The following is a 288,358-nucleotide window of genomic DNA, read 5'->3' as shown; positions in this document are numbered from 1 at the left end:
AACTCCCCGAAATTTTCCTCGTCCTCGCTTCTACCACGGTTTTTTCTGTCATGGACGGCCCAAAGAATGTCATGCAGCTGCGTCTCTGGCCCGCCCAGGACGAAAAGCCCATTTTCTGTCATGATTTTTTGTCATAGAAGTAGGAGCCCACCACATCTATGATGATATCGGGTTTTGTCACAATTATCGTCATAGAAGTGTCATATGTATAACAGAAAAAAATTCATTCAACCCAAAATGTCATGGATGTGTCTTTTTTTTGTAGTGTAACTAAAATCTACAACTAATTTTTTTTGGTTTTTCTTAAGGTTTTTCAAACACACAAGAAGAAAACTAGAAAATGAAAATAAACTAGCATGGATGATACAATGAAAGAGTATGAGCACCGACAACTGGCATGAGTGTGTGAACATGAATGTAATGTCGGTGAGAGATACGTACTCCCCCAAGCTTAGGCTTTTGGCCTAAGTTGGTCTATCCCCATGGATCAAAGTGGCCCTCTCCGGTGTAAGGAGGAGTGTCCTCTGGGTGCCACTGGTTGGCGATCTCCTCCGGATCCCACTGGTAAACTAACTGTCGATAAGGGTCCAGGGGTGGTTCCGGCTCAAGCTCTGGAGCTGGTGTCACTCTCCAGTATGCATGAACGTCCTCCGGCAAAACAAGGTACTTGCCTGAAAATATGTTAAACAAAGAGGGAGCAGGCAAGGTAATAGTCTCAAAGTTATTCTTACCAAAAACCAGTCTATAGTTAAGCATCTTTTTCTTATTCTTAACAATAAAATCATGCGCTATCATGCTCTTATAATCTAGAAAAATATTAGGCAGCAACTTTTCCACTTTCTCATAATGCCTAATAGGTATGTTAAAGTGTGCAGCAAGGCACGAGACAAAGATGCCTCCTAAGACGGGGCCCTTAGTATGGTTCAGATTTAACCGTTTAGCAACAATAGCACCTAAACTGAAAGTAGTATTCTGAATGAAGGCATGGCGCAAAATAACAATATCCGGGGCACTAAGGTTTCCACAGTTCCCATGACCAATTAAGCATCTACTAGCAAATATTGCAAAGTAACGTAGAATGGGAAAATGTATGCTAGTAATTCTTGCATCGGAAACTTTCCTTGTTTCCCCTACAGCAATCATACCAATAAATCCCTCCACATCATTACGATGTGGTTCCTCAATGCTGCCCTCAAAGGGTATCAAACAAACCCGGCAAAAATCATAAAGTGACATCTCCTTCTGCACATCATATAAATAAAATTCCACCGAGGGTGGTGATCTCCTAGCATGGAAATGAAAATTTTGCTCAAAGATATTGGTGAGTAAGAGATACTGTTCACGCTGGTCATGGAGGAAGGCAGTGAGGCCTGCATTCTCAGCCAAATGATAAAAATCTTCATGAATCCCGGCCTCTTTCAAGAACTCATAACAAGGCCATTCACATGCCCGAACCTCCGCAGTACGAGGGAGATTATACTTGGGCTTCTTGTTCTCTTCATCTTGCTTATCCTTCGAGCTTCGGCTCGATGAGCCCCTCAAAAATCTCTTCATCTTTTTTTGAAAATTTCTGAAATTTTTATTAACTTAAAAGGTGAACCAAACTCAACAAAATTGATAGCAACTACTCCTACAAGTGCCTATATCATGCATTAAAACTACTTTTGACCACATAAATTTGACATGCAAGCTCAAGAACAGGGTCACCTAAGCAGCAAATTTGCAATATATAAAGCACTAGAACAAAAACTAATTGTACCATTGGAGGAGTCACATACCAAAGAACAATCCCCCAAAGCAGTTTTGTGAATGGAGCTTTGAGCAAGGAGATCGAAAATGGCAGCAAGATGAGCAAGAACTCGGGTTTGAGCTGGCTAGTGATTTTTTTGGGAGGAAGAAGGAGTGTGTGGTGGCTGGAATAAGTGGAGGGAACCCACGTGGGGTCCACGAGACAGGGGGCACGCCCATGGGGGTGGGCGCGCCCTCCACCCTCGTGGGCACGTGGCTGCTCCCCCTGTTGTGTTTTCAGTGCCAGATATTCTCAAATATTCTAGGAAAATCATATTTAAATTTCAGGGCATTTGGAGAACTTTTATTTTTGGGGTATTATTTTATTGCATGGATAATTCAGAAAACAAACAGAAAATACTATTTTTGCTTTATTTAATATAAATAACAGAAAGTAAAAAGAGGGTATAGAGAGTTTTGTTTTCTAAATTCATCCATCTCATGCTCATCAAAAGGAATCCAATAACTAGGTTGATCAGGTCTTGTTAACAAACTCATTTCGAATAACATGAAACCGGAGAATTTTCAAATAACACTAGGTTACCTCAACGGGGATATGCACATCCCCAACAATAAGAATATCGTATTTCTTCTTGACAGTAGGAAGAGGAAATTCAAAACCCCCAATGGTAATTATTGAAATTTTTCCAATAGAATTGATACTGTGGACTTGAGATTGTTTCCTCAGAAAGTGTATCGTATGCTCATTACCATTAACATGAAAAGTGACATTGCCTTTGTTGTAATCAATAACATCCCCTGCAGTATTCAAAAAGGGTCTTCCAAGAATAATAGACATACTATTGTCCTCGGGAATATCAAGAATAACAAAGTCCGTTAAAATAGTAACATTTGCAACCACAACGGGCACATCCTCACAAATACCGATAGGTACAGCAGTTGATTTATCAGATTTGCAAAGATATTTCAATAGGTGTCAACTTATTCAAATCAAGTCCACGATATAAAGACAGAGGCATAACACTAACACCAGCTCCAAGATCACATAAAGCAATTTTAGCATAGTTTCTTTTAATGGAGCATGGTATAGTTGGTACTCCTGGATCTCCAAGTTTCTTTGGTATTCCACCCTTAAAAGTGTAATTAGCAAGCATGGTGGAAATTTTAGCTTCCGGTATCTTTCTTTTATTAGTAACAATATCTTTCATGTACTTAGCATAAGGATTCATTTTAAGCATATCAGTCAGACGCATACATAAAAAGATAGGTCTAATCATTTCAGCAAAGCGCTCAAAATCCTCATCATCCTTTTTCTTGGATGGTTTAGGAGGAAAAGGCATGGGTTTCTAAACCCATGGTTCTCTTTCTTTACCGTGCTTCCTAGCAACAAAGTCTCTCTTAACATAATGTTCATTCTTTGATTGTGGGTTATCAAGATCAACAGCAGGTTCAATCTCTACATCATTATCATTACTAGGTTGAGCATCAACATGAACATCATCATTAACATTATCAATAGGTTCATGTTCATTACCAGATTGTGTTTCAGCATCAAAAATAGAAATATCATTGGGATTCTCAGGTGTGTCAATAACAGGTTCACTAGAAGCATGCAAAGTCCTATCATTTTTCTTTCTCTTCCTTTTAGATGGACTAGGTACATTTACGTTAGTTCTCTCAGAATCTTGCTCAATTCTCTTAGGATGGCCTCAGGATACAAAGGTTCCTGAGTCATTTTACCACCTCTAGTCATAACTCTAACAACATTATCATTCTTCTTATTATTTAATTCATTGAGCAAATCATTCTGAGCTTTAAGTACTTGTTCTACTTGAGTGGTAACCATAGAAGCATGTTTACTAATAAGTTTAAGTTCACCTTTAACATTAGCCATATAATCACCCAAGTGTTCAAGCATATCAGCATTGTGTTTCAATTGTCTACCAACATAGGCATTGAAGTTTTCTTGTTTAACCATAAAGTCATCAAACTCATCCAAGCATTGGCTTGCAAACTTAGTAAATGGGATTTCACATTTATCGAATCTATAGAGAGAATTTACCTTTACTACCTGTGTCGGGTTATCAAGACCATGTATTTCTTCAACAGGCAGCAAATTAAGACCATGTATTTCTTCAATAGGTGGTAAATTCTTAACATCTTCAGCTTTAATACCTTTTTCTTTCATAGATTTCTTTGCCTCTTGCATATCTTCAAGACTGAGAAATAGAATACCCCTTTTCTTCGAAGTTGGATTAGGAGTTGGTTTAGGAAGTGTCCAATTATTTTCATTAGTCAACATATTATTCAATAACAATTCAGCTTGATCAATAGTTCTTTCCCTGAAAACACAACCAGCACAACTATCCAGGTGGTCTCTGGAAGCATCGGTTAGTCCATTATAAAAGATATCAAGTATTTCATTTTTCTTGAGAGGATGATCAGGAAAATCATTAAGTAATCGGAGAAGCCTCCCCCAAGCTTGTGGGAGACTCTCTTCTTCAATTTGCACAAAATTATATATTTCCCTTAAAGCATCTTGTTTCTTATGAGCGGGGAAATATTTAGCAGAGAATTAATAAATCATATCCTGGGTACTACGCACACAACTAGGATCAAGAGAATTAAACCATGTTTTAGCATCACCCTTTAATGAAAACGGAAACAACTTAAGGATAAAGTAATAGCGAGTTTTCTCATCATGAGTGGACAGGGTGGCTATATCATTTAATTTAGTAAGATGTGCCACAACAGTTTTAGATTCACAGTCATAGAAAGGATCAGATTCAACCAAAGTAATTATCTCAGGATCGACAGAGAAATCATAATCCTTATCAGTAATAAAGATAGGTGAAGTAGCAAAAGCAGGGTCATATTTCATTCTAGCATTCAAAGACTTTCCTTTAAGCTTAGCTAATAATTTCTTAAGATCAGATCTATCATTGCAAGCAAGAAAGTCTCCAGTAGTTTCTTCATCCATAACATAACCCTCAGGAACAACAGGCAATTTATATCTAGGGGGAGAATATTCATCATCACTTTCATCAATAGTATCATTTTCAACAATTTCATTCTCTCTAGCCCTAGCAAGTTGTTCATCAATAAATTCACCTAGTGGCACAGTAGTATCAAGCATAGAAGTAGTTTCATCATAAGTATCATGCAAAGCAAAAGTGGCATCATCAATAGCATGCGACCTATCAGAATCAATAGCATGTGTAGGTGTCGCAAGTTTACTCAAAACAGAAGGTGAATCAAGTGCGAAGCTATATGGCAGTTCCTTACCTCCCCTCGTAGTAGAGGGAGAAATCTTGGTTCTTTGATCTTTCAAGTTCTTCATAGTGATAAGCAGATATAAATCCCAAGTGACTCAAAGAATAGAGCTATGCTCCCCGGCAACGGCGCTAGAAAATAGTCTTGATAACCCACAAGTATAGGGGATCGCAACAGTTTTCGAGGGTAGAGTATTCAACCCAAATTTATTGATTTGACACAAGGGCAGCCAAAGAATATTCTCCAGTATTAGCAGCTGTGTTGTCAATTCAACCACACCTGGAAACTTAATATCTGCAACAAAGTGTTTAGTAGCAAGGTAATATGATAATAGTGGTAACGGTAGCAAAGTAATATTTTTGGGTTTTATAGTGATTGTAACAGTAGCAACGGAAAAGTAAATAAGCGAAGAACAATATATGAAAAGCTCATAGGCATTGTATCGGTGATGGAGAATTATGTCGGATGCGATCGATCATGCAACAGTTATAACATAGGGTGACATAGAACTAGCTCCAATTCATCAATGTAATGTAGGCATGTATTCCGAATATAGTCATACATGCTTATGGAAAACAACTTGCATGACATATTTTGTCCTACCCTCCCGTGGCAGTGGGGTCTTATTGGAAACTAAGGGATATTAAGGCCTCCTTTTAATAGAGTACCAGACCAAAGCATTAACACATAGTGAATACATGAACTCCTCAAACTACGGTCATCACCGATAATGGTCCTGATTATTGTGACTTCGGGGTTAACGGATCATAACACATAATAGGTGACTATAGAATTGCAAGATAGGATCAAGAACTCACATATATTCATGAAATCATAATAGGTTCAGATCTGAAATCATGGCACTCGGGCCCTAGTGACAAGAATTAAGCATAGCAAAGTCATAGCAACATCAATCTCAGAACATAGTGGATACTAGGGATCAAACCCTAACAAAAACAAATCGATTACATGATAAATCTCATCCAACCCATCACCGTCCAGCAATCCTACGATGGAATTACTCACGCACGGCGGTGAGCAACATGAAATTGGTGATGGAGGAAGGTTGATGATGACGATGGCGACGGATTCCCCTCTCTGGAGCCCTGAACGGACTCCAGATCAGCCCTCCCGAGAGAGTTTAGGGCTTCCCGGCGGCTCCGTATCGTAAGACGTGATGAATCCTTCTCTTTGATTTTTTTTCTCCCCGAACATGAATATATAGAGTTGGAGTTGAGGTCGGTGGAGCACCAGGGGGCCCACGAGGTAGGGGGCGCGCCTAGGGGGTAGGCGCGCCCCCCACCCTCGTGGACAAGGTGTGGGCCCCTTGGCCTTGATTCTTTCGCTAGTATTTTTTATTAATTCCAAAAATAATCTCCATTGATTTTCAGGTCATTCCGAGAACTTTTATTTCTGCACAAAAATAACACCATGGCAATTCTGCTGAAAACAGCGTCAGTCCGGGTTAGTTCCATTCAAATCATGCAAGTTAGAGTCCAAAACAAGGGCAAAAGTGTTTGGAAAAGTAGATACGACGGAGACGTATCAGATGTCTAGTTTGTATTGCTTCTGATTATGTTGAATTGCATCTGCGTAGCTTACAACTTATACCTGCAATGATCACTTACCCATAAGACACATTTAACTTGGGACTGTGATGTAGGTTGCATCTTGCATTATCTTCTAGCTTGTACTGCTTCTAATTTCTTGAAATGGCACTTACGACGAGACACTTTTTACCTGATAGAGTGATATTGGTTGCATGTTCATATGGTGCCTAGCTTTCATTTCTTCTAATTTTGTTGAAATGCCTTCCGCTTACTGTTTTTTCATACATATTCCATCCTCCTATCGTACGTGTGAATATGAAACGCTGTCTTTTTTTGTATATATTCCATCCTCCTATCCTGTGCTTGCCTTACGTCAAAGTAGTGTTCGTCTGTATCATGCATCAACCAGTTATGCAGAGCTAATTTTATTCATCTTCTTGTGGTTTTGACTTCATAAGGCAATATCAGAAAATAGGAAGGAAAAGAGTAAGTTAGGGGATGTTGGTGGTCCTCCGCACCGACGCAACTCTCTAGAGTGGCCACTGCTACTGCTAATGAAGTTGAAGTCCCAAGTCTACATGTTGAGTTCATCTCCCGTACTCCACCATCGCACGTGCTTGCTCTAAGTTGATAGTGTGATAATTGGTTTCATGTTGCATATGTTGTCTAGCCTGTATTTCTTCTATTTTGATTAAATTTCACCTGATGACTTTATACGTTATACATGTGCATATGACATGGCGTTCTGTGTGCTAGAATACACTGCATCTATCTATCATACCATGTTCTTACATCAAAGTACTACTGTTGTGTATCCCGCATCAGTCACTCATGATTGGACGCTTTTAACATCGAAGTTTGATAGTGGTTGCATCTTGCATTGATTTCTATGTTGTACTGCTTCTAATTTTTCGAATTGCCACTTATGACAAGACACTTTTAACTTGGCAGAGTAATATTGGTTGCATCTTTCATATGGTGTCTAGCTTGCATTACTTCTATTTTCTTGAAAATCCTTCTGCTTAGTTTACACATCGTAGCTGTGAATATGCCATGCCATCCTGTTTTTCTTACATATTCCATCCTCATACGTTTGTCTTACATTAAAGTATTGCTTGTCTATATCATGCATCAATGAGTTCTAAAGAGCAATTTTATTATTTTGTGTTGTGGGTACGGCTTGACATGGCAAAGTCAAAAAAGAGCAAGGAAAATAATATAGTAGGGAGTGGTGTTACTCGTCGGGAGAAACGGAAAAGGATCTGCCGTCCAGATTCTACTGGTACTTATAGTGCAGTAGAAGGTCCAAGTCCACCGGCTAAATCTACAAACACAGTATCACCTGCTCCACCAGCTGCAGCATCCGCTTCAACTATACCAGCATCTCAACGAGTTACTCGTTCGTTTTCTCCGGAACTGGCCAGTTCCCAAGCTGTCTTCACACCTAACACTACTTCTGAAGCACTGCTGACACAACCTGACTTGGCAAGATCAGATGAACCTCATGAGCATCAACACCAAGACGGTACCTGACCGAGTCAAGTTGCAGTTGCATGCTCCTTTATATGTACTCTCACAGTTTGATGTACACTAACACTTTCCATATTCGTTGTTGAACTAGCACCACGGCGCAAGCGGAAACAGACATCGGGCATAATTCTTGACAGATTAACAAAATCTAAAGGAGGAAGAATGGAGATCCATTTTGAGGCAGGTTTAAAAAGGCCACGTGATGCTACAGAGTCAGCCAAGTTAGTATCAGAGGAAGCTGTTGCCGTTAGGTGTCATGCACGTATCCTCCCAACGTGGATCCAGTACAGGAATGAGAAAGAAAATACCCAGTTTAACAACTTCCTTGACCATTTATCCATAAGTGATGTTATTCATTACAATTAGTAATATTTTCTTGCTCTGTCCCATACTTTCTAGCTTCCTCCTAATAAGACTCACATTCTTTTTTCAACAGATGAGGTTCAAGTTGGATCCGAAAGATGATGCAACTAAACAAGCATGCACTCATGTTTTTTAGTCTGCTCTGCGACAGTATCGATACCACCTTAGAAAATCTCACTTTGAAGGCAGGGCTAACAATGAAATCGCCCAAACATCTCTAGTGGAATATATTACAGATGAAGACTAGACAGGCCTTGTTAAACACTGATGTGATCCAAAGTATCAGGTAGGCTATATGTATTTGATCAGACCACATATTGAACTTGTATTTATGTATGTGCCTTAGAAGTGTATCTTCTTGTAGGCTAACTGTTTGAAGAACAAGACCAATCGTTCTAAAGTGAAATTCCAACAGACAACAGGATCTCGTAGCTATATTGCACACTGCAAGGCTCTTGTAAATAGCTTCTACTTCCTTCCTTTTTCTGTGCCATATTATCGTATCTATATTGACTTGTTCCAAATACAGAGGAAATCTTGTGCGGACCAAAAAAACCTGAACCGAATGCAGTGCAAATCTTCAAGGATTGACACACCAGCAAGATGAAGGGCATGAGCACACCAGTTTAAGCCGCTGTTGTAAGTCCTTACTCCTCCTGCCTTTGAACTGATTGGTACTATGATGTGTTCATTTAACTACTTGGTTTGCAGCAAATATCAGTTACTTTGTTCACTTTTATACACAGTTGTATTAACGTATCATTTCACCTTACATGGTTTAAAAGAGATGAAGGATATTATTTTGGTCTTGATCTGTAATCTAGTTGTTATGTTCACGTGCGCACACAATGATAAAATAGCATGTTTGTTCTATATCTGTTTGCCCATGATATGAATGATGTCATACTATGTTCATCCTACTTTAAACCATGTCTCTTTATCCTTAGATGTCAACGAATGTGAGGAAATAGACAATACAATAGGCATGCTACATGGACATATGTTCCGAAAGTGATTTTATTATGTAGTTGGCACTACAATACATGCTAATGTATCACAGTAGTTCACCAAGATAAGTTATGTATAAACATGTAACCTACTTTGTTTGTTTTTGTCTCATTAGTAACTTATTTGGTACACTAATCTACAAGTTCAAACTTTCAGGAAGCTATGGAACAAATGATTGAACATCCACAACCACCTGAAGGTGACGAGGCTACCACAGGCACAATGTCACCTCTTGCTGCAGTGCGTTAGTATCTCTCCACAAACAGTGCAAAAAGCACCTTCCTGTGTAATTCTGGGTTGGTTGTCAAGGTAACCTCGTCCAAATCACCTACTGAACAAAATCTTCCTGCTAGACAGAGTGATATATCTGTGCTCCAGACACAAGTCCAATCCCTAATGGACGTAGTTTTCGAAACAAGAATAGTGGTTGACAAATGTCGTCAAGATATGAATGGTTTTGAAACCAGACTATCAGATATTCGCTTCGTTGTTCAAGAGCAATGGCGGAAAAAAGGTGAAGATCGTGCTGCTCCATCAGATTCTACAGCCTGAAACATTAGCACTCGGGTCACATGATCTATGCGTCTATATATCTGATGGTGCTTTTATCTGCAAGGACTGTAAACTTTATGCCAACAGGCCTTTTTTTGTATGGTTGGAATTTATTTTGTTGTGATACAGCATTTATGATGCTGCCAAAGGCTGCAGTAATTACGATGCTATTTTTGTATAGTGTAGGTTTATCTTAGTAATGTATTCGGCCGAAAGCTTCGTAGGAGCCCAACATGCCAACATTCGTCGGGCCCATTCCAATTGAGCCAAAAATGATTATGAGCCAAAATTTGCATGTAGCCCACTAAAAATATCTGGGCCTAAATCAGCATAAGTTTTCATATTTTTCTGGTAGGCCTGTGCCCATAGTGGGCCTTTAACAAGCCTAAACATAATTTGGGCCCTCTGTAACAATAGGCCATTTACAGGTGTAAATATCTCGAGCCCATAAAAAACATGGGCCTTTAATAGACCAAAAGTGAGATTGGGCCCTGATTGTGCCAAATAACCCACTGGTCTTAGCAGGCCGAAATGGTGGCCCATTTACGATGCAAATCTTTCACAAGCCGAAATTCGGACGGGCCGTAAATGCACCGACCTAATACACGGGCCTTTAACAGGCTGGAAGTTCGGTCGGGCTAGATTATTGTCATTTTTATATGGGTCGTTAATGGGCCCGATGTGACGTTGGGACACATATGGCCCATGGATTTCGTCCGACGTTAACAGGCCGAAAATCACAACAGGCCGAAAGTGGCCCAAATTTATAGTGGGCCTCTAACAGGCCGAATGTCAGACATGGTCGAATATGACCCAAATCCTTCACAGTTGTTTATGGGCCGAAAGTTTCAATGGTGTGTAAATGGGCCCAAATGAAGCAGGACCTTTAACAGGCTGGAAATACACCAGGCCGTAATTCGGCCCATATACTTAGCGGACTGTTAACGGGCCAGAAGTGACCATGGGCCGCGATGATGACAAGTTTAGGACAGTCCGTTGGCGGGCCGATTTGACACTAGCCGTATGGGCCTTAACTGAGAATGTTGGGCCTTTAGCTAGGCCGGCCCATTATGGTCTGCAAAATCTTGTGGGCCTTTAGCTGGGCTGGCCCATTGTGGTTCGCTAAATCTTGTGGGCCTTTAGCTGGGCCGGCCCATTATGGTCTGCAAAAGCTTGTGGGCCTTTAGTTGGGCCGGCCCATTTAAACTTTATGAGCCACTTTTGGGCCCGTCCACGTGTCAACATATCATAGGCCCATCTCGACCATTGGATGAGTGACACATGTGCCAACGCGGAGCTGACGCATGGTTCCGTCAGCCAATGAGAATTTTACACGTGGAAAATCGGCATTGGTCGTGGCTGTTAGTGGGTTATTGGATCCAAAACCGGGCCCGATAGCTTAACAGTGTCCCGTTGCGGTGGATGCCATGTGTCGATCACCCTTGACGAAAGCACTTCTATGACGCACGATTTATCGTCATGGAAGTGGACCCTTCCATGATGATAATTTTGGTAATGTCATGGAACACTTCTACGACAGCACAGGTATGACTATCTTCATTCTGTCATAAATTTGTCATGGATGTACATGCATGACAGAAAATGTGACCTACTGTGACAAACACGTATCATCACGGAAGTGTATTTTTTTTTGTAGTGTACCCAGATTTTCTTTGTGGAAGACCCCTTGCATAAGAACGGCCATTTAGTGATGCATGGGAAAAGAAGGGTATTGGGTGTCGACGATGTTACCGATCAGGATGAGTACGATGAATTTGATGAGTTGCCAGCCAAGGGGTCGCGCACCAGTGCAACAGAGAAGCGTAAAATCATCAAAAAACCCAAGTTCATTCGGGGTCAACTTAATGATCCCAGTTCCCCCATGTACATGGGAATTAAGTTGTAAGACTGGTCTTTATGCCTACCCTGCAACTTAATTCGTTCAATTTAGAACTATCGTGTGTACTGAATTTTTGAGTTATGCCCGGTTTTCTGTTGATGTAAGAACCATTAATATGTTGACCTTGATATGATGTCAGCTCAGGCAATGAATATGAACTATTTTTTGTTGTTATTATTATTATATCATAGAGGTAGCACACTCAATCGATCTCACTATAGTATGTGTGAACAAAAATATGCAATCTGGTTTGCAAATAGCATACGGTTCGTTGATGAAAGTCGTGTGCCGGCCAAACCCCGCCACCCCGCCCACGATCTGAGTCGTGCTTTCTGATTGGCCAGAACCCAAACCCCACGGATCGTACGTCTGCATCATTGGATGCTCCCAGATCGAACGGCGATCCTCATCCCTTTCGACAGCACATGCAGTTCCGTTTGTAATTTTATTTTTTATGCACAAAATGCACGTTAATCTCAAAAAATGTCTTAAATATAGCTAACAATACCTGAAATGCGCCTGAAAATCAAACCCGTGGTATAATGGTAATTGCGTACCGTGGAATTTTTTATGAGGCCAAACAATGAAGTCACCGACCACAGGAGTTTGAATTGACACGTCTCCTTTTGGAAAACCATGATCCTTCATGTGAGATGCTCTGGTTTGGAAGGAGCGGTCATCAAAACTTGTCCCAAACTTCACCAATTTTTTTCCACGGGGTCGTGAGAGCACGCCACAGGCACACATCAATTTTGATGATGTCCGAACTCCATCTAAATTTTCTATAATTAAAATACCAAGTAGGCATACGCCAGTGGCCGCACCTCGCAGCCAAAATGTTTGATACTTCTCCCCGCTTCTCGAACAAACGGATGAAAACTCACAAAGCGACGCAGAAATGATTTGTACACCTTTGCTAGGCTGATAGTAAAGGGGTATCATAGCTAGTATCATGCATGCCAACTAGGCAATTTTGATGAGTTGTCATAGAATTAATTAAATGAAGAAATAGAGGGTTAAGTCATATCATGAAACTATATCATAATAAATGTTATGCTACTATGTGTCATGCATGACAATATAAATAAAGTACTACATATGATACTAGCTACTCTATGATACTATGCATTAGAGCAAGTAAGTACACAATAGAGTGACATAAGACTAGCGACAATGGGTAGTAACATAGAATGTTACTGGTCTATGTTACTACCTCTATAGTGGGGAGTAACATATGTGTAGTAACATGCAACACGTCATTTATTAGGCTATAGACTCATCTTGCCTTGAGATGTGTGATGTTACTCAGACTAGCCACAAATGGGTAGTAACATAGACTAGTAACATGCCCATGTGTTACTAGTCTATGTTACTACCTCTATAGTGGGGAGTAACATATATGTGTGGTAACATGCAATACTTCATTTATTAGGCTATAGACACATCTTGCCTTGATATGTACACGTGATGTTACTCATACTACTAGTAACTAGCTATGTTACTACTTTCCTCTCTTTCTTCATTTATTGCTTGCCACATTATCTACTTAATTTATCTAGATATGTGTGATGTTACTACCTATGTTACTCCCATTGTGGGTAGTCTCATACTATAGTAAGACTATACCCACAGTGGGAGTAACATAGGTAGTAACATCACACATATCCACTTTCCTCCATTTCTTCATATATTGCTTGCCACATCATCTATTTTATATAGATATGTGTGATATTACTACCTATGTTACTCCCACTGTGGGTAGTATGGCTATAAGGAATAGAATAATATATATGTGCTTATTAGTTGGAGGAAAGAGAAGAGAAGCGGGCTCTTGGTTAGTAGAGCCAGCTGCAACATGAGACCCAAGACACTTTGTGAGGATGTAAGGTGGGCCAACTATTGATAAACTAGTACGTATATAAAACTTATTATTATACATGCCTGCTAAGAGGTTGGTTGTATATGACATGGTAACTTCTTATAGCCGACCCTTGGCTGTATTATTAACCATGCATGCTCTTAGTGAGGTAGCTAGTATATCATAGACAACTAGCTAGTATTAGACTAGCCACGGTGGGAGTAACTTCAGCAGTAACACCGACTCCAACTCAACAAACTTGCTTATGTGGCAATAAGTTAATGAGGAGAGAGATAGTTTCAGTAACTTAGCTAGTTACTGTAGCATCACATATCCCAATGCAATATGAGTCTGTAACCTAAGAAATGAAGCTTTGCATGACACTACACTTATGTTACTACCCACTATGAAGGTAGTAACATATATAGTCTAGGGATATGTGTATGTTATTAGTGTACTACTATCCATTGTGGCTAGTCTCATACTCCCTCCTTTCCGGTTTAGGATGGTTGTAATGGTATTATCATAAGCGGTATCATGCATGCCAACTAGACTTTCTGGATGATGTGGCACACAAGAGAGGATGTGGTATCATATCATGATATCGTGTCATATTAAATGTTGTACTACTACTTTGTGTGATGCATGACAATTAGTCAGGCAACCTAAGATGTTAACTTATGATACTATGCATTACGGACAAAGTATCCTAGCTACACTATCATATATATGCATGCGTGATACTACTAGTATATATATAATACTCCCCATTACAACCAGCCTTATCGGGCTCAATTCATAAATACAGTCATCTATGATATATACTCCCTTCGTAAACTAATATAAGAGCGTTTAGGTCACTATTTAGTAATCTAAACACTCTTATATTAGTTTACAGAGGGAGCTACTACTACTCTATGATACTATATATGCACTATGAAGGTACGTACGTAGTATCATACACTAGTATCATATGCATGATACTATATATATAGTATATGATACTCCCCACTATATAAGGCTGGCCATAGTGGCCGACGATGTCATGCACTCAGAAATAGCAAGTATGCTGATGTGGCAAAGAATTAAATATATATATAAATAGGGTTAGAGTAACATATAGTAGGTAGATACCGTATCATGTTAAATGTGATGCTAATTTGTGTCATGCATGGCAATAGATATGATCTATATATGATACTATACTCTATGTATTATACTATGCGCTATAATTAATTAAAGGTAGTATCATACACTAGTATCATATGTACTGTATATTCATGATACTAGTATATGACACTCTCCACCATACTCATGATTTCTTACCATGGAAAAAAATTGGAGGCGAAACAATGAACTCATGTTTTCATTTGTACAAAAATATGATGTTAGGTAATGTAAATGTTTTCAAAGAGCACACGGTTCACTCACGAAAGCCGTGTGTCCACTAAACTATGGCCGATGCACCCCCACCCCCCCCCCCCTCCCCCCCGCGCGATCTGAGCCATGTGTTCTGATTGGCCAGAACCCAAACCCCATGGATCGTACGTCTACACCGTTGAAAGTGCGTTATATCGACTAGAGGGGGGGTGAATAGGCGATTTTTATGAAAGTCTTCAAAACATGGGAGTTTTGAAGACAAACGATAGAAATGAACTTATAACCATGCAGCGGAAGGTAGACTACCCTAGACAAGCCATAGTCAAGTATTCAATGAAGTGAAAGCACAAAGACTAACAGCAGCTAGGCAGTACGGATCAGGATGGAAGATAATATGAAACCAATCTGAACAAACAGTCACACAGTGAAGACAAATGGACAATGCAAATAGGCAATGACTTCACAAGGACCAACTGTAAATAAAGAGATGGGAAGGATAGAACTAGTGAGCTTGGTGAAGACAAAGGTTTGGTAGACCAGTTCCAACTGCGGTGACAGTTGTACGTCTGGTTAGAGCGGCTAGGTATTTAAACCTGAGGACACACAGTCCCAGACACCCAGTCTTGAACACGTAGCTCAGGACACTCAGTCCTCACCATATTCCCCTTGAGCTAAGGTCACACAGACCTTGCTCAATCACTCTGGTAAGTCTTCAAGGTATACTTCCAAACCTTCATAGACTTCGTTCACCGGCGATCCACGATGACTCTTGGATGCTCAGAACGCGATGCCTAACCGGCTGGAGGATTCACAGTCCTCAAGTGTAATAAGTCCTTAGATCACACAGACAGGAAGACTCCAGTGATGCCTAACACTCTTTGGCTCTGGGTGTTTAGGGCTTTATCCTCGCAAGGAATTCTCTCTCAAAGGCTTCGAGGTGGGTTGCTCTCAAACGACAAAAGCCGTACTCTAACTCTGAGCAGCCAACCGTTTATGGTTGTAGGGGGTGCGCTATTTATAGCCACTGGGCAACCCGACCTGGTTTGTCCGAAATGACCCTTGGTCACTAAGGAACTAACACGTGTTCCAACGGTCAGATTTCAAACACACATGGCAACTTTACTTGGACTACAAGCAAAGCTGACTTATCCAACTCTGGACAAGATTTGCTCTCATAGTCTTCACTCGAAGACATAGGATTTTGGTTAAGCATCACTTCAGTCATTCTGACTGGTTCTCTTGGACCCCACTTAACAGTACGGTGGTTCCTATGACTCAACAAAGAAAAACACAGAACGACGAAACTGCTAAGTCTTCGCGCTCGATAGTCTTCACGCGATGTCTTCTCTTATCATAGTCTTCAATGTGAATGTCTTCACATACCACCTCTGACTTCAATGTCTTCATACATTTTTAGGTGTCATCTCTGGTAGGAAAACCGTATCAATGAGGGACTTCTACCTGTGTTATCCTGCAATTCTCACAAACACATTAGTCCCTCAACTAGGTTTGTCATCAATACTCCAAAACCAACTAGGGGTGGCACTAGATGCACTTACAATCTCCCCCTTTTTGGTGATTGATGACAAACTAATTGAAGTTTTCAATGGGGAATATAAGATGTGAGATTGTAAAGGATAGGGGATTGTCTTCATAAGTTGCAAGGTCTCCCACTGAAGATGTGCATATAAGTAATTTGCTTTTGGAATGCAAATGCACGTGGCAGGTTGTACTTGTGGAGATCCTCTTCAACTTATGATGACAATTCATTATGCAAGACCCTGTTCAAGAATTCATCCGATTAACCAGTTAACTTGCGGATTAATCCCTACTCATAGGGTCACCGAGTAGCCGATAAACCAAAAAATCGTCCGATTAATTGATTAAATGGCCGATTAACTTGCCGATTAGCCGATTAATCCCCTACTCGCTAGCCAACCGAGCAGCTACCAGTTAACGATTTCCTCAACAATGATGCAAGATATGACGTGACGAAGATGATGATATGCATAATGAAAAATGGACGTCTGCAAAATGATCTAAGTGCGGAATTTATCGTCGCACATGCGGAATTTATCATCGCATCATAGAATAGCAAATAAGTAGCAGACGACCATCGAGTTTGAGTGTTACAACTCAAAGAACCAAATGTATCAAGATGCGAGAGTTGTAAACACTAGGCAAAATATAAAACTACCGCCCATATGAACCCGCTTGAAGACTATCAAACTCATATGCTTCTCCCCCTTTTGTTAGTAAGGACCAAAAAGGTTTGAAGACATAGAGCACCTACTCGTCCCCGTGAGGAGTTGGTGAAGCAGCAGGGTCTTCGGTGTTGGTTGGCGGTGCAGACGAACTCGGTGCAGTGTTGATTCGCGCTGAAGGTGGTGAAGTAGCATCGTCTTCATCATTGATGACACATGCATTCACTGTTGCAGCAGAGGAGGAGAACTTCGAGTCTTCAAGAGACGGAGTACGCCGCAGCACAGTCCTTCTTGGAGGTGTTGAGTCAAACTTGAAGCGTTTAGAGAAGCCATCCTCTTGAAGATCATCTCCAGAACACATAAGCGTCAGCCCTTTCCATGTACGCCGACAAGTTTCATGGGCAACAAAGGCATTCTTGGTGGCAAGGTTGCGAATCTTGTTTACGTCCACCAAGAGGCTTTGCATTTGGCGCTTCAGCCAGTCATGATGCTTATCCTATTTCTGATGAAGGGCAACCAGAAGTTCTCGGTCGTTGAGAACACGAGATCGCTTCTTGGGCCGTTGGGCAATGTTGCTTTCAGTTGCTTCAGTGAGGGCACGATGAGGTGCACGGGTAGTACCAGCCAAAAGATAAACACGAGCGACTGCTAGATCTCCGTCAATGTGTTGTGAGAAACTTTGCTTATCAGCATTCTGAAGACTAAGGGGCTCCTTGGTAGGCTCTGGATAGATGGCTTCAACTGACATATCGACGTCAGGCATAAAGATCAGATGATTGCGAGCAGAGGGCTGATAGGTGACAGCTGAGTGTAGTTTGATCAGCCGCATAATCCATGGAGCGTAAAACTTCAAGCCAAAGAGATCAGATCCTGATGCAGCAAGTTGGCGGATGAAGAAGTCTTGTGCATTGAAGCATTTGCCATGAAGAATATGGAAGACCAAAGTCTTCATTGCACCTTCCAGCTTTGCATGTGGAGAATGTCATTTGATGGGCCAGAGAGTTCGCCTTATAACGTGATAGATAGTGTGTCGCAGATACTCAAGGTCTTCAACAAAGAACTCCTTAGGATATGCAGGATCTGGAGGCAAAGGCTTCATCATGCTAAGCATCTGACTCATGTTTGGTTCAGGCTTGTGAAAAATGCTCTCCATAGCTGCACTGTGAATCTGACAACCAGGTTCATAAAGATCTCCTGGAGTGGGCAGACCAGTGAGCTCAATGATATCAAAGGCTTTGGCTTCGTGATGAACATTGCCTGTCATCCACTCAAGGACCCAAGTCTTCGGATCTCTGTTCTAGCCACGAATATGAAGAGTGGCATAGAATTGGAGCAGCAATTCTTCATTCCAGTGCTCCTTGTCAGTGACGAACGGCAACAATCCAGACTCTTTGAAGCAATCCAGAGCTTCTTCCAAACAAGGCAGACCAATTATGGCTTCAGTGTCAAGACGCATATGTGGGAAAATGCGACCTTGATTGTACAGAATGCATGAGTAATAACTACGCTGCTGATAGCTCCAGAACCGATCAGAAGATATTCTTGCCTTGGTGTAGGGGTTCTTAGCGCTATCAAAGAAGGTGTTGTGTGCCTTCAAGCCATTGATATTAAAAGATCCGGGCGCAGATGCAGTACCTGGAAACCTGGGCAACCTTGGCATTGGCTTCTGAACCTGAGGCCTGTGCTCAACGTGATAGTCAAACTGAGGACCAGCAGCAGGCGGAGGAGTCAGAAAAGGCCATTTGACAGTGATAAGTTGGCCATAGTTGAATGCTTGCTCGATAGTGTGTGGCCTTGGTGGCAGAACAGGAGCATTGGCATCAATAGAGGCGTCAGGCTGCACATCTGTTGCAGGTGCATCATTGGCTTCATTGGCCTCTGGCACAATGTTAGGTGCAGGCTCCATAGTGTCTTCAGCCATGACCACGTCATTGGCTTTAGTGGTGTTAGTGGTGGTAGCCTCAGGATTCTCAACCTCCACTTCAGAAGCTGGAGGGTCGGTCACGTTCTCCTCGAGAACAACATCTTGGTGAGACGGGGGTGTAGCAACTCTTGGGGCTTCTTCTTCATCGGCTGATGCAGCCAGAACATCTTTAGCCATTTTGGCTTCGGATTCAGACACGTGCATTGTGGGAGTGACTTGGGGCCTTGGTCCTTTGCGAAGCCTGCGTAATACGGGCGACGCTTGTGGAGATGGAGTGTGCTGGGCCTCACAGTCATCATCATCTTGCACTGTTGGGGTAGCTTGCGGTTGGGGAGAGCTTGGAGTGTCTTGTCTCTGTGGGTGATCAGCCCATGATGCATCCTAAGCAGTTGGCGTCAGAGGACGACCAATGCTGATGAGTTCGCTGTGCGTGAGCACAGGCGATGATACCAGTTGGTGCTCGATCTGAGGAAGGACTTCATCATCTTCAACATTGTCATGGTGACCAATGTCTTCAGCAGCAGTGGGGTCAACTGCTGGAATGTCTTCAGCTTCAGGAGCCTCTGTGGAAGCAGGCTCATGAACTACTATCCGTCGTTCTTGATGCGAGGAATCAGGGCGAGCAACAGAGATGGGTTCTACAACAAGGGGCTCTGTGGGAGCAGCCCGATCTTTCTTGGTTCTGCGCTTCTTCTTGGAGGGAGCGACATCAGAAGCATCAGGATTTTCCCTCTTTCTGGCTTCAGCCTCGGCAGTCCTCGTCTTCTTCAGTTCTGAAGCGGTTGACCGGACCTTTTGCTTCGAGCCAGTCATGCTGCTTGGAAAGACTATGCATGGCTCTTCCCGCCTTGAAGGTGCAGATTGGTCTGTTGATGGCTTCTTCTTCTTTGCAGCCATTCTTGGGTCGATGCCAGGACGACCAAGAGCCTTGCGCTTCTCAGCCTCATTGTAGGCTTGCACACACTTGTCAGCCAGGCTCTTCATGCGCTCACGAGAACCTTTAGCTTCTTCACGCTTCTCGAGAAAGGCTTCCTTGAGCTCGTGCAGCATAATCTTGAAGTTTTTCACATCTTGCACGCTGAGCTTGGCCATGTGCTTCTTGAACTGAGCTTTCTCATAGTCGATCTTTTTCTTCAGTTCAACGATGCGCTGAGCTAGAGCTAGCTCAGAAGCAATGGCGCCAGTGAAGGCGACACTGAGGCCAATTGGAAGTTGCAGATCTTCAAAGCTGAGGTTGGGCGTGTCAAACCACTCATCAATGAAGTTATGGATGATTGCCACATCAAAGAGAGGCAAATCATTGAAGATCTCTGCTTCTTCCTTGCTCTTGATCAGTTGCTCAAGAGTGTCATCTGCAAGATCTTCATCGCTGGACAGATCAATGGCGTCATTGCGCAGAATAGCAGCAGGAATCAGTGCCTGATCAGTACTCTTTCTCATCTCAGTCTTCTTGGAGATACATGATAGATCTTCAGACTGCACACTGTCTTTAGGAGGTGCAGTAGCCAGTGGCTTCGCACATGAAGCTTTTGGAGGAGTAGCTGACTTTGAAGCTTTAGCCTTCTTCTGCTTCTGTGGCTTTGTAGTAGGAGCTGGGGCTTCATCAGTGTCGGCATCATCATCAGAATGATCCACTTTGGCACCTTGAATAGAAATGTGAGTGATAAGGCCATCAAGGTTGTAGAAAGGTCCGATGATATTGGGTTCAGCATCGCGTGTGTTTGCATGCTGGAAGTTGCGCTTGAAGAGATTATCGTCACGACACCAGAGCAGTGATGATGGGTCGGCATTTTCAGGTTGTGGTCCACGGACCATACAAGGATAGAAACCCTGAGCAATAGCTTCAGCTCTGGTCTTGGGTGGAAGGCTTCGGAAGAGAATGTCACCCCAAGGACTCTTGATGGAATTCTTCTCAGCATACTCCTGGGTCACAAACTTGTATTTAAACCATTGTTCGGCCCAATATCTTCGAATCCATTGGATTCGTGTCTTGCGTTGATTGTAATCCTCTTCTGGATCTGTCTTGTATAGCTCTGAGAGGTCATTAGGCATATCTCTTGATGTTCCCCCTCGACGCTGTCTGCCACCCTTCCTTGCTGATTTCTCTGTAGCCATGAACTTTAAACTGAAAGGCTTCAAAGGCTTCCGCTTTCTGGTCAAACAGGAACTGGCTTCGGGAGAGTTAATGTGATGCTGTAAGAATTCTGCAAACGAATGCAGACTATGAGAACCAAGGGATTCTCCCACGGACATGTACCTGTGACAGCATTAAGGTGCGAGGGAAGGGGAACAGGTCATATGCATTCTCAGAAGATTTTGAAGATAAATCAGTTTAGAAGACATTGACCTCATAGTGCGAAGACATTCACTCATAGATAGAGGGTTGGTTCCAGATTTGTACGAATCCGTGAATAAGTACAAGTGAGGAATCTAACTACTTTGCGAAGCATAAGTGAACATACTAGGCATATTATGAGATGCAGTATGAAATAGATCCAACTTGTGTGAACAGAAACTGCTTGTGGTAGAAAGTGATGAATCTATAGGATCAAAGGGGCCGTAAAAAGGAAGTTTTATTTACCACACGAAGAACTGCTAGACGGAGTGGGAGAGGAGGCCGAGCAGTTCGATCGTCCGTGCCCTAACTTGGCGACGGAGGACACCTACGGCAACGGCGGAGAAGACGATGTCCGCGGCCGGCGTGAAGACGGCGTCGGTGAGGTCGCGGCAGCTAAGCGCTTCGTCACCGGCGTCGTCGAGGGCTAGCAGTGGCGCTAGGGTTTGTGCGAGGGTGGAAGAAAGGATAATGACTGTGGTGAGGCATGTATTTATAGGGACAGGGACGGCACAGTGTTATTACACAGGTGCCCCTGGCGATTCACATCTGAAGGGCACGTGGCTGTCATGCAACATATCGGAGGTTGTTCCAGGTTCCCACGCATGCCTGGATTGTCGGGTGGTCGTTCCCACTTCTCCGGGTTTCAGGTGAAAGGATTTAGCATTGAAAACAGACTTAATGTTTGTCTCTGTATCTTCTGCTGACAAGGACGCAGAGAAGATATTCGACAGTCTCAATAGAATGCATATGATTTGGAGAGATAGAGTTTGAGATAGAAAGCATAGAGAGGTTAGGGTCCGATCACATTCACTTAGTTCAAAAGATTCAACAAGAAGACATAGCTATAAGTGAATGCTGTAGAGGACAGAACACTAGTATATATATATATGAGAAAGACAATCAAATCAACATAGTGAAGATAATCATGAAGACAAGTTGAGATTGAAGCCAAACCAAATGTGAAGACATACCAAACGTAACGCCATGAGTGAAACACTTCAAACAGAAAAATTTTGTGGTGGCGTTACCCACCGTATAGGAAGTATTAAACCCAGAAACGGCGCACAATTATCGTGGCGCTCCGAAGTCAAATTCCACATTAATGTATTCACACTTAGAATGTAAGTCTTCATTGATTGAAGATATACTTTACTTCGTGTGTTGCATATCTAAGTCATCAATATGCATAAGTGTTAGGATGTGTGCCTGATCACGTGACATTTGAGGATTCCAAGATATTTAGCTCACACCGTAACTTGCAAAACCTCTTCTCATCCAAGGGCTTGGTGAAGATATCTGCCAATTGCTCTTCAGTGTTGACGTGTATGATATCAATATCTTCCTTCACAACATGATCTCTGAGAAAGTGATGACGAATTTCAATGTGCTTTGTCTTCGAGTGCTGAACTGGGTTGTTGGCAATCTTGATGGCGCTTTCATTGTCGCAGTAGAGTGGCACTTGCTTCAGATGAATGCCATAGTCTTTGAGTGTTTGCTTCATCCATAGAAGCTGAGCGCAGCAAGATCCAGCAGCAATGTATTCAGATTCAGCAGTGGAGAGAGATACACGGTTCTACTTCTTTGAAGACCAACATACAAGTGATCGTCCCAGAAAATGACATGTGTCTGATGTAGACTTGCGATCCACCTTGTCACCAGCATAATCAGCATCTGAGAATCCAACCAGATCAAACTCTGAGCCCTTTGGATACCATAATCCTAATGTTGGGGTGTAAGCCAAATATCAAAGAATTCGCTTCATAGCTAAGTGATGCGATTCCTTTGGTGCCGCTTGGAATCAAGCACACATGCAAACACTAAGCATAATATCTGGCCTAGATGCACATAGATAAAGTAAAGAACCAATGATGGAGCGGTATACCTTTTGATCGAACTCTTTACGATTGTCATCGGGACCCAGATGATGTTTGGCTGGCATTGGCGTCGTGAAGCCTTTGCAGTCTTGCATCCCAAATTTCTTCAGGAAATCTTTGTGGTACTTCTCTTGAGATATGAAGATGCCGTTGCGTTGCTGACGTATTTGAAGACCAAGGAAGAACTTCAGCTCACCCATCATGGACATCTGATATTGCTCTTGCATCATATATCCAAACTCTTTACTATATTTCTGATTGGTGCAGCCGAAGATAATGTCATCCACATATATTTGGCACACAAATAGTTCACCATCATATGTCTTCGTGAACAGAGTGGGGTCGAGGGAACTAGGTTTGAAGCCTTTGCTCTTTAGGAAGTCTTTGAGTGTGTCATACCAAGCCCGAGGGGCTTGTTTGAGGCCATACAGTGCCTTGTTGAGCTTGTACACTATGTCAGGATGTTTTGGATCTTCAAAGCCAGGCGGTTGTGCAACATACACTTCTTCTTCAATCTTGCCATTGAGAAAAGCGCTCTTCACATCCATTTGATACAGAAGAATGTTATGATGATTTGCATGGGCCAGCAGTATGCGTATGGCTTCAAGTCTAGCCACAGGAGCAAATGTTTCATCGAAGTCAATCCCTTCAACTTGAGTGTACCCTTGAGCAACGAGACGAGCTTTGTTTCTGACAACTTGACCATGCTCATCTTGCTTGTTGCGATATATCCATTTGGTGCCTATTATATTGTGCTTGCAAGGATCAGGACGCTTAACCAGTTCCCATACATTATTCAGCTCAAACTGTTGAAGCTCTTCTTGCATAGCTTGAATCCATTCAGGTTCCATGAAGGCTTCTTCAACTTTCTTGGGTTCAGATATTGAGACGAATGCGAAGTGCCCACAGAAATTTTCTAGTTGTGTTGCCCTCGAACGAGTGAGTGGACCTGGTGCATTGATGCTATCAATTATTCTCTCAATCTGTACTTCATTTGCATTTGCAACACGAGGATGTACAGGACGAAGATTTTGCTCTTGCTGATCATTGTCATCGTTAGAAGGATTGTCTTCAGGCTGAGCATTGTCTTCAGTTTGATCAGGTGCGGAGATGATAAGTTCCTCTTCAGGCTGAGATTCAGATGGTATGATTTCTCCAGTTCCCATAACTTTGATTGATTCACTGGATGGAACTTCATCTAGCACGTTTGGCAGGCGCTCTCTTTGTGAGCCGTTAGTCTCATCGAACCGCACATCCACTGTTTCAACCACTTTATAGTGAAAAAGGTTGAAGACTCTGTAGGAGTGCGAATCCTTTCCATATCCAAGCATAAAACCTTCATGCACTTTTGGTGCAAATTTTGAAGTGTGATGTGGATCCTTGATCCAGCACCTGGCACCAAATACTCTGAAGTAACTGACATTTGGCTTCTTGCCAGTAAGGAGCTCATAGGATGTCTTGTTGAGAAGCTTGTGAAGATAAACACGGTTGATGATATGGCATGCAGTATCAATGGCTTTAGGCCAGAACTTTCTTGGAGTCTTGTATTCATCAAGCATCGTCCGGGCCATCTCAATAAGTGTTTTGTTCTTGCGTTCCACGACGCCATTCTGCTGCGGTGTGTACGGATCTGAGAATTCATGTGTAATGCCCAAAGTATCAAGATAAGTGTCTAGACCAGTGTTCTTGAATTCAGTGCCATTGTCACTTCTGATGTGCTTTATCTTGACGCCATAGTTGTTCATGGCTCGATTGGCGAAGCGTCTGAAGACATCCTGCACTTCAGTCTTGTAGAGGATTATATGCACCCAGGTATATCTTGAATAATCATCAACAATGACAAAGCCATAGAGACAAGCAGTAGTAGTAAGAGTTGAGTAATGAGTGGGACCGAAAAGGTCCATGTGGAGCAGTTCGAAGAGTTGAGTCGTTTTCATGATTGTCTTCGAGGGATGCTTGGCCCTCGTCATCTTTCCTGCTTCACAGGCACCGCATAAGTGATCTTTCTTGAACTTGACGCCCTCGATGCCTATGACATGCTTCTTCCTTGCAAGGGTGTGCAGGTTCCTCATGCCAGCATGCCCTAGCCTCCGATGCCAGAGCCAGCATTCAGAAGCTTTTGCTAGAAGACATACGGCAAGTTGTGGTCCTGCTGAGAAATCTACCACGTACAAATCATCTTTCCGATACCCTTCAAACACTAGAGACTTGTCAGATTCCATTAGAACAAGGCAACGATAATTTCCAAACATCACAATCATGTTTAAATCGCAAAGTATTGAGATAGACATTAAGTTGAAACCAAGGGATTTAACAAGCATGACTTTATCCATGTGTTGATCCTTTGAGATTGCAACTCTACCTAGACCCAATACCTTGCTTTTACCAGTGTCAGCAAATGTGATGTGACTTTTGTCAGATGGACGTAAGGTTGAGTCCATGAGAAGGCTTCGCTTGCCTGTCACGTGATTAGTACACCCACTATCAATAATCCATTCTGAAGCAGTTGGTGTCGTACCCTACAGTGCAGTTAGGGGGATAGGCTTCACGAAGAGAATTGTGAAGCATAAACATTTGACGAGCAAGTGGATTATGAAAGCTTAGATCGAGGTTAGGACTGATAGGGCAAGTGGCAAGCGACTCAGTAACAAAATACATAATAAGACCATTTGGGCATTTGATCTTGCGCCCTACAAGATGTTTAAGGTCCCCAGCAATGGCTTCAGACAATTTTGGTTTTCGGCTGGAGACCTTTCCCTGCAAAAGAGAGTTAAGCTTTCTTAGCCACCCACATCTTCAAGGGTGGCTTCGAAGCAATGAGTCTAAGTGCAGCATCTGAGAACTTTGGCTTTGGAGCCCTAGCAAAAAGTCTTGCAGGTGGACAATAGTACTCATAAGGATAAGCAGAATAGTTTTTGGTCTTATGAACATGGCGGTTTGATGAAACGCGCTCATATTCATAGGCCTGAGTAAGGTTTCCCTGCAAAACATTTGCGTTAGTGCGACTCAGGTGAGTCCTTTGTCTGTATGAAGCCTTTGGACCATATGAAGCCTGTGGTCTGGGGTTTTTCTTCTTCACTTGTGGTGTCATGACGACATTCACAGGAAGATTCTCCAAACACCTTTTCGGCACCCAGACTTTCTTCATAGGCGGCCCATTCCTGCAGTTACTACCAATATACCTGGCAAACACTTCACCATTCTGATTCTTAAATAGTTTATAGTTTGCATCAAAGGATTCATCAATAACAATGGAATTAGCACAAGTGAAGCCAGATAGGGTGGATGGATCCGCTGAAGGTTCCTTTGTAGCAACCCATGTGGTTTTGGGGTACTGCTCAGGTTTCCAGTAAGAGCCATCAGCATTCATTTTCCTTTCAAACCCAACACCCTCTTTCCTAGGGTTTCGGTTCAGGATCTGCCTTTTGAGGACATCACATAGTGTCTGATGCCCTTTGAGACTTTTGTACATCCCTGTTTCAAGCAATGTCTTCAACCTAGCATTCTCATCAGTAATAGCAGTGGTATCCTCAGCAGAGGGGTTAGTTACCACATCAACAGTTGAAGATATTGCAATAGTAGCAGCAGTAGAACACCTAGCAACAGAAGTAGCGTTGTCACGCTCGATGCATTTAAGACATGGTGGTTCAAATCCTTCCTGAGCTGAACTGATCTATTTGGCGCGAAGGGACTCGTTTTCCTTTTGAATATCTTCATGAGCTACTCTCAATTTCTCAAGATCTTGCTTCCTTTGAAGATAATCATAGGAAAGCTTTTCATGAGTTGTTGAGAGCGTTTCATGACGACTTTCAAGTTCCTCATACTTAACGTGAAGATTTTTTATGTCTTCAATTAAGGACTGAGATCGAGTCATTTCAGCGTCTAACAGATCATCGCTTTTGTCTAACAGTTTTTGAATATGTTCCATAGCTTTCTGTTGTTCAGTTGCAATTTTAGCAAGTGTTTTGTAGCTGGGTTTGGAACCACAATCAGAGTCATCTTCACTAGATGTTTGATAGTGAGTAGTGCGTGTGTTTACCTTGGCACCACGTGCCATGAAGTAGTAGGTAGGAGCGGAGTAGTCCTTGTCATTTGCATCGGTGTCGGTGATGAAGTCATTGTCTTCAGTGTTGAAGATGGACTTGGCAATGTATGCTGTAGCCAGACTCGCAACGCCAGAATCAGACACCTCCTCAGACTCCACCTCCGCCTCCTCAGAAGCGGACTCCTCCTCTGAATCCATTTCCTTGCCAACAAACGCATGTGCCTTGCCAGATGAGCTCTTCTTGTGTGATGAAGACTTTGAGGAAGACTTGGAAGAAGACTTTGAGTATTTCTTCTTCTTCTTGTCATCAGAGTCATACTCCTTGCTCTTCTTCTTGTTGTTGTTCTCATTGTCCCACTGCGGACACTCAGAGATGTAGTGGCCAGGTTTCTTGCACTTGTGGCATGTTCTCTTCTTGTAGTCATGAGCAGAAGCTTCATCATTCCTTGAGCTTGATCGTGAATACTTTCTGAAGCCTTTCTTCTTGGTGAATTTTTGGAACTTCTTCACAAGCATAGCAAGCTCCTTTCCAATGTCTTCAGGATCATCAGAACTGCTGTCAGATTCTTCTTCAGATGAGGAGACAGCTTTTGCCTTCAAGGCACGAGTTCGCCCATAGTTGGGACCGTAGATGTCTCTTTTCTCAGAAAGGTGAAACTCGTGTGTGTTGAGCCTCTCAAGTATGTCAGACGGATCGAGTGTCTTGAAGTCAGGACGTTCTTGAATCATCAGGGCTAGGGTGTCAAACGAGCTGTCAAGTGATCTCAGGAGTGTCTTGACGACTTCATGCTTGGTGATCTCAGTGGCGCCGAGAGCTTGAAGCTCATTTGTGATGTCAGTGAGTCGATCAAACGTGAGCTGGACATTCTCATTGTCATTTCTCCTAAAGCGGTTGAAGAGGTTGCGAAGGACACTGATTCTTTGATCTCTCTGGGTTGAGACGCCTTCATTGACCTTGGAGAGCCAGTCCCAGACTAGCTTAGATGTTTCCAAAGCACTCATGCGGCCATACTGTCCTTTGGTCAGATGACCACAGATGATGTTCTTGGCAGTGGAGTCCAGCTGAACGAACTTCTTGACATCAGCAGCGGTGACACCTTCACCAGCCTTGGGAACGCCATTCTTGACGACATACCATAGGTCGACATCAATGGCTTCAAGATGCATGCGCATCTTATTCTTCCAGTAGGGATATTCAGTTCCATCGAAGATGGGGCATGCAGCTGAGACTTTAATTATCCCTGCAGTCGACATAGCTAAAACTCCAGGTGGTTAAACCGAATCACACAGAACAAGGGATTACCTTGCTTTGATACCAATTGAAAGTGCCTTATATCGACTAGAGGGGGGGTGAATAGGCGATTTTTATGAAAGTCTTCAAAACATGGGAGTTTTGAAGACAAACGATAGAAATGAACCTATAACCATGCAGCGGAAGGTAGACTACCCTAGACAAGCCATAGTCAAGTATTCAATGAAGTGAAAGCACAAAGACTAACAGCAGCTAGGCAGTACGGATCAGGATGGAAGATAATATGAAACCAATCTAAACAAACAGTCACACAGTGAAGACAAATGGACAATGCAAATAGGCAATGACTTCACAAGGACCAACTGTAAATAAAGAGATGGGAAGGATCGAACCAGTGAGCTTGGTGAAGACAAAGGTTTGGTAGACCAGTTCCAACTGCGGTGACAGTTGTACGTCTGGTTAGGGCGGCTAGGTATTTAAACCTGAGGACACACAGTCCCGGACACCCAGTCCTGAACACGCAGCTCAGGACACTCAGTCCTCACCGTATTCCCCTTGAGCTAAGGTCACGCAGACCTCGCCCAATCACTCTGGTAAGTCTTCAAGGTAGACTTCCAAACCTTCACAGACTTCGTTCACCGGCGATCCACAATGACTCTTGGATGCTCAGAATGTGATGCCTAACCGGCTGGAGGATTCACAGTCCTCAAGTGTAATAAGTCTTCAGATCACACAGACAAGAAGACTTCAGTGATGCCTAACACTCTTTGGCTATGGGTGTTTAGGGCTTTATCCTCGCAAGGAATTCTCTCTCAAAGGCTTCGAGGTGGGTTGCTCTCAAACGACAAAAGCCGTACTCTAACTCTGAGCAGCAAACCGTTTATGGTTGTAGGGGGTGGGCTATTTATAGCCACTGGGCAACTCGACCTGGTTTGTCCGAAATGACCCTTGGTCACTAAGGAACTGACACGTGTTCCAACAGTCAGATTTCAAACACACACGGCAACTTTACTTGGACTACAAGCAAAGCTGACTTATCCAACTCTGGACAAGATTTGCTCTCATAGTCTTCACTCGAAGACATAGGATTTGGTTAAGCATCACTTCAGTAATTCTGACTGGTTCTCTTGGACCCCACTTAATAGTACGGTGGTTCCTATGACTCAACAAATAAAAACACAGAACGACGAAACTGCTAAGTCTTCGCACCCCATAGTCTTCACGCGATGTCTTCTCTTATCATAGTCTTCAATGTGAATGTCTTCACATACCACCTCTGACTTCAATGTCTTCATACATTTTTAGGGGTCATCTCTTGTAGGAAAACCGAATCAATGAGGGAGTTCTACCTGTGTTATCCTGCAATTCTCACAAACACATTAGTCCCTCAACTAGGTTTGTCGTCAATACTCCAAAACCAACTAGGGGTGGCACTAGATGCACTTACAACCGTTGGATTCTCCTTGATCGGACGGTGATCCTCGTCCCTTTAAACAACACATGTACATGTTTTCAAATAGCCCCTCCCAAAAAAATGTTTTCAAATAGCACACGGTTCACACACGAAAGTCGTGTGCCTACCAAACCGTGGTCGATGCCCCCCCTCGCTGCGCGCGCGATCTGAGTCGTGCGTTGTGATTGGCCAGAACCCAAACCCCACAGATCATATGTCTGCACCATTGGATGCTCCCAGATTGAATAGCAATCCTCATCCCTTTCGACAGGAAATGCAGTCCGTCTAGGAATTGATTTATATGCCAACATGCATGGTAAATGCCAAAAAAATTCTTACATATAGCACACGAGACCTGAACTGCGCCAGCAAATCAAACCGGTGGTAAAATTGTGATTGGTTTACGTGCGAAAAATTTAGAGGCGAAACGATGAACTCACATCTTCATTTCAAAATTAGTACGTCTTCATTTCAAACAAAATTATTCTTTTTGTGCACACGAGCGCTTAGAGGCAACCGTTTGCATAGGCCTTTCCGCGCGTGCGGTGACCGGGGATATTTTCACCCTTTTCACCTAGGCCGCCAACACCCCCCACCGTCCGCCCGCGTTTCACTCGACTAGTCCACCCAATCTCCTTCACCAGCTCGCCCCTCCCCTAGATCCACAGCAGAACCCTCTCCGGCGCCACTGTGCTCATCCCGGCCGTGTGTCCGCTCTTCGGCGTCAAGCCTACCTCCACTGCCGTTCCCAACACGCGGCGGCCCATGCCTCACCGTCTTTGTTTGCTCGACAGCCACCCTCAAGCATATCGATGCAGTAACCCTCGCCTCTCCTGTGGTCCGGCCGGGTTGGCATTAAGAAGCCTGTTAGTTACTGCTCTCCATCGCGGTGAGGCATATTTCCTCGCAATCCCTCTTCCAATTTCGTTTTGTATGTTCCCAAATTGGCTATAAATAACGGAGAGTGTATATATGTTCATTATCTACCTTCCTTACTACATATAAGCTTCATTTGTTCCAATAAGTTACTGCCTATTTACAGATCGCGGGCGCCCGAGTCACACAAACTTAACAAATTAGCCATACATTTTCTAAATTATTGCATGGCATGTTTAGAAAGCTTGATACCAAGTTTTTAGTTTTATGCTTATCCTCCTTTCCTGAGTTTCGCATGTGTTCTATGCAGATGCCGAGTAGCAGTGACAGCACTCATTCAGGCCTTGTATCTTCATTTGATTCAGACAACCCTAGGTCTTCAGTAGATTGTGAGGGATCAAGTAGTTCATGACCCACAAGTGTAGGGGATCTATCGTAGCCTTTTTGATAAGTAAGAGTGTCGAACCCAACAAGGAGCAGAAAGAAATGATAAGCGGTTTACAGCAAGGTATTCTCTGCAAGCACTGAAATTATCGGTAACAGATAGTTTTGTGATAAGGTAATTTGTAACGAGTAGAAAGTAATAAAAGTAAATAAGGTGCAGCAAGATGGCCCAATCCTTTTTGTAGCAGAGGACAAGCCTGTACAAACTCTTATATGAAGGTGTATAACAACACATAATCACCTACATTAAACTCACGCTTTTGTATCCTTTTGTCATGCCATCTTTTAACTTTTTCTTTAAACAGTTTGGCATTCTCATAGGCTTGGGTTCTCCATTCATCCAATGAGCTAATGTCAAATAACCTCTTCTCACCGGCAAGTTTAAAATCATAATTGAGCTCTTTAATAGCCCAATATGCCTTATGTTCTAGTTCGAGAGGTAAGTGACATGCTTTTCCATAAACCATTTTATACGGAGACATACCCATAGGATTTTTATATGCAGTTCTATAGGCCCATAATGCATCATCAAGTTTCTTGGACCAATTCTTCCTGGATCTATTAACAGTCTTTTGCAAAATTAATTTGAGCTCTCTATTACTCAATTCTACTTGACCACTAGACTATGGGTGATAAGGAGATGCAATTCTATGATTAACATCATACTTAGCAAGCATTTTACGAAAAGCACCATGAATAAAATGTGAACCACCATCAGTCATTAAATATCTAGGGACTCCAAATCTCGGAAAAACAACTTCTTTAAGCATCTTAATAGAGGTGTTATGATCAACACTACTAGTTGGAATAGCTTCTACCCACTTAGTAACGTAATCAACAGCAACTAAAATATGTGTATACCCATTAGAGGAAGGAAAAGGTCCCATATAACAAAGCCCCAAACATCAAATGGTTCAATAACAAGTGAATAGTTCATAGGCATTTCTTGACGTCTACTAATATTACCAATTCTTTGACATTCATCACAAGACAAGACAAACTTACGGGCATCCTTGAAGAGAGTACGCCAAATTGCAATACCTTGTGTGCAGTTCTATCTCCAGCATGGTGTCCTCCATAGGGTTCGGAGTGACACTTGCGTAGGATCTATTCCTGTTCATGCTCAGGTACACAACGTCTAATAATACCATCTACTCCTTCTTTATAAAGATGTGGGTCATCCCAAAAGTAATGTCTCAAATCATGAAGAACTTTTTCTTTTGCTGGTATGTGAAACTAGGTGGTATAAATTTAGCAACAATATAATCAGCATACCATGGAGCAGTTCGAGAAGCATTTATGACATTTAATTGTTCATCAGGAAAGCTATCATCAATAGGTAGTGGGTCATCAAGAAAATTTTCTAACCTAGAAAAGTTGTCTGCAACGGGGTTCTCAGCTCCCTTTCTATCAATAATATGCAAATCAAATTCTTGTAGCAGGAAAACCCATCTAATAAGTCTAGGTTTAGCATCTTTATTTTCCATAAGGTATTTAATAGCAGCATGATCAGTGTGAATAGTTACTTTAGAATCAACAATATAAGGTCTGAACTTTTCACAAGCAAATACAACTGCTAAGAATTCCTTTTCAGTAGTAGAATAATTTCTTTGGGCATTGTCTAGAGTTTTACTAGCATGCTGTATAACATTCAATTTCTTATCAACTCTTTGTCCTAGAACAACACCTATAGCATAATCACTAGCATCACACATAATTTCAAAGGGTAAATTCCAATCAGGTGGCTGAATAATAGGTGCAGAAATTAATGCTTTCTTAAGTATTTCAAATGCTTCTACACAATCATCATCAAAGACAAAAGGAATATCTTTTTGTAATAGGTTGGTCAGAGGCCGAGAAATTTTTGAGAAGTCCTTAATGAACCTCCTACAAAAACCGCCATGACCCAGAAAATTTCTTATACCTTTAATGTCCTTGGGACATGGCATCTTTTCAATAGCATCAACTTTAGCTTTATCAACTTCAATACCTCTTTCATAAATTTTATACCCCAAGACAATACCTTCATTAACCATAAAGTGGCATTTCTCCCAATTCAGAACAAGATTAGTTTCTTCACATCTCTGCAAAACTCGATCAAGGTTGCTCAAGCAATCATCAAAAGAGGATCCATAAATAGAGAAATCGTCCATGAAAACCTCACATATCTTTTCACAAAAGTTAGAAAATATAGCCATCATGCATCTTTGGAAGGTAGCAGGTGCATTACATAAACCAAAAGGCATACGTCTATAAGCAAAAGTACCGAAAGGGCAAGTAAAAGTGGTCGTTGTTTGATCATCAGCTGACACAGGTATTTGAGAGAAGCCAGAGTAACCATCTAGAAAGCAAAAATGAGTATGTTTGGATAATCTTTCTAGCATTTGATCAATAAAAGGCAAAGGGTAATGATCTTTTTAGTAGCTTTATTTAATTTACAGAAATCAATTACCATCCTATAACCTGTAATAATTATTTGCGGAATCAATTCATCTTTATCATTAGGAACATCAGAATACCTCCCTTCTTAGGGACACACTGGACAGGACTTACCCACTGACTATCAGCAACGGGATAAATTATACCTGCCTCAAGGAGCTTTAATATTTCCTTTCTTACCACTTCTTTCATCTTAGGATTCACCCATCGTTGGTGATCAATAACTGGTTTGGCGTCTTTCTCCAAATTTATTTTGTGTTGACATAGAGTGGGACTAATGCCCTTAAGATCATCAAGAGTATATCCAATAGAAGCACGGTGCTTCTTCGGAGTTTTCAATAATTTCTCCTCCTCCTTCTCTGAAAGGTTAGCACTAATAATAACAGGATATATCTTATTTTTATCAAGATAAGCATATAAGAGTATCAGGTAATGGTTTAAGCTCAAACACGGGATCACCCTTGGGTGGAGGAGGATCCCCTAGGATTTCAACAGCAAGTTGTGTTTCAGAATAGGTCCCTGTTTAAAGAATACTTCATCTATTTCCCTTCTTTCATTCATGAACACATCATTTTCATGGTCTAGCAAATATTGTTCTAAAGGATCGGTAGGAGGCACGGTAATAGAAGCAAGACCAATAATTTCATATTTACTAGGCAATTCCTCATCACGGGGTTGTCTACTAAATTTAGCAAAATTAAACTCATGAGACATATCCCCTAAACCAACAGAAACAATATCCTTATTGCAGTCTATCTTAGCATTACAGTATTCAAGAAGGGTCTACCAAATATAATGGGACAAAAGCTATCTTGTGGGGAACCAAGAACAAGAAAATCAGCAGGATATTTAGCCTTCCCACACAAGACTTCAACGTCTCTAACAATCCCAATTGGTGAAATAGTATCTCTATTAGCAATCTTAATGGTAACATCGGTATCTTCTATCTCAGTTGATGCAATATCATGCATAATTTCTTTGTATAAGGAAATAGGTATTTCACTAGCACTAGCACCCATATCACACAAGCCATGATAACAATGATCTCCTATTTTAACAGAAATAACAAGCATGCCTACCACAGGTCTATGTTTATCTTTAGCACCAGGTTTAGCAATTCTAGCAGTCTCATCACAAAAGTAAATAACATGCCCATCAATATTATCAGCCAAGAGATCTTTAACAATAGCAGTATTAGGTTCAACTTTAACTTGCTCAGGGGGTTTGTGTGTCCTAATATTACTCTTGTTGACTACAGTTGAAGCTTTAGCATGATCCTTAATTCTAACAGGGAAAGGTGGTTTCTCAACATAAGTAGTGGGAACAACAGGATCATCATAAGTGATATTTTTTTTCTTCAACTTTAATAGGTGCAACTACTTTTGTTTCAATGGGGGGATTATATTTAAACCACTTCTCCTTAGGGAGATCAACATGAGTAGCAAAAGATTCACATAAAGAAGCTATTATCTCAGAGTCGAGTCCATATTTAGTGCTAAACTTACGTAAAACATCAGTATCCATAAAAGATTTAACACAATCATACTTAGGTGTCATACCTGACTCCTTACCTTTGTTGAGATCCCAATCTTCAGAGTTGCGTTTAATTCTCTCCAATAAATTCCATTTGAATTCAATAGTCTTCATCATAATGGAACCAGTACAAGAAGTATCGAGCATGGAGCAATTATTGTCAGAAAGCCGAGCATAAATTTTTTGAATAATCATTTCTCTTGAGAGCTCATGATTGGGGCATGAATATAACATTGACTTAAGCCTCCCCCAAGCTTGAGCGATGCTTTCTCCTTCGTGAGGCCAAAAATTATATATATAATTATGATCACGATGAACAAGATGCATAGGATAAAACTTCTGATGGAATTCCAATTTCAACCGTTTGTAGTCCCATTATCCCATATCATCACATAGCCTATACCATGTCAATGCATCTCCCTTCAAAGATAGAGGGAAGACCTTCTTCTTGATAACATCATCGGGCATACCTGCAAGCTTAAATAATCCACAAACTTCATCCACATAGATTAAGTGTAAGTTGGGATGCAATGTTCCATCTCCTGCAAAAGGATTAGCCAGCAGTTTCTCTATCATACCCGAAGGAATTTTGAAGTAAACATTTTCTGTAGGTTGTGGAGAAACTATTTGCTCTACCGGTCAGGGTGAAGATACCCCGAACAAGCCCCTCAAAGGATTATTCTCCATAGTAAAAAGTGACAGTAAATTTCAGCACACTATATAAATTTTTCCTTACCAAATTCGACCTACCAAAGGCGCTTCACTCCCCGGAAACGGCGCCAGAAGAGTGTCTTGATGACCCACAAGTGTAGGGGATCTATCATAGCCTTTTCGATAAGTAAGAGTGTCGAACCCAACGAGGAGCAGAAGGAAATGATAAGCGGTTTTCAGCAAGGTATTCTCTGCAAGCACTGAAATTATCGGTAACAGATAGTTTTGTGATAAGGTAATTTGTAACGAGTAGCAAGTAATAAAAGTAAATAAGGTGCAGCAAGATGGCCCAATCCTTTTTGTAGCAAAGGACAAGCCTGGACAAACTCTTATATGAAGGAAAGCGCTCCTGAGGACACATGGGAATTATCGTCAAGCTAGTTTTCATCACGATCATATGATTCACGTTCGGTACTTTGATAATTCGATATGTGGGTGGACCAGTGCTTGGGTACTGTCCTTACTTGGATAAGCATCCCACTTATGATTAAACCCCATTGCAAGCTTCCGCAACTACAACAGAAGTATTAAGGTAAACCTAACCATAGCGTGAAACATATGGATCCCAATCAGCCCCTTACGAAGCAACACATAAACTAGGGTTTAAGCTTCTGTCACTCTAGCAACCCATCATCTACTTATTACTTCCCAATGCCTCCCTCTAGGCCCAAACAATGGTGAAGTGTCATGTAGTCGACGTTCACATGACACCACTAGACGAATAACAACATACATCTCATCAAAATATCAAACGAATACCAAATTCACATGACTACTAATAGCAAGACTTCTCCCATGTCCTCGGGAACAAACGTAACTACTCACAAAGCATATTCATGTTCATAATCAGAGGGGTATTAATATGCATAATGGATCTGAACATATAATCTTCCACCAAATAAACCAACTAGCATCAACTACAAGGAGTAATCAACACTACTAGCAACCCACGGGTACCAATCTGAGGTTTGGATACAAAGATTGGATACAAGAGATGAACTAGGGTTTGAGATGAGATGGTGCTGGTGAAGATGTTGATGGAGATTGACCACCTCCTGATGAGAGGATCGTTGGTGATGACGATGGTGATGATTTCCCCCTCCCGGAGGGAAGTTTCCCTGGCAGAACAGCTCCGCCGGAACCCTAGATTGGTTCCGCCAAGGTTCCGCCTCGTGGTGGTGGAATCTCGTCCCAAAAGCTTGCTTATTATTTTTTCTCGTACGAAAGACCTCATATAGCAGAAGATGGGCATCGGAGGGCCACCAGGGGGCCCATGAGGCAGGGGGCGCACCTAGGGGGTAGGGCACGCCCCGCACCTTCGTGGCTAGTGGGTGGCCCCCCTCTGGTACTTCTTGCGCTCAATATTTTTATATATTCTGAAAAGTGCTCCCGTGGAGTTTCAGGACTTTTGGAGATGTGAAGAATAGGTCTCTAATATTTGCTCCTTTTCCAGCCCAGAATTCCAGCTACCGGCATTCCCCCTCTTCATGTAAACCTTGTAAAATAAGAGAGAATAGGCATAAGTATTGTGACATAATGTGTAATAACAGCCCATAATGGAATAAATATTGCTACCTCTTGAGCACTGCGTTGGTTTTCCCCGAAGAGGAAGGGATGATGCAGCAAAGTAGCGTAAGTATTTCCCTCAGTTTTTGAGAACCAAGGTATCAATCTAGTAGGAGTCTACGCGCGAGTCCCTCGCACCTGCACAAAACAAATAAATCCTCGCAACCAACGCGATAAGGGGTTGTCAATCCCTACACGGCCACTTACGAGAGTGAGATATGATAGATATGATAAGATAATATTTTTGGTATTTTTGTGATAAAGATGCAAAGTAAAATAAAAGCAAAGGAAATAACTAAGTATTGGGAAATTAATATGATGAAGATAGACCCGAGGGCCATAGGTTTCACTAGTGGCTTCTCTCGAGAGCATAAGTATTCTACGGTGGGTGAACAAATTACTGTTGAGCAATTGACAGAATTGAGCATAGTTATGGGAATATCTAGGTATGATCATGTATATAGGCATCACGTCCGAGACAAGTAGACCGACTCCTGCCTGCATCTACTACTATTACTCCACTCATCGACCGCTATCCAGCATGCATCTCGAGTATTAAGTTAATGAAAACAGAGTAACGCCTTAAGCAAGATGACATGATGTAGAGGGATAAACTCATGCAATATGATGAAAACCCCATCTTGTTATCCTCGATGGCAACAATACAATACGTGCCTTGCTGCCCCTACTGTCACTGGGAAAGGACACCACATGATTGAACCCAAAGCTAAGCACTTCTCCCATTGCAAGAAAGATCAATCTAGTAGGCCAAACCAAACTGATAATTCGAAGAGACTTGCAAAGATAACCAATCATACATAAAAGAATTCAGAGAAGATTCAAATATTGTTCATAGATAGACTTGATCATAAACCCACAATTCATCGGTCTCAACAGACACACCGCAAAAAGAAGATTACATCGAATAGATCTCCACAAGAGAGGGGGAGAACATTGTATTGAGATCCAAAAAGAGAGAAGAAGCCATCTAGCTACTAACTATGGATTTGTAGGTCTGAGGTGAACTACTCACACTTCATCGGAGGGGCTATGGAGTTGATGTAGAAGCCCTCCGTGATAGATGCCCCCTCCGGTGGAGCTCCGGAGCAGGCCCCAAGATGGGATCTCGTGGATACAGAAAGTTGCAGTGGTGGAATTAGGGTTTTGGCTCCGTATCTGATCGTTTGGGGGTACGTAGGTATATATAGGAGGAAGGAGTACGTCGGTGGAGCAACAGGGGGCCCATGAGGGTGGAGGGCGCGCCTGGGGGGTAGGCGCGCCCCCCTACCTCGTGGCCTCCTCTTTTGTTTCTTGACATAGGGTCCAAGTCCCCTGGATCACATTCGGTGAGAAAATCACGTTCCTGAAGGTTTCATTCCGTTTGGACTCCGTTTGATATTCCTTTTCTTCGAAACCCTGAAATAGGCAAAAAACAGCAATTCTGGGTTGGGCCTCCGGTTAATAGGTTAGTCCAAAAAATAATATAAAAGTGGATAATAAAGCCCAATAATGTCCAAAACAGTAGATAATATAGCATGGAGCAATCAAAAATTATAGATACATTGGAGACGTATCAAATATCGATATAAAAGCATGATGCAAAATGGACGTATCAGTAGTCTTGAACGGGATAGAGCTGCAGCAATTACCCTTCCAGTTAGGACATGGAGGAACGCTCCAAGGAAGCCCACACACTAGCCTAAAGGTGTATATGAAGTAACGGAGATTGATTTAAAGTCCTGGGCTCCAACTAAATCAAATAAAGCACGCATGAGGTTCAGGAGTGTGTGTGGATTTGTTGGCAGGGCAAGGCTCAACATTAATCTGCCGGGGTTTCGGAAGACTGACATAGAAACACGGCGAAGGATAGTCCGGGAGATCATGGATCACTTCAATGCTCTAGAGAAGTGGAAAATGCGGGTGGAACACGCTGCACTGAAGAAGGCTACGGATGCTTGGAGAAACTGGAAGCACGTGCTATACAAGAAGTACTTGAGTGAAGGCAAGGACCCAATCCCCGCATACCCCCAAATTACAAAGGCAGACTGAGTAGAATTCAAAAGGGTCAGGGCAACTCCAGAGTTTGTTGCGAAGAGTTTCAAGCAATCGGAACTTCAGAAGAAGAACATACACCCCACCGTATGGGTGTGGCAGGATACTACGGCATGAAACTGATATGGGAACAGGAGGACAAAGAAGAAGTAGCGGCGGGTGGGAATCCGGCCTTTAGTCAAATCAAGGGCGAACGCGCCAGAGACTACTTGCGAGCACGTGCAAAGAGGCGTGATGACGGAACTTTTACTTTGAAAACGCACGTGACGCAAAACTGTATGAAGTGATGGTAGAAGCTTCCAAGATCCCTGGAAGGTTCTACAGGAACTCAGGGCCATGTGACATTCTGTCCATTGCTCTGGACACAAAAGAGCCCCCTAGCTGTGCAAGGGGTATAGGTGTTAATGTCCCGCACAAGAGGGCTTTCACACTCAGCAAAGAAGAAAGGCTCGGCATGAAAAAGGGGAGGAGTGAAATGAAGCAGAATGCATTGTTTGAAAAGTTGAAGAAGGATATTTATCCAGCTGTTCGAAAGGATGTTGAGGAGTCAATGATGATGCAGAAGACTCTAACACTAACAGATAGCCAGCAGATGGGTGGGGAGGCGGGCATGGATGATGTTGCTTATTGCGCAACAACACTGCACAAGAGTAGTTGTGCATCAGTTGACCCCAGCGACACTGAGTCTGCAGCTGCTCGTGATGATGCTATATCTAATCTATCTGGAATGAAAGACAGACTGAAGGGCGTGCTTACACATTATGAAGGTATATTAAAATGTGCAACATCCTGGGTTTGCCCACCCTTCTTGGAAGATGGCCTCTTCTCGGACAATGTGCCATTGAAGCCGGGCTATGTGAAGTGCTACGTGACTGAAGTAAAGCCTGGATTCAATGAATCCTAGGAGAATTCAATGAGCAAAGGACCATGGGAGAAACACTGTTACATCACATCCAGTGGCCATGAAAGGAAATAGAGTTCATCGATGAGATTCCTGAAGCTCCACCAAGAGCAACCACTGTCGCCCCTCAACCGGTGACGCCCTCCTTGCCATAGCAGCACTCGCGGGCTGATGCATCAACCTGTGATCAGCCAGCCCGACTTTGTGGCGTACAGGCCATGTCAACCTCCGCCCCAAAGCAGCCAGTGGCAAGGCCTACAACTACTGATGGCACACCACCGGTTCAGATGCCGGCCGCTGAAGCAGCGGGGAGAGACCCAGCTGCAGCACATGCTCAGCAGACCAACCTGGTGGAACAGACTGCTAAGCAGTCTGATGCTTTGGAACCGCCTGCTAAGCAGTCTATAGGTCCAGAATCGACTGCTCATCAGTCAGTTGGTCCGCAGGCGCGTGACCAGCATACCAATGCGTCAGCACTTCCTGCTCAGCAAACCAACATGCTGGCACGGCCTCCTTAGCACACTGGCAAGTTGGCACCACCTGCGCAGAAACCCAACATAGCTTCAATGCATGGTCAGCAGTCCGATGCCTCTGCTCCTTGTAACGCACCGAGACCGATGCGCCAGGTGTCTTCCAGTCATTCGCTGTCGTTGCCTTGTCATTCGCTTGCGTGATGCATCTTGCCATGTCATCATATGCATTGCATCTGCATGTTTTCGAAACTTGCATCTGTCCCGGTCTCCCCGTTCCTTCCGTTGTCCATTCTTAGCCCAAAAACACTTGCATGCGCCCGCGGCACCTCTGAAATATTATTTTATAAGTGGCCAGAAAATGTTCTTGGAATGGTATGAAAGTTGGCATGCGGTGTTGTTATGTTGTTAGTAGGTCGCCTGCCAAGTTTCATCGCATTCAGAGTCCGTTTGATGCCCCAACGGTTAACTATAGCGGCATTATAACCGGTCTATCGTCGGACGTTTCCGGTCTCCGGAAACGGTTGCCGGGTTGCATTCCTCCTCTCTCTTCTCAGTCCAACCACACACTTGACCTCGTTTGCCTAACCCCTCTTTGCACAGTGCATCGACCCCTCGCGCGTGTCTAAAACTTACCCGAACCCGACCCAGGTTTGTCGTTACCGATGGTTCCGGATCATCCCCAAACATCTATAAAATATCTCTGTTTTCTTAATTGGACTCCCTATCTATTTATTTCTCGACCATCGGATTTCAATTGGATGATCCAAACTTCCCTCTTTTCCAATATATATAGTGCATCCCTGGTCCATTTCTAGACCAAACCCTAAATTCTAGGCAGTTTGTCCCTCGCGCCGCCGCCAGCAGCTTCTTCCTCGGGATCCCACCCGAGCCAACCCACGCACAGACACCCTTCCTATCTCGTTTTCCCCTATCCACTAAACCAGATCCAGCCCCTCCTGTCAATCCTGACGGCCGTATCATGCATCTAACGGCCAGGAGAGCCCCATGGGCTCCCGCAACCGCCAGCAGTCAGCTGCGTGCCCGCTCGAGAGGAGCCCGAGGCCTCCACGCTGGAGCCACGAGCGCCACCGTTGCTGGAGATGAGTGCCCCGCTGCCCCATGATTCTTCTCCCTCTCCTCTCATTCGTTTCTCTTGGCTCTCTAGCTCCCTGCCTCTCAAGTCTCTCTGTTCTCTCCCCGTGCAGGAGCCGTGGAAGCCATGGCCTGAATTCGGCCTCGAGGTCCCGACGCCGCCATCTGCTGCATCCGCTGCCGCGCAAAGTCCCGCTTCCTCGCCTGCGCCTCAAGTCCGTCCCCGCGTCGTCCCGGGCCTCCCTTGCTTTGCCTTGGTCTGCCACGGCCCCTCGCCCGTGTGCCAAGTTCTTGTTGCGGCCGCCTCAAACTACCATGTCGACGCCTTCCATGGAGTTCCCTACAGCCTCCCGTCAGTGCCGTCTCGAGCAGAACCCCGCCGGTGTGGCCCCGCCACCGCGTGCCTCCGTTTGTCTCTCCCTTTTGTCTTCTCCGACCACCCATGTCGTCCCTCTCAACTCTCTCCTTTTCCTCTGTAGTCCGCCGCCATGGACGTCTGATACGTCTCCGTCGTATCTACTTTTCCAAACACTTTTGCCCTTGTTTTCGACTCTAACTTGCATGATTTGAATGGAACTAACCCGGACTGGCGTTGTTTTCAGCAGAATTGCCATGGTATTATTTATGTGCAGAAACAAAAGTTCTCAGAATGACCTGAAACTTCATGGAGATTATTTTGGAAATAATAAAAAATACTGGCAAAATATCAAGACCAGGGGGCACACCCTAGCCACGAGGGTGGGGGTGCGCCTGCCCCCTAGGCGCGCCCCCTACCTCGTGGGCCCCCTGGAGCTCCTCCGACCTCAACTCCAACTCTAATATTTGTGTTCGGAGAGAAAAAATGAGGGAGAAAGATTCATCGCGTTTTACGACACGGAGCCGCCGCCAAGCCCTAAACTCTTTCGGGAGGGCTGATCTGGAGTCCGTTCGGGGCTCCGGAGAGGGGAATCCGTCGCCATTGTCATCATCAACCATCCTCCATCACCAATTTCATGATGCTCACCGCCGTGCGTAAGTAATTCCATCGTAGGCTTGCTGGGCGGTGATGGGTTGGATGAGATTTATCATGTAATCGAGTTAGTTTTGTTAGGGTTTGATCCCTAGTATCCACTATGTTCTGAGATTGATGTTGTTATGACTTTGCCATACTTAATGCTTGTCACTAGGGCCCGAGTGCCATGATTTCAGATCTGAACCTATTATGTTTTCATGAATATATGTGAGTTCTTGATCCTATCTTGCAAGTCTATAGTCACCTACTATGTGTTATGATCCGGTAACCCCGAAGTGACAATAATAGGGGCCATTTCCGGTGATGACCATAGTTTGAGGAGTTCATGTATTCACTATGTGTTAATGCTTTGGTCTGGTACTCTATTAAAAGGAGGCCTTAATATCTCTTAGTTTCCGCTAGGACCCCGCTGCCACGGGAGGGTAGGACAAAAGGTGTCATGCAAGTTCTTTTCCATAAGCATGTATGACTATATTCGGAATACATGCCTACATTACATTGATGAATTGGAGCTAGTTCTGTGTCACCCTAGGTTATGACTGTTACATGATGAACCACATCCAGCATAATTCTCTATCACCGATCCATTGCCTACGAGCTTTCCATATATTGTTATTCGCTTATTTACTTTTCCGTTGTTATTGCTATCATCACTACAAAATACCAAAAACATTACTGTTTCTATCATTACCTTTTGCTACCATTACCACTACTATCATACTACTTTGCTACTAAATACCTTGCTGCAGATATTAAGTTTCCAGGTGTGGTTGAATTGACAACTCAGCTGGTAATACTTGAGAATATTCTTTGGCTCCCCTTGTGTCGAATCAATAAATTTGGGTTGAATACTCTACCCTCGAAAACTGTTGCGATCCCCTATACTTGTGGGTTATCAAGACTATTTTCTGGCGCCGTTGCCGGGGAGCATAGCTCTATTCTTTGAGTCACTTGGGATTTATATCGGCTTATCATTATGCAGAACTTGAGAGATCCAAAAACCAAGATTTATCCCTCAACTACGAGTGGAGGTAAGGAACTGCCATCTAGCTCTGCACTTGATTCACCTTCTGTTTTGAGTAAGCTTGCGACTCCTAAACCTGCTTCTGCTATTGATTCTGATATGTCGCATATTATTGATGATGCCACTTCTTCTATGCATGATACTTATGATGAAACTACTGTGCCACTAGGTGAATTTCTTGATGAACAACTTGCTAGGGCTAGAGAGAATGAAATTATTGAAACTGATAATACTGATGAAAGTGATTATGAAGGCTCTCCTAATAAATATGAATTACCTGTTGTGCCTGAGGGCTATGTTATGGATGAAGAAACTAAAAGAGACTTTCTTGCTTGCAATGATAGAAGTGATCTTAAGAAATTATTAGCTAAGCTTAAACAAAAAACTCTGAATGCTAGAATGAAATATGATCCTGCTTATGCTACTTCACCTATCTTTGTTACTGATAAGGATTATGAATTCTCTATTGATCCTGATATAATTGCTTTGGTTGAATCTGATCCTTTTTATGGCTATGAATCTGAAACTGGTGTGGCACATCTTACTAAATTAAATGATATAGCCACCCTGTTCACTAATGATGAGAGAACTCGCTACCTTTATATCCTTAAAATATTTCCGTTCTCATTAAAGGGTGATGCTAAGATATGGTTTAATTCTCTTGATCTTGGTTGTGTGCGTAGTCCCCAGGATATGATTTATTACTTCTCTGCTAAATATTTCCCTGCTCATAAGAAACAAGCTGCCTTAAGGGATATATATAATTTTGTGCAAATTGAAGAAGAGAGTCTCCCACAAGCTTGTGGGAGGCTTCTCCAATTACTTAATGCTTTGCCTGATCACCCTCTTAAGAAAAATGAAATACTTGATATCTTTTATAATGGACTAACCGATGCTTCCAGAGATTACCTGGATAGTTGTGATGGTTCTGTTTTCAGGGAAAGAACACCGGATGAAGCTGAAATTCTATTGAATAATATGTTGACAAATGAAAATAATTGGACACTTCCTGAGCCTATTCCCAAACCAACTCCGAAGAAAAGGGGTATTCTATTTCTCAGTCCCGAAGATATGCAAGAGGCAAAGAAATCCATGAAAGAAAAGGGTATTAAAGCTGAAGATGTTAAGAATTTACCTCCTATTGAAGAAATACATGGTCTTAATTTACCGCCTGTTGAAGAAATATATGGTTTTAATCCATCACCTATTGAAGAAACACATGGTCTTGATAACCCGACACAGGCAGTAAAGGTAAATTCTCTCTATAAATATGATAAAGCTGAAATCCCATTTACTAAGGTTGCTAGCCCTTGCCTGGATGAGTTTGATGGCTTTATGGTCAAACAAGAAAACTTCAATGCTTATTTTGGTAGAGAATTAAAACGCAGTGCTGATATGCTTGAACACTTGGGTGATTATATGGCTAATGTCAAAGGTGAACTTAAACTTATTAGTAAACATGCTTCTATGGTTACCACTCAAGTAGAACAAGTACTTAAAGCTCAAAATGATTTGCTCAATGAATTGAATAATAAGAATAATGACTATGCTGTTAGAGTGGCTACTAGAACTGGTAAAATGACTCAGGAACCTTTGTATCCCGAAGGACACCCTAAGAGAATTGAGCAAGATTCTCAGAGAAATAATATAGATGCACCTAGTCCTTCTAAAAGGAAGAAAAAGAAAAATGATAGGACTATGCATGCTCCTAGTGAACCTATTGTTGAAACACCTGAGAATCCAAATGATATTTCTATTTCTGATGCTGAAACACAATCTGGTAATTAACATGAAACTAGTGATAATGTAAATGATAATGTTCATGTTGATGCTCAACCTAGTAATGATAATGATATAGAAATTGATCCTGCTGCTGATCTTGATAACCCACAATCAAAGATTCAATGTTATGATAAGAAAGACTTTGTTGCTAGGAAACACGGTAAAGAAAGAGAACCATGGGTTCAAAAACCCATGCCTTTTCCTCCCAAACCATCCAAGAAAAAGGATGATGAGGATTTTGAGCGCTTTGCTGAAATGATTAGACCTATCTTTTTGCGTATGCGATTAACTGATATGCTCAAAATGAATCCTTATGCTAAGTACATGAAGGAAATTGTTACTAATAAAAGAAAGATACCAGAAGCTGAAATTTCCACCAAGCTTGCTTATTATACTTTTAAAGGTGGTATACCAAAGAAACTTGGGGATCCAGGAGTACCCACTATACCATGCTCCATTAAAAGAAACTATGTTAAAACTGCTTTATGTGATCTTGGAGCCGGTGTTAGTGTTATGCCTCTCTCTTTATATCGTAGACTTGATTTAAATAAGTTGACACCTACTGAAATATCTTTGCAAATGGTTGATAAATCAACTGCTATACATGTCGGTATTTGTGAGGATGTGCATGTTGTGGCTGCAAACCTTACTATTTTAACGGACTTTGTTATTCTTGATATTCCCGAGGACGATAGTATGTCTATTATTCTTGGAAGACCATTTTTGAATACTGCAGGGGATGTTATTGATTGCACCAAAGGCAATGTCACTTTTCATGTTAATGGTAATGAGCATACGGTACACTTTTCGAGGAAACAACCTTAAGTCCACAGTATCAATTCTATTGGAAAAATTCCATCGATTATTTTTGGAGGTTTTGAATTTCCTCTTCCTACTGTCAAGAAGAAATATGATATTCTTATTGTTGGGGATGTGCATTTCCCTGTTGAGGTAACCTAGTGTTATTCGAAAATTCTCCAGTTCCATGTTATTCAGAATGAGTTTGTTAACAAGACTTGATCAACCTTGTTAATGGATTCCTTTTGATGATCATGAGATGGATGAATTTAGAAAACACAACTCTCTGTACCCTCTTTTTACTTTCTGTTATTTATATTAAATAAAATAAAAATAGTATTTTCTGTCTGTTATCTGAATTATCCGTGCAATATAAAAATACCCCGAAAATAAAAGTTCTCCAAATGCCCTAAAATTTAAATATGATTTTTTCTGGAATATTTGAGAATATTTGGCACTAAGAACACAGCAGGGGGGCATCCACCTGGACACGAGGGTGGAGGGCGCGCCCTACCCCCTAGGCGTGCCCCCCTGCCTCGTGGGCCCACGGTGGCCCTCCTCCACTTCTTCCTGCACCCACACACTCCTTCTTCCTCCCACAAATACCATTATCCAGCTCAAGCATGAGTTCTAACTCATTTTGCTGTGATTTTTGATCTCCTTGCTCAAAGCACCTCTCACAAAACTGCTTTGGGGGATTGTTCTTTGGTATGTGACTCCGCCAATGGTCCAATTAGTTTTTGTTCTAGTGCTTTATTCATTACATATTTTTGCTGCTTAGGTGGCCCTGTTCTTGAGCTTGCATGTCAAATTTATGTGGTTCCAAGTAGTTTTGATGCATGATATAGGCTCTAGGCACTTGTAGGAGTAGTTGCTATCAATTTTGCTGAGTTTGGTTCACTTTTATTTGAAGTTACTAAAAATTTCAGAATTTTTCAGAAAATAATGAAGAGATTTTTGAGGGGCTAATCGAGCCGAAGCTCAAAGGAAAAGCAAAATGAAGAAGCAAAGAGGCCCAAATATAATCTGCCTCGCATCGCGGAGGTTCGGCCGTGTGAATGGCCTTGTGATGATTCCTTGAGAGCAGCCAGGATTTATGATGATTTCTATGAATTGGCTGAGATTGCAGGCCTCACCGCCTTCCTCCACGACCAGCGCGAACAGTATCTCTTACTCACCAATATCTTTGTGCAAAACTTTCATTTCCATGCTAGGAGCTCACCACCTACGGTGGAGTTTTATTTATATGATGAGCATAAGGAGATGTTACTTCGTAATTTTTGTCGGTTTTGTTTGATCCCTTTCGAGGGCATCATAGAGGAACCACATCGCGGCGATGTGGATGGGTTTATTGATACCATCACTGTAGGGGAAACGAGGAAGGTTTCCGATGGACGAACTACTAGCATACACTTTCCTGTGCTATGTTACTTTGCTATATTTGCTAGTAGATGCTTAATTGGGCGCGGAAACTGTGGAAACCTGAGTGCCCCTGATATTGTTATTTTGTGCCACGCCTTATTTCGTGATGATACATTCAGCATGGGTGCTATTATTGCAAAGCGGTTAAATCTTAACCGTACTAAGGGCCCCATCTTTGCAGGCATCTTCGCCTCGCGCCTAGCTGCACATTTTAACATACCTATTAGGCATTATGAGAAGGAAGAAAAATTGTTGCCTCCTGTTTATTTAGATTATAAGATTATGGCAGCACACGATTTTATTGTTAAGAATAGGGGAAATGATCTCAAATACAAATTGTTCTTTGATAAAAATCATCCTGAGACTATTACCCTGCCTGCTCCTTCCTTGTTTGATTTATCTGCTGGCAAGTACCTTGTTCCGTTGGAGGCTATTCACACCTACCGAAACCCTACATCAGCCACAGAGCCAGAGTCGGAACCACAAATTGATCCTCCACGACGGTCTAATTACCAGTGGGATCCGGAGATGATTGCCAACCAGTGGCAATCAGAGTCTTCTTCTTCGCAGTACGACCCCAACTATTACTATGGATATCCGCCAGGCCAACCGTGGCCATAGACCAACTTAGGCCAAAAGCCTAAGCTTGGGGGAGTACGTATCTCTCACCGACATTACATTCATGTTCACACACTCATTGCTAGATGTCGGTGCTCATACTTTTTCATTGTAATATCCATGCTAGTATATTTTCTCTTTTTATGCTTTCTTCTTGTGTGTTTAATAAACCTTAAGAAAAACCAAAAAAATAGTTGTAGCTTTTAATTAGTTTACTTTCCATGCTTATAGTAGTAATTAAAAAGAAAACCCAAAAAGATTTCTGTTCTTCTTTTGCTTGTTGGGAGCTTTCCCGTGTAAATAGTTTTATTTATTTTCTTTTCTTTGGGGGTCGATAGGAGAACCTTAATTAAACTATTAAAGTGGCTCTTATATGCATTATTGTTGATCTGACAAAAGATCCCATATTGCCTTGTCTTCTCCTATTTATTGAATGCTTGCAGATTCCAGCTTAGTCCAATGCACGTGCACTGTTATTATTCACATCATTCGGTCGTGCAAGTGAAAGGCAATTATGACGATATATGATGGACTGATTGAGATGGGAGAAGCTGGTATGAACTCGACCTCTCTTGTTTTTGTAAATATGATTAGTTCATCGTTTCTGATTCAGCCTATTATGAATATACATGTTCGCAATGACAATTAGAGATCATAGTTTCTTATGCCATGCTTAATTAGCTAGGAGCTTATAATGGTTTACCTTGCGTGCCAACACTCTATTAAAATGGTTGTGATGTGGTATGATAGGGTGGTATCCTCTTTTGAATGATTCGAGTGGCTTGACTTGGCACATGTTCACGCATGTAGTTGAAACAAAATCAACATAGCCTCTACGATATTTATGTTCATGGTGGATTATATCCTACTCATGCTTGCATTCGGTGTTGATTAATTTTAATGCATGTTCATGACTGTTGTCGCTCTCTAGCTGGTCGCTTCCCAGTCTTTTTCTAGCCTTCACCTGTACTAAGCGGGAATACTTCTTGTGCATCCAATCCCATAAACCCCAAAGTTATTCCATATGAGTCCACTATACCTTCTATATGCGGTATCTACCTACCGTTCCAAGTAAATTTGTATGTGCCAGACTCTAAACCTTCAAATAAATATCTTGTTTTGTATGCTCGAATAGCTCATGTATCAACTAGGGTTGTCCGTATCTTCCATGTTAGGCGGGTTATTCTCAAGAGGAGTGGACTCCGCTCCTCACTCACGAGAAAGTGGCTGGTCACCGGGATGCCCAGTCCCATGCTATATGCAAATCAAATCAAAGTAATTGCAAACAAAACTCCCCCTGGGACTCTTGTTAGTTGGAGGCACTCGTTGTTTCGAGCAAGCCATGGATTGATGCTTGTTGGTGGAGGGGGAGTATAAACTTTATCATTCTGTTTGGGAACCGCCTATAATGTGTATAGCATGGAAGATATCACCATCTCTTGGTTGTTATGTTGACAATGAAAGTATATCGCTCAAAATATTATTCACCTCTATTTCAAAACCGAGCTCTGGCACCTCTACAAATCCCTGCTTCCATCTGCGAAGGGCATATCTATTTACTTTTATGTTGAGTCGTCATCCTCTTATTAAAAAGCACCATTTGGAGAGCACCGCTGTCATTTGCATTCATTACTGTTAGTTTACATTGAGTATGACTTGACTGGATCTCTTTTACCATGAATTACAATGTCTAGTCAGTCCTTGATCTTTAAAGGTGCTCTGCATTTATGTTTTGCGGTCTCAGAAAGGGCTAGCGAGATACCATCTTGTTGTATCATACTATGATTGTTTTGAGAAAGTGTTGTCATCCGAGATTTATTATTATTGCTCGCTAGTAGATTATGCCATTGATATGAGTAAACATGAGACCTAAGAGTTATTGTGAATATGGTTAGTTCATAATCTTTGCTGAAAACTTGAATGCTGGCTTTACATATTTACAACAACAAGAGCAAATAGAGTTTGTAAAAGTTTTTCTTTATCACTTTCAGTTTATCAATGAATTGCTTGAGGACAAGCAAAGGTTCAAGCTTGGGGGACTTGATATGTCTCCGTCGTATCTACTTTTCCAAACACTTTTGCCCTTGTTTTGGACTCTAACTTGCATGATTTGAATGGAACTAACCCGGACTGACGCTGTTTTTAGCACAATTGCCATGGTGTTATTTATGTGCAGAAACAAAAGTTCTCGGGATGACTTGAAACTTCACGGAGATTATTTTTGGAAATAATAAAAAATATTGGCAAAAGATCAAGACCAGGGGGCCCACACCCTAGACACGAGCGTGGGGGTGCGCCTGCCCCCTGGGCGCGCCCCCTACCTCGTGGGCCCCCTGGAGCTCCTCCGACCACAACTCCAACTCTATATATTCGTGTTCGGAGAGACAAAAATCAGGGAGAAAGATTCATCGCGTTTTATCTGGAGGGCTGATCTGGAGTCCGTTCGGGGCTTCGGAGAGGGGAATCCGTCGCCATCGTCATCATCAACCATCCTCCATCACCAATTTCATGATGCTCACCATCATGCGTGAGTAATTCCATCGTAGGCTTGCTGGACGGTGATGGGTTGGATGAGATTTATCATGTAATCGAGTTAGTTTTGTTAGGGTTTGATCCCTAGTATCCACTATGTTCTGAGATTGATATTGCTATGACTTTGCTATGTTTAATGCTTGTCACTAGGGCCCGAGTGCCATGATTTCAGATCTGAACCTATTATGTTTTCATGAATATATGTGAGTTCTTGATCCTATCTTGCAAGTCTATAGTCACCTACTATGTGTTATGATCCGGCATCCCCGAAGTGACAATAATCGGGACCACTTCCGGTGATGACCGTAGTTTGAGGAGTTCATGTATTCACTATGTGTTAATGCTTTGGTCCGGTACTCTATTAAAAGGAGGCCTTAATATCCCTTAGTTTCCTCTAGGACCCTGCTGCCACGGGAGGGTAGGACAAAAGTTGTCATGCAAGTTCTTTTCCATAAGCACGTATGACTATATTCGGAATACATGCCTACATTACATTGATGAATTGGAGCTAGTTCTGTGTCACGCTAGGTTATGACTGTTACATGATGAACCACATCCGGCATAATTCTCTATCACCGATCCATTGCCTACGAGCTTTCCATGTATTGTTCTTCGCTTATTTACTTTTCCGTTGTTATTGCTATCATCACTACAAAATACCAAAAACATTACTTTTGCTATTGTTACCTTTTGCTACTATTACCACTACTATCATATTACTTTGATACTAAATACCTTGTTGCAGATATTAAGTTTCCAGGTGTGGTTGAATTGACAACTCAGCTGCTAATACTTGAGAATATTCTTTGGCTCCCCTTGTGTCGATTCAATAAATTTGGGTTGAATACTCTACTCTCGAAAACTTTTGCGATCCCCTATACTTGTGGGTTATCAACGTCCCGACACAGGAGCTCGCTGTCCACCGCACCCTGATTCCTCGTCCTTGACCGGATCTGTGCTCCATCCCGCCGTTCCCAGTGTACCCCACGATCGCCTCGCCAGCCTTCCCTGTAGCCCGCCGTTGTTGTCCCATGCGCCGTGCCCTGTTCGTCTGTAGCGAGCGCGCCCCTGCGCGTTGACCAGCCGATGCTGCTTCCCGATCGAGTGTCTGGGCTGGCCTCGCCTTGTGCCTCATCGCGGCCCAGCAAGGCGCCGAGGCCCAGCCTCTCCACCAGCCCGTCTCTTCCACCAACCGGGCCAAGGCCCAATGTGAGCAACCTTGCCCAGATCCAGTTTTGGCCCATTCTTGTTTTTTTCGTTCCTGCGAATTTAGCTATTTCCAGGTGTTTGTCAGTTTTGCAGAAAAAACCTTCTAGTTCATGCATTTAATAACTCTCATACCGTGCATCGGGTTAAAATAAATTATATATGAAAAATGCTTAGATTTTCGTCTAGTTTCGTAATATGCCACTTTCATCCATGTTAAAGATGTTTAAAATTATGTTTGCTTATAAAATTTGCATAATTGTCATGTTAAAATGATTTAATTCATATCTAAATAACCGCAGCTCCAAATTTAATAAACTTTATATATAAATGGGGTAGAAAAATGCCTAGTTTAACATGATGTACTTACTTCACATGTTTAACAACTCTAAAATATGGTTTAGGGCAGAATAGTACCAAATCCATAAATTGCATATGAGGATTTTTCGGAATTGTTGTTTGTTATTTCCGGACTCATTTAAACTTGCCTAGATAGGTAGTTCTCATATGCTTCACCCCTTGCCATGTTTAATAACATTTAATACTGTTGGGTACATAAACGAGAGTGAACTAAATGTTTGAATGTGGTGTTTCATCAATATGCAACTCGTTGCATATTGAGCTCCACTTAATTTGTAGTATTGTTTGTGCATATTGCCATGCCATGCCTCATTAAACGGGGCATGCATCATACTTGGTTGTGCATCATGCCGTGTTTATGTGATGGTTGTTTACTATGTTGCTTGCTTCTTTCCGGGTTGCTTCTCTTGTTAGCTTTGGTTCCGTTCCGGAGTTGTGAGTATTCGTTTGACTTCATCCGTTTGTCTTCTTCATGGACTCGTTCTTCTTCCTTGCGGGATTTCAGGCAAGATGACCATACCCTCGATATCACTTCTATCTTTGCTTGCTAGTTGTTCGCTCTACCGCTATGTCGCGCTACCTACCACTTGTTATATCATGCCTCCCATATTGCCATGTCAAGCCTCTAACCCTCCTTCCTAGCAAACCGTTGTTTGGCTAAGTTACCGCTTTTGCTCAGCCCCTCTTATAGCATTGTTAGTTGTAGGTGAAGTTGAAGATGGTTCCATGTTGGAACATGGATATGTTGGGATATCACAATATCTCTTATTTAATTAATGCATCTATATACTTGGTAAAGGGTGGAAGGCTCGGCCTTATGCCTGGTGTTTTGTTCCACTCTTGCCGCCCTAGTTCCCGTCATACCAGTGTTATGTTCCTTGATTTTGCATTCCTTACGCGGTTGGGTGTTACACTCCTATAGCCCAACAGTCCGTCACAGCAGCACCGCCAGCTCAGCGGTCTGGCATAGATAAATCGTCTGCTAAGAAGTCCGTCCAAGCTTCACCGTCTGCTCGGCAGTCTACCTTGCAGGCAACCAGACGTTCTGCCAGAAATGCTTCAAGTACCAAGAAGGAAGTGGCCAAAAAGGCTACAACCACCACCACGAGGAAGCGCAACGGGAGAGTGAAGAGGAAAGAGAACGATTGCCTCTTACTTAAAGCATTCATCACACAAAACCAAATTAACAGCGGCTTGTTCGAATCGGGGAGTAATATTATTTCTGACGCCATGGATGATGAAGAAGTAGAATTGTTGCTTGCTAAAAGGAAAGAAGACATACTTGAAGCACGCAATTACTTCCATGGCCAGCCATTTCTTGTTGGCGAATACTTTGATGAGTGCAGCTCCAGTTGCCGTGAGTTACATGAATATTGCATGGATCAAATGTCAGTAGGTTATCATGTTTTAATAGTCCATTACAATAGAGATCATTTCCGACATGATGCTGGTTCCATCAATGTGAGTTTCGAGGACTTACATCTCTTCTTCAACTTCAACGTGATTGATGCCACTCTTGTTAGATGCCTGATTTTTAAGTACTTAACAAACTATGATCAACTTCTCCATACAATGTTGTAATGATAAATAGCTAACCGCATTTTATTCCTCTCGGGGGATTAAATGCGCGGAGAAGAATAAGGGAGAGTGTGTATTCAATAGATCCTACATTAGCAAATGGCACAACATTAGATGGTAAGGACCGACGGGATTGGGCCGTTAACACAGTCCTCCGTATCTTTGAAAACACGTCCCATGCACAATCATTTCTCTGGCCATATCATGAACGGTAAGTCAAGTAAACAACCACGCATACACTGATTGTCTTTCAGATTTCAACATCATTCGTAAGTTCATGTCTTTCTTAATATGTAGCAGTCACTGGAGATTGGTATTCATTGTTCCAAACAAGAACACAGATTACTACATCGATTCTCTTAGAGAGTCAACATATGCTCAGGATCTGATGCATGTTCAGCAATTCTTGGATAGGTATTGAATTCTATGATGTTGAAATTAATTTGCATTCATATATGGTTCAATAATTGATGTTGTCAAAATTCATCATCATTTGCAGTGTGCTCGCAATTTGGAAAACTAAACCAGGGAACCTGTTCAAGATGGAACAACCCGTTCAGCACGAGATCGTTTCTCCGGTAACACACCGAAATCCGTTATTTTCAGAAAATTTATCCAACAGTCTGCAAATACCTTTCCTTACGCTAGTCAAATGTTCAAGCTTCTAAATAAACCTCTTTCTATTTTGTCCAGAGAAAAAATAATACATCTAACACGGGTTAGGTTGTTCCTAACAGGACAAATACATGACTAATTTTGTACAAAAAATTTCAGTGTCCTCAGCAAGAAGCAGGGACCAACCTTTGTGGATACTATGTTTGTAGACACATGATCTCCGTCTGCAAATCTGCTGATAGTTGTAAAGATCCTCGCGAATTAGTACCAATAAGTCTGTCTTAATTAATATCTTCTACTCCACTCATATGGCACATTCTGATCTTAAAAATACTGCAGCTCATCTTAAAACCGAGGACCCCTGAACCGCTCTCGGCTGGTGAATTGCTGATGGTTCGGAGATTTATCAGCGACTTCTTCCTGGATCACTACATCAATCCCACTGGTGATAATGAAGATTTCAGCATGCCTTCTCCTGAAACATTGAGTAAGATTTAGCCGCTAAACATATAACGCATGGATCCATTGTTTTCCATCTGATGAGGTCTTCGTATTTCGTACACTATGATTAATTATGTAATGCATATATGTGTGGAAAATCATTGGAATTTAGATACCATATGTTCAATTGCAATTGTTGCGAAATCTGATGAATGTTCTTCCTGTGGACACTATTTGTTCAATTGAATATTGTGGCGAATTTTCTTTTTGCGTGCCGATTCAAAATGGGATATTTTTGTTTATTTGTTCAATTGAATATTGTGGCGAATTTGCTTTTTGCGTGCCGATTCAAAATGGGATATTTTTTTAACCTGGCAATTGCTCCGCACACGGTTCAACTAAATGAGTGTGTGCGATCCACATCGGACAGCATACGTCAATCATAGCGGAACCGTCAGTGATACACAGCAGATCACAAACGATTTGCAGTGCTACTACATGTGCATAGGTTCTCCGGAACCGTTTGTGATATCGTGTTATCGCACACGAGAACTAGGAGTAAACCGTGCCCAATGCAAAATACAATCCTGGTCGTATTTTTTTCAGGAAACATGTGGGATCCCAAATGAAAAGCACACGTCACTCTTGCGGCAACCTCAGTGATACCAAACAAATCACAAACGGTCTGCAGCACTTGTATGTGTGCGAAGGGGCTCCTGGACCATTTGTGATAGAACATTATCACATATGGTAATTGTTGGAAAACGTGTGCGATGGAGTCTAGCATGGCAGACGGGTTACGCAGAAAACTCGTGTGCGATAGGGCACAAATCGCACATAGTTCATACGTTGGCCCGGGTGCCTTACATACAGTTTCCCAAACGGTTTGTTACGACAGACCGTATGGTTTCACTACGTCATTACAAACGCTTAATCACTCATACCACACGTGCGAAAGAATTTAGTGTGTGCTGCATTGCACACGATTACATTTTGGAAGGCCTCTGGATCACTGTTCCATATCCCCAACGGTTTCTGAGTCGTGTGGGAAGGACCCCCTATCGCACACACTCACTTGGCAACGGTTCTGAAGGCCGTCACGGAAAGAGGTTAAAAACCATTTGTTTAGCACAGACGCGCACCAGTGGGTGTAGCTAATATGCGAGTGTGTTTCATGAATGGATCAATGATTAAGCATAATGGGCTAGGGATAACTTGCTTTAGCGTTGATATTTTGAAATACATGGTTGCTTGTTGATATGGTTGAGTATTTAAATCTTCATGTCAAAACTAGACTATTGCTTTGAATCATATAAAAGTACAAATGTCCATGCTATAAAGAAAAGAATATGTGATGAACATGTTAGGCAGCATTCCACATCAAAAATTCTGTTTTTATCATTTACCTACTCAACGACGAGCAGGAATTAAGCTTGGGGATGCTGATATGTCTCCAACATATCTACAATTTTTTATTATTCAATGCTATTATATTATCATTCTTGGATGTTTTACAATCATTTTATAGCAACTTTATATCATTTTTTGGGAGTAACCTATTGACATAGTGCCAAGTGCCAGTTGCTATTTTTTGCTTGTTTTTTTACTTCACAGAAAATCAATACCAAATGGAGTCCAAACGCAGTGAAACTTTTTGTGGATTTTTATGGACCAGAAGACACCAGATGGGCCGGAGAAGCACCTGGGGGTGCCCCGAGGGGGGCACAACCCAACAGGGCGCGCCTGGGCCCCCAGGCGCTCCCAGGTGGGTTTTGCCCACCTCCATGGCCTCCCGCACTGCTTATTTGCTCTATAAATACCCAAATATTCCAGAAACCCTAGGGTAGTCGACGAAAATCAATTCTAGTCGCCGCAGAGGGGTTCATCATCCTCATTGGTGCCTCTTCGATGATGCATGAGTAGTTCATTGTAGACCTACGGGTCCGTTGTTAGTAGCTAGATGGCTTCTTCTCTCTCTTTTGATTCTCAATACAATGGTCTCTTGGAGATCTATTTGATGCAACTCTTGTGTTTGTTGGTATCCGATGAACTTTGAGTTTATGCTTAGATCTATGTTTTTATCCATGAAAGTTATTTGAGTCTTTTGATCTCTTATATGCATGATTACTTATAGCCTCGTATTTCTTCTTCGAATCTTTAGTTTAGTTAGGCCAATAGATCGATTTCTCTTGCCATGGGAAGAGGTGATTTGTGATGGGTTCGATCTTACGGTGCTTGATCCCAGTGACAGAAGGGGAACCGACACGTATGTATCGTTGCTATTAAGGATAACAAGATGGGGTCTATTTCTACATAAATAGATCTTGTCTACATCATGTCATCGTTCTTATTGCATTACTCCGTTTCTCCATGAACTTAGTACACTAGATGCATGCTGGATAGCGGTCGATGTGTGGAGTAATAGTAGTAGATGCAGGCAGGAGTCGGTCTACTAATCTTGGAAATGATGCCTATATAATGATCATTGCTTGGATATCATCATGATTATTCGAAGTTCTAAAAATTGCCCAACAGTAATTTGTTTACCCACCGTATGCTATTTTTCTCGAGAGAAGCCACTAGTGAAACCTAAGGCCCCCGGGTCTCTTCTTTATTATATTTGCCTTTGCGATCTATTTTTATTTGTTTTTATTTTCAGATCTATTAATCCAAAAATACAAAAATACCTTGTTGCAATTTTTATTTATTTATTTTATCTCGCGTTCCCGCGAGATCTATTTATCCAATCTACTACAATTTACCTATCTTTTTACCCGTGAGGGATTGACAATCCGTCTCTTACATCGGGTTGCAAGTATTTGCTCTTTGTGTGCAGGAGCTGTTTACGTGGTGTTGCGTGGTTCTCCTACTGGTTCGATAACCATGGTCTCAGCACTGAGGGAAATACCTACCGTAGTTGTGCTGCATCATCCCTTCCTCTTTGGGGAAATACCGATGTAGTTCAAGCCGCATCTTCATCTTGCTTAAGGCGTTACTCCATTCTTCCATGAATAATACACTACATGCATGCTGGATAGCGGTCGATGTGTGGAGTAATAGTAGTAGATGCAGAACCATTTTGGTCTACTAGTCTCAGACGTGATGCCTATATACATGATCATTTCCTTGTATATCGTCATAATTATTTGCTTTTCTCTCAATTTCCCAACAGTAATTTGTCTACCCACCGTATGCTATTTTCATGAGAGATGCCTCTAGTGAAAACTATGGCCCCAGGGTCTATTTTCTATCATATATTAAAACCAAAAATACCTTGCTGCAATTTTATTTTGTTTTGTTTTTTATCTATCTATCAAAAACTATATCATTTAATCTTGCTCATAATCATGGAGGGACTGACAACCCCTCTACACGTTGGGTTGCAAGTATTTATTGTTTGTGTGCAGGTGTTCTTTACATAGTGTTGCTTGGTTCTCCTACTGGATTGATAACCTTGGTTTCATAAGTGAGGGAAATACTTAGCTCTACTGTACTGCATCATCCTCTCCTCTTCGAGGAAATCCCAATGCAACTCACAAGTAGTAGCAGGATGATGATACGTCTCCAACGTATATATTATTTTTTATTCTTGCGTGCTATCATATTATCAATTTTATGTATTTTATATGCAATTTTATATCATTTTTGGGATTTAACCTATTAACCCAGTGCCCAGTGCTAGTGGTTGTTTTCCGTTTGATTTTGGTTTTACAGAAAATCCCTATCAAATGGAGTCCAAACGCTACGAATTTTTTTTGACAATTTTTTCTGGACCAGGAGAGATCCTAGAAGCTTCGGGGGAGGACCAGAAGCCAAACAAGGAGACGACAAGACAATAGGGCATGCCCCGATGTCTTGTGGGCCCCTTGTGGCCCCCTCTGACCTAATTCCAGCGCTATAAATTCCCAAATAATCAAAAAAAACAGAGCGAGACTCGAAACAATTCTTCCACTGCCGCAAGTCTATGTTCTTCCATGATCCTATCTGGAGACTTTTCCCGTAATCTACCAAAGGGGGAAGCGATCATGGAGGGCTTCTATCACTACTGCATGATGCTACTGACGCGACACTACGATCAGAGACCCCTCGAGAAACTGTGTGTGATGCAATAATTGCAAATGGTGGTGTATGAAAACCGTCAAAAAAGGTGCAAAACGTTTGCGATGGAGGATGCATCAAACACGGTTCAGATTTTAGTTGCGTGCGCGATGAAGGGCATACATCCCAGTTCAATTAACTATTTGCGATGAGGAGGAACAAAAAAACGGGCAGCCAGATGAAGGCGTGTGCGATACACAGCATACGGTTCACTCGGATGAACTATTTGTGATTAGGCGACACAAAAGAAACGGGCAGCCAGATGAAGGTGTGTGCGATATACAGCATACGGTTCACTCGAATGAAATGTTTGTGATTAGGAAACACAAAAGAAATGGTCAGCCAGATCAAGGTGTGTGCGATATACGGCATGCGGTTCACTCGGATGAACTGTTTGCGTTGACACAAGAGAACAGAAACGGTTCAACTTAACAAGACGTGTGTGTTGTGCGATGGGATTGCATGCGGTTCACTCGGCCCTTGTCGTCAGTGTGTGACCTCTATGGCAACCGTTCGCTCCCCAGGTGCCTCTTCGTGTACCGTGGCAACCGTCCACCGACTCTTCGCCTTCCCTCTCGATTTGGAACTGTTGTCGCACGCTAGCTTTTCCTCCCTCCTCCATTTGCCTTCACCCTTTCTTCTGCCATTGTTTGATCGTCTTCTCCATGGAGGGAACAAGCTGGAAACGACCCCGTTATTCTTGCCCCGATCTGAATGATGACGCGGTGGAGGAACTCATTGATTGGTGTGACGTCATCACCTCGGCTAGCATGGCAGGTTCGTTCAAGACCATTCTTGACTCAACTAATAACATCATTACAAGGAACCCAAGGGTCCAGGAGCGGTTTGATCTCCCCTATCTTCTTCGTCGTGACCCTGTTGACTGGCGCGGGGACGAGGGAAGCCTCTCCTTGTGTAAGTTGATGCCGCTTGATAATGATACGTATGATGTTAAGATGCCATCGCTTGAGGGCAAGGCTTGGGCAGGCGAAAATGGAGACTGGGTTGTTTATATTGGGTACAACTGTGAATGGGAACTTGTGAATGTGTACACTCGTCACCGGGTTCCACTTCGAAAAATCTCAGGCCACTGCCCAGAGGTTGAGTACACTGGTATTCTACGTGAGTTCAAATACGATCATGTTGACTGTCGTCTACGGAAGATAGCAATTTGTCGAGTTCCTAACCTCTCTTGGGGTTATAGGAATGCTTGTGTTGTCGCTATCTTCGACAAGCTTGTTGCCGTCCTTCCTGGTTCGACTCGATGGATATTGCTCAAAAATCGGTTTCTATACACGGATGAGTACTGTGATGCAATTCAATACGAGGGTCTTGTGTTTGTTGCCACCACTCGTGGCACCATTTTTGCATGGAATCCTTATGATTTCGGTACATTTGTCTTCCACTGTAATTATAATTGTTTCATCCACATGCATGTGGGTTAGCTAGTTTCCCTTTACTAATTAACCTTCTTGTGTTTCCAAGGTCCTGTGAACATTCCAGCACCTATACTTGAAAATTTTATTCACGAGCATGAGGACGAGTAGGACCCATATACTCAGTGGCGCCTGGCAACTTATTCCGATGGATCACCTCTTCTTGTCTGTATACATGGCACTGCTGATGTTACTAAGGAAGCAGGTGTTGTCTCGTATGGTCGCACTCTCCGGACCTATTCCAACATCTGTTGCAGGGTATTCGGGGTGGATACTAGTGTACTAGCGCCAACACCTTCTCCCTGGTTCAGTATTGAAAGTCTTGGAGGAAACTCGCTCTTCCTTGGACAAAACTATCCAATGATGGTGGAAGGCGATCCAGCTGTTGTTGACACAACATTACTACCATTTATGAGAAGCAACTATATCTATACCTCGGACATTACTATGCTTCCCTACCGTCCCAATATGGGTCCTGACATAGGCCGCTTCAGCCTCGATGATCAGTCCCGCGTTAGTCTCGAGATTGACAGTAGATGGCCCTTCCCAGAGAATCACTTCTAGTTCAAAGCAAGTGTTTCCAACGGCAACGAGTGGTTGAGCTGAAGTTCATTTCATCGCTTTGTTATTTGTTGTGTCAGAAAAACTTTACTAGAATGTTTTGTTGGAAATGATCTATAATCCAACATGTATCCTCGTTGTCGTTGTGGTTTGATGACTTGTTGTATGTAAGCAATGGTACATTTGCATATGCGTCCATGAACTCACGCCTGCTAGTGGTGTCCATATGAACAGTGCTAGTGATTTTAGTTGCAAACATTAGATAGTGCTAGTGATTTGTAGCTACATATTTTGACAAATCACAGTGTTACAAGGTTGACAAATGGCAATGTTACTAGATAAACAAATGTCAATCTTTCCAGTTTGAGAAATGGCAACATACCCAAAATGACAGATATGCAAATCTTACCCAATTTTTTGTACGTGGTTGCACACGGGTCATGCAAAACAACCGTTTGCGTTGAAGGGATGCAGAAATCCTGCTCGACACATTTTCCCTTGGCTTCCTGGGGAAGCTGTCGGTTGCATACAGGTGTTCTAACTAAAACGTTTGCGATGAGTGTTTTATATTTAAAAACCATTGATGTTTTTTTTCAAAATAAAATCATTTGATAAATCTATACATTAAGAGAGAAAAACGCAAGTTCGTTCAAACCATATCTTTCATTCAGTTACACTGCGAATTTATAATCATATGATCGAGAATTCGAGATACAGTACTAAACCCCAAAAAACTATTTCCGGCGGCGGCGGAGGCGGCGTGCCGCGCCGTCATTGTCGTTGTCATCCTCCAGGACGCCGTTGTTGAAGTCTTCAAGGTAGCACAAAATTCTCTTCACTTGTAAATCAAACATCATGTCGTCACGCGATCGACGAGCGGGGCGCGGGAGGACGGCAACTGGCGCCGCTGAGAGGTAGCGGTCGACGGCAGTGTCCCATGCCACTAAGGGGGGCACGTGCACGGGCATGGTGGGTGCAGCCAGACGCACGGGGACCGGCGCCGCGGTGGGTGGAGGGCGTGCACGGACGCGGCGGGTGCAACCAAACGCACGGGGGGCGGGGCCACGGTGGGTGGAGGGGCGCGCAGGGCACGGGCGCTGGCGCTGGCATGTACACGAGCTCGCATGGGTCCGCAGAGACCTCGCTGACGCCCGCGGCTTCCAGCTCTGCGATAGTGCTCGGCGACCAGCCCGTCAATGCTACGGGGATGGTCGCTGGCACGGGCGCGGGGATGGGAGCTGGGATGGGAGCGAGGGCAGCAACCGCTGCAGCCAGCTTGTTCTGGGCCATGTCCATGAGGCCCCATTCCTCCTCATTTTCTATCTCCTCCGGCTCGGAGTCGACTTCACCAAACTTGAAGACTAGTGGTAGATGATCATTCTGCGCCATGGCGGTGGAGGTCTGCGGGGGGGGGGGGGGGGGGGGGGGGGGGGGGGAGGGGAGGCGAACAGTAAGGCCGCCCGTATTAAACAGCGGCTCAGGCGCCATTAATGGAGAGGAAGGCGGGCGGCCATGGAAGTCAAAGGGCTCGCTTTCCAGTGAGCCTGCGCAGCATACAGCTCGCATGCTTCCCGGTGAGCCTGCGCATTGGAGGACAGCTTGCACGCCTCTCGGTCAGCCTGCGCACCGGACTGCACTCGCACGCCTCCCGTTCAGTCAAGGTCAAGCAGCTATCCGCACGGCACCTCCTACATCCATTAAAACCAAGACACATGGCATCACGTGAATGGTTAACAGAACGCACACGGTTTGAATTATACAAACGTTTGAGATATTAAAGTGGCAGCTATTTTTTCAAAATGCCTTTGTTGGCTGTCATTATTCGAGTGCACCTTCTCTCAAAATCGACACCAAAAATACCACATCATGTCGGGTGCCATTCCATGATAGCATGCCAAGTTTCATGAATTTCAGATGAGTTTTGGATTTACTGGGATTTAAAAACCAGGCATCTCAATGTTTTGCCGGCAATCAACGGTGCCCTGGTGTTTGAAATTCATTCCCATTTTTTGCATGGGACCTAAGCATGCACCCAAGTACACAGATTCAATTTTTCAACCAATTTATATGCACTGGAGCATGTGCATGTAGTTCAAATTTGAATTATGCACATAAATGCATTGAAAACTCAGTTAATGCATAAAAATGTCCAAAAGAACCCCAAAAAATCACAAAATTGACACAACACTCCTGTTGTTCTATGTTGACATGAGAAAAAAATTGGAAGCAACAAGAGGCAGTGGATATCGTTTTGTCCCCAAAGGTGGGACGTTCCCTACCGAAACCATGATGCTTGTTGTGAGAAGCTCTAGTTTGTGAGAAGCATATACCCAAACCTGCCTCAAACATGACAAAATTTTTACCACAGCATGTTGATGCCTCTCCATGAAAGCATGCCAAGTTTCATGAATTTCAGACGAGTTTTGGATTTACTAGAATTTAAAAATGAGGCATCTCAATGTTTTGTCGGCAATCAACGGTGCCCTGGTGTTTGAAATTCATTCTCATTTCTTGCATGGGACCTAAGAATGCACCCAAGGACACATATTTGATTTTTCAACCAATTTATATGCACTGGAGCATGTGCATGTAGCTCAAATTTGAATTATGCACATAAATGCATTGAGAACTCAGTTAATGCATAAAAATGTCCAAACGAACCCCGAAAATCCCAAAAATTGACACAACACTCCTGTTGTTCTATGTTAACACGAGAATTTTTTTGAAAGCAATAAGAGGTAATGGATATCGGTTTGTCCCCAAAGGTGGGACGTTCCCTATCGAAACCATCATGCTTGTTGTGAGAAGCTCTGGTTTGTGAGAAGCATATACCCGAACCCACCCCAAATGGGACAAATTTTTTAACACCGCATGTTGATGCCGCTCCATCATAGCATGCCAAGTTTCATGAATTTCAGACGAATTTTGGATTTACTAGAATTTTAAAACCAGGCATCTCAACGTTTTGCCGGCAATCAACAGTGCCCTGGTGTTTGAATTTCATTCCCATCTCTTGCATGGGACCTAGAAATTCACCCAAGGACACAGATTAGATTTTTCAACCAACCTTAGTGCATTGGAGCATGTGATTGTAGTTCAAATTTGAATTATGCGCATAAAATGCCTAGAAAACCCAGTTAATGCATAAAAATGTCCAAACAAACCCTGAAAAATCACAAAAATTGACACAACACTCCTGTTGTTCTATGTTGACACTAGAATTTTTTGAAAGCAATAAGAGACAATGGATATCATTTATTCCCCAAAGGTGGGACGTTCCCTATCGAAACCATCATGCTTGTTGTGAGAAGCTCCGGTTTGCGAGAAGCTTATACCCGAACCTGCCCCAAATGGGACAAATTTTTTACCATGGCATGTTGATGCCGCTCCATGATAGCATGCCAGGTTTCATGAATTTCATACGAGTTTTGGATTTAGTAGAATTTAAAAACAAGGCATCTCAACGTTTTGCCGGCAATCAACAGTGCCTTGGTGTTTGAATTTCATTCCCATCTCTTGCATGGGACCTAGAAATTCACCCAAGGACACACATGTGATTTTTCAACCAACTTTAGTGCATTACAACATGTGCTTGTATTTCAAATTTGAATTATGCACATAAAATGCCTAGAAAATCCAGTTAATGTATAAAAAGGCCAAACAAACCCCGAAAAATTCCAAGATTGAACACAACACTCCTGTTGTTCTATGTTGACACTAGAAAATTTTTGAAAGCAATAAGAGGCAACGGATATCGTCCCATCACCAAAGGTGGTACGTTCCCTATCAAAACCATCATGCTTGTTGTGAGAAGCTCTGGTTTGTGAGAAGGTTATACCCAAACCTGCCCCAAATGGGACAAATTTTTCATCACGGCATGTTGATGTTGCTCCATGATAGCATGCCAAGTTTCATGAATTTCAGACAAGTTTTGGATTTACCAGAATTTAAAAACCAGGCATCTTAACATTTTGACGGCAATCAACAGTGCCATCGTGTTTAAATTTCATTTCCATCTCTTGCATGGGACCTAGAAATACACCCAAGGACACACATGTGATTTTTCAACCAACTTTGGTGCATTGGAGCATGTGCTTGTAGTTCAAATTTGAATTATGCACATAAAATGCCTAGAAAACCCAGTTCATGTATAAAAAGGCCAAACGAACCTCGAAAAATTCCAAGATTGAACACAACACTCCTGTTGTTCTATGTTGACACTAGAAATTTTTTGAAAGCAATAAAAGGCAACGGATATCGTCCCGTCCCCAAAGGTGGTACGTTCCCTATCGAAACCATCATGCTTGTTGTGAGAAGCTTATACCCAAACCTGCCCCAAATGGGACAAAATTTTCACCACGGCATGTTGATGCCGCTCCATGATAGGATGCCAAGTTTCATGAATTTCAGAAGAGTTTTGGATTTACTAGAATTTAAAAAACAGGTATCTCAATGTTTTGTCGGCAATCAACAGTGCCCTGGTGTTTGAAATTCATTCCCATCTCTTGCATGGGACCTAGAAATTCACCCAAGGACACACATGTGATTTTTCAACCAACTTTAGTGCATTCGAGCATGTGCTTGTAGTTCAAATTTGAATTATGCACATAAAATGCCTAGAAAACCCAGTTAATGTATAAAAATGACAAACGAACCCCAAAAACTTCATTCCCATTTATTCCATGGGACCTAAGCATGCATTGAAGGACACAGGTTTGATTTTTCAACCAATTTGTATGCACCGGAGCATGTGCATGTAGTTTAATTTTGAATTGTGCACCTGAAATGACTAGAAAACCAGTTTAATGTATGAAATGTCCAAACGAACCCTGAATAATTCCAATTCTTTTACGACACATATATAGTTGCATGTTCACTGCAGATAAAAGGTCTAGCAATTCAAACAGCGTCCATTGCCACTACGACCCCATTTTGTAATTCAAATCAAGTAGATCCCACACAGTTTATTCTCACCATCCGTGTGAGATGTAGTACAAAATATCTTGGAGCACCATCGGTGTATAGTACGCCTATGGCTTACACGAGAAGGTGTGTCGGCTACAGTCCACAGCCGGCGTGTCAAGCACACTAGCTCGCTCCCCCAAAACTCCGGCCTCTGCATCCCTCGCAATCTTGAAAATATCTACCACTTGGAAGGTTTTAATGTTTGATAGCACACGATTAGTATGTGCGGACCGTGTGCGATGTCTGTTACTCCTTCTCTGCTTCGGTCCCTTGATTCAAATTTTCAGTAGCCCCGGCATTTTACTCCCGCCTCTGCATCCCTCATAATCTCAAAAATATCTGCTCGCCCTTGATCCAAATTTTCAGTAGCCCCGCCTTGTTACTCCTGCCTAGTAAAATTTTCAGTTGTCGCAGTATTTCCTCAAACACAACCTCCGCTCACACAGACACACACAACCCTCGAAAGCATTGGTAGGTCGCCGCCATCGCTGGCGCCTCCATCCTCAACCTCTGCCTATGTGCCAGGGAGCTTGAGTTGCCAATGGCCAAAAAGAGGTTTATCGCGGCCTTTTCGCTCGACGCCGGCGAGGTGTCCCCGTCATCCTCTGCGGGCCCGATCCGCCATCGCCTGTCCCCCGATCCGCCTGCCACCGCGCCCCTACGCCAGTTCCAGGACTTCCCCGTCCTCCCCCGGACCTAGCAGCCGACGAAGTCCTACCTCGAGGTCCGACAGCAGCGGTGGGGGATGTGGGTCGCTGAGATTACAGATCGAGAGACCCACACCCGCCGGTGGCTCAGTAGCTTCCGCACGACCGAGCTCGCGGCCATGGAGTACGACCGCTGGCAGGTCCGCTACCACAGCGCGGCGGCTAGGCTCAATTTCCCCTTCGGCACACGTCTGGTCCACCTCGTTCCGCCGGAGCCAGGGTGGTGACCTCGGCTATGGCGCAGGAGGACCGCGAGGCGTGGGAGCGTCTCAAGGCTGAGGCCGCCGATGAGGCCTACATGCAAGAGCTCCGCCGGCAGCACCCGGAGCTCGTGGAGGCAGAGCGGGCGATCTTTGCCAGCACGAAGGGCGGTGAGGTTATCGCGCTCTCCTCCAATGACGAGGTCGAAGGCGGCGAGGACGGCGGTGCGGAGGGTGGCGAGGTTAGCGCGCTCTCCTCTGATGACGAGGTCGAAGGCGGCGGCGACGGCGGCACGGAGGGCGTCGAGGTGGGCCTCGAGGACGAGGAGATCGACGTCGACGAGTGGAGGAGTGCCTTCCCCAACGACCCCGATGATGGTACTGGACCGGACCCGGCTTGCGGCACACCGTACATGACGAGGAAGGATTGGCTCGACCTCTACTTCGACCGAAAGTAGTTTAGCTTAGTTTAAATTTATGTTTTATGTACGGTTATGCAAAACTATCTATGTTTATGTTTGAATGCATGCTACTTTCGGTTGAACCTGCTTTGAACTTGATCAAATTGAAGTTTACAACCTTAAGTTTAGGGGGTCGACTAGAAAAGGCCAAAAATTGCTGGAGTATATATATATATCCACTAAGGGTTTTAGTCCTTTAACTTTTTAAGGATCGCCTAGAGATGTCCTTATGACTTGTTTATTTCAGTTCTTCACAATGTGATGCTCTATATGTGCAACTATTTGCCGTGCAGTTTAATTTCATCAATAAAAGTTTCAACAATACCACTATGAATTACGATATTTGGTTGATGTTAAGGATATTGTAGTTAACATGCCTTTTCATTTTTTTAATTGTTGTTTAGCAACATGCATTGTACTGAATGACTAAATATGTAATCCCAGGCTACATAGCAACAAGGAAGATTGTTACCTTAATGTTCTGATGATGTCTAGATATACATGTAATAAAATCTTATATAATGGGATGGATGGAGTGTTGTACTATATCATTTTTCAATTGTTGTTTAGCTTCTAATATTAACTTGGTGCTTTTAGGTACACATATCATTGCCAAAGATCCACACTTCGGCCCTTTCTGCGTATGGGGCAATGAGATATTCATGAAGCAGCATCAAGTGAGGAAACTGATAAAGATTATTACTAAAATGGGTCAAAAGATGTCAATCAAACTATTTGTTTACACTTTATGCAAGACAACAATGAACTGCAGGATGGTAAGAAAGAACCATGTAGCCTTCTTTTTACTGCCCGTAATGAGTTGTGTTAGATGACAATATCTGAATCTTTTTTCTTTTGTAGTGGATCCTGAAGTAGTTTACTCAAGATTACCTCTCAAACTACATGATTGGCGGCCATCCATCACAAGGGGTTGGACTAGAGTCTTGCATGCCTTCTACATCTAGGAGAGTACAATAGGGCCATTCCGCTTCACCTTGTTCAGCAACTGGAATGTCTGTCGCCTCTTTCTTTACCATCTGTAATAGTACAAGTATAGACCCCTAGTACATCATTCTTTATTTGGTGCTTCTGTAATTCTTAAACATATGTACATGTGAATCGAATAATGCATTGGTTGTTTGAACCTGATGGATATGAATAAAGCTATAGCCTACTTTCAAGTTTAAATTAGGTATAATTTTAAATAGCATCAATTAAATTAGGGCGAAATTACGTTGTGCGGGTCATTACGGCACACACGGTTGGTAAAACACAAACGTTTGCTATATACACCATAGTCCGAGACGGTTCACAGAGAGGAAACATGTGCAAGCATGCACACAGTTGTCGTTTGCAAAGCGTGTGTGATGTCAGACACTATCACATACGGTGAGGGAAAACTAAATGTGTGTGATTGTCTACCTATCGTACACGGTTTATAATCATGAACTGTTTGTGGTGTGCCAGGCATCGTAAAACTCCCGTGCCTAGAATCTTCCTGGAAAACTCCCGTGCCTGGAATCTGCCTGGTTTTAGGCAGAACCACAAAACTCCGACTGCGATGGAAATTCAAGCACAAACGAGTAGCAACGATGAAGCGTTTGGAATATTCGAGATATCGGAAACGGTTATATAGGGACAACTGTATGCATCGAGGCCCCCTATCCCCGACGGTTTTTGGGTCATGTGGGAAGGACCCCCCCCTATCGCCCACACTCACTTGGCGATGGTTCCAAATGCAATCATGGAAAGGGGTTGAAAACCGTTTGTTTAGGACCGACGCGCACCAGTGTATATCAACCTTGCTGCCCTTCCGATGTGTTAGTAGTTCCTACAAGACCTATGGGTCCATAGTGATTAGCTAGATGGCTCTCTCTCCCTCTCTTTGATGTTCAATACAATGTTCTCTTCGGAGTTCCATTAGATGCAATCTTCTTTTGTGGTGTGTTTGCTGGGATCCGATGAATTATGGGTTTATGATCAGATTATTCATTGAAAGTAATTGAGTTATATTCTGAACTTTATTATGTGTGATCGTTATAGCTTATGTAATGATTTCTGATCTATCAGTTTTCTTTGGCAAAGTTGATGATTAGATCTTCAGTGGAAGTGGTGCAGAGTAGTACGTTCATCTTGCGGTGTTCTCACTATGTGACAGGAGAAGTAGTGAGGCGTGTATTTGTATTATTGCTACTAAGGGTAAAATGATGGGGTTTTATCATATTGATTGGTTTTATTCTATCTACATTATGTCATCATACTTCATGCATTACTATGTCTGTTATGGACTTAATACTTAGAGAGGCAAGCATAGAAGCGCTCTTGAAGTGGAGTAATAGTGGTAGATGCCATTGGATGTCGGTCTACTTTTCACGGACGTAATGCCTATGTCCTGATTAGGCCATGAATAACATCATAACTATGTGTTTTTCTATCAATTCCCAACAATAATTTGCCTACCCACTGTATGTTATGTTCTTGAGAGAGATGCCTCTAGTGAAAGCTATGGTCCCCGAGTCGATTCATCATATTTGCTAAAACCCCTAAAAACCTTGTCGCAATTTATTTACTTTCATTTTCTTTTGCAATTTATATATCTCCTACTATCAGACTTAATGCTTGCAATTGACGAGTACAAGGGGACTGACAACCCTCTTGCCCGCATTGGGTGCAAGTATTTGCTCTTGTGTGTGTAGGTGTTGCTAAAGGTTGTTCGCGTGAATCTCTTATTGGTTCGATAACCTTGGTTCTCTACTAAGGGAAATATGATACGTCCATTTTGCATCATGTTTTTCTACTATTATTTATAGTGTTTTTATGCAATATAATACTTTGTGGAGTAATTCTAATGCCTTTTCTCTCATAATATGCAAGGTTTACACAAAGAGGGAGAATACCGGCTGCTGGAATTCTGGACCTGAAAAAGCTATGTCAGAGATACCTATTCTGCACATCTCCAAATGAGTTGAAATTTTACGGAGATATATTTTGGAATAAATAAAAAATACTGGAGACAAGAACTACCAGAGGGCCCAAGTGCCCAGTAGGTACCAGGGGCGCCACCCCCTCCAGGCGCACCCTGGTGGGTAGTGGGCTCCTCATCCCACCTCTGGTGCCCATCTTCTGGTACATAAGGTCTTTTGACCTAGAAAAAATAGGGAGAGGACTTTTGGGACTGAGCGCCACCGTCTTGAGGTGGAACTTGGGCAGGAGCACTTTTACCCTCCGGCGAAGTGATTCCGCCAGGGGAAATTCCTCTAGGAGGGGGAAATCGAAGCCATAGTCATCACCAACAACCATCTCATCTTTGGGATGCCAATATTCATCAACATCTTCAACAGCACAATCTCATCTCAAACCCTAGTTCATCTCCTGTGTTCAATCTTTGTATCGAAACCTCATATTGGTACCTGTGGGTGGCTAGTAGTGTTGATTACATCTTGTAGTTGATGCTAGATGGTTTATTTGGTGGAAGATCATATGTTCAGATCCATTATGCTATTTAATATCCCTCTGATCTTGGGCATGAATATTACTTGTGAGTAGTTGCCCTTGTTCTTGAAGCCATGTGAGAAGTCATGTTGCAAGTAATCATGTGAATTTGGTATTCGTTCGATATATGTATGTTGTGATTCCCTTATTGGTGTTATGTGAACATCGACTACATGACACTTCATCATCTTTGGGACTAAGGGAATGCATTGTGGATTAGTTATTAGATGATGGGTTTCTAGAGTGATAGAAGCTTAAACCTTAGTTTATGTGGTATTTCGTAAGGGGTTGATCCGGATCCATATGTTTAATGCTATGGTTAGATTGTTATCTTAATTCTTCTTTCATAGTTGCGGATGCTTGCGAAGGGGTTAATCATAAGTGGGAGGCTTGTTCAACTAAGAACATCACCCAAGCACCGGTCCACCCACATATCAAATTATCAAAGTAGCGAACGCGAATGAAACCAACATGATGAAATTGACTAGATGAACTTCCCGTGTGTCCTGAAGAACATTTACTTATTACCTGAGACCGTTCCGGCATGTCCTTTGCTACAAAAGGATTGGGCTACCATGCTTCACTTATTCTTACTATTGTTACTTGTTACAAATTATCTTGCTATCAAACTATCTGTTACCGACAATTTCAGTGCTTGCAGAAATCACCTTGCTGAAAACCACTTGTCATTTCTTCTGCTCCTCATTGGGTTCGACACTCTTACTTATCAAAAGGACTACGATTGATCCACTATACTTGTGGGTCATCAAAATACTATCCGCTACTATATTGCTTCTGTTGGGGAACTTAGTAATTTCAAAAAAAATCCTACGCACACGCAAGATCATGGTGATGCATAGCAACGAGAGGGGAGAGTGTGATCTACGTACCCTTGTAGACCGACAGCGGAAGCGTTAGCACAACGCGGTTGATGTAGTCGTACGTCTTCACGGCCCGACCGATCAAGCACCGAAACTACGGCACCTCCGAGTTCTAGCACACGTTCAGCTCGATGACGATCCCCGGACTCCGATCCAGCAAAGTGTCGGGGAAGAGTTCCGTCAGCACGACTGCCTGGTGACGATCTTGATGTACTGCCGTCGCAGGGCTTCGCCTAAGCACCGCTACAATATTATCGAGGACTATGGTGGAAGGGGGCACCGCACACGGCTAAGAATATGATCACGTGGATCAACTTGTGTGTCTAGGGGTGCCCCCTGCCCCCGTATATAAAGTATCAAGGGGGGTGCGGCCGGCTAGGAGGAGGGCGCGCCAGGAGGAGTCCTACTCCCACCGGGAGTAGGATTCCCCCCCTTTCCTAGTTGGAATAGGATTCGGGAGGGGGGAAAGAGGAGAGAGAGAAGGAAGGGGGGGCGCCGCCCCCCTCTCCTTGTCCTATTCGGACTAGGGGGGAGGGGCGCGCGGCCCAGCCCTGGCCACCTCTCCTCTCTTCCACTAAGGCCCATATACCTCCCGGGGGGTTCCGGTAACCTCCCGGTACTCCGGTAAAATCCCGATTTCACCCGGAACACTTCCGATATCCAAATATAGGCTTCCAATATATCAATCTTTATGTCTCGACCATTTCGAGACTCCTCGTCATGTCCGTGATCACATCCGGTACTCCGAACAAACTTCGGTACATCAAAATGCATAAACTCATAATATAACTGTCATCGAAACCTTAAGCATGCGGACCCTACGGGTTCGAGAACAATGTAGACATGACCGAGACACGTCTCCGGTCAATAACCAATAGCGGAACCTGGATGTACATATTGGCTCCTACATATTCTATGAAGATCTTTTATCGGTCAGACCGCATAACAACATACATTGTTCCCTTTGTCATCGGTATGTTACTTGCCCAAGATTCGATCGTCGGTATCTCAATACCTAGTTCAATCTCGTTACTAGAAAGTCTCTTTACTCGTTCCGTAATACATCATCTCACAACTAACTCATTAGTTGCAATGCTTGCAAGGCTTATGTGATGTGCATTACCGAGAGGGCCCAGAGATACCTCTCCGACAATCGGAGTGACAAATCCTAATCTCGAAATACGCCAACCCAACATGTACCTTTGGAGACACCTATAGAGCACCTTTATAATCACCCAGTTACATTGTGACGTTTGGTAGCACACAAAGTGTTCCTCCGGCAAACGGGAGTTGCATAATCTCATAGTCATAGGAACATGTATAAGTCATGAAGAAAGCAATAGCAACATACTAAACGATCGGGTGCTAAGCTAATGGAATGGGTCATGTCAATCAGATCATTCATCTAATGATGTGATCCCGTTAATCAAATAACAACTCTTTGTCCATGGTTAGGAAACATAACCATCTTTGATTAACGAGCTAGTCAAGTAGAGGCATACTAGTGACACTCTGTTTGTCTATGTATTCACACATGTATTATGTTTCCGGTTAATACAATTCTAGCATGAATAATAAACATTTATCATGATATAAGGAAATACATAATAACTTTATTATTGCCTCTAGGGCATATTTCCTTCAGTCTCCCACTTGCACTAGAGTCAATAATCTAGATTACACAGTAATGATTCTAACACCCATGGAGCCTTGGTGTTGATCATGTTTTGCTCGTGGAAGAGGCTTAGTCAACGGGTCTGCTACATTCAGATCTATATGTATCTTGCAAATCTCTATGTCTCCCACCTGGACTAGATCCCAGATGGAATTGAAGCGTCTCTTGATGTGCTTGGTTCTCTTGTGAAATCTGGATTCCTTTGCCAAGGCAATTGCACCAGTATTGTCACAAAAGATTTTCATTGAACCTGATGCACTAGGTATGACACCTAGATCGGATATGAACTCCTTCATCCAGACTCCTTCATTTGCTGCTTCCGAAGCAGCTATGTATTCCGCTTCACACGTAGATCCCGCCACGACGCTTTGTTTAGAACTGCACCAACTGACAGCTCCACCGTTTAATGTAAACACGTATCCGGTTTGCGATTTAGAATCGTCCGGATCGGTGTCAAAGCTCGCATCAACGTAACCATTTACGATGAGCTCTTTGTCACCTCCATAAATGAGAAACATATCCTTAGTCCTTTTCAGGTATTTCAGGATGTTCTTGACCGCTGTCCAGTGATCCACTCCTGGATTACTTTGGTACCTCCCTGCTAGACTTATAGCAAGGCACACATCAGGTCTGGTACACAACATTGCATACATGATAGAGCCTATGGCTGAAGCATAGGGAACATCTTTCATTTTCTCTCTATCTTCTGCAGTGGTCGGGCATTGAGTCTTACTCAACTTCACACCTTGTAACACAGGCAAGAACCCTTTCTTTGCTTGATCCATTTTGAACTTCTTCAAAACTTTGTCAAGGTATGTGCTTTGTGAAAGTCCAATTAAGCGCCTTGATCTATCTCTATAGATCTTAATGCCTAATATGTAAGCAGCTTCACCGAGGTCTTTCATTGAAAAACTCTTATTCAAGTATCCCTTTATGCTATCCAGAAATTCTATATCATTTCCAATTAGTAATATGTCATCCACATATAATATCAGAAATGCTACAGAGCTCCCACTCACTTTCTTGTAAATACAGGCTTCTCCAAAAGTCTGTATAAAACCAAATGCTTTGATCACACTATCAAAGCATTTATTCCAACTCCGAGAGGCTTGCACTAGTCCATAAATGGATCGCTGGAGCTTGCACACTTTGTTAGCTCCCTTTGGATCGACAAAACCTTCTGGTTGCATCATATACAACTCTTCTTCCAGAAATCCATTCAGGAATGCAGTTTTGACATCCATCTGCCAAATTTCATAATCATAAAATGCGGTAATTACTAACATGATTCGGACAGACTTAAGCATCGATACGGGTGAGAAGGTCTCATCGTAGTCAATCCCTTGAACTTGCCGAAAACCTTTTGCGGCAAGTCGAGCTTTGTAGACAGTAATATTACCGTCAGCGTCAGTCTTCTTCTTGAAGATCCATTTATTCTCAATTGCTTGCCGATCATTGGGCAAGTCAACCAAAGTCCATACTTTGTTCTCATACATGGATCCCATCTCAGATTTCATGGCTTCAAGCCATTTTGCGGAATCTGGGCTCACCATCGCTTCTTCATAGTTCATAGGTTCATCATGATCTAGTAGCATGACTTCCAGAACAGGATTACCGTACCACTCTGGCGTGGATCTCACTCTGGTTGATCTACGAGGTTCAGTAGTATCTTGTTCTGAAGTTTCATGATCATTATCATTAGCTTCCTCACTAATTGGTGTAGGTGTCACAGAAACAGGTTTCTGTGATGTACTACTTTCCAATAAGGGAGTAGGTACAGTTACCTCATCAAGTTCTACTTCCCTCCCACTCACTTCTTTCGAGAGAAACTCCTTCTCCAGAAAGTTTCCGAATTTAGCAACAAAATTCTTGCCTTCGGATCTGTGATAGAAGGTGTATCCAATAGTTTCCTTTGGATATCCTATGAAGACACATTTCTCCGATTTGGGTTCGAGCTTATCAGGTTGAAGCTTGTTCACATAAGCATCACAGCCCCAAACTTTCAGAAACGACAACTTTGGTTTCTTGCCAAACCACAGTTCATAAGGCGTCGTCTCAACGGATTTTGATGGTGCCCTATTTAACATGAATGCGGCCGTCTCTAGAGCGTATCCCCAAAACAATAGCGGTAAATTAGTAAGAGACATCATAGATCGCACCATATCTAGTAAAGTACGATTACGATGTTTGGACACACCATTACGCTGTGGTGTTCCGGGTGGCGTGAGTTGCGAAACTATTCCACATTGTTTCAAATGTACACCAAACTCGTAACTCAAATATTCTCCTCCACGATCAGATCGTAGGAATTTTATTTTCTTGTTACGATGATTTTCAACTTCACTCTAAAATTCTTTGAACTTTTCAAACATTTCAGACTTGTGTTTCATTAAGTAGATATACCCATATCTGCTTAAGTCATCTGTGAAGGTGAGAAAATAACGATATCCGCCACGAGCCTCAACATTCATCGGACCACATACATCTGTATGTATGATTTCCAACAAATCTGTTGCTCTCTCCATAGTACCGGAGAACGGTGTTTTTGTCATCTTACCCATAAGGCACGGTTCGCAAGTACCAAGTGATTCATAATCAAGTGGTTCCAAAAGCCCATCAGTATGGAGTTTCTTCATGCGCTTTATACCGATATGACTCAAACGGCAGTGCCACAAATAAGTTGCACTATCATTATCAACTCTGCATCTTTTGGCTTCAACACTATGAATATGTGTGTCACTACTATCGAGATTTAATAAGAATAGACCACTCCTTAAGGGTGCATGACCATAAAAGATATTACTCATGTAAATAGAACAACCATTATTCTCTAATTTAAATGAATAACCGTCTCGCATCAAACAAGATCCAGATATAATGTTCATGCTTAACGCTGGCACCAAATAACAATTATTTAGGTCTAATACTAATCCCAAAGGTAGATGTAGAGGTAGCGTGCCGACTACGATCACATCGACTTTGGAACCATTTCCCACGTGCATCGTCACCTCGTCCTTAGCCAATCTTCGCTTAATCCGTAGTCCCTGTTTCGAGTTGCAAATATTAGCAAAAGAACCAGTATCAAATACCCAGGTGCTACTGCGAGCATTAGTAAGGTACACATCAATAACATGTATATCGCATATACCTTTGTTCACCTTGCCATCCTTCTTATCCGCCAAATACTTGGGGCAGTTCCGCTTCTAGTGACCAGTCTGCTTGCAGTAGAAGCACTCAGTTTCAGGCTTAGGTTTGGGTTTCTTCTCTTGAGTAGCAACTTGCTTGCTGTTCCTTTTGAAGTTCCCCTTATTCTTCCCTTTGCCCTTTTTCTTGAAACTAGTGGTCTTGTTGACCATCAACACTTGATGGTCCTTCTTGATTTCTACCTCCGCAGCTTTTAGCATTGCGAAGAGCTCGGGAATAGTCTTATTCATCCCTTGCATATTATAGTTCATCACGAAGCTCTTGTAGCTTGGTGGCAGTGATTGGAGAATTCTGTCAATGACGCAATCATCTGGAAGATTAACTCCCAATTGAATCAATTGATTATTATACCCAGACATTTTGAGTATATGCTCACTGACAGAACTGTTCTCTTCCATCTTGCAGCTATAGAACTTATTGGAGACTTCATATCTCTCAATCCGGGCATTTGCTTGAAATATTAACTTCAACTCCTGGAACATCTCATATGCTCCATGACGTTCAAAACGTCGTTGAAGTCCCGATTCTAAGTCGTAAAGCACGGCACACTGAACTATCGAGTAGTCATCAGCTTTGCTCTGCCAGACGTTCATAACATCTGGTGTTTCTCCAGCAGCAGGCCTGGCACCCAGCGGTGTTTCCAGGACGTAATTCTTCTGTGCAGCAATGAGGATAATCCTCAAGTTACGGACCCAGTCCGTGTAATTGCTACCATCATCTTTCAACTTTTCTTTCTCAAGGAACACATTAAAATTCAATGGAACAATAGCACGGGCCATCTATCTACAATCAAACATAAATAAGCAAGATACTATCAGGTACTAAGTTCATGATAAATTTAGGTTCAATTAATCATATTACTTAAAGAACTCCCACTTAGATAGACATCCCTCTAATCCTCTAAGTGATTACGTGATCCAAATCAACTAAACCATGTCCGATCATCACGTGAGATGGAGTAGTTTCATTGGTGAACATCACTATGTTGATCATATCTACTATATGATTCACGCTCGACCTTTCAGTCTCGGTGTTCCGAGGCCATATCTGTATATGCTTGGCTCATCAAGTATAACCTGAGTATTCTGCGTGTGCAACTGTTTTGCACCCGTTGTATTTGAACGTAGAGCCTATCACACCCGATCATCACATGGTGTCTCAGCATGAAGAACTTTCGCAACGGTGCATACTCAGGGAGAACACTTCTTGATAATTAGTGAGAGATCATCTTATAATGCTACCGTCAATCAAAGCAAGATAAGATGCATAAAAGATAAACATCACATGCAATCAATATAAGTGATATGATATGGCCATCATCATCTTGTGCTTGTGATCTCCATCTTCGAAGCACCGTTGTGATCACCATCGTCACCGGCGCGACACCTTGATCTCCATCGTAGCATCGTTGTCGTCTCGCCAATCTTATGCTTCCACGACTATCGCTACCGCTTAGTGATAAAGTAAAGCATTACAGCGCGTTTGTATTGCATACAATAAAGCGACAACCATATGGCTCCTGCCAGTTGCCGATAACTCGGTTACAAAACATGATCATCTCATACAATAAAATTTAGCATCATGTCTTGACCATATCACATCACAACATGCCCTGCAAAAACAAGTTAGACGTCCTCTACTTTGTTGTTGCAAGTTTTACGTGGCTGCTACGGGCTTAAGCAAGAACCAATCTTACCTACGCATCAAAACCACAACGATAGTTTGTCAAGTTGGTGCTGTTTTAACCTTCGCAAGGACCGGGCGTAGCCACACTCGGTTCAACTAAAGTTGGAGAAACTGTCACCCGCTAGCCACCTTTGTGCAAAGCACGTCGGGAGAACCGGTCTCGCGTAAGCGTACGCGTAATGTCGGTCCGGGCCACTTCGTCCAACAATACCGCCGAACCAAAGTATGACATGCTGGTAAGCAGTATGACTTATATCGCCCACAACTCACTTGTGTTCTACTCGTGCATATAACATCAACACATAAAACCTAGGCTCGGATGCCACTGTTGGGGAACGTAGTAATTTCAAAAAAATTCCTACGCACACGCAAGATCATGGTGATGCATAGCAATGAGAGGGGAGAGTGTGATCTACGTACCCTTGTAGACCAATAGCAGAAGTGTTAGCACAACGCGGTTGATGTAGTCGTACGTCTTCACGGCCCGACCGATCAAGCACCGAAACTACGGCACCTCCGAGTTCTAGCACATGTTCAGCTCGATGACGATCCCCGGACTCTGATCCAGCAAAGTGTCGGGGAAGAGTTCCGTCAGCACGACGGCGTGGTGACGATCTTGATGTACTACCGTCGCAGGGCTTCGCCTAAGCACCGCTACAATATTATCGAGGACTATGGTGGAAGGGGGCACCACACACGGCTAAGAATATGATCACGTGGATCAACTTGTGTGTCTAGGGGTGCCCCCTGCCCCCGTATATAAAGGATCAAGGGGGGGTGCGGCCGGCCAGGAGGAGGGCGCGCCAGGAGGAGTCCTACTCCCACCGGGAGTAGGATCCCCCCCTTTTCCTAGTTGGAATAGGATTCGGGAGGGGGGAAAGAGGAGAGAGAGAAGGAAGGGGGGGCGCCGCCCCCCTCTCCTTGTCCTATTCGGACTAGGGGGGACGGGCGCGCGGCCCAGCCCTGGCCACCTCTCCTCTCTTCCACTAAGGCCCATATACCTCCCGGGGGGTTCCGGTAACCTCCCGGTACTCCGGTAAAATCCCGATTTCACCCGGAACACTTCCGATATCCAAATATAGGCTTCCAATATATCAATCTTTATGTCTCGACCATTTCGAGACTCCTCGTCATGTCCGTGATCACATCCGGTACTCCGAACAAACTTCGGTACATCAAAATGCATAAACTCATAATATAACTGTCATCGAAACCTTAAGCGTGCGGACCCTACGGGTTCGAGAACAATGTAGACATGACCGAGACATGTCTCCGGTCAATAACCAATAGCGGAACCTGGATGCTCATATTGGCTCCTACATATTCTACGAAGATCTTTTATCGGTCAGACCGCATAACAACATACGTTGTTCCCTTTGTCATCGGTATGTTACTTGCCCGAGATTCGATCGTCGGTATCTCAATACCTAGTTCAATCTCGTTACTGGCAAGTCTCTTTACTCGTTCCATAATACATCATCTCACAACTAACTCATTAGTTGCAATGCTTGCAAGGCTTATGTGATGTGCATTACCGAGAGGGCCCAGAGATACCTCTCCGACAATCGGAGTGACAAATCCTAATCTCGAAATACGCCAACCCAACATGTACCTTTGGAGACACCTGTAGAGAACCTTTATAATCACCCAGTTACGTTGTGACGTTTGGTAGCACACAAAGTGTTCCTCCGGCAAACGGGAGTTGCATAATCTCATAGTCATAGGAACATGTATAAGTCATGAAGAAGGCAATAGCAACATACTAAACGATCGGGTGCTAAGCTAATGGAATGGGTCATGTCAATCAGATCATTCATCTAATGATGTGATCCCGTTAATCAAATAACAACTCTTTGTCCATGGTTAGGAAACATAACCATCTTTGGTTAACGAGCTAGTCAAGTAGAGGCATACTAGTGACACTCTGTTTTTCTATGTATTCACACATGTATTATGTTTCTGGTTAATACAATTCTAGCATGAATACTAAACATTTATCATGATATAAGGAAATAAATAATAACTTTATTATTGCCTCTAGGGCATATTTCCTTCAGCTTCACCATTCCTCTTCAGGGAAAATTTCAACGCAATTCACAAGTAGCATCTAGCCAGACGATGATGGATACCGTGAAACCAAAAGGACTCAAAGAATATCTCTCTATCGTTGGAGGAGCAAATCCCAATCTTCAACTATCAAATCCTTTGTCATACTTTTCCATGAACTCTAAATCCGCCGTAATAGCCACCCTATTACGGATGACATTTAACTAACCCCAAAGTTTATGAAGCAAGCATTAAGGAACTCGATGCTGCCATGGTCTAAGGGATTATGCAAATGCTAACTTTCTTTATGTAATTAATCATTAACTTGTGACGAAGTATCTCATAGCATAACATCAATTTGTGACGATTCAACACAAGTGTTCTTCTAACATTGTGTCCTCAAAATTGCCGGCATAGTCATGCCCATGATCAGAAAAACGTGGCCATCATGCAACACTTGAGCTAGTCTTAGAGCATCTCCAACAGCCGTCCAACGCGTGACACGTTAAAAATCAGAATACAACGCCGGGTGAGCCAGCTTTTGCGCGCGGCGGTGCGCTGGCTCCAGCGGCCGCCGCAAAATAAAGCGCGCCCGAGCCGCTCCAGCAGGCGCGCTATATTTCATCTTTTTCCCCTTGACGCCTACTATGTTAACTATGATTCGATACACATTTGGTTCCGATAGTACAAATGTGGAGATGGTTCATCACATAGCCTGCTACTACCATACAAAATAGTGCATGGATAGTTCATAGTCTTCTCCTACGATAGATAGATAAAACGAAAAACTACTACTACTCGTCATTCTCTGACTCGGACTCTGCCTCGGTGATGTCCTCCTCCGACGTCTGAGCGTAGGCGTCAAGGAACCGCTCGTCGCTGGAGTCCCAGGACGACACATCTCCTAGCTTGATGTTGAATTTAGCGACCGCTTTCCATGTTCGCTTGTCCTCGCGATAGGCGGCTTGCTCCTCCCTCCTTTCCTCCCTCTCCGCCCTTCTCTCGGCAAAAAACTGTTCCTCGTTGATGATGCATTGCGGGAAGCATTGGCGCCATAGCGCCATGGCTTCCTCGTCCATCTCGGCCAAGCTGAGACGGCGCTCCAGCCACCGATTCTTGAGACGATCCTTATCGGTGATAAGCCGCGGGGGAGGCGCCAACTCCTGTGCCCGCTCCTGCGTCGCCACGTCCTTGAAGATCATGTCCCAACGGGACCGTCGGAGGCGCCATGCCGCAGCGTCGTACGCGCGGGCGGTGTGGAAGGTTCCGAGGCCGAGGCGCACGCCACCGCCCGACCGAATCTCGGCGGAGTAGGTGTCAAACGGACGCACGCGGATGCCGCGGTAGCTCGAAGCTCTCCCTCGGCGAGGCGGCATGGTGGCGCGGTGGTGGCATGTCGGCGGCGAGGAGAGAAAGCGGTAGAGGGAGCGATGAGAGAGCGGCAGAGGGCGCTGCAATTTTATAGGCGCGCCGGATGCGGTGCGCCAAATCTAGCGCGCGAGCTGCCGCCTTTTCCCCCGCGTGCTAGTTTCTCGCCTTCGCTGGAGCGCGTGAAAACGTCCCGCGCGCGTCTTTTGGCGCGGCTGTTGGAGATGCTCTTAGATGCAAGATTAGGAATACATTTTACTGTTTATTATTTCACACGTGCATATGAGTTTCCATCCGAGACTTTACGGATATATAGACTCAATTTCAAAAAATGTTCGTGAATTCATTTTTTTCACGAGTTACTTCATCAATTTCAAAAACTTTCACAAAGTTGAAATTTTATTCTGGAATCCATTTTTTACCCTAATCTCAAAAAATGTTAGCGAATTCAAAAACAATTCATGGATTTAAAAATGATCACTAATTTGAAAAAATGTTCACGACATTTTTAGTAAAGATAGAAAAATAAAAATAAAAATAAAAAGGAAATACGGAAAATAGGTAAAATAAAATAATAAATAGATAATAAGAAAAAAAAGAAAAAAAAACCAGGCAAAGGAGGAAAAACCAGTTCAGGGAATGCCTTTTAACCTTCCCAAAATTGGTGGGAAAAATGCCGAAATGGCCTGACCCACATAGTGGATGTGTCACGCGGCACGCGGGAAACCTGGGTGCTATATCTTACTTACAGCGAGGTGATAGCTCCACTCGCCCGAAGCGCCACACGAATGGGCCAGCACAATACGACGTGGGATCTCGCTCGTCGCTTCCAACCATTGCATTCAGTCGGTTCGCTCTGGTTTTTATTTTATTTTATTTTTTGATCCTTATTTTGTTTTTCATCAGTTTTCTTTGTTTCTTTGCCGGTTTACTCTGATTTAATTTCTTTCTCAGCTTCTTTCTTTTCTTAGTTTTTCTTCTTCTTTCTCGGTTTTCACTGTTTTTTCTTTTTCTGTTCTATGATTTTTCGCTTATTTCCCGGTTTCTCTCCAGGTTCCTTTGTTTTTCCCCTATTTTGCACTAATTTCTCTCTACTTTCATTGTTTTTTTCTCTACGGTATTGTTTGTTTCTTGCTTTATTTTTTTTATTTTTTCCTTTCCTTTTTTCAACAAATTTATAATTTCTTATGACATACTGTACATTTTAATACACGTCAAGAACATATTTTAATATAGGTTTATTATTTTAATTACATGATTAAAAACATTTCTGAATAAATATTTTGATGTCTATTATCGTCATACATATTGTACATTATTCATACATATAAAAATTTTTGATACAAGTTTATATTTTTCATATATATATGATTAATATTTATATATTTTTTCATACATCTGATACATTTGTTATACATGTTCAACGTTTCATATAAACATTTATATAATAGATGTGTACTTTTTTTATTATATATTTTTTATCTCTAATGTTTTACATACACATTGTACATTTTAATACACTAGAAATTTTTTCATGTAAACATTTACATTTCTAAATAAATTATTAACATTTTGAAAACTTATATTTTTATGCCGTATTTTCCCATACACATTATACATTTTTCTTATCGACAATTGTAATTTCCAAACGTTCTGACTTTTACAAGAGATCTGAACGAGTTAGCTGCCGTTCCATCTAGATCACGATAAGTTGCCTCCGGTTCGACGGCTCGAGTGCTCCATCCCCTGTCGCTCGTTATCATTTTTCATTTTAATACACGTCAAGAACATATTTTAATATAAGTTTACTATTTTAAATACAAGATTAACATTTTTACGAATAAATATTTCAATGTCTATTATCGTCATACACATTGTACATTATTCATACATATAAACATTTTTGATACAAGTTTACACTTTTCATATATATATGATTAATATTTTTATAAATCTTTTTGTACATCCGATACATTTGTTATACATGTTCAACGTTTCATATAAACATTTTTTAATACATGTGTACTTTTTCGATTATATATTTTTTATCTCTAATGTTCTACATACACATTGTACATTTTAATACATTAGCAATTTTTTTATGTAAACATTTACATTTTCTAAATAAATTATTAACATGTTGAAAACTTATATTTTTATGCCGTATTTTCTCATACACATTAGATATTTTTCTTATCGACAATTGTAATTTCCAAACGTTCTGACTTTTACAAGAGATCTGAACGAGTTAGCTGCCGTTCCATCTAGATCGTGATAAGTTGCCTCCGGCTAGATGGCTCGAGCGCACCATCCCCTATCGCTCGGTTTCATTTTTCATTTTAATACACCTCAAGAACATATTTTAATATAGTTTTATTTTTTAAAGTACATGATTAACATTTTTCCAAATAAATATTTCGATCTCTATTATCATCATACACATTGTACATTATTCATACATATAAACATTTTTATTACAAGTTTATATTTTTCATATATATATGATTAATATTCTTATAATTTTTTTCGTACATCCGATACATTTGTTATACATGTTCAACGTTTCATATAAACTTTTTTTAACACATGTGTACTTTTCGATTATATATTTTTTATCTCTAATGTTTTACATACACATTGTACATTTTAATACATTAAGAATTTTTTTATTTAAACATTTACATTTTCTAAATAAATTATTAACATTTTGAAAACTTATATTTTTATTCTGTATTTTCCCGTACACATTATACATTTTTCTTATCGACAATTGTAATTTCCAAACGTTCTGACTTTTACAAGAGATCTCAACGAGTTAGCTGCCGTTCCATCTAGATCGCGATAAGTTGCTTCCGGCTCGACGGCTCGAGCGCTCCATCCCCTATCGCTCAGTTTCATTTTTCATTTCAATACACGTCAAGAACATATTTAAATATAGGTTTATTATTTTAAATACATGATTAACATTTTTTCCGAATAAATATTTCGATGTCTATTATCATCATACACATTGTACATTGTTCATATATATAAACATTTTTAATACAAGTTTATATTTTTCATATATATATGATTAATATTCTTATAATTTTTTCATACATCCGATACATTTGTTATACATGTTCAACGTTTCATATAAACATTTTTTAATACATGTGTACTTTTTCGATTATATATTTTTTATCTCGAATGTTTTACATACGCATTGTACATTTTAATACATTAGGATTTTTTATGTAAACATTTACATTTTCTAAATAAATTATTAACATTTCAAAAACTTATATTTTTATGCCGTATTTTCTCATACACATTATACATTTTTCTTATCGACAATTATAATTTCCAAATGTTCTGACTTTTACAAGAGATGTGAACGAGTTAGCTGCGGGTGGCTAACTCTGTTATGTGGTTAACTGTACATTACATTTTCTTTTATAGTATCGTTGTTCCTTTGCATCTACAACCAGAAGACTAGAAAATAAATTTAATGTGTGTGTGCGGTGCCTTGTGTTGGGGAACGTATTATTTTAAAAAAATTCCTACGCACACACAGAATCATGGTGATGTATAGCAACGAGAGGGGAGAGTGTGTCTACGTATCCTCACAGACCGAATGTGCAAGCGTTAGTACAACGCGGTTGATGTAGTCGTACGTCTTCACGATCCGACCGATCCAAATACCGAACGCACAACACCTCCGAGTTCTGCACACGTTCAACTCGATGACGTCCCGCGAGCTCCGATCCAGCAAAGCTTCACATGAGAGTTTCGTCAGCACGATGGCGTGGTGACGGTGATGATGATGCTACCGACGCAGGGCTTCGCCTAAGCACCGCTACAATATGATTGAGGTGAATTATGGTGAAGGGAGGCACCGCATACGACTAAGAGATTAATGATCAATTGTTGTGTCTATGGGGTGCCCCTGCCCCCGTATATAAAGGAGCAAGGGGAGGAGACGGCCGGCCAGGGAGAGGCGCGCCAAGAGGGGGAGTCCTACTCCCACTAGGAGTAGGACTCCTCCTTTTTCTAGTAGGAGTAGGAGAGGGGGAAGGAAAGGGAGAGGAGGAGAAGGAAAGAGCGCGCCGGCCCCCCATGCCCTAAACCAATTCGGTTTGGGCCTTGGGGGGTGCGCCTCACACTCCCCTTGCTGCCCTCTGTTTCCACTAAGGCCCATGTAGGCCCATTAAGTCCTCCGGGGGGTTCCGGTAACCCCCCGGTACTCTGATATATGTCCGAAATCTTTCAGAACCTTTCCGGTGTCCGAACATAGTCGTCCAATATATCGATCTTTACGTCTCGACCATTTCGAGACTCCTTGTCATGTCCGTGATCATATCCGGGACTCCGAACTACCTTCGGTACATCAAAACACAAAAAGCTCATAATACTGATCGTCACCGAACTTTAAGCGTGCGGACCCTACGGGTTCGAGAACTATGTAGACATGACCGAGACACGTCTCCGGTCAATAACCAATAGTGAAACCTGGATGCTCATATTGGCTCCCACATATTCTACGAAAACCTTTATCGGTCAAACCGCATAACAACATACGTTGTTCCCTTTGTCATCGGTATGTTACTTGTCCGAGATTCGATCGTCAGTATCTCAATACCTAGTTCAATCTCGTTACCGGCAAGTCTCTTTACTCATTCCGTAATACATCATCCCGCAACTAACTCATTAGTTACAATGCTTGCAAGGCTTATAGTGATGTGCATTACCGAGTGGGCCCAGAGATACCTCTCCGACAATCGGAGTGACAAATCCTAATCTCGAAATATGCCAACTCAACAAGTACCTTTGGAGACACCTGTAGAGCACCTTTATAATCACCTAGTTACGTTGTGACGTTTGGTAGCACAAAAAGTGTTCCTTCGGTAAACGGGAGTTGCATAATCTCATAGTCATAGGAACATGTATAAGTCATGAAGAAAGCAATAGCAACATACTAAACGATCAAGTGCTAAGCTAACGGAATGGGTCAAGTCAATCACATCATTCTCCTAATGATGTGACCCCGTTAATCAAATGACAACTCATGTCTATGGTTAGGAAACATAACCATCTTTGATCAACGAGCTAGTCAAGTAGAGGCATACTAGTGACACTCTGTTTGTCTATGTATCCACACATGTATTATGTTTCCGGTTAATACAATTCTAGCATGAAATAAATATTTATCATGATATAAGGAAATAAATAATAACTTTATTATTGCCTTCATACGTCTCCAACGTATCTATAATTTTTGATTGCTCCATGCTATATTATCTACTGTTTTGGACATTATTGGGCTTTATTATCCACTTTTATATTATTTTTGGGACTAACCTATTAACCGGAGGCCCAGCCCAGAATTGCTGTTTTTTGCCTATTTTAGGGTTTCGAAGAAAAGGAATATCAAACAGAGTCCAAACAGAATGAAACCTTCGGGAACGTGATTTTCTCACCGAATACAACTCAGGAGACTTGGACCCTACGTCAAGCCAACTAACAAGAGGCCACGAGGTAGGGGGGCGCGCCTGCCCCCCCCCCCCCGGCCCGCCCCCCCCCCCCGTGGGCCCCCTGTTGCTCCACCGATGTACTTCTTCCTCCTATATATATATCCACGTACCCCCAAACGATCAGAACATGAGCCAAAACCCTAATTCCACCGCCGTAACTTTCTTTATCCACGAGATCCCATCTTGGGGCCTATTCCGGAGCTTCGCCGGAGGGGTCATCGATCACAGAGGGCTTCTACATCAACACCATAGCCTCTCCGATGAAGTGTGAGTAGTTTACTTCAGACCTATGGGTCCATAGTTAGTAGCTAGATGGCTTCTTCTCTCTTTTTGGATCTCAATACAATGTTCTCCCCCTCTCTTGTGGAGATCTATTCGATGTAATCTTCTTTTTGCGGTGTGTTTGTTGAGATCGATGAATTGTGGGTTTATGATCAAGTCTATCTATGAATAATATTTGAATCTTCTCTGAATTCTTTTATGTATGATTGGTTATCTTTGCAAGTCTCTTCGAATTATCAGTTTGGTTTGGCCTACTAGATTGATCTTTCTTGCAATGGGAGAAGTGCTTAGCTTTGAGTTCAATCTTGCGGTGTCCTTTCCCGGTGACAGTAAGGGCAGCAAGCCACGTATTGTATTGTTGCCATCGAGGATAACAAGATGGGGTTTTCTTCATATTGCATGAGTCTATCCCTCTACATCATGTCATCTTACTTAAGGCGTTACTCTGTTTTTACTTAATACTCTAGATGCATGCTGGATAGCGGTCGATGAGTGGAGTAATAGTAGTAGATGCAGGCAGGAGTCAGTCTACTTGTATCGGACGTGATGCCTATATACATGATCATACCTAGATATTCTCATAACTATGCTCAATTCTGTCAATTGCTCAACAGTAATTTGTTCACCCACCGTAGAATACTTATGCTCTCGAGAGAAGCCACTAGTGAAACCTATGGCCCCCGGGTCTATCTTTATCATATCAATCTCCTACTACTTAGTTATTTACTTTGCTATTTACTTTGCTTTTATTTTACTTTGCATCTTTATCATAAAAATATCAAAAATATTATCTTATCATATCTACCAGATCTCACTCTCGTAAGTGGCCCTATAGGGATTGACAACCCCTATTTGCGTTGGTTGCGAGGATTTATTTGTTTTGTGCAGGTGCGAGGGACTCGCGCATAGCCTCCTACTGGATTGATACCTTGGTTCTCAAAAACTGAGGGAAATACTTACGCTACTTTGCTGCATCATCCCTTCATCTTCGGGGAAAACCAACGCAGTGCTAAAAGAGGTAGCAAGAAGTATTTCTGGCGCCGTTGCCGGGGAGGTCTACGTAAAAGTCAATATACCAAGTACCCATCACATACCCCTATCTCCCGCATTACATTATTTGCCATTTGCCTCTCGTTTTCCTCTCCCCTCAATTCACCCTTGCCGTTTTATTCGCCCTCTCTCTCTATCCTCCCTCTCTATTTGCCCTTTTTGTCCGCTTGCTTTTTATTTGCTTGTGTGTTAGTTTGCTTGTTTGTCGCGATGGCTCAAGATAATACTAAATTTGGTGAACTTCACCTTAAAAGATTAGAAGAGATCGAAAGCAATGTTAGAAGTTTCATGGTTTTGCAATTTGAACATAATAGTTTCTTTAGAAACGAGCTTAAAGAACAAAAAAGTTTTATGAGTTTTATGAATAAAGAGCTTGATGATATGTCTAAAGAATTCGATGGTTTAAGATCCCAACTTGCTCATCTTGAGAAATTAACTGCTGAAATTTCGGATAAGCAGGCTACCTTAGTTAATAAGATGGCCGCTAAACCGAGTTGCTATGAAAATAATGATGAAGATCTAAAAGTTATTGATGTGTCCCCTATTAAATCTTTGTTTTGAAATATGAATCTTGATAATGATGGGACTGAATATGACCCACCTTTACCTAGAAGGCGTTCCAAGAATTCTGAATCTTTTGATCTTGATGCTAAATTTGATAAAAGTGGGATTGAAGAAATTAAAACCCTAGATGTTGCTAAACCCACCATTATGGATTTCAAGGAATTTAACTATCAAAATTGCTCTTTGATTGATTGTATTTCCTTGTTGCAATCCGTGCTAAATTCTCCTCATGCTTATAGTCAAAATAAAGCGTTTACTAAACATATCGTTGATGCCTTGATGCAATCTTATGAAGAAAAACTTGAATTAGAAGTTTCTATCCCTAGAAAACTTTATGATGAGTGGGAACCAACTATTAAAATTAAAATTAAAGATCATGAATGCTATGCTTTATGTGATTTGGGTTCTAGTGTTTCCACAATTCCAAAGACTTTGTGTGATTTGTTAGGTTTCCGTGATTTTGATGATTGCTCTCTAAACTTGCACCTTGCGGATTCCACTATTAAAAAACCTATGGGAAGAATTAATGATGTTCTTATTGTTGCAAATAGGAATTATGTGCCCGTAGATTTTATTGTTCTTGACATAGATTGCAATCCTTCATGTCCTATTATTCTTGGTAGACCTTTCCTTAGAACGATTGGTGCAATTATTGATATGAAGGAAGAAAATATTAGATTCTAATTTCCGTTAAGGAAAGGCATGGAAAACTTTCCTAGAAAGAAAATTAAATTACCTTATGAATCTATTATGAGAGTCACTTATGGATTGCCTACCAAAGATGGCAATACCTAGATCTATTCTTGCTTGTTATGCCTAGCTAGGGGCGTTAAACGATAGCGCTTGTTGGGAGGCAACCCAATTTTATTTTTATTCCTTGCTTTTTGATCCTGTTTAGTAATAAATAAATTATTTAGCCTCTGTTTTGGTTGTGTTTTTTTATGTTTAATTAGTGTTTGTGCCAAGTAGAACCGTTGGGAAGACTTGGGGAAAGTCTTGTTGAACTTGCTGTAAAAAACAAAAACTTTAGCGTTCACGAGAACTGCTGTCATTTTTATTTGGAAATTGCTATTTAGTTAATTCTTTTTGAAGATGATTAATAGATAAATTCCTCACGTCCAGAAATTTATTTTAGAATTTTTGGGGTTCCAGATCTTGCGTTAGCTACAGATTACTACAGACTGTTCTGTTTTTGACAGATTCTGTTTTTCGTGTGTTGTTTGCTTATTTTGATGAATCTATGGCTAGTAAAATAGTTTATAAACCATAGAGAAGCTGGAATACAGTAGGTATAACACCCATATAAATAAATAATGAGTTCATTACAGTACCTTGAAGTGGACTTTTGTTTTCTTTCGCTAACGGAGCTCACGAAATTTTCTACTTTAAGTTTTGTGTTGTGAAGTTTTCAAGTTTTGGGTAAAGATTTGATGGATTATGGAACAAGGAGTGGAAAGAGCCTAAGCTTGGGGATTCCCATGGCACTCCCAAGATAATCTAAGGACACCTAAAAGCCAAAGCTTGGGGATGCCCCGGAAGGCATCCCCTCTTTCGTCTACTTCTATCGGTAATTTTACTTGGAGCTATATTTTTATTTACCACATGATATGTGTTTTGCTTGGAGTGTATTGTATTATTTTAGTCTTTATTTATTAGTTTACCACAATCATCCTTGCTGTACACACCTTTCGAGAGATCCACACATGATTTGGAATTTGTTAGAATACTCTATGTGCTTCGCTTATATCTTTTGAGTTATATAATTTTGCTCTAGTGCTTCACTTATATCTTTTAGAGTACGGTGGTGGATTTGTTTTATAGAAACTATTGATCTCTCATGCTTCACTTAGATTATTTTGAGAGTCTTAACAGCATGGTAATTTGCTTAAAATCCTGATATGCTTGGTATGCAAGATTAATAATAAAAATTCTCTTATGAGTGTGTTGAATACTATGATAAGTTTGATACTTGATAATTGTTTTGAGACATGGAGATGGTGATATTAAAGTCATGCTAGTTGAGTAGTTGTGAATTTGAGAAATACTTGTGTTGAAGCTTGTGATTCCCGTAGCATGCACGTATGGTGAACCGTTATGTGATGAAGTCGGAGCATGATTTATTTATTAATTGTCTTCCTTATGAGTGGCGGTCGGGGACGAGCGATGATTTTTTCCTACCAATATATCTGTAACACCCCGAGAATCATGCTACAGTAATCTCCCACTAATGGTGACATGTCATCAAATTTATCTAAACCAAATTGCCACTTGGTAAAAATCAAAGCCATTTTCAAAATTATAATAAAGTCAAATAAAATATTTCTTCAATCTGAAAAACTAAAATGTTCACAGTGTTCTAAATTTCCCTGATCAATGTCATGTTGAAATCAACCTGGTTTGACTTACAAATAAATTCCTAGAAAATTAATAAGTGGTCCAAAAGCGTTTAAATTAGCCTTTTCAAAAGAAGCGAATATTTATACTTTTCCAAATGATGTGAAACCTTGTGTGTGGTCTCAAAATATTGCCTACTAATTATGTAACAAATATCAAGTTGAACTAAAATTTAATTGCTTTGGCATTTAAGTAGAAAACAATAGCGAACTAATAAAGAAGAAAACAGGAAAAAGGAAAATGGGCCAAGTGCACACTGTGAACTAGAAGCCTGGTGCTATAGTAGCGCAGCCCAAGCCCACCACAGCCTTCTCCATCTTCCTCTGTACAGCAGACAGAGACCTGTGCGTGGCGCACATCCACGCCTCCATGGCCGCCGTGTCGACCATCCGGCGAGCCCCCGAGGTGTATAAGGCCACCTCCAAGCCCGAGGACAAACCCTAGACCCCCAGTTCCCTCTTTTACCCCTCGCACTCAATCCAGAAGAGGAGCCGAAGCTTCCGTCGTCGCGCCATAGTCACCATCGCGGCCACAGGCCTCCCCGACGCACGGGAAGATGCCCAGGAGCTCCCTCGTCGACGACTCCTTCACCTACCTCCGCTGATTCGAGCTGGGCCGCGCTGTGCGCTCGGGATCTAGCCGGTTTTTCGCCACGGCCGCCACTATTCGTCGACGAGCGCGACGCATCCGACCACTCCCGCGCTCTCTAATCACGTCCACGAGCTCCGTGGTGAGATCTTCTACCGACTCCTCCCTTTTTTCCTTCGATTCATCGTCGTTTGCCGCCGTCCCCGAGCTCGGCCGTCGTCGTCCATGGTCGCGCTCGAGCTCCTGTGTACGCACGCGCCTGCTCCTGGCCAACCAACCGTGCTCGCGCCCCTGCGCCCCGCCGCGCCCCTGCATCGTCATGCATGCACCGCCGCCCGCGCTATCCCCACGCGCACTTGCCGCTGCCGCCGCTGTTCTGCTGCTGCTGTCGCCGCTCCTTGCTACTGTTTTTGCTCGCCGGTGCTCCTGTCATTGCTCTATTGATGCTGCTGCCTGCCATCGCTGGTGCTTGCTAGGCTGCTACTACTCTGCTTAGCTACTCCTGCTACTAAGATGCGCTGCTTTTGCCGTTGTGCTGCTAGCGCCAATTGCTGCTGGTGGCCATGGCCATGGTGTGTGTGAGTGTGCTGTGTGTGTATGCAGCGTGGTGTGTGTAAGTGTGTTGTGTGAGTGCACGTGTGTGTGCGTCCGGCCCAAAACTAGTTAGGTCTAATTTAATTAGCTAGATTAGTCCTAGGATTAATTATGTTGTTTAGTTAATAACCAGTTTGTCTCAAAAAAAAGTTAGTATCAGTTTAGTGCTAGATTAGCCTAATAGCCTATGACATGTGGCCCTATTCTAATCTAGACACTAATTTAATTTAGATGCCTATGACATGTGGGCCATACCTCACCTTTTGACCAGTCAATGATTGACCAGCCCCTCGGGTCCCACTGTCATACACATAGGCTAGGGTAACACTAGGAATAGGAAACAAATGCACATTCTGCCTTCAATTCGATTTAAATAGTTCTAGAAAATCTTTAAAAACTTTGAAAAATCATAGAAAAATAACCGTAACTCGGATGAAAATAATTTATATATGAAAGTTTCTCAGAACGACGAGATGGATCCGAATACGCAGCCTGTTCGTCCGCCACACGTCCCTAGCATAGCAAACATGCAACAATCCCCCTCCGGTTCGTTTGTCCGAAAACGCAAAACATCGGGAATACTTTCTCGGATGTTTCCCCCTTCGCCGGTATCGCCTACTACCGCGTTAGGTCACCCCTAGCACTACGTATTGCCATGTTATGCTTTGATTGCTCTGTTATTTATTGTGTTCCCCCTCCGTTACTTTTTTCGGTAGACCCCGAGACCGTTGCCGATACCCCCGTGATCGACTACATCGACCGCGACTCCTCCTTGCCAGAGCAACCAGGCAAGCCCCCCTTGATCACCAGATATCGCCTACTCTTCACTATACTGCTTGCATTAGAGTTGTTAGCATGTTACTGCTTCCCGTTAATCCTATTCTAATGCATAGCCTGTCATTGTTGCTACAATCGTTGATTCCTTACCTGCAATCCTAATTGCTTAGTATAGGATGCTAGTTTATCATCAGTGGCCCTACACTCTTGTCCGTCTGCCATGCTATACTACTGGGCCGTGATCACTTCGGGAGGTGATCACGGGCATATGCTATATACTTTACACTGTTACATTACTTGTGATACTGTTCGGAGATGGGGGCTGAAGGGGCAGGTGGCTCCATCCCGGTAGAGGTGGGCCTGGGTTCCCGACGGCCCCCGACTGTTGCTTTGTGGCGGAGCGACAGGGCAGGTTGAGGCCACCTAGGAGAGAGGTGGGCCTGGCCCTGGTCGGCGTTCGCGGATACTTAACACGCTTAACGAGATCTTGGTATTTGATCTGAGTCTGGCTACTGGCCTATACGCACTAACCATCTATGCAGGGACAGTTATGGGCACTCGACGTCATGGTATCAGCCGAAGCCTTCGTGACGTCAGCGACTGAGCGGCGCATGCCGGATTGGACTGGAACGTCTGCTAGGCTAGGTCTGCTTCCGGCCACCCTTACAACGTGCAGGTGTGCAATGGGCGATGGGCTCAGACCCTTGCGCCATAGGATTTAGACCGGCGTGCTGACCTCTCTGTTGTGCCTAGGTAGGGCTGCGACGTGTTGATCTTCCGAGGCCGGGCATGACCCAGGAAAGTGTGTCCGGCCAAATGGGATCGAGCGTGTTGGGTTATGTGGTGCACTCTTGCAGGGAAGTTAATCTATTCGAATAGCCGTGATCTTCGGTAACAGGACGACTTGGAGTTGTACCTTGACCTTATGACAACTAGAACCGGATACTTAATAAAACACACCCTTCCAAGTGCCATATACAACCGGTGATCGCTCTCTCACAGGGCGACGAGGGGAGGATCATCAGTTAGGATTATGCTACACGATGCTACTTGGTGAACTTACCATCTACTCTCTTCTCCTGCTGCAAGATGGAGGTTACCAGAAGCGTAGTCTTCGAAAGGACTAGCTATCCCCCTCTTATTCCGGCATTCTGCAGTTCAGTCCACATATGATACCCTTATTCCATTTGATTCCAATGCATACATATGTAGTGTAGCTCCTTGCTTGCCAGTACTTTGGATGAGTACTCACGGTTGCTTTGCTCCCTCTTTTCCCCCTTTCTATACTTGATTACTGCGACCAGACATTGGAGCCCAGGAGCCAGACACCACCGTCGACGACGACTACTACTACTCGGGAGGTGCCTACTGCTACGTGCAGCCCGCTGACGACGACCAGGAGTAGTTTAGGAGGAACCCAGGCAGGAGGCCCGCGCCTCTTTCGATCTGTATCCCAGTTTGTGCTAGCCTTCTTAAGGCAAACTTGTTTAACTTATGTCTGTACTTAGATATTCTTGCTTCCACTGACTCGTCTATGATCGAGCTCTTGTATTCGAGCCCTCGAGGCCCCTGGCTTGTAATATGATGCTTGTATGACTTATTTTATTTGTAGAGTTGTGTTGTGAGATCTTCCCATGAGTCCCTGATATTGATCATACACGTTTGCGTGTATGATTAGTGTATGATTGAATCGGGGGCGTCACAAGTTGGTATCAGAGCCGACTGCCTGTAGGAATCCCCCTTCCACACTCCTCGGCCGAAGTTGAGTCTAGTAATTACAGAACTTTTACTAACATGGTTGTGTGTCTTACGGGCCCATGTCGCCATTGGGTGGTATTAGGATCCTTTATTTCTCGTCTATGCTCTGGGACTCTAATCTCTCTTCTATTCGGGTTAAATGATTTTACGAACTCTGGCTCTAGGTTCTCGTAATTACTTCCTCCCGGAGAGCCCCTCACTCCAGATGATTGCATGGTGCGCCGAAGGATTCCGAAGATACTCTCCGATGTTATCCCGAGAACTTTTGCTCATTGCATTTTGCAATTCCCTTCCACCATCACCCCCTATAGATAACTACATGCACTTGCTATTCTTACACTAGTCCCCAGTTGCTCTTGTTAGTACAAGATACCCCGAAATACTCGTCGTTGTTCCGAGAATCCTTGTGCCTGCTTCCTTGCAGTTCCTTGTCACCTAAATAGACCTACAACTTAACCCTCACACATACCGAGGATTTGTTTCTCCCCAGTTGTTCTTGTGTTCCGCAAAGGAATTCGAAATACTATTTGGTCTTTTGAAAATCCTCAACAGCCTATTGTTCTTGGAATTCTTGCATACTTGCATTTCGGTTAATTCCATTTGTCTAGCTATTTAATTTAAAAACCTTTGTGATTGTCATTCCGATCCTCTTGATTCAACATGTGTGTGAATGCACACAATCATCAGTTGTTCCCTGGAATTTATCCTTCCGATTCAGACGTCATTCCGGACATGAGCTGGATCTCGACCAATCAAATTGCCATCGATTGTACCCCTAAGGCTATTCAGCTTATCCATCCCTAATCAAAGCATTGCTTCTGATCCCTTGTCTTGGAATTCAAAATTCCTTTGCATTGGAGCTTTGAGTTAGTCAGTTGTTTCCATAAACTGATCTCCTTGCATTCCTTCTTCCTCTGGTTGAGTACCGATGCTCACATCAGACCCCTTGTGGACCACCAGATCCTTTGTTGGATTTTATCTGACAGCGTCCTTCATATTCTATAAGCTTGTGAGCCTTTCCTCGGGTACATAATGCCTTTGGTAAATTGCATCCTTTGCTTTCTCCAGCATGCTCTACTATCGAGCTTGTGTTATTTATTCCTGAAATTGTGGTATATGCTCCTAAGATGCCTCGATGGGTTGAACCTATGCCTTCCATATTATGTGTGAACTCGAAAGTTTTCACGAGTCATACTCGTCTGGTATTTTGCCAAATAATTCAACACTACAACTTCTTCGAAAAAGAGAACTGAATGAAAGGTTATGCATTGGAGAAGTGGGAGTCGACCTTGAACCCTGTGTTCATGCCCATGGACACGATGTATACCTTATCATGGAAGCTTCTTTTAAAATAATTATTCCCTTATTATAAGTTCACCTTGTATCTGTGTACGTGGTTCCGACCATGTTCTCCTTTAAATACCATTACTCGTGCAAGTTTAAGCATTTGTCTTCTGCAGAGCAATACCCCAGTCCAACCTCCACTTTGGTCTGTCGTCGAGTATTACCCCATGGTATCTCGAGATATCAGGGGACATCATAACTTCTTATGGGTTCTTCATCAGCTATTATTACTCACCGGATCCAATTGTTCCTAGGTTCTGGGTTGTCGTCAACCGAGAACATCGAATAGTGAATCGAGTCCGCACTCCAATTCAATAACCCTAAATAATTTTTGTTGCTTACGAGTTTAAATAATCCTTCAAGTCATTCCTAGCTTGATCGGCTATATCCTTATCGTGCTGCTCTTAACTGTGCTACCTGGTCCTTCTTCCCGGAGCACAAATTTCGACGGTGAGCTAATCTTACAATCGATCTTCCTCGTCATATCGTTTGTCCTTGAACAGCAAGCTTGATTTCGAGTTTGTGTCGTACCCATGGTTCCAATAACTTTTTGCTTCATCATTCCATTGACTTGATGTCATCGCCGATCAGTTACATCTTCTCGAAACCTCTTGACAAATGTGTCGTGATCATCATCAACATTCTGAGGTCTTCCAAGATATCTATCGAATTCTTGGTCAGAAATAGCTTCCTTTGCCCTCGATGATTTGGGTTATCATCGACAACATTATTGCATCCCCTCCAACACAAAACTTGTTCCTGTTTTGTGTTATACCTTGAGTTCCTTGCTATCCAACATTTGTTCTTCTTTACCTTGGAGTATTACCATCTTTTATATCCAGGATGTCGTGCTTAGCACACCCGGCCGGAGGCCCTATTGGTTATAGATTCCTTTTCAGCAAGGTTATCCATTCTTCCATGAGGAAATTGTAAGAATTATTCTACAAGTTATTCCTGATGGATCCTTTGTGTTTCCAAAGTCTGACCTTTGCCTGAAGACCATGTCAATGCTTTCTCGAAGCATATATATTTTACTCCAATTATCAACAAGAACATTTAAAGCCTAATGTTAAATGTTTCCTGCTCAATTATCCAAACACCGCTGTATGGGTAAAGTCATGAAATTTATCTCTCCTTACCTAAAGAGTTTTCTACATTATATCCTGTCATGGATATCATGCTCTGCTTGTCCTTGGGAAGGATATACCCTTGAAATATGTGTTTAAACACATTTTCCTTTCCATTGTTTTGTCAATCTGATGCTCACATTTCCTTTACATTGGTTTGTTTAACCTTTCTTGTGATCTATATGATCTAAGCAGCAATATTCCCCTGCTTATGTAAACACCTCGGTGTACAATTTTGCAGCAAGAACCTGTTACTATTGTTGATGACATTCCGGTAACCACCGATGGGCGAGAACTTTGCCTATTGGTCTGCCTTGTTTCAACGAGCAGGAAAATGGTTCTCTTCGTCCCTCGCCCTTGGTACCGACGTTGTTGCCGACATAACTAACATGCTACTCTCTGACATGCCTTGCTATCATGACTATGCAAGATGTCACCGCTCCTACTTTTAACCCACATGGTGGGCCCATAACCCACAGTTCCACAGGATCGAAACCTGACTCTCCTGTTCAACGCTGTTTTTAATGGTTATTCCTCAGGCTTGGCTTCGTATTTAATTCACGTACCACCTTCCTAGTGCTCAATTCTGGTATCAGATGCAATACTTACTCTCACTGCTCTGAACCCCTTTCTCACTCTGGTTCAGGCTTCGAGCAACTATCTATCTGCTTGGAACCTCTTATTGTACCTTCGTACCTTACTCTCGATGTATTTTATATGTTCAACTCGAGAGATAATCTTATGCTCATTCATGGGTTAACCCCAGATTGTTTCCCTCCTAAGCATTCTGTCGTAGCCGAGTTGCCCCTTACCTATTCGTAAGTACGTTGGAGTTCCCGAAGAAAAGGACAATTTCACCATGATGACCTGAAGCAGTGGAATGAATACATCAATGTAATGGATCGATCTCTTCGATAAGAGCAACCAAGACCGAGAAGACTCGTTAGAATTTCGTAACGAGAACTTTCCCCCTTACTCCACCTCTTAAATCTCCGGACGAGATTTCTTGTAGTGGAGGAGATTTGTAACACCCCGAGAATCATGCTACAGTAATCTCCCACTAATGGTGACATGTCATCAAATTTATCTAAACCAAATTGCCACTTGGTAAAAATCAAAGCCAATTTCAAAATTATAATAAAGTCAAATAAAATATTTCTTCAATCTGAAAAACTAAAATGTTCACAGTGTCCTATAAAATTTCCCTGATCAATGTCATGTTGAAATCAACTTGGTTTGACTTACAAATAAATTCCTAGAAAATTAATAAGTGGTCCAAAAGCGTTTAAATTGGCCTTTTCAAAAGAAGCGAATATTTATACTTTTCCAAATGATGTGAAACCTTGTGTGTGGTCTCAAAATATTGCCTACTAATTATGTAACAAATATCAAGTTGAACTAAAATTTAATTGCTTTGGCATTTAAGTAGAAAACCATAGCGAATTAATAAAGAAGAAAACAGGAAAAAGGAAAATGGGCCAAGTGCACATTGTGCACTAGAAGCCTGGTGCTATAGTAGAGCAGCCCAAGCCCACCACAGCCTTCTCCATCTTCCTCTGTACAGGAGACAGAGACCTGTGCGTGGCACACATCCACGCCTCCATGGCCGCCGTGTCGACCATTCGGCGAGCCCCCGAGGTGTATAAGGCCACCTCCAAGCCCGAGGACAAACCCTAGACCCCCAGTTCCCTCTTTTCCCCCTCGCACTCGATCCGGAAGAGAAGCCGAAGCTTCCGTCCTCGCGCCATAGTCACCATCGCGGCCACAGGCTTCCTCGACGCACGGGAAGATGCCCAGGAGCTCCCTCGTCGACGACTCCTTCACCTACCTCCGCTGATTCGAGCTGGGCCGCGCTGTGCGCTCGGGATCTAGCCGGTTTTTTGCCACGGCCGCCACTGTTCGTCGACGAGCGCGACGCATCCGACCACTCCCGCGCTCTCTAATCACGTCCACGAGCTCCGTGGTGAGATCTTCTACCGATTCCCTCCTTTTTCCTTCGATTCATCGTCGTTTGCCGCCGTCCCCGAGCTCGGCCGTCGTCGTCCATGGTCGCGGTCGAGCTCCTGTGTACGCACGCGCCTGCTCCTGGCCAACCAACCGTGCTCGCGCCCCTGCGCCCCGCCGCGCCCCTGCATCATCGTGTGTGCGCCGCCGCCCGCACTACCCCGACACACACTTGCCGCTGCCGCCGCTGTTCTGCTGCTGCTGTCGCCGCTCCTTGCTACTGTTTTTGCTCGCCGGTGCTCCTGTCGTTGCTCTATTAATGCTGCTGCCTGCTATCGCTGGTGCTTGCTAGTCTGCTACTACTCTGCTTAGCTACTCCTGCTACTAAGATGCGCTGCTTTTGCCGCTGTGCTGCTAGCACCGATTGCTGCTGGTGGCCATGGCCATGGTGTGTGTGAGTGTGCTGTGTGTGTATGCAGCGTGGTGTGTGTAAGTGTGTTGTGTGAGTGCACGTGTGTGTGCGTCCGGCCCAAAACTAGTTAGGTCTAATTTAATTAGCTAGATTAGTCCTAGGATTAATTATGTTGTTTAGTTAATAACCAGTTTGTCTCAAAAAAAAGTTAGTATCAGTTTAGTGCTATATTAGCCTAATAGCCTATGACATGTGGCCCTATTCTAATCTAGACACTAATTTAATTTAGATGCCTATGACATGTGGGCCATACCTCACCTTTTGACCAGTCAATGATTGACCAGCCCCTCGGGTCCCACTGTCATACACATAGGCTAGGGTAACACTAGGAATAGGAAACAAATGCACATTCTGCATTCAATTCGATTTAAACAGTTCTAGAAAATCTTTAAAAACTTTGAAAAATCATAGAAAAATAACCGTAACTCGGATGGAAATAATTTATGTATGAAAGTTTCTCAGAACAACGAGATGAATCCGAATACGCAGCCCGTTCGTCCGCCACACGTCCCTAGCATAGCGAACATGCAACAATCCCCCTCCTGTTCGTTTATCCGAAAACGCGAAACACCGTGAATACTTTCTCGGATGTTTCCCCCTTCGCCGGTATCGCCTACTACCGCGTTAGGTCACCCCTAGCACTACGTATTGCCATGTTATGCTTTGTGATGCTTTGATTGCTCTGTTATTTATTGTGTTCCCCCTCCGTTACTTTTTCCAGTAGACCCCGAGACCGTTGCCGATACCCCCGTGATCGACTACATCGACCGTGACTCCTCCTTGCCAGAGCAACAAGGCAAGCCCCCCCTTGATCACCAGATATCACCTACTCTTCACTATACTGCTTGCATTAGAGTAGTGTAGCATGTTACTGCTTCCCGTTAATCCTATTCTGATGCATAGCCTGTCATTGTTGCTACAGTCGTTGATACCTTACCTGCAATCCTAATTGCTTAGTATAGGATGCTAGTTTATCATCAGTGGCCCTACACTCTTGTCCGTCTGCCATGCTATACTACTGGGCCGTGATCACTTCGGGAGGTGATCACGGGCATATTCTATATACTTTACACTGTTACATTACCTGTGATACTGTTCGGAGATGGGGGCTGAAGGGGCAGGTGGCTCCATCCCGGTAGAGGTGGGCCTGGGTTCCCGACGGCCCCCGACTGTTGCGTTGTGGCGGAGCGACATGGCAGGTTGAGGCCACCTAGGAGAGAGGTGGGCCTGGCCCTGGTCGGCGTTCGCGGATACTTAACACGCTTAACGAGATCTTGGTATTTGATCTGAGTCTGGCTACTGGCCTATACGCACTAACCATCTATGCCGGGACAGTTATGGGCACTCAACGTCATGGTATCAGCCGAAGCCTTCGTGACGTCAGCGACTGAGCGGCGCACGCCGGATTGGACTGGAACGTCTGCTAGGCTAGGTCTGCTTCCGGCCACCCTTACAACGTGCAGGTGTGCAATGGGCGATGGGCTCAGACCCTTGCGCCATAGGATTTAGACCGGCGTGCTGACCTCTCTGTTGTGCCTAGGTAGGGCTGCGACGTGTTGATCTTCCGAGGCCGGGCATGACCCAGGAAAGTGTGTCCGGCCAAATGGGATCGAGCGTGTTGGGTTATGTGGTGCACCCCTGCAGGGAAGTTAATCTATTCGAATAGCCGTGATCTTCGTTAACAGGATGACTTGGAGTTGTACCTTAACCTTATGACAACTAGAACCGGATACTTAATAAAACACACCCTTCCAAGTGCCAGATACAACCGGTGATCGCTCTCTCACAGGGCGACGAGGGGAGGATCATCTGTTAGGATTATGCTACACGATGCTACTTGGTGAACTTACCATCTACTTGTAACGCCCCGAGACCGATGTGCCAGGTGTCTTCCAGTTATTCGCTGTTGTTGCCTTGTCATTGCTTGCGTGTCATGCATTGCATATCATGTCATCATGTGCATTTCATTTGCATACATGTTCAGCTCATGCATCCGAGCATTTTCCCCGTTGTTCGTTTTGCAATCCAGCGCTCCTATGTCATCCGGTGCCCCTTTCTACCTCTTTTCGTGTGCGGGTGTTAAACGTTCTCGGATTCGACCGAGACTTGTCATGCGGCCTTGGTTTACTACCGGTAGACCGCCTGTCAAGTTTCATGCCATTTGGACTTCGTTTGATACTCCAACGGTTAACCAAGGGACCATAAAGGCCTCGTGTGTGTTGCAGCCCAACACACCTCCCTTTTGTCCCCAAAACACACCTAAACCTCCTCCATCATCTCGGTCGTTCGATCACGATCGCGTGGCCGAAAACCGCACCTCATTTGGACTCTCCTAACTCCCTCTACCTATATATATGTGTGCCTCCCGGATTTTTCCGCGCAGATGAAACCCTAGCCCCGCTCCTCGCGCCGCCGGACAAAACTCCCCACCACCGGCCGGACATGTCTGCCGCCACCACCACCTCACTCCGGCCTATCGGAGTGCTCCACGTCACCGCACCGCCGCCCCGGGCGAATCGGAGATCGCCACTTGTCCCCGCGCCTTCTCTCTCTCCTCCAGGAGCCGCCGCCGGCCCGCAGAGCCCATGATCGGCCCACGCCGGGCCCGACCGCGCCCGCGCTGACACGGCAGCCGCGCCGCCCCGGAGCCGCTGTAGCTCGCCGCACGCCGTTCCCCGCCGCCCGCCGCTCATCGCCGGCAAGCCGCGCCGCCTTCTCCACCGCCGGCGGCCACCGTCATGCCTCTCGCGCGCCGCCTGGCATCTGTGCCGCCGTGCACCGTACGCCGTGCCCTGCTACCTCGCTCGCCGCGCGCCGCTGCGTCGGGTACCGTGCGCTGCCGCCTCGGCTTCTGCGTTCCTCGCCGGAGTTCGAGCTCGTCCTTGCCGGAGCTCCGGCCAGATTCGATCCGGGGAGTGGATCAGATCCACCACTCCCTTCATCGAAACGCGCCCGCGCCCGAATCGGATCCCTCCGTCCCGCACCGCTTCGTCCCGGGTTGACTTTTCCCGGAGAGGTCCAAAATTTCTTCTAAGTCCCCAGATTCTAGTATTTTTTATGCATTTTTATCGCATCATAACTTCCTCATCGTAGCTCCGATTCGTGCGTGTAGCGTATCAAAATGTTCGTCTCGACGAGTACATCATTTCACCTCATTGCATCATTTTAATTCGAGCTCATCTTGATGCCCAAAATGTTGTTGGAAGAGGGCTATGTGAGGAATTTGTCCGATCTGTTTCAGCAAATGGCATTTTGTCATTTTTGCCATGATTAATGTGTGCATGATATGACCCTGAGCTCTACATGTGTTTTGTTATATGCCATGTCATCTTTACAGAGGTGCTTGCCATGTATTTTTGTGATATTTGTGGTGACTAGCACAAGCTTGCAAAGTAGCGTAATCGGTAATGCTGATTTCAAGGACTTAGATTTTCACCGAGTCCTTGTTCTGTTTTTTTGTCGTTATGCCATATGTTCATGTTGTTTCCTAGTGATCCGTGCCTCGTTTGAGGATGGTTAGTAAGGATGTTTTGTTAATATTGTGGTGTTCTATCCATCCATGTCTTTGTTTGCAGTTATGGAGCACCCTAGCTTGAGTCAATCGAGCTCTACTTTTGCTATAAAATGTTCCTGGCAGATCGTTGACATGATTAGCAATTTTGCCGAGGTTGTTGCTATTGATCCGTGCATGCTATGTTGTTGTTCTGGCCATGTCCAGGTTCTATGCCATGCCTTCTTGATGGGTGTATGCTTAGTTTGTCATGCCATGCTCTGTAGTGAGTGCATCGAGCTCGTAAACATGCCTAATCGTTAACTGTTTTGCATGCTCCAGTTTTTCACCAAGTCTGAATCTGTTTATGTTTTTGCCATGTTCACATGCTTGCAATTGTATTTTCTGATCCCTTTTGGCTCAAGGTCACTAAGGGACTTTCGTTAAGTGCTTTGAGTAGCTTCATGCCATGCCTTGCTTTGCCATGTTAAGTTCCTTTAGCTTGTAGTTTTCATGCTCTAAAGTGTGCTTCCTGATGATAAATTCCTTTTGCACTTTTGCCATGCTTATTTGAGCCTGTTAGTAAGTGAATTAGCCGTAACTCAATGTTCGTCTTTTGTCAAGCATCATGAGTGGATCCCTTCCATGTATTTTGTTGCCATGTTTGAGTGCTATAGCATATTTATCTTGATGCATTTAGATGGCTACTTGCTGATTATCGCAGACCGATGCCATATTTGTTTTACTTGCCATTTCCAAACCGTGCATCCGATTCCGGTGATCTTTATATAGATTTCAACCGAAATCACCTCACCTTTCCAGTGGCACTCTTGGATTCCAAGTTGAGGCCAGGTTCAATCATTCCTTTCGAAATCATGCATACGCATCGCATACCGCATCCCGCATATCATACCATGTTCATGTGTTGGTTGTTTACTATGTTGTGTGCTTTTTTCCGGTGTTGCTTCTTCGGGTTGGTTCCGGTAACGTCGTGATTGTGAGGACCCGTTCAACTACGCCCGTTTGTCTTCTTCATGGACTCGTTCTTCTTCCTTGCGGGATTTCGGACAAGATGACCATACCCTCGAAATCACTTCTATCTTTGCTTTGCTAGTTGCTCGCTCTTTTGCTATGCCTATGCTGCGATACCTACCACTTGCTTATCATGCCTCCCATATTGTTGAACCAAGCCTCTAACCCACCTTTGTCCTAGCAAACCGTTGTTTGGCTATGTTACCGCTTTGCTCAGCCCCTCTTATAGCGTTGTTAGTTGCAGGTGAAGTTGAAGCTTGTTCCATGTTGGAACATGGTTATTTTGTTGGGATATCACAATATCTCTTATTTAATTAATGCATCTATATACTTGGTAAAGGGTGGAAGGCTCGGCCTTATGCCTGGTGTTTTGTTCCACTCTTGCCGCCCTAGTTTCCTTCATATCGGTGTTATGTTCCCGGATTTTGCGTTCCTTACGCGGTTGGGTTATAATGGGAACCCCTTGACAATTCGCCTTGAATAAAACTCCTCCAGCAATGCCCAACGTTGGTTTTACCATTCGCCACCTAGCATTTTTCTTTCCCTTGGGTCGGCCAGCCCAAGGGTCATCTTTATTTTAACCCCCCCGGGCCAGTGCTCCTTTGAGTGTTGGTCCAAACTAGAGCCCTGTGCAGTGCCCCCTCGGGGAAACTCGAGGTTTGGTTTTAGTTGTATGGAGAGCTCATCTGAGTGTGCCCTGAGAACGAGATATGTGCAGCTCCTATCAGGATTTGTCGGCACATTCGGGCGGTGTTGCTGGACTTGTTTTACCATTGTCGAGGATGTCTTGTAACCTGGATGCCGAGTCTGATCGGAATGTCTTGGGAGAAGGAATATCCTTCGTTGACTGTGAGAGCTTGTGATGGGCTAAGTTGGGACACCCCTGAAGGGTTTTGAACTTTCGAAAGCCGTGCCCGTGGTTATGGGCAGATGGGAATTTGTTAATGTCCGGTTGTAGAAAACCTGAAGATGACCTTAATTAAAATACATCAACCGCGTGTGTAACCATGACGGTCTCTTCTCGACGGAGTCCGAGAAGTGAACACGGTGTTGGAGTTATGCTTGACGTAGGTTGTTCTAGGATCACTTCTTGATCATAGTTGTTCGATCGTGCTTTTGCCTTCTCTTCTCACTCTCATCTGCGTATGTTTAGCCACCATATATGCTAGTCGCTTGCTGCAGCTCCACCTCATACCTTTTACCCTTCCTATAAGCTTAAATAGTCTTGATCGCGAGGGTGTAAGATTGCTGAGTCCCCGTGACTCACAGTTACTTCCAAAACCAGTTTGCAGGTGCCGATGTTACCGAGCAGGTGACGTAACCAAGCTCAGGAGGAGCTCGATGAAGATCTTGTCCTTTGTATTGTTTCGTTCTAGTTGATCACTAGTGGAGCCTAGTCGGGACGATCGGGGATCTGTGTAGCATTTGGGGTAGTCTTCTTTTATTTTGGTTCCGTAGTCGGACCTTGATTGTATTTGGATGATGTAATGCTTTATTCATGTATTGTGTGAAGTGGCGATTGTAAGCCAACTATGTATCTTTGTCCCTTATGTATTACATGGGTTGTGTGAAGATTACCTCACTTGTGACATTGCTTTCAATGCGGTTATGCCTCTAAGTCGTGCTTCGACACGTGGGAGATATAGCCGCATCGAGGGCGTTACAAGTTGGTATCAGAGCCTTCCCCGACCTTAGGAGCCCCCTGCTTGATCGAATAGCTGGCGTTGTTGAGTCTAGAAAAAATGTTTTGAGTCATTTAGGAATTATATATCGGAGAGTTAGGACTTCTTTTTACTCCTCAGTTCCTTCGTCGCTCTGGTGAGGCATCCCGACGTAGAGTTTTGACTCTTCTCTTCCAAAATTTCACTAATTTTTTTTAGGATCATGCGGGTATCTTGGATTCATTTCGATCGATTTGTGACGAGAACATTGTTCTTGGTGCCTCCTGTCATTTAGGGGTTGTGGCAGTGTCCCGGGGAGTTGAGCTCCGAGGTGTTGTCGTCACAATTTTATTGTTGCAGTTCTGGAATACCTGAGATTAGTTTTGCCGACATCGAAAATCTCTTTTATGCAGTTGTTGGTGAGATAACCTCGACGCCACCCAGTACTGGGGCGGGAGTTCGGGAGTATTGCCATAACTCGAGGTTTGGTTTTAGTTTTATGGAGAGCTCATCTGAGTGTGCCCTGAGAACGAGATATGTGCAGCTCCTATCGGGATTTGTCGGCACATTCGGGCGGTGTTGCTGGACTTGTTTTACCATTGTCGAGGATGTCTTGTAACCTGGATGCCGAGTCTGATCGGAATGTATTGGGAGAAGGAATATCCTTCGTTGACCGTGAGAGCTTGTGATGGGCTAAGTTGGGACACCCCTGCAGGGTTTTGAACTTTCGAAAGCCGTGCCTGCGGTTATGGGCAGATGGGAATTTGTTAATGTCTGGTTGTAGAAAACCTGAAGATGACCTTAATTAAAATACATCAACCGCTTGTGTAACTGTGATGGTCTCTTCTCGGCGGAGTCCGGGAAGTGAACACGGTGTTGGAGTTATGCTTGACGTAGGTTGTTCTAGGATCACTTCTTGATCATAATTGTTCGACCGTGCTTTTGCCTTCTCTTCTCGCTCTCATTTGCGTATGTTTAGCCACCATATATGCTAGTCGCTTGCTGCAGCTCCACCTCATAACTTTTACCCTTCCTATAAGCTTAAATAGTCTTGATCGCGAGGGTGTAGGGAGCAGGTACAATTACCTCATCAAGTTCTACTTTCCTCCCACTCACTTCTTTCGAGAGAAACTCCTTCTCTAGAAAGGATCCATTATTAGCAACGAATGTCTTGCATTCGGATCTGTGATAGAAGGTGTACCCAACAGTTTCCTTTGGGTATCCTATGAAGATACAGTTCTTCGATTTGGGTTCGAGCTTATCAGGTTGAAGCTTTTTCACATAAGCATCGCAGCCCCAAACTTTAAGAAACGACAACTTTAGTTTCTTGCCAAACCGTAGTTCATAAGGCGTCGTCCCAACGGATTTTAATGGTGCCCTATTTAACGTGAATGCAGCCGTCTCTAAAGCATAACCCCAAAACGATAGCGGTAAATCAGTAAGAGACATCATAGATCACACCATATCTAGTAAAGTATGATTACGGCATTCGGACACACCATTACGCTGTGGTGTTCCGGGTGGCGTGAGTTGCGAAACTATTCCGCATTGTTTCAAATGTAGGCCAAACTCATAACTCAAATATTCTCCTCCACGATCAGATCGTAGAAACTTTATTTTCTTGTTACGATGATTTTCCACTTCACTCTGAAATTCTTTGAACATTTCAAATGTTTCAGACTTATGTTTCATTAAGTAGATATACCCATACACTACTAGGGAAAACCTTATACACAGAATCTTAGCAGCAGCGCGGCATAAAAACAGGCGCTGCTGCTAAGTAGTAGCAGCGCGGCTACGGAAAGCTCGCTACTGGTGCAAACTTAGCAGTAGCGCGTGATGCTTAAACCGCGCTGCTACAAAAATCCACCGACAGTACACAACGACATAAGTTTACCAGTAGCGCGGTGCCAGGGAGCATGTTGTTGCTAATGCCATAGTAGCAGCGCGCTTTTTTGTCACCTCGCTGCTGCTAATTTTGAAAATGTGCACAGGTTTGGCCCGTTTAGCAGTAGCTCGTGACAGGAAAGCGTGCTGTTGCTACGCTATTAGCAGCAGCGCGTTTTCTCTCCCGCGCTACTGCTAAGACGCAGGACCCACCACCTTTTCCACCTCCCCCTCCCCATCTCCTCTCCTCCCTTTCCCCTACCCTCCCACATCATCCCTCTCTCACTCTTCTTCTTCCTCAATACTTCTCCCCCCATTACTCTCCCTCTTCTACCTACCTTTCTCTCTCTTCATTACTCCTAGCTATAACTACACCACCTCCATTAATTCATCTCCTTTCTCTTTTTCCTCCCCCTCCACTAGTTGAAGGTGTCTCCTCCCAAATTAGCTAGCTAGGTAGATGTAGCATTTAGTTAAGTGACCTATTTGCCCCCTAACTAGATCTTTCTTTGTCAAGAAGAGCTTTGTGCACTTTTGACCTCCCTACATCATCATCTCCACCGTGTTCTCGATCTCGAGATAGAGGTGTGATTAATATTTCATGCTTTTGCAAAATGGAAATATGTTTATGCATGTGTGTGTGATATTTTTATGGAAATTGTGTGTGTGGCATGAGTTGACGCCAAATTGTGCATTTGAGTTGCGTATGTTTTGCCGAAATGTCGATTTATTTCCGTTTCGGCGAATTCCGGGCAAAACTCTAGATCTATATATGTCCTACTTTTAAGGAAGGTCATGCCGAATTTTTGTATGACTTTGATGAATGCATGCATTTTTATAATCAATTTGTTTATTATTACCGCGCAGAGTTCACGATGGTCAGTGGAATGATGGTGGACAGGTGGTTGCGGTCGGCGGTGCAGGACATGAAGGAAAATAACCTGACAGAGGTTTTATGTCCGTGTCGAAAATGCAAAGGAATAGTTTGGCTTGACCCCCATGTCGATGGTCGTGTCGAAGCGCACCTGCTCATGACTGGTTTCATGGATGGCTATACTCGGTGGATAACTGAAGATGAGGATGACGATGTTGAGGATGCCAACGGGGCAGGCAATGATGACACAGGGCAAGACGAAGAGATGATCGATAATGGCGGTGGGGAAGATGCCGGACATGGCGGCGGAGAAGGGGCCGGACATGGCGGCGGAGAGAACGACATGGACTCCACGCAGCAGAGTTTGTCGGTACTAAGTTCAATCATGCGGGACCCTCATGTTCAAGCATTGCTTCGCAAGGAGACGAGTACTGAGAGAGCTGCTTCTAGAGAGGAGGCTAAGCTGGAGCAACTGGTGGTAGACTCGACCACTCCATTGTATGATGGTTGCAATCCTGAGGTGACCCGCTTGAGTTTCACGCTCCAAGTGCTGAAGACGAAGGCTAAAAACAAATGGACCGACACTAGCCTCGATGAGCATCTCAAGTACCTAAAGGATGTTCTTCCCGAGGGTAATCTATGTCCTAGTAGTGTTGATGAGGCCAAGAAGATCGTGTGCCTTCTTGATCTGCCACACGTTAGATACCATGCATGCATCAACGATTGCATAATTTATCGGAAGGAGCACGCGGAAAAAACAAGTTGTCCGGTGTGCAATGCTTCTCGATACAAGAAGGTCGGGAAGAAATGTCCCCAGAAAGTGGTATGGTACTTACCAGTCACTCCCTGTCTCCAGAGGTATTTTGTAGATCCCAAGGAAGCAAAGCTAATGCGCTGGCACGCGGAGAGGAAGAAGCCCGACGATGGAGATGATCCGAAGCTGAGACACGTCAAGGATGGAAGCCAGTGGAGAGCGTTGAACAGCTTATATCGGTATTTTGAATGTGATGCAAGGAACATCGTGCTAGGCGCGTGTACCAATGGCATGAATCCATTTGGCAACCAGAGCACCAACCAGAGCACATGGCCCGTGTTTGTATGGATGTACAACCTCCCCCCTGGTTGTGCATGAAATCAAAGTACATTCACATGAGCATGCTTATTCAAGGGCCGAAACAACCAGGAAATAATATTAATTTGTATCTGGGGCTACTTCAGGAGGAGTTAGACACGTTATGGAAAACACCGGCCAAGACATGGGACGCCAGCAAAGGCGAGTATTTCAACATGAGAGCCGCGCTGATCACGACAGTGCACGACTATCTTGGTTACGGATATGTGGCAGGCCAAGTGTGCCATGGATATTGCGGATGCACGCGGTGCATGGATGATACGACGTCTCAGCAACTAACGTTAAGGAAAGATGGCGGGTCTGGGAAAATCGTGTACATGGGGCATCGAAGATGGCTCGAACAGGACGACCCGTGGAGAAACCGTGGAGATCTATTCAATGGTCACGCTGAGCATCGAGGACCTCCATGTAAGCGGAGCGGTGCCGAAATCGATGAGCTGTTGAAAAACTGGAAGGAGTGCCCCGCGCCGGGAAAGACGATGAGAAAGGCGTCGGAGCCGCTGCTGAAGGTATGGAAGACGAGGTCTGTGTTCTGGGATTTGGAGTACTGGCACAAACTCAATACACCTCATTGCCTTGATCAAATGCATATCTGTAAGAATGTCCTTGAGAGCTTGCTCGCAACACTGATGAACATGCCGGATAAGACCAAGGATGGGCCGAAGGCAAGAAAAGACTTGCAAGATTTGGAAATCAGGGAAGATCTGCACATGCCGTCACGTAAAATGTCAGACGAGACAGAGACAGAGACAGAGGCACGGGAGAAGAAGGGCAAGAAAATAAAGAATGAGGATTATTGCCCCCTTCTTGCTTCACCTTAAGTCAGGCTGAGATCAATCAATTCTTTAAGTGCCTTACCGGAGTCAAAGTTAGTTCCGGTTACTGTGGCAAGATAAGTAGATATCTAGACATAGACAAGAAAAGGTTCAGCGGGATGAAGTCTCATGACTGTCATGTGATGATGATGCAGATATTACCTGTTGCCCTTAGAGGGATAATGGACAAGCACGTCCGTGACACGCTTATTGGTCTCTGCAACTTTTTTGACGTCATCTCTCGAAAGTCGATCAGTGTGAAGCAGCTTCGAAGGCTACAAGAAGAGATCGTTGTGATACTGAATGAGCTTGAGATGTACTTCCCGCCCGCGTTCTTTGACGTGATGGTGCATCTGTGTGTCCATATTGTGGATGACATAATAGACCTGGGGCCGTCATTCCTGCACAACATGATGCCGTTTGAGAGGATGAATGGGATCATCAAAGGATTCGTTCGTAACATGTCCCGTTCGGATGGAAGCATCGTCCAGGGCTATTTGACACAAGAGTGCATCTCTTTCTGTGAGAATTTTCTATATGGCGCAGACCAGCTGCCTGGTGTTAGTGTTGGTTTGCCCGTTAACAAGCATGATGGGAGGCTCGAAGGAGAAGGTCACTGCAACGGTCGCAGGGAACTGCACGTGGCATACTCAGATCGATGCAGCGACTTTGACAGAGCAAACTTGGTAGTGCTACAACACCTAGACGAGGTAGATCCTTTCGTGGCACTGCACAAAGAAATTATCGCAAAGAAGTATCGTGACCGGGGGGTATGCAGGACGGACGCCGAAGTTACTAGAGAGCACAACTCCACTTTCCTGCATTGGTTCAAAGAGCATATTATTGCTAATCCCCCGGAGGAGGGCTCTAAGGAGGGATTGCTCATATACGCCTTAGCACATGGCCCCTCGCCCAACCTCGTAACCTATCAGGCATATGATATCAACGGATACATGGTCTACACAGAGGCCAAAGATATGGACAGTGATGAATATCAGAACTCAGGGGTGATGATGGAATGCATGACCGGCAGCGACAACGGCGCAACTGAACGATTTTATGGAAGGGTCGAGGAGATCTGGGAGCTTGACTACTCTGGACTGCACAACACGACGATGTTCCGTGTCAGATGGGCTAAGAATGTCGAAAGAGAAAGCCGGATTTTCACTACCATGACTATACCTGACGCCAAGAGCGCTACTGTGAACGCTATCGCAAAAAACGAGCCATGGGTACACGCTAAGCACGTGACACAATGCTTCTTCATAACCAACCCATGCAATCCCAGTCGTGTTGTCATGAGGAAAGGCAAAAGAAACATCATTGGAATGGATGGAGTCGCCAACGAGGAAGACTATGATCAGTACTGCAACCCAATGAGGGAAGATGACGATGATGATGAAGTATACGTCAAAAGAAGAATCAATACTACATTACCAAAGAAAAATCGTACTCCATGGAAAAGGCAAAGTCACAATGAGGGGCTCAATTATTCTTCAACGAACAAGAAGGGAAAGAAGCTGACTCAAAAACGAAAACGTCAGCGCTGAGGAATCGGTCAAATGATGTAATATATATATGTTCCTATTTTGTATACACACTTAATTAGCCATTATTATGCATGGGTCCAATGATGTAATATATATATGTTCCTATTTTGTATACACACTTAGCCATTATTATGCAAGGGTCCAATGATGTAATATATATGTTCCTATTATGATGAGGAAAAGAAAAAAGGGAAACTAGTTATAGCAGCAGCGCTTTAGTGAAAAAGAGCTACAGCTAGTCAAGGTAGCAGTAGCGGTTTCTGCAGAAAACCGCTACAGCTAGTCAAGGTAGCAGTAGCGGTTTCTGCAGAAAACCGCTACATCTAGTCGAGGTAGTAGTAGCGCGTTTCGTGTAAACGCGCTACTGCTACGTCCACTTAACCCAAAATTCTCCCTTTCCCTGCTTCATCCCGCCTCTTTTCTCCCAAATCCCCACTCTCTCTTCCCCGGCCCCGTCGCACTGCCGCGCCCGCCCCCGACCCTGGCACGCTCGCCCCCGACCCCGCCGCCCCCGCCCCCGACCCCGCCGCTCCCAACCCCGGCGCGCTCGGCCCCGACCCCGCCGCCCCCGACCCAGGTGCACTCGCCCCCGGCGCCGGCGCTCGCCCCCGACCCGTCGGCCCTCGCGTCCCTCCTCTGCTTCCTCCCCTCCCAACCTCGGCCGTCGTCGGGCCTGCCTCCTCGCCCTGCACCCTTTGTAAACCACCCCCTCTCTCTCTCTCTCTGCTAGCTAGGGTTAATTTACTTAGGTTTTAGTTATGTTAATTAGGTTATCTATTTAGTTATGAATTTATATGCAAATTTGAACTGGACATGTGATATGTGGATATGTCATGTTTTGGACATGTCATGTTTTGGTAAATGATCCGAGTTGCCTATGTTACGCCGGAATGTTGATTCATTTCCGTTCCGGTGAATTTCAGGCGCTCGATATGTCCATTTTTTAGCAAAGGTCGTGCCGAAATTTCCCGTGAATAAAGGCATGATTTGTGCTACATAGTTGGCATATCGAGTGCTGGCGCATAGATTTCTTTTTTATCTCATTTCTCATTTATTCATACTTTTAGAAGTAAATGAGGACACTTAATCATAGGAAACATGTCGAACAACGAAGAAACTGGGCCTTCTGACCAAGATGCAGACGAGATGGATTATGAGGGTGAACAAGACTACCTTGACTTTTTGACTGCTAAGCAAGGTTTGCAGGTCCGCCTCGATGATGGTACTGACGCCGACACCGACAGCACCAGCACCGATGGCGGCGCCGAGACCGGTGGGGAAGGTACCGCCGGGGAAGATACCGGCGCCGGTGCCGGTACCGAAAAGAGGCATAAGAAGCAGAGGATACGAAAACCTAACAAACTAGGGATTGTACGACTTGTGATCACAAAGATGGCACCTGGCAAGTTTGAGCCGTTAGAGTCGGAAGAACCTCACAAGTGCTATGGGAACCAAGTAGGATGCATCCTACGGGAATGCACGAGCATCAATGACGATGACTTAAGGAGTAAAGAACATTTGACGCAGTTGCTCCTAATGAAGTTGCACAAGAGATTCAAGTTCCCCGATCGGGATGATAACATAGAACAACCGTGGGATGATCCGAAGATGAAAAAGATTAACAATCACGCCATGGGCATGTTCAGCAATGATTTGGCCTCCTGGAAATCGAGGGTGAAACGAGCTATTGAGGCTGAGGAACCCCTGTCCAAGATTCTAGAGGAAAATCCGACACTTACGGAAGAGGAGTTCGAAAAGTTCAAGGACACTTGCGCTACCGAGGACGCCAAGGCTAAGGCTGCAAAATTCAAGAGCCTTCAGCAAAGGAACACGAGGAAGCATCGCCTCGGAATCCGTGGCTACCTCGGTAAAAGGCCCATATGGGATAAGGAGGACGCGGAACGTGAAGCCGCGGGTCTCCCAGACCCCTTCGCGAAGTTCACCAACCCCTTGGAGCATGACTTCATCAGGGCCCGCTACAAGTGGGACAAGGAGAAAAAGGTTTTTTACACGGACAAGATCACGAGGAAATTGATTAGACTACTGGAGAAGCAACACCAGCTTGCAGCCGAAAACCCTACTTCTCCGATGAGGCCCAAGTGGGACACCCCTCTCAACCGGGCCTTGAACGAACTTAAGGGACTCCCTTTGGGCCAGCGGCCGCAATATGGTCGTGTGCACGACGCTGGAGATGGCGCCACGTGGAAGGTGTTTTACAACGAGGGCCCGGAGGCCAAGAAGCAGAAAAAGAAGTTTAGTCAGGCGGACATCGACGCGAAGGTGAAGCTTGCGGTCGAGAAAAAAGCAGCTGAGGACGCGAAAAAAGCAGCCGAGGACAAATATGAGTTGCTACAGCAGGCAGTCAATGCAGCTGTAACTGCCTGCAGAAATGATTTTGCTACTAACTTGGTTCCAGTTATCATCAAATGGACGAAGGAAAATCCAGACAAGACGGTACATGATTTCCCGTTGCCCAGTTTCGTTGGGAGCAACTCCATGAACAACAACACCATCGCACCATCACTTGCTCACGCAATTGGGCCTCCTCTCGCAGCCGCTCCCGCTCATAGCAGCCCGTCCTTAGTCTCTGGCGCGCTTGGTGGGCCTTTGTCTTTGGTTGAGCTCGACGCCGTCACGGTAATTACATGTCGCACCAACATATATATATATATAATATTCCATTTTTGTTGCCTTTCAGATGTTTTACGCCACAGACATATGTGTTTGCAGGCGAAAGAAACCCCGTGCACCATACTCTACTTGATCAAAGGCCAGAAGGTGGACGTGGGAAAGGGGATGATAATGGACCCCTTGCAACCCACATTCCACAACCAGCCGATCCCTGCTGGGCACTTCAGGGTTAGCTTGTCCAGTGTGAAATCGGGGCACGAGGATTTGCCTCCTCCAGTACAGCATGTGGGAGCGGACGACGAGACCCCGCCGCGGATTGGAAGCTGCAAGGGTTGGGTGCTGCTATGGCCGAAGAATCTTATTCGTCTGGAGCCGGCCGAGAGCACACCAATAACCACACATAACAAGCATGCGCGGAGACCACCACCCCGCCTACGCAATTACCAGCTCCTGTAGTGCCGGGTGAGAGCGGCGGATGACATGATGAAGGGGGTGCAATAGTGCTGGCTGATGTAATTTGTCCTGTAGAACAGAGAATGGATGATGAGACGGAGGTCGACCCTATGGATTTCCTCAATACAAACGTGTATGACTGTGACATAGAATTGATGAGTCAACCATATGACGAATCGGGCTATCAGCTTGCTAATGAGGATATGGATGATATGCCTGGGCAGGAAGGTCGTAGCAGGGATTGCAAAAAGTCTCTCTTCATGAAATCCTCACAGGACACACCTGAAGATGCCGCCTCAACACAGGCTCAACTATCCCAGCGCGAGGGTCGTACAGTACTTAGCCCGGGAACACTGGGGCAGGGGTTAAGGAAGGGTCTAGAAGGTGTGCCCAAGAAAAAGGAGAGAAAGAGATCGGGGAAGATAGTTGCCTCCAAACAAGCCAGAGCACATAGCAGCCAAACGATGCATTCTGAAGAGCGTGTACCCGTGAAAGGTGCGGCCATGTTCCATCTCACGGGCGAGCCGATGCTATCGCCGAAACCACTGGAGGCACTATCAGGGGATCTCAGGAGACTGCACGACCATGTGCTGTCGACTGAGAAAAGCCTACTAGCCTCAAAGGATCCAGGATACCGACGTACGTGGCTCGTGTGCCTGACAGGAAGTGCTACGTCGAGACACGGCCCGTGGAGGTGTTCTTCCTGCAGTTTGACCATATCTTTGAGATGTTTCTGACAAGGCGGCTCGATTTTACAATCGTCCGCCTTTTTGCGCTACATATGAGCTCTGTCATGAACAGTGAAGAAGTCTCGCAAATCTGTGTGGCGGATCCGTACTACATGCACAAGTCTTTCTTGAGTCTCGGCGACTTTGAGCATGAAACTGCTAGGGACTACCTCCAAAACTTCATGGTACAGAATAAGGACCGGGAAATTGTCCTCGTGCCTTATCATCCAAAGTAAGTCAGTTTCGAACAACCCTTTCATACATTTCAATCATTCCTTCTCTCTCTATGGGGAATAATTTGAGGTGTCTTTTCCCCGCAGCAACGGGCATGCTGTCCTTATCGTTCTTTATCCGCAAGTCTCCCACGCCGTGTATTTTGACCCTTCCAGAGACTACGAGAAAAAAGACTACACCCACATAATGAATATTCTAGATGATGCTCTCCAAGGCTTCAGCTTTAGAGGTGGCCACATGCAGATCAGGAAACAAAGGAACAAGAAGATGGGTTTCGCGCATAAAACTAACTTCTCCTGCATCCAAGTCCCAAAACCAAGCAAGAAGGATGGATTGTACATCCTCCATCTCATGAATCAGTTCAACACGGATCACCAAAAGCTTCGCATGAGAAGCAGAAATGATGATCATATCCACAAGTGGCTAGAATCTCATGGAGAAGCGGATTATAAACTTAGAGATGACTTCTTTTGCATCCAAAGCGACATTGCAACGATCATCATGAAAGAAGTCATCGATGAGAAGGGGATGTTCCACCACGGCCCTATATCGCGAGCTGACGTCCGAACTCGCATAGGCATGCAACGTCTAGACCTCACGCTGTTCAAGAAGCTAGGGTCCATCCTCGATGATATGGAAGGATGGAACTTCTAGTTATTTATGATGCCGATGATGATGATATGTGTCGGTTGAACTTGTATACTATTTGTAGTGATGCAACTTTGTGATGTCCACGATCCCTGCCGAACTTGCGTAACGCTACTTTGTTAGTTTGCGTACGATGACCTGCGTACCTCTAGTTAATTAATTTGCATACTGTATGTTGCATCTAGTTGCTAACCCTTTCTTTTTCAGTGTTCTCTAGTATATTTTGTTGCATATATATGATTGTACATCCTCTTCATGAACATGCATCTCTAACAGGTACCTATTTTCTTGATGGCGAGATGGAACTGCTATGTCGTGTACAAAGGGAAGGTTCCGGGGGTGTACAACGAGTGGCATGAGTGTCAGGCGCAAGTGAATGGGTTCTCAGACGCCAGCCATAAAGGCTTCAAAAGCAGACAAGAAGGAGAAGCTAGTTACTTGAGGTTCACGCTAGCGCGAGAGAGGACTCGTAACCGCCATCTCATGTACTGCATAGTTCCGCTCTCACTCATAGTGATAGCTCTTCTCGCGTATACCTTTGTTTAGATGGATGACGTTGTAGTTGCAAGTATTCGAGACTTGCATGTATCGCTATTTTCGAGATGATGACAAGATACCACTTTGTGTTGGATGATGATTATGATGAGACTATTTGTATGTATATGCTATGATTACATTTGTGGTCTCGCAGGCATTTGTATGTGTATCATGATGACATTTGTATGTGCTAAAGATTCTTCTATAAAGCCTGTTCAAATACAAAACAAATATGCCGAAAAAAACAAAAAACTACTAAAATTAGCAGTAGCGAGTGCAGAAAAGTTAGCAGCAGCGCGGTTGTAGCAGTAGCGCGCACAGGGGAAGCGCGCTATAGCTATTAGCAGCAGCGATGTTCCTTTAAGCGCGCTGCTGCAACACTTGTGTAGCAGTAGCGCAGGTGGACCAGCGCTACTGCTATACGTTAGCTGTAGCGCCTTATTGGTAGCGCGGGTACCCGCGCTGCTGATAGGCCTAAAACCCGCGCTGCTGCTAGCCTTTTCCCTAGTAGTGATATCTGCTCAAATCATCTGTGAAGGTGAGAAAATAGCGATACCCGCCGCAAGCCTCAATATTCATTGGACCACATACATCAGTATGTATGATTTTCAACAAATCTATTGCTCGCTCCATTGTTTCGGAGAACGGCGGTTTAGTCATCTTGCCCATGAGGCATGATTTGCAAGTACCAAGTGATTCTAAAAGTCCATCAGCATGGAGTTTCTTCATGCGCTTTAAACCAATATGACCCAAACAGAAGTGCCACAAATAAGTTGCACTATCATTATCAACTCTGCATCTTTTGGCTTCAACATTATGAATATGTGTGTCACTACTATCGAGATTTAACACAAATAGACCACTCTTCAAGGGTGCATGACCATAAAAGATATTAACTCATATAAATAGAACAACCATTATTCTCAGATTTAAATGAATAACCGTCTCGCATCAAACAAGATCCAGATATAATGTTCATGCTCAATGCTGGCACCAAATAACAATTATTCAGGTCTAAAACTAATCCCGAAGGTAGAGGTAGCGTGCCGACGGCGATCACATCGACTTTGGAACCATTTCCCACGTGCATCGTCACCTCGTCCTTAGCCAGTCTTCGCTTAATCCGTAGTCCCTGTTTCGAGTTGCAAATATTAGCAACAGAACCAGTATCAAATACCCAGGTGCTACTGCGAGCTCTGGTAAGGTACACATCAATAACATGTATATTACATATACCTTTGTTCACCTTGCCATCCTTCTTATCTGTCAAATACTTGGGGCAGTTCCGCTTCCAGTGACCAGTCTGTTTGTAGTAGAAGCACTCAATCTTAGGCTTAGGTCCAGACTTGGGTTTCCTCTCCTGAGTAGCAACTTGTTTGCTATTTTTCTTGAAGTTCCCCTTCTTCTTCCCTTTACCTTTTTTTTCTTGAAACTGGTGGTCTTGTTGACCATCAACACTTGATGCTCCTTCTTGATTTCTACCTCCACTGCCTTTAGTATTGCGAAGAGCTCGGGAATTGTCTTATTCATCCCTTGCATATTATAGTTTATCACATAGCTCTTGTAGCTTGGTGGCAGTGATTGAAGAACTCTGTCAATGACACTATCAACAGGAAGATTAACTCCTAGTTGAGTCAAGTGATTATGATACCCAAACATTTTGAGTATATGTTCACTGACAGAACTATTCTCCTCCATCTTGCAGCTATAGAACTTATTGGAGACTTCATATCTCTCAATCCGGGCATTTGCTTGAAATATTAACTTCAACTCCTGGAGCATCTCATATGCTCCATGACGTTCAAAACGCCATTGAAGTCCCGGTTCTAAGCCGTAAAGCATGGCACACTAAACTATCAAGTAGTCATCAGCTTTACTCTGCCAGACGTTCTTAACGTCATTAGCAGCATCTGCAGCAGGCCTGGCACCCAGCGGTGCTTCCAGGACGTAATTATTCTGTGCAGCAATGAGGATAATCCTCAAGTTACGGACCCAGTCCGTGTAATTGCTACCATCATCTTTCAACCTTGCTTTCTCAAGGAATGCATTAAAATTCAACGGAACAACAGTACGGGCCATCTATCTACAATAACATAGACAAGCAAAATACTATCAGGTACTAAGTTCATGATAAATTTAAGTTCAATTAATCATATTACTTAAGAACTCCTACTTAGATAGACATCCCTCTAATCATCTAAGTGATCACGTGATCCATATCAACTAAACCATAACCGATCATCACCTGAAATGGAGTTGTTTTCAATGGTGAACATCACTATGTTGATCATATCTACTATATGATTCATGCTCGACCTTTCGGTCTCAGTGTTCCGAGGCCATATCTGCATATGCTAGGCTTGTCAAGTTTAACCCGAGTATTCTGCGTGTGTAAAACTGTCTTACACCCGTTGTAGATGAACATTGAGCTTATCACACCCGATCATCACGTGGTGTCTCGGCACGACGAACTTTGGTAACAATGCATACTCAGGGAGAACACTTTTACCTTCAAATTTAGTGAGAGATCATCTTATAATGCTACCGTCAAACAAAGCAGAATAAGATGCATAAAGGATAAACATCACATGCAATAAATATAAGTGATATGATATGGCCATCATCATCTTGTGCCTTTGATCTCCATATCCAAAGCACCGTCATGATCACCATCGTCACCGGCATGACACCTTGATCTCCATCACAACATCGTTGTCGTCTCGCCAACTATTGCTTCTACGACTATCGCTACCGCTTAGTGATAAAGTAAAGCAATTACAGGGCGATTGCATTGCATACAATAAAGCGACAACCATATGGCTCCTGCCAGTCGCCGATAACTCCGTTACAAAACATGATCATCTCATACAATAAATATAGCATCATGTCTTGACCATATCACATCACAACATGCCCTGCAAAAACAAGTTAGACGTCTTCTACTTTGTTGTTGCAAGTTTTCGTGGCTGCTATGGGCCGAGCAAGAACCGTTCTTACCTACGCATCAAAACCACAATGGTAGTTCGTCAAGTTAGTGATGTTTTAACCTTCACAAGGACCGGGCATAACCACACTCGGTTCAACTAAAGTTGGAGAAACTGACACCCGCCAGCCACCTGTGTGCAAAGCACGTCGGTAGAATCAGTCTCGCGTAAGCATACGCGTAATGTCGGTCCGGGCCGCTTCATCCAACAATACAGCCGAAACAAAGTATGACATGCTGGTAAGCAGTATGACTTGTATCGCCCACAATTCACTTGTGTTCTACTCGTGCATATAACATCTACGCAATAACCTGGCTCGGATGCCACTATTGGGGAACATAGTAATTTCAAAAAAATTCCTACACACACAGGATCATGGTGATGTATAGCAACGAGAGGGGAGAGTGTGTCTACGTACCCTCGTAGACCGAATACGGAAGCGTTAGCACAACACAGTTGATGTAGTCATACGTCTTCACGATCCGACCGATCCAAGTACCGAACGCACGGCACCTCCGAGTTCTGCACACATTCAACTCGATGACGTCCCGCGAGCTCCGATCCAGCAAAGCTTCACAGGAGAGTTTCGTCAGCACGACGGCGTGGTGACGGTGATGATGATGCTACCGACGTAGGGCTTCGCCTAAGCACCGCTACGATATGATCAAGGTGGATTATGATGGAGGGGGGCACCACACACGGTTAAGAGATCAATGATCAATTATTGTGTCTATGGGGTCCCCCTGCCCCCGTATATAAAGGAGCAAGGGGAGGAGGCGGCCAGCCAGGGAGAGGCGTGCCAAGAGGGGGAGTCCTACTCCCACTAGGAGTAGGTCTCCTCCTTTTCCTAGTAGGAGTAGGAGAGGGGGAAGGAAAGGGAGAGGAGGAGAAGGGAAGAGGGTGCCGGCCCCCATTGCCCTAAACCAATTCGGTTTGGGCCTTGGGGGGCGCGCCCCACACTCCCCTTGCTGCCCTCTATTTTCCACTAAGGCCCATGTAGGCCCATTAAGTCCCCCGGGGGGTTCCGGTAATCCCCCCGGTACTCCAGTATATGTCCGAAACCTTCCGGAACCTTTCCGGTGTCCGAACATAATCGTCCAATATATCGATCTTTACGTCTCGACCATTTCGAGACTCCTTGTCATGTCCTTGATCATATCCGGGACTCCAAACTACCTTCGGTACATCAAAACACAAAAAACTCATAATACCGATCATCATCGAACTTTAAGCGTGCGGACCCTACGGGTTCGAGAACTATGTAGACATGACCGAGACACGTCTCCGGTCAATAACCAATAGCGGAACCTAGATGCTCATATTGGCTCCCACATATTCTACAAAGATCTTTATCGGTCAAACTGCATAACAACATACGTTGTTCCCTTTGTCATCGGTATGTTACTTGCCCGAGATTCGATCGTCGGTATCTCAATACCTAGTTCAATCTCGTTACCGACAAGTCTCTTTACTCGTTCGGTAATACATCATCCCGCAACTAACTCATTAGTTACAATGCTTGCAAGGATTATAGTGATGTGCATTACTGAGTGGGCCCAGAGATACCTCTTCGACAATCGGAGTGACAAATCCTAATCTCGAAATATGCCAACTCAACAAGTACCTTCGAAGACACCTGTAGAGCACCTTTATAATCACCCAGTTACGTTGTGACGTTTGGTAGCACACAAAGTGTTCCTCCAGTAAATGGGAGTTGCATAATCTCATAGTCATAGGAACATGTATAAGTCATGAAGAAAGCAATAGCAACATACTAAACGATTAAGTGCTAAGCTAACGGAATGGGTCAAGTCAATCACATCATTCTCCTAATGATGTGACCTCGTTAATCAAATGACAACTCATGTCTATGGCTAGGAAACATAACCATCTTTGATCAACGAGCTAGTCAAGTAGAGGCATACTAGTGACACTCTGTTTGTCTATGTATCCACACATGTATTATGTTTCCGGTTAATACAATTCTAGCATGAATAATAAACATTTATCATGATATAAGGAAATAAATAATAACTTTATTATTGCCTCTAGGGCATATTTCCTTCACCTTCGACGTACTCGAACTTGAGTCTCTGGTAACTAAGCTCAGGCCCATTAACCAGCTCACCTAAATTTCTTTTGTCTTTTTAGTGAAAAAACTAACCTTTGCAATACAGGAAAACCAAGAGAGTGTATATAAAACCTATTATTCATGATGATTTTTTGCCACATTTTTTGTAGTGTATCATTCACACGATAAGGATAATTTGGTGTACGACATGAACACCCCTTTGTAAAAACCTCGTAATAAATATGTAGTTACCTAGTAGCATATGCTACATTATAATGAATGCCAACTTTTCAGTACACAATTGGTAGGTAGTTATTCTTTTTGTTGGTTATTACTTGTATGTACACGCATTGTGTACCTAGTAGCATTTTGAGGCCTGCCAATTGTGTACACGCATTTTTGTAGGGTTTTCAGTACACGCATTTTGTAGGTAGTTTATTTAGAATAATTGGAAGTATAAAAAAATAAAAAAAATAAAAAAGCAAAAAAAATGTAAAAAAAACTGTGTAAGAAACCAGCTGTTTTGAGGCCTGCCATATGTCTCATGAGATTTTTTTGAGAAGAAGCTATAATTGAGATGAAAGAGTTCTCCTCGTTGGCGCCTTATGCGCTGCTTTTGCGTGCTAGTGCTCACATCCCAGCTCACTTGGGCCGGCCCATTTAGCTGGATCGACTCCCTTCCTTCGATCGTTCCTTCTGTCGCTCGACAAACAGAAACCTCGCTGCTCGCTGGTTCGATTCAATTGACACGTTGGTCGTTCAATTCAGTTGTCCGTTAAACTATTGACCTATTCGCAGTTGGCAGTGTGGAATTTTCAAAAAAAAAGAAACATCAATTTCGAAAAAGAATTCCTCAATTTGAAAAAGTTCATCGATTTTCAAAAAAAGTTTATCAAATTTTGGAAAAAGTTCACAAAATTTGGAAAAAAGTTCATCGATTTTGATTAAAAAGTTCATCACTTCTCAAAAAAGTTCATCGATTTTGAAAAAATTTCACCAATCTTGAAAAAAGTTCATCGGATTTGAAGAAAAGTTCATCGAATTTGAAAAAAGTTCATCAAAGTTGGAAAAAAGTTCATCATTTTTTTAAGTTCACAGAATTAGAAAATAGTTTGTCGAATTTAAAAATAGTTCATAGAATTTGATAAAAGTTCATCGATTTTGAAGAAGAAGTTAACGAATTTGAAAAAAGTTCATCGAACCTAGGAAGAAAAATAAAGAAACTAGAAAAACGAAAACAGAAGAAAAAAGACAAAGAAGAAAAGAAGAAAATATATGGATGTTAGCATGATTGTTGGGGATGGCGGGGTGGCTACTGCAGCCTGTTATTAACCAGGAGGCTGCTGGTTCGTGTCGCAGGACTAGCAGATTCTTTTTTGCGTTTTGATAAACACAGAGAGAAATGGCTACATGGGCCGGCCCAGAGGAGAAGGGGGGTATGCGCCCGTTTGCGAATTCTACTGTAGCGGGCGCAGAGGGCGCCGAATAGGATTTAGCGAGATGAAAGTGCGCCCCGCGCGAAATAGGAACTGTCCTCATCTGCACCATGTCATTTCGGGTTTCCAATGGGCATCTCCTCTCAATCCAGGGTAGCACTATTTCTCGCTTATTATGGCGAGACCTAGCATGCTCTCACGTCAGGCTTTTCCCTAAATGGGCCGGCCCAGGTGTCAGGAGGCTACTACTTTGTTTTTTTGTGCCTTTCTATTTTTTACTTATGTTTATATTTCATATATTCTAAATAAATATATTCCAAAAACACTTTTTTTGAGGGGATTACACAAAACACTTTACATATAAGCATTAAATTTTTTTAACCAAGCATTTCGAAATGTTAAATGTGTATAAAGAAAATGTTTCTCATGTATACAAAAATATATGATATATGTGAAAAAAGTATATCATTTATTTAAAAATGTTAATCAATCATTTAAATAAAACTAAACAAGTATTTAAAAATGTTAATCAAGCATTTGAAAAGTGTTAAATGTGTATAGAAAAAATGATGACCATGTGACGAATTTGTGTTTTAAAAATGTTAATCAAGCATTTTAAAGGATAAAAATTTATTTAAAAAAGTAATATTGACCATGTATTCAATAAATGTTATTCTCATATCGAAAATGTGTTAATCAAGCATTTGAAAAATGTTAAAAATGTGTATATAAAAAATGTTAACCATGTATTAAAAAATGTAACCAAGCATTATTTTTAAATGTGTATAAGGAAAATATTTCTCCTGTATATGAAAAAATATACAACGTGTGTGGAAAAAATTGAGCCTATATTAAGTATATTTAGTCAAGCATTTGAGAAAATGTTTAAAAAGTATTTTAAAAAATGTTAATCAAGCATTTGAAAAAGTTAAATGTGTATAAAAAATGTTGACCTGCATTAATAAATTTCAATCATGTATATGAAAAATGTTAGTCAAGCATTTAAAAATGTTAAAAGGTGAATAGATAAAATGTAGACCATGTATTAAAACATGTTAATCTTGTATTTGGAAAATGTTAATCAAGATTTTAAAAAGTGTTAAAATGTGTATAAAAAATTGTTGCCACGTATTGAAAATATTAAAATTTTATTTAGAAAATGCAAGGAGTGTGTTTAAAAAATTCTCTTGATGTATATGAAAAAGTAAGAATGAAAACCAACATAAAAAAATAAAAACAATGAAATCTGAAAAACAAGCAAAAAAGGAAACAGAAGAAATAATTGCAAAAAAATGGAAAACAAGAATAGAAACAGATAATAATAATAAAACAAAATTGAAAAAAGAAAAAGAAAGAAAATGAGTGTAAACCGTGCAGGAAAAAATGAACTGAAGAAATCGTAGGGAAAAAGAAAGAAAAGAAAGATACCTGTGAAATCCGAGAAAAAACAGGGAAAACCAATCAAAGACAAAGGAAACAAAACCAAAGAAATCCTTAAGAAACAAAGAAAATTGAAAAAGAAGAAAGGAAAAAGAGAGGGAAAATAATGAAGAAAACTGGACGAGAACCAGCGAACGATCGATCTAGAAAACAGCAAAGGAGGAAAAGCGTTCAGAGAGAGACGAGAAGCGAGAATAGTTCTCGCGCTCAATCCAGCCGATCCACACAATCATCTGTCACCGGGCCGCCTGTAAAACCACGCTTCCGGGCCGTGGAGGCGCTACAGTCCAGCCTGTTCGGCCCGTGCAGCACGAAAACCACTTCCACCACGGCGTACCAGCAAGCACGCTGCAACTCTCCCGGCGCGCGGCCGGCGAGGGCCAGCATCCGCGGCGAAGGGGAGCGAGAAGGAGGCCGCGCGCTTCTTCTCGTTCCTCTCTCACCGGCGGCGGCCGTCCCATTCGAGGCGGCTCGATCTGGTTCGGTTCGGTTCGGTGGAGACCACCCCTCGTCCATCCCGCGCTGCCGCTCACTAGCCACCAACCAGGCAGTGGCCGTCGCCGTCGCCCATTGCCATTACCGGCTAGCCTGGTAATTTCTGATGCACCCCTTCCCTCAGCTTTTCTCCGTCCGCACAGTGCTCGCTTCTCTCACATTGTTCCGCTGAATTGAAATAGCTGCAGTTCGCTGTTGCTCTAGGTATACGATCAGGATGTCTCTCTGTTACGGTACCGTTGATCCCCTTATCAACATTGTCCTCTTGTTGATCGATTCCCTTATTTCAGTTGTTAAATATTGATGACTACCTATGTAGCAGTGGTCTTTGAGCTCCTCTCAGCAATTATTGTCACTTGTGCCTATGTTGTTTGATCATTGATTTATCTTAATAGCTTAAAACTATAACAGTGAATCCAACCGGCAAATCAATAAATAAGATCTTGAATAGTTTGCACAACTTTTTTATTTTATGACTCACCGCAAATTATTTCCTTTGTCTTTATAAGTTATAACCATTGGTCCAACGTCTTTGTGAAGTCTGAAATGTTCTGGTAAATATGATATCTATTTCAGTGTTGTTGTCTTTAGCATGGACACTTGAAAATATGTGGAGGAAAGCAGGGGAAATGACCGATACTACTGGAAGAATTCTTCTTTGTATCATATATTATGTTGCCCTCTCACAGCATGTAACAAGTATTGGCACAATCAAGCTGGATACTGGACAATTCAAGATTTCAAATGGTCCTGATTGCCTCCAAGAAACAGCAAGAGGAAGCACCGACTAACAAGTAACATGCTGCAATATCATCTGAACCAAAGGTTATAGCATTGATGCTGGACGCCTTCAGTTGTCATGGAAGCTTTGTTTGTAAGCCATCTCCGTGTAACTTAATAAGGGCCTAGATGACAGCTTGGAACCTGGGACAAACATATACATATAACCTCGTCCAATATGTAGCAGTTAGTTTGCAAGTGAGTTTGAGTTGTCCATGTAGCATAAGCACTTGTGTTTGAGTTGTCCAATATACCTCGGTAAGCATTCTGATGGCTGCTTTTCCAGTAGGATAATCACTTGTGTTTGAGTTGTCCATGTTTTTTGCCTGCAATTCATCTCAGGTATCAATTAATGTAAGATGACCTAGAGTTTTGCAGCTGCCATACGTACATCTTTGTTTGGGTAGGTTGTAATGCTGAACTTAATAAATCTTTCTTTGGGTAGGTTCTAATGCTGAACTTAATAAATCTTTGTTTGGGCCGTTAACTTAAGCTTCTGTGCTGAACTTAATAAATCTTTGTTTCGGCCGGTAACTTGAGCTTCTGTGCTGAACTTAATAAATCTTTGTTTAGGCCGATAACTTGAGCTTGTATGCTGAACTTACAAAAGAGTTTTCATCAGTTAAATGGAATAAAAGCAAAGGAGTCAGGAATTTTTTAGAAGTGACAATTACTTGGCACGGCTGAATGCCAGAAACTGTGTTCCATGAAGGGTTGATTGGGAATATGTTTTTTTGGTGCCATGCAGTACAATCCTTAGTTTGTCTTTTGCTGATCTTCGTTTCTTCTTGAATTCTTAAATATAGTGACAGCCTCTGCATATACTCTGCTGAGTACTAGCAACTCTTTCCAAGATAGTGATTAAGTGAATAATTATTTTGTTTTCGAATAATCTTACATCCATCACGTCCAGCTTGCACCATACCATTTCCAACATTATTTATGTCAGTAGTCAAACTTTTATAGGATATGTAAGGTTTGTTTCATTATTTTGTAAAGGACCTTAGGAAGGCATTGGTGTATTTGCAAGTTAAGTTGAATGAAGCAATGATAATTTATTTGGAGGACCAATCCAGGTGAGCATGATTGAAAGGGTCAGCTATATCGAAGTGACATATGTGCAACATAAGATAAGGATACCAAACTCAACCTAATTATTTTCTTACTGTCCTGTGCTGCAAGGTGTCAACTAGACTAGATATATTATGCTTATTTGCACTCTCTTTTCATTGCAAATTATATATTATCATGACCACAAATTCGGTTATACCCGTGCATGTATAAGCTAGTTGAATTTGCCTAAGAACAATTGAAACTATATGATTACGATTTTTTGTATCCATTGATTTCGTGTTTATATACAGCTTAAATACGGAACCTGCTATCATTGAGATGTAATACCACTTATGTCATTAAGCAGTATCCTGGGTACATACTGAGTCCATTCACTGTCCTCTCTACACTAAATAGAGTATAATGTTGCTGAATTATCCTTCTCTCGAGCTTCTCAGTGTCAGACATCAAGTATAAAAATTCTGTATGCACTAGACTGACAGATGTTCGTAATGATCTCATGAGGATTTATGCTTATGATGTGATGATCTGTTTGGAATCTGGACTGCATCCTTTCTATTTCATCTTCTATCATGAAGTCTATACTCCAATGACTTCTGTCCAAATGTTTATTTCAGGTGAAAGAATCTTACACTGACATCTGCTATTTGGGTAGCTGCTTGGCTCGTATGAGCACGGATGCATATCAACCCACGAGCTATATGAGGCCCAGCGTGGTGAGGATCTTCCTATTTTGAGCTATTCGGTGATGATCTAAATGTTTCCTTTAATAGCCAATAGGTGAGATCGAAGATTTCTCATCTAACATCTAGTTTATGTTATCTCCATGAAAGTTCTGGCAATCGGAAGTATGGTCTCTGAAAATGACCCCTCAAAGGCCAACCCACTCGTATGGCTGGAAAGATGAAAGAATTTTTATGTTGATATGTTCCTGTCAGTCAACAGTAAGGTTGCCATATTTATATGGCATCAGGATTCTTTATCTCGGTATTTACTGTAGTGTGCAATGCCTTTGTGGACTCCAAAGCCACTCCTGTAGTTATCTAATCAATCAACTGGCCCGCTAGCCCAAATACTTTTGTTATATTTACAGTATGATATAAATATAATGGTACACCTCAGATTGGACTGACAACGAGATGTGGTGTAGATGGACATCAAAGTGAAATGATAAAACATGTCCCTTTCAAAAGAACTTAGACTCCACCAGTATGGAATATTTATCTTTAACGTCAGCTGTGGACATACTGAGCTCCAGTCCTGCACGCAGTACGTGGTACGGGATGCTCATTAAAGGTCTCCCCATCTTACAATTGTGATGCAATTTCAGCATCTATATATGATTTTGCTTGGAACTTCTTTATCATGTAGTTCGGCTCCTGTTCATAACAAGGCTAGTTAGTGCATGCAATAATTCACACAAGCTTGCGATCTGATTCCCTCACGAATTGCTTTACTAACAGTGGAGATATTGGTGTGCCATACACAATGCTTATAATAAAGCACTGTTCAATGCAGAAGTCTAGGGTACAAAGGAGGTGGGTAATGGGAAGAGGGGTCCCATAGCAATGTTAACCATGAGAGATGGGTTGGTTATTGAGGCCATGTGCAACGGGAGGGCACAAGTGGGGAACAGGGATTGCACGGGATAACATGGGAGCCATGTCTCTCCATGTTGCCTAGTGTGTATTTGTGTATAGCTTTCATTCTTGGCTGGACTCCTCTGGCAAGGGAATAGCCACCACCAAACTCATAATTCCCCGCACTTCGGCTTTACATCTCTCTTACCCTTTTCCTACCTCTAGTAGCAACCAGATGAAATAGAAGCTTTACTATTTGCCCCCTTTTCCATTTTACTTTTGCGGATCCCATTCCAACTGGTGGTCATCCTTGCGGCGATGTGCAAGAGAATTTTTTCTGAGGATGGTGTGTAAGAGAATTCGTTCTTTCGGACGCGATGCTTTGTTGAGTTAGGGTTTTCGACAAAGTGAACAAAATCGATTCCTTGAAAGTTACCAAGTAGTTAGATGGCTCAGCTTTGAGCTCGAAGTATTTCGGCATCTCATCATCTATTGTTGCCTACTGAACCTAGATAAGTTGCAGGCCAGGGCCTTGCATGCTATGGTCATGGATGGATGATTGTGCATGCCGCCAGAAAGTTTTACTCACGGTGTATAGTTATAGACCGAAGGCGCAAGCTGCACCCGGCTTTATTTTTTGATTAATAAAGCCCATAATGGGAACCATGAACATAGACTTACAGAACTGAAAGAAAAAACAAAGACTGGGGAGCACCATTAAGATGAAATGCATGTCAGAGAGAACTGCCTCCTATGCACCAGAGCCTCAGTGCGCTCGCTGAATCATGAGACAAGACAACCTGAGCAGGCACACCAGCAATTTTCACCTCACTTCACTTGTAACTAAGCAATTATGGTGAAACAGACTTCCGATTGGCAGTTTTCTGGTGTGTGGCTTTCCACTGCCCTGTAATAACAATAACACTCGAGTATGATAGCTTTAGGTGATTGTACCTTTTGTGGAACAAACTTTGGGGAGAAATATTTGCTGTAACCATGATGTGCAACAGTACAAGCAAAATGTTGGCACTTTAACCAAACGAGAAGGAAGCTGGGCCTGTCTTTATATGAGTGTGGCCAATTTTTTCCACCGTGAGGTCTGAGATGGCGAAGACAAGAACATTTTGGCGATTAAAAGCCTATTTGTCAGTTGGGACTTGGGATATTGGTTTGGTCCAGCTCATATGTACTTTCATCTGTTTTTGGTTATATTCCAGCCCAGTGCCAGCTCTTCAGTTGCCTCGTTGTCGAGCGTCAACAATCTTGCGTGAGTCATAGAAATCCCAAGGTATGTTGTGCCAAAACATTTCTACACACAATTCCTATTTTTCTGTCGCATCCACTATTTTAACCCATTTGCAGGCGGTGTACATTTGCGTATGGAAGTCCAATCTGATTGCTCAAGAAACCTGTGTTATTATGGCGTTCATGTGTACACACACAGGGGCAACCAAATTGGCTGGCCCTCTTTCATTGTGGCCGTTGAAGTATTGTTGTCAACAGTTGGTCCTAACTTCACTTGTTGGGTAGGCGCTGGCTCAAAAGGTTAATGGAGTACACCAATATAACTTTGTACAGATGCACACCGCACAATTGGTTATGGAGTGTCAACAGTTGGCAAAGATTAACACGCCAAGCCAATGACAGCCCCCGTCCTGGACGCTAACAGTCTTGGATTTTTGTCGCAACAGAAAATGGTCCTGCTCCCAGCCCAGCCATAATCAGGATAGAGCCAGTTCATGCTTTCCTCTGAAGAAAGAAGCTTCCTTTTCTCCTCAGACATGGCCAGGCTAATCCGCTGTAAATGACTGGGGTACTACATGCAGTGCAGGCGTTAGGAGCGGAGCGGTTGGTTGATCCGCAGATTGGTTTGGCATTTGTCGAAGACAGGGAAGGGAATCCAAATCCAGGCTCTGATCTGCTGGGATCGATGCTGTTTCTTCAGGGGCAAGTGAAGCCCGTCCGTCATGATTTTACCAGCTTCAGAGTCACGCCTTGGCATGTGATCTGATCGGCGGTATGCAAGATTTGTGGCTAACTTGCTCATGATCTTGTGGTCCAGATGCACAAGCAAACTGGATTTGTGGTTTATCTTGCAAGGAACGATGGATCTATTGAATTAGTTGCTTCCAAGTTTGAAAACGACAAAGGTGAAAAAAAAAGATGGTGATGTTTAGACCGTCTCCAGCACAGCGGGACCATGAGAGATTATTCTTCGCTGGACCATAATCTCGTAATGATACCTTACATCGCTACGCTAGGGGTCACTTTAATATCCATTTATACACCTCTCTATTAACTCAATCTGCTTTTCCCAATGTATTAACTTGGTTAATTATGAACTGTGATTTTGTAATTCACACGACCTCTCGGTATGCCCATTATTGAAGTAATACTCCCTCTGTAATTCTTTATAAGACATTTTTACAGTCCATGACACTATCAAAAAAACTATTGAATTCAGTCACCGACTAGTTGCTCCAAAAGTCTGAATTGATGAAGAGAAATGGGTAATTATTTCAACAAAACCGTTTTGTATTAAGTTACAAAGTGATTACTATATGCGAGACGGTTCCGTTGTGTTGAACCGTCGGAACAGGTTTACTATACTGTACTTTTTTTGATTGAAAAGTACTCATATCTGATGTTCTACATAATTTTACCTTTTCGTTAATAAAATTCTCAAGTACCCTGCGGCAGAGCCTTTAAAAGGTAAATCGAAATGTTCGTCATGAATGCTTTTTCTGGGTACTTCCTTGGTGCATGCATGCACAACTAAACTAAGCTAGTCTTGCAGCCTTCTGTGACACTGACACCACAGAATACGACACACACAGCTCCCCAACGTTGAAAGCAGCATTTTTCTTATTCTTAAAATATAATTATTATCATCCTCATTATTTATCTGTTTCAACCGTGTTTCACTGGAAAAGGTAGTTGGAATCGTCCTAACTTCCCAACTTCCCAGAGGTTTGCCCGGAAATGCCCAGTGGGTCTCGAGTCCTAATGGACCTAAAATGGAAAAAAAATATTTTTAGAAATTGCAAACAGACTAAAAACATTCTGATTTTTTTGGAATTAAACATTATCAGGTCTTACACCCAGGTATTACAAATCCTCTTCCGCCCCTACCCAGTTTATTCTAGAAGACCAATAATTTTTTTATATTTTTAGAAGTCTACTTATCAAGTCTTATTTTTTTTAGGGGGTTATCAAGTCTTAATTAGTAGGCATCTAAAATAAATAAATTTGGTTGAGTTTCTAGAAAAAGCTGGAAAGCTGGGTAGGGATCAACTTATTCTAGAAGCTAGCAAAAGGACTTACCCTAATACATCCATTTCTATTCATATCTGCTACAAATAGTTCCGAACGGGGGAGTACTGCATAGTACAATAATTCTATAAGAATATACTTATATAGTTATTAATGGAGGTACCCGCAAAAAAGTTATTAATGGAGGGAGCGAATAAAAATTAGACGCAAGCTAACAGGTGAAAAGAAACTAGCACATCATGATGTCTCTATCAGGCGGCATATTAAGCCGTTGATTAATAGTTTAGGTTTGCGTAGGAGTCGTACGGCCTCGATCCAAATGCTAGCTGCTCTTTGATCTTATCATTTCAGCTGCGACCCAATCATTTTACCATCACCCTTTCTAGCACTGAGGTGCTGCCTTTTCTCTTTACCGGTTTGTTGTCCTAGCTAGGCCTAGGATGATTGATTCCTTCCCCCTTTTATACTCTTTCTACGAGAAACCCGTTTATAGTCACCCATGTTTTTGCACCGACATATTACCTCCGTCCCAAATTACTTGTTTTCGATTTGTCTAGATACGAATGTAGCTAAGACAAGTAATTTAGGATGAAGGGAGTACTATAGCTTACCCATTTCCTTCTCTTCTGAATTCGGGTTTAGCTAACTATGAATTAAACCTCGTTTGCATGTTCATCCAAGGAAATGTTTCATTAAGAGAAGTTTGTCAATTTTGCTGGCAAATATGTAGCTATAGTTTGTTATAGCTTTATGAAATGGTATAGACTACTTTTTGTCTTGACGAGCAAGACATATAACCATTATATGCAGCACGTTGGTTGGTAGCTATACCTCCGGTCTTTATAGTCCAGGTAGATGAGTATCAGCATTTTTTCTTCCTCTTTCGACGAAACTCTTCCAGTGGGGCAAGTGCAATCAACCATGTCATTTTCAGTTAATAGTGTGGCATTAATCATAACCGGGTCACTTGATACATATAACTGAAGTCATGAAGGGTAACTACAACCATGACTCTAATTAAGCGGCTCGTATGGGTTAACTAAATGGCGTTACCTAACATAGAGACCACCAACGAACGCAAGGTATCCATGTACACATCGTGGAACCAATTTTTACACAAACATGTGGCAATTAGTCCATAATTACAGTAGAAGCATGGCGTAAGTATATATAGATTTTTTGAACCCATATCACCACCATATATGGCCTTGGTCAAACATTCACGCTTTTACCCTTTTGTGTGAGAATTGCTACGGGGTAAAGATAACAGATGTGGTGGGGTGAGGGGTGTTCATCTACAACCACCACCACTACATATATAAACGCTCATCTAAGACGAGACCGCTCATTAAACCTGTCTTTGATAACACCGCATATAGTTTCTACTTTAGAATTGTGGGATCGATTTTCAGATGATTCTCTCAATACACGAACACTACAAGAAACTTGTTAATTCATGATGAATTCCTTGTGACGTTCCTGTAATCCATCACCGATGATGGTTTGCCCTGACCCATCACGAATACCGTCACTGATTAGTAAGATGCAATTGGGTCAGAAAACAACAGCGCCTTGATGACAGACGTCATGCTACTGCCACGAAAACTACCACGAATCGACCAAGTGGGGTTAGTCGGGCCTAGCATTTTTTTTTCAATATACACCATCCATACCATCATGGATTGTGCTCCTACTGATGTGGCATACATGGCCCTGATTCTTCCATTTTGCATCATGCTTTTATATTGATATTTATTGCATTATGGGCTGTTATTACACATTATGTCACAATACTTATGCCTATTCTCTCTTATTTTACAAGGTTTACATGAAGAGGGGGAATGCCGGCAGCTGGAATTCTGGGCTGGAAAAGGAGCAAATATTAGAGACCTATTCTGCACATCTCCAAAAGTCCTGAAACTTCACGGGAGCACATTTCAGAATATATAAAAAATATTGGGCGAAAGAAGTACCAGAGTGAGGCCACCCACCGTCCACGAGGGTGGGAGGCGTGCCCTACCCCCCTTGGCGCGCCTCCCTACCTTGTGGGCCCCCTGGTGGCCCTCTGATGCCCATCTTTGGCTATATGGAGTCTTTCGTTGAGAAAAAAAATCATAAGCAAGCTTTCGAGACGAAACTCCGCTGCCACGAGGCGGAACCTTGGCGGAACCAATCTAGGACTCCGGCGGAGCTGTTCTGCTGGGAAAACTTCCCTCCGGGAGGGGGAAATCATCACCATCGCCATCACCAACGATCCTCTCATCGGGAGGGGGTCAATCTCCATCAACATCTTCACCAGCACCATCTCATCTCAAACCCTAGTTCATCTCTTGTATCCAATCTTTGTCCCAAAGCCTCAGATTGGTACCTCTGGGTTGCTAGTAGCGTTGATTACTCCTTGTAGTTGATGCTAGTTGGTTTACTTGGTGGAAGATCATATGTTCAGATCCATTATGCATATTAATACCCCTCTGATTATGAACATGAATATGCTTTGTGGGTAGTTCTGTTTATTCCGGAGGACATGGGAGAAGTCTTGCTATAAGTAGTCATGTGAATTTGGTATTCGTTCGATATTTTGATGAGATGTATGTTGTCTCTCCTCTAGTGGTGTCATGTGAACATCGACTATATGACACTTCACCATTGTTTGGGACTAGAGGAAGGCATTGGGAAGTAATAAGTAGATGATGGGTTGTTAGAGTGACAGAAGCTTAAACCTTAGTTTATGCGTTGCTTCGTAAGGGGCTGATTTGGATCCATATGTTTCATGCTATGGTTAAGTTTACCTTAATACTTCTGTTGTATTTGCGGATGCTTGCAATGGAGGTTAATCATAAGTGGGATGCTTGTCCAAGGAAGGACAATACCCAAGCATCGGTCCACCCACATATCAAATTACCAAAGTACCCAACGCAAATCATATGAGCGTGATGAAAACTAGCTTGACGATAATTCCCATGTGTCCTCGGGAGCGCTTTCCTTTATATAAGAGTTTGTCCAGACTTGTCCTTTGCTACAAAAAGGATTGGGCCATCTTGCTGCACCTTGTTTACTTTTATTACTTGTTACCCGTTACAAATTACCTTATCACAAAACTATCTGTTACCGATAATTTCAGTGCTTGCAGAAAATACCTTGCTGAAAACCTCTTATCATTTCCTTCTGCTGCTTGTTGGGTTCGACACTCTTACTTATCAAAAAGGCTACGATAGACCCCCTACACTTGTGGGTCATCAAGACTCTTTTCTGGCGCCGTTGCCGGGGAGTGAAGCACCTTTGGTAGGTGGAATTTGGTAAGGAAAAATTTATATAGTGTGCTGAAATTTACTATCACTTGTTACTATGGAACATAATCCTTTGAGGGGTTTGTTCGGGGTATCTTTGCCCCAACCAGTAGAGCAAATAGTTGCTCCTCAACCTACTGAAAATGTTTACTTTGAAATTCCTTCGGGTATGATAGAGAAATTGCTAGCTAATCCCTTCACAGGTGATGGAACATTACATCCCGGTTTGCACCTAATCTATGTGGATGAAGTTTGTGGATTATTTAAGCTTGCAGGTATGCTCGATGATGTTATAAAGAAGAAGGTCTTCCCTTTATCTTTGAAGGGAGAGGCATTGACATGGTTTAGGCTATGTGATGATATGGGATCATGGAACTACAACCGATTGAAATTGGAATTTCATCGGAAGTTTTATCCTATGCATCTTGTTCATCGTGATCGTAATTATATATATAATTTTTGGCCTCGCGAAGGAGAAAGCATCACTCAAGCTTGGGGGAGGATTAAGTCAATGTTATATTCATGCCCCAATCATGAGCTCTCAAAAGAAATTATTATTCAAAATTTTTATGCTCGGCTTTCTCTCAGTAATCGCTCCATGCTCGATACTTCTTGTACTGGATCTTTCATGATGAAGACTATTGAATTCTAATGGGATTTATTGGAAAGAATTAAACGCAACTCTGAAGATTGGGACCTCGACGAGGGTAAGGAGTCAGGTATAACACCTAAGTTTGATTGTGTTAAATCTTTTATGGATACCGATGCTTTTCGTGAATTTAGCACTAAATATTGACTTGACTCTGAGATAGTAGCTTCTTTCTATGAATCATTTGCTACTCATGTTGATCTCCCTAAGGAGAAGTGGTTTAAATATAATCCTCCCATTGAAGTAAAAGTAGTTGCACCTATTAAAGTTGAAGAAAAGACTATCACTTATAATGATCCCGTTGTTCCCACTGCTTATATCGAGAAACCACCTTTCCCTGTTAGAATAAAGGATCATGCTAAAGTTTCAACTGTGGTTCGTAAGAGCAATACTAGAACACCTACTCCCTTTGAGCAAATTAAAGTTGAACCTAGTGTTGCTATGGTTAAAGATCTCTTGGCCGATAATATTGATGGACATGTTATTTACTTCTGTAATGAAGCTGCTAGAATTGCTAGACCTGATACTAAAAATAAACATAGACCTATTGTAGGCATGCCTGTTATTTCTGTTAAAATAGGGATCATTGCTATCATGGCTTATGTGATATGGGTGCTAGTGCAAGTGCAATACCTCATTCCTTATACAAAGAAATTATGCATGATATTGCACCTGCTGAGTTAGAAGAAATTGATGTTACAATTAAGCTTGCCAATAGGGACACTATTTCACCCATTGGAATCGTTAGAGATGTTGAAGTCTTGTGTGGGAAATTTAAATATCCTACTTATTTTCTTGTTCTTGGTTCCCCACAATATGACTTTTGTCCCATTATTTTTGGTAGACCCTTCTTGAATACTGTTAATGCTAAGATAGACTGCAATAAGGATATTGTTTCTGTTGGTTTAGGGGATATGTCTCATGAGTTTAATTTTGCTAAGTTTCGTAGACAACCCCATGATAAAGAATTGCCTAGTAAAGATGAAATTATTGGTCTTGCTTCTATTGCCGTGCCTCCTAATGATCCTTTAGAGCAATATTTGCTAGACCATGAAAATGATATGTTTATGAATGAAAGAAGGGAAATAGATGAAGTATTCTTTAAACATGGACCTATTTTGAAACACAACTTGCCTGTTGAAATCCTAGGGGATCCTCCTCCACCTAAGGGTGATCCCGTGTTTGAGCTTAAACATTTACCTGATACTCTTAATATGCTTATCTTGATGAGAAATAGATATATCCTGTTATTATTAGTGCTAACTTTCAGAGCATGAAGAAAAGAAATTATTGAAAACTCTGAAGAAGCACCGTGCTGCTATTGGATATACTCTTGATGATCTTAAGGGCATTAGTCCCACTCTATGCCAGCACAAAATAAAATTGGAGAAAGACGCGAAGCCGGTTGTTGATCACCAACGACGGTTAAATCCTAAAATGAAAGAAGTGGTAAGAAAAGAAATACTAAAGCTTCTGGAGGTAGGTATAATTTATCCCGTTGCTCATAGTTAGTGGGTAAGTCCTGTCCATTGTGTCCCTAAGAAGGGAGGTATTACTGTTGTTCCTAATGAAAAAGATGAATTGATCCCACAAAGAATTGTTACAAGTTATAGAATGGTAATTGATTTCCGCAAATTAAATAAAGCTACTAAAAAGGATCATTACCCTTTACCTTTTATTGATCAAATGCTAGAAAGATTATCCAAACATACACATTTTTGCTTTCTAGATGATTATTCTGGTTTCTCTCAAATACCCGTGTCAAAAGAGGATCAAGAAAAGACAACTTTTACTTGCCCTTTCGGTACCTTTGCTTATAGACATATGCCTTTTGGTTTATGCAATGCACCTGCTACCTTTCAAAGATGTATGACTGCTATATTCTCTGACTTTTGCGAAAAGATTGTCGAGGTTTTCATGGATGATTTCTCCGTTTACAGAACTTCTTTTGATGATTACTTAAGCAACCTTGATCGAGTTTTGCAGATATGTGAAGAAACTAATCTTGTCTTGAATTAGGAGAAGTGCCACTTTATGGTTAATGAAGGTATTGTATTGGGGCATAAAATTTCTGAAAGAGGTATTGAAGTTGATAAAGCTAAAGTTGATGCTATTGAAAAGATGTCGTGTCCTAAGGACATGAAAGGTATAAGAAGTTTCCTTAGTCATGCCGGTTTTTATAGGAGGTTCATTAAGGACTTCTTTAAAATTTCTCGGCCTCTGACTAATCTCTTACAAAAATATGTTCCTTTTGTCTTTGATGATGAATGTGTAGAAGCATTTGAAATACTTAAGAAAGCTTTGGTTTCTGCACCTATTGTTCAGCCTCCTGATTGGAATTTACCATTTGAAATTATGTGTGATGCTAGTGATTATGCTGTAGGGGCTGTTCTAGGACAAAGAGTTGATAAGAAACTAAATGTTATTCAATATTCTAGTAAGACTCTAGACAGTGCTCAAAGAAATTATGCTACTACTGAAAAAGTAATTTTAGCAGTTGTGTTTGCTTGTGATAAGTTCAGATTTTATATTGTTGATTCCAAAGTAACTGTTCACACTGATGATACTGCTATTAAATATCTTATGGAAAAGAAAGATGCTAAACCTAGACTTATTAGATGGGTTCTCTTGCTACAAGAATTTGATTTGCATATTATTGATAGAAAGGGAGCTGAGAACCCCGTTGCAGACAACTTGTCTATGTTAGAGAATGTTCTTGATGACCCACTACCTATTGATGATAGCTTTCCTGATGAACAATTAGCTGTGATAAATGCTTCTCGTACTGCTCCATGGTATGCTGATTATGCTAATTATATTGTTGCTAAGTTTATACCACCTAGTTTCACATACCAGCAAAAGAAAAAGTTCTTCTATGATTTAAGGCATTACTTTTGGGATGACCCACATCTTTATAAAGGAGTAGATGGTGTTATTAGACGTTGTGTACTTGAGCATGAACAGGAACAAATCCTACGCAAGTGTCACTTCGAGGCTTACGGAGGACACCATGCTGGAGACAGAACTGCACATAAGGTATTGCAATCCGGTTTTTATTGGCCTACTCTCTTCAAGGATGCCCGTAAGTTTGTCTTGTCATGTGATGAATGTCAAAGAATTGGTAATATTAGTAGACGTCAATAAATGCCTATGAATTATTCACTTGTTATTGAACCATTTGATGTTTGGGGCTTTGATTATATGGGACCGTTTCCTTCCTCTAATGGGTATACACATATTTTAGTTGCTGTTGATTACGTTACTAAGTGGGTAGAAGCTATTCCAACTAGTAGTGTTGATCATAACACCTCTATTAAGATGCTTAAAGAAGTTATTTTTCCGAGGTTTGGAGTCCCTAGATACTTGATGACTGATGGTGGTTCACATTTCATTCATGGTGCTTTTTGTAAAATGCTTGCTAAGTATGATGTTAATCATAGAATTGCATCTCCATATCATCCACAGTCTAGTGGTAAAGTAGAACTGAGCAATAGAGAGCTTAAATTAATTTTGCAAAATATTGTTAATAGATCTAGGAAGAATTGGTCCAAGAAACTTGATGATGCATTATGGGCTTATAGAACTGCATATAAGGATCCTATGGGTATGTCTCCGTATAAAATGGATTATGGTAAAGCATGTCACTTACCTCTTGAACTAGAACATAAGACATACTGGGCTATTAAAGAGATCAACTATGACTTCAAACTTGCCGGTGAGAATAGGCTTTTTGACATTAGCTCACTTGATGAATGGAGAACCCAGGCCTATGAGAATGCCAAACTGTTTAAAGAAAAAGTTGAAAGATGGCATGATAAAAGGATAAAAAGCGTGAGTTTAATGTAGGTGATTATGTATTGCTATACAACTCTCATTTAAGATTTTTTGCAGGAAAACTCCTCTCTAAAAGGGAAGGTCCTTACGTCATCGAGGAGGTCTACCGTTCTGGTGCCATAAAAATTAACAACTTCAAAGGCACAAATCCGAGGGTGGTGAACGGTCAAAGGATCAAACATTATATCTCAGGTAATCCCATAAATGTTGAAACCAATGTTATTGAAACCGTAACCCCGGAGGAATACATAAGAGACACTTTCCAGAATGTTTCAGACTCCGAAAAGGAATAGGTATGTGGTACATTAAGTAAACCGACTCCAAAACAGTTCTAATGGCAATTTTTCTCCGTTTTGGAATATTTAAGAAAATAGGAAAATAAGAAGTAGTCTGGGAAGGACACGAGGCTTCCACGAGGGTGGAGGGCATGCCCTACCCCCTGGGCGCGCCCCTACCTCGTGGGCACCTCGTGTGCTCTCCGGACTCTGTTTTCTTGCATGATACTTCTTTTGGTCGGTAAAAATTCATTATATAATCTCCCAAAGGTTTTGACCACCGTATCACGCAAATACCTTCTGTCTTTGTTTCGAGCTATTTCTACTACAGATTAGAGCAGTATGTCATCCCAAGATTCGGAGGGAGAAAGCTATGTGGCTGATTACCTTGCAGATCATAAGGTCTAAGGAGACTCGGAGAATTATGGTTGGACCACGGAGGAAGAATAAGACTATGAGCCTAGGGGAAAGGAGGAGACGAGCTCACATTAAGATGAAGTCCCATTACCTCAACCTGGGGACATGCATGTGGAGTTCAAAAAGTCAAGCCTTCCCGATAGAGCAAAGAAACCTAAGATCGAGTTTATCCCTTTTCGTCTCTTGCAGGAGAACAAACAAGAACTATGCAAAAAGGTATTAAGCCTTGAGTGTCGATGGGAACGACACCTATGGGATCACAAGAATCCCTACTACGGTTGCGGGGCGCAGGGTCGTGAGAAGAGCGGATCAAACAGATAGCACACGGTTCGTTTATCCAGGTTCGGGCCGCGGGGATGCGTAAAACCCTACTCCTGCTTTGGTGGATTGTATATCTGTGTTCTTGAGCTAGCTACGGGGCGTGAGGAGCTCCAAAAAGCCGAATCCTCCTCCTGGTCGCCTCGGGCCTCCTTTTATAGGAAAGGGGATTGCCACAGTGGCACACAGGAGGTGGAAAGGGTACAGTGATGTGAGGTTATCCCTCGCAGTACATGACAAGGCGCATTTAATGCGTCTTGCCCAGGTGTCCTTGCTTTATCAGGGACGGGGGAGAGCCCTGTGTCGTCCGTCGCCGCTCCCTCTCGTGTCGACACGCGCCCTGGCCAGCGGCGCCCGCGGTGCCATGTAGGCAGGCAGGCAGCTGAGGTGGCGCAGTGGTGGGTCTCCACGAAGATCCGCATGCCGCCACGCAGGTGCCTGCCCAGCTGGTTGGGTCAGCAGCTGCATGCGAACGGCAGTGGAGGTTTGACTGGCGTGGGCCTGATGGTGGCCCTACGGGTGCCTTGGCAAGGGCCTTGCTGGGGCCCCGGCAAGGGTCTTGCCGTGGCGCCTGCTGTCATCCCCGGCAAGGCTCTTGCCGAGGGCCTTGTGGTCCTCCTTGGCTGGGATCCCGCCAAGGATCATCATCTTTTAAAGGGTGTATCTGATCTTGAATGTCTTCACAAAGATCTGCATGCCACCACGGGGATGTCTCCCGAATCCTTGTCCCATGGGGGCAGTGGAATCAAGGGTGACTCACTCCGTAGGTGTGGGGCGAGCTGCCATGGCAAGGGTCTTGCCGGGTTTGCTAAAATCACCTCCCGGCAAGGATCTTGCCGGGGGTGGGGGGAGTCCGCTTCGTCCCCTTTGCTCTTTGTGGTCTTGGTCTTGGCGTCGTTCTGCTTCTCCTGAGCTTCGGCCTTACCTTGGCTCACCTCCCTTGCCTTGCTCAGTGTGGTGGTGCCCGTGGCTCAGACTGCCCGTGCACAGTTATAGGGGTACAAAAAGTGTACCCCTCTTTTTGTACACCGACAGGAGCCCCCGGTCCTGGTCCACACGTAAGCACAATCGCGTCATTGGGCTAGGCCCAAAAACGGTGCGCGGGCAGGTGGGGCGGTTTTTACCGCGGTAAGTCTCTTCGCGCGCTGCACTTCCCATGCTTCCCGCGCGTGGCGCGGCGTGGGGAGGCGTGTGTGACGTGAGCGGCATGCGTGGGGTTGCTTCCCGCGGGCATGCGTCACATCATAGTTAATGTGAAAGGAGGCGGCCCACGTTTTTCCCTCATAAGAAGGAATAACCGTGGGCGCGCTGCTCACTTTCTCCTCTTCCCTCGTGCCTTTTCCGATCTCAGAGCCGCCGTTCCCTTTCTTCCTTCCTTCCTAAGCTTTCGCCGTCGCCCGCCGCCGTCGCTTCGCCATCCCCTTCCTCAGCCCTCTGAACTTCTTGGTTGCCATGGCTCCCAAATTCGCCAAGGGCAAGGGGGTGGCTAAGGGCGCCGGGACGGTGGAGCCACCGGAGAGCGCGCTGTCGGGGGACCGGACGAAGTCCGCCTTCTTCTTCCCCTCGACGGTTGATGTTCAAGAGCTCTGGGCCTCCTTCAAGCCCCTATGGGGAGTGAAGACGGGGGGAGAGGATTCGGGACACCCGGCGACGCGCATCATTCCTGCTGCTTGCACTGATCCTGCCTCAAATCGGTACCCCATTGCCCGGGGACTAATCCACGAACACCTATGGGACCGGCGGGCCGAGTCCCTTTCGGTTCGGCGGGGGCGAGGGTCGCACGAAGAGCGGATTGAGGCGAAGCACACGAGCAGTTTACCCAGGTTCGGGCCGCATGGATGCGTAAAACCCTACTCCTGCTTTGTGGTCTGTATTGAGTTCTTGCTCGGGAGCGCGGAGTGCTACAGTACACCCCAGCAGCTAACGAGACCGAGCGTGAGTGTTCTCTTTTTCCGAACCCCCCTCTACGTTGCGCATGGGCCTCCTTTTATACGCTCAAGGGGTCACCGACAGGTGGCAACGTAGACAAGGGTAAAAATGGAAAGGTGTTGCGGTAGGTACAGCTACCTGCTATAGTGTATCATACCTAACCCTGACGGCAGGGGACAAGGGCATTAAATGCCTGTCTGCGTCGCCTAAATAGTGCAAAAGGGACCGTCAGGGACGCCACCGCTCGCCACGATGGCGATCTTGTCAGCGCCGCTTGCCACCGCGCGCCACTGGCTGCACAGCCTCCCGCCACGTACGCCTGGAAGGGTCCCAGAGCGACACGTTGGTGGATGTGCTGGAGCGCGGGCACAGAGTGGTGGCTTGCTGCGGCAAGCGCCTTGCCGCGGTCGTTGTCTTGTCGCGTCCGGGAGCTTGTCGCTCACCGGGCCTTGTCGGGACGCGTGGCGCGTCGTGGCAAGTTCCTTGAGATGCCTTGGTTGGCCTTCCCGGCAAGATCCTCTTGCCGGGGTCTTGAGATGCCTTGGCTTGGATACTTTGTCCTTGAATGGCTCCAAAGGAACCACGGAGGACCTTGGCGGTCACCCGGCAAGCCTTGCCGCGGGATGCTGTGACTGCCCGTGCACAAGTTCGGGATACTAGGGTACCCCTACTCTAGTACACCGACAGGAGCCCCCGGGCCTGGGCCATACACGGTGCCAAGCGCTGTTGGCTAGGCCCAAAACAGGGCACGGGCACGCGTGGCCTGGGTTACGCCGTATCTCTCTCCGTATCCACCGCGCCCTCCCCGAGCGGCACGCGTTGAATGCGGCGTCGTGGGAGAGATCGTGGGTGGTTTCTTTATTCGGAAAGGCGGAACGTCCGCCCCCTCCCTCTTTATAAGCAGGGGAAAAAGGGGTAGTTCCCCCATTCGCCGGTTGCTACTCCAATCTCGGAAATCTCCTCCGCTCCCTCATCTTCCCAAATCTGAAAGAGAGCAGCGCCCCGCCCCCCATCGCCACCAGCACCACCAACGCCGTCGACCTCCTCCACCACTTCCGCCATGGCTCCGAGAGCCGGCAAAGGGAAGGTTGTGAAGTCGACCGAGGCGCAGCGGCTTGCGGCGCTGCGAAAGGAGCGGGTAATCTTCCCCCCAAGCTCGCCGCAAGGGAGCTGAGGGAGAACCACTACCTCTTCTGGTCGACGGAGACGCGAGCGCATCCGCGCACGAAGGTACTTCCAGCCGCCGCCTGGAAGATGGCTCCAAATGGATACCCTTTCTTCGCCTTGTTCTTCTACTGCGGGCTCTGCCCGCCTTTCTCTGAGTTCTTCTGCGATATCATGAACACCTACGGGTTCCACCTCCTTGACTTCACCCCCAATGCTGTTCTGACCATGGCAGTTTTCGCACATCTCTGCGAAAACTTTGTCGGAGTCTATCCCAATGTAGCCCTTTTTCGCCACTTCTTTATGCCCCGAGTAGAGAGAGGAGAGCCTTTATCCGGCGGAATCGCCTGGATCTCGAGGGCCGGCAAGAAGGACACTTATCTGGAGGGAGAGTTCCGCGGCAAGTGGGAGGAATGGAGAGCAGGCTGGTGCTGGATTGCCGAGGAGAACCCGCAGCCGTTTACCGCCCGGCGCCAAGCCCCAGTAGCACGCGGCAGTGATTGGAGTGACGTGGCCCAGAAAGACGATAGGCTGAAGATTGCCATCACCTGGATCCAACGCCTCAGGCTTGCCGGGCTCACTGTAGGCGCTGTTGGCGCAGATTTTCTTCGCCGCCGCATCGCCCCCCTGCAGGAACGGGGGAGACCCGCCTGGGAGTTCAAGAATTCGGCGGATATCATGAGGCTGCGTCCGGGCCTCAACTTCAACTTCACTGTTCTGGAGCTTAACGCGATGCTTCAGGAGCTGTTCAAGTACGACCCTCAACATCCCGAAGTGTTCAGGTTGCCGAGAGGTGTTGTTCCGCTGTGCAACAACTCCGCGCTCGACCGCATCCGTGCAATGATGCCGCTGTGCGATTCGCATGGAATTGTCCCAACTTGGCAAGAGCTTGCAGACGACGTCGTGCAGCAGTTCTTCGACGGCTTGGTAGAAGTGCCGGTCCGCTCCGATGAAAAGAAGAGCCTCACCCGCGACACCACCGATGCGGAGATGACACGCATCGCCACTAGGCTGGAAGAGGCGGCGGCAGCCGCAGCCGCGGGCAAATTTGGATTCACCGTGGAGGAGGCAGAGGCAGCAGAGGCGGCAAGCCGTGGCGAGCGAGAGGAGCTCGTCGGCGAGAAAGAGCTTGCCGGGCATGACGTCGAGTCGAGCGAGCCCGCCAAGGATACGAGCGGCTCGCTGGAGATCAACTCCTCTTCCTCCTCATCTTCAGGCAGCTCGCCGCAAGCAGAGCCTCCATCTCCGCCAAGAAGGCGTCTCCGCAAGGCCGGGGACGTAGCGGAGCGGCAGACGAGTCAACAGCCGCCGCGCCGCGCGACACGCTCCACCGCGGCAAGTACTGTTGCCGCGGGAGCACCTCACGCTGCTGAGGCAACTAGAGTGGGGTCTTGCCGGACCACCGCTTCTGCTCCTGCTGCTTCTCATGCCGCGGCGGCAGTCGGAGCGGGGCCGTCTCAGACCACCGCCACTGTTCCTGCCAAGCGGCCAAGGGAACCTACTCCTCCGCCTCCTCGCGCCGGACGTGAGCCGGACTTCGACTTCTCCGCGTTCAGCTCCGACGCGGAAGAAGAAGAGTAAGATTCTCTTGTTGTACTTGTAGTTCTTCAATCCTTGCTATTTCTTGTATCTCATTTGCTTTACTCTGAACTTATTCCTTTTTAGGACTCTGGCCCAGAGAGCAGCGAAGAGAGCCAAGGTCCCGGTGATTGTCATCGAGGACGAACCCACCGCGACAGCAGGGGGTGCGCCCGAGACAACCTTGCCGGATCCGGCAACTGTTCTCCAGAGCAGCCCCCAGCGTAAGTATATGGTTCACTTTCCGCTGTTAGGCGCGCATGGATACTCTTTATTTGCTGACATCTGACTGTTGGTTTGTGTAGGAGCAGAGCAGCCCCACCAGGAGCGCCCGGAGGCCGCCCCCGAAATGCCAAGGGAGAGTCCTCCGGCAAGGGAGAGTCCTCCGGCAAGGGAGAAGTCTCCGGCAAGGGGGAGTTCTCCGGCAAGGGACAGCACCAGCGGCCCCCCGGCGGCGGAGACCACGACTACAGAACCCGGTACAAGTAATCCTCTTGCTTCAAAACTTCCCTTGGGTTCTTCTTCTTTTGATCTTCTTTTTGGGTATTTGCTTGACTCTTCTCCCTTTTCCGGCCGTCAGACCCATCTGCTGCGGAGCCGATGGAGACCGAGGTTGCCGCCGACGACGCCGCTGCCACCGAAGAAGCAGCCGGCGCTGATGATCCCGCCGGCGACGAGGCCGCCAAAGCTGCCGCCGCAGCAGCTGGCGAGGGGTCTGGCGATCGCACTGACGGCCCTAAGGCCGCAGGAGCGCTAGGCGCTACGTCGACCGCCGACCCGTCCGCCGCTGCCGCAGCGCCAGGCTCCGAAGAGCCCCAGCCAGGCGTCTACTTGAAGGCCGGCGATGGCGTCTTCATCAACCTCCCCTGGGTGTCGAGCTCCAGGGCGCCGGTCGAAGGAGAGAGCTTCGACGGAGAGGTGCTCGCCTCCACTGGGCTGACGCTGGTTGACGCGCCGAGCAGCAGCAGCGGCGAGCCTGAGGAGGAGCGGCTGCTGCGGAAGCTGTTGTCGCTCTACCACGCGCGGCAAGCCAAGCTGGAATCCCGCGAGGCGCTTGTCGCGAAGGCGGGAGCGGACATCGAGAAGTGCGCGGAGGAGCTCCGGGGTCTCAACCAGGAAGCTCTCCGGTCCCTGGCAGAGGAGCGGGAGCAACTCGCCGAGGAGCAGAAGGCCTTCCTCCTCGAGAAGGCCGAAGTCGAAGAACAAAAGTGGCTTGCCACTGAAAAGCTGTCTGCGCAGGAGGGCGAGCTGGTGCAGCGGAAGGTCAACCTTGACGCCCACGAGGAGGAGCTTGCCGCGCGTGAGCGAACATTCGACGGAGCCCTCAAGCAAGCGGAGGATGCTGCCGCAGCCGCCGAGGCCGCCAAGAAGGAGCTGGAGACGAAGGTGGCGCAGCTGGAGGCCGATCTCAAGGCGAGTGGTGAAGAGCTTGCCGCGCTCAAGCGTGAGCGAGAGAAGGACGCCCACAGCAACTCAGAGCTGCAGGCTCGTCTCGCCGAGAAGGGCAAGGAGCTCAGCGCTGCCAAGGACTCCAACGCAGATCTTGAGTTGAAGCTGACTACTTTGACCAAGACGCTGGACGGCGCCAGGGAGCAGGAGGTGGCCTTGAAGGAGGAGATCAAGGCCAACAAGGCGCTGCTGGCGAGTGCTGCCGCCGCCCAGAATGCTTTTAGGGAGAATGTGGAGCACTGGACGGAGGGTCTCGTGAATGTTGCCGCAGACATTGACAGGGAGCTGGCGCAGCTGGGGATGGAGGATCTCGGGTATCCCTCCGACGAGAACCTCCAACCCAGCGCCAAGCTCATCTTGTTCTTCAAAGGCGTGGCGACGGCCCTCCAGCGACTCCGGGAGAGGATCCCAAAGCAGCTGGCCGACGAGTCGCGCAAGATCTGCGCAGGAGCTCTTCAAAAGGTGTTGGTGAAGGTGGCCTTCCGCAACCCGGGCCTCAACCTCACCAACGTCCTCAAGACCCTGCCGCCGGATGCTGATCTGGAGGCGCTCAAGACCCTTGTCGCACCCATTGTGGACAAGGTGAGCGGGATCAAGAGGATTGAGGGCGATCGCGTAGACTAGGCCGCCCGTTTTCTTCTTTTCTTGTCGCTGCTGGTCATGTTATGAGAACAATCTGTTAGAGCCGCGACAAGCTACCTTGTAATATAACTCTATTCCGGGTAATGATTGCAATGTTATTCCCTTTACTTGATTCCTCCCTTTGTATGTTTTTGCCCTACGCTTTTAGGGAACTTGCCGGTGCAGGCACCTTAGCCGCGAGCGCTGAGTGCGGGACGTCAGCAGCCTGCTGGCGGTGCCGTTACCGACAAGAAACCTTGTCGCAACTAGTCGCAGCTCACTTAAGTTGTTGAGCGGACTCGAAACAAAGTAAGGGCGCAACTAGCTACGAGTTGGTTCCTCCGCACACAGGTTTTCCATACAAAGTGCGGTCGTTCAAGGGAGATAACTTAAAAATTTAAAAAATCTGATTGCTCAAACTTTGGCAACTTAGCTTTTCTGTTGTTTGCTTCCCGGTAAGGCGAAACTTTCTTGAACGACGCCTGGTCCATACCAGGCGAAACTTTCTTGAACGACGCCTGGTCCATACCATTATCTTCTCCTTTCCCCCCCGGCAAACTTGTGGGCGAGGGAACCTTCCTTTCCTTGAGAAAAAAGAAAGAGGAGAAAATAAAGATATGGAGCCTTACGGCTCGTTATTGCTTACCGGGGAGTAGGTGCTGCACAAAGTGTCAGATCACATATGCAAAAAATAGAATGCATGAAATTGACAAGATGTGCGGAGCATATGAGCTTTACTTATGCACGGGGTCTGCGCCCGGCTTTGTACAAAGGATTACATGCAACAGCGGCAAGACTTGTACAAAAGGTGGTTGCCGGTTCCGGCAACCGCGCCTTACGGGTAAAACTTACGAAGATGCTCAATGTTCCAGGAATTGCTCACCGGAACGCTATCTTCGGTCTCAAGGCGGACAGCGCCAGGCCTAGTGACTCGTTTCACCCGGTAAGGGCCTTCCCACTTCGGTGTCAACTTGTTGGAATTCTTGGCGGACTGAACACGCCGAAGAACAAGGTCGCCTTCCTCGAAACTTCTGGCGTTAACTTTGCGGCTATGGTAGCGGCACAAAGCTTGCTGGTAGCGAGCAACTCGTACAGCAGCCTGAAGACAGTCTTCCTCAAGGAGTAGCGCGTCATCTTGTCGCAGCTGCTCTTGCTCAAGCTCATCATAAGCGAGCACTCGAGGTGACCCGTATACGAGTTCCGTGGGGAGAACTGCCTCTGCTCCATAGACTAGAGCGAAAGGTGTCTGGCCAGTGGCTCGATTTGGCGTCGTCCTGATCGACCAAAGAACCACCGGCAGCTCCTCGATCCAGTTTCTTCCGCACTTGTGCAGCCTGTCGAAAGTCCTGGTCTTGAGCCCACGCAGCACTTCAGCATTTGCCCTCTCCGCTTGACCGTTGCTTCTTGGGTGAGCAACAGAAGCGAAGCAGACCTTGGCGCCAAGATCTTGGATGTACTGCATGAAGGTGCGGCTCGTGAATTGCATGCCGTTGTCGGTGATTATCCTGTTAGGGATCCCGAAGCGGCAAACAATCGACCTGAAGAACTTGACTGCTGACTGTGCTGTCACCTTCCTCACTGCTTCCACTTCCGGCCACTTTGTGAACTTGTCGATTGCAATGTACAAGTACTCAAAGCCCTCGACTGCTCGGGGAAAGGGGCCGAGGATGTCGAGCCCCCAGACCGAAAATGGCCAGGATAAAGGGATCGTCTGGAGAGTTTGAGCTGGTTGGTGTATCTGCTTGGAATGGAACTGGCACGCTTCACACTTGGTTACTTGTGCAGTTGCATCCTGGAGGGCTGTCGGCCAAAAGAAACCTTGCCGGAATGCTTTGCCGGCAAGTGCTCTTGCGCCAATGTGGTGACCACATATGCCTCCATGTATCTCTGCCAACAGCTTTTGTCCGTCTTCCCGGTGAATACACCTCAATTTCACACCGTTGAGTCTTCTTCTGTACAGTGTGTTGTCGACAAACTGGTACATACTTGACTGCCGGGCTACTCTTTCCGCTTCTTCTTGCTCTTCGGGAAGTTCTCCTGTCTGAAGGAAACGGACAATCTGCTGTGCCCATGCTGGAGCTTGTGGCTCGACAACAAGGACTAAAGGCAAATCTGCTGCTGCGGGAACATCCGCTTCTACGGCGAGAACTTGCGGCTCTGCCGGAGCTTGACGTTCCCCGGCAAGCTTGCCGGAGCAAAACTTGTCGGGAGCTTCTGCTTCAACGAAACAAACCCTAGGGCTTGCCGGAGCAGACTGCTCCTCAGCGCTCTTGGCGTTGATCTTGGGGACCTTCTTGGCGGCGGCTTCGGGAAGCTCTGCCGGAAAATAGTCACCAGAAATCAACTTCCTCTTCTTGCTCTGTCCAGTTGATGGCGTTACAGACGGTTGAGTCAGCTTGAGCACAAAGATCCCTGGTTCCACAGGTAACTTAAGTGCGGCGCACTTTGACAGGCCATCGGCAATGGCGTTCTGAGCTCTTGGAACATGCTCCATCTGTAGGCCGTCAAAGTGCTCTTCTAGCTTTCTCACTTCGTCAACGTAGGCTTCCATCAACAGACTCTGATAGCTCTTGTTCACTTGGCGGACGACAAGCTGCGAGTCACCCCTGACAATGAGCTTCTTGATCCCAAGGTCTGCCGCGTTCCTGAGACCGGCAAGCAAGCCTTCATACTCTGCAGTATTGTTTGTTGCTTGCTCCTTGGGAAAGTGCATCTGGACTACGTACTTGAGGTGCTCTCCGGTGGGTGCGACAAGCAGCACGCCAGCGCCGGCGCCTTGTAGCGAAAAGGCACCATCAAAGTACATCAGCCACTCTTTGCTTGCTTCCTTGACGGGGATGCTCGTTTCTGGAATTTCTTCATCTGGTGTTGGCATCCATTCTGCTATGAATTCTGCCAATACTCTGCTTTGGATAGTTGAAGTACTCTCAAACTTGAGGCCAAAGCTTGACAGTTCCAGTGCCCACTCAACAATCCTGCCTGTCGCTTCTGGATTCTGTAGTATCCTCTTCAGCGGAAAACGAGTGACAACTGTGATCTCATGTGCTTGGAAGTAATGGCGCAGCTTTCTCGAGGCCATGAGAAGGCCGAAAAGCAATTTCTGCACGCCAGAGTACCTTGACCTAGCCCCCTGCAGAAGGGAACTGACAAAGTAAACTGGGAGCTGTACCATTCTCCTCTGTATCTCCTCGCGCGTCTGCGCAGATCCATCCTTGTCGGGACCAGAGCTTGCCGGGGAAGCCCCCTGCTTGTTGCTGGATGCGCCTGCCGTGGTTGCTGGCTCGTCATCTGCCTCCCTCTCTGCTACTAACGCAGCACTAACCACTTGATTGGTTGCCGCTATATACAGCAGCAACTTCTCTTGTGGCTTAGGTGCGGCAAGTGTTGGAGTGGAGGACATGTATCTCTTCAAGTCTTGCAGCGCAGCCTCCACTTCCGGAGTCCATTTCATTGGACCTGCCTTTTTCAATATTTTGAAAAATGGCAGGGCGCACTCAGCAGACCTAGAGATAAACCTGCTGAGAGCAGCCACGCAACCGGCAAGTCTTCGTACATCCTTGACGCGCTTTGGTGCTTCAATCTGCTCAATGGCCTTGATCTTGTCGGGATTGGCTTCGATTCCCCGCCAAGACACGAAGAACCCGAGACGCTTGCCGGAGGGGACTCCAAACATACACTTCTCGGGATTGAGCTTGAGGTTGATCTTGCGCAGATTTGCAAAAGTCTCGTCTAAATCTTGAATCAGAGTTGCCTTGTCCTCGCTCTTGACCACTATGTCATCCATGTAGGCTTCTACATTTCTGTGTATTTGTGGCTCAAGAGCGACATGGACTACCCTTGCAAATGTTGAACCACATTTTTCAAACCGAAAGGCATCCGTATGAAACAGTACGTGCCACATGGAGTGATGAATGCAGTCTTCTCCTCATCCTCTTCTGCCATGAAGATCTGATGGTATCCTGAGTATGCGTCAAGAAATGAAAGCAAGTCACATCCGGCCGTGGAGTCAACAATCTAGTCAATGCGCGGCAAAGGAAATGGGTCTTTGGGACAAGCTTTGTTAACATCGGTAAAGTCGATACAAAGTCTCCATTTCCCGTTCGCCTTGCGCACGACTACAGGATTGGCCAACCACGTAGGATGGAGCACTCCTCTGACAAGGCCTGCTGCTTCCAACTTCTTGATTTCTTCTGCGATGAATTCTTGGCGCTCCACTGCTTGCTTCCTGACCTTCTGCTTGACGGGCCGCGCATGAGGACAAACGGCAAGATGGTGCTCAATTACTTTCCTGGGAACACCAGGGATGTCAGACGGTTGCCACGCAAACATGTCGACGTTCGCCCGCAGGAAAGCAATGAGCGCGCTTTCCTATTTAGGGTCGAGAGTGGCACTGATGGTGAAGGTACCACCGGTGCCGTCCTCCTTGGCGGACACCTTCTTGGTCTCTGGCGGAGCTGCCATTGTCTTCTTACACTTGCCGGTGGAGCTCGATGGTGCGTCCTCGACGGCAGCGCAGCACTCCGAAGAGGTGCGCTTGCCGGAGTGTGCATCAGAACTCTTGCCGGACTTGGTCTTCTTCTTCCCCCCGGGAGCTTCAACGGCAGGTGACTTGCGATCTGTTGCGGCTGCCGCTTCCCGGTAGATCTTGTCGGCGCAGATAAGAGCATCCTTCTTGTCACCAGGGACAGAGATGAGGCTTATCGGTCCTGGCATCTTCAGCATGTTGTATGCGTAGTGAGAGGCTGCCATGAACTTGGCGAGTGCTGGACGACCGAGTATCCCATTGTAAGGCAATGGAAAATCGGCAACGTCAAAAGTGACCCTCTCAGTCCTGAAGTTCAGCTCGCTGCCAAATGTTACTGGCAACGTGACCTTCCCCTTCGGCTTGCTCCTTCCCGGGTTGATTCCTTGGAATGTGCCGGTCTCTTCAAGCTCGCTGTCAGGGATCTGGAGTTTCTGGAGTACAGCGGAGGAGATCAGGTTCAAGCCGGCCCCGCCGTCAACTAGCATCTTAGTGACCTTGAGGTTGCGAATAGTTGGTGAAACCAACATCGGCAAGCACCCGACCGCAGTTGTGCGATCAGGGTGGTCCTCAATATCAAAGATGATAGGCGTGCTGGACCATTTCAGAAGCTTGCATGACTCGATAGGTGGTTCCGCCGCATTGACTTCCCGCACCCACTGCTTGAGTTGGCGGTGCGAAGTATGCAGAGAAGCACCGCCGTCAACGCACAAGACCTCTGTGGCTTTCTGGAACTCCTGCTCACTGGTCTCGACATCATCCATGTCTTCGTCGTTGTCCTCATCTTCATCCTTGTCGCGGCCGCGGGGAGGTCTGTCTCCTTGCCGCTGCTTGGCTTTGCCACGGCGTCCTCCCCAGCCGGCGCGCTTCTTGCCGGATTCTCTAGCGCCTCCTTGGGCTCTCTCCTTGTCGCGTCGCTCGTATTCAGCCTTTTGCTGCTGGACAAGCTGCTCGACCTTCTTGCAGCTCTGGAGGTCATGGCCCTTGGTGCGGTGGATCTTGCAGTACTGCTTGTCGGTGCCGTCCTGCTTGTCGGTGACCGCCACAGCTTGGCAGTTGGTGCATGCGGCAATCTCCTTGCCGGAGCTACCAGCTTTGGCTTTCTTGGCGCCACCTTCGTTGCCAGACTGCTCAATGACTAGCACATCTTTGCCTTTCTTCTTCCTGTTGTTCCGCCGCCGGTTTTTCTTTGCCGGGGCAGCATCCTCGCTGTCAGATCCTCCTGCTCCTGTATTCTCTCCGGGGAGTTTCCTCCCTTCCTCAGCACGTGCACACTTGTCGGCCAGGGCATACAGCTCACTGACGTCTCTGATCCTGCACATCGCCATCTCCTCCCGCATCCTGTGGTTACGCACGTTCTGATGGAACGCGCTGATGACTGCGGCAGGGTGGACATCTGGGATGTTGTGCTGTACACGGCTGCATCTCTGAATGTACTTGCGCATGGGCTCTCCTTCCTTCTGGGCGAGCAGATGAAGGTCACTCTCTTGGCCATGAGGTTTGTGGCCGCCTGTAAAGGCGCCGACAAACTGATGGCATAGGTCTGCCCAGGAGGATATGGAGTTGTCCGGCAAGTGCATGAGCCAGGACCTGACGTTGGGCTTGAGCACCAGCGGGAAGTAGTTGGCAAGGATCTTGTCGTCTCGCCCCCGGCAGCCTGCACCGCGATGGTGTAGATGCTGAGGAACTCCGACGGATGCGACTTGCCGTCGTACTTCTCTGGTACGTCTGGCTTGAAATTCTTCGTGCTGGGCCACTGGACTTGCCGCAGCTCACGAGTAAATGCAGGGCAACCTACCGCGTATGGCAAGTCGCCTGGTTCCCCTGGCGCATGCATGTCGACAGAGGGCCCAGCGCGCTGGTCCGATTGACGTCGCGCTTCTCTTCGGCGCTCGATGCGAGTACGAGCGTCTTCTTGCTGTCGTTCGTGAAGAACTTGGTGCTGATCGCGACGAGCTCGTGGATCTGATGACGCGGTGGAGCAGCTGTCGAGGTGGATCCGACAAGTCGGCGATCTTGGCCTTCGGGGCGGAGAGTGCACAGTGGTTGCACCCCCACCGGTCTTGTCGCCACCGGCTCGTGCCTGGCTGACTTGCCGCGGCTGCGACGTGCTCGGCTGCCGTTGAGCGTCGCCGTTGGCGAAGCCGATGAGACTCTTAATGGTGGCCCTCCAGTCGTCGATCTTGTCTGCTGTTGGAGGGTAGTCCAGGAGCAGTTGAGCTCGCGCCAAAGCTTCTGCTGTAGTGGATGGTGGCGGTGGCGAACGGTGCGAGGAGCGGGATATGCTCGGACTTCTAACTATGTTAGAAGGAGCAGTATCCCGTCCAGGCGACCGTGCCTCGCTCGTGCCAGCATGTTGGCGTGCATGCTGGTCTCGAGCACTCCAAGATCCACCAACTCGATCTTGGTCCAGCAAACGCATGGTACCGTGAGTACCATGATGCTGTCGGTCCCGCGCCTCCTGAGATGGGCGCGGTGCATGTACGGACGCTGAGGTCTTGGAGTGCGCCCGGTCGTTGTGGGAGCCGGCTACGCCGCCGATGGGCAGCACAGCCTTGTCCTTGGACCTGGCAGCACCGTGAGCTCCCTCGTCGACGCCCGTTCTTCCGCCGGTGTCTGCCCCATCAGCCGTTTTCTCCGGCGGTGGTGGGTTCGGCACGGACGGAGCAGCCGCCTCCGAAGCCTTCTTCTTCGGCGGCATGTCGATGAAGATGATGAAGATCTAGCCCGTGTGAACGCCGGATCTGGTTCACACAACCTCGACGCCCCTACCTGGCGCGCCAAAGATGCCGGGGGACTAATCCACGAACACCTATGGGACCGGCGGGCCGAGTCCCTTTCGGTTCGGCGGGGGCGAGGGTCGCACGAAGAGCGGATCGAGGCGAAGCACACGAGTAGTTTACCCAGGTTCGGGCTGCACGGATGCGTAAAACCCTACTCCTACTTTGTGGTTTGTATTGAGTTCTTGCTCGGGAGCGCGGAGTGCTACAGTACACCCCAACAGCTAACGAGACCGAGCGTGAGTGTTCTCTTTTTCCGAACCCCCCTCTACGTTGCGCATGGGCCTCCTTTTATACGCTCAAGGGGTCACCGACAGGTGGCAACGTAGACAAGGGTAAAAATGGAAAGGTGTTGCGGTAGGTACAGCTACCTGCTATAGTGTATCATACCTAACCCTGACGGCAGGGGACAAGGGCATTAAATGCCCGTCTGCGTCGCCTAAATAGTGCAAAAGGGACCGTCAGGGACGCCACCGCTCGCCACGATGGCGATCTTGTCAGCGCCGCTTGCCACCGCGCGCCGCTGGCTGCACAGCCTCCCGCCACGTACGCCTGGAAGGGTCCCAGAGCGACACGTTGGTGGATGTGCTGGAGCGCGGGCACAGAGTGGTGGCTTGCTGCGGCAAGCGCCTTGCCGCGGTCGTTGTCTTGTCGCGTCCGGGAGCTTGTCGCTCACCGGGCCTTGTCGGGACGCGTGGCGCGTCGTGGCAAGTTCCTTGAGATGCCTTGGTTGGCCTTCCCGGCAAGCTCCTCTTGCCGGGGTCTTGAGATGCCTTGGCTTGGATACTTTGTCCTTGAATGGCTCCAAAGGAACCACGGAGGACCTTGGCGGTCACCCGGCAAGCCTTGCCGCGGGATGCTGCGACTGCCCGTGCACAAGTTCGGGATACTAGGGTACCCCTACTCTAGTACACCGACACCCATCTTCATTGATTACTTTTCTTGCGGGTTATGCCCTCCTTTCTCCGATTTCTTCTGCGACGTTATGTGCACCTTCGGCTTTCGGCTCTTGGATTTTACTCCGAATGCGGTGGCGTGCATGGCTTTCTTCACGCATCTTTGTGAAGGCTTTGCCGGGGTGCAGCCCAACACGGCGCTCTTCTGCCATTACTTCTTCCCTTGAATCCAGCCGGGAGGAGCCGTCTCCGGTTGCGTCACCTGGATCCCAAGATCCAAGGGGGCGTACCCGGACGGTGCCGTGAAGGAGAGGTGGGAGGAATGGCGTGGCCGGTGGTGCTGGATTGAGGATGAAAACCCGCCGAAATTCTGCAAGGTCCGCCGAGTGCCTCCGGTCCGCGGCAGCGATTGGAGCGATGTCGACGTCGCCGATGGGAGGCTCACCGTCGCCACCACCAGGATTCTCCGGCTCACCCAGGCCAGACTCACCCTTGAGATGATCGGGGCGGACTTCATTCACCGCCGGATCGCCCCGTTGCATAGCAAGGGGAGGCCAGCTTGGCTCTTTACGAACCCGGCTGACATTATGCGACTCCGCCCCGGCCTCGATCACAACTTCACAGTGCTGGCGCATGCCCACTTCTGCCAGTGGCTTTTCCAGCTTGATGTGTGTCGTGATGGCGAGGTCGAGCGGACCGGCAAGGCCGCGAGGGCTGCCGCAAAGGTTGGCAAGGCCCTCAAGGGGCCATTTTTCAAGCTGCCAACGGGGGTGGTCCCGTTGTGCAACAATTCGCGTCGGTCCGAGATCATCGCCATGATGCCGGACTATAATGCACACGGCCCTGTCCCGAGCTGGAAGGAGCCGAAGGACGAAGATGTGCAACAATTCTTCGACACCCTGATCGAGGTGTACGTCAATGCCGATGCTGAGCGGTGGCTTATCATGGACACCACCCAGGCAGAGCTGGACTACATCGCCACTAGGGCGAGGGAGGCACAGCTTGCCATGGAGGCCGACAGCGTCAGGGGCGTGGAGGACATGTCCGCAACAGCGGCGGAGGAAGAGGAGCTCTCCCGGTGGGCGGCGGCCTCCGGGGAGGTCAGCAGCGCCAACATTGGATCTTCGCTCGTCGAAGACGCGGCCGACGAGTCATCGGGGGAGGAGGAGGACGCGGCGGCGGGCTCGACGCCAACCAGGGGAAGAGGGCGAGTCCTGCGGCGGGCTGGCTCCGGTGAGCCGGTCCGGCCCGGCAGGGCTGCGCGGCCTCAATTGACCCTGGAGGGGTCTGGGCGCCACACGAGGGCCACGACAGCCAAGAGGCTGACGAAGGCCGCTGAGAAGAAGAAGACAACAGCCCCTTCCTCATCTGGGCGCGCACAAACCCCGCCGCCTCCTTCGCCTCCTCCGGCAGGCGTCGACTCGGATGATGATGCGGAGCTCCCTTTTGATCTCGGGCCTCTCAGCCCGGAGAGGAAAAGGAAACTGGTGGAAGAGGAGGAGACGGATGACGAGTAAGTTCTCCGTTCCTTACTGTCATTTTCATTTCCTCGAATTGGGTCGCTTGTCTTGATCCATTTTTGCTTCCGTAGGGAGACAGAGACGTTGGCCCAGAGGGTGAAGAGGGCGAGGACCTCGGCGAGCAGCCAGCCCCCGGCTGGGGCTTCAAAGACACCACTGGTGGTGCTGAGCAGCCCGGACAGTAGCCCCTAGCGCAGCCCCCAGCGTAAGTTCTTCACCCTCTTCTTACTCGACATGTGGTAGGTGCTCGATGCCATGACACTGACCTTGCTGGGTTTGCAGGAGGGGAGCGGCAGCAGGAGGAGCCACAGAAAGCTACTCCTAACACACCACCCCCGTCGACTACGCCGCCGCGGGGGGTGTCCCCGGCAAGGGCATCAGGCACGGAGCCCACACCCATGGAGGAAGAGGGGAACTTGGGCGCTGGTGGCTCTGCCCTGGCGCCAAATGCTGGCGGAGAGGGGACTTCTGCTTCACAGCCTGGCACTGGTGAGTCGCCTGTCCTTCGTCTCTGTTTTCCCCTTATTCTTTTCTTGGCTTCATTGCTCCCGTTGCTGCCCAGGCCCTCCTTCAACAGGTATGGAGGACGTGGATACTGTTGCTGGGAACATTGCTGAGAAGGCCGCCAAGGATGCTGCCGAGGACACCGCGGCGGGGGCCGCCAAGGCGACCGGCGAGGCTTCTGCCGAGGGCACCAGCGGTGGACCTGCCGGTGGGGCCGGCAAGGCCTCCGCCGATGAAGAGGTGGTGGGTGACCAGCCTCCCTCCTCCTCAACCTCGGGCCCCGGCAGGTATCTGAAGGTGGGCGATGATCTCTTCGTCCACCTCCCAGGGGCATCAAACCGGGCGCCCGCCGAAGGGGAAGTTTTCGACGGCGAGGTGCTTGCCGCCACCGGGCTCGAGGTGGTTGATGAGCCAGGCATTGGTGGCGACGGTTCTCCAGAAGAGCAGCTTTTCCGTGCCATGGGGGCCAATTTCCGGAAGCTCCAAGTGCTCTACCGTGCTCGCCTGGACAAGGTCAAGTCCAGGATGGCAACGGTGGACAACGCGGAGGTGGACTTCAAGGCGCGCGTTGCCGAGACACAGACCTGGTTCCACCAGGCTCGCAAGGAGTAGAGGGCCTTTCAGGAGAAATTGGCCAAGCGCGATGTGGAGCTCACCATGAAGATGGCCGACATCGAGAAGGCCCAGGAAAAGGCGGCGAACTTGGCTGCCGCGGCCGAGGCCGCCCGGAACCAGCATCAAGCCACCTTGGATTCCCAGGAAGAGGACCTCACCGCGCATGAGGCGAAGCTTGCCACAGCGCTCCGTGGCAAGGATGAGGAGCTTGAGGCCCTTGTCGCGCGGCGGACTCGCGAGCTGGAGCAGAGGCACAAGGAGGCACTCGATGCCCAAGCTCTGGCCCATGCCGGCAAGGTAAGGGAGTTGGAGGTGGCGCAGGATGAGCTGAAGGAGCAGGCCCTCAAGCTGTCCAACGAAAAGAGCACACTCAACAGCGCCTTGGTGGAGGCGCAAGGAGCAGTCATCAGCAGGGCTGGGGAGCTCTCCGAAGCGCAAAACTCCGTTAGAGACCTCAAGCTGAAGCTGGAGGATCTCGAGAAGATGCTGTCGGAGAGCAGGGCTCGGGAGGAGACCTTGACCAGGAGCCTGGAGGAGGAGAAGCAGCTGCGGGCGAATGAGGCCGCCTCCCACCAGGATTATGTGGCGGGCAAGAACAGATGAATCAGCCGCCTGGAGGAGGTCGCCGGCAGGGTCACCTCGCAGTTGGCCACCATGGGGATGCCACATGTGAGGTACGCCCCTGAGCGCAGCGGGACCGTCAACACCAAGTTGACCCTGTTCTTTGAGGGCGTCCTCGGAGCCTTGGCGTATCTTCACTCCAACAGGACGACCACGCTGGCCGAGGAGGCCCGGCGACTTTGCCGGAGGGTCGTGACCAAGGTCCTCACTAAGACAGCGTACTGGAATCCCGATCTTGACTTCACGGCCGCGATGAAGAGCTTGCCGGATGGTGCTGACCTCATGGTGCTCAAGGAGCGCATCAAGCCCATCACCGACTGCATCGACGAAATCAAGAGGGTGGAAGGCCAGCGCCGGGATTAGGCATCCCGTTCTTCTTCGCCGCTGTGGGTTCCCGACCAAGACAAATTTTATCTTTAGTTAGAACCGCAGCTATGATGTGATGTAATATAACTTTGAAGTACTCTTAATTTTCATGCATGTTATTTCCCCGTTTGATTCCTCTTTGTATGCGTGCCCTACGTCGATTGGGAAGGCTTGCCGACGCGGAAGCCCCTAGCGGCGTTTTGGGGACGGATCCCCATGGCCAGCCGGGTACGCGTGCTGCCGGACGAGCCACCTTTCCGTTCTGAACGTGTTCGCTCGAACTGTCGAGCTTGACACGAGTCAGAATCGGGGGGGTTGCAGATCGCGGAAGGCTACTCTACCATTCTCGACGCAGCCGCTTGAGCTGTTGAGCGGACTCGAAACAGGGCAAGGTCGTTGCCGATCGTGGTAGAGCCCCCTAGCGTGCAGGTTTCTCATACAAAGCAAATATCTCCGGGGGGAATAACCTCAAATAAGAAGGGTAGCACAAATAAGGGTTCAGTGCAACTTAGCTTCTATTTGGGATCGCTCGAGTGTCGATCTTCTGGCATCCTTTCTTCTTCAAGGGTCACGAAGATGAAGGAGTGCCGGGCTAACTGCTAGAGCTGATTCTCACAATTGCGCCCCTACCTGGCACGCCAAAGATGTCGGTGGGAACGACACCTATGGAATCACAAGAATCCCTACTACGGTTGCGGGGCGCGGGGTCGTGAGAAGAGCGGATCAAACAGATAGCACACGGTTCATTTATCCAGGTTCGGGCCGCGGGGATGCGTAAAACCCCACTCCTGCTTTGGTGAATTGTATATCTGTGTTCTTGAGCTAGCTATGGGGCGTGAGGAGCTCCAAAAAGCCGAATCCTCCTCCTGGTCGCCTCGGGCCTCCTTCTATAGGAAAGGGGGTTGCCACAGTGGCACACAGGAGGTGGAAAGGGTACAGTGATGTGAGGTTATCCCTCGCAGTACATGACAAGGCGCATTTAATGCGTCTTGCCCAGGTGTCCTTGATTTATCGGGGACGGGGGAGAGCCCTGTCTCGTCCGTCGCCGCTCCCTCTCGTGTCGACACGTGCCCTGGCCAGCGGCGCCTGTGGTGCCATGTAGGCAGGCAGGCAGGCAGCTGAGGTGGCGCAGTGGTGGGTCTCCATGAAGATCCGCATGCCGCCACGCAGGTGCCTGCCCAGCTGGTTGGGTCGACAGCTACATGCGAACGGCGGTGGAGGTTTGACTGGCGTGGGCCTGATGGTGGCCCTACGGGTGTTCTTGGCAAGGGCCTTGCCGGGACCCCGGCAAGGGTCTTGCCATGGCGCCTACTGTCATCCCCGGCAAGGCTCTTGCCGGGGGCCTTGTGGTCCTCCTTGGCTAGGATCCCACCAATGATCATCATCTTCTAAAGGGTGTATCTGATCTTGAATGTCTTCACAAAGATCTGCATGCCACCACGGGGATGTCTCCCGAATCCTTGCCCCATGGGGGCAGTGGACTCAAGGGTGACTCACTCCGTAGGTGTGGGGCGAGCTGCCATTGCAAGGGTCTTGCCGGGTTTGCTAAAACCGCCTCCTGGCAAGAATCTTGCCGGGGGGGGGGAGTCCGCTTCGTCCCCTTTGCTCTTTGTGGTCTTGGTCTTGGCGTCGTTCTGCTTCTCCTGAGCTTCAGCCTTACCTTGGCTCACCTCCCTTGCCTTGCTCAGTGTGGTGGTGCCCGTGGCTCAGACTTCCCATGCACAGTTATAGGGGTACAAAAAAGCGTACCCCTCTTTTTGTACACCGACATTGAGCGGGAGATCGAGGACCTAAGGGAGCAAAATTCTATCCTCAAGTGCAAATTAAGGAAGAAGCACACGCCATCAACAACTCCATCATCACCACCTCTGAGGAAGGAGGCATAAACACATGGGTATGGGCACTCCCCTTGGCAACTGCCAAGCTTGGGGGAGTGCCCTGGTATCATATCACCATCACTTTTATCTTTACCATTTTTCTTAGTTTGATCCTTTTGGTAATATCTTGATCTAGTAGAATGAAGTTTTAGTACGATCTAGTTTTTAGTTTTTCTTTATGATCCTTCTATGCAATCGAGTCCATGAGCCATATATAATAAAGATTAATGTTGAGTCAAGGGCTTGATCATCTTGCTATGCTTGAGGGAATAGAATAAAAAAGAAGAGATAAAAAGAAATAAAGAGATCATATGGATCTTATGGAGAGTAATGACTTCACATATGAAGAGTATGATGAATAAAAGTTGTTGAGAGTTGACAAACATAGTTTTGGTCATCGTTGCAATTAATAGGAAATAATAAAGAAAGATATGTTTTCACATATAAATACACTATCTTGGACATCTTTTATGATTGTGAGAACTCATTAAAATATGACATGCTAAAGAGTTGATGTTGGACAAGGAAGACAACGTAATGGGTTATGTTTTCTTACATCTGAGATAAATTATATTGTCATGGATCATCCAACATGTTGAGCTTGTCTTTCCCTCTCATGCTAGCCAAATTCTTTGCACCAAGTAGAGATACTGCCTGTGCTTCCAAATATCCTTAAACCCAGTTTTGCCATGAGAGTCCACCATATCTACCTATGGATTGAGTAAGATCCTTCAAGTAAGTTGTCATCGTTGCAAGCAATAAAAATTTCTCTCTAAATATGTATGATTTATTAGTGTGGAGAAAATAAGCTTTATACGATCTTGTGATGTGGAAGAAATAAAAGTGACGGACTGCATAATAAAGGTCCATATCACAAGTGGCAATATAAAGTGACATTCTTTCGCATTAAGATTTTGTGCATCCAACCATAAAAGCACATGACAACCTCTGCGAAGGGCCTATCTTTTATTCTTATCTTATACTTCATGCAAGAGTCATGGTGATCCTCACCTTTCCTTTTTACATTTTATCCTTTGGCAAGCACAATGTGTTGGAAAGATCCAGGTATATATGGCTAATTGGATGTGAGTTTTCATGAGCTATTATTGTTGACGTTACCCTTGAGGTAAAAAGTTAGGAGACAAAACTATAAGCCCCTATCTTTCTCTGTGCCCGATTAAAACTTCATAACCATAAATATTGCGTGAGTGTTAGCAATTGTGAAAGACTAAATGATGGTTGAGTATGTGGACTTGATGAGAATCTCTTATACTGACTCTTTCCTATGTTATTATAAATTGCAATTGCTTCAATGACTGAGATTATAGTTTGTTAGTTTTCAATGAAGTTTCTGATTCATACTTGAGTATGTGAATGAATTGTTACTTTAGCATAAGAGATCATATGACAACTACATAGTCAAGTAACAATTCATTCACATACTCAGATGGGGGGCGCGCCCTACCCCCTGGGCGCGCCCCCTGCCTTGTGGCCCCCCTGGTGGCCCTCTGATGCCCATCTTTGGCTATATGGAGTCTTTCGTTGAGAAAAAAAATCATAAGCAAGCTTTCGAGACGAAACTCCGCCGCCACAAGGCGGAACCTTGGCGGAACCAATCTAGGGCTCCGGCGGAGCTGTTTTGTCAGGGAAACTTCCCTCCGGGAGGGGGAAATCATCACCATCGCCATCACCAACGATCCTCTCATCGGGAGGGGGTCAATCTCCATCAACATCTTCACCAGCACCATCTCATCTCAAACCCTAGTTCATCTCTTGTATCCAATCTTTGTCCCAAAGCCTCAGATTGGTACCTCTGGGTTGCTAGTAGTGTTGATTAGTCCTTGTAGTTGATGCTAGTTGGTTTACTTGGTGGAAGATCATATGTTCAGATCCATTATGCATATTAATACCCCTCTGATTATGAACATGAATATGCTTTGTGAGTAGTTCTGTTTGTTCCTGAGGACATGTGAGAAGTCTTGCTATAAGTAGTCATGTGAATTTGGTATTCGTTTGATATTTTGATGAGATGTATGTTGTCTCTCCTCTAGTGGTGTCATGTGAACGTCGACTACATGACACTTCACCATTGTTTGGGCCTAGAGGAAGGCATTGGGAAGTAATAAGTAGATGATGGGTTGCTAGAGTGACAGAAGCTTAAACCTTAGTTTATGCGTTGCTTCGTAAGGGGCTGATTTGGATCCATATGTTTCATGCTATGGTTAAGTTTACCTTAATACTTCTGTTGTAGTTGCGGATGCTTGCAATGGGGGTCAATCATAAGTGGGATGCTTGTCCAAGGAAGGACAGTACCCAAGCATAGGTCCACCCACATATCAAATTATCAAAGTACCGAACGCAAATCATATGAGCGTGATGAAAACTAGCTTGACGATAATTCTCATGTGTCCTCGGGAGCGCTTTCCTTTATATAAGAGTTTGTCCAGGCTCGTCCTTTGCTACAAAAAGGATTGGGCCATCTTGCTGCACCTTATTTACTTTTATTACTTGTTACCCGTTACAAATTACCTTATCACAAAACTATCTGTTACCGACAATTTCAGTGCTTGCAAAGAATACTTTGCTAAAAACCGCTTATCATTTCCTTCTGCTCCTCGTTGGGTTCGACACTCTTACTTAACAAAAACGCTATGATAGATCCCCCACACTTGTGGGTCATCATCCCCTTCTTTGGCCCACATGTCGGTCGGACCAAACTACCAGGATAAGTTTTGCTAAAAAAACTATGAGGATAAGTGGGTTCCATTGTATGCCCCACTGTAGCGACCCGACCTCAGACGGTCAAGTCTCTATGCATAAGTGTCATCCCTGGATCGGTATGCTGACACACACACAGTACTCGAGGATATATAACAGAGGTAAATCACATGTATAAAGTAACGTAAATACTATTACCTTAATCCAAATAGCGGAAGTAACAATAAGGTCATGGATTCCCATCAACACCAACGACAAAGTTGAGTGTAGAAATTGTAACCCTAACGTATCACTTATTCGTCGTAAGATTCCTGCAACATGAGACGTTGTAGCCACAAAGGGTCAGTACATTGAACGTACTGGCAAATTCACACTGTAGAGCAATGCTGAATAATGGCTATTACTACATGCATATTTGGCTGGTGGAGGCTCTAAGTTTAATTTTTGCATAAAGCCAATTTTTCCCTACATCAAAGGAATATATTTTTATTTAACTACCAAGTTGGTTGAGAATTATTGAGAAGGTTCCTCCAACTCAATCCCAATTAAAAGTTAACAACCCAACAAATTAATTAAGTAAAGTGATGAGATCAAATCAATAATTCAAGTACCAGATACTCAAGTTGTCCAGAACCGAGGACACGACTAATCATGATTAGTTTGTACACTCTGCAGAGGTTTGCGCACTTTTCCCCACAAGACTCGATCTCCTCCGTTGGATTTCTCGCACTACATGGTGTTTGAGAAACGAATGACTAAGACACATTCTTTCAGAAACATTAACTCTTTACTCTGGGTGGACAGTTACACCTACTTTCCCCTACATATGCTAGCTCACCACTGAAAGAGGTCATGTAACATACTCAACTGTGCTAGAGCCAATAATAGCTTGTGGCTGCACACGGAAGTTTCTAGCATGAATAATCTTATGATCCCTTCGAGCCTGGGTGGCGAACCAAAAAAGACAGCACTGGTATATCCCCTGGTGCCCGCGACCAATCCACCCAGATGTGTGTTTAAGCAGCCACCTTAAGTTAACCATTAATTAACAATCTCACATGTGTCATGGATACACTGAAACCCAATCCACGTCTACGAGAATAGCATGGCAAATTAAGCATAGCATAGAAGTAACTCCCAAGGGTTTGATAATAAAAGGGCAATAGGTTCTACCTCATCATCTACTTCCCATAACCCACATGTTAAGATCCTACTCATGCAATGTTTGAGGATTGTAGCTAATGCATAAAAACTGGGTAATGAAAAGTATGATCAAAGTGCGAACTTGCCTTGTACTGTTGATGAAGATGATTCACACTCATAACTCCTGATAATTCTACTCGTCACACTCCGATCAATCTAGTGTAAGCAAGCAATAGTAACCACACATAAGCAATCACTCAAAAGATCGGGGGAGAATGAAGAAGACAATTCGAAAAACATCAAAACCAAGCAAATTACTATTGCAACATAATACAATTTCTAACAGTACCAAAATTATGTGAATTTGGCCTTATCAGAAAGTTTAGGTCAAGAGCTTTAATTTGCAAAAATAATCAATTAAATCAGAGTTATAAAACTCAAGTTATGATCAAACAAAGTTTGAAATTAAATATGTTCGAAATCAAATTTTAAACTTTCAAAAATATGTTTAAGTTGTTTAACTGGATAGAGGGGATCATAACGAAGAAGTGGGCGTTGGTTTCGTCGGATTAGGACAAACGATGTAAAAGTTGTGAGGGTTTGAAAAATTAGGGGCTAATTTGTAAATAAAATATTCACGGATGGGTCCCTGGCCGAAATCTAAAATAAAAAGAAAAATCCTATCGAACGAACATTCGCTACAGAACCCTACTGAACGAAATCGTTCGCTACCAGAAGCTAACGAGCGAACGCTCGCTAAATAACCTAACTAAATAATAAAACCGGCTAAAAAGAAAACCGAAGAAAACCTAAAAAGAATAAACCGGACCGGGGCAGTTTATTACCGGTTCGGGCGGTTTTCAGCGTGAAGACCGGCAGCGGCGGTTAGTAAATCGGTGGCGACGGCGGATCGGGCTCCGACAATGTTTGGCGGCGGCGGCTCCACACGGCGGCGGGACAAGGCGCGGGTCGGCGGCGCAGACGAGCGACGAGGTGGGGTGGCGTGGCTGCATGGCGTAGGCGACAATGTGCGGCAGTGGCGAGGACAGGCGATGGCGGCGCGTTGCGAGGAGGAGGAGAGAGGGATCCGGGGCAGCACTTATATAGGCGGATGGGGCGGCTCTGAGGCGTGGAGGAGGCAAGGGAGGCGGCGACGGGAGTTGGAGGCGGTCACGGCGGCAGCGGCGCTCTCGTGCTGGCTCGGGAGACCGAGCGGAGCTCGGGGACGAGCGGGATGGGCCGTTGGGCTACGGCCTGGCTTTGGCGCTGGGCCAGCGTAGTCGGCGACGGGGGATTTTTTTAAACACAACGAAAATAAAATAAAGCAAAATAAAATAAAATAGAACCTAGGCATATAATATATCCAAATTTACAGAAAAAGATTTCCTACAACCTGAACATTTTTCTAGCGTCAAATAAAATATACAAAAATTTAAATAAATCAAACAATGCTACTGCTCTAATAAAATTCAATAAAATCATTTAAAAAACCAAAATAATTTCAAACCCATTTTTCTCCAATTTTCTAATGTAGGGAATCATTTAACCCTAATTTCCATATATTTTATTTTTGGAGAAAAATAATTGGAATAAAAACCAAAATAACTCCAAATTGAAAATGATTTCAAAGGGGCGTTAAATTTGGTTTCTTTGAAACTTCCAACTCATATTTCATGTAATTTGAAGAAGTCATTTTATCTTCTCTCATGAAAAACATTGAGTTGCATAAAGTTTCTGAGTTGGAAATATTTCCAAATGAAATTCAAATATTTTCAAAAACCCTTTTCATTTATTTAAATGGAAGAAGTCATGTCATCTTCTCTCTAGGGTTTTGTATTTGAAAAGAATTTGAATTCATGGAGATCATAAATGCAAAATGAAAGTTTGGAAAAGTCCTTTTATTCCTTCTCATTTAACTTTCAAAAGTTTCGATTTCACTCACTTTCAGTCAATCAATCACACAACAATCAAACAAACAATCAAAACTATTTATTTATTATAACATTCCCAAAATTTAGAATTTTGGGATGTTACAAACCTACCACCCTTAAAATGAATCTCGTCCTCGTGATTCGGAGAGGTTAGAAAGAAATAGGTTACGTTCATCGATCATCTCCAGGGGTCTCGGGTGCTACCATCCTTAGAAGCGTTGTTACGGTTCCATCAAAACTCATATACTCCATACTTATCGAGATTAAATCTCGTACTTACTTTGTCCAAAGTCCACTTCATGGAATATCCTTATCCTTTTCCAGGGGTCAAATCCCTCGCAGGGTACTACCACCCTTAAAATACACAAATTCATGCATATACCATATTTCTCATATCCTCGAAAATGGTCAAAATCTTCCTTCATAGAGTCACTGCTCATAAAATCCAAATCGGTACCAACAAAGCTAACTTTATTGATTCTCCAATGACTACAATCTCTTGCATTTCCATTACATGCCTTAACTCATCGCCTCAATATAAAGGAAAATGCTCTCACTACTACTACTATTCACAAACACAACTAATTATCACTAGTCTCCTTCTCCTTGGGACAATCTCTGGCAAAGTGCCCTGCTTCATTACAACGAAAACATATTACTTCTGAAAAGTCTCGAGGTTTCATTTTTGGGAAAATGCTGAAGTAGTGCCCCAAATCTTTGCACCTGAAACGGGCGATATGACTCAGGCCCTTCCTGGAATCCAATATATTTCTCTTCTTGGACTTTTCCGTGCCAATCAGGGCTTATATTTCCTATGGGTCATACTCTACTTTCTCTGTCGGGAATTCTACTAGATCTCCATTCAGACAATTCTGGGAGATGTGTCCTTCTTCTCCACAGGAATAGCACAACTTGGTGTAGGGTTTAATTGGGTCTGCTTTGGGTGTGTCTTCCACCTCTTTCTTCATCACAAGTTCTCCTAAAATTTCCATGAGGGCTGCTACCTCTTGAGCATGCATTGGTTTTTCCCTTGAATAGGAAAGGGTGATGCAGCAAAGTAGCGTAAGTATTTCCCTCAGTTTTTGAGAACCAAGGTATCAATCCAGTAGGAGGCCACACGCAAGTCCCTCGTACCTACACAAACAAACAAGAACCTTGCAACCCACACGATAAAGGGGCTGTCAATCCCTTCATGACCACTTGCAAAAGTGAGATCTGATAGAGATGATAAGATAATATTTTTGGTATTTTTATGATAAAGATTAAAAGTAAAGATTGCAAAATAAACGGTGCCAGAAATAACTTGTTGACGGGAGATTAATATAATGGAGAATAGAGCCGGGGCCATAGGTTTCACTAGTGGCTTCTCTCAAGATAGCATAAGTATTATGGTGGGTGAAAAAATTACTGTCGAGCAATTGATAGAAAAGCGAATAATTATGAGAATACCTAGGCATGATCATGTATATAGGCATCACGTCCGTGAAAAGTAGACCGACTCATGCCTGCATCTACTACTATTACTCCACACATCGACCGCTATCCAGCATCCATCTAGAGTATTAAGTTCATAAGAACAGAGTAACGCATTAGGTAAGATGACATGATGTAGAGGGATAAACTCAAGAAATATGATATAAACCCCATCTTTTTATCCTCGATGGAAACAATACAATACATGTCGTTTCCCTTTCTGTCACTAGGATCGAGCAACGCAAGATTGAACCCAAAGCTAAGCACTTCTCCCATTGCAAGAAAGATCAATCTAGTAGGCCAAACCAAACTGATAATTCGAAGAGACCTGCAAATATAAAAAATCATACATAAACGAATTCATAGGAGATTCAAATATTGTTCATAGATAATCTTGATCATAAACCCACAATTCATCGGATCTCGACAAACACACCGCAAAAAGAGTTACACTGAATAGATCTCCAAGAAGATTGAGGAGAACTTTGTATTGAGATCCAAAGAGAGAGAAGGAGCCATCTAGCTAATAATTATGGACCCGAAGGTCTGAGGTAAACTACTCATACATCATTAGAGAGGCTATGGTGTTGATGTAGAAGCCCTCCGTGATCGAGGCCCCCTCCGGCAGAGCGCCGGAAAAGGCCCCAAGATGGGATCTCACGGGTATAGAAGGTTGCGGTAGTGGAAATAGGGTTCGTGGTGCTCCTGGATGTTTTCACGGTATATGAGTATATATATGTGAAGGAAGTCGGTCAGGAGAGCCATGAGGGGCCCACAAGGGTGGGGGGCACGCCTCCCTGCCTCGTGGCCTCCTCGGTTGTTTCTTGACGTCCACTCCAAGTCCTCTGGATCACGTCTGTTTCAAAAATCACGCTCCCGAAGGTTTCATTCCGTTTGGACTCCGTTTGATATTCCTTTTCTGCGAAACACTAAAACAGAAAAACAGCAATTTGCACTAGGCCTTGGGTTAAGAGGTTAGTCCGAAAAATAATATAAAAGTGTATAATAAAGCCCATTAAACATCCAAAACAGAATATATAATAGCATGGAACAACCAAAAATTATAGATACGTTGGAGACGTATCAAGCATCCCCAAGCTTAATTCCTGCTCGTCCTCGAGTAGGTAAATGATAAAAAATAGAATTTTTTGATGTGGAATGTTTTCTAGCATATTCTTAAATGTAATTTTCTTTATTGTGGCATGAATGTTCAGATCCGAAAGATTCAAGATAAAAGTTTAATGTTGACATAAAAATAATAATACTCCAAGCATGCTAACCAAGCAATTATGTCTTATCAAAATAACATAGCCAAAAAAAGCTTATCCCTACAAAATCATATACTCCCTCCGTTCCTAAATATTTGTCTTTCTAGAGATTTCAAATGATCACCACATACGGATGTATATAGACATATTTTAGAGTGTAGATTCACTCATTTTGCTCCGTATGTAGTCACCATTTGAAACCTCTAAAAAGACAAATATTTAGGAACAGAGGGAGTAGTTTGTCCATGCTTCATTTTCGTCACACAAAATGCTCTCATCATGCACAACCCCGATGACAAGCCAAGCAATTGTTTCATACTTAGCCTTTTCAAACTCTTTCAACTTTTACGCAATATATGAGCGCGAGCCATGGAAATAGCACTATGGGTGGAATAGAATATAATGATTGAGGTTGTGCGAGAAGACAAAAAAGGAGAAAGTCTCACATTGACGCGGCTAATCAATGGGCTATGGAGATGCCCACCGATTGATGTCAATGCAAGGAGTAGGGATTGCCATGCAACGGATGCACTAGAGCTATAAATATATGAAAGCACATCAAAGAAACTAAGTGGGTGTGCATCCAACTTGCATGCTCACGAAGACCTAGGGCATTTGAGGAAGCCCATCATTGGAATATACAAGCCAAGTTCTATAATGAAAAATTCCCACTAGTATATGAAAGTGACAAAATAAGAGACTCTCTATCATGAAGATCATGGTGCTACTTTGAAGCACAAGTGTAGAAAAAGGATAGTAACATTGTCCCTTCTCTCTTTTTCTCTCATTTTTTTATTTGGGCCTTCTCTTTTTCTTCTTCTTCTTTTTGCCTCTTTTTTTTCTCTTTTTTCGTCCGGAGTCTCATCCCGACTTGTGGGGGAATCATAGTCTCCATCATCCTTTCCTCACATGGGACAATGCTCTAATGATGATCATCACACTTTTATTTACTTACAACTCAAGAATTACAACTCGATACTTAGAATAAAATATGACTCTATGTGAATGCCTCCGGCGGTGTACCGAGATATGCAATGAATCAAGAGTGACATGTACGAAAAATTAAGCATGGTGGCTTTGCCACAAATACGATGTCAACTACATGATCATGCAAGGCAAAATGACAATGATGATGCGTGTCATAATAAATGGAACGGTGGAAAGTTGCATGGCAATATATCTCGAAATGGCTATGGAAATGCCATAATAGGTAGGTATGGTGGCTGTTTTGAGGAAGATATAAGGAGGCTTATGTGTGATAGAGCGTATCATATCACGGGGTTTGGATGCACCGGCGAAGTTTGCACCAACTCTCAAGGTGAGAAAGGGCAATGCACGGTACCGAAGAGGCTAGCAATGATGGAAGGGTGAGAGTGCGTATAATCCATGGACTCAACATTAGTCATAAAGAACTCACATACTTATTGAAAAAATCTACAAGTCATCAAAACCAAGCACTACGCGCATGCTCCTAGGGGTACAAATTGGTAGGAAAAGATCATCGCTCGTCCCCGACCGCCACTCATAAGGAAAGCAATCAAAGAACATCTCATGCTTCAAATTTGTCACACAACGTTTACCATACGTACATGCTACGGGACTTGCAAACTTCAACACAAGTATTTCTCAGTTTCACAATTACTCAACTAGCACACCTCTAATATTACCACCTTTATATCTCAAAACAACTATCAAGTATCAAACTTCTCTTAGTATTTAATGCACTTTAAGGTTTTTATCTTGGATGCCTATCATATTAGGACTAATTTTATAACCAAAGCAAATTACCATGCTATTCTAAAGGAATCCCAAAATAATATAAGTGAAGCATGAGAGATCAATTATTTCTGTTAAATAGAACCACCGCCGTGCTCCAAAATATATAAGCGAAGCACTAGAGCAAAATTATCTAACTCAAAAGATATAAGTGAAGCACATAGAGTATTCTAATGAATTCTGATTCATGTGTGCCTCTCTCAAAACGTGTGTACAGAAAGGATGATTCTGGTAAACTAAAAAATGAAGACTCAAAGCATACAAGACGCTCCAAGCAAAACACATATCATGTGGTGAATAAAAATATAGCTCCAAGTAAAGTTACCGATGGACGAAGACGAAAGAGGGGATGCCTTCAGGGGCATCCCCAAGCTTAGGCTTTTGGTTGTCCTTGGGTTTTACCTTGGGGTGCCTTGGGCATCCCCAATCTTAGGCTCTTTCCACTCCTTGTTCCATAATCCATCAAATCTTTACCCAAAACTTGAAAACTTCAGAACACAAAACTTAACATAAAATCTCGTGAGCTCCGTTAGCGAAAGAAAACAAAACACCACTTCAAGGTACTGTAATTAACTCATTCTTTATTTATATTTGTGTTAACCTACTGTATTCCAACTTTTCTATGGTTCATAAACTCCATTACTAGCCATAGATTCATCAAAATAAGCAAACAACACACGAAAAACAGAATCTGTCAAAAACAGAACAGTCTGTAGTAATCTGTATCAAACGCAACTTCTGGAACTCCAAAAATTCTAAAATAAATTTCTGGACGTGAGGAATTTATCTATTAATCATCTGCAAAAATAATCGACCTAATCTCACTCTCCAGTAAAAAATGGCAGCAAATCTCGTGAGCGCTAAAGTTTCTGTTTTTTTACAGCAAGATCGCAAAGACTTTTCCCAAGTCTTCCCAAAGGTTCTACTTGGAACAAACATAATTAAAAGCATAAGACCACATATAAACAGAGGCTAGATTAATTATTTATTACTAAACACAATCAAAAAGCAAGAAATAAAAATAAAATTGGGTTGCCTCCCAAAAAGCGCCATCGTTTAACGCCCCTAGCTAGGCATAGATAATTTCAATGATGCTCAGATGAAAGACAAGAATTGAAGCACAAAGAGAGCATCATGAAACATGTCAAAAACACATCTAAGTCTAACATACTTCCTATGCATAGGCATCTTAAAGGCAAACAAATTATCATAGCAAGCAAAAACTAGCATATGCAAGGAAGCGGAAAGAAACAATAGCAATCTCAACATAACGAGATGTAATTTAGTAACATGAAAATTTCTACAATCATATTTTCCTCTCTCATAATAATTACATGTGGGATCGAAATCAAATTCAACAAAATAGCTATCACATAAAATATTTTCAACACGATCCACATGCATGCAAAGTTGACACTCTTCCAAAATAGTGGGATTAAAATTAACTAAAGTCATGACCTCTCCAAACCCACTTTTATCAAAAATTTCATAAGATTGAACATTCTGCAAGTATGTGGGATCTAAGGTTGACACTCTTCCAAACCCACTTTCAATAATATTGCAAACACTATTATCAATCTCATATTCATCATGGGGCTTAAATAAATTTTCAAGATCAAAAGAAGAATCACCCCAATCATGATCATTGCAACAAGTAGAGGACATAACAAAACTAGCATCCCAAAGCTTAGGGTTTTGCATATTATTAGCACAATTGGCATTAATATAATTTATAATGACATCATTGCAATCATGCTTTTCATCGAAGGAACTATCAAGTATGGGTGCAATAGCAACGATCTCATGTTTAACATAATGAACTATAGCAAATTCATCTTCATAAATATTGGCATCATGGCCACAAGAATAGCAAGCATCATGTTCATCAAGGTATATTTCAATGAAATCATCGGAATCATAATTATCTACAGATTCATGCATATCATTATTTTCTTCCAAAGAAATAGTCATTCTTTCAATAAATTCTTTGACATAGACATTATGAGCATAGTTTTCATAGCAATATTTAAGTATGTCAAAATTTTCTGATTCGTAGAGAGTAATATCATACTTTCCAATCAAAGAAGCAACTTCATAAGCACCCTTAAAAGCAACAAATTCTTCAATTTGTTCGATATCGTAGTAACTATAAACACCCTTTGCATAAGAAGATAAGATTGCATTATCATTAAACTCACATAGGTAGGGAAGGTGTTTTTTAGGGTTCTTAGAGCAACAAGTAAAATCACAAATTTCACAAAGATTCCAAGCATAAGAAAACAATCTGTTTATTTGATCCCATAAGAGTCTCCCTTTTTCAAACAAACGGTGGCGCACCAAATGAGCATGCTCATCTAAAGATTTCCCATCAACTAGGATAGTTGGGGTTTCAGCACGAGCGCATAAGGATCGAAGATAATCCAAGTAGAACACTTTAAGTGGATCCATATCAATAGATTTTTAGCAAGCAAAGATTCAAGCAAATAGAAGGCACATGGAAACACAAACAAAGATACATAGGGGAAGAAGGCGAAGAAAAGGCAAAGGTGAAGTGGGGCAGAGGAAAACGAGAGGCAAATGGCAAATAATGTAATGCGAGGGATAAGAGTTTGTGATGGGTACTTGGTATATCTTGACTTGTGCGTAGACTCCCCGACAACGGCGCCAGAAATCCTTCTTGCTACCTCTTGAGCATGTGTTGGTTTTTCCCTTGAAGAGGAAAGGGTGATGCAGCAAAGTAGCGTAAGTATTTCCCTCAGTTTTTGAGAATCAAGGTATCAATCCAGTAGGAGGCCACACACAAGTCCCTCGTACCTACACAAACAAATAAGAACCTTGCAACCAATGCGATAAAGGGGTTGTCAATCCCTTCACGACCACTTGCAAAAGTGAGATCTGATAGATATGATAAGATAATATTTTTGGTATTTTTATGATAAAGATTAAAATTAAAGATTGCAAAATAAACGGTGCCAGAAATAACTTGTTGACAGGAGATTAATATAATGGAGAATAGACCCGGGGCCATAGGTTTCACTAGTAGCTTCTCTCAAGATAGCATAAGTATTACGGTGGGTGAACAAATTACTGTCGAGCAATTGATAGAAAAGCGAATAATTATGAGAATATCTAGGCATGATCATGTATATAGGCATCACGTCCGTGACAAGTAGACCGACTCCTGCCCGCATCTACTACTATTACTCCACACATCGACCGCTATCCAGCATGCATCTAGAGTATTAAGTTCATAAGAACAGAGTAACACATTAGGTAAGATGGCATGATGTAGAGGGATAAACTCAAGCAATATGATATAAACCCCATCTTTTTATCCTCGATGGCAACAATACAATACGCGTCGTTTCCCTTTCTGTCACAGGGATCGAGCAACGCAAGATTGAACCCAAAGCTAAGCACTTCTCCCATTGCAAGAAAGATCAATCTAGTAGGCCAAACCAAACTGATAATTTGAAGAGATTTGCAAAGATAACAAATCATACATAAAAGAATTCAGAGGAGATTCAAATATTGTTCATAGATAATCTTGATCATAAACCCACAATTCATCGGATCTCGGCAAACACACCGCAAAAAGAGTTACATCAAATAGTTCTCCAAGAAGATCGGGGAGAACTTTGTATTGAGATCCAAAGGGAGAGAAGAATCCATCTAGCTAATAACTATGGACCCGAAGGTCTGAGGTAAACTACTCACACATCATCGGAGAGGCTATGGTGTTGATGTAGAAGCCCTCCGTGATCGATGCCCCCTCCGGCGGAGCGCCGGAAAAAGCCCCAAGATGGGATCTCATGGGTACAGAAGGTTGCGGAGGTAGAAATAGGGTTTCGTGGTGCTCCTGGATGTTTTCAGGGTATATGAGTATATATAGGCGAAGGAAGTCGGTCAGGAGAGCCACGAGGGGCCCACGATGGTGGGGGGCGCGCCCAGGGGAAGCAGGCGCGTCTCCCTGACTCGTGGCCTCCTTGGTTGTTTCTTGATGTACAGTCCAAGTCATCTGGATCGCGTTTGTTCCAAAAATCACGCTCCCAAAGGTTTCATTCCGTTTGGACTCCATTTGATATTCCTTTTCTGCGAAACACTGAAATAGGCAAAAAACATCAATTTGCACTAGGCCTTGGGTTAATAGGTTAGTCCCAAAAATAATATAAAAGTGTATAATAAAGCCCATTAAACATCCAAAACAGAATATATAATAGCATGGAACAATAAAAATTATAGATACGTTGGAGTCGTATCAAGGGCTCCTTTCATTTTTCTTTCTTCTGCTGGATGGTTCTTTGTACCATGGGGTAAATGTGACACTGAGCAGGGTAGTGGGTAGTCCCTTCACACAAGAAACAAGTAATCTTCCTAGTTGGGCATTCTTCATCTGGGTGTCTTCCTTCACAATTAGGGCATTCATCCTTGTGTCCTTTATGGTTGTGTCCTATTTCTCCACAAAGCTTGCATGCACAAGGTTTCTTCACATCATTTCCATAAGGCTTCAACTTCTGGGACACAAGCCAAGACTTTTGCAAAGTCAGCTTAAATTCTTTCCAAGTGGTTACTCCTTGACATCCATTAATGGTTTGGTACATCCTCCATCAAGTAGCATCACCTCTTTCAAAGCACTGAAGAGCATGCTGGGTCATATCCTTTCCGACTATAGGGTTATTCTCCATATGATCCTCCATGTTATGAATCCATCGGTCCATCTCCAATTGACTTATCATTCCCGGAAATATGAGTTCATCTCCATTCATCCTCTATTGGGTCCAGGGTTTCGGGGTGAGATAAGAGAGATAGAGAGGGATACACACAATACAAACAATAGTTTTGAAGAGACATATTTTATTTTGTGGCTGGCGGAAAAACATCAAACAAATGGTATCTCATAAACGTCGCCTCTAACGTGGGTATATAACAGGGGTTTGGTCTTCTAAAGGTTAATAAATCTTCAAAGTTTTCATACTCTTCAAGCCTTGTTCATGTCTCCGATGGCTTCTTCCGATCGTGCTTGTCCTTGTCAAGTTCTTTTACCAGATCATCTCTGTTGACGTGAAGGCTCTCATGACGTCCTTTAAGAGTTGCGTTCCAAACTTCTGGATTTCAACATCCTTGGCATGAACCATGGTCCTACTCTCCTTCAGTTCCTGACGAATCTACGGTATCTCGAGGTTTTGTTCCTCCAGCTTGGCTACTTTCAGCTTCTGGGTCTCATGTTCTTCACGAACTGCTTCCTTGTCAAATACGGCTTCTTGCAAATCCACCCTAAACTTCTTGATGTAATAATGCAGATCCTGGTGATTCACCAGCTAAGGTTAAAACTTCATGTTTTGCTGATAGGTGCTCCATTAGCCCTTCTATCATCCATTCCTTCCGAAGAAATGCATGCTTAACTCAGCACGGTGATACTAGCATAAGTGGGTGATAACATCATGGATAGCCATGTTTCTGCTCTTGTCATTTCCATGAGCTATCATTCCATAGTTGATATCTCCTGCCTTAGGGTTTTCTTGACAAAATCTTTGAGTGCTAATGCTCTATGTTCCGGTCTTTCTCCGACACACCTTGATCTCGGGTATTGACAGCTTCAATAGTCTGCCAAGTTCCATAAGGGTAATATTCCTAGGTCATACAAATCTGGGAATTCTTCAGAGCCTTCAAATTCTCCTAGTCTTCAGAGTCTCCAACCGTTGTAGTTTCCTATAATGCACGGTAAAATACTCTTCATTCCAAAATGGTCTTAGTTGTCCGATAACTTTTACTTCTTGGAGTGGTCTCATCAGTTGAATCTTTGTGTGGTCAAAAGGAGAAAGGGGTATAGTCTAACTAAAAGGGATATTTCATAAATCTCAGAAAGGAAGAGAGGTAAAAGATCTTTTTGAAAATAAAGTTGTTAAAATCTTTCCTATGGGCTTGCCAAGTTCTAGGGGTCACGTCCTACAGTCAACATGTGCTCTGATACCATCTTGTAGCAACCCGACCTCAGACGGTCAAGTCTCTATGCTTAAGTGTCATGCCTGGATTGGTATGCTGACACACACAGTACTCGAGGATTTATAATAGAGGTAAATCACATGTATAAAGTAACATAAATACTATTACCTCAATCCAAATAGCGGAAGTAACAACAAGGTCGTGGATCCCCATCAACACCAACGACAAAGTTGAGTGTAGAAATCGTAACCCTAACATATCACTTACTTGTCATAAGATTCCTGCAACATGAGACATTGCAGCCACAAAGGGTCAGTACATTGAACGTACACTGTAGAGCAATGCTGAATAATGGCTATTACTACATGCATATTTGGCTGGTCGAGGCTCTAAGTTTAATTTTTTCATAAAGCCAATTTTTCCCTACATCAAAGGAATATATTTTTATTTAACTACCAAGTTGGTTGAAAATTATTGAGAAGGTACCTCCAACTCAATCCCAATTAAAAGTTAACAACCCAACAAATTAATTAAGTAAAGTGATGAGATCAAATCAATAATTCAAGTACCAGATACTCAAGTTGTCCATAACCGGGGACACGACTAATCATGATTAGTTTGTACACTCTGCAGAGGTTTGCACACTTTTCCCCACAAGACTCGATCTCCTCCGTTGGATTTCTCGCACTACATGGTGTTTGAGAAACGGATGACCGAGACACAGTCTTTCAGAAACATTAACTCTTTACTCTGGGTGGACAGTTACACCTACTTTCCCCTACATCTGCTAGCCCACCACTGAAAGAGGTCACGGAACATATTCAACTATGCTAGAACCCATAATAGCTTGTGGCTGCGCACGCAAGTTTCTAGCGTGAATAATCTTATGATCCCTTTGAGCCTGGGTGGCGAACCAAAAAGGACATCACTGGTATATCCCAAGGTGCCCGCAACCAATCCACCCAGATGTGTGTTTAAGTAGCCAGCTTAAGTTAACCATTAATTAACAATCTCACATCTGTGATGGATACACTCAAACCCAATCCACGTCTACGAGCATAGCATGGAAAATTAAGCATAGCGTAGAAGTAACGCCCAAGGGTTTGATAATAAAAGGGCAATAGGTTCTACCTCATCATCTACTTCCCAGAACCCACATGTTAAGATCCTACTCATGCAATGTTTGAGGATTGTAGCTAATGCATAAAAACTGGGTAATGAAAAGTATGATCAAAGTGTGAACTTGCCTTGTACTATTGATGAAGATGATCCGCACTCATAACTCCTGATAGTTCTACTCGTCACACTTCGATCAATCTAGCGTAAGCAAGCAATAGTAACCACACATAAGCAATCACTCAAAAGATCGAGGAAGAATGAAGAAGACAATTCGGAAAACATCAAAACCAAGCAAATTACTCTTGCAACATAAAATAATTTCTAATAGTACCAAAATATGTGAATTTGGCCTTATCAGAAAGTTTAGGTCAAGAGCTTTAATTTGCAAAAAGAAACAATTAAATCAGAGTTATAAAACTCGAGTTATGATCAAACGAAGTTTTTAATCAAATTTTAAACTTTCAAACATATGTTTAAGGTGTTTAACTGGATAGAGGGGACCATAACTAAGTAGTGGGCGTTGGTTTCGTCGGATTTGGACACACGATATAAAAGTTGTGAGGGTTTGAAAAATCAGGGGCTAATCTGTAAATAAAATATTCATGGATGGGTCCCTGACCGAAATCTAAAATAAAAAGAAAAATCCAATCGAAAGAACGTATGCTACAGAACCCTACAGAACAAAATCGTTCGCTACCAGAAGCTAACGAGCGAACACTCGCTAAATAACCTAACTAAATAATAAAACTGGCTAAAAAGAAAACCGAAGTAAACCTAAAAAGAATAAACTGGACCGGGGCGGTTTATTACTGGTTCGGGCGGTTTTCGGCATGAAGACCGGCGGCGGTGGTTATCAGATCAGTGGCGACGGAGGATCGGGCTCCGGCGACGTTTGGTGGCGGCGGCTCCACGCGGCGGTGGGACAAGGTGCGGGTCGGCGGCGCAGGCGAGCGGCGAGGTGGGGCGGCGGCTGCGGTGGCACGACTGCGTGGTGTTGGCGGCGATGTGCGGCAGCGACGAGGAGAGGCAATAGCGGCGCGTTGCGAGGAGGAGGAGAGAGGGATCCGGGGCGATGCTTATATAGGCGGACGGGGCGACTCCGAGGCGTGGAGGAGGAGGCAAGGGACGCGGCGGCGGGAGTTGGAGGCGGCCACGGTGGCGGCGGCGCTCTCGTGCTGGCTTGGGAGGCCGAGCGGAGCTCGGGGACCAGCGGGATTGTTGGAAATATGCCCTAGAGGCAATAATAAAAGTATTATTATTATATTTCTTTGTTCATGATAATTGTCTTTATTCATGCTATAACTGTATTATCCGGAAATCGTAATACACGTGTGAATACATAGACCATAATATGTCCCTAGTAAGCCTCTAGTTGACTAGCTCGTTGATCAACAGATAGTCATGGTTTCCTGGCTATGGACATTGGATGTCATTGATAACGGGATCACATCATTAGGAGAATGATGTGATGGACAAGACCCAATCCTAAGCATAGCACAAGATCGTGTAGTTCGTTTGCTAGAGCTTTTCCAATGTCAAGTATCTTTTCCTTTGACCATGAGATCGTGTAACTCCCGGATACCATAGGAGTGCTTTGGGTGTATCGAAAGTCACAACGTAACTGGGTGACTACAAAGGTGCACTACAGGTATCTCCGAAAGTATCTGTTGGGTTAACACGGATCGAGACTGGGATTTGTCACTCCGTATGACGGAGAGGTATCACTGGGCCCACTCGGTAATGCATCATCATAATGATCTCAAAGTGACCAAGTGTCTGGTCATGGGATCATGCATTACGGTACGAGTAAAGTGACTTGCCGGTAACGAGACTGAACGAGGTATTGGGATACCGACGATCGAGTCTCGGGAAAGTAACATACCGATTGACAAAGGGAATTGTTGTTGGAAATATGCCCTAGAGGCAATAATAAATTAGTTATTATTATATTTCCTTGTTCATGATAATCGTTTATTATCCATGCTATAATTGTATTGATAGGAAACTCAGATACATGTGTGGATACATAGACAACACCATGTCCCTAGTGAGCCTCTAGTTGACTAGCTCGTTGATCAATAGATGGTTATGGTTTCCTAACCATGGACATTGGATGTCGTTGATAACGGGATCACATCATTAGGAGAATGATGTGATGGACAAGACCCAATCCTAAGCATAGCACTAGATCGTGTAGTTCATGCTATAGCTTTTCTAATGTCAAGTATCATTTCCTTAGACCATGAGATTGTGCAACTCCCGGATACCGTAGGAATGCTTTGGGTGTATCAAACGTCACAACGTAACTGGGTGACTATAAAGGTGCACTACAGGTATCTCCGAAAGTGTCTGTTGGGTTGGCACGAATCGAGACTGGGATTTGTCACTCCGTGTAAGCGGAGAGGTATCTCTGGGCCCACTCGGTAGGACATCATCATATGCGCAATGTGACCAAGGAGTTGATCACGGGATGATGTGTTACGGAACGAGTAAAGAGACTTGCCGGTAACGAGATTGAACAAGGTATCGGGTATACCGACGATCGAATCTCGGGCAAGTACAATACCGCTAGACAAAGGGAATTGTATACGGGATTGATTAAGTCCTTGACATCGTGGTTCATCTAATGAGATAATCATGGAACATGTGGGAGCCAACATGGGTATCCATATCCCGCTGTTGGTTATTGATCGGAGAACGTCTCGGTCATGTCTGCATGTCTCCCGAACCGTAGGGTCTACACACTTAAGGTTCGGTGACGCTAGGGTTGTAGAGATATTAGTATGCGGTAACCCGAATGTTGTTCGGAGTCCCGGATGAGATCCCGGACGTCACGAGGAGTTCCGGAATGGTCCGGAGGTAAAGAATTATATATAGGAAGTGCTATTTCGGCCATCGGGACAAGTTTCGGGGTCACCGGTATTGTACCGGGACCACCGGAAGGGTCCCGGGGGTCCACCGGGTGGGGCCACCTGCCCCGGGGGGCCACATGGGCTGTAGGGGTGTGCCTTGGCCTATATGGGCCAAGGGCACCAGCCCCAAGAGGCCCATGCGCCAAGAGAAAAAAAAGGGGAGAGTCCTAAAGGGGAAGGCACCTCCGAGGTGCCTTGGGGAGGATGGACTCCTCCCCACCCTTGGCCGCACCCTTCCTTGGAGGAAGGGGCAAGGGCTGCGCCTCCCCCTCTCCCTTGGCCCTATATATAGTGGGGAAAAGGAGGAGCAAACCAATCTAAGGCCTGGCGCCTCCCTCTCCCTCCCGTGACACATCTCCCTCCTCCCGCAGCGCTTAGCGAAGCCCTGTTGGAATCCCGCTACTTCCACCACGCCGTCGTGCTGCTGGATCTCCATCAACCTCTCCCTCCTCCTTGCTGGATCAAGGCGTGGGAGACGTCTCCGTTCCGTACGTGTGTTGAACGCGGAGGTGCCGTCCGTTCGGCGCTAGGATCATCGGTGATTTGAATCACGACGAGTACGACTCCATCAACCCCGTTCACTTGAACGCTTCCGCTTAGCGATCTACAAGGGTATGTAGATGCACTCTCCTTCCCCTCGTTGCTAGTTTCTCCATAGATAGATCTTGGTGACACGTAGGAAAATTTTGAATTACGTTCCCCAACAGTGGCATCATGAGCTAGGTCTATTGCGTAGATTCTATGCACGAGTAGAACACAAAGTAGTTGTGGGCGTTGATTTTGTTCAATATGCTTGCCGTTACTAGTCTTATCTTGATTCGGCGGCATCGTGGGATGAAGCGGCCCGGACCAACCTTACACGTACTCTTACGTGAGACCGGTTCCACCGACAAAATGCACTAGTTGCATAAGGTGGCTAGCGGGTGTCTGTCTCTCCTACTTTAGTCGGATCGGATTCGATGAAAAGGGTCCTTATGAAGGGTAAATAGCAATTGGCATATCACGTTGTGGTTTTTGCGTAGGTAAGAAACGTTCTTGCTAGAAACCCATAGCAGCCACGTAAAACATGCAAACAACAATTAGAGGACGTCTAACTTGTTTTTGCAGGGTATGCTATGTGATGTGATATGGCCAAAGGATGTGATGAATGATATATGTAATGTATGAGATTGATCATGTTCTTGTAATAGATGATCATGGAGCCCCGAAGATGGAGATCAAAAGGAGCAATATGATATTGGCCATATCATGTCACTATTTGATTGCATGTGATGTTTATCATGTTTATACATCTTATTTGCTTAGAACGACGGTAGTAAATAAGATGATCCCTCATTAAAAATTTCAAGAAGTGTTCTCCCCTAACTGTGCACCGTTGCTACAGTTCGTCGTTTCGAAGCACGCCGTGATGATCGGGTGTGATAGATCCTTACGTTCACATACAACGGGTGTAAGACAGTTTTACACATGCAAAACACTTAGGGTTAACTTGACGAGCCTAGCATGTACAGACATGGCCTCGGAACACAGAAGACCGAAAGGTCGAGCATGAGTCGTATAGAAGATACGATCAACATGAAGATGTTCACCGACATTGACTAGTCCGTCTCACGTGATGATCGGACACGGCCTAGTTGACTCGGATCATGTAATCACTTAGATGACTAGAGGGATGTCTATCTAAGTGGGAGTTCATAAGATGAACTTAATTATCCTGAACATAGTCAAAAGGATTTTGCAAATTATGTCGTAGCTCACGCTATAGTTCTACTGTTTAGATATGTTCCTAGAGAAAAATTAGTTGAAAGTTGATAGTAGCAATTATGCGGACTAGGTCCGTAAACTGAGGATTGTCCTCATTGCTTCATAGAAGGCTTATGTCCTTAATGCACCGCTCAGTGTGCTGAACCTCGAACGTTGTCTGTGGATGTTGCGAACATCTGACATACACGTTGATAACTACATGATAGTTCAGTTAAACGGTTTAGAGTGAGGCACCAAAGACGTTTTTGAAACGTCGCGAAACATATGAGATGTTTTGAGGGCTGAAATTGGGATTTCAGGCTCGTGCCCACGTCAGAGGTATAAGACCTCCGACGATTTTCTTAGCCTGCAAACTAAGGGAGAAAAGCTCAATTGTTGAGCTTGTGCTCAGATTGTCTGAGTACAACAATCATTTGAATCGAGTGGGAGTTTGATCTTCCAGATAAGATAGTGATGTTTCTCCGAAGTCATTACCACCAAGCTGCTAGAGCTTCGTGATGAACTATAATATATCGGGGGACATGTATGATGATCCTTGAGATGTTCGTGATGTTTGACACCACAAAAGTAGAAATCAAGAAGGAGCATCAATTGTTGATGGTTGGTGAAACCACTAGTTTCAAGAAGGGCAAGGACACGAAGGGATACTTCATAAAACGGCAATTCAGCTGCTGCTCTAGTGAAGAAACCCAAGGTTGAACCCAAACCCGAGACTAAGTGCTTCTGTAATAAAGGGAACAGCCACTGGAGCAGAATTACCCTAGATACTTGGTAGATTAGAAGGCTGGCAAGGTCGATAGAAGTATATTGGATATACATTATGTTAATGTGTACTTTACTAGTACTCCTAGTAGCACCAGGGTATCAGATACCGGTTCGGTTGCTAAGTGTTAGTAACTCGAAATAAAAGCTACGGAATAAACGGAGACTAGCTAAAGGTGAGCTGACGATATGTGTTGGAAGTGTTCTCAATGTTGATATGATCAAGCATCGCACGCTCCCTCTACCATCGAGATTGGTGTTTGCATTGAGCATAGACATGATTGGATTATGTCTATCGCAATACGGTTATTCATTTAAGGAGAATAATGGTTACTCTGTTTATTTGAATAATACCTTCAATGGTCTTACACCTAAAATGAATGGTTTATTGAATCTCGATCGTAGTGATACACATGTTCATGCCAAAAGATAGTAATGATAGTACCACCTACTTGTGGCACTGCCACGTAAGTCATATCGGTATAAAACGCATGAAGAAGCTCCATGTTGATGGATCTTTGGGCTCACTCGTTTTTGAAAAGTTTGAGGCATGTGAACCATGTCTATTAGTAGATATGCATGAAGAAACTCTATACAGATGGATCGTTTGGACTCACTTGATTTTGAATCACTTGAGGCATGCAAATCATACCACATGGGCAAGATGACTGAAAGCCTCCGTTTCAGTAAAATGGAATTAGAAAGCAAATTGTTGGAAGTAATACATTTTGATGTGTGCAGTCCAATGAGTGCTGAGGCATGTAGTGGATATCGTTATGTTCTTTCTTCACAGATGATTTGAGTAGATGTTGAGTACATTTACTTGATGAATCACGAGTCTGAATTATTGAAAGGTTCAAGTAATTTCAGGGTGAAGTTGAAAGATCGTCGTGACAAGAGGATAAAATATCTATGATATGATCATAGAGATGAATATCTGAATTACGAGTTTGGCACAGAATTAAGACATTGTGGAAATTGTTTCACAACTGATACAGCCTGGAACACCATAGTGTGATGGTGTGTCCGAACATCATAACTGCACCCTATTGGATATGATGCATACCATGATGTCTCTTATCAAATTACCACAATAGTTTATGGGTTAGGCATTAGAGACAACCACATTCACTTTAAATAGGGCACCACGTAATTCCGATGAGATGACACCGTATGAACTATGGTTTAGAGAAACCTAAGCTGTCATTTCTTAAAAGTTTGGGACTGCGACGCTTATGTGAAAAAGTTTCAGGCTGATAAGCTCGAACCCAAAGCGGATAAATGCATCTTCATAGGACACCCAAAACAGTTGGGTATACCTCCTATCTCAGATCCGAAAGCAATAAGGGATTGTTTCTAGAATCAGGTCCTTTCTCGAGGAAAAGTTTCTCTCGAAAGAATTGAGTGGGAGGATGGCGGAGACTTGATGAGGTTATTAAACCGTTACTTCAACTAGTGTATAGCAGGGCACAAAGAGTTGTTCCTGTGGCACCTACACCAATTGAAGTGGAAGCTTATGATATTGATCATGAGACTTCGGATCAAGTCACTCCCAAACCTCATAGGATGACAAGGATGCGTACTACTTCAGAGTGGTACGTAATCCTGTCTTAGAAGTCATGTTGCTAGACAACAATGAACCTACGAGCTATGGAGAAGCGATGGTGGGCCTGGATTCCGATAAATGGCTCGAGGCCATAAAATCCAAGAGAGGATCCATGTATAAAAACAAAGTATAGACTTTGGAAGATCTACTTGATGGTCGTAAGGCTGTTAAGTACAGATGGATTTTAAAAGGAAGACGGACAATGATGGTAAGTATCACCGTTAAGAAAGCTCGACTTGTCGTTAAGATGTTTTCTGACAAGTTCAAGGAGTTGACTACGGCGAGACTTTCTCACTCGTAGCGATGCTAAGAGTCTGTTGGAATTATATTAGCAGTCACTGCATTATTTATGAAATCTTGCATATAGGATGTCAAAACATTGTTTCCTCGACGATTTTTGAGGAAAGTTTGTATGTGATACAACCGAAAGGTTTTGTCAATCCTGAAAAGATGCTAATAAGGATGCAAAGCTCCAGCAATCCTTCTGAGGACTGGAGTGAGCATCTCGGAGTTGGAATGTACACTTTGATGAGATGATCAAAGATTTTGGGTTTATACAAAGTTTATGAGAAACTTGTATTTCCAAAGAAGTGAGTGGGAGCACTATACAATTTCTGATGAGTATATGTTTTAACATATTGTTGATCGGAAATGACGTAGAATTTCTGGAAAGCATATAGGGTTATTTGGAAAGTGTTTTTCAATGGAAAGCCTGGATTAAGCTACTTGAGCATTGAGCATCAAGATCTATAAGGATAGATCAAAACGCTTAATAGTACTTTCAAATGAGCACATGCCTTGACGTGATCTTGAAGGTGTTCAAGATGGATCAGTCAAAGAAGGAGTTCTTGCCTGAGTTGTAAGGTATGAAGTTAAGACTTAAAGCTCGACCGCGGCAGAATAGAGAGAAAGGACGAAGGTCGTCCCCTATGCTTAAGACATAGGCTCTACAGTATGCTATGCTGTGTACCGCACCTGAAGTGTGCCTTGCCATGAGTCAGTCAAGGGGTACCAGAGTAATCCAAGAATGGATCACAGGACAGCGGTCAAAGTTATCCTTAGTAACTAGTGGACTAAGGAATTTTCTCGATTATGGAGGTGGTAAAAGAGTTCGTCATAAAGGGTTACTTCGATGCAAGCTTAACACCTATCCGGATAGCTCTGAGTAGAGATACCGGATGCATATAATGGAGCAACAATTTAGAATAGCTCCAAGTAGAACAGTTATTTGGAATAGCTCCAAATAGAGCGTGGTAGCTACATCTAGGAGATGACATAGAGATTTGTAAAGCACACACGGATCTGAAAGGTTCAGACCCGTTGACTAAAACCTCTCTCACAAGCAACATGATCAAACCTAGAACTCATTGAGTGTTAATCACATAGTGATGTGAACTAGACTACTCTCTCTAGTAAACTCTTGGGTGTTAGGCACATGGCGATGTGACCTGTGAGTGTTAATTACATGGCGATGTGAACTAGATTATTGACTCTAGTGCAAGTGGGAGACTGTTGGAAATATGCCCTAGAGGCAATAATAAATTAGTTATTATTATATTTCCTTGTTCATGATAATCGTTTATTATCCATGCTATAATTGTATTGATAGGAAACTCAGATACATGTGTGGATACATAGACAACACCATGTCCCTAGTGAGCCTCTAGTTGACTAGCTCGTTGATCAATAGATGGTTACGGTTTCCTAACCATGGACATTGGATGTCGTTGATAACGGGATCACATCATTAGGAGAATGATGTGATGGACAAGACCCAATCCTAAGCATAGCACTAGATCGTGTAGTTCATATGCTATAGCTTTTCTAATGTCAAGTATCATTTCCTTAGACCATGAGATTGTGCAACTCCCGGATACCGTAGAAGTGCTTTGGGTGTGCCAAACGTCACAACGTAACTGGGTGGCTATAAAGGTACACTACAGGTATCTCCGAAAGTGTCTGTTGGGTTGGCACGAATCGAGACTGGGATTTGTCACTCCGTGTAAACGGAGAGGTATCTCTGGGCCCACTCGGTAGGACATCATCATAATGTGCACAATGTGATCAAGGAGTTGATCACGGGATGATGTGTTACGGAACGAGTAAAGAGACTTGCCGGTAACGAGGTTGAACAAGGTATCGGGATACCGACGATCGAATCTCGGGCAAGTATCGTACCGCTAGACAAAGGGAAATCTAAGGCCTGGCGCCTCCCTCTCCCTCCCGTGACACATCTCCCTCCTCCCGCAGCGCTTAGCGAAGCCCTGTTGGAATCCCGCTACTTCCACCACGCCGTCGTGCTGTTGGATCTCCATCAACCTCTCCCTCCTCCTTGCTGGATCAAGGCGTGGGAGACGTCTTCGCTCCGTACGTGTGTTGAACGCGGAGGTGCCGTCCGTTCGGCGCTAGGATCATCGGCGATTTGGATCACGATGAGTACGACTCCATCAACCCCGTTCACTTGAATGCTTCCGCTTAGCGATCTACAAGGGTATGTAGATGCACTCTCCTTCCCCTCGTTGCTAGTTTCTCCATAGATAGATCTTGGTGACACGTAGGAAAATTTTGAATTTATGCTACGTTCCCCAACAATTGTATACGGGGTTGTTTAATCCTCGACATCGTGGTTCATCCGATGAGATCATCGTGGAGCATGTGTGAGCCAACATGTGTATCCAGATCCCGCTGTTGGTTATTGACCGGAGAGTCGTCCCGGTCATGTCTGCATGTCTCCCGAACCCGTAGGGTCTACACACTTAAGGTTCGGTGACGTTAGGGTTGTGAAGATATGTATATGCAGTAACCCGAATGTTGTTTGGAGTCCCGGATGAGATCCCGGACGTCATGAGGAGTTCCGGAATGGTCCGGAGGTAAAGAATTATATATAGGAAGTGAAGTTTCGGCCATCGGGACAAGTTTTGGGGTCATCGGTATTGTACCGGGACCACCGGAGGGGTCCCGGGGGCCACCAGGGTGGGGCCACCTGCCCCGGGGGGCCACATGGGCTATAGGGGGTGCGCCTTGGCCTATATGGGCCAAGGGCACCAGCCCCTATAGGCCCATGCGCCTAGGGTTTCCATAGGGGAGGAGTCCCACTAGTGGAAGGCACCCCTAGGTGCCTTGGGGGGGAGGGAAACCTCCCCTTGGCCGCCGCCCCTAGGAGATTGGATCTCCTAGGCTGGCGCACCCCCCCTTGGCCCTCCTATATATAGTTGAGGAGAGGGAGGACTTCATACCTCAGCCTTTGGTGCTTCCCTCTCCCCTGTTACATCTCTCCCTCGTAGTACACGGCGAAGCCCTGCTACTGTGACGCCCTGCATCCACCACCACACCGTCGTGCTGCTGGATCTTCATCAACCTCTCCTCCCCCCTTGCTGGATCAAGAAAGGAGGAGACGTCATCCGCTCTGTACGTGTGTTGAACGCGGAGGTGCCGTCCGTTCGGCGCTTGGTCATCGGTGATTTGGATCACGTCGTGTTCGACTACATCAACCCCGTTCTTTGAACGCTTCCGCTCGCGATCTACAAAGGTATGTAGATGCATCCAATCACTCGCTGCTAGATGAACTCATAGATGGATCTTGGTGAAACCGTAGGAAAATTTTTGTTTTCTGCAACGTTCCCCAACAGTGGCATCATGAGCTAGGTCTATGCGTAGTTCTTCTTGCACGAGTAGAACACAATTTGTTGTGGGCGTAGATGTTGTCAACTTACTTGCCGCTACTAGTCTTATCTTGCTTCAACGGTATTGTGGGATGAAGCGGCCCGGACCAACCTTACACGTATGCTTACGTGAGACCGGTTCCACCGACTAACATGCACTAGATGCATAAGGTGGCTGGCGGGTGTCTGTCTCTCCTACTTTAGTTGGAGCGGATTCGATGAAAAGGGTCCTTATGAAGGGTAAATAGAAGTTGACAAATCACGTTGTGGCTTTTACGTAGGTCAGAAAACGTTCTTGCTAGAACCCTAATTCAGCCACGTAAAACTTGCGACAACAATTAGAGGACGTCTAACTTGTTTTTGCAGCAAGTGCTTTGTGATATGATATGGCCAAAGTTGTGATGAATGATGAATGATCTATATATATGATGTATGAGTTGTTCATGCTATTGTAATAGGAATCACGACTTGCATGTCGATGAGTATGACAACCGGCAGGAGCCATAGGAGTTGTCTTTATTTTTTGTATGACCTGCGTGTCATTGAGAAACGCCATGTAAATTACTTTACTTTATTGCTAAACGCGTTAGCCATAGTAGTGGAAGTAATAGTTGGCGAGCAACTTCATGGAGACACGATGATGGAGATCATGATGATGGAGATCATGGTGTCAAGCCGGTGACAAGATGATCATGGAGCCCCAAGATAGAGATCAAAGGAGCTATGTGATATTGGCCATATCATGTCACATTTATTATTTGATTGCATGCGATGTTTATCATGTTTTGCATCTTGTTTACTTAGAACGACGGTAGTAAATAAGATGATCCCTCATAACAATTTCAAGAAGTGTTCTCCCCTAACTGTGCACCGTTGCTAAAGTTCGTCGTTTCGAAGCATGCCGTGATGATCGGGTGTGATAGATCCTTACGTTCACATACAACGGGTGTAAGACAGTTTTACACATGCAAAACACTTAGGGTTAACTTGACGAGCCTAGCATGTACAGACATGGCCTCGGAACACAGAAGACCGAAAGGTCGAGCATGAGTCGTATAGAAGATACGATCAACATGAAGATGTTCACCGACGTTGACTAGTCCGTCTCACGTGATGATCGGACACGGTCTAGTTAACTCGGATCATGTAATACTTAGATGACTAGAGGGATGTCTAATCTAAGTGGGAGTTCATAAATAATTTGATTAGATGAACTTAATTATCATGAACTTAGTCTAAAATCTTTGCAATATGTCTTGTAGATCAAATGGCCAACGTTGTATTCAATTTCAACGCGTTCCTAGAGAAAACCAAGCTGAAAGACGATGGCAGCAACTATACGGACTGGGTCCGAAACTTGAGGATCATCCTCATAGCTGCCAAGAAAGATTATGTCCTACAAGCACCATTAGGTGATCCACCCGTCCCACAGAACCAAGACACTATGAACGCTTGGCAAACACGTACTGATGACTACTCCCTCGTTCAGTGCGGCATGCTTTACAGCTTAGAGCCGGGGCTCCAAAAGCGTTTGAGAGACATGGAGCATATGAGATGTTCGAAGAGCTGAAAATGGTTTTTCAAGCTCATGCCCGGATCGAGAGATATGAAGTATCCGATAAGTTCTTCAGCTGTAAGATGGAGGAAAATAGTTCTGTCAGTGAGCACATACTCACTATGTCTGGGTTACATAACCGCTTGACTCAGCTGGGAGTTAATCTCCCGGATGACGCGATCATTGACAGAATCCTCCAGTCGCTTCCACCAAGCTACAAGAGCTTTGTGATGAACTTCAATATGCAGGGGATGGTAAAGACCATTCCTGAAGTATTTGCTATGCTGAAATCAGCAGAGGTAGAAGTCAAGAAGGAACATCAAGTGTTGATGGTGAATAAAACCACTAAGTTCAAGAAGGGCAAGGGTAAAAAGAACTTCAAGAAGTACGGCAAGGAAGTTGCCGCGCCCGGCAAGCAAGCTGCCGGGAAGAAGTCAAAGAATGGACCCAAGCCTGAGACATAGTGCTTTTATTGCAAAGGGAAGGGTCACTGGAAGCGGAACTGCCCCAAATACTTAGCGGACAAGAAGGCCGACAACACCAAAGGTATATTTGATATACATGTAATTGATGTGTACCTTACCAGTACTCGTAGTAACTCCTGGGTATTTGATACCGGTGCCGTTGCTCACATTTGTAACTCACAGCAGGAGCTGCGGAATAAACGGAGACTGGCGAAGGACGAGGTGACGATGCGCGTCGGGAATGGTTCCAAGGTCGATGTGATCGCCGCCGGCACGCTACCTCTACATTTACCTACGGGATTAGTTATAAACCTCAATAATTGTTATTTAGTGCCAAGTTTGAGCATGAACATTGTATCAGGATCTCGTTTAATACGAGATGGCTACTCATTTAAATCCGAGAATAATGGTTGTTCTATTTATATGATAGATATGTTTTATGGTCATGCTCCGATGGTTAATGGTTTGTTTTTGATGAATCTCGAGCGTATAGCTACACATATTCATAGTGTGAGTACCAAAAGATGTAAGGTTGATAATGATAGTCCCACATACTTGTGGCACTGCCGCCTTGGTCACATAGGTGTCAAACGCATGAAGAAGCTCCATGCAGATGGACTTTTGGAGTCTCTTGATTATGAATCATTTGACACGTGCGAACCATGCCTCATGGGTAAAATGACCAAGACTCCGTTCTCAGGAACAATGGAGCGAGCGACCAACTTATTGGAAATCATACATACGGATGTGTGCGGTCCAATGAGTGTTGAGGCTCGCGGTGGCTATCGTTATGTTCTCACCCTCACTGATGACTTGAGTAGATATGGGTATGTCTACTTAATGAAACACAAGTCTGAAACCTTTGAAAAGTTCAAGGAATTTCAGAGTGAGGTTGAGAATCAACGTGACAGGAAAATCAAGTTTCTACGATCAGATCATGGAGGAGAATACTTGAGTCACGAATTTGGCACACACTTAAGAAAATGTGGAATAGTTTCACAACTCACGCCACCTGGAACACCTCAGCGTAATGGTGTGTCCGAACGTCGTAATCGCACTCTATTAGATATGGTGCGGTCTATGATGTCTCTTACCGATTTACCGTTATCTTTTTGGGGCTATGCTTTAGAGACTGCCACATTCACTTTAAATAGGGCTCCGTCGAAATCCGTTGAGACAACACCGTATGAATTATGGTTTGGGAAGAAACCTAAGCTGTCGTTTCTAAAAGTTTGGGGATGCGATGCTTATGTCAAGAAACTTCAACCTGAGAAGCTCGAACCCAAGTCGGAAAAATGCGTCTTCATAGGATACCCTAAAGAAACTACTGGGTATACCTTCTACCTAAGATCCGAAGGCAAGATCTTTGTTGCCAAGAACGGAATCTTTCTGGAGAAAGAGTTTCTCTCGAAAGAAGTAAGTGGGAGGAAAGTAGAACTTGATGAAGTGTTACCTCTTGAACTGGCAAATGGCGCAACTCAAGAAAATGTTCCTGAGGTGCCTGCACCGACTAGAGAGGAAGTTATTGATGATGATCAAGATACTTCTGATCAAGCTCCTACTGAGATTCGAAGGTCCACAAGGACACGTTCCGCACCAGAGTGGTACGGCAACCCTGTCTTGGAAATCATGTTGTTAGACAGCGGTGAACCTTCGAACTATGAAGAAGCGATGGCGGGCCCGGATTCCGACAAATGGCTAGAAGCCATGAAATCTGAGATAGGATCCATGTATGAAAACGAAGTATGGACTTTGATTGACTTGCCCGTTGAACGGCGAGCCATAGAAAATAAATGGATCTTTAAGAAGAAGACAGACGCGGATGGTAATGTGACCATCTATAAAGCTAGGCTTGTCGCTAAGGGTTATCGACAAGTTCAAGGGGTTGACTACGATGAGACTTTCTCACCGGTGGCAAAGCTAAAGTCCGTCCGAATCATGTTAGCAATTGCCGCATTCTACGATTATGAGATATGGCAAATGGACGTCAAAACGGCATTCCTTAATGGTTTCCTTAAGGAAGAATTGTATATGATGCAGCCGGAAGGTTTTGTCGATCCTAAGAATGCTAACAAGGTGTGCAAGCTCCAACGCTCGATTTATGGGCTGGTGCAAGCATCTCGGAGTTGGAACATTCGCTTTGATGAAATGATCAAAGCGTTTGGGTTTACGCAGACTTATGGAGAAGCCTGCGTTTACAAGAAAGTGAGTGGGAGCTCTGTAGCATTTGTCATATTATATGTAGATGACATACTTTTGATGGGAAATGATATAGAACTCTTGGACAGCATCAAGGCCTACTTGAATAAGAGTTTTTCAATGAAGGACCTTGGAGAAGCTGCTTATATATTAGGCATCAAGATCTATAGGGATAGATCAAGACGCCTCATAGGTCTTTCACAAAGCACATACCTTGATAAGATTTTGAAGAAGTTCAAAATGGATCAGTCCAAGAAAGGGTTCTTGCCTGTTTTGCAAGGTGTGAGATTGAGCTCAGCTCAATGCCCGACCACGGCAGAAGAGATAGAAGAAATGAGTGTCATCCCCTATGCCTCAGCCATAGGTTCTATTATGTATGCCATGCTGTGTACCAGACCTGATGTAAACCTTGCCGTAAGTTTGGTAGGAAGGTACCAAAGTAATCCCGGCAAGGAACACTGGACAGCGGTCAAGAATATCCTGAAGTACCTGAAAAGGACTAAGGAAATGTTTCTCGTTTATGGAGGCGACGAAGAGCTCGTCGTAAAGGGTTACGTCGACGCTAGCTTCGACACAGATCTGGATGACTCTAAGTCACAAACCAGATACGTGTATATATTGAATGGTGGAGCAGTGAGCTGGTGCAGCTGCAAGCAGAGCGTCGTGGCAGGATCTACATGTGAAGCGGAGTACATGGCAGCCTCGGAGGCAGCACATGAAGCAATATGGGTGAAGGAGTTCATCACCGACCTAGGAGTCATACCCAATGCGTCGGGGCCAATCAAACTCTTCTGTGATAACACTGGAGCTATTGCACTTGCCAAGGAGCCCAGGTTTCACAAGAAGGCAAGGCACATCAAGCATCGCTTCAACTCCATTCGTGAAAATGTTCAAGATGGAGACATAGATATTTGTAAAGTACATACGGACCTAAATATAGCAGATCCGTTGACTAAACCTCTCCCTAGGGCAAAACATGATCAACACCAAAATTCCATGGGCGTTCGATTCATCACAATGTAACTAGATTATTGACTCTAGTGCAAGTGGGAGACTGTTGGAAATATGCCCTAGAGGCAATAATAAAAGTATTATTATTATATTTCTTTGTTCATGATAATTGTCTTTATTCATGCTATAACTGTATTATCCGGAAATCGTAATACACGTGTGAATACATAGACCATAATATGTCCCTAGTAAGCCTCTAGTTGACTAGCTCGTTGATCAACATATAGTCATGGTTTCCTGGCTATGGACATTGGATGTCATTGATAACGGGATCACATCATTAGGAGAATGATGTGATGGACAAGACCCAATCCTAAGCATAGCACAAGATCGTGTAGTTCGTTTGCTAGAGCTTTTCCAATGTCAAGTATCTTTTCCTTTGACCATGAGATCGTGTAACTCCCGGATACCGTAGGAGTGCTTTGGGTGTATCAAACGTCACAACGTAACTGGGTGACTATAAAGGTGCACTACAGGTATCTCCGAAAGTATCTGTTGGGTTGACACGGATCGAGACTGGGATTTGTCACTCCGTATGACGGAGAGGTATCACTGGGCCCACTCGGTAATGCATCATCATAATGAGCTCAAAGTGACCAAGTGTCTGGTCACGGGATCATGCATTACGGTACGAGTAAAGTGACTTGCCGGTAACGAGACTGAACGAGGTATTGGGATACCGACGATCGAGTCTCGGGAAAGTAACATACCGATTGACAAAGGGAATTGTTGTTGGAAATATGCCCTAGAGGCAATAATAAATTAGTTATTATTATATTTCTTTGTTCATGATAATCGTTTATTATCCATGCTATAATTGTATTGATAGGAAACTCAGATACATGTGTGGATACATAGACAACACCATGTCCCTAGTTAAGCCTCTAGTTGACTAGCTCGTTGATCAATAGATGGTTACGGTTTCCTGACCATGGACATTGGATGTCGTTGATAACGGGATCACATCATTAGGAGAATGATGTGATGGACAAGACCCAATCCTAAGCATAGCACTAGATCGTGTAGTTCGTATGCTAAAGCTTTTCTAATGTCAAGTATCATTTCCTTAGACCATGAGATTGTGCAACTCCCGGATACCGTAGGAATGCTTTGGGTGTATCAAACGTCACAACGTAACTGGGTGACTATACAAGGTGCACTACAGGTATCTCCGAAAGTGTCTGTTGGGTTGGCACGAATCGAGACTGGGATTTGTCACTCCGTGTAAGCGGAGAGGTATCTCTGGGCCCACTCGGTAGGACATCATCATATGCGCAATGTGACCAAGGAGTTGATCACGGGATGATGTGTTATGGAACGAGTAAAGAGACTTGCCGGTAACGAGATTGAACAAGGTATCGGTATACCGACGATCGAATCTCGGGCAAGTACAATACCGCTAGACAAAGGGAATTGTATACGGGATTGATTAAGTCCTTGACATCGTGGTTCATCTAATGAGATAATCATGGAACATGTGGGAGCCAACATGGGTATCCATATCCCGCTGTTGGTTATTGATCGGAGAACGTCTCGGTCATGTCTGCATGTCTCCCGAACCCGTAGGGTCTACACACTTAAGGTTCGGTGACGCTAGGGTTGTAGAGATATTAGTATGCAGTAACCCGAATGTTGTTCGGAGTCCCGGATGAGATCCCGGACATCACGAGGAGTTCCGGAATGGTCCGGAGGTAAAGAATTATATATAGGAAGTGCTATTTCGGCCATCGGGACAAGTTTCGGGGTCACCGGTATTGTACCCGGACCACCGGAAGGGTCCCGGGGGTCCACCGGGTGGGGCCACCTGCCCCGGGGGGGCACATGGGCTGTAGGGGGTGTGCCTTGGCCTATATGGGCCAAGGGCACCAGCCCCAAGAGGCCCATGCGCCAAGAGAAGAGAAAAAGGGGAGAGTCCTAAAGGGGGAAGGCACCTCCGAGGTGCCTTGGGGAGGATGGACTCCTCCCCCCCTTGGCCGCACCCTTCCTTGGAGGAAGGGGCAAGGGCTGCGCCCCCCTCTCCCTTGGCCCTATATATAGTGGGGAAAAGGAGGAGCAAACCAATCTAAGGCCTGGCGCCTCCCTCTCCCTCCCGTGACACATCTCCCTCCTCCCGCAGCGCTTAGCGAAGCCCTGTTGGAATCCCGCTACTTCCACCACGCTGTCGTGCTGTTGGATCTCCATCAACCTCTCCCTCCTCCTTGCTGGATCAAGGCGTGGGAGACGTCTCCGCTCCGTACGTGTGTTGAATGCGGAGGTGCCGTCCGTTCGGCGCTAGGATCATCGGTGATTTGAATCACGACGAGTACGACTCCATCAACCCCGTTCACTTGAATGCTTCCGCTTAGCGATCTACAAGGGTATGTAGATGCACTCTCCTTCCCCTCGTTGCTAGTTTCTCCATAGATAGGTCTTGGTGACACGTAGTAAAATTTTGAATTTATGCTACGTTCCCCAACAGTGGCATCATGAGCTAGGTCTATTGCGTAGATTCTATGCACGAGTAGAACACAAAGTAGTTGTGGGCATTGATTTTGTTCAATATGCTTGCCGTTACTAGTCTTATCTTGATTCGGCGGCATCGTGGGATGAAGCGGCCTGGACCAACCTTACACGTACTCTTACGTGAGACCGGTTCCACCGACAAACATGCATTACTTGCATAAGGTGGCTAGCGGGTGTCTGTCTCTCCTACTTTAGTCGGATCAGATTCGATGAAAAGGGTCCTTATGAAGGGTAAATAGCAATTGGCATATCACGTTGTGGTTTTTCGTAGGTAAGAAACGTTCTTGCTAGAAACCCATAGCAGCCACGTAAAACATGCAAACAACAATTAGAGGACGTCTAACTTGTTTTTGCAGGGTATGCTATGTGATGTGATATGGCCAAAGGATGTGATGAATGATATATGTAATGTATGAGATTGATCATGTTCTTGTAATAGATGATCATGGAGCCCCGAAGATGGAGATCAAAAGGAGCAATATGATATTGGCCATATCATGTCACTATTTGATTGCATGTGATGTTTATCATGTTTATACATCTTATTTGCTTAGAACGACGGTAGTAAATAAGATGATCCCTTACAACAATTTCAAGAAGTGTTCTCCCCTAACTGTGCACCGTTGCTACAGTTCGTCGTTTCGAAGCACGCCGTGATGATCGGGTGTGATAGATCCTTACGTTCACATACAACGGGTGTAAGACAGTTTTACACAGCAAAAACACTTAGGGTTAACTTGACGAGCCTAGCATGTACAGACATGGCCTCGGAACACAGAGACCGAAAGGTCGAGCATGAGTCGTATAGAAGATACGATCAACATGAAGATGTTCACCGACATTGACTAGTCCGTCTCACATGATGATCGGACACGGCCTAGTTCACTCGGATCATGTAATCACTTAGATGACTAGAGGGATGTCTATCTAAGTGGGAGTTCATAAGATGAACTTAATTATCCTGAACATAGTCAAAAAGGATTTTGCAAATTATGTCGTAGCTCACGCTATAGTTCTACTGTTTAGATATGTTCCTAGAGAAAAATTAGTTGAAAGTTGATAGTAGCAATTATGCGGACTAGGTCCGTAAACTGAGGATTGTCCTCATTGCTTCATAGAAGGCTTATGTCCTTAATGCACCGCTCAGTGTGCTGAACCTCGAACGTTGTCTGTGGATGTTGTGAACATCTGACATACACGCTTTGATAACTACATGATAGTTCAGTTAAACGGTTTAGAGTTGAGGCACCAAAGACGTTTTGAAACGTCACGAAACATGAGATGTTTTGAGGGCTGAAATTGGGATTTCAAGCTCGTGCCCACGTCAAGAGGTATAAGACCTCCGACGATTTTCTTAGCCTGCAAACTAAGGGAGAAAAGCTCAATTGTTGAGCTTGTGCTCAGATTGTCTGAGTACAACAATCATTTGAATCGAGTGGGAGTTAATCTTCCAGATAAGATAGTGATGTTTCTCCGAAGTCATTACCACCAAGCTGCTAGAGCTTCGTGATGAACTATAATATATCGGGGACATGTATGATGATCCTTGAGATGTTCGTGATGTTTGACACCACAAAAGTAGAAATCAAGAAGGAGCATCAATTGTTGATGGTTGGTGAAACCACTAGTTTCAAGAAGGGCAAGGGCACGAAGGGATACTTCATAAAACGGTAATTCAGCTGCTGCTCTAGTGAAGAAACCCAAGGTTGAACCCAAACCCGAGACTAAGTGCTTCTGTAATAAAGGGAACAGCCACTGGAGCAGAATTACCCTAGATACTTGGTAGATTAGAAGGCTGGCAAGGTCAATAGAAGTATATTGGATATACATTATGTTAATGTGTACTTTACTAGTACTCCTAGTAGCACCAGGGTATCAGATACCGGTTCGGTTACTAAGTGTTAGTAACTCGAAATAAAAGCTACGGAATAAACGGAGACTAGCTAAAGGTGAGCTGACGATATGTGTCACGAGGAGTTCCGGAATGGTCCGGAGGTAAAGAATTATATATAGGAAGTGCAGTTTCGGCCATCGGGACAAGTTTTGGGGTCATCGGTATTGTACCGGGACCACCGGAGTGGTCCCGGGGGCCACCAGGGTGGGGCCACCTGCCCCGGGGGGCCACATGGGCTATAGGGGGTGCGCCTTGGCCTATATGGGCCAAGGGCACCAGCCCCTATAGGCCCATGCGCCTAGGGTTTCCATAGGGGAGGAGTCCCACTAGTGGAAGGCACCCCTAGGTGCCTTGGGGGGGAGGGCAACCTCCCCTTGGCCGCCGCCCCTAGGAGATTGGATCTCCTAGGCTGGCGCACCCCCCCTTGGCCCTCCTATATATAGTTGAGGAGAGGGAGGACTTCATACCTCAGCCTTTGGTGCTTCCCTCTCCCCTGTTACATCTCTCCCTCGTAGTACACGGCGAAGCCCTGCTACTGTGACACCCTGCATCCACCACCACGCCGTCGTGCTGCTGGATCGTCATCAACCTCTCCTCCCCCCTTGCTGGATCAAGAAAGGAGGAGACGTCATCCGCTCCGTACGTGTGTTGAACGCGGAGGTGCCGTCCGTTCGGCGCTTGGTCATCGGTGATTTGGATCACGTCGTGTTCGACTACATCAACCCCGTTCTTTGAACGCTTCCGCTCGCGATCTACAAAGGTATGTAGATGCATCCAATCACTCGCTGCTAGATGAACTCATAGATGGATCTTGGTGAAACCGTAGGAAATTTTTTGTTTTCTGCAACGTTCCCCAACAGGGATGGGCCGTTGGGCCGCGGCCTGGCTCGGGTGCTGGGCCGGCCTAGTCGGCGACGGGGGAATTTTTTTAAACACAACGAAAATAAAATAAAGCGAATTAAAATAAAATAGAACCTAGTCATATAATATATCCAAATTTTCAGAAAAAGATTTCCTACAACCTGAACATTTTTCTAGCGTTAAATAAAATTTAGAAAAATTCAAATAAATCAAACAGTGGTACTGCTCTAATAAAATTCAATAAAATCATTTTAAAAAACCAAAATAATTTCAAACCCGTTTTTCTCCAATTTTCTAATGTAGGGATTCATTTTACCCTAATTTCCATATATTTTATTTTTGGAGAAAAATAATTTGAATAAAAACCAAAATAACTCCAAATTTAAAATGATTTCAAAGGGGCGTTAAATTTGGTTTCTTTGAAACTTCCAACTCATATTTCATGTAATTTGAGGAAGTCATTTTATCTTCTCTCGTGAAAATCATTGAGTTGCATAAAGTTTCAGAGTTGGAAAAATTTCCAAATGAAATTCAAATATTTTCAAAAACCCGTTTCATTTATTTAAATGGAAGAAGTCATGTCATCTTCTCTCTAGGGTTTTTTATTTGAAAATAATTTGAATTCATGGAGATCATAAATGCAAAATGAAAGTTTGGGAAAGTCCTTTTATTCCTGCTCATTTAACTTTCAAAAGTTTCAATTTCACTCACTTTCAGTCAATCAATCACACAACAATCAAACAAACAATCAAAACTATTTATTTATTATAACATTCCCAAAAATTAGAATTTTGGGATGTTACACCGGTTGGGGAACGTAGTAATTTCAAAAAATTTCCTACGCACATGCAAGATCATGGTGATGCATAGCAACAAGAGGGAAGAGTGTGTCCACGTACCCTCGTAGACCGAAAGCGGAAGCGTTAGCACAACGCCGTTGATGTAGTCGTACATCTTCACGATCCGACCGATCAAGCATCGAACGTACGACACCTCCGAGTTCTGCACACGTTCAACTCGATGATGTCCCTCGAACTCCGATCCAGCCGAGATTTGAGAGAGAGTTCCATCAGCACGACGGTGTGGTGACGATGATGATGTTCTACCGACGCAGGGCTTCACCTAAGCACCGCTACGATATGACCGAGGTAGATTATGGTGGAGGGGGGCACCGCACACGGCTAAGAGATCCAAGGGATCAATTGTTGTGTCTCCAAGGGGTGCCCCTCTCCCCGTATATAAAGGAGTGGAGGAGGGAGACGGCCGGCCCTCTCTATGGCGCGCCCTAGGGGAGTCCTACTCCCACCGGGAGTAGGATTCCCCCTTTCCTAGTAGAACTAGGAGACCTTACAAGTAGTAGGAGGAGGAGAGAAGGAAAGGGAAAAGAGAAGAGAAGGAAGGAGGGGGCGCCGCCCCTCCCCCTAGTCCAATTCGGACTAGGCCTTGGGGGGGCGCGCAACCTCTCCTCTCTCTTTCCCCTAAAGCCCAATAAGGCCCATCTACTCCCCGGCGAATTCCCGTAACTCTCCGGTACTCCAAAAAAATACCCGAATCACTCGGAACCTTTCGGATGTCCGAATATAGTCGTCCAATATATCGATCTTTACGTATCGACCATTCGAGACTCCTTGCCATGTCCCTGATCTCATCTAGGACTTCGAACTACCTTCGATACATCAAAACACAAAAACTCATAATACCGATCCTCACTGAACTTTTAGCGTGCGGACCCTACAGGTTTGAGAACTATGTAGACATGACCGAGACACGTCTCCGGCCAATAACCAATAGCGGAACCTGGATGCTCATATTGGCTCCTACATATTCTACGAAGATCTTTATCGGTCAAACCGCATAACAACATATGTTGTTCCCTTTGTCATCGGTATGTTACTTGCCCGAGATTCGATCTCGGTATCTCAATACCTAGTTCAATCTCGTTACCGGCAAGTCTCTTTACTCGTTCCGTAATACATCATCCCGCAACTAACTCATTAGTTACAATGCTTGCAAGGCTTGTAGTGATGTGCATTACTGAGTGGGCCCAGAGATACCTCTCTGACAATCGGAGTGACAAATCCTAATCTCGAAATACGCCAACCCAACAAGTACCTTCGGAGACACCTGTAGAGCACCTTTATAATCACCCAGTTACGTTGTGACGTTTGGTAGCACACAAAGTGTTCCTCCGGTAAACGGGAGTTGCATAGTCTCATAGTCATAGGAACATGTATAAGTCATGAAGAAAGAAATAGCAACAAACTAAACGATCAAGTGCTAAGCTAACGGAGTGGGTCAAGTCAATTACATCATTCTCCTAATGATGTGATCCCGTTAATCAAATGACAACTCTTTGTCCATGGCTAGGAAACATAACCATCTTTGATCAACGAGCTAGTCAAGTAGAGGCATACTAGTGACACTCTGTTTGTCTATGTATTCACACATGTATCATGTTTCCGGTTAATACAATTCTAGCATGAATAATAAACATTTATCATGATATAAGGAAATAAGTAATAACTTTATTATTGCCTCTAGGGCATATTTCCTTCAATCTCCCGCTTGCACTAGAGTCAATAATCTAGTTCACATCACCATGTGATTTAACACCAATAGTTCACATCACCATGTGATTAACACCCATAGTTCACATCGTCATGTGACCAACACCCAAAGGGTTTACTAGAGTCAATAATCTAGTTCACATCGCTATGTGATTAACACCCAAAGAATACTAAGGTGTGATCATGTTTTGCTTGTGAGAGAAGTTTAGTCAATGGGTCTGCCACATTCAGATCCGTATGTATTTTGAAAATTTCTATGTTAACAATGCTCTGCACGGAGCTACTCTAGATAATTGCTCCCACTTTCAATACGTATCCAGATTGAGATTTAGAGTCATCTGGATCAGTGTCAAAACTTGCATCGACGTAACCCTTTACGACGAACGTTTTGTCACCTCCATAATCGAGAAACATATCCTTATTCCACTAAGGATAATTTTGACCGCTGTCCAGTGATCTACTCCTAGATTACTATTGTACTCCCTTACCAAAATCAGGGCAGGGTATACAATAGGTCCGATACACATCATGGCATACTTTATAGAACCTATGGCTTAGGCATAGGGAATGACTTTCATTCTCTCTCTATCTTCTGCCGTGGTCGGGCTTTGAGTCTTACTCAACTTTACACCTTGGAACACAGGCAAGAACTCTTTCTTTGACTGTTCCATTTTGAACTACTTCAAAGTCTTGTCAAGGTATGTACTTATTGAAAAAACTTATCAAGCGTTTGATCTATCTCTATAGATCTTAATGCTCAATATGTAAGCAGCTTCACTGAGGTCTTTCTTTGAAGAACTCCTTTCAAATACTCCTTTATGCTTTCCAGAAATTTCTACATCATTTCTGATCAACAATATGTCATTTACATATACTTATCAGAAAGGCTGTAGTGCTCCCACTCACTTTCTTGGAAATACAGGCCTCACCGCAAGTCTGTATAAAACTATATGCTTTAATCAACTTCATCAAAGCGTATATTCCAACTCCGAGATGCTTGCACCAGTCCATAGATGGATCGCTGGAGCTTGCACATTTTGTTAGCACCTTTAGGATCGACAAAACCTTCTGGTTGCTTCATATACAATTCTTCTTTAAGAAATCCATTAAGGAATGTAGTTTTGACATTCATTTGCCAAATTTCATAAAATGTGGCAATTTGCTAACATGATTCGGACAGACTTAAGCATCACTAAGAGTGAGAAAATCTCATCGTAGTCAACACCTTGAACTTTGTCAAAACCTTTTTCGACAAGTCTAGCTTTGTAGATAGTAACACTACTATCAGCGTCTGTCTTCCTCTTGAAGATCCATTTATTTTCTATGGCTTGCCGATCATCGGGCAAGTCAACCAAAGTCCACACTTTTTTCTCATACATGGATCCCATGTCAGATTTCATGGCCTCAAGCCATTTCGCGGAATCTGGGCTCATTATCGCTTCCTCATAGTTCGTAGGTTCATCATGGTCAATTAACATGACCTCCAGAACAGGATTACCGTACCACTCTGCTGTGGATCTTACTCTGGTTGACCTACGAGGTTTGGTAGTAACTTGATCTGAAGTTACATGATCATCATCACTAGCTTCCTCACTAATTGGTGTAGGAGTCACAGAAATTTTTTTTTGTGATGAACTAATTTCCAATAAGGGAGCATGTACAACTACCTCATCCAGTTCTACTTTCCTCCCACTCACTTCTTTCGAGAGAAACTCCTTCTCTAGAAAGGATCCATTCTCAGCAACAAATATCTTGCCTTCGGATCTGTGCGAGAAGGTGTACCCAACAGTTACTTTTGGGTATCCTATGAAGACGCACTTTTCCAATTTGGGTTTGAGTTTATCAGGATGAAACTTTTTCACACAAGCATCGCAACCCCAAACTTTAAGAAACGCCAACTTTGGTTTCTTGCCAAACCACAGTTCATATGGTGCCGTCTCAATAGATTTAGATGGTGCCCTATTTAATGTGAATGCAGCTGTCTCTAATCCATAACCCCAAAATGATAGTGGTAAATTGGTAAGAGACATCATAGATTGCACCATATCTAATAAAGCACGGTTACGATGTTCGGACACACCATTACACTGTGGTGTTCCGGGTGGCGTGAGTTGCGAAACTATTCCGCATTGTTTGAAATGAAGACCAAACTCACAACTCAAATATTCTCCTCCATGATCAGATCGTAGAAACTTTATTTTCTTGTTACGATGATTTTTCACTTCACTCTGAAATTCTTTGAACTTTTCAAATGTTTCAGACTTATGTTTTTTCAAGTAGATATACCCATATCTGCTCAAATCATCTGTGAAGGTCAGAAAATAACGATACCCGCCGCGAGCCGCAACACTCATCGGACCTCATACATCAGTATGCATTATATCCAATAAGTCAGTTGCTCGCTCCATTGTTCCGGAGAACGGAGTCTTAGTCATTGTCAGTGTCAAAACTGGTGGATCTCGGGTAGGGGGTCCCGAACTGTGCGTCTAAGGTGGATGGTAATAGGAGGCAGGGGACACGATGTTTACCCAGGTTCGGGCCCTCTTGATGGAGGTAATACCCTACGTCCTGCTTGATTGTTCTTGATGATATGAGTATTAAAAGAGTTGATCTACCACGAGATCGTAGAGGCTAAACCCTAGAAGCTAGCCTAGGTATGATTGTATGTTGTCCTACAGAATAAACCCTCCGGTTTATATAGACACCAGAGGGGGCTAGGGTTACACAGAGTCGGTTACAAGTGAGGAGATCTACATATCCGTATTGCCAAGCTTGCCTTCCACACCAAGGAACGTCCCATCCGGACACGGGACGAAGTCTTCAATCTTGTATCTTCATAGTCCAACTATCCCGCCAAAGGATATAGTCCGGCTGTCCGAAGACCCCCTAATCCAGGACTCCCTCAGTAGCCCTTGAACTAGGCTTCAATGACGATGAGTCTGGCGCGCAGTTTTGTCTTCGGCATTGCAAGGCGGATTCCTCCTCCGAATACACCATAGAAGATCTTGGACCCAAGGATAGTGTCCGGCCCTGCAAATTTTTTTCCACATACCACCATAGAGAGAACAATATTTCCACAAATCTAATCTGCTGACGTGTTTTGACAGCACGACATCATGTCATGGCCCAGTCATTATCCGAACCGTTTTCCCCAACCAGCACTGCACATATTGCGAGGCGGTTTTCTTGACACGTCTTGTCGAAGCAGAGATCGTGTCCCCCTCATTACGGGATTCTCATCAATACGGACGTGGGTAACCCACTCGTGCCCGTTGGTATGACTCCTCGATTTTAGGCAAGTCAAAAACGGCCGCGAGGAGGACACTTGATATTCACCCTCTTTATAAAGATGCCAAGGCCTATCCTTTTTTCCTCTCGTGCTCAATCGAATCCTTCCCCCGCCTCGAGTTCCAACACCCAAGGCTCAGGTCAGGCGCTTCGGACCTTCAACCATGTCCGGTCCAACCTCCAAGGTCGGTGGATGCCTTCCTCTGTCACAGAGGAGGACATCAAGAAGCTGAGAGAAGCCAGGTATCTGACCGGCGAAATCTGGCACAGGCTGCCTGCTCGAGGGCAGGTCATTCCCACTCCCCAACCTGGCGAGAGCGTGGTATTCATCTCTCACTTCCTTCGAGGGCTAGGCCTTGCTCTGGATCCCTTTGTTAGGGGGCTCATGTTCTATTACGGGCTGGATTTCCATGACCTGGCCTCGGATTCCCTCCTTCAAATCACGTCGTTCATCGTCGTGTGCGAGGCCTTCCTCCGCATTACCCCACACTTCGGCCTGTGGCTCAAGACCTTCAATGTACAACCGAAGATGATCGAGGGGCGACACATAGAGTGCGGAGGTGCTATAATAAGCAGGAATACTGATGTTCCATGGCCAGAGGGTTCCTTTTCAGAGGTTTCCAGTTTATGGCAGCGGGAGTGGTTCTATATCACCGCTCCCCGAAGTACCAAGTGGGTAGCCGCCCCTGCCTTTCGCTCGCCCCCCACCACAACTGATGTCATGGGTCAACAAGGGGCTGGACTGGGGGCCAGTAAATGATGTGCTGATATTGCAGAGTCGCATCAGAGATCTCCTCGAGAGATACGTCAGCCTGGTCACAGTGATGCAAGTCATGCTAGTTCGTCAGGTCCCGCCTTGCAAACGTAGACCTCTCCGTATGTGGGAGTTCAACCCGGAGGGACTGCGAATCATTCAACACTTCCTCGGCATGACGCTCGAGGAGATGTACAAGTTGTTCTTGAGACCACAAATAAAGTGTCCGGACACCACCGAGGATGCGGGTCTGAGCTGTAATCGCCCGGATACCCAAGTAAGTAATCCCGCGGCCGAACACACTATTTTTCTTATTTTTCATAATCACCATTCTGAAAAGTCGCTCCTCGACTAGGATTGGGTAACAAAGGCAAAGATGATCACGTGTCCGACCCCCCATCCCGAAGGTGCAGCAAACCCAGTACTGGCCAGGATGCTCGAGCCGACGCCTTATCCAGTGCCCTTAGGGGAAGATGAAGGGGGGAATAAAGAGGCTGAAAGCAGACCTCACTCATTATCCATCCAAACCGGGGGAATTAGCGCCTCCGCGAAGGAGGGTACCCAGGGAGAAGGATTTGAAATTCCCTCTCCCCAAGGAAGGAAGAGGACTACCTCTGAAGACCCGAAAAGAATGGTTTCCAAACGGGGGAAGAAATCTTCGCCAGAGGGTCCTGCCTCGAACGACACTCTTGCCGCACAGCGCCTGCAAGGGGATCAGCCCTCTACCGAGCTATAAGTAATCAAAAAATACTTAATATTGAAAATATCCTATCTTGCTTCTAAAGACACTAACCGAAGCTTATATCTTGTAGTTCAGATCATAGCCCTTCTCGACAGAGTTCGTCTTTGGGGGATCTTCTTTCGGAGAAGATGGAGAGTGAAACACCTCCCCTGCCACCCCGCCTCATGAGGTGGGCGACCCTGAAGTGTCGTCGCGGAGGGTTTCTCCTGATCCACCAAGGCCAGAGGGTAATCCTTTGACCACCCGGAGTCCTCAGTATTCGGCTCCTAAAGAGAGCGACAGAAAGAGTCCGGGACCGTACAGTGTGTGGTCGGACATACTGAAGGATCTTTTGGAGCAAGCGGCCATCTCAGAAGCGCATCATACGCTAATGGGTACGGTGATTGAAAGGATTTCATTCACCGAAAGCGAGTTGCATGAAGTTTTTATGAGTCTGCTGAAAGGCTTTGAGGTACGCGAAATAGTGTATGTTTTTGGTAGTATCGCACATGTTAGGTGTGCCCTATGTAGATAGTAGCCCCTGAGACTCTGGTTGCCGTCGAAAACGGCGGCAAACAGAGGATCATAGTCCCAGGTAATAACCAGACCGCCTTTATGTGCAGGTGGCTGAAGCTCCGGTGGCTAGCCGGACTGATGGGTTTGCCGAGCTAAAGCGGCAACTTGATGCGGCAGATGCCGACATCGTGCTTGTCAACAAGCGGCTTGACGAGGCACATGGTAAGTGATTTCTCCGGTGATCAACACATAGTAAGAGGAGCATGATGCCAGTATCTTTAATATGTTGTGACTGTAGATGGAGCTGCCACCATGGAGTCCCTTCGGGCGGAGCTTGCCCGAGCCAAGGAACAAGCAAGGAAAAGCGATGTGGCCGCCCTAAAGGCGGTCGAAGAGCTGAGGGCCGAATAGGCCGCGCATTGCCAGAGCAAGGAAAAAATAGCCAAGATGGCCGTTGAGTTGAAGGATGCCGCTGACCGTTACCAGCTTCTTGAAAAATAAATCCGAGCGAAGGCGACGGACCTGGAGAAGGCCATGGTAGCAGCCAAGGAAGCCCGCCTCCAAAATCAGAGCGACGAAGGAGGAGCTGCGTCAAGCTACGGATATCGTGGTTGGGAAGCCCTTCTTGTTGTGGACTAAGTTCAGGGATCCGAAGTATGCTCCTCTTGATCAACTATGGAGTTCTGCGGACGCCTACGTGGATTTGGCAGCAAGTGCTACTGATGCGGCCGAGTACTTCAAGGATCAAAACGATCGTGAAGTGGAAAAGCTGTTCTGGTCACAATTCCATGCTCTAGTGTGTCCGCTGCTGTTGAATGAGCGAATGGCCGAGTGGGCCGAGCTCCATAGGTTGTCCGGACTTGCCATGAGGTCTGTTGTGTATCACCTGTGCCCGGGAGGGCCAAGGCCGGATAGCTACTTTAGTTTAGTGCAACAATTCCTTGGTGTTCTGCCGCACATCGATGCTATGAAGAGGTCGGCGTGCATAGAGGGTGCGCGTATGGCATTTGCCCATGTCAAAACATACTGGGCAGAGATGGAGGCCACCACTATTGCAACATAGGGTTCGGCCATGGGCTGAGTGGCTGTCGAGCACTACTTTGAAGAGGTTCTTGAAGGCGCTCGTTCGATAGAGGCTCAGTGCTCGAAGAATATTATGTTCTAGTGACATGTATTCCCATTGTAAGAACAATGTTTTATTGAATTGTAAAGGCTGTGTTTATACTTTTTCTTGAAAGTATTATGATGCCTCCTGTGCGGCCGTTTATGTATATATGTATATAACCTGAAAGTTTACAGTCATCGGCTTCCGCCCCCACGCATATAATGCGGGGGTGTTTGCAAAAAACGCGTATTCACACTTGATCCAACGTCTTGGTCCATGAAGGAGGTGGTAGCGCAGTGAACGAGGCAATCGGACTATATTGCTTTAACACTTTCACTTAGCCATAGGAGTTTGACCGTGGGGCTACTATATAGCCCCTGGTACTTCTGCGCTCGTCCGAATACGGGGCACATACGTACATGACCAGGAAATGACCCTTCGTTAATGCGGAGGAATCCCGAAGATTCCGCTGAGTCATCGAGTGGTTGACTAGTCTCGCGCTACATCATGACAGTCAGTTTTCGGCTTTCTCTACTGAGGTGCTCATCTGGATGAACTAGGGCACAATCGCAGTAGTTCTCCCTGTGCTACCTTAGCCGATATAGCGGAACATAAGGTACCAAAACATGGGAGCCGGGAAAACCCAACATTTGACCAAAGACATCATTCAGAGCTGATGCATATAAGGCTAAACTCGCAACGCCGAACACTCCCTAAGGTATTCGGTCTTTATAACATATACCAGGCTGAATAATGCCCCTTAATAATAAACACCGAGTGTCTAGGTACGTGCAATGTCCTAACGTGGCCACATGCCAATAACGTCAGTATCCTTCTCGGTTGTATTAATTATCCGGAGGATGTGAACAACAAGAGACAGTAAAAAAGGTTTACGTAGGGTCTTAATCTGAAAAGAAACCTTTGAGCGGGTCCCTGCTGCACGTCTGCGCCTGTGTCTCCATTGTGCCGTGTCCTGGATGGGTGTAGCACGATTGTCATCTGTAAAAGAGAAGAACTTAGGTGAAAGTTGCTGTGCCAGAAAATTGGTTATTATCAATAAACCATAAAAATACAAGATAATCAAGTTGAGCCGGACTAGCCCTGATTACACGCGGGAAGCCCCTTGTACCGTCTAGGAGGGTTTGACTATCAAACACTTATCATGTATATGTAATGGTGCACCGGACTCATCTTACCGTGTCCGTGGTCTTGACGACCTGTCATTGTTTCTGGTTGGTGAGGCCCTATAGTGCTCGGCCGTTAAAGCCGCCGCACATTCTTCTGCGCGTAGAGAACGCTCAATGTTTCTGCTAACTGTGATGGTGCCACGTGGACCGGTCATCTTAAGCTTGAGAGAAGCGTAATGCGGTATTGCATTGAAACGAGCGAAGGCCGTTCTTCCGAGTAGTGCTTGATAGCCGCTTTGGAATGGCGCGATGTAGAAAGTTAACTCTTCGCTTCGGAAGTTGTCGGGAGAACCGAATACAACCTCTAGTAATAGAGAGCCCGTACAGCGGGCCTCTAGGCCTGGTATTACCCCCTTGAAGGTAGTATTACTGTGGCTTATTGTTGTCGAGTCTATCCCCATTTTGCGGAATGTGTCCTGATATATCAAATTTAGACCACTGCTGCCGTCCATGAGGACTCGTGCCGGATGCTTGTCGTGTGATCCCTGCGATCAAAAGTGATCGGGCAGGCCAACCAGGGGTTGAACCTAGGGGTGACGGGCTCTATGGCGCGTGTGTCTCGGAGTGCATGTTTTCTTCTCCTCTTCGTCACATGGATCATGTTTACTGTTTTAACCTCTGGTGGGAATTTTTTCTGTCCTCCAGTGCTTTGCTGGCGAGGTTCGTCCTCGTCTTCGCTTGGCGTCTCCCCCCTTTATGTTCGGCGTTTAGCTTACCGACCTGCTTGAAGACCCAACATTCTCTGTGGGTGTGATTTGCAGGTTTATCAAGGGTGCCATGAATCTGACATAGTTTGTCAAGAATCCTATTTAGGCCAGACGGTTCGTCTCTGCTGCCTTTGAAAGCCTTTTTCTGCTGGCCTGGTCGAGAGCCCCTGAATCCGGCGTTTACCACCGTATTGTCTGGGCTATCTTCTTTATTTCGACGCTTGTTTTTATTGCGTCGTGTTTTTCCATTGCCATCCCTGACTTCGGATGTGCTTGGGTCGCTGGTGCTACTGCGGGCTAGCCAGCTATCTTCGCCCATGCAAAAGTGGGTCATGAGGCTTGTCAGGGCTGCCATTGTTCTCAGTTTTTCTTGGCCGAGGTGTCTGGCGAGCCATTCGTCTCGGACGCTATGCTTGAAAGCTGCTAGGGTTCGGCGTGCGGACAGTCGATGATTTGGTTCTTCTTAGTGAGAAACCTGTTCCAAAGCTTTCGGGCTGACTCTCCGGGCTGTTGTATTATATGACTTAAATCGTCTGCATCCGGAGGTCGAACATAGGTCCCTTGAAAATTAGCCCGAAAGGCGTCCTCGAGCTCCTCCCAACTTTCAATTGAGTTTTCGGGGAGGCTTTTCAGCCAGTGCCGAGCTTGTCCTTTAAGCTTGAGGGGCAAGTATTTGATGGCATGGAGATCGTCTCCGCGAGCCATATGGATATGGAGGATAAAGTCCTTAGTCCAGACCCCAGGGTCTGTGGTCCCGTCGTACGCCTCTATGTCCTTAATCCAGCACCTCATCGGTGAAACATAGGGGGTGCGCGGCACCCCTGTATTTGGATGTACCATGGCGTTCAGACGGTTGTAGTATTCGGTTTTGATTTTGTGCCGGAGCGCGCTTCCTAGATCCATAGATGGATCTGGTCGTACGGGATTTTTGGTGCAAGTCCTCACGTAGGTCGTGTGTTGACTTGTGTGCGACCTTGTTAGTTTCTCTATCGCGGTCACAAGGTTGTTGTTCTGGCCGGTTGGCCGTTTCATTTTTCGGCTGTGTGGGCTCTAAGGCCTCACCGTCAAATTCAGGTAATAGCTTGCGCTTTGGATAGTTCTTTGTGTGGTAACTTCCACCATACTTTTCTTCGTTGTCGAGCACTTTGTTCCACCTGCTGTTGAGCGTATTTTGTGTGGACTTAAGCCTTTTATTCTGCTTCTTCAGACTCCTCGTTGTGGCAATAAGCCTTCTGCGGAGGTTCTCTTGCTCTAAGTGCGTTTCCGGGATGATGTGTGCATCTTCGTCCGGACTGTTTTCTTCCCCAGAGGGGGTTTGATGAGGTTTATCCTCGGCGTCGCCGTGTTCGGACGTCGGATCCGTACTATGTTTGCCTCTTGCAGCTTCGTCGTGCTCTGCCATCGGGGCAATGTGGTCATCGTTTCCTCTGGAGTCGACTGGAGTGTTATTTTCTCTTGCGCTGTTATCGCTGTTTTTGCTATGGAGGGACTTAGGGCGGCGCCGCTGACGTCGATGCTTGGGTTGCTTCTTCGAGGGGCCATCCTCCGCTGTCTCTTCGTCATTTCCTTCTTTGGGTGTATCCACCATGTATATGTCATGTGATGAGGTGACGGTCCAGCGCCCTGTGGGTGGTGGTTCCTGTTCGTCTCCTGCATCGTCGTCCATACCATCGATATCTTCGGAGTCGAAATCGAGCATGTCGATTAAATCGTCGACAGTGGATACTAAGTGGGTGGTGGGTGGGCAGTGAATTTCTTCGTCGTCCGCATCCCATTCTAGCCGAACATAGTTCGGCTGAGGTTCTTCTGACAAGCAGAGAGACCTTAATGAATTTAGCACATCGCCAAAAGGCGAGTGCTGAAAGATATCCGTGGAGGTGAACTCCATGATCGGCGCCCAGTCGGATTCGACGGGCACGGATGCAAGCGGCTCGGAGTCCGTGGCCGCAGATGAATCCAGTGGTTTGGCGACATGGCTCTCGTAAGGGGTGAAGTTAGTATCCGGCTCTATCGCCACTGAGAGTGCGGCCTCCGAGGCGGGGTCTATCCCTCCATTCCCGGATGGCGCGATTTGCTCCGGATTGACGGCCGGAGTAGTTGCAGATGCGATCTCCCGAATATTGTCCGACGACAGAGTTACATCATTCTCGTCGTGACTATGCGGCGCACCTGACATGGGCTCGAATTGATCGAAGATCAAGTCTCCGCGGATGTCGAAAGTGTAGTTTAAGTTTCCGAACCTGACCTGATGGCCAGGGGCGTAGCTCTCGATCTGCTCCAGATGGCCAAGCGAATTGGCCCGCAGTACGAAGCCGCCGAATACGAAGATCTGTCCGGGGAGAAAAACCTCACCCTAGACCGCATCGTTACCGATGATCGAAGGGGCCATCGAGCCTTATGGTGACGACACAGTGGAACTCTCAATGAAAGAACCAATGTCGGTGTCAAAACCAGCGGATCTCGGGCAGGGGGTCCCGAACTGTGCGTCTAAGGCGGATGGTAACAGGAGGCAGGGGACACAATGTTTACCCAGGTTCAGGCCCTCTTGATGGAGGTAATACCCTACGTCCTGCTTGATTGTTCTTGATGATATTAGTATTACAAGAGTTGATCTACCACGAGATCGTAGAGGCTAAACCCTAGAAGCTAGCCTATGGTATGATTGTATGTTGTCCTATGGACTAAACCCTCCGGTTTATATAGACACCGGAGGGGGCTAGGGTTACCCAGAGTCGGTTACAAGCGAGGAGATCTACATATCAGTATTGCCAAGCCTGCCTTCCATGCTAAGGAAAGTCCCATCCGGACACGGGACGAAGTCTTCAATCTTGTATCTTCATAGTCCAATAGTACGGCCAAAGGATATAGTCCAGCTGTCCAGAGACCGCCTAATCTAGGACTCCCTCAGCCATCTTTGCCCATGAGGCATGGTTCGCAAGCATCTACTGATTCATTAATCAAGTGATTCCAAAATCCCATCAGCATGGATTTTCTTCATGCGCTTTACACCAATATGACCTAAACGGCAGTGCCACAAATAAGTTGCACTATCATTATTAACTTTGCATCTTTTGGCTTCAATATTATGAATATGTGTATCACTATGATCGAGATCCAACAAACCATTTTATTGGGTGTATAACCATAGAAGGTTTTATTCATGTAAACAGAATAACAATTATTCTCTAACTTAAATGAATAACTGTATTGCAATAAACATGATCAAATCATATTCTTGCTCAACGCAAACACCAAATAACATTTATTTAGGTTCAACACTAATCCCGAAAGTATAGGGAGTGTGCGATGATGATCATATCATTCTTGGAACTACTTCCAACACACATCGTCACTTCACCCTTAAATTGTCTCTGTTCATTCTGCAACTCCTGTTTCAAGTTACTACTCTTAGCAACTAAACTATTTTCAAATACCGAGGGGTTGCTATAAACACTAGTAAAGTACACATCAATAACATGTATATCCAATATACCTTTGTTCACCTCGCCATCCTTCTTATCCGCCAAATACTCAGGGCATTTCCGCTTCCAGTGACTAGTCCCTTGGAAGTAGAAACACTTAGTCTCAGGCTTAGGTCCAGACTTGGGTTTCTTCACTTGAGCAGCAACTTGCTTGCCGTTCTTCTTGAAGTTCCTCTTTCTTTCCCTTTGCCCTTTTCTTGAAACTAGTGGTCTTGTTAATCATCAGCACTTGATGCTCTTTGATTTCTACCTTCATCGATTTCATCATCACGAAAAGCTCGGGAATCATTTACGTCATCCCTTGCATACTATAGTTCATCACGAAGTTCTACTAACTTGGTGATGGTGACTAGAGAATTCTGTCAATCACTATTTTATCTGGAAGATCAACTCCCACTTGATTCAAGCGATTGTAGTACCCAGACAATCTGAGCACATGCTCAATCCTTGAGCTATTCTCCTCCATCTTTTAGCTATAGAATTTGTTGGAGACTTCATATCTCTCAACTCGGGTATTTTCTTGAAATATTAACTTCAACTCCTGGAACATCTCATATGATCCAAGACGTTCAAAACGTCTTTGAAGTCCCGATTGTAAGCTGTTAAGCATGGTGCACTAAACAATCAAGTAGTCATTTTCGGTGTCAAAACCGGCGGATCTCGGGTAGGGGGTCCCGAACTGTGCGTCTAAGGCGGATGATAACATGAGGCAGGGGACACAATGTTTACCCAGGTTCGGGCCCTCTCGATGGAGGTAATACCCTACTTCCTGCTTGATTGTCTTGATGATATGAGTATTACAAGTGTTGATCTACCACGAGATCGTAGAGGCTAAACCCTAGAAGCTAGCCTATGATTATGATTGTTATTGTCCTACGGACTAAACCCTCCGGTTTATATAGACACTGAAGGGGGCTAGTGTTACATAGAGTCGGTTACAAGGGAGGAGATCTACATATCCGAATTGCCAAGCTTGCCTTCCATGCAAAGGAGAGTCCCACCCGGACACGGGACGAAGTCTTCAATCTCGTATCTTCATAGTCCAACAGTCCGGTCAAAGGATATAGTTCGGCTATCCGAGGACCCCCTAATCCAGGACTCCCTCAGTAGCCCCCGAACCAGACTTCAATGACGATGAGTCCGGAGCACAGATTGTCTTCGGCATTGCAAGGCAGGTTATTCTCCAAATTCCGAATACCTGTCGAGTAGTGTTCGGCTTTCCATAAATGTTGTACTCCTCGGCTTCTGCGCTTTAATAATGGCTATCTTCCACGTGTCGAGCGAATGTGAGAATTCGGGGCATTTTTACATTTGCCACCCTAACCCTGTGAGTAAATCGCCTATTTAAAGAGTCGGGGATCTTCAGATCAGATCACACCATCCTCCCACAGTGAGTATCCATCGGAGCACGCCCGGAAAAGCCCATCCTATCATGGCCGGCCATCACAGCTCCTCTTCTCGCTCCCGCAGCACTAAGCCAGGCAATTGGGAGAAGTGTTCCGTCCCTCACAGCCAATTAGTAGAGTTACAGACCCAGGGGTTTCTCCCTCCTGCGTATATGGTCCTCGTCCGAGCCGGACTGGCCACTTATAATGGCGGGGAGCAAGTGGAGAGCTTCCCCAACCTGTCCATGGGGGAGGGGGTATGCCTTATCCCTTGCTTATTGAGGGGACTCGGGTTTCCAATCCAACCGTTCCTCCGCGGGCTCCTAGAGTTCTACGGCCTCCAGCTGCATAACTTCACTCCCGCCTCCATATGACACATTGCCGGCTACGTCGCATTTTGCGAGCTGTTTCTAGGCTGCGAAGCTCATTTCGAGCTATGGAAAAGGCTATTATGCCTCGTACCCCGTACACAGAAGGAGTCAATATATCAAGTGGGCGGAGCCGAAATATGGCGCATCGCCGGGACCGGATACCTGTCCGGTACCCCGAAGAAGTCATCCGAGGACTGGCCTTCGGAGTGGTTTTATATGGAGGACGTCCCCCTTCTGGACCCTATTCGGATGGGCCTTCCTGAGTTTAATAATGCCCCTTTGAAGAAATGCCGCAGCTAGCGTCCCCGGAGCCCCCAGGAGGAAGATAACAGAGAGGTCCTTTACCTGATGGGCAGGATAGAAACGCCGGCCAAATCAGGACTGACAATAATCGAGGTTATGTCAATATGTATAATGCGGGGGGTGCAGCCACTCCAGTATCGGGGGAAACCCATGTGTCACTTCAATGGAGAAGACGATGCCACCCTCTACAGCCGTAAAGGTCTGGACTCCGCCGCCGCTCTAGCGAAAGTACTATCTGATTATACAAATGAGAGGAAGAGGAGTTCATCCGTATCAAGCCACGGGATGGATTCTCCATGTACAACCCCCCAAACTAGGTGAGCTGCTACCTTTCACTCCAGATCTTCCCGCATTCTTCATTATAAGTATTTACCTTGATATTTCATAGCAGGAACTGCGAAAAGCTGTGAGGGAGGTCCATAGCCAGGCTCCACAGCCAGAGGACCTTGACCGGGCCCTCGACCCGGACTCGAAGAAGATCCAGACATATTCGTGGAACTCATTGACATGACGTTGTATCAGTTGAGCTGCGACGGTGCCTTGGTGGCTATCATAGCCGATTATCCGGGCCTGCTCCCTGCATCGCATGTAAGTAAAACCGGAGTCCCAACTTCTGAGAAGGATCCCTTTTTTGTCCTTTACCCATCACACACATATGGTGTCCTACAGGGAAGGCCCTCGGGACGCCACGCCGAACCCGCAGTGACTCACTAGCAAGGGGCACCGAAACCGGACAGGCTTAAAAGGAAGGCGGTCAGGGCTGAGACACCGTCACAAAGGTATGAAAAAACCCTGCTCCATGGTTTGTTGTCTTTAAAATATAATAACGTCCATGGTTCCTGGCAGAAAAAACGCTCGCCGGACCGTGCCCGGAGAGCCTGTCAGCCATGCCTCTACCAGCCGGACTCCAGAGCCGGACTTAGGGGCAGATGCTAACGTGGGGACAACAACAGATGTTCCTCCTACAGAGGATGCGGATAGGCTGTCCGCTACAAATTCCGAAGTGGAGAGTGCCATGAATCACAGGCGCCGCCGGGCCGTACTCCGCGACCCTGGTTTCTCTAAAGAGGCGTTCAATGCCTTCAAGTCAGGAGATGCGTACATCCGAGCTGCTCAAAATGGTCTTGCCAGAGCCACGGACCAGTATGTAAAGGATATACGGGTAAGAAAATCTGATAACTATATATATCAGTAGCCCCTGAGACTTGAAACAGTTGACACAACTGATTTAAGGATCATTATTTGTGTAGGCTCTTACGGAGAAGAATGCCCCGTTGTCTCAAGAGGTGGAGGAGTGCAAAGCCCAGTTGCGGGCCGTAGTTGCCACAATGAAGGAGTCCGCGAAGGCCCCATCTGGTAACACTTGTTTCTATCGAAAAGAAGGATATGTACCGGTTCGTATTCGGCATGTATGCAAATCTAACAATAGATTCTGCAGATGACCTCGGAGTGAATTCGGAGGTCGCGTGAGGGGATGAGCAACAAGCTCAACGACAGCTAGAGGCTGGCGAGCGCGTGCTTACACGGGTTAGGCAAGAGAAAAATGATCTCTAAGATGCCAATACCCAGCTGGGCGTTGAACGGAAAGACATTCAGGCCCAGCTAGCTGACTCCGTAAAGGAGAATAAAAGGCTTCGACGTGGCATTTTTAGTAAGTGCTTTGACGAACTTTTATAGAGTTCGGCGAAGAAACCGGCTAACAGAGTTATATCTATAGGTATGCTGACGGGTCATCCCGCAGAGGAGATGCCCGGGTCTGTGGGTGATCTTCTGCCAGACCTCTCACAACTGCACGAACAAGTTCGATAGGTGATGTAGGTCATTGCCCAAGCCTTGTGGCCGGCCGCCTCCCTGCCAGGAGGCATGGGGGAGCTTGTAGAGATGCTCACGGGAGCGCGACAGTGCTTCCGATTATGGAAGATATCGGCCTACCAATAAGGTGCAAGGGAAGCCTAGGCCATGGTGAAGATGCGATATACCAAGGCTGACCCGAACCACATGGCCGAGGTCGGACCTATGGGGTCTGATGGGAAAGAGATCCCCGTCAGTTTGGTGTATGACCAGGTGAAATTAGCCGCAAAGTATTCCCAAGAGGATTGTAGGCTAGACAGCCTGTTGGATGGTATAGAACAAGAATTTAGTCAGTCTAAGTGACTGTGTACTTCAAATGACATGTATTGTCCCTAGCCAGATTGTAAATCATTTGTCATGGCAGACTTTTTCGCTTCAACCTCCGGACCCGACAGTCCGGAGTGTATCCAAATACCTGCTCAGTTATATAAAAATTGGGGTACATGTGGAAACCAGGCGTAGGGGTCATAAGTGCTTGAATAGACAAGTACCCAACTAGCTATGTTATATTACATGGATAGTATGAAACATCTTCCAGGGAGAATAGTTCCGTTAAGGGTTCCTTTCCCTGGGTACGCATGCATTAATGTGCATGTCCGGACTGCGAGAAGAGACGGATGATATAAACATCTGGGGGTATGTATCACAATAAATAAAAGTCATCTTTTGTTCACCGACCGAATATTCCCTTAAGAACGCTAGCTTTCAGCTTCACCCAGTCTGAGATACACATCCGGCTGACCCGACAGTAACAATCGCAGAGGTGCTCCCCTTATGCCCTAGCGGAATTAACGGGAACGTAGGGCATAAACACAAGAGCCAGGCAACCCAGCTTGGCCAAAACTTAAGTCATATCGATGCATATAATGGCGAAGAAAAGGTACATGTGGAAAAGTAACACATGTGCAAGGGGCATAGAGCCCGGAACATTGTTATATTAAGCTTCTGTATAAGAAGCCCCCAAGTATAATGAGCACGCCTAGCGTGTCAAGATTGTGTAGTCGAGACACATTTTAACCTTTTAAGGTCGTGAAGAAAAAGGGAAGAAGGAAAGAAAGAAAAGACAGATAACGGATATATAAAAAATTGACGGAGGTAAGGAGACGAACATAGAGTCCAGTACTAGGCGTAGAACCTTCGGAGTCTGGCTGCGTTCCACGGGTTTGGCTCGAGTCGATTGTCCGATGCATCCTGCAGACGGTACGCTCCACCGGTCAGAACTTTGTCAATAACGAAGGGACCTTCCCATTTGGGCTTGAGCTTGTCCTTTTTCTTCTCCGGTAGGCATAGAACGAGTTCGCCAACATTATAAGTTTTGGCCTGTACTTCTCTGCTTTGATACCGCCGAGCCTGTTGCTGATAGAATGCGGAGCGGGCTTTTGCCACGTCACGCTCCTCCTCCAGGGCGTCCAAACTGTCCTGCCGATCAAGTTCGGCTTCTTTCTCTTCGTACATGCACACTCGAGGTGAGTCATGAATTATGTCACAGGGCAGTACCGCCTCTGCGCCGTACACCATAAAGAACGGTGTGTATCCGGTAGTGCGATTCGTTGTGGTCCGCAGCCCCCATAGTACGGAGTCAAGCTCCTCCACCCAGTGCGTATCTGATTCCTTCAAGGATCGCACTAATCTGGGTTTAATGGCGCTCATGATAAGACCATTTGCTCGCTCGACTTGACTGTTAGTTTGTGGGTGATAGACAGAGGAATAATCGAGCTTAATGCCCATGTTGCTGCACCAATTTTTTACATCGTCGGCTGGAAAGTTCGAGCCGTTATCGGTGATGATGCTATGGGGGATGGCGTAACGGTGTACAACCCCGGATATGAAGTATATCACTGGTCCGGACTCGGCTGTTTTAACTGGTTTGGCTTCTATCCATTTGGTGAATTTATCCACCATGACCAATAGGTATTTTTTCTTATGGCTTCCCCCTTTAAGGGGTCCGACCATATCAAGCCCCCAGACCGCAAAGGGCCAAGTAATGGGGATCGTTTGGAGAGTGGTAGGTGGCATATGGCTTTGTTTTGCAAAAAGCTGGCAACCGATGAATGTTGAACAAGGTCTTGTGCGTTTTCTCGGGCCGTCGGCCAGTAAAAACCTGTACGGAAGGCCTTGCTTACAAGGGCCCGAGCTGCGGCGTGGTGGCCGCCAAGTCCAGCATGAATTTCTGCCAAAAGTTGCCATCCTTCCTCTTCAGAGATGCACCTTTGAAGTACTCCGGTAGCGCTTTTCTTATAAAGCTCTCCCTCGTGGACCTTGTAGGCTTTAGACCTCCGCACAATGCAACGTGCCTCATTTGGGTCATCAGGGAGTTCTTGCCTAGTTAGGTAAGCCAAAAAGGGTTCTGTCCATGGGGCGATGACAGCCATAATCACGCGGGCCGAAGATGTTATTTCGGTGGCAGAGCCTCCAATTATGTCAGAGTGTTCGGGGTCTAGTGTTGTGGCCGGATCCGGACTATTTTTGCCGGTCTCCCCTTCCCACACCACGGATGGCTTAAACAGCCTTTCCAAGAAGATATTAGGTGGGACAGAGTCGCTCTTAGCGCCGATGTGGGCGAGGATATCCGCCGCTTGATTGTTTTCCCGGACCAAATGGTGAAATTCAAGCCCCTCCAACCGAGCTAACATTTTGAGGACGGCGTTGTGGTACAAGCCTTGTGAAGGTCCTTGAAATTGACAGATAGGTGCTAGGATTTGTCCTTATTTGGTACCATCACTAGGTTTGCTAGCCAGTCCGGATGTTTTATTTCTCTAATGAATCTGGCCTCGAGTAACTTGGCTAGCTCTTCTCCCATGGCTTGTTGCTTAGGCTTAGAGAAACGCTGAAGAGTCTGCTTGACCGGCTTGAACCCCTTTAGAATGTTAAGGCTATGCTTGGCCAGCCTGCGTGGGATTCCTGGCATGTCTGAAGGATGCTAGGTGAAGATGTCCCAATTCTCACGCAAGAACTCCCGCAGTGCGGCATCTGTTGTGGGGTTTAGCTATGCCCCGATGGATGCTGTTTTTGTAGGGTACGTTGGGTGGACCTGGAATTTGACTATTTCGTCCGCTGGTTTAAAAGTGGTGGACTTGGGTCTTTTGTCGAGTATCACGTCGTCCCTGTCCACTGTGGAGTGTAGCGCAGTTAGTTCTTCGGCCACCAGGGCTTCGGATAATGCCTCGATGGCTAGTGCGGTGGTTTTATTTTCGGCGCGGACTGCTATGTCCGGATCACTAGCCAGAGTGATTATTCCATTGGGCCTGGGAATTTTGAGCTTCATGTACCCGTAATGGGGTATAGCTTGGAAGATCGCGAATGCCTCCCGCCCTAAAAGGGCGTGGTATCCGCTACTAAACGGGGCCACTTGGAATGTGATTTCTTCGGACCTATAGTTCTCTGGCGTGCCGAATACCACATATAGTGTGAGTTTTCCCGCACATCATGCCTCTCGACTAGGGATGATTCCTCTGAAGGTCGTGCTGCTTTGCTCAATGCGGCTCTTGTCTATTTCCATGTTGCTAAGAGTTTCCTCGTAGATAAGGTTTAATCCGCTGCCACCATCCATGAGCACTTTAGTGAGCCGGAAGCCATCCACAATTGGACTAAGGACCAAAGCGGCTGGTGCTCAGGCTGTTTGGAATTGAGGTTCGTCACTGGCATTGAAGGTTATGGCCGTGTCGTTCCATGGATTTATTGCTGCAACGTGGCAGACTTCGGCAAGGCTGCGGAGTGTTCGCTTGCGCCTATTATTTAAGGCGAAGGTCTCGAAGACTGTCAATACTGTATTGTTATTTTCCACAGGATGGTGCTATGTTGTATTATTGGTGAGGATATCCTCGCCCCTCTTGGCCAGCTGCCGGAGTATCCAACATACTCTAAGGCTGTGTGTTGGCATGGTATCCGCTGTACTATGAATTTTGCATGGCCCATTGAGCCATCCCTCCAATACAGTTCCACGCCCTGTAGTGGGCTTTGGTTTCTTTGTAATTGGATCGGGTGACTTATGAGAGTACACCCTTTAGTTCGGATGGGGGGTTTAGTGAGAGCCGGAGGGTCCCAGAATTTTGTTTGGGTTTTCCAAGCGCTTTCCATCACACAGTACTTCCGTACTATGGCCGCCAAGTCAGCAAAGTGTGCTATGTCACGGCGACTTATGGCATTGAGAATTCCCTTGTCCGTGCAATTTTTGCAAAAGAATGAAATTGCGTCTTCCTCGTGACAGTCCTTGACCTTTCTCATTACAAGGAGGAATCTGGCCCAATAGTGATGTACTGTCTCTTGGGGCTCTTGTCTAATGTGGGAAAGATCACTTGAGTCTGGGTGGGTGGGTAGATTTAGGTCTGAACCCTAACCCGATCTGAGGCCCAGGGGCGGAGGAGTTTCCGAGCTTAATAGTTCAGGCTCCGGGATGTTGCCCAATAGTCCTGGCCCGCTGTCTAATTCTAGGTTCGAAGCTTGGGCCATGTCCTCCCGTGGACGGGTATCCGGCTCGGAGAGCTCGGAAATCCAGACATAGTTTGTCCTCAAAATAGAGGAAGGATCGCTACATTGGTCCTCCACCACCGCTATCTGATGGGTGACAGGCAGGGAGTTAATGTCCCTTTGGTCGGGTTTAAGCCTGATCCGATCGTAGTCCGTAGCAACTCCCAGGGCGGCGATGCGATACAAGAGCTCGTTCAAGGAAGAGAGCTCTATTGGATCCATCTGCTTGGCGAATACCGAGCTGACATGGAGGCTGTTTTTGATGACCTGAGAAGTCATCATCGGCGCGACGGCCGAACATGCGGTCATGACGAAGCCGCCCAGTCGGAGGGTTTGGCCTATAGCCAGGGCTCCCCCCGAGGAGATGTTGTCCTTGACAACAAGACGAGCCATCCAGCCTTATCATGACGGCACAGTGGAACTATCAATGAAAGCGCCAATGTCGGTGTCAAAACCGGCGGATCTCGGGTAGGGGGTCCCGAACTGTGCGTCTAAGGCGGATGGTAACATGAGGCAGGTGACACAATGTTTACCCAGGTTCGGGCCCTCTCGATGGAGGTAATACCCTACTTCCTGCTTGATTGATCTTGATGATATGAGTATTACAAGAGTTGATCTACCACGAGATCGTAGAGGCTAAACCCTAGAAGCTAGCCTATGATTATGATTGTTATTGTCCTACGGACTAAACCCTCTGGTTTATATAGACACCTGAGGGGCTAGGGTTACACAGAGTCGGTTACAAGGGAGGAGATCTACATATCCGAATTGCCAAGCTTGCCTTCCACGCAAAGGAGAGTCCCACCCGGACATAGGACGAAGTTTTCAATCTCGTATCTTCATAGTCCAACAGTCCGGCCAAAGGATATAGTCCGGCTGTCCGAGGACCCCCTAATCCAGGGCTCCCTCAGTCATCATATTGAGCTTAGCTAAACATTCATAATGTTTGCATCTACTCCTGCAATAGGTCCGTCACCTAGCGGTGCATCAAGGACATAATTCTTCTGTGCAGCAATGAGGATAATCCTCAGATAACGGATCCAATCCGCATCATTGCTACTAACATCTTTCAACTTAGTTTTCTCTAGGAACATATCAAAAATAAAACAGGGGAGCTAAACGCGAGCTATTGATCTACAACATAGATATGCTAATACTACCAGGACTAAGTTCATGATAAATTAAAGTTCAATTAATCAAATTAATTAAGAACTCCCACTTAGATAGACATCCCTCTAATCATCTAAGTGATCACGTGATTCAAATCAACTAAACCATAACCGATCATCACGTGAAATGTAGTAGTTTTCAATGGTGAACATCACTATGTTGATCATATCTACTATATGATTCACGCTCGACCTTTCGGTCTCAGTGTTCCGAGGCCATATCTACCTATGCTAGGCTCGTCAAGTTTAACCCAAGTATTCTGCGTGTGCAAAACTGGCTTGCACCCGTTGTAGATGGACGTAGAGCTTATCACACCCGATCATGATGTGGTGTCTGGGCACGACGAACTTTGGCAACGGTGCATACTCAGGGAGAACACTTTTATCTTTAAATTTAGTGAGAGATCATCTTATAATGCTACCGTCAATCAAAGCAAAATAAGATGCATAAAAGATAAACATCACATGCAATCAATATAAGTGATATGATATGGCCATCATCATCTTGTGCTTGTGATCTCCATCTCCGAAGGACCGCCATGATTACCATCGTCACCGGTGCGACACCTTGATCTCCATCGTCGCATCGTTTTCGTCTTGCCAACTATTGCTTCTACGACTATCGCTACCGCTTAGTGATCAAGTAGAGCAATTACAGGGCGATTGCATTGCATACAATAAAGCGACAACCATATGGCTCCTGCCAGTTGCCGATAACTCCGCTACAAAACGTGATCATCTCATACAATAAATATAACATCATGTCTTGACCATATCACATCACAACATGCCCTGCAAAAACAAGTTAGACGTCCTCTACTTTGTTGTTGCAAGTTTTACGTGGCTGCTACGGGCTGAGCAAGAACCGTTCTTACCTATGCATCAAAACCACAACGATAGTTTGTCAAGTTAGTGCTGTTTTAACCTTCTCAAGGACCGGGCGTAGCCACACTCGGTTCAACTAAAGTTCGAGAAACTGACACCCGCCAGCCACCTGTGTGCAAAGCACGTCGGTAGAACCAGTCTCGCGTAAGCGTATGCATAATGTCAGTCCAGGCCGCTTCATCCAACAATACCGCTGAACCAAAGTATGACATTCTGGTAAGCAGTATGACTTGTATCGCCCACAACTCACTTGTGTTCTACTCGTGCATATAACATCAACGCATAAAACCAGGCTCTGATACCACTATTGGGGAACGTAGTAATTTCAAAAAATTTCCTACACACACGCAAGATGATGGTGATGCATAGCAACAAGAGGGAAGAGTGTGTCCACGTACCCTCGTAGACCGAAAGCGGAAGCGTTAGCACAACGCGGTTGATGTAGTCGTACGTCTTCACGATCCGACCAATCAAGCACCGAACGTATGGCACCTCCGAGTTCTACACACGTTCAACTTGATGGCGTCCCTCGAACTCCGATCTAGCCGAGCTTTGAGGGAGAGTTTCGTCAGCATGACGACATGGTGACGATGATGATGTTCTACCGATGCAGGGCTTCGCCTAAGCACCGCTACGATATGACCGAGGTAGATTATGGTGGAGGGGGGCACCGCACACGGCTAAGAAATCCAAGGGATCAATTGTTGTGTCTCCAAGGGGTGCCCCTCTCCCCGTATATAAGGGAGTGGATGAGGGAGAGGGCCGGCCCTCTCTATGGTGCGCCCTAGGGGAGTCCTACTCCCATCGGGAGTAGGATTCCCCCTTTCCTAGTAGAACTAGGAGCCCTTCCAAGTAGTAGGAGTAGGAGAGAAGGAAAGGGAAAAGAGAAGAGAATGAAGGAGGGGGCGCCGCCCCTCCCCCTAGTACAATTCAGACTAGGCCTTGGGGGCGCGTGCATCCTCTCCTCTCTCTTTCCCCTAAAGACCAATGAGGCCCATCTACTCCCCGGCGAATTCCCCTAACTCTCCGGTACTCCAAAAAATACCCGAATCACTCGGAACCTTTCTGATGTACGAATATAGTCTTCCGATATATCGATCTTTACGTCTCGACCATTTCGAGACTCCTCGTCATGTCCCCGATCTCATCCGGGACTCCGAACTACCTTCGGTACATCAAAACGCAAAAACTCATAATACCAATCATCACCGAACTTTAAGCGTGCGGACCCTACGGGTTCGAGAACTATGTAGACATGACCGAGACACGTCTCCAGTCAATAACTAATAGCGGAACCTGGATGCTCATATTGGCTCCTACATATTCTACGAAGATCTTTATCGGTTAAACCGCATAACAACATACATTGTTCCCTTTGTCATCGGTATGTTACTTGCCCGAGATTCGATCGTTGGTATCTCAATACCTAGTTCAACCTTGTTACCGGCAAGTCTCTTTACTCGTTCCGTAATACATCATCCCACAAATAACTCATTAGTTACAATGCTTGCAAGGCTTATAGTGATGTGCATTACTGAGTGGGACCAGAGATACCTCTCCGACAATCGGAGTGACCAATCCTAGTCTCGAAATACGCCAACCCAACAAGTACCTTCGGAGAAACCTGTAAAGCACCTTTATAATCACCCAGTTACATTGTGACGTTTGGTAGCACACAAAGTGTTCCTCCGGTAAACGGGAGTTGCATAATCTCATAGTCATAGGAACATGTATAAGTCATGAACAAAGAAATAGCAACAAACTAAACGATCAAGTGCTAAGCTAACGGAATGGGTCAAGTCAATCACATCATTATCCTAATGATGTGATCCCGTTAATCAAATGACAACTCTTTGTCTAGGGCTAGGAAACATAACCATCTTTGATCAATGAGCTAGTCAAGTAGAGGCATACTAGTGACACTCTGTTTTCTGTGTATTCACACATGTATCATGTTTCCGGTTAATATAATTCTAGCATGAATAATAAACATTTATCATGATATAAGGAAATAAGTAATACCTTTATTATTGCCTCTAGGGCATATTTCCTTCAACACCCACAACAGTGTATTTTGGATTAGGTTGCTTCCTGTAAAAAAATAGTCGAGACTTATTTCTTTTTGCCGACTCTTACATCCTCCTGATCCCATCACCGTCGCCGCCACCAGTGCCACCGATGGCTTCTCGGGCAAGGGTGGTTAGATCCAGCGGAGTGGTCCATCTCATCCCATCTTCAGGATCCCGTCGGCCTCCTGCCTCGCCGTTGCCCGCCCTTGCCGCGCCAACGAGCAAGCTACCGCCCGCCATTGCTGCGCCAACGAGCCGGCCGCCGCCCGCCATTGCCACACCACCAACCATAGTTGCTACACCGGACACTCCTCCATTCCTCCCCACATCAACATCAACCAGGAGCGAGTTGTATGTGTCCAGCAGAAACCATCTCTCATTCAGAATTTTTTGATTAAATATTGTGATTTGAAATTCCCCCCTTCAGAATTTGGGGTGAACTTTTTCCCTTTAGGTTTAATGGTGTCATGACCCGGTCCCTGATAGGGGCCCAAATCTGTGCGCTTTCTGTGTCAGTCGCTAGATCAATAGCTGACATGCACACTCGATGATGAAATACCAAGAATACATCACATGTCATAGTATTACATTGCAGATGGGTCTTGTCACTTCACTGCGACGAGTAGCACATAATAATTTGAGAAACGGGTAGCACAGTGCTAATACATTGGTTGTACTCCTACTACTACTAGTACTAGCACCACCGTCTGGATTTAGTAGTACTACCACGTTCATCTGGATTTAGTCTAGCAATATCTAGTAATGCATGTAACAAAAAATGTACTACTCCCTCTGTAAATAAATACATGGTGTATTGTTTTATTCCTTCCGGTAGATGGCTCAAATCTGAATTCTCATCAATCAGACTACTATTGTACTCACCGAGTGCTCAGCTTTGTAAGCTACCAACAAAAAATTGCTATCAAAGACTACTATTGTACTCCCTCCGTACTAGTGCATCAGTCACGTTACGAAAACCAAATAGTAATCCCAAAAATTTTAGGCGTTGTGCATTAACTACCCACCTCGTTCCCTATTTTTTGCCACGAAAAAAGAAATCACCCAATACGAGACGTGGGGTGTGTATGCATCCAATGACTTGAGACTACTCCCTCCGTGTACGTGTATAAGTCATCTTAGAGAAAGTGAAAAAGAGGAGTGGGCTCTCATGCAAGAGCCTAGCTATATACGGATTCCTAGGCCGACATACAATAAATATTGAGAAAGAGAGAGAGAGAGGATGAGAAAAAGTAGTACTCTTATAGCCAGCCTTATAGCTAACCTTATTGTTTGAGTGGCTACAAGTTATAGCTCCACTATGACATGGCAATATCATATAGCCAGCAGCTGGCTATAGTATTAAGTATTAACCTGTTGGTGAACGTAGTATTTCAAAAAATTTCCTACAATCATGCAAGATCTATCTAGGAGAAGCATAGAAACATACCCTCGTAGACCAAAAGCGGAAGCGTTTAGTAATGCAGTTGATGTAGTCGAACGTCTTCGCGATCCAACCGATCAAGTACCAAACGCACGACACCTCCGGGATCTACACACGTTCAGCTCGGTGACGTCCCTCGAACTCTAGATCCAGCTGAGGCCGAGGGAGAGTTTCGTTAGCATGACGGCATGGTGATAGTGATGATGAAGTTACCGACGCAGGGCTTCGCTTAAGCACTACGACAATATGACCGAGGTGGAATTCTGTGGAGGGGGCACCGCAGACGGCTAAACAATGAACTTGTGTGTCTATGGGGTGCCCCCTCCCCTGTATATAAAGTAGGGGAGGAGGAGGAGGGCCGGCCTCAAGGGGCGCACCCAAAGGGGGCATTCGTACTCCTAGTAGGAGTAGGTTTCCCCCTTTCCTAGTCCAAGTAGGAGAAGAAGGAAGGAGAGGGAGAGGGAGAAGCAAAGAGGGGGGCGCCACCCCCTCCTAGTCCAATTCGAACCAGCCCATGGGGGGCGCGCTGCCACCCTTCAGGCCCTTCTCTCCTTTCCCGTATAGCCCATTAAGGCCCACTACTCCCCCCGGCGAATTCCCATAACTCTCCGGTACTCCGAAAAATACCCGAATCACTCGGAAACTTTCCGATGTCCGAATATAGCCTTCCAATATATCGATCTTCACATCTCAACCATTTTGAGACTCCTCGTCATGTCCATGATCTCATCCGGGACTCCGAACAACCTTCGGTACATCAAATCACATTACTCATAATACAAATCGTCATCGAACGTTAAGTGTGTGGACCCTATGGGTTCGAGAACTATGTAGACATGACCGAGACACATCTCCGATCAATAACCAATAGCGGAACCTGGATGGTCATATTGGCTCCTACATATTCTACGAATATCTTTATCGGTCAAACCGCGTAACAACATACGTTGATCCCTTTGTCATCGGTATGTTACTTGCTCGAGATTCGATCGTCGGTATCATCATACCTAGTTCAATCTCATTACCGGCAAGTATCTTTACTCATTCCGTAATGCATCATCCCGTAACTAACTCTTTAGTCACATTGCTTGCAAGGCTTATAGTGATGAGTATTATCGACAGGGCCCAGAGATACCTCTCTGACAATCAGAGTGAGAAATCCTAATCTCGATCTATGCCAACTCAACAAACACCATCGGATACACCTATAGAGCATCTTTATAATCACCCAGTTGCATTGTGACGTTTGATAGCACACTAAGTGTTCCTCCGGTATTTGGGAGTTGCATAATCTCATAGTCATCGGAACATGTATAAGTCATGAAGAAAGCAATAGCAACAAACTAAATGATCATAGTGCTAAGCTAAAGGATGGGTCTTGTCCATCATATCACTCTCTAATGATGTGATCCAGCTCATCGAATGACAACACATGTCTATGGCTAGGAAACTTAACCATCTTTGATTAACGAGCTAGTCAAGTAGAGGCATACTAGGGACACTCTGTTTGTCTATGTATTCACACATATATCAAGTTTCTGTTTAATACAATTCTAGCATGAATAATAATCATTTATCATGATATAAGGAAATATAAATAACAACTTCATTATTGCCTCTAGGGCATATTTCCTTCATAACCATGCTCTTAGGTTGTGCACCGTGACCAAGACGAAGGGGAAAGCAAGAGAACTTAATGTATTTTTGCTAATTAATAGGATTACATGCAATGAACTAACCACTGCATGTCATGTTTGGTAGTATCAAGTCATTGAAAGCATGCACAGCCCACATCTCTCATTGGTTGATATGTCACGAAATAAGAAACTAGGAGGGAGTTAATGTACCATGCCTAAGTGTTTTGGAATGGAGGAGGACGCAGCTTCATTGACTTACTGCACCTGCGTTTGGGTGAATGACTCGTGGGCCCAACAGGTGGCTGGCCCACCTGTCATACAGCCAAAGGCAGGTGCAGTAGAGGGCCGAGGAGTAGATGGCCAACACACACGTGAATGCAACGCAGTCTGCACTTCTCACCACCAGTCCAATCTATGAAATCCTACGCACCTACACACCCTAACCAAGGGCAAGAGTGATCACTCCAATCGCAAGATCAGTTGACTAGAAGGTAGACCCATGGACGCAATGAGCGCGAGCATCAGCCGGCTGTGCCAGATGGTCCACGATGCCGACCTGCGGCCCGGCACCGAGGAACGTCTCCAGGTCGTGCTTGAGGCCACCAAGGCGAGAGGCCGCTTGGACAACAGCTTCGTCTCCTTGTTCGACAAGGTCCTCGTCGGCTTCCTCGACAAGTTCACTGTCGTCAAGAAGCTCACGGATGACCTTGACGTACGCATCCAGCCCATGCGCCCAGGCTCTGCGATGCCCGCCACCCTCAACAGCCTCTATGGTGACAACCTCTTCGACGCACTGGTGGCCCTTCGACTGCCCACTATCACGCTGGAGAATTTCCACCTTGAGGTCGCGCGGAGCGCCTAGTGCAGCAAGACACCATTGACATAATCACCCACGTCTACGCGCAAATTGTCCACAAGGACTACTACGTGCCAGAGGAGGAAGATAGGTCGCTGGCCTTCTTGACCCGCAGGGCAAACTTGGATGGCATTGTTTAGAAGCACGTTGAGCTCGCCGCCAACACCGCTGCTCCTCACACGTCGGTTGGTGACCCGGCGCACTAGGGCGTGAGGATGTCGTTGATGGATCTGTATGTATCTTTATCTTTCCATCAAATTCATGTAGTAGTATATGGTACTACTAGAAATTATCTTACCTTTCGCATCAACTTCATAATTTCCGTACGTACTCCATGCATGAACCGTGCCAGAACCAAACTTCTCATTACTCTAGGGAAAATCGCTATTTCTACCTATCGGTCGCGCCATGGAGTAGAACCAAATTTTACAAGTTACAAGTTCAAAAGGAAATGCTTCCCGTGTTCGCGTACGTTGCACCTCCACACGGTTGGTCCAGCATGCCGCTCAAGGGGGAATGCGTGCTGTGTTGCATTTTCACTTACAACTGGGACCGCAGTTGAGCAAACCGACTATCAGCAAACCCCCACATCTCCCACCACGCGATGGCTGAGAAAACAGGAGGGAGAAGAGATGGCTATAGCATGGACTCCAAGAAAATTGGTGTCGGATGGGACTCGTGTAGGTGTCATGTGCCGTACTGCTAGACGTGAATGCTAGTTATGGCCCATGCCACCCACTATATCGAGCCTATATGAAGGTGCTGGTTACGTAGAACAAATTTCCTGGAGTTCATGCTCAGCCCTCCTCTATATCTCTTCCCAGCTAGCTAGCAGACGCGCGGAGCCCATCGTCTATTTGCTCACATGCGGTCCCACATGTCAGTGAAAATGCAAGAGGACCCACAGAACCTGCAGATCTTTCACCTCGACATGCTGGTGATGAAAAACAAATCCAATAAAGATCTTCGGTGGCGCTTTTGGAGTTACTCAAGAGTAGTAAGATTCTATTTACAGTTTAACCCAAGATGCACATCACGTGGCTTCAACTACCACTCCATTTTCTTGCATGACATGACCTGGATGCTGGATGTCCCATGTGTCGGCAAAAGGAGGAAGAACTCGATCAAATCTTCTCCACATTTAGACCGGAGGAGTACGAAACACGGCAAGCCCTGTGCCTACATCATACTACTACGTACAAGCCCACCTCATGTAGTCACGCTATCACCATATTTCTCGGCCTCCGTACGACACCTAGCTCTAGTTGATCTAAATAGAACTAAGTATTGGTTTGCTCTAGGTGATGTGGCAACTTCATACTACTACGGATGCTGGCTATACTACTACGGCGCTAACACTCCAAGAAGTGAGTCGAAAACCATTTATAAATTGAGATTATGACACACATATGCAAATGTACCATTCATTACATACAACAAGTCATCAACACACAACAACAAAGAATACATGTTGGATTATAGATTAGTTCCAACAAAACATTCTAGTAAATACTAAAGTTTTCATCACACAACAAATAACAAGCAATGAAATGAACTTCAACTCAACCACTCCTTGGTGTTGGAAATGCTTGCTTTGAACCATAAGAGTTTGTCTCGGAAGGGCTAGCTACTGTTAATCTCGAGACCAATGTAGGACTGATCATCCAGGCTGAAGCGACCTATTTGATGACCCATATTGTGATAGCCACGGTAGGGAATCATAGCAATCTCCGAGGTATAGATACAATTGCTTCTCATAAATGGTAGTAATGTTGTGTTAACAGAAGCTGGATCACCTTTCACCATGATTGGATAGTTTTGTCCGAGGAAGACTTTTAATACTGAACCAGGGAGAAGGTGTTGGCACTAGCACAGTAGTATCCATCCCGAATACCCTGCAACGGATATTGGAATAGGTCCGGAGAGTGCGAACATGGGAGACAACACCTGCTTCCTTAGTCACATCAGCGGTGCCCTGTATACAGACAAGAAGAGATGATCCATCGGAACAAGTTGCCAGGTGCCACTGAGTACTCCTATATGGGTCCTCATGCTTGTGATCATCAGCATCATCATCTCCCCCTTGGTTATAAAAATTTTCAAGTATAGGTGGTGGAATGTTCATAGGACCTTGGAAACACAAGAAGGTTAATTAGTAAAGGGAAACTAGCTAACCTGCATGCATGTGGATGAAACAATTATAATTACGGTGGTAGACAAACGTACCAAAAGCATCAGGATTCCATGCAAAAACAGTGCCACGAGTGGTGGCAGCAAACACAAGACCCTCGTATTGAATTGCATCACAATACTCATCCTTGTATAGAAACTGATTTTTGAGCAATATCCATCCAGTCGAACTATGAAGGAAGTCAACAAGCTTGTCAAGGATAGCAACAACTACATATTCCATTAAATCCCAAGAGCGGTCGGGAACTTGACAAATTGCTATCTTCTGTAGACGACAGTCACCATGACCGTAGTTGAAAGTACGGTCATACCCGGTGTGCTCAACCTCTGGGCAGTCTGAGATTTTTGGAAGTGGAACCCGGTGACAAGTGTACACATTCACAAGTTCCCACTCGCAGTTGGACCCAATATAAACAACCCAATCTCCATTTGCGCCTGCCCAAGCCTTACCCTCAAGCGATGGTATCTTAACATCGCATGTATCATTATCAAGCAGCACCAACTTGCACAAGGTGAGGCCTCCGTTGTCCGCGCGCCAGTGAGCAGGGTCACGGTGAAGAAGATAGGGGAGATCAAACCGCTCCTGGACCCTTGGGTTCCTTGTAATGATGTTATTAGTTGAGTCGAGAATGGTCTTGAACAAACCTGCCATGCTGGCCGAGGTGATGACGTCACACCGATCAATGAGTTCCTCCACCACATCATCATTCAGATCGGGGCAAGAATAACGGGGTCGTTTCTGGTCTGTTCCCTCCATGGAGAAGACGATCGAACAATGGCAGAAGGAAGGGTGAAGGGAAATGGAGGAGGGAGGAAGAGCATGTGACAGTAGTTCCAAATCGAGAGGGAAAGGCGAAGAGTCGGTGGACGGTTGCCATAGTACACGAAGAGGCGCCCCGGCCTACATAGACGTCCATTCGGAAATTGTACAAAAGGATTCACCGTCATCTCACTGACATGTGGGAACGGGACCACATGTCAACGAATAGGCTAGTGGGGAGTGGACGGTTGCCATAGAGGTCACACACTGATGACAAGGCCGTCTTGTCAAACCTAGCACCCGCGTGGGATGGCTTCCGTCCCCCACAAGAGCGAAGCCACATGGCACCCCACACGGTTGGTCCGCCACACCTCTAGGCCAATTCCAGCGCGTGCAGCTCGGACGCGCGCTCGCTCAGCCCCCTTCCCTCGACGCCCCGGAGCTACCCAACCACGGCTACGTGTTTTGCCCGCCTGGCGGCCGGATTTGGAGCGGATCCGGTCAGGCTTGAGCTCGCCTAGTTGTGGGAGGCCACGCCACGCCATGGAATGGCCGGGTGAGGGATTCCTGGACTAAGGGGTACTCGGGTGTCCGATCTATTGAATATGGGCCGGACTGATGGGCCGTAAGGACACAAAGACCGAACACTCCACCCGTATCCGGATAGGACTCTCCTTGGCGTGGAAGGCAAGCTTGGCGACCAACTATGAAGATTCCTTTCTTTGTAACCGACCTTGTGTAACCCTAGATCCCTCCTGTGTCTATATAAACCGGAGGGCTAGGTCCGTTGATAGGGCGAATCCTCATAATCATAGCCAGACTAGACTCTTAGGGTTTAGTCATTACAATCTCGTGGTAGATCAACTCTTGTAATACTCATATTCATCAAGATCAATCAAGCAGGACGTAGGGTATTACCTCCATAGAGAGGGCCCAAACCTGGGTAAACATCGTTTCCCCTGTCTCCTGTTACCATCGACCTTAGACGCACAGTTCGGGACCCCCTACCCGAGATCCGCCGGTTTTGATACCTACACCGGGCACCGGGCCGGAAGGCCCCGGCAAGGCCACAAGGCCGCATGCATGTATTGACTCCTCTGCTAGCCAGTCGGATCTACATCGTCGGCGTCCGCTAGCAGATAGATGAATGGCGGTTGGCCGGGCTCGGTGCTGGCCCAAAAGTTCATCGGCACACCATTGCCACTCATTATGTGCAACAACTGCCCAAAGAAGGTCTTGCGCCGCGTGTCTACAACGTCGGAACATCCCGGATGGGTGTTCATCAAGTGCTCAACAGATGGGGTATGTGCTACTTTAGCTTCGGTTGTGCTCTCCAATTAGACTTGTTGTGCTAACTTAAAATTTTATTGTGTAGAATGGATGCAAGTTTTGGTATTGGGAAGAAGAGTACATCGATATAGTGATAGAGCGCAATTTAGTAGATATTGTTGCACTTTTAGGTAGCATAGAGGCTTGAGATGAGTGAGGGAGTCCTGGATTAGGGGGTGTTCGGATAGCCGAACTATACCTTCAAGTCGGACTCCTGGACTATGAAGATACAAAATTGAAGACTCCGTCCCGTGTTCGGAAGGGACTTTCCTTGGCGTGGAAGGCAAGCTTGGCGATACGGATGTTCAGATCTCCTACCATTGTAACCGACTCTATGTAACCCTACCCCTATCCGGTGTCTATATAAACCGGAGGGTTTTAGTCCGTAGGACAACATACACATCAACAATCATACCATAGGCTAGCTTCTAGGGTTTAGCCTCTCTGATCTCGTGGTAGATCAACTCTTGTAATACCCATACCATCAATATTAATCAAGCAGGACGTAGGGTTTTACCTCCATTGAGAGGGCCCGAACTTGGGTAAAACTTCGTGTCCCCTGCCTCCTGTTACCATCTGGCCTAGACGCACAGTTCGGGACCCCCTACCCGAGGTCCGCCGGTTTTGACACCGACATTGGTGGTTTCATTGAGAGTTCCTCTGTGTCGTTGCCATCAGGAAGGATACCTCGCCCCGTCTTTAAAGACGACACCGTTGCTAAGGGAGTTTTGGCTGTCGGCCAAACCCTCCGGCTAGGTGGTTTTCTTATGACCACCTGTTCGGCTTCTACACCGACGATGACCTCTTGAGCCATCGAAAACAATCTTCATGTCAACTCGGAACTTGCCGAGCAGTTAGATCCAATAGAGCTTTCCTCCATAAATGAGCTCTTGGACCGCTTCGCCGCCCTGGGAGTCGCTACGGATTATGACCAAATCGGGCCTAAAACCGATCTAAGAAAGATTAACTCTCCCCAAGCCACCCACCACGCCGCCGTGGTAGAGGGATAGTGCGGCGACCCTTCATCTATCCTCAGGACTCGCTACGTCCGGATTCCCGATCCCTCCAAGTCGGATGTCCGCGGAGGGGAGGATATCACTCAAGACCTGAACCTAGAATCAGGCGACGGACTGGATTCATTGGACGACATCCAGGAATTCAAATTTTTGAGTTCGGAAATTCCTCGGCCTCCGAGCCTCAGAAGGGGTAAGGCTTCGGACTTAATTCCACCCACCCACCCGAACATTAGCGATCTATCCCAAATCAGGCAAGAGCCCAACAAAACAGTACATCATTACTGGGCTAGATTCCTCCTGGTTATGCACAGGATAAAGGGCTGCCGCGAGGAAGACGCAACTCTATCCTTCTGCAATAATTGCACGGACAAGGGAATAATCAACGCCATAGGTCGCCGTGATATTACACGCTTCGCCGACTTAGCATCCATAGTACGAAAGTACTGTGTGATGGAAAGCGCCCGGAAAACCGAATTTTTTTTTTGGGACAATCCGGCCCTTACTGCAAACCCAGTCCGAAACAAGAGGGTGCATCATCGCCAGACACCCGGGTCAAACACCAAAAAGCAAAAACCCTCTCCAGGGCATGGAACTGTACTGGAAGGATGGCTTAATGGACCCTGTAAAATTCATAGCACAGAGGACGCCATACCAACTCACAGCCTTAGATCATGTTGGATACTCCGGCAGGTGGCCAAAATCGGCGAGAACCTCCTAATCACGGAGACCACAGAAAGACACCCCAGAGACTCCAATATGGTACTAACAGTCTTCGAGACCTTCGCATCAAATAATATGCGAAAAAGGACACTCCGCAGCCTTGCCGAAGTCTACCAAGTAGCAACAGTAAACCCGTGGAGTGACACGACCATTACCTTCAACGCCAATGATGAACCTAAATTCCGAACAACCCGAGCACCAGCCGCATTGGTCCTCAGTCCAATAGTGGACGACTTTCGTCTCACCAAGGTACTCATGGACGGCAGTAGCGGATTGAACCTCATCTATGAGGAAACCCTCCAAAAAATGGATATAGACTGGAACCGCATCACGCGAAGCAGCACAACCTTTAGAGGAATAATCCCCAGTCGAGAAGCGCGATGTACAGGAAAAATCACACTGGATGTGGTGTTCGGCACACCGGACAATTATAGGTCCGAAGAAGTCACGTTCCACGTGGCCCCGTTCAGTAGTGGTTATCACGCTTTGCTAGGGCGGGAAGCATTCACAATCTTCCAAGCAATACCCCATTACGGGTACATGAAGCTCAAGATGCCCGGGCCTAACGGGATCATCACTCTTGCTAGTGATCCGGATGTAGCACTCCGCGCCGAAAACAAGACAGCCGCACTGGCCCTTGAGGCACTATCCGAAGCCCTAGCAGTCGAGGAACTGACTGCGCTGCGCTCTACCGTGAATAGGGACGACGTGGTACTCAACAAAAGATCCAAGTCCACCTCCTTTAAACTAGCGGACGAAATAGTCAAATTCCAAGTCCATCCAACGGACCCCAACAAAACAGCTTCCATCGGGGCACAGTTAAACCCTGATGTCGACGCCGCATTGTGAGAGTTCCTATGGGAGAACTGGGACATTTTCTCCTCGCATCCTTCGGACATGCCAGGAATCTCACGCAGGCTGGCCGAGCACAGCTTAAATATCCAAACAGGATTCAAACCTGTCAAACAGGCTCTTCGGCGTTTTTCCGAACCTAAGAGACATGCTATGGGAGAGGAGCTAGCAAAGCTATTGGAAGCCGGATTCATCAGAGATATAAAACATCCGGACTGGCTAGCAAACTTGGTGATGGTACCAAAGAAGGACAAATCCTGGCGCCTGTGTGTCGATTTTAAAGACCTCAACAAGGCTTGCCTAAAGGATCCCTTCCCTCTCCCCCGCATCGATCAAATTATCGATGCCACTGCAGGACACGATTCGTTGTGTTTCCTCGACACATATTCTGGCTACCATCAAATCAAGATGGCAGAATCAGACCAAGCCGCAACGGCATTTATCACACCATACGGGCCATTCTGCTTCAACACAATGCCCTTCAGGCTCAAAAACGCCGGCGCAACATATCAGCGCATGATTCAGACATGTCTGGCAAGCCAGATCGGTAAAACAATGGAGGCATACGTAGATGATGTGGTCGTCAAAACAAGACATGTTGAATCTCTAGTAGACGACTTGAGGCTCACATTTGATAATCTCCGAACATACGACATCAAGCTCAACCCGGAAAAATGCGTCTTCGGCGTTCCAGCCGGAAAGCTCTTGGGCTTCATTGTATCCAGTAGAGGAATTGAAGCCAATCCAGCCAAGATCCGAGCTCTGTCGCAATTGGATATCCCAAAGGACCTCAAACAAATACAAAAGTTAAGCGGATGTGTCGTGGCTCTAAGCCGCTTTATCTCCCGCCTGGGAGAAAAGGCCCTCCCCATTTACTGCCTCCTTCGGCGCACCAAACACTTCAAATGGACGGACGCAGCCACGGCCGGACTCGACAAAATAAAAGCCATACTGGCAACAAACCCAGTCCTGGCCACGCCAAACATCGGCGAACCAATGCTATTGTACATCGCAGCAACACATCAGGTTGTAAGCGCAGTGCTCATCGTCGAACGAGAAGCGGACGGACACAAATTCCCCCTTCAAAGGCCTATCTATTATGTGTCCACTGTCCTCACTCCCTGCAAATCACGGTACCCGCATTATCAAAAGATTGTGTACGCGGTATTCATGGCATCCCGGAAGCTACGACACTACTTCCAAGAGTGTTCAATAACAGTAGCCTCAGAAGTACCACTTAATGACATTATTAACAACCGTGACGCAACGGGCCGGATCGCGAAATGGGCCATCGAGCTCCTCCCGTTCGACATAACTTACAAGCCATGATGAGCCATCAAGTCACAAGTTTTGGCCGATTTCGTCGCAGAATGGACGGATGCCGAACTCCCTAAAGAGTACGGCACATATTCAAATTGGATCATGCATTTCGACGGCTCCAGGATGTTGGCCGGACTGGGGGCTGGTGTCGTTTTGACGTCCCCCATAGGAGACACAGTTCAATACGTACTACAGATTATGTACACAGACTCCAACAAAGCAGCCGAATATGAGGCCCTTTTACATGGTCTCCGGATGGCAGTAACCATGGGCATTCAACGCCTAGAGGTGCGCGGGGACTCGAACCTTGCAATATCCCAAATAAATGGAGACTTCGATGCCAAAGATCCAAAGATGGCAGCTTACCGTAACGCCGTCCTAAAAATGTCAGCTCGGTTCAAAGGGCTTGAATTTCACCACATAGCCCGGGAAAATAATCAGGCGGCAGATGTCCTGGCACTCATCGGCGCAAAACGCGATGTAGTCCCCCCAACATCTTCTTGGAAAGGCTGTTCAAGCCATCTGTAGTATGGGAAGGGGAGCCGCACAACAATAGCCCGGACCCAACCGCACTGCCCGACATTGAACATTCTGACACAATCGGCGGCTCTGCCAATGAAATAACACCCTCAGCCCACGTAATAATGGCCGTCATAGCCCCGTGGACAGAACCATTCCTCGCCTACCTTACTAGGCAGGAACTCCCCGAGGACGAAAATGAGGCATGCTGCATAGTGCGGCGATCCAAAGCCTACAAATTCCATGAAGGAGAGCTTTATAAGAAAAGCACTACCGGAGTCCTTCAAAGGTGCATCTCCGAAGAGGAAGGGCGGGACCTCCTGGCTGAAATTCATGCCGGACTCGGTGGTCATCACGCTGCAGCTCGGTCCCTTGTAAGCAAGGCCTTCCGTACAGGCTTTTATTGGCCGATGGCTCAGGCAGATGCCCAGGACTTAGTCCAAAAATGCACCGGTTGCCAGCTCTTTGCAAACCAAAGCCATATGCCACCTACCGCCCTCCAAACCATCCCCATCACTTGGCCTTTCGCGGTCTGGGGGCTTGACATGGTTGGACCGCTTAAAGGCGGAACCCACAAGCACAAATACTTACTGGTCATGGTGGATAAGTTCACCAAATGGATAGAAGCCAAGCCTGTTAGGACGGCCGAATCCGGACCTATGATAGACTTTATATCCGGGGTTGTACACCGTTACGGCGTCCCCCACAGCATCATCACTGATAACGACACGAACTTCACGGCCGACAAGGTAAAACTCTGGTGCAAAAACATGGGCATCAAGCTCGATTATGCTTCCGTCTATCACCCACAAACCAACGGCCAGGTCGAACGTGCAAATGGTCTTATCATGAGCGGCATCAAACCCAGGTTAGTGCGGTCCCTCAAGGAATCTAACACGCACTGGGTAGAGGAGCTCGACTCCGTACTCTAGGGGCTGCGGACCACGCCGAATCGCACCACTGGATATGCACCATTCTTCATGGTGTACGGCGCTGAGGCAGTTTTGCCTTGCAACATAATTCATGACTCACCTCGAGTGCGCATGTACGAAGAAAGAGAAGCCGAGCTCGATCGGTAGGACAGTTTGGACGCATTAGAGGAGGAGTGTGACGTGGCAAAGGCCTGTTCCGCATTTTATCAACAGCAGGCTCAAAGATATCAAAGCAGAGAAGTACGGGCCAAAAATTACAACGTTGGCGAACTAGTTCTACGCCTGCCGGACAAGAAAAAGGACAAACTCAAGCCCAAGTGGGAAGGTCCCTTCATCATCGACCAAGTCCTGACTGGTGGTGCATACCGCCTGCGAAGTGCATCGGATAACCGACTCGAGCCGAACCCATGGAACGCCGCCTGCCTCCGAAGATTCTATGCCTAGCGCTGGATCCCGTGTTCGTCTCCTTACTCTGTCCATTTTTATATATACCTTCTGCCGTACATTTCTCTCCTTCTCTCTCCCCCCTCTTATAGCCTTTAGAGGTTCACAAAGTGACGCGCTATCCGTGCTCAGCAAACCTGGGGGCTTCTTTCGACAGAAGCTTACTTCTACGGGCTTCACGCCCAACACATGTGTCAAACTTCCACATGTACCTTTTATTCACCACTATATGCATCGATATGACTTAAGTTTTGGCCAAGCTGGGTTGCCTGGCTCCTGTGCTTACCCCTACGTTCCCGATTGTTCGGCTAGGCGGTAAAGGGGGCACCTCTGCGATTGTTACTACCGGCTCAGCCGGACGTGTACCTCAGACTGGGTGAAGCCGAAAGCTAGCGTTCTTAAGGGAATATTCGGTCGGTGAACTAAAGACGATCTTTTTTATTTTTTCCACGTGCCCCTAGACGTTTTTTCTGCGTTTCTCTTCGCAGCATGGACATGCACTTTAGGGCATGCCTCCCAGGGAAAGGAACCCCTAACGGAACTATTCTCCCTGGAAGATGTTTCTTACTAACCATGTAATATAACATAACTAGTCGGGCACTTGTCTGTTCACGCCACAATGACCCCTACGCCTGGTCTCCACGCATTCCCCGGTTCCTATATAACCGCATGGGAATTCGGACACACTCCGGACCATCAGGTCCCGAGGCTAAAGCGAAAAGGTCGGCCATGACAAATGATCTACAATCCGGCTAGAAGGCATTATAAATGTCAATTAAAATTACATAGTCATTTTAACTGACTGTACTCCTCCTCAATACCATCTAATAGGCTGTCTAATTTACAGTCCTGCTGGGAATACTTTGCGGCCAACTCCACTTGGCCGTATACTAAGCTCACAGGGATCTCCTTCCCATCGGGTCCTACAGGACCAACCTCAGCCATATGGTTGGGGTCGGCCTGTGAATATCGCATCTTCACCATAGCCCAGGCCTCCCTAGCACCTTGACGGCAGACTGATATCTTCCACAACTGGAATCGCCGCCGTGCTCCCCTCAGCTTCTCCGCAAGCTCTCCAAGACCTTCGGTTGTGGAGATAGATGGCCACAGGAATTGGGCGACGCCTCGCATCTCCTGCCGAACTCGATCGAGCAATTGCAAGAGCTCGGAAAGAAGGTCACCCGTAGAACTGGGCATCTCCTCCGCAGGACGACCTGTTAACATACCTACGGATATTGCTCTGTTAATCAACGGCACCGCCGAACTTTCTTTTAAAAGGTTCGCTCAAGCACTTACTAAATATGCCGCGCCGAAGCCGCTGATTCTCCTTCATGGAGTCTGATAGCTGGGCACGAACATCTTTTAGCTCAACGCCCAGCCGGGTGTTGGCATCTTGGAGAACGTTCTTCTCCCCCATCACCTTTAACAGCACCCTCTATCCAGCCTTTAGTTGGCGTTCGAGGTGTTGCTTTTCCGGATTCAATCCGGCACCATCTGCGATTTTATTTGTCAGATTCGCACACAAGTCGTGCTTCACCACATACTTATATTTCGAAATGAATATTACCAGAGGGGGTCTCCTTAGGCTCCCCTGCCGCGGCTAGTGCGGCCCCCCAGTTGGGCTTTGCACTCTTCCAGCTCCTGGGACAGTAGGGAATTCTTTTCTGTAAGAACCTGCATTTCAAATGATCCTTAAACCAGTTATTCTAACTGTTTTCAGTCTCGGGGGCTACTGCTACATATATATTCATCAATTTTTTCTTACCCGTATGTCTTTTACATATTGCTCCGTGGCTCTGGCTAGACCATTTTGAGAGGCACGGAGGTGTGCATCTCCCGAATTGAAGGCATCTAATGCCTCTTGGGAGAAGCAAGCGTCGCGAAGAATTATCCGGCGACGCCTGTGGTTCATGGCACTTTCCACCTCTGAGTTGGTGGCAGATAACCCGTCCGCATCTTCCGTCAGAGGAACGTCCGGCACACGCCTTGCGTTCACTTCCGCCCCTAGACCAGGCCTTGGAGCATGGCTGGTGGAGGCATGATTAGCAGCCTCTCCGGATATAGCCCGGCGAGGTCTCTTCGTCCTGAAAAGGGCACGAGTGTCAAGTGTGCCTCAAAGGTATAACGACTGGGATAAAGGGGCGCGCCATACCTTCGCGTTGACGCCTCGGTCCGAACTACACCTCTTTTCTGCCCATGGGGCCCTGCGGCCCCTGGTTGGTTTGTCGCTGCAGGTTCGGCCTTCTGCCTCAGAAACCTCCCCTGCAAAGTTCGGTTGCAATCGGGAAATTAAACACGCGTGGACGGATCCCTGTCTGGGGTACAAGGACTTCGGTCTTAGGTACCTGGGGTGTTCGGATTAACCCTGGGTAATCGGCCGTAATGGCCACCAAGGCGCTGTCCTCGCTCAATTGATGGAACACTTCATCAATCAACTCCACAGATATGTCCGGATCCTCCTGAGAGGCCGGGTCGAGAGACTGTCCTGAGTCCTCAGGTTGTGGAGGCGGGCTGCTTATGTCCTTTACGGCCCGGCGCAATTCCTGCGTTAAAGTCATCAGACTAAGTATTTAACAATGGGAACACTAAACGGATGAGCAAGTAAAAGCGACCACTTACCCAGCATGGGGGATTGTGCATAGAGAATCCACCCTGTGGGTTGACGTGGAGAAATTCCTCCTCTTCCCCCTTGTACAAAGTGGACAAGATCTTTAATAGAGCGGCAACTGAATCTGGCCCTTTATGGCCGTAGCGGGTGGCGTCGTCCTCCCCGTTGAAATCCCACATGGGGTGGCTTCTGTACTAAAGTGGCTACACCCCCCGCATGACGCATTCGGCCATAACTCCGATCATGGTTAGTCCGGAATGGGCTAACAATCTTATTTGGCCCATAAGATAAACGTTGTCCCTGTCGCTTTCCCTTTGAGGGCTCCGTGGACGCCAGCTTAGGTGCTTTTTTAAAGGAGCACTATCGAACTCCGGGAGGCCGATCCGGACAGGATCCGGCAGCGGGACGTCTTCTATATAGAACCATTTCGAGGGCCAGTCTTCGGACGCCTTCTTTGGGGTTCCAGACAGATATCCGGTCCCGGTGATGCGACATACTTCGGCTCCGCCCACTTGATACATTGACCCTTTCTTGGAATGGGGCACGAGGCAAAATAGCTCCTTCCACAGTCTAAAATGAGCTTCGATACCCAGAAACAGCCCGCAGAGGGCTACAAAGCCCGTGATATGCAATACTGAGGCAGGCGTGAGATGATGTAGCTGGAGGCCGTAGAACTCCAGCAACCCCTGGAGAAACGGGTGGATGGGAAATCCGAGCCCCCTTATTAAGTAAGGAACAAGGCACACCCGCTCTCCTTTAGATGGATTAGGGGCATTCTCTGCTTGCTCCCCGCCGTTGTAGACGGCGAGACCGGCTCGCATCGGGACCATATAGGCCGGGGGGAGAAATCCTTTGGCTGAAGCGTCACTAGCTCGCTGTGCGGAGTAGAACATCTCTCCCAATATCCAGGCTTAGGGCTAGAAGGACAAGATGAGAAGTTGCGGCGGCTGGCCATAGTGGAATGGACTTTTGTCGGATGTGCTCTAATGAACACTCATGGAGGGGAGAAGGTGTGGATTGGATCTAAATCCTCGTCTCCTTAAAAAGGGCAACTCATTCACGCAGCTAGGGGTGTGAACGTAAAAACACTCAGACTTTTCATATTCGTTTCACACGTGGAAAACGGCCATTATTGGGTGTAGAAGCCAAGGAGCGCAACATCTACATGAAACCAGACTTTATTCGAACAGGTACGCAGAATTTGGAGGAGAACCCGCCTTGCAATGCCGAAGACAATCTGCGCACCGAACTCATTGTCATTGAAGCCTGGTTCGGGGGCTACTGAGGGAGTCCTAGATTAGGGGGTGTTCGGATAGCCTAACTATACCTTCAAGCCGGACTCCTGGACTATGAAGATACAAAATTGAAGACTCCCTCCCGTGTCCGGAAGGGACTTTCCTTGGCGTGGAAGGCAAGCTTGACGATACGAATGTTCAGATCTCCTACCATTGTAACCGACTCTATGTAACCCTAACCCTATCCGGTGTCTATATAAACCGGAGGGTTTTAGTCCGTAGGACAACATACACATCAACAATCATACCATAGGCTAGCTTCTAGGGTTTAGCCTCTCTGATCTCGTGGTAGATCAACTCTTGTAATACCCATACCATCAATATTAATCAAGCAGGACGCATGGTTTTACCTCCATTGAGAGGGCCTGAACCTGGGTAAAACTTCGTGTCCCCTGCCTCCTGTTACCATCTGGCCTAGACGCACAGTTCGGGACCCCCTACCCGAGATCCGCCGGTTTTGACACCGACAATGAGACTAGTGCACTTGTTGATAGAATAGAGTCTAGACATGAGACTAGATGCGAGGAAGCAACGTCTACTTATTTACACTCGAAGAATAAAGAAGCACGCAAGATCGAGCCTCCACAGATCAACAATGAATGCATCAAGAAGGCACTAATTCAACTTACAGGAGTAGTTATGGAAGTTGGATATCTTCTAAAATGTATTCTTGTGGTTCTTGTTTTATTTGGTCATGCTTTTCTAGTGAAATTTTGGTGATGTATTTCCATGTACCAAAAATCAATGAGAAAAAAAAGATATGTGTTTGCAAACAAAAATGTAAGCGACCGGGATGCGTCCGCGCGTTGGGCGCATGACCACGACATCGGAGAAATGGCCCGTACACGACCCCATTGGCCTGCCCAAATGGTCAGAATCCGGGCAAAACAGAGGTCCGTTAGGGGTCGTGCATTGGAGTTGGCCTTACAAGTGGGACCGTAGTTGAGGAAACCGACTAGTATCGGCAAGCCCCCACCTTGCACGTCGTGTGATGGCTGAGTTAGAGAAATGACAAGGTTGAAGAGATAGCTGTAGCACGAACTCCAAGAAAAATGGTGTCAGATGGAAGTCGTGCTGGTGGCGTGTGCCGTAATCCTGGATGTGAATGCTTGATCTGGCCCATGCCACCCTACTATATATCGAGGATTCGAGGTGTTGCTATGTACAACGAACACATTAACATATGTCCAACCTCACACTGTGGCCAAATTTCCTGGAGTCTGTGCTAGGTTAAAAAGTGTTCTTTGTGAGGGTGGGTGGCTGGTCTCAAGTTTAAAAACTTGTTGTATTACATATACGTAGACGTAGAGATAGTGCAGCAGTTTTGAAAGCTTGAACCCAAACATCAGAATGCAATTTCTACTGGACTCATCCGAGGACCTAGGATGATCGGATTCGTTGCTACAGTAAAAACACCCGCCCGACGCGTGAAGCATGTGAAGCTAGTACAAATAGTAGTAGTACTATTGTTGATTGGACTAATCCGATAACCTGTTGCAATGCACGTACAATTATGTATTCGAATTTTTTTTTGCCTCGTCGCAACACCCACTCAGAGAAGCGACTCGAAAGCCATTCATAAATTTAGTAAATTTATCACATGCATATCATTTTATTACATACAATAGGTCATGAACCCACAACTACAATGGCGATACATTCTAGTAAATACTAAAGTTTTCATCACACAACAAATAATAAGCAATGAAATGAACTTCAGCTCAACCAATGCTCGACGTTAGAAATGCTTGCTTTGAACCAGAGGTGATTCTCTAGGAAAGGGTAGCTACTATCAATCTCGAGACCAACGCAGGACTGATCATCCAGACTGAAGAAACCTCTGTCAGGAGACATATTGTGATAGGCACGGTAGGGAACCATAGCAATGTCCGAGGTATAGATACAGTTGCTTCTCATAGATGGTAGTAATGTTGTGTCAATAGCAGTTGGATCGCCTTTCACCATGATTGGATAGTTTTGTCCAAGGAAGAGCGAGTTTCCTCCAAGAGTATCGAAACTAAACCAGGGAGAAGGTGTTGGCGCTAGCACAGTCGTATCCATCTTGAATACCCTGCAACAGATGTTGGAATAGGTCCAGAGAGTGCGACCATGGGAGACAACACCTCCTTCCTTAGTAACATCAGTAGTGCCCTCTATACAGACAAGAAGAGGTGATCCATCGGAATAAGTTGCCAAGCACCACTGTGTATATGGGTCCCCATGCTTGTGATCATCATCATTGTCATCTCCCCCTTGGTTATAATTTTTTTCAAATATAGGTGGTGGAATGTTCATAGGACCTTGGAAAGACAAGAAGGTTAATTAGTAAAGGGAAACTAGCTAACCCGCATGCATGTGGATGAACAATTATAATTACGGTGGAAGACAAACATACCGAAAGCATCAGGATTCCATGCAAAAACAGTGCCACGAGTGGTGGCAGCAAACACAAGACCCTCATATTGAATTGCATCACAGTACCCATCCATGTATAGAAACTGATTTTTGAGCAATATCCGTCGAGTTGAACCTTGAAGGACGGCAACAAGCTTGTCAAAGATAGCGATAACACAAGCATTCCTATAACCCCAAGAGCGGATGGGAACTCAACAAATTGCTATCTTCTGTAGACGACAGTCACCATAATCGTAGTTGAACGTACTTAGAATACTGGTGTGCTCAACCTCTGGGCAGTCTGAGATTTTTGGAAGTGGAACCCGGTGACGAATGTACACATTCACAAGTTCCCACTCGCAGTTGTACCCAATATAAGCAACCCAATCTCCATTTGCGCCTGCCCAAGCCTTACCCTCAAGAAATGGCATCTTAACATCACACGTATCATTATCAAGCGGCATCAACTTGCACAAGGCGAGGCTTGCGTCGTCCGTGTGCCAGTGACCTGGTTCACGCTGAAGAAGATAGGGGAGATCAAACCTCTCCTGGACCCTTGGGTTCCTTGTAATGATGTTATTAGTTGAGTCGAGAATGGTCTTGAACGAACCTGCCATGCTAGCCAAGGTGATGATGTGGCGACGATCAATGAGTTCCTCCACCACGTCATCTTTCAGATCGGGGCAAGAAAAATTGGGTCGTTTCCGGCTTGTTCCCTCCATGGAGAAGACGATCGAACAATGGCAGAAGGAAGGGTGAAGGCAAATGGAGGAGGGAGGAAGAGCGTGCGACAACAGTTCCAAATCACGAGGGAAAGGCAAAGAGTCGGTGGATGGTTGCCATGGTACACGAAGAGGCGCCACGGCCTACATAGACGTCCGTTCGGAAATTGTACAAAAGGACTCGCCGTCATCTCACTGACATGTGGGAACGGGACCACATGTCAACAAAACATGGTGTGTAATTTCTTGTGCAAAATGTGATCTGGCCGCGTTGGCCCGAGGTGCCGCATTAGTTATCGACCTTTCATTGCGTGCCGTTCAGTTTTGAAGCACGACTAACTGGTACTGTATGCAAAGAAAATATAAACTACTCTACCACTACTCCACCTCTAGTATTAGTAGTATAAGAAAAGATATATAGGCTGGAGCTTCAGTGCTTTCTTGCTAAGTGCTGCCCACTTGCTTCTCACACTCTCACTCTCCCTCCAGATCTAAAAATACGGCCTCTCTCTCTCCCTCCTCACCAGTGGTCACAGATCCGCCGGGGAAGAAAAGGACGTGCAGCATGGACGCACTCGTCGTTGGTGAGCGAGGTTACACACTGACGACAAGGTCGTCCTCTCAGACCTAGCGCCTGCGCGGGATGGCCTCCTTCCCCAAGCTCGCTGCCGTAGTGTGTGCGGAGGATGACGACCACGAGTGAAGCCACTTCCCGCCGACCCTCAGGTATGCTACCTCTTTTCGAACAATACCCTCGTTCTATTGCCCCATCTGCCACGTCGCTGCATGTGGATCTTTTTCCACTCCACCATCTTCCCAATTTGCTATCCTCTGCTCTGCTGGTCATGCAGACGAAAATCTTAACTTGCACTATTAAAGGAAACCCTACTTCATGGAGACTAATTCATGTCTGGGTTGAATAAGGAAAGGAAGGGAGACTGTACTGTCCAAGAGACTAGGCATCGAACCCGCATCTAGGTTGAAAAGGGAAAATCAGTAGGTAAAGAGAACAAAAATGGGACGTAATCCACATATGCTGCCTGGATATTTGGTGCTCTGGGCAACCATACCTCCCTCACCACTCTATGCGTCCGTGGAGGTACATCGTACTGGTGCGCCCACTGTCCGAATGGTCCTCCCATGCTATTATTTGCCACTTTTTTGCTATTAGTATAACGCCAGCGGTCAAGTCAAGCAATGCTACTACTAAAGTGATGCCACATTTAACTAATGCCGCACTCAGTCTAATGGCACCGATAAATTTAAGCAGTGCCATTTAATGTTAGTGGATTATTTCAGGCTTAGCTGTTGATTGTGGATGTATTAAAGATTTTTCAGCTAAGGCATTCTAATGTTGTTGCACAACCAATATACCAACGATGAATCTTGTTACTACCTTCAGATTTTTGCACTGTTAATGCTTATAGATTACATACCCCGAGTTAGTTAATAATATTTACCTTGAAGGTACATGGTTTGCACTTTTTTTATACTGTCATTAGTTAATAATGCTAGTTACCTTCAGACTTTAGTATTTGGTTTAATGCTCTTGCACAGCTACTATACAAATGCTGAAACTTGTTACCTTTACATTTTGTATTGTTAATTCTTATAGAAATCTTCCAGTGCTAGAGCTTACGGAAATCTGTTCAGTAAAACCATTGTACTATACCCTGTAATAAAATAACTACTCTACTATTGCACTAGTCACTGGATTAGTGTATATTTGTACTATTCTAATGGTGTTGCATTAGCGTATGGACATATATAAAGTCTGGCAAGCTTTCCCAGATATGTGCTCAAGAAAATTACTACCTGTTTTTCTAAATACTAGATGTTTGGGTACTTTAAATTGAACTACGAAAACGTCTTATATTAAGGCACAGAGGGTGTAGAGTTCACTCAAATTATCCCAGTAAAGCTAGTCACACCTTTGTTAAAATTAATGTTCATTTTGTTATCGGAGGAGGTCTGGACGTTTGTCTCTAATACCTGTTGACAACATACCTAACATCATGATGTAATGTTAAGTCATTTCCATTTGTACAGTGCCACTGAATTGTTAAGGCGGTGATGGCATTTTATTTTAGTTGAACTGCACAAAATATGCTTAAAAGAAGAGGAAAGGTCAAGAATGGCTCAATTTTTTAGGAAAACTATGTATGCCTTCCTGACACCAGCCGTTGTTGCCTTATTTATTCCTTCAAACAGGTGGTTAGAAACAGTCTTGCTACCTTTTCCCATTAAGAAATTAGAATGCTTATATTTGTGAGTCTATGCTTCAACTGGTGCCACTTTTATAGTAATCACACTTTCAATATCTATGCAAACAGGGATGCTCGATTTTAGTGGAACTACACAAAATGTCCAGATGGTTCAACATTAGGAGCATGTTTTCTTCCAAACCTTTATATCCAATTGGTGGCACTATGAGCTTTTCATTACAAAGGTACATGGTTTGCTACTATCTTGATACTCTTTTTGTACTGTCAGTAGATAGTAATACTAGTGGTTTGCATGTGAATTTATTGGCAGGGTGGAGCTACATTGGAGGTGCAGGACAAGATTCAATGGGTTGGATGCTCAATTTCAGTTGTATCGATTTCACCTCTTCCATCACTGCGAACATGGATATCCTTGGTCTGATGGAGAATAGGCGCTATATTTCTGCTCTGACGAGCAAATCAATTCAGTATGAAATTGTCCAGGGAAAAACATGACTGTATCAAATTGTCCAGTGCAAAACATGACATATGCTAAGCGGAAGAGACATGTTTAAACCAAAAATACAAGGTGGGGTATATGTTTACTAGCTGCTTGATATTTGTGCAGACAGAGATGTCTGCCCTTTGCTATTTGGCAAACAAACAAAGTGACCTCAATTTTGGTTGAAATGCACAAGAGAATAGTATAGTCACTGCCTGCAGTGCCATTTGAAAATAACACAAAAAGATTGGATAGTCACTTCATGGACAGCAGAAAAGTAGTACTGTACTATTTATTGGCCAACACTAGGTGCTTCATTGCTTTGGTCTGATTATACAATGGGCATCATTTTGCCTAAGTTAAAGTTTGTATTCCGAAAATAGTCTCGCCGTGTGATCGAGAGAAGACCAAATCATATTGTAGTGGATGTTCCTCCATCATGTGTGGTTCATTCTCATGGTTCCAGCTGTTGGTGAAACCACTTAAGTTTGCAAGATAAGTTGTAGACTTCAGAAACAAATTTGTCTTTCAGTCTGTACTGAATGTTGGCCAATAGAAGCATCCATGTTAGTGGGAAGAACATATGTTTTTTCTAGATCTTTGCTTTTGGAGCTACATATTTGTATATGATCTGTGAATCATTGAGATGGATTCACATGTTGATCTTATGCATGGGAATCGTACTAGTTGGTTTTGAATTTGGGCTACTAATGTGAATGCCAGGCCTGTGAGTCTCGTGTGAACATTTCGAACGGATCGGCTCTTACTGTTGTGCACAACATGATCCTTATTTCTATGTTCTCAGTGTTTACAAGTTACTAACAGTTCCTTATTTCTGTTCGCTTACTGTTTACAAGTTACTGATCGATCTCTAGCTAGCCTACTAATGTGCTCCTAGCAGTTTTAGTTGCGACGCAAGATCCGAAGTGGCAGTTTTTTGAATAAAAATGCCTACCTCTGAAGAAACTGACAAGCTGCTCTGAAGAAAATGCCATGCGAATATGAAGAAACTGCCTGCAAAAACGTTCGCAAATGCCTTATCTCCTAGCAAACGTTCATCAGCTAATGCGACCGTACACGTGCACCATCCGACCTACTCGATCCTACACGTACACTATCCGACCTACTCGATCCTACATGGATAAATAGCGGATCACGCACGTACTACCTCGTTTCCAGTTTGCAGAGCTCAATTCAAAAAATGACCTACTCGATCCTACACGAATAAATAGCGGAACACACACGTTGTTGGGGATATGACTATCAGATATGACCCGCCCGGGAGGGGCCGGGTCATCCATTATGCCGGTTCATCTAAATGAAGCCGAAGAGTATACTAAAGATGGCGGTTCATAGATAGGCTTGTTAAAAGGCCCAAATCCAGAGGCGGCTTAATGCCCGTAAGTGTAAACCGCCATGTATTTGTAAACTTGTATTGTAAGGCATGTAAGATAAGTCACCGAGCCGGACACGTTTGTATGAGCCGGCCGGGACTCTGTAGGCCACAGGGCATCAACCCTTGTAAGGGAATGACCTGGCAGCGATTTAGGGCAAGAAACAACAAGTCGAAAGCCAGGCAAAGCGTGTTTGCTCCCTGGTAATCGAAACCCTAGCAATACCACCTCAAACTAGAGTAGGCCTTTACCTTCACCGCAAGGGGCCGAAAGCTACGTCTTGAGCTTGCGTTGGTTTTCCCCGAAGAGGAAGGGATGATGCAGCAGAGTAGCGTAAGTATTTCCCTCAGTTTTTGAGAACCAAGGTATCAATCCAGTAGGAGGCCACAATCAAGTCCCTCGTACCTGCACAAAATGATAGCTACTCGCAACCAATGCGATTAGGGGTTGTCAAGGCCTTCACGGTCAATTACGAGAGTGAGATCTGATAGATAGAATATTTTTGGTATTTTTGATATAAAGATGCAAAGTAAAAAGTAAAGGCAAAGTAAATAGCAAAACAATATAAAAGTGATGGAGATTGATATGATGAGAATAGACTCGGGGGCCATAGGTTTCACTAGTGGCTTCTCTCAAGAGCATAAGTATTCTACGGTAGGTGAACAAATTACTGTTGAGCAATTGATAGAATTGTGCATAATTATGAGAATATCTAGGCATGATCATGTATATAGGCATCACGTCCGTGACAAGTAGATCGAAACGATTCTGCATCTACTACTACTACTCCACTCATCGACCGCTATCCAGCATGCATCTAGAGTATTAAGTTAAAAACAGAGTAACGCCTTAAGCAAGATGACATGATGTAGAGAGATAAATTCATGCAATATGAAATAAACCCCATATTGTTATCCTCGATGGCAACGATACAATGCGTGCCTTGCTGCCCCTTCTGTCACTAGGTAAGGACACCACAAGATCGAACCCGAAGCTAAGCACTTCTCCCATGGCAAGAACTACCAATCTAGTTGGCCAAACCAAACGGATAATTCGAAGAGACTTGGAAAGATAACCAATCATACATAAAAGAATTCAGAGAAGATTCAAATATTATTCATAGATAGACTTGATCATAAACCCAAAATTCATCGGTCTCAGCAAACACACCGCAAAAAGAAGATTACATCGAATAGATCTCCACAAGAGAGGGGGAGAACTTTGTATTGAGATTCAAAGAGAGAGAATAAGCCATCTAGCTACTAACTATGGACCCGAAGGTCTGAGGTTAACTACTCACACTTCAGCGAAGAGGCTATGATGATGTAGAAGCCCTCCGTGATGACGGCCCTCTTCCAGCGGAGCTCCGGAACAAGCCCCAAGATGGGATCTCGTGGATACAAAAAGTTGCGGTGGTGGAATTAGGTTTTTGGCTCCTGTTCTGATCGTTTGGGGGTACGTGTGTATAAATAGGAGGAAGGAGTACGTCGGTGGAGTACCGAGGGGCCCACGAGGTAGGGGGGCGTGCCCTAGGGGAGGGGCGCCCCCCACCCTCGTGAGCACCTCTTTGCTTCCTTACAGTAGGGTCCAAGTCTCCTGGATCACGTTCGGTGAGAAAATCACGTTCCCGAAGATTTTATTCCGTTTGGACTCCGTTTGATATTCCGTTTATCTGAAACACTGAAATAGGCAAAAAACAGCAATTCTGGGCTGGGCCTCCGGCTAATAGGTTAGTCCCAAAAATAATATAAAAGTGGAAAATAAAGCCCAATATAGTCCAAAACAGTAGATAATATAGCATGGAGCAATCAAAAATTATAGATACGTTGGAGACGTATCAGGCATCCCCAAGCTTAATTCCTGCTCGTCCTCAAGTAGCTAAATTATAAAAAGAGAATTTTTGATGCAGAGTGCTACTTGGCATAATTTCAATGTAAATCTTCTTAATTGTGGTATGAATATTCACATTAGAAAGATTCAAGACAAAAGTTTATATTGACATAGAAAATAATAATACTTCAAGCATACTAACAAAGCAACTATGCCTTCTCAAAATAACATGGCCAAAGAAAGTTATCCCTACAAAATCATATAGTCTGGCTATGCTCCATCTTCCCCACACAAAGTATTTAAATCATGCACAACCCCGATGACAAGCCAAGAAATTGTTTCACACTCTAACTTTTTCAAAACTTTTTCAATCTTCACGCAATACATAAGCGTGAGCCATGGATATAGCACTATAGGTGGAATAGAATGGTGGTTGTGGAGAAGACAAAAAGGGAGAAGATAGTCTCACATCAACTAGGCGTATCAACGGGCTATGGAGATGCCCATTAATAGATATCAATGTGAGTGAGTAGGGATTGCCATGCAACGGATGCACTAGAGCTATAAGTATATGAAAGCTCAAAAAGAAACTAGTGGGTGTGCATCCAACTTGCTTGCTCATGAAGACCTAGGGCAATTTGAGGAAGCCCATTATTGGAATCTACAAGCCAAGTTCTTATAATGAAAGATTCCCACTAGTATATGAAAGTGATAACATGAGAGACTCTCTACTATGAAGATCATGGTGCTACTTTGAATCAGAAGTGTGGTAAAAGGATAGTAACATTGTCCCTTCTCTCTTCTTCTCTCATTTTTTATATGGCTTTTCTCTTTTTTTATTTGGGCTTCTTTGGCCTCTTTTTTTTCGTCCGGAGTCTCATCCCGACTTATGGGGGAATCATAGTCTCCATCATTCTTTCCTCACTGGGACACTGCTCTAATAATGATGATCATCACACTTTTATTTTTCTTATAACTCAACAATTACAAGTTGATACTTAGAACAAAATATGACTCTATGTGAATGCATCCAGCGGTGTACCGGGATATGCAATATGACAATGATGAACGTGTCATGAACGGAATGGTGGAAAGTTGCATGGCAATATATCTCGGAATGGCTATGGAAATGCCATAATAGGTAGGTATGGTGGCTGTTTTGAGGAAGGTATATGGTAGGTGTATGATACCGGTGAAAGTTGCACGGTATTAGAGAGGCTAGCAAGGGTGGAAGGATGAGAGTGCGTATAATCCATGGACTCAACATTAGTCATAAAGAACTCATATACTTATTGCAGAAATTTAGAAGTTATCAAAGCAAAGTATTACGTGCATGCTCCTAGGGGGATAGATTGGTAGGAAAAGACCATCGCTCGTCCCTGACCGCCACTCATAAGGAAGACAATCAATAAATAAATCATGCTCCGACTTCATCACATAACGGTTCACCATACGTGCATGCTACGGGAATCACAAACTTCAACACAAGTATTCTTTAAATTCACAACTACTCAACTAGCATGAATTTAATATTATCACCTCCATATCTCAAAACAATTATCATGCTTCAATATTTTCTTAGTATTCAACACACTCAAAGGAAAGGTTCACAAATCTTGAATACCAAGCATATTATTATTAGGCAAATTACCATGCTATTAAGAGACTCTCAAATTAATTTAAGTGAAGCATGAGAGATCAATAGTTTCTTTAAAACATATCCACCACCATGATCTAAAAGGTCTAAGTGAAGCACATAGAGCAAAATTGTGACGCTCAAAAGATATAAGTGAAGCACATAGAGCAAAATTATCTAGCTCAAAAGATATAAGTGAAGCACATAGAGTATTCTATCAAATTTTAATTCATGTATGGCTCTCTCAAAAGGTGTGTACAGCAAGTATGATTGTGGTATACTAGCAAACAAAGACACAAATAATACAAGACGCTCCAAGCAAAACACATATCATGTTGGTGAATAAAAATATAGCTCCAAGTAAATTACCGATGGAAGTGGACGAAAGAGGGGATGCCTTCCGGGGGCATCCCCAAGCTTTGACTTTTTGGTGTCCTTGGATTATATTGGGGGTGCCATGGGAATCCCCAATCTTAGGCTCTTAGCACTCCTTGTTCCATGATCCATCAAAAGAATTCACCCAAAACTTGAAAACTTCACAACACAAAACTCAAAATAGAAAACTCGTGAGCTCCGTTAGCGAAAGAAAACAAAAGACCACTTCAAGGTACTATAATTAACTCATTCTTTATTTATATTGGTGTTAAACCTACTGTATTCCAACTTCTCTATGGATTATAAACTATTTTACTGGCCATAGATTCATCAAAATAAGCAAACAACACACGAAAAACAGAATCTGTCAAAAACAGAACAGTCTGTAGTAATATGTAGCTAGAGCAAGATCTGGAACCCCAAAAATTCTAAAATAAATTTCTGGACGTGAGGAATTTATCTATTAATCATCTGCAAAAATAATTAACTAAATATCACTCTTAAAATAAAAATTACAGCAGTTCTCGTGAGCGCTAAAGTTTCTATTTTTTACAGCAAGTTCAACAAGAGTTTCCCCAAGTCTTCCCAACGGTTCTACTTGGCACAAACACTAATTAAACACAAAAAACATAACCAAAACAGAGGCTAAATAATTTATTTATTACTAAACAGGAGCAAAAATCAAGGAATAAAAATAAAATTGGGTTGCCTCCCAACAAGCGCTATCGTTTAACGCCCCTAGCTAGGCATAACAAGCAAGAATAGATCTAGGTATTGCCATCTTTGGTAGGCAATCCATAAGTGGCTCTCATGATAGTTTCATATGGTAATTTTATTTTCTTTCTTGGAAAGTGTTCCATGCCCTTTTTTAATGGAAATTGAAATCTAATATTCCCTTCCTTCATATCAATGATCGCACCAACTGTTCTAAGGAAAGGTCTACCAAGAATAATAGGGCAAGAAGGATTGCAATCTATATCAAGAACAATGAAATCTACGGGCACATAATTCCTATTTGCAACAATAAGAACATCATTAATTCTTCCCATAGGTTTCTTAATAGTGGAGTCCGCAAGATGCAAGTTTAGAGAGCAATCATCAAAATTACGGAAATCTAGTAAATCACAAAAAGTCTTGGGAATAGTAGAGACTCTAGCACCCAAATCACACAAAGCATAAAACTCATGATATTTAATTTTAATTTTAATAGTTGGTTCCCACTCATCATAGAGTTTTCTAGGGATAGAAACTGTCAACTCAAGTTTTTCTTCATAAGATTGCATCAAGGCATCAACAATATGTTCGGTAAAGGCTTTATTTCGACTATAAGCATGTGGAGAATTTAGCACGGATTGCAACAAGGAAATACAATAAATCAAAGAGCAATTTTCATAATTAAATTCCTTGAAATCCAATATAGTGGGTTTAGCAACATCTAGATTTTTATTTCTTTCTATCCCACTTTCATCAATTTCATCATTAAGATCTAAACACTCCGAATTTGTAAAACGCCTTCTAGGTAAAGGAAGATCATATTCAGTTTCATCAAGATTCATATTGCAAAATAAAGATTTAATTGGATACACATCAATAACTTTTAGATCTTCATCTTGATTTTCATAGGAATTGGAAGAACACGCTTTAATAAAGGCATCTTTGGAAGCACGCATCCTAGCGGTTCTTTCCTTACACTCATCAATTGAAATTCTCATGGCTTTTAGAGACTCATTAATATCATGCTTAGGTGGAATAGATCTAAGTTTCAAAGCATCAACATCAAGAGCAATTCTACCAACGTTCCTAGCCAAATCATCAATCTTGAGCAATTTTTCTTCAATCATAGCATTAAAATTCTTTTGTGAAGAAATAAATTCTTTAATATTAGATTAAAAATCAGAGGGCATCTTATTATAATTTCCATAAGAGTTGTTGTAGGAATTCCCATAATTATTAGAAGGATTACTAGGATATGGCCTAGGATTAAAATTCCCTCTATAAGTGTTGTTACCAAAATTATTCCTACCGACAAAAATTCACATCCATGGATTCATTATTATTCTCAATCAAAGTAGACAAAGGCATATTATTAGGATCAGAAGAAACACTCTTAGTAGCAAATAATTTCATAAGTTCATCCATCTTCCCACTCAACACATTAATTTCTTCTATCGCCTGCACTTTTTTATTAGAAGTTCTTTCAGTGTGCCATGGAGAATAATTAACCATAATATTATCTAGGAATTTAGTAGCATCTCCTAAAGTGATTTCCATAAAAGTGCCTCCCGCGGCCGAATCTAAAATATTTCTAGAAGCAAAATTCAATCCGGCATAACAATTTTGTATAATCATCCACAAATTCAAACCATGAGTAGGGCAATTACGTATCATTAATTTCATTCTCTCCCAAGCTTGTGCAACATGTTCATGATCAAGTTGTTTAAAGTTCATTATATCGTTTCTAAGAGAGATGATCTTAGCGGGAGGAAAATACTTAGAGATAAAAGCATCTTTGCACTTGTTCCATGAATCAATGCTATTCTTAGGCAAAGACGAAAACCAAGCTTTAGCACGATCTCTAAGCGAAAAAGGAAATAGCTTCAATTTAACGACATCATTATTGACGTCTTTTTTCTTTTGCATATCACATAAATCAACGAAGCTATTCAGATGAGTAGTGGCATCTTCACCAGGAAGGCCGGCAAATTGATCTTTCATAACAAGATTCAACAAAGCAGTATTAATTTCACAAGATTCAACATCGGTAAGAGGAGCAATCGGAGTGCTAAGGAAATCATTATTATTGGTATTGGTGAAGTCACACAATTTGGTAGTATCTTGAGCCATCGCAACAAGAAAGCAATCTAACACACGAGCAAACAAAAAGCAAACGGGCAAAAAGAGGCAAATAGAGAGGGAGGATAGGGAGAGAGAGGGCGAATAAAACGGCAAGGGTGAATTGGGGGAGAGGAAAATGAGAGGAAAATGGCAAATAATGTAATGCGAGAGATAGGGATTGTGATGGGTACTTGGTATATTGACTTTTTGCATAGACTCCCCGGCAACGGCGCCAGAAATCCTTCTTGCTACGTCTTGAGCTTGCGTTGGTTTTCCCCAAAGAGGAAGGGATGATGCAGCAGAGTAGTGTAAGTATTTCCCTCAGTTTTTGAGAACCAAGGTATCAATCTAGTAGGAGGCCACACTCAAGTCCCTCGTACCTGCACAAAACGATAGCTACTCGCAACCAACGCGATTAGGGGTTGTCAAGCCCTTCACGGTCACTTACGAGAGTGAGATCTGATAGATAGAATATTTTTCGTATTTTGATATAAAGATGCAAAGTAAAAAGTAAAGGAAAAGTAAATAGCAAAACAATATAAAAGTGATGGAGATTGATATGATGAGAATAGACTCGGGGGCCATAGGTTTCACTAGTGGCTTCTCTCAAGAGCATAAGTATTCTACGGTAGGTGAACAAATTACTGTTGAGCAATTGATAGAATTGTGCATAATTATGAGAATATCTAGGCATGATCATGTATATAGGCATCACGTCCGTGACAAGTAGATCGAAACGATTCTGCATCTACTACTACTACTACACTCATCGACCGCTATCCAGCATGCATCTAGAGTATTAAGTTAAAAACAGAGTAACGCCTTAAGCAAGATGACATGATGTAGAGAGATAAATTCACGCAATATGAAGTAAACCCCATCTTGTTATCCTCGATGGCAACGATACAATGCGTGCCTTGCTGCCCCTTCTGTCACTGGGTAAGGACACCGCAAGATCGAACCCAAAGCTAAGCACTTCTCCCATGGCAAGAACTACCAATCTAGTTGGCCAAACCAAACGGATAATTCGAAGAGACTTGCAAAGATAACCAGCCATACATAAAAGAATTCAGAGAAGATTCAAATATTATTCATAGATAGACTTGATCATAAACCCACAATTCATCGGTCTCAACAAACACACCGCAAAAAGAAGATTACATCGAATAGATCTCCACAAGAGAGGGGGAGAACTTTGTATTGAGATTCAAAGAAAGAGAAGAAGCCATCTAGCTACTAACTTTGGACCCGAAGGTCTGAGGTAAACTACTCACACTTCATCGGAGAGGCTATGATGATGTAGAAGCCCTCCGTGATGACGGCCCTCTTCCGGCGGAGCTCCGGAACAGGCCCCATGATGGGATCTCGTGGATACAGAAAGTTGCGGCGGTGGAATTAGGTTTTTGGCTCATGTTCTGATCGTTTGGGGGTACGTGTGTATATATAGGAGGAAGGAGTACGTCGGTGGAGCACCGAGGGGCCCACGAGGCAGGGGGGCGCGCCCTAGGGGGGGCGCCCCCACCCTCGTGAGAACCTCTTTGCTTCCTTACAGTAGGGTCCAAGTCTCCTGGATCACGTTCGGTGAGAAAATCACGTTCCCGAAGATTTTATTCCGTTTGGACTCCGTTTGATATTCCGTTTTATCTAAAACACTGAAATAGGCAAAAACAACAATTCTGGGCTGGGCCTCCGGTTAATAGGTTAGTCCCAAAAATAATATAAAAGTGGAAAATAAAGCCCAATATAGTCCAAAACAGTAGGTAATATAGCATGGAGCAATCAAAAATTATAGATACGTTGGAGATGTATCACCGAACCAATATAAACTCTCTGTGTCCTTTGTCTCGTTTAACCCCTTTAAGCTAACCTCGTCGCAATGGCTCCACAACTAAGTCCTTTCATGAGGACATCTCCTATGACACTTCCACGACAGTTGGCGCCCACCGTGGGGCCAGTGCATGATGGTTTTGATTTCTTAAAGGGCAGCTTCGAAGGGTTCAAGGGATACGCTGTGCGCCGGATGACCAAGAGTCGTTGCGGCAAGCTCTGCATCGACGATGCAGGCTGGGGCCCCGAGGTCGTCTCAATTGAGTACAGGTACAGGGTCCCCTTCGGCGGAATCCACATCTTCATCAGCAAGATCGGTGAGCCGGGCCTTGAGCCGGACATCTGCACCGACATCATCGAGACAGATCAACGTGCACGACCCGCCCGGGCTTAACCCACCGTAAAGCATGTCTTCGTTGGGTTCACCCATGGGTCTGAGTTGGAAGGCTCAATCTCTGGCAGTGAGATGACCATCTTCTCTGATGATGAGTCGTCCACAGGTGAGACCAACTCAAAGTATCAGCTACAAGACGGGCGGCTTGGGGGCTGTTCCGATGGCGACAGTGTTCCGGATCCCAGTGAGCCGCCGAACAGGGTGGCGATCTTCATGGCTGGCACCCAGCCCGTTCTTGGTTCGACAGCCGCCGCGGTTATGACTTCTAGTGCAGCAGCGGTAACGACAACTGGGGTTGGCGGTTCAGCACGCCCGCCGGCATAAGTCTAAACAGATCTATTGGATGCTCTGGTGACTCCGATGAAGATCGAAGTAATCTCAGACAACCAGTAGCAGCACAAGGCAGAAATAGCTAAGTTGCGTGATGAGATAGCGCAAGCCAAGGCGGAATTAGCAGCAGAAAATGCCAGGATGGCTGCAGAGCGGGCCGTTTTAAGTGCCTAAGCACAACGGATTCAAGCAGATCCATACCAGCTCATAGTGGATCAAAATGTGTCAAACGAAGTTTTGAGGAGAAAATACCAGAGTCGTCTTCCCTCAGTTTATGAGTCAAGGGACCTCTTCAACACCCCTGGAGCCGGGGCCAGTAACCCGCCGGCGGTGAACCGGATGACTGAAGCGCCAGTTGGTGGAGTGCCGGGTCAGCCGCGCGTCACACGTTCTCCGTATATAAAGAACACCCCGCCTCAACACGTGGTAACACCGCCGGGTCACTATTCCACCCCTTTGGACAACATGATTGCTGCAGAGACGCGACTGGCGGCTTTGCCAGTCGAGGGTGAAACTCCGGTGGCGATTGAAACCTGAAGGGCTAGGGAGCTTCTTCAAACGGCTTTAGTGCAACAACATGCTTATTCTTATAGCCATGACCGGATTCATTCAACCCCTCATCCAAGCCTGAGCTATAGTAGGCACATTGACTCACCAGCAGTCTCGAGTACAGAGCAGCGCCGTAACTAACCTCATGGACAAGACCTGATGCGCAATGGTGCCAATGCACATGATTTGGTGGACCAGGGTAGAGCACGTCGGGAGGCTGAGCTGGCGGCTTAGCTGGCGGCTCATCAGCACGTGCTGGTTTACCCGACAGCTTCAGTTGAGGCAGGTGTAACTTCTAAGGCTTTTGGTGTGCCGTGTCTAACAGCGGCTCTACAAAACGAGCGTCTGCCCAATGATTTCAAAGGCCCTCGTAAGGTGCCTAATTACACAGCCGATCAACACCCTGAGGCGTGGGTGGAGAGCTATGAGATGGACATGGATATGCTGGATGTTAGTGAGGCTGCATACACTAATTACTTCACCATGATGTTAGAGGGGACAGCTCGCACCTGGTTGAAGGGGCTGCCGGCTAACTCCATCGGGTCATGGGCGGAGATGAAGGCCCGGTTTATCCAGAATTTCAAAGATACGTGTAAGCAGCCTATGTCGATTATGGATTTGGTTTCTTGCGTTCAAGCTGAGGGCGAGTCAACAACCAGCTGGGTGCACTGGGTCTCGACTATCATACATTCTTTAGATAACATCAACATCGGCTCAGCGGTTCTGATGTTGGAGAAAAATTGCCGTATCATTCCACTTACGCAGAAACTTGGGTGGCTTAAGCGTCATTGCAACAGCATGGGGGAGCTTATGGCGGCTCTTGTCAAGTATGTCAACTCTGATGGTACCAAGGAACCCGATTCTGAGGATGAAAGATCGGGAAAGGGAAAGAAGAGTAGCGGCATGAAGGGGCAGCAGTACAACCCTGCCAATTAGGGCGGCAATGGTAAGCACAAGGCTGATGATTTTGTGGCTAACACCGGTGTGCGCAGTGATAAACAGTGTCATAAGGGACCACCGACTCAAGGCACAAGGTTTGATCTTGATGCAGTGTTAAATCAGCCATGTCCAAAACACAGAACGGATCAAAGGCCAGCTACTCATCTGTGGAAGGATTGCAACATAATGAGAAGCTTTAGGGAGTCCATCCAGCACAACCGTGGCCCGAATGGCGGTTCAGGGTCTGGCTCTCATGGTCCGGGTCATGGAGGCAGCGGCTCAAATTCCGGTTTTCACGGCCAAGGCAACATTTTGATAGTGTGATCAAAGCTTATGGTTTTATGCAGACTTTTGGAGAAGCCTGTATTTACAAGAAAGTGAGTGGGAGCTCTGTAGCATTTCTGATATTATATGTGGATGACATATTGTTGATTGGAAATGATGTAGAATTTCTGGATAGCATAAAAGGATATTTCAATAAGAGTTTTTCAATGAAAGACCTCTTATATATTGGGCAGCAAGATCTATAGAGATAGACCGAGACGCTTAATTGGACTTTCACAAAGCACATACCTTGACAAAGTTTTGAAGAAGTTCAAAATGGATCAAGCAAAGAAAGGGTTCTTGCCTGTGTTACAAGGTGTGAAATTGAGTAAGACTCAATGCCCGACCACTGCAGAAGATAGAGAGAAAATGAAAGATGTTCCCTATGCTTCAGCCATAGGCTCTATCATGTATGCAATGTTGTGTACTAGACCTGATGTGTGCATTGCTATTAGTTCAGCAGGGAGGTACCAATGTAATCCAGGAGTCGATCACTGGACAATAGTGAAGACCATCCTGAAATACCTGAAAAGGACAAAGGATATGTTTCGGAGGTGATAAAGAGCTCGTCATTAATGGTTACGTCGATGCAAGCTTTGACACTAATCCGGACGATTCTAAATCGCCAACCGGATACGTGTTTTTATTAAACGGTGGAGCTGTCAGTTGGTGCAGTTCTAAACAAAGCATCGTAGCAGGATCTACATGTGAAGCGGAGTACATAGCTGCTTTGGAAGCAACAAATGATGGAGTCTGGATGAAGGAGTTCATATCCGATCTAGGTGTCATACCTAGTGCATCGGGACCAATGAAAATCTTTTGTGACAATACTGGTGCAATTTCTTTGGCAAAGGAATCCAGATTTCACAAGAGAACCAAGCACATCAAGAGACGCTTCAACTCCATCTGGGATCAAGTCCAGGTGGGAGACATAGAGATTTTCAAGATACATACGGATCTGAATGTTGCAGACCTGTTGACTAAGCCTCTTCCACGAGGAAAACATGATCATCACCAAGGCTCCATGGGTGCTAGAATCATTAATGTGTAATCTAGATTATTGACTCTAGTGCAAGTGAGAGACTGAAGGAAATATGCCCTAGAGGCAATAATAAAGTTATTATTTATATCCTTATATCATGATAAATGTTTATTATTCATGCTAGACTTGTATTAACCGGAAACATGATACATGTGTGTGAATACATAGACAAACAGAGTGTCACTAGTATGCCTCTACTTGACTAGCTCGTTGATCAAAGATGGTTATGTTTCCTAGACATGGACAAAGAGTTGTCATTTAATTCATGGGATCATATCATTAGGCGAATGATGTGATTGACTTGACCCATTCCATTAGCTTAGCACTTGATCGTTTAGTTTGTTGCTATTGCTTTCTTCATGACTTATACATGTTCCTCTGACTATGAGATTATGCAACTCCCGTTTACCAGAGGAACACTTTGTGTGCTACCAAATGTGACAACGTAACTGGGTGATTAGAAAGGTGCTCTACATGTGTCTCCGAAGGTACTTGTTGGGTTGGCGTTATTCAAGATTACGATTTGTTACACCGATTGTCGGAGAGGTATCTCGGGTCCCACTCTGTAATACACATCACTCAAGCCTTGCAAGCATTGCAACTAATGAGTTAGTTGCAGGATGATGTATTACGGAATGAGTAAAGAGACTTGTTGGTAACGAGATTGAACTAGGTATTGAGATACCGACGATCGAATCTCGGGCAAGTAACATACCGATGACAAAGGGAACAACGTATGTTGTTATGCGGTTTGACGGATAAAGATCTTCGTAGAATATGTAGGAGCCAATATGAGCATCCAGGTTCCGCTATTGGTTGTTGACCGGAGACGTGTCTCGGTCATTGAGGGAGTCCTGGATTAGGGGGTCTCCGGACAGCCGGACTATCTCCATTGGCCAGACTGTTAGACTATGAAGATACAAGATTGAAGACTTCGTCTCGTGTCCGGATGGGACTCTACTTGGCGTGGAAGGCAAGCTAGGCAATACGTATATGGATATCTCCTCCTTTGTAACCGACCTTGTGTAACCCTAACCCTCTCCGGTGTCTATATAAACCGAAGGGTTTTAGTCCGCAAGACAACATACAATCATACCATAGGCTAGCTTCTAGGGTTTAGCCTCTCTGATCTCGTGGTAGATCTACTCTTGTAACACCCATATCTTCAATATTAATCAAGCAGGACGTAGGGTTTTACCTCCATCAAGAGGGCCCGAACCTGGGTAAAACTTCGTGTCCCTTGCCTCCTGTTACCATCCGGCCTAGACGCACATTTCGGGACCCCCTACCCGAGATCCGCCGGTTTTGACACCGAGATTGGTGCTTTCATTGAGAGTTCCGTTGTGCCGTCGCCACAAGGAAGGATGTCTCGTCCCGTCTTTAAAGACGGCACTGTCGTTGAGGGAGCCTTGGCTATCGGCCAAACTCTCCGGCTTGGTCATTTTCTTATGACCGCCTGTTCGGCCGCTGCGCCGACGATGACTTCTCGGGTCATCGAGAGCAATCTTCACATCAACTCGGAACTCGCCGAGCAGTTAGATCCAATGGAGCTCTCTTCCCTGAACGAGCTCTTGGATCGTATCGCCGCCCTGGGAGTCACTACAAACTACGATCAGTTTGGGCCTAAACCCGATCTAAGAGAAATTAACTCTCCCCAGGTCACCCATCACGTTGCAGTGGTGGAAGAACAATGCGACAAAACATCATCTATCTTAAGGACTAGCTACGTCCGGATTCCCGATCCCTCCAAGCCGGATACCCGCGGAGGGGAGGATGTCACTCAAAGCCTGAACCCAGAATCAGGCAGTGGGCCAGATTTACTTGAAAACATCCAAGAATCCAAACTTTCGAGTTCGGAAACTCCTTGGCCACTGAGCCTCAGATTGGGTGAGGATTCGGATTCAATTCCACCCACCCACCCAAACATAAGCGATCTATCCCAAATTAGGCAAGAGCCCGTAGAAACACTACACCATTACTGGGCCAGATTCCTCCTGGTCAAGAACAGGATAAAGGACTGCCATGAGGAAGACGCAATTTCACTCTTCTGCAATAATTGCACGGACAAGGGAATCCTCAACGCCATAAGTCGCCGCGAAATTACACGCTTTGCCGACTTGGTGTCCATAGTATGAAAGTACTGTGCGATGGGAAGTGCCTGGAAAACCGAAATAAAATTTTGGGATAATCCGGCCCTGAATACAAACCCAGTACGAAATAAAAGGGTGCATTATCACAATACACCTGGGTTAACTACCAAAAAGAAAAAGCTCTACGGGGCAAGGAACCGTGCTGGAGGGATGGCTCAACGGACCCTGCAAAATTCATAGTACAGCGGATGCGATACCAACGCACAGCCTTAGAGCATGCTGGATACTCCGGCAGGTGGCCAAAAGTGGTGAGGATCTACTCCTCCCCAAAACCGCAGAGCACCACCCCGAGGACAACAGTACAGTCTTAACGGTCTTCGAGACCTTCGCGTCAAATAAAAGATGGAAGCGAACACTCGGTAGCACGTGCGAAATCTGCCACATAGCAGAAACAAATCCTTGGAGCGACACGGCTATTACCTTCAATGCCAGTGACGAACCTAAATTCCGAACAGCACGAGTACTAGCCGCACTGGTCCTCAGTCCAATCGTGGACGGCTTTCGACTCACCAAGGTACTCATGGACAGCGGCAACGGATTAAACCTCATCTACGAGGAAACTCTTCAAAAGATGGAAATAGACCGGAGCCGCATTAAGCAAAGTAGCACAACCTTTAGAGGAATCATCCCTAGTCGAGAAGCACGCTGCGCCGGAAAAATCACACTAGACGTGGTATTCGGCACGCCGGATAATTATAGGTCCGAAGAAATTACATTCCAAGTGGCCCCGTTCAGCAGCGGATACCACGCTCTATTAGGGCGGGAGGCGTTTACAATCTTCCAAGCCATACCCCATTACGGGTACATGAAGCTCAAAATGCCCGGGCCCAACGGAATCATCACTCTTGTTAGTGAAACGGACATAGCACTCCGCGCCGAAAATAAGACAGCTGCACTGGCCCTTGAGGCACTATCCGAAGCCCTAGCGGCCGAAGAACTAACTGCGCTACGCTCCACGGTGAACAGGGACAACGTGATACTCGATAAAAGATCCTAGTCCACCTCCTTTAAGCCGGCGGACGAAATAGTCAAATTCCAAGTCAATCCAACGGACCCTACAAAAATAGCTTCCATCGGGGCACAATTAAACCCTGATGTTGATGCCGCACTGCGAGAGTTCCTACACGAGAACTGGGACATTTTTGCCTGGCACCCTTTAGACATGCCAGGAATCCCACGCAGGTTGGCTGAACACAGCCTAAATATCCGAAAAGGATTCAAGCCAGTCAAGCAGGCTTTTCGACGTTTCTCCGAGCCAAAAAGACAAGCCATGGGAGAGGAACTAGCCAAGGTATTGGAGGCCGGATTCATCAGAGACATAAAACATCCGGACTGTCTAGCAAACCTGGTGAAGGTACCAAAGAAGGACAAATCCTGGCGCTTGTGCGTCGATTTTAAGGACCTTAACAAGGCCTGCCCAAAGTATCCCTTCCCCCTCCCCCGCATCGATCAAATCATCGATGCTACCGCAGGACACGGTTCATTGTGTTTCCTCGACGCATACTATGGCTACCACCAAATCAAAATGGCAGAGCCAGACCAAGCCGCAACGGCATTCATCACACCATACGGCCCATTCTGCCTCAACACAATGCCCTTCGGGCTAAAAAACGCCGGTGCAACGTATCAGCGCATGATTCGGACATGCCTGGAAAACCAGATCGGCAAAACAATGGAGGCATACGTGGATGATGTGGTCAATAAAACCAAGCATGTCAAAACTATGGTGGACGACTTGAGGCTCACATTCGACAACCTCCGAATATATGACATCAAGCTCAATCCGGAAAAATGCGTCTTTGGCGTACCAGCAGGAAAGCTCCTGGGATTCATTGTCTCCAGTAGAGGTATTGAAGCTAATCCGGCCAAAATCCGAGTGTTGTCACAGTTGGCTACCCCAACAGACCTCAAACAAATACAAAAACTAACTGGATGCGTGGCGGCTCTAAGCCGCTTTATCTCCCGCTTGGGAGAAAAGGCATTACCCCTTTATTGCCTCCTCCGGCGCACCGAACACTTCGAGTGGACGGATGCCGCCACGGCCGGACTCAACGAAATAAAAGCCATGTTGGCAACAAACCCAGTCCTAGCCGCGTCAAACATTGGCAAACCAATGCTATTATACATTGCGGCAACTTATCAAGTGGTAAGCGCAGTGCTTGTCGTCGAGCGAGAAGTGGACGGACACAAATTTCTCATTCAAAAGCCGGTTTACTACGTGTCCACTATCCTTACTCCATGCAAATCATGGTACCCGCATTATCAAAAGATAGCGTACGCGGTATTTATGGCATCCCGGAAGCGGCGACACTACTTTCAAGAGTGCTCGATAACGGTTGCCTCGGAAATGCCACTAAACAATATTATAAACAACCGCGATGCAACGGGTCGGATTGCCAAATGGGCCATTGAGCTCCTCCCATTCGACATAACTTACAAGCCACGACGAGCGATTAAATCGCAAGTTTTGGCTGACTTTGTCGCTGAATGGAAGGAAGCCGAACTCCCTAAAGAGTACGGCACATATTCAAACTGGATCATGCACTTCGACGGCTCCAAAATGTTGGCTGGTCTGGGGGCTGGCGTCGTTTTGACGTCCCCAACAGGAGACACCGTTCAATACGTACTACAGATAATGTACACGGACTCCAACAATGCAGCCGAATACGAGGCCCTTCTACATGGTCTCCAGATGGCAGTATCGATGGGCATTCAACGCCTAGAGTTGCGTGAGGATTCAAACCTTGTAATATCCCAAATAAATGGAGACTTTGATGCCAAGGATCCAAAAATGGCCGCTTATTGCAATGCCGTCCTAAAAATGTCAGCCCGGTTCGAGGGGCTCAAATTTCACCATGTGGCTCGGGAAAACAATCAGGCGGCGGATATCCTCGCCCGCATTGGCGCAAAACGCGATGCGGTCCCTCCCAACATTTTTATGGAAAGGCTTTTCAAGCCATCCGTAGCATGGGAAGGGGACAGCGGTAACAACAGTCCGGACCCGGCCAAAATACCCGATACCAAACTCTCTGACACAATCGGAGGCTCCGCCACCGAAATAACACAATCAACCCACGAAATAATGGCTATTATTGCCCCGTGGACAGAACCATTGCTAGCCTACTTAACTAGACAGGAACTCCCGAAGGACCAAAATGAGGCACCCCGCATAGTGCGGCGATCAAAGGCCTACAGGGTCCACGAGGGAGAATTGTAGAAAAAAGCGCTACCGGTGTCCTTCAACGGTGCATCTCCGAAGAGGAAGGACGGAACCTTTTGGCAGAAATTCATGCCGGACTCGACGGTCATCACGCCGTAACCCGAGCTCTTGTGAGCAAGGCCTTCTGTACAGGATTCTATTGGCCAATGGCCCGGGCAGATGCACAGGACTTAGTCCAGCGCTGCGCCGGTTGCCAGCTCTTTGCAAATCAAAGCCATATGCCACCCACCGCCCTCCGAACAATCCCCATTACATGGCCCTTTGCGGTCTGGGGGCTTCACATGGTTGGACCTCTTAAAGGTGGAACCCACAAGAAAAAATACTTATTGGTCATGGTGGATAAATTCACCAAATGGATAGAGGCCAAACTAGATAAAACATCCGAATCCGGACCGGTGATAGATTTCATATCCGGGGTTGTACATCGCTACGGCGTCCCCCACAGCATCATCACTGATAACGGCACGAACTTCACGGCCGACGAGGTAAAACTCTGGTGCGGCAAAATGGGCATCAAGCTCGATTATGCTTCAGTCTACTATCCACAAACCAACGGTCAAGTCGAACGAGCAAATGGTCTTATAATGAGCGGCATTAAACCCAGACTAGTGCGCTCCTTAACAGAGTCTGACACGCACTGGGTAGAGGAGCTCGACTACGTACTCTGGGGGCTGCAGACCACGCTGAATCGTAGTACCGGATACACACCATTTTTTATGATGTACGGCGCAGAGGCAGTCCTGCCCTGTGACATAATTCATGACTCACATCGAGTGCGCATGTACGAAGAAAGAGAAGCCGAGCTCGATCGGCAGGACAGTCTGGACACCTTGGAGGAAGAGCGCGACGTAGCCAAAGCCCGTTCCGCATTTTACTAGCAACAGGCCCGCAGATACCAAAGCAGAGAAGTACGAGCCAAAACTTATAACATTGGCGAACTAGTTCTCCGGCTACCGGATAAGAAAAAGAACAAGCTAGTGCCCAAATGGGAAGGTCCCTTCGTCATCGACCAAGTTCTAGCTGGCGGAGCGTACCGACTGCGGGATGCATCGACTAGTCAACTCAAGCCGAACCCATGGAACGCAGCCAGGCTCCGAAGATTCTACGCCTAGCACTGGACTTTATGTTAGTCCCTTCCCTTTGTCCATTTTCTGCATATACGTCGTCTGTCTTGTTTCCCTTTCTTTCTTTTATTCCTCTAGGCCTTCAAGGGGCACCTTGTGCCTCACTTGTACACTACAGAGGTGCTAGCCGCACTATCTACACCTGGGGGCTTCTTTCACAGAAGCTTAAATTATTTACCTGGGCATCACGCCCAACACATGCGTTATACTTCCGCATGTACCTTTTTTCACCATTATATGCATCGATATGACTTAAGTTTTGGCCAAGGTGGGTTGCCTGGCTCTTGTATTTATGCCCTACGTTCCCGTTAATTCGGCTAGGGCATAAGGGGAGCACCAATGTGATTGTTACCACCGGGTCAGCCGGACGTGTACCTCAGACTGGGTGAAGCCGAAAGCTAGCGTTCTTAAGAGAATATTCGGTCAGTGAACAAAAGATGACTTTTATTTATTAACCATATCTGGCCCCAGACATTTTTACTGTGCTTCTTGTCGCAGTCCGGACATGCACTTTAGGGCATGTCTACCTAGGGAAAGGAACCCTTAACAGAACTATTCTCTCTGGAAGATGTTTCTTACTACCCATGTAATATAACATAACTAGTTGGGCACTTGTCTGATAAAGCACTAATGACCCCTACGCCTAGTCTCCATGCATGCCCCGGTTCTTATATAACCGAGAGGGTATTCGGATACACTTCGGACTGTCGGGTCCCGAGGTTGAAGCAAAAAGGTCCGCCACGACAAACGATCTACAATCTGGCTAGAAGGCATCATATATGTCACTTTACAATTACATAGTCAGTCTGACTGGTTGAATTCCTCTTCAATGCCATCCAATAGGCTGTCTAGTCTACAGTCCTATTGGGAATACTTGGCCGTACACTAAATTTACAAGGATCTCCTTGCCATCAGGCCCCACAGGTCCGACTTCGGCCATGTGGTTCGGGTCAGCCTTCGTGTACCATGTCTTCACCATCGCCCAAGCTTCCCTGGCGCCCTGACAGCAGACTGATATCTTCCATAATTGGAAGCGCCGCCGTGCTCCCTTCAGCTTTTCTACAATCTCTCCAAGGCCTTCGGGTAGGGAGGAGGACGGCCACAAGGCCTGGGCAACGCCTTGCATCACCTGCCAAACTCGTTCATGCAACTATGCGAGCTTGGGAAGAAGATCACCCATTGAACTAGGCATCTCCTCGGCAGGACGACCTGTTAACATACCTACAGACATAACTCTGTCAGCCAGCTTCCCCGCCGAACTCTTTTTAAGTTCGTTCAAGCACTTACTAAATATGCCGCGCCGAAGCCGTCGATTCTCCTTAATAGAGTCCGACAGTTGGGCATGAACATCTTTCAGTTCCACGCCCAGCTTGGTGTTGGCATCTTGGAGATCATTCTTCTCCTGCCTCACCCTTGTAAGCATGCTCTCACCAGCCTTCAGCTGGCGTTTGAGCTGTTGCTTATCCGGATTCACTCCAGCGTCATCTCCAATTTTTTCATCATATTTGCATATAAAGCCGCACTCTAATATGATACTTATCATTTGACGGATATTTTACCAGCGGGGGTGTCTTTGGGCTCCCCTATGGCGGACAGTGCGGCCTGAAGTTGGGCTTTGCACTCTTCCAGCTCCTCGGACAGTTGAGTATTCTTTTCTGTAAGAACCTACATAACAAATGATCCTTAAATAAGTTATCCCAACTGTTTTAAGTGTCAGGGGCTACTGATATATATAATCATCAAATTTTCTCACCCTTATGTCTTTTACATACTGCTCCGTGGCTCTGGCTAGACCATCTTCAGCGGCACGGAGGTGCGCGTCTCCCGAGTTGAAGGCATCCAATGCCTCTGGGGAGAAACAAGCATCACGAAGAACAGTCCGGCAACGCCTGTGGTTCATGGCACTTTCCACCTCGGAATGGGTGGCGGACAGTCTATTTGTATCCTCTGTCGGAGGAGCACCCGACGCACGCCTTGTACTCGTTCCCACCTATGAGTCCGGCCTTGAAGCCTGGCTTGTGGAGGCGCGATTGGTAGCCTCTCCGGGTATAGTCCGGCGAGCGCTCTTTTTCCTGAAAAGAAGGCATGGGCGTTAGTATGCCTCTGTAAATAATGTCTTGTAATAAAGATGGCGCGCCGTACCGCTGCACCGGTGCCTCAATCCGGACTACGGATCTTTTCAGCCTGCCTTGACTAGCGGCCCCTTGTTGGCTAGTTGCCACGGGCTCGGCCTTCTGCCCCGAGGACCTCCCCTGCAAAACACGGCTATAATACGGCAATAAAAAGAGCACAAGGACGGATCCCTTTTTAAGTGCTGGGATTTCGGTCACAGTCACCTGTGAGGCTGGACCTAGCCCAGGGTAATCGGCCGTAATGGCCACCAAAGTATTGTCATTACTCCCTTGGTAATATATCCCGTCAATCAGCTCCACGGATATGTCCGGATCCTCCTGGGAGGCCGGATCAAGGGATCGTCCAGGATCCTCGGGCTGTGGGGGAGGGCTATTTATCTCCTTTACTGCCTGGCGCAGCTCCTGCGATGAAATCGCTAGAATGAATACATAAACTACGGGAATACGAAATGGATGGGCGAGAAAAATCTCCACATACCCAGCTCAGAGGATTGTACATGGAGAATCCGCCCTGCGGGTTGACACGGAGGAATTCCTCCTCTTCTCCCTTGTACAAAGTGGACAAGATCTTTATTAGATCAGCAGCCGATCCCGGCCCTTTGCGGCCGTGGTGGGTGGCGTCATACTCCCCGTTGAAATCCCACATGGGGTGGCCTCTATACTGGAGCGGCTGCACCCCCCGCATAATGCATATAGCCATGACCTCGATCATGGTCAATCTGGATCGAGCTAAAGAGCTTATCCGGCTCACCAGATAAAGAATGTCCCGGTCGTCTTCCTCCAGGGGCTCCGTGGATGCCAGCTCTGGCGCTTCTTCAAAGGGGCGTTGTCAAACTCAGGAAGGCCGATCCGAATAGGGTCCAGAAGGGGGACATCTTCTATATAAAACCATTCTGAAGGCTAGTCTTCGGATGTCTTCTTTGGTGCCCCGGATAGGTATCTGGTCCCGGCGATACGCCACAGTTCGGCTCCGCCCACTCGATATATTGATCCATTCTTAGAACGGGGCACCAGGCAGAACAACTTCTTCCAAAGAGCGAAATGAGCCTCACAGCCCAAAAATAACTCGCAAAGGGCTACGAATCCCGCGATATGCAGCAGAGAGGCAGGCGTGAGGTTGTGCAACTGGACGCCATAGAACTCCAGAAGCCCTCGGAGAAACGGATGGATTGGGAATCTGAGCCCTCTTACCAGATAAGGGACAAGGCATACCCTCTCTCCCTTGGAGGGATTGGGACGGCTCTCCGCTTGCTCTCCGCCATTATAAGTGGCAAGCCCGGCTCGAACTGGGACCAGGTACGCTGGGGGAAGAAATCCCTTGGACTGAAGCATCACCAATTTGCTGTGCGGGATGGAACATCTCTCCCAATCTCCAGGCTTGGAACTAGGGGTGCGAGAGGAGGAGCTGCGTCGACCGGCCATGGTGGAATGGATCTCTGTTGGGTACGCTCTGATGAAGACTCGGCAATGGAGGATGATGTGATTTGGATCTGAATCCTCGTCTTTTTAAATAGACGGTTCATTTACATAGCTAGGGGGTAAATGTGAAAATACCCAGGCTCTTCGCATTCGCTCGACACGTGGAAAGTAGCCATTATTGAGCGTAGAAGCCAAGAAGTACAAACCATCACAAGGAACCGGACATTATTTTGACAGGTACACAGAATTTGAAGAGGAACCCGCCTTGCAATGCCGAGGATAATACTGCGCGCCGGACTCATCGTCATTGAAGCCTGGTTCGGGGGCTACTGAGGGAGTCCTGGATTAGGGAGTCTCCGGACAGCCGGACTATCTCCATTGGCCGAACTGTTAGACTATGAAGATACAAGATTGAAGACTTCGTCTCTTGTCCGGATGGGACTCTACTTGGCGTGGAAGGCAAGCTAGGCAATACGTATATGGATATCTCCTCCTTTGTAACCGACCTTGTGTAACCCTAACCCTCTTCGGTGTCTATATAAACCGGAGGGTTTTACTCCGTAGGACAACATACAATCATACCATAGGCTAGCTTCTAGGGTTTAGCCTCTCTGATCTCGTGGTAGATCTACTCTTGTAACACCCATATCTTCAATATTAATCAAGCAGGATGTAGGGTTTTACCTCCATCGAGAGGGCCCGAACCTGGGTAAAACTTCGTGTCCCTTGCCTCCTGTTACCATCCGGCCTAGATGCACAGTATGGGACCCCCTACCCGAGATCCGCTGGTTTTGACACCGACAGTCATGTCTACATAGTTCTCGAACTCGTAGGGTCCGCACACTTAAAGTCCGATGATGGTTATATTACGAGTTTATGTGTTTTGATGTACCGAAGGTAGTTCGGAGTCCGGGATGTGATCACGGACATGACGAGGTGTCTCGAAATGGTCAAGACATAAAGATTGATATATTGGACGACTATATTCGGACACCGGATTGGCTCCGGGGGTTATCGGATATATACCGGAGTGCCGGGGGGGTTTACCGGAACCCCCCTTGAGGTTATTGGGCCTCATGGGCCCAATTGGTGGAAGAGGAGAGGAGGCCAAGGGGCAGCCACGCGCCCCTCCCCTCCCAAATCCGAATTGGACAAGGAAGGGGGCGGCGCCCCCCTTTCCTTTCTTCCTCTTTCTCCTTCCCTCTCCTCTCCTACTCCAACATGGAAGGGGGAGTCCTACTCCTGGTGGGAGTAAGAATCCTCATGGGGCGCGCCAAGGGTGGCGGACCCCGTCCTCCTCCTCCACTCCTTTATATACGGGGAGGGAGGCACCCCCTAGAGACAACAATTGATCCCTTGGATCTATTAGCCGTGTGCGGTGCCCGAGATCCGCCGGTTTTGACACCGACATTGGTGCTTTCATTGAGAGTTCCGATGTGCCGTCGCCACAAGGAAGGATGTCTCGTCCCATATTTAAAGACAGCACTATCGTTGAGGGAGCCCTGGCTATTGGCCAAACTCTCCGGCTTGGTGGTTTTCTTATGACCGCCTGTTTGGCCGCTGCGCCGACGATGACTTCTCGAGTCATCGAGAGCAATCTTCACATCAACTCGGAACTCGCCGAGCAGTTAGATCCAATGGAGCTCCCTTCCCTGAACGAGCTCTTGGATCGTATCGCCGCCCGAGGAGTCACTACAGACTACGATCAGATTGGGCCTAAACCCGATCTAAGAGAAATTAGCTCTCCCCAGGTCACCCATCACGTTGCAGTGGTGGAAGAACAATGCGGAAAAACTTCATCTATCTTAGGGACTAGCTACGTCTGGATTCCCGATCCCTCCAAGCCGGATACCCGCGGAGGGGAGGCTGTCACTCAAAGCCTGAACCCAGAATCAGGCAGTGGGCCAGATTTACTTGAAAACATCCAAGAATCCAAACTTTCGAGTTCGGAAACTCCTTGGCCACTGAGCCTCAGATTGGGTGAGGATTCGGATTCAATTCCACCCACCCACCCAAACATACACGATCTATCCCAAATTAGGCAAGAGCCCGCAGAAATAGTACACCATTACTGGGCCAGATTCCTCCTGGTCAAGAATAGGATAAAGGACTGCCATGAGGAAGACGCAATTTCACTCTTCTGCAATAATTGCATGGACAAGGGAATCCTCAACGCCATAAGTCGCCGCGAAATTACATGCTTTGCCGACTTGGTGTCCATAGTACGAAAGTACTGTGCGATGGAAAGTGCCTGGAAAACTGAAATAAAATTTTGGGATAATCTAGCCCTGAATACAAACCCAGTCCGAAATAAAAGGGTGCATTATCACAATACACCTGGGTTAACTACCAAAAAGCAAAAGCCCTCTACGGGGCAAGGAACCGTGCTGGAGGGATGGCTCAACGGACCATGCAAAATTCATAGTACATCGGATGCGATACCAACGCACAGCCTTAGAGCATGGTGGATACTCCGGCAGGTGGCCAAAAGTGGTGAGGATCTACTCCTCCCCAAAACCGCAGAGCACCACCCCGAGGACAACAGTACGGTCTTAATGGTCTTCGAGATCTTCGCGTCAAATAAAATATGGAAGCGAACACTCGGCAGCACGTCCGAAATCTGCCACATAGCAGAAACAAATCCTTGGAGCGACACGGCTATTACCTTCAATGCCAGTGATGAACCTAAATTCCGAACAGCACGCGTACCAGCCGCACTGGTCCTCAGTCCAATCGTGGACGGCTTTCGACTCACCAAGGTACTCATGGACAGCGGCAGCGGATTAAACCTCATCTACGAGGAAACTCTTCAAAAGATGGAAATAGACTGGAGCGGCATTAAGCAAAGCATCACAACCTTTAGAGGAATTATCCCAGTCGGGAAGCACGCTGCGCCGGAAAAATCACACTAGACGTGGTATTCGGCATGCCGGATAATTATAGGTCTGAAGAAATTACATTCCAAGTGGCCCCGTTCAGCAGCGGATACCACGCTCTATTAGCGCGGGAGGCGTTTACAATCTTCCAAGCCATACCCCATTACGGGTACATGAAGCTCAAAATGCCCGGGCCCAACGGAATCATCACTCTTGTTAGTGAAACGGACATAGCACTCCGCGCCGAAAATAAGACAGCTGCACTAGCCCTTGAGGCACTATCCGAAGCCCTAGCGGCCGAAGAACTAACTACGCTGCGCTCCACGGTGAACAGGGACAACGTGATACTCGATAAAAGATCCAAGTCCACCTCCTTTAAGCCGGCAGACGAAATAGTCAAATTCCAAGTCCATCCAACGGACCCTACAAAAATAGCTTCCATCGGGGCACAATTAAACCCTGATGTTGATGCCGCACTGCGAGAGTTCCTACCTGAGAACTGGGACATTTTTCCTGGCACCCTTCAGACATGCCAGGAATCCCACGCAGGTTGGCTGAACACAGCCTAAATATCCGAAAAGGATTCAAGCCAGTCAAGCAGGCTTTTCGACGTTTCTCCGAGCCAAAAAGACAAGCCATGGGAGAGGAACTAGCCAAGCTATTGGAGGCCGGATTCATCAGAGACATAAAACATCTAGACTGTCTAGCAAACCTGGTGACGGTACCAAAGAAGAACAAATCCTAGCGCTTGTGCGTCGATTTTAAGGACCTTAACAAGGCCTGCCCAAAGGATCCCTTCCCCCTCCCCCGCATCGATCAAATCATCGATGCTACCGCAGGACACAGTTCATTGTGTTTCCTCGACGCATACTCTAGCTACCACCAAATCAAAATGGCGGAGCCAGAATAAGTCGCAACGGCATTCATCACACCATACGGCCCATTCTGCCTCAACACAATGCCCTTCGGGCTAAAAAACGCCGGCGCAACGTATCAGCGCATGATTCAGACATGCCTGGCAAACCAGATCGGCAAAACAATGGAGGCATACGTGGATGACGTGGTCAATAAAACCAAGCATGTCAAAACTATAGTGGACGACTTGGGGCTCACATTCGACAACCTCCGAATATATGACATCAAGCTCAATCCGGAAAAATGCGTCTTTGGCGTACCAGTAGGAAAGCTCCTGGGATTCATTGTCTCCAGTAGAGGTATTGAAGCTAATCCGACCAAAATCCGAGTGTTGTCACAGTTGGCTACCCCAACAGACCTCAAATAAATACAAAAACTAACTAGATGCATGGCGGCTCTAAGCCGCTTTATCTCCCGCTTGGGAGAAAAGGCATTACTCCTTTATCGCCTCCTCCGACGCACCAAATACTTCGAGTGGACGGACGCCGCCATGGCCGGACTCAACGAAATAAAAGCCATGTTGGCAACAAACCCAGTCCTAGCCGCGCCAAACATTAGCGAACCAATGCAATTATACATTGCGGCAACTTATCAAGTGGTAAGCGCAGTGCTTGTCGTCGAGCGAGAAGTCGACGGACACAAATTTCTCATTCAAAAGCCGGTTTACTACGTGTCCACTGTCCTTACTCCATGCAAATCGCGGTACCCGCATTATCAAAAGATAGCGTACGCGGTATTTATGGCATCCCGGAAGCGGCGACACTACTTTCAAGAGTGCTCGATAACTTTAGCCTCGGAAGTGCCACTAAACGATATTATAAACAACCACGACGCAACGGGTCGGATTGCCAAATGGGCCATTGAGCTCCTCCCGTTCGACATAACTTACAAGCCACGGCGAGCGATTAAATCGCAAGTTTTGGCTGACTTCGTCGCTGAATGGACGGAAGCCGAACTCCCTAAAGAGTACGGCACATATTCAAACTGGATCATGCACTTCGACGGCTCCAAAATGTTGGCTGGTCTGGGGGCTGGCATCGTTTTGACGGCCCCAACAGGAGACACCGTTCAATACGTACTATAGATAATGTACACGGACTCCAACAATGCAGCCGAATACGAGGCCCTTCTACATGGTCTCCGGATGGCAGTATCTATGGGCATTCAACGCCTAGAGGTGCGTGGGGATTCAAACCTTGCAATATCCCAAATAAATGGAGACTTTGATGCCAAGGATCCAAAAATGGCCGCTTATCGCAATGCCGTCCTAAAAATGTCGGCCCGGTTCGAGGGGCTCAAATTTCACCATGTGGCTCGGGAAAACAATCAGGCGGCGGATATCCTCGCCCGCATTGGCGCAAAACGCGATGCGGTCCCTCCCAACATTTTTCTGGAAAGGCTTTTCAAGCCATCCGTAGCATAGGAAGGGGACACCGGTAACAACAGTCCGGACCCGGCCAAAATACCCGATACCGAACTCTCTGACACAATCGGAGGCTCCGCCACCGAAATAACACAATCAACCCACGAAATAATGGCTATTATTGCCCCATGGACAGAACCATTCCTGGCCTACTTAACTAGACAAGAACTCCCGGAGGACCAAAATGAGGCACCCCGCATAGTGCGGCGATCAAAGGCCTACAGGCTCCACGAGGGAGAATTGTACAAAAAAGCGCTACCGGAGTCCTTCAACGGTGCATCTCCGAAGAGGAAGGACGGAACCTTTTGGCAGAAATTCATGCCGTACTCGGCGGTCATCACGCCGCAACCCGAGCTCTTGTGAGCAAGGCCTTCCATACAGGATTCTATTGGCCAACGGCCCAGGCAGACGCACAGGACTTAGTCCAGCGCTGCGCCGGTTGCCAGCTCTTTGCAAATCAAAGCCATATGCCACCCACCGCCCTCCGAACAATCCCCATTACATGGCCCTTTGCGGTCTGGGGGCTTGACATGGTTGGACCCCTTAAAGGTGGAACCCACAAGAAAAATACTTATTGGTCATGGTGGATAAATTCACCAAATGGATAGAGGCCAAACCGGTTAAAACAGCCGAATCCGGACCGGTGATAGATTTCATATCCGGGGTTGTACATAACTACGACGTCCCCCACAACATCATCACTGATAACGGCACGAACTTCGCGGCCGACGAGGTAAAACTCTGGTGCAGCAAAATGGGCATCAAGCTCGATTATGCTTCAGTCTACTATCCACAAACCAACGGTCATGTCGAACGAGCAAATGGTCTTATAATGAGCGGTATTAAACCCAGACTAGTGCGCTCCTTAACAGAGTCTGACACGCACTGGGTAGAGGAGCTCGACTCCGTACTCTGGGGGCTGCAGACCACGCCGAATCGTAGTACCGGATACACACCATTTTTTATGGTGTACGGTGCAGAGGCAGTCCTGCCCTGTGACATAATTCATGACTCACATCAAGTGCGCATGTACGAAGAAAGAGAAGCCGAGCTCGATCGGCAGGACAGTCTGGACACCTTGGAGGAAGAGCACGACGTAGCCAAAGCCCGTTCCGCATTTTACCAGCAACAGGCCCGCAGATACCAAAGCAGAGAAGTACGAGCCAAAACTTATAACGTTGGCAAACTAGTTCTTCGGCTACCGGACAAGAAAAAGAACAAGCTAGTGCCCAAATGGGAAGGTCCCTTCGTCATCGACCAAGTTCTAACCGGCGGAGCATACCGACTGCGGGATGCATCGACTAGTCAACTCGAGCCGATCCCATGGAACGCAGCCAGGCTCCGAAGATTCTACGCCTAGCACCGGACTTTATGTTAGTCCCTTCCCTTTGTCCATTTTCTGCATATACATCGTCTGTCTTGTTTCCCTTTCTTTCTTTTATTCCTCTAGGCCTTCAAGGGTCACCTTGTGCCTCACTTGTACACTACAGAGGTGCTAGCCGCACTATCTACACCTGTGGGCCTCTTTCACAGAAGCTTAAATTATTTACCTGGGCATCACGCCCAACACATGCGTTATACTTCTGCATGTACCTTTTTTCACCATTATATGCATCGATATGACTTAAGTTTTGGCCAAGGTGGGTTGCCTGGCTCTTGTATTTATGCCCTACGTTCCCGTTAATTCGGCTAGGGCATAAGGGGAGCACCTCTGCGATTGTTACCGCCGGGTCTGCCGGACGTGTACCTCAGACTGGGTGAAGCCGAAAGCTAGCGTTCTTAAGTGAATATTCGGTTGGTGAACAAAAGATGACTTTTATTTATTAACCATATCTGCCCCCAGACGTTTTTACTGCGCTTCTTGTCGCAGTCCGAACATGAACTTTAGGGCATGTCTACCCAGGGAAAGGAACCCTTAACGGAACTATTCTCTCTGGAAGATGTTTCTTACTACCCATGTAATATAACATAACTAGTTGGGCACTTGTCTGATAAAGCACTAATGACCCCTACGCCTAGTCCCCACGCATGCCCCGGTTCTTATATAACTGAGAGGGTATTCGGATACACTTCAGACTGTCAGGTCCCGAGGTTGAAGCAAAAAGGTCCACCACGACAAACGATCTACAATCCGGCTAGAAGGCACCATATATGTCACTTTACAATTACATAGTCAATTTGACTGGTTGATTTCCTCTTCAGTGCCATCCAATAGGCTGTCTAGTCTACAGTCCTGTTGGGAATACTTTGCGGCCAATTCTACTTGGCCGTACACTAAATTTACAGGGATCTCCTTGCCATCAGGCCCCACAGGTCCGACTTTGGCCATGTGGTTCGGGTCAGCCTTAGTGTACCGTGTCTTCACCATCGCCCAAGCTTCCCTAGCGCCCTGACGGCAGACTGATATCTTCCATAATTGGAAGCGCCGCCGTGCTCCCTTCAGCTTTTCTACAATCTCTCCAAGGCCTTTGGGTAGGGAGACGGACAGCCACAAGGCCTGGGCAACGCCTTGCATCACCTGCCAAACTCGTTCATGCAACTGTGCGAGCTCGGGAAGAAGATCACCCGTCGAACTAGGCATCTCCTCGGCAGGACGACCTGTTAACATACCTAGAGACATAACTCTGTCAGCCAGCTTTCACGCCAAACTCTTTTTAAGTTCATTCAAGCACTTACTAAATATGTCGCGCCGAAGCCGTTGATTCTCCTTAACAGAGTCCGACAGTTGGGCACGAACATCTTTCAGTTCCACGCCCAGCTTCGTGTTGGCATCTTGGAGATCATTTTTCTCCTGCCTCACCCTTGTAAGCATGCTCTCACCAGCCTTCAGCTGGCGTTTGAGCTGTTGCTTATCCGGATTCACTCCAGCGTCATCTGCAATTTTTTCGTCATATTTGCATATAAAGCCACACTCTAATATGATACTTATCATTTGACGGATATTTTACCAGCAGGGGTCTCTTTGGTCTCCCCTGCGGCGGACAGTGCAGCCTGAAGTTGGGCTTTGCACTCTTCTAGCTCCTGGGACAGTTGAGTATTCTTTTCTGTAAGAACCTACATAACAAATGATCCTTAAATCAGTTATCGCAACTGTTTTAAGTCTCAGGGGCTACTGATATATATAATCATCAAATTTTCTCACCCATATGTCTTTTGCATACTGCTCCGTGGATCTGGCTAGACCATCTTCAGCGGCACGGATGTGCGCGTCTCCCGAGTTGAAGGCATCCAATGCCTCTGGGGAGAAACAAGCGTCACGAAGAACAGTCCGGCAACGCCTGTGGTTCATGGCACTTTCCACCTCGGAATGGGTGGCGGACAGTCTATCTGTATCCTCTGTCGGAGGAGCACCCGGCGCATGCCTTGTACTCGTTCCCACCTATGAGTACGGCCTTGGAGCCTGGCTTGTGGAGGCGCGATTGGTAGCCTCTCCGGGTATAGTCCGGCGAGCGCTCTTTTTCCTGAAAAGAAGGCATGGGCGTTAGTATGCCTCTGTAAATAATGTCTTGTAATAAAGACGACACGCTGTACCGCTGCGCCGGTGCCTCAATCCGGACTGCGGATCTTTTCAGCCTACCTTGCCTAGCGGCCCCTTGTTGGCTAGTTGCCACGGGCTTGGCCTTCTGCCCCGAGGACCTCCCCTGCAAAACACGGCTGTTATACGGCAATAAAAAGAGCACAAGGACGGATCCCTTTTCAAGTGCTGGGATTTCGGTCTCAGTCACCTGTGAGGCTGGAACTAGCCCAGGGTAATCGGCCATAATGGCCACCAAAGTATTGTCATTACTCCCTTGTTAATATACCCCGTCGATCAGCTCCACGGATATGTCCGGATCCTCCTGGGAGGCCGGGTCAAGGGACCGTCCAGGGTCCTCGGGCTGTGGGAGAGGGCTGTTTATCTCCTTTACTGCCCGGCGCAGCTCCTGTGATGAAATCGCTAGAATGAATACATAAACTACGGGAATACGAAACGGATGGGCGAGAAAAATCTCCACTTACCCAGCTCGGAGGATTTTACATGGAGAATCCGCCCTGCGGGTTGACACGGAGGAATTCCTCCTCTTCTCCCTTGCACAAAGTGGACAAGATCTTTATTTGACCAGTAGCCGATCCCGGCCCTTTGCGGCCGTGGCGGGTGGCATCATCCTCCCCGTTGAAATCCCACATGGGGTGGCCTCTATACTGGAGCGGCTGCACCCCCCGCATAATGCATATAGCCATGACCTCGATCATGGTCAATCCGGATCGAGCTAAAGAGCTTATCCGGCTCACCAGATAAAGAATGTCCAGGTCGTCTTCCTCCAGGGGGCTCCGTGGATGCCAGCTCTGGCGCTTCTTCAAAGGGGCGTTGTCAAACTTGGGAAGGTCGATCCGAATAGGGTCCGGAAGGGGGACATCTTCTATATAAAACCATTCTGAAGGCCAGTCTTCGGACGTCTTCTTTGGGGCCCCAGATAGGTATCCGGTCCTGGCGATACGCCACACTTCGGCTCCGCCCACTTGATATATTGATCCCTTCTTAGAACGGGGCACCAGGCAGAACAACTTCTTCCACAGAGCGAAATGAGTCTCACAGGCCAAAAATAACTCGCAAAGGGCTACGAATCCCGCGATATGCAGCAGAGAGGCAGGCGTGAGGTTGTGCAGCTGGAGGCCATAGAACTCCAGAAGCCCTCGAAGAAACGGATGGATTGGGAATCTGAGCCCTCTTACCAGATAAGGGACAAGGCATACTCTCTCTCCCTTGGAGGGATTGGGACGGCTCTCCGCTTGCTCTCCGCCATTATAAGTGGCAAGCCCAGCTTGAACTGGGACCAGATACGCTGGGGGAAGAAATCCCTTGGACTGAAGCATCACCAATTTGCCGTGCGGGATGGAACATCTCTCCCAATCTCCAGGCTTGGAACTAGGGGTGCGAGAGGAGGAGCTGCGTCGACCGGCCATGGTGGAATGGATCTCTGTCGGGTACGCTCTGATGAAGACTCGGCAAGGGAGGATGATGTGATTTGGATCTGAATCCTCGTATTTTTAAATAGACAGTTCATTTACATAGCTAGGGGGTAAATGTGAAAACACCCAGGCTCTTCGCATTCGTTCGACACGTGGAAAGTAGCCATTATTGAGCGTAGAAGCCAAGAAGTACAAACCATCACAAGGAACCAGACATTATTTTGACAGGTACACAGAATTTGAAGAGGAACCCGCCTGGCAATGCCGAGGATAATACTGCGCGCCGGACACGTCGTCATTGAAGCCTGGTTCGGGGGCTACTGAGCGAGTCCTGGATTAGGGGGTCTCCGGACAGCCGGACTATCTCCATTGGCCGGACTGTTAGACTATGAAGATACAAGATTGAAGACTTCGTCTCGTGTCCGGATGGGACTCTACTTGGCGTGGAAGGCAAGCTAGGCAATACGTATATGGATATCTCCTCCTTTGTAACCGACCTTGTGTAACCCTAACCGTCTTCGGTGTCTATATAAACCGGAGGGTTTTAGTCCGTAGGACAACATACAATCGTACCATAGGCTAGCTTCTAGGGTTTAGCCTCTCTGATCTCGTGGTAGATCTACTCACCCATATCTTCAATATTAATCAAGCAGGACGTAGGGTTTTACCTCCATCGAGAGGGCCCGAACCTGGGTAAAACTTCGTGTCCCTTGCCTCCTGTTACCATCCGTCCTAGATGCACAGTATGGGACCCCCTACCCGAGATCCGCTGGTTTTGACACCGACAGTCATGTCTACATAGTTCTCGAACTCGTAGGGTCCGCACGCTTAAAGTTCGATGATGGTTATATTACGAGTTTATGTGTTTTCATGTACCAAAGGTAGTTCGGAGTCCCGGATGTGATCACGGACATGACGAGGTGTCTCGAAATGGTCGAGACATAAGGATTGATATATTGGACGACAATATTCGGACACCGGAATGGCTCCGGGGGTTATCGGATATATACCGGAGTGCCGGGGGGTTTACCGGAACCCCCCCCCCCCAAGGTTATTGGCCCTCATGGGCCCAATTGGTGGAAGAGGAGAGGAGGCCAAGGGGCAGCCGCACGCCCCTCCCATCCCAAATCTGAATTGGACAAGGAAGGGGGCGGCGCCCCCCTTTCCTTTCTTCCTCTTTCTCCTTCCCTCTCCTCTCCTACTCCAACATGGAAGGGGGAGTCCTACTCCCGGTGGGAGTAGGAATCCTCATGGGGCGCACCAAGGGTGGCGGGCCCCGTCCCCCTCCTCCACTCCTTTATATACGGGGAGGGAGGCACCCCCTAGAGACAACAATTGATGCCTTGGATCTCTTAGCCATGTGCGGTGCCCCCCTCCACCATAATTCACCTCGGTCATATCGTAGCAGTGCTTAGGCGAAGCCCTGCGTCGGTAGAACATCATCATCGTCACCACGCCATCGTGCTGACGGAACTCTCCCTCAAAGCTCGGCTGGATCGGAGTTTTAGGGACGTCATCGAGTTAAACATGTGCAGAACTCGGAGGTGTCGTGCACTCGGTACATGATCGGTCGGATCGTGAAGACGTACGACTACATCAACCGCGTTGTGCTAACGCTTCCGCTTTCGGTCTATGAGGGTACGTGGACACACTCTCCCCTCTCGTTGCAATGCATCACCATTATCTTGCATGTGCGTAGGAATTTTTTTGAAATTACTACGTTCCCCAATAGAAACCAACTGTGTGCCATATTGTCGAAGATCACAGTCGAGTTTGCTATACAGATCGTGTGCTGTGAGATAGACAAGGTAAACTAATTCGAGAATGGTTAATAAAATCTAAGACAATTGCATATTAAGGTCAAAATAGTGCTAGCAATATACGAGTCTCATACGATGCCATTTCAAGGATTTTACCACAAAAGCTCGAAATGTTACAAGGTTCAAATTCCAGAGTTATATGGCTCAAATTCGAAGATTACAAGGTTCAAAGTGATATTAGAAATGAAATTCACCTCATCAGCTGCAAATGCTCGCGCTGATGTGCTGAACATGCATATCAGAGAGGTTCAGACTAATATCACCGCTTTTAAGTCTGGCTTTGAAACCTCACAATATTTGCAAAGGGGTCAGCCACTAAGAAGTCATGTATGGGGTTGACCTGATGACTTCTGATTACTCTGTCATGTAAAGTTCCAAAATGAAATTCAGCATTTTTGGGACATACTCCATTCTGCCACAGGCGCCGACGCTGATCAACATACCATTAATTTTTGTGAAATAAATGTAGGGAAAACCTCATTTCCTTCAGCACCCTTGCTCTGAGAGAAAAGAACCTGGTGAATATAATCTCCGGTAAGGTCCCTCGGTGGGAGTTCAAAGTAATTTCTGAGAGATGCAGATCTAGGCATTCGACGTGATTATTATATTGTATCACATTATCCACCACTGGGCCTAATCTTATCTGCAAAAGAAGAAAATGTGTTAGTGCCTACATGTAGTTTTGAACATTACTACATGCCTAGCTATTTGGTTTGTAGGATTTGTAAAATGCACTAGCATGCCATCTTCGATCTGACATGATTAACATAGGCATTTGATT

The 288,358-nt window shown here is 45.4% G+C and overlaps 1 long non-coding RNA gene across 3 annotated transcripts; it reads left to right on the top strand.

Moving 5' to 3' along the window:
• The first annotated feature begins 126,816 nt into the window (after positions 1–126,816).
• On the top strand, positions 126,817–132,829 carry LOC125509431. 3 transcript variants are annotated; one of them, XR_007284085.1, is made up of 4 exons: positions 126,817–127,109; positions 128,600–129,583; positions 131,665–131,735; positions 131,810–132,829. It is a non-coding gene; the product is annotated as an uncharacterized LOC125509431 (long non-coding RNA). The 3 variants fall into 3 exon arrangements; XR_007284087.1 differs by having other exon boundaries at positions 129,701–131,735; XR_007284083.1 differs by having other exon boundaries at positions 128,600–131,735.
• The last annotated feature ends 155,529 nt before the right edge of the window (positions 132,830–288,358 follow it).

This window comes from Triticum urartu, chromosome 1, assembly GCF_003073215.2.
Source record: "Triticum urartu cultivar G1812 chromosome 1, Tu2.1, whole genome shotgun sequence".
NCBI classification, from domain to species: domain Eukaryota; kingdom Viridiplantae; phylum Streptophyta; class Magnoliopsida; order Poales; family Poaceae; genus Triticum; species Triticum urartu.
This window is presented reverse-complemented; position numbering and strand designations above follow the sequence as displayed.